The 288,358-nt window shown below is 38.6% G+C and overlaps 1 protein-coding gene across 2 annotated transcripts; it reads right to left on the bottom strand.

The window, feature by feature from the left end:
• Nucleotides 1-12,921: 12,921 nt before the first annotated feature.
• LOC106092481 (uncharacterized) lies at nucleotides 12,922-234,554 on the bottom strand. Of its 2 annotated transcripts, none has more exons than XM_059369256.1 (7): nucleotides 234,344-234,554; nucleotides 155,833-155,949; nucleotides 47,417-47,576; nucleotides 29,268-29,410; nucleotides 21,450-21,606; nucleotides 21,086-21,200; nucleotides 12,922-15,163 (listed from the first exon to the last, which is right to left on the bottom strand). In XM_059369256.1, the coding sequence occupies exons 2-7, from the start codon at nucleotides 155,933-155,935 to the stop codon at nucleotides 15,005-15,007; spliced, it is 837 nt and encodes a 278-aa protein (XP_059225239.1). In that variant the 5' UTR covers nucleotides 155,936-155,949; nucleotides 234,344-234,554; the 3' UTR covers nucleotides 12,922-15,004. The 2 variants fall into 2 exon arrangements, with proteins under 2 accessions (XP_059225239.1, XP_059225238.1); XM_059369255.1 differs by having other exon boundaries at nucleotides 12,924-15,163; nucleotides 234,162-234,554.
• Nucleotides 234,555-288,358: the final 53,804 nt, after the last annotated feature.

The following is a 288,358-nucleotide window of genomic DNA, read 5'->3' on the forward strand; positions in this document are numbered from 1 at the left end:
GAAATTAATTACCCCATCCTATGGTGGAGGGTATAAAAACGGACTCTTAGACTTCCCTAACCTTAACGACCCATGCAAACAAAAAGGATTCATGATCTGCGGACCTGCATCTGGGATTTTCAGCCTCTTTATAGAGAAGGTGCAGGATACGCACAAGGCAAATATTACCGCCTTAAGGGCAATATGCAACTCTGGCGAAATTTTCGTTACCATCGGTAATTCATGGACATATCTTAAGTGCAATTTTCGTTACCGATACCGTTATCGATAATTTCGCTTGCGGGTTCGCAGCTCAAATAAAATTTTCTTTGCTCAACAGGTTAACATAATAGGCATTTCGGAATTTGTTTCTCGCGATTACGAATAAATTTGTTTGCAAATAGAAACCTCTAATTTCAGTGCATATGCACTTTATTGACCAAAAATTATTAACAATCGGGTAACATTATAAATCGATGTTCGTCGCCATCTTGTAGCCTACACAACTGTTATCCAGTACAGACATAAAAGTCTGTCAAAATTTTTTTTGTTTGAGGTGCGTACTCCACTTTACAGGAAATGCGATGAATTCAGAAAGGTGTCCCAACCAGTGTTGCCGTTTCTGGTAGGTTCCTGCCAAAATTGGTAGGTTTTTATTCTCTTGGTTGTTTAGTAGGCTGACCTTTATTTATGGTGGGTTTTTCCAACATGTAAATACCAAGTTAACTACCTAAAAAATCGCCGGGGATAACTCAAATTACATCACATGTCGTTTCTGTGTATTCGTTAAGATTGCAGAATAAAACCAGTAGGGAATGGCATAAGTCGGGCGGAGCCGACTATATAATACCCTACCTACCCTACAATTATAAATTCGGGCAATATATCAATATATATGTATATGAGAGCTATATCTAAATCTGAATCGACTTTCAAAAAGATCGTATAGGTGGTACATCCAAATTTGAACCGGTTTTGATGAAATCTCGCAGGTATGTTAAGATCATTAAAAAAAATCCGTGCCAAATTTTGTGCAGATCGGTTACAAATTGTGTTTATTACAGCCATATAAGTGTAAATCGTATGATACATATACATGGGAGCTATATCCAAATCTGAACCGATTTTGGTGAAATCTTGCACGTGTGTTAAGATCAGTAACAAAACAGTCCATGCCAAATTTTGTGCAGATTGGTTGAAAGTTGTAGTAACTACGGCCATTGAAGAGCAAATCGGGCGGTACATATATATGGGTGCTATATCCAAATCTGAACCGATTTTGATGAAATCTTGCATATATATTAAGATCAGTAAAAGTCCATGCCAAATTTTGTGCAGAACGGTAGATAATTGTAGTTTCTACGGCGATTTAGGTGCAAATCGGGCGATACATATATATGGGAGCTATATCTACATTTGAACCGATTTTTACCAAAATCAATACCATCCGTCCTTGGGCCAAAAAGGTAATATGTGTAAAATTTCATGATGATTGATCAACAAATACGACCTGCACTTTGATTACAAGAATACACGGACTCACAGACGGACGGACAGGCATGCATTTGTGGTTATTGTGAGACTGAAACACCTTGTCTCCGATGGCTGAGAGACTAGCCACTATCCGCACAATGGCCAAACTCTTCAACATCATCCTTACTTGTGCCAATGCGTGACGAGAAAAGTACGATCTAAAACTGAGCGGAAGCACGGCATTGAAAAGCTTCAAACAACAGATGGCAAGCGCATATTCAACTCGAATGACCCAACCGCTTATTGAAATCATTCTTTGTCCCGATGATATAACGGCGCAGTGGTTAATCATTTCCCACTCCATGGAAAATGCTCAAAATCCGTATTAGTGTTCTGCAGTCTCCCCCAAGGACCACCAAGAGTGTCGTGTCCCACCCTGCAATCAGTAACATCGCGTCAGATGAAAGGGAGATACAAGGAGAAAAGGAGAAAGGAGAAGTCCGGAAATTTTACCAAAGGATCAGGATTTTACCAAAGGATGGAAATAACATGTCTCCCAGCTGCTAGTGTCTGACAATGGCGGTGAAGAGGATACCACAGAACCAATCCCTGATGATTGTATAGAATGTCTATCTCCTAGTCAAAACGAGGTCCAAGAACCAGTTCCCCCAGAAGAACCACAATGCAGCAGGTGTCTAGGGGTGCCCGCTAAACTATTTGGAACCTCAGCATGCAATGTACCATAAACAAGAAAGGAAACAAGACGGAATATGCCAACTACAGAGGAATTAGTCTCCTCCCCATTGCATACAAGATACTCTCAAGCCCGTATGAAAGATTGAAGTCATTGAGATAATTGGTATCTACCAGATATTTACGCTCCTCCAAACCCTGAAAAAGACCCGAAAAGGACATGTAAACTTTCGAAAGCCACTTTCAGCAACCTTTTTTGTTCAAAGCTTTTTCAAGCCATGCCGCAAATTTATTAAGGAACTGCAGGATGACGCTTGCTGATACACGTTTCTCAGTTAAATTAGGAAACTACGACGATCTAGCCATGTCCGTCCGTCTGTCTGTTGAAATCACGCTACAGACTTTGAAAATAGATATATTGAACCGAAACTTTGCCCAGATTCTTGTTCTGTTAATAGGCAGGTTAAGTTCAAAGATGGGCTATATCGGACTATATCTCGACATAGCCGCCATATAGACCGATCGGTCGATTTAGGCTCTTAGGCCCATAAAAGCCACATTTATTATCCGATTTTGCTGAAATTTGGGACAGTGAGTTGCGTTGGGCCCTTCGACATCCATCGTCAATTTGGCCCAGATCGGTCCAAATTTGGATATAGCTGCCATATAGACCGATCCTCCGATTTATGGTCTTAGGCCCATAAAAGCCACATTTATTATCCGATTTTGGTGAAATTTGGGATAGTGAGTTGCGTTGGGCCCTTCGACATCCTTCGTCAATTTGGCCCAGATTGGTCCAGAGTTCGATATAGCTGCCATATACACCGATCTCTCGATTTAAGGCTTTGGGCTCATAAGATGCGCATTTATTGTCCGATATCGCCGAAATTTGAATCAGTGAGTAAGGTTAAGCCCCTTGACGTACTTCTGCAAAATGGGACAGATCGGTACAGATTTGAATATAGCTGCCATATAGACCGATCTCTCGATTTAAGGTTTTGAGCCAATAAAGGGCGCATTTTTTGGCCGATGTCGCCGAAATTTGCGACAGAGAGTTGTGTTAGGACCTTCGACAGATCGGTATAGATTTGAATATAGCTACCATATAGATCGATCTCCTGATTTAAGGTTTTGAGCCCATAAAAGGCGCATTTATTGTCCGATGTCGCCGAAATTTGGGACAGTGAGTTCTGTTAAGCCCCTTGACGTACAAGAATATATACCCCGCACACATAACTTCCGTACCCACAAGACTTTCAGTTGATATCCATGGTAGCCATATCTAAACATGGAGGGGAGAATTTGATCTCTCTATACTCTACACCTCTTTATATATCATTGGCAAGTCTGCCTTTCCCCCTTATCAGATGGCATGGCTAGCTAGGGAAATACTTCGAATATGTTTTTGGCAAAAAATTATTCTCAATATTTGGAATAGGTTTATGTTTCTCAACAACCTCATCTTCCATCAGCTCTTTTTTATTTTTTTAGCTATGGGTTCACATTTAATGAAAATTGCCTGGCAAAATAATATGTTTGAAAACCCAAATGTTAGTCCACATAATTTGTTTTTTTTTTTTTCTTAGTTAGATATTTTATTGTATTTTGGCTTAAATCTATACAAAAGTAATTGTTTTCATTTACAATCGCTTATTCTCTTGTTTAAACTCTCGTTTATATATTGTTAAATATTTTTTATTTAAGTGAGTGTGTGTGTGTTTCTCGTATGTGTATTGGCTTTTAAAGGAGTCGGTGGTTGGGAAGTGTGTTTGTTTGAGTAAATGTGTGCACGTGTCCTGTATTCTGTGGAAATTTCAATAGCAATATGTTTGGCTCTGTATTTTTCACATTTAAATAAAATATGTGCGTCTGATTCTTTTTTTTGTTTTGCGATATCTACAATATTTTTCGAGTTTGTTTCAAATGTTTGTTGGTCTGGCCTGTGCGAAACCAAAAAAAAAAAATCTATTTAAAATTGCCAAAGTTTCAGTAATTAATTCTGTTTTGTTTTTGCTGTATTTTGTCATTTATTTTCGCTGTTTTGGGATTTTCCCATTTTTGCCTTTGTGTGAAACCATAAATTTGTTAATCGACATTTTCGTAAAAGAGTGCTAATATGGTCTTGTTAGCTATATACGTGTGTTTAGTTGTCGCTCGTATGGGATTTTCACGAAATGTTTTGTATCGTATTTTAATAAACACAAGTGAGTATTAGCAAAGACAGGAACATAGTGAAATAATTGGTGGAGATTTGCATTTAAATGAACATAGGAAAAAATCGTTGCAATACACACACTTTTTCATATGGACCAGTCGTTAGAATTCATTCAGTTTAGTTTTGAAATGCATGCAGTTATATTGGAATTTAAAAATTTTCAACTTACAACTTCGCTGTTAATATTTCCACTTATGCGGGTATTATAGCTTAAATAAATATTTTTCCAACACCCAAAAGAAAAAAGTTCCCAGCCTAGCCGAATCTTTTATACCCTCCACCATAGATCGCATTTGTTAAGTACTTTGCCGAGTATCTCTATATGGATAAGAATTGCTATGTTATTGTAGCTAGACCATACTAGGATTGGATGTTGGAGCAAACAGTAGAAGTCAATGTGCAAAATTTCAGCCTAATACAATAGGATAATAATTGCGCCCTTCAGGGGCTTAAGACGTAAAAGTTTAAAAAACTCACTTAGGACACAATACCAGTATGGAAAACAGTTAAGGATTTTGAAAGTAGCACGGAATTACAATTTTCTTTTTCGAGGTAGCTTTTTAGATTTTTTAAAGCACACAACAAGCCGTTTACTGGCTTAGGTGTATATCCAAAGTAGCATAGGGCGGATAAATATCCGCACCCTCTTTTCAACCTAACCGAACCTAAGAAATAAAATTAGGAGATTGGTTTGTATGAGGCCATGAACAGGCTATTCACACATTTTTACTTGTTACTTGTTATTACTAATATCTTACAAATAAGGCAATATAAATTTTGCGCCGACTCTTTTTGTGTATTTGGCGTGCAATGCATATTCAATATGCATTTTCAAATCTTGTCAAACATTGGAACCAATATCATTTAGACGGCAAGAAATTTGATAATTGATCCACTACTTTTGAACAACACAAAATGAGGACATTTAAAGAAAATGTTCTTGTTGTTCTAAAACTTAAATACAAGAAGTCCAAGTTGATGACTTATCACCTCGCTAAAATTAGGGGAGTTGTTTGGGAAACAATTAAGGATTTTCTAAGAAGCACGGAATTTCCAACTTAAAATTTTCTTTTTCGAGGTTACTTTATAGTTTTTAGAGCGCACAACAAGCCGATTACTGGCTAAGGTGTAACATGGGGCGGATTAATATCTGCACCCTCTTTTCAACCTAACCTTTCCTAAGCTACATGTTTATAAAATTTTCTTTTAAAAATTAAATATCGTTGAAATTTTTATAAAGACAATATTCTGATGAAATTTCTTTAGACACAATATTTTAATTGCATATTTCTAAAGATAACATTTTTGATGTAATTTCGTATTGTAATAAAGCTTTGGCTAGATTGGACCACTTAATCTTGGAGTGTTCACAAAACGCACTTTGTGGCCGCCTGTAATTCGTTGTCCTTTGGGTCTCATCCTGAAAACTTAGCTTACATGTCCCTAGGAGGATTTACACAGATTACAGTTCTTCTGGAAAGATAGTTTCTAATCTCGCCTGCTCTGCAATTCCCTGGAAAACCTTTGTGATCCGGGCAATTGGAAGCACCCTCAATGTCAAGAAATGCTACCATTGTGTATATCTTGCCAGCGAGAGAACCTTCTATGTAACTGAAGGGCTATTTCAATGGACTTGCTTTACCATATGCATGCTGTAACCGTAACAGATGATAAATCGGAATGTTTGGTCTAAGATATGTTTCTACCAATCTATCTAGAATCGCTAGTACAAAGAATGACAGGCAACTCGTAGTCTAATTGCAAATCCGTTTTTCGGATATAAGCGGTTGATCGAACATTTTCTTCCTCAGTTAAGTTAATAATTTGTTTCGAACATAATTAAAGTTTTATATCGGTAAATGCAGCTCCCGGGTAGACAGCAATTTTCTGCTAGTAGTAGTATTTCATCTTTTGGAAATCGGTCCGTCCATGACATGCTTATAGGACGAACATCTTTTGGTTACATGCGGTGTTCCTGCTTTTAGAATGAAAACAAGTTACCATTATGTTTCTCTATCCCATCTCTCCATTTTCAGAAGCCAATGAACCCATCCATGGAACACAGTTTTCAGCCGAATATATATTAACAGGGCTTTGCGATTTTAAGAAGCCGAAACTTTTTTAGCCCAAAGGATATTTAACTCAGGCACCATTTTCCCTACAACTTACAACGTATTTATGTATATTTGAAAGCACTCAAAATTTAACCGGATTGGTGCCTCCACTCACAAAGGATTTACTGATATTTTGGATATAGCTCTATATGTGAATATATGTAAATACATACAGCTCAGGAAATTAAGCTTGTCGATAAATCCCATCAAGATCAATTGAGATACCCATATAACATTAGGAAACTTGGCCTCGGAAATTCCATTAAGAAACAGTGGGAAGACTTCGAGTTCATGTTTTACCTCAATAGTAAGGAGGGCCACTTAGTGATTCTTCTTTGTAGAGAATTGATTCATGACGGAGCACCTAACAAATGGGCATTATTGAGGAGATGACCACTGTTGATAAAGGTTTTTGATGTTCTTGGTAGGATTTGTGAACCGATTTCATCCAGATTCAAATATCTTTACAAAAATGCGATGTGTACATTGCTGGCGAACTTGGTTCAAACAAATCAGAAAGTAATTCCGAATCGATCGGTTAACATAACAACTTTTTATACTAATTTCGTCATTCGTTTTTAACTCTTCGAAATGTTGATCTGCAAACCCAAAAAGAATATATATTCTTGATCGTCCTGACATTTTGAGTCGAGTTAGCCATAGCCGCATCTGTGTGTCTGTAGAAACCATGCTAACTTTCCTAGCAGTTAAGCTAGGGGCTTGAAATTTTGCACAAAGACTGTAAGTCGGTTGGGATCGTAAAATTAAAATTTTCGCATGGACATTCCATTAAGGAACAGGGCCAAACATCACCGATGAGTGCTGTCTGATTCAAAACTTTTTAAGCTCAATAATAAGGGGCCTCCTTTTTATAGCCGAGTCCAAACGGCGTGCCGCAGAGTGACACTTCTTAGGGGAGAAAATTTAACATGGCGAAGTTCTTCACAAATGTCGTCGTCGCATTAGGTTAACAATAGCTAAAATTTGTTTCTGATGTTCTAGCCAGAATTGGAAACCAGGCGTTCACCGCCATAGGGAGACATGCTATCCTCTGCGCTACGGTGGCCTCCTGTTGTGATTTTAAATGGGTCCATGTTTTTATATACAATAGCTGCCATATAAACTGATCTCGAATCTTGCCTTCTTGAGCATCTGATGGTGCAATTCTCATCCGATTTGACTGAAATTTTGAAGAAGGTGTTTGAGGTTTTGATTTCTTACAATTGCGCTAAGCATGCTCTAAATAGGTTCGCAACCTGATATAGCTGCCATATAAACCAATCTCCAAAATTGACTTCTGGAGCCTTTAGAGAGAGCAATTATTATTCGATTTGATACTTGATCCAACAATTATACTAAGTATGGTCCAAGTCGGTTCCTAACCTGTTATAGCTCCCATTTAAACTAATCTCCCAATTATACTTCTTGAGCCTCTAGAGGGCTCAATTCTTATCAGATTTGGCTGAAATTTTGTACAACCACTTCTCCAACCTTCATTATTCGTAAAGATTGGTCCGTTTTTAGTAACAACTATATGAAGATGCCTCATGGAACCATCTTAGAAAACCCTTTGGCGACTTTTTTATGAATCTCATGTTTCTCTCAATAGTGAGAAACAAAAGTTTATGTCATTTTCATTATTGTGTTAGGAAACTCATGCACACTTTTAATTTTATACTGAATTGCCCAGTGGATTTTTTATACCCTCCACCATAAGATGGGGGGTATACTAATTTCGTCATTCTGTTTGTAACTACTCGAAATATTCGTCTGAGACCCCATAAAGTATATATATTCTTGATCGTCGCGACATTTTATGTCGATCTAGCCATGTCCGTCCGTCTGTCCGTCCGTCCGTCCGTCTGTCTGTCGAAAGCACGCTAACTTCCGAAGGAGTAAAGCTAGCCGCTTGAAATTTTGCACAAATACTTCTTATTGGTGTAGGTCGGTTGGTATTGTAAATGGGCCATATCGGTCCATGTTTTGATATAGCTGCCATATAAACCGATCTTGGGTCTTGACTTCTTGAGCCTCTAGAGTGCGCAATTCTTATCCGATTGAAATGAAATTTTGCACGACATGTTTTGCTATGATATCCAACAAATGTGCCAAGTACAGTTCAAATCGGTCCATAACCTGATATAGCTGCCATATAAACCGATTTTGGGTCTTGACTTCTTGAGCCTCTAGAGTGCGCAATTTTTATCCGATTAGAATGAATTTTTGCTCGAAGTATTTCGTTATGATATCCAACAACTGTGCCAAGTATGGTTGAAATCGGTCCATAACCTTATACAGCTGTCATATAAACAGATCTGGGAATTTGACTTCTTGAGCCTCTAGAGTGCGCAATTCTCATCCGGTTGAAATGAAATTTTGCACGACGTGTTTTGCTATGATATCCAACAACTGTGCCAAGTATGGTTCAAATCGGTTCATAACCTGATATAGCTGGCATATAAACCGATCTTGGGTCTTGACTTCTTGAGCCTCTAGAGGGCGCAATTCTTATCCGATTGGAATGGAATTTCGCACGACGTGTTTTGTTATGATACCCAACAACTGTGCCAGGTATGGTTTAAATCGGTCCATAACCTGATATAGCTGCCATATAAACCGATCTTGGGCCTTGACTTCTTGAACCTCTAGAGGGCACAATTCTTATCCAATTTGAATGAATTTTTGCACGAAGTATTTCGATGTGATATCCAACAATTGTGCCAAGTATGGTTGAAATCGGTACATAACCTGATAAAGCTGTCATATAAACAGATCTGGGGATTTGACTTCTTGAGCTTCTAGAGGGCGCAATTCCTATCCGATTTGGCTGAAATTTTGCATGACGTATTTTATTGTTACTTTCAACAACTGTGTCAAATAAGGTTCAAATCGGTGCATAACCTGATATAGCTGCCATATAAACCCATCTGGGATCTTGACTTCTTGACCCCTAGAGGTCGTAATTATTATCCGATATGCCTGAAATCGGTCTATTGCCCGATACAGATCCCATATAAATCGTTCTCTCTATTTTACTTCGTGAGCCCCAATGGGCGCAATTCTTATACGAATTGGCTGAAATTTTACACAGGTCTCAAACATATAATTTAATTGTGGTCCGAACCGGACCATATCTTGATATAGTTTTAATAGCAGAGCAACTCTTTTCTTATATCCTTTTTTGCCTAAGAAGAGATGCCGGTAAAAGAACTCGACAAATGCGATCCATGGTGGAGGGTATATAAGATTCGGCCCGGCCGAATTTAGCACGCTTTTACTTGTTTTTATTAAAACCACTCTGTTACATTCAGTTTAATTAGGAAAAGGAAATTGCATTTTTTGTTGGTGTCTGTTTTTCCGTTGGCTACCTGTTGAGGATGAATTTGTTGAAGAAACCAAAATTATGAGAGGTTATTAATTTGGAATTTTTCAAAAATTTGCAACGTACTAACTCAGGTATATAACCGCCGTGAAATAAGAAGCATTCATTAATAAATACCTGTTAGTAAAATATTAAGAAATACAATACATAGAATAAATAAGTGTTTATTGATCGATTTGCATCATTCAACAAGTTCGGGCAAACATGAGGAACGGCAAGGCACTTTCCATTCAAGTTATTGAATACAATACAACATTTCATTCAAAAAGAGCTCTTTAAACACGAAGAAGAACAAGGAAACCTGGGCAAAGAACATAGTCCAGTTTCTAGCACCATCAAGAAGATGAAACGTGGAAATTGTTGATGGACCAGTAGTGTACTCGCCCCTGAAAACCATGTCATGGACTATTCAAATTGCACTACCAAAGAATGGAGCGAGAGGATCGATTTCATTGCTATAGAGCTTATATCCCTATAAAGCAAAACCTTGAGCCTCCGGTACATATCTGATCAAGCTTTTTATGCAAAACTAACAAAAATTCTGAAAGACAAAGAGTGTTGCAGAAAAAAACAAAACTTTTATTTATTGAAGGAATTGTTTAACATAACTAAGGTAAAAAGCAAATGGATGTGTAAAGAAGATGAGAACTTCTACAAACTACGGATAGAGAGCAAAGGGCAGTATGGCTATTCCAGCAACCTGCATTGACAAACCTGCTGATGCCAATATCATTCACCCATCCAAGCGCAAGAGGGCAATAGGAGTGACTGATTCCACACTTACCAACTCAGCGATACTTGATTGTTCCAGAAGAAGTACGGACTCATTCGACAATAGTACAGATAGGAGGAGGATTACAATGCAACATCAACAATGCAACATAACCAAACAGGCATTGATAAACGCCTTGTAACAAGCTCAAAGCTTTTGTCCCAAGGAGCATCAACGGCCTGGCACCAGCTTTTCACTGAGGGCATTGAAATCTCAACCCCATGTGAGCCAGGAATCCACAAGGCTATATGCAAGGAAGCTGTTCGGGTGAAGAAGTACTTCGTAAGCACGCTTTATCTGGAGAAGTTGATCGTGCACTTCCACGGCAAATACCTTGAGAGTGTTAAATATCAGGCCGTGATCCTCAAGAATTAATCCAAAGATGTTAAATTGACTGCACTCAAATTAAAAGATGAGCTAGCTCAAACAATCGCAGAGGGCCCCCGGAAAGTGTTAGATGAGTTCAACCTCAATAATGATTGTTGCCGATACAATAAGCGTGAATACCGGCAAAAAGACAGGCGTTCTAGTTCGACAGTCGCTAGCATCACGTGCTGGATAGTCTTCTTCGTGTTGTTATGGCCGATGAGCTCTATGGATCGACTAGATCACCAAACATCGAGTATTTCTTTTGAGCAACCAGTGATGTGATCGTTCTATATTGCCGCAACGAGGACAGCCTCCCACTAAGACTCACCCTCTCCTCTGTCAACATGGATATTTTACTTCCTTCAGTGTTTGATGATGTTACATGTATGTGGCTCTAAAGTTTGTGTTTAATTAAATGACTGCTTACGGTGACTTAAAAAAATTGGCCAAAATGACGAAACAAAAATTATAAAATCATTTTGTGCTTGAGTTTTTTTTATCGAATCACCTTAAATGTAAGATTTTATTTAATCTTAAACAAAACTTCTATTCTTCTATTTGTGCATAAAATAGAAGAATCCTTCGATGCCAAACGTACACACTGGCGGTATGCATTGACATCGAGGGAAAATGTGCGGACTTACAGTGATCCAATCCTTAGACCAGTATCGGGCGGACCCGGTCCTTAGAGACTGGATAAACCATGTATAAAAGTGGCACAGGGCACGCCACAGAGGGGCATTTGTAATTTATTTATTTACACGAGCTATGCAGAAGGACCGGAAGGGTATTGCATATGGCATATGACTGGGCTAGACCCAGATGTTTCAATGTTAACCCAGATAAGTCTGAAATATGTCTGTTCACGAGGAAGACGAAGGTGGGCCAATTTAAAGCACCACGTTTCCTCAATAAGACGATTTCGATATCTGACAAGGTCAAATACTTAGGTGTGATCTTGGACAGAAAACTGAATTGAAAGTGTCACATTCAGGAGCGTACTGAGAAGGCTCACAGATGTTGGGCACTATGTAGACAGGCCGTAGGCTCGAAATGCTGCCATCGGCACAATCTTGGATTGACGGAACCCTAGTATTGCCATCTGGAAGATCATGTTACGCGGATGGATCAAAGCTGGAGGACAGAGTGTGCCTGGGGGTTTACATTGAGAACCCAGGGACTGAGATCTGTTTTAGACTGCCTGACCATAATATGGTCCTGCAGGCGGAGATCTGGACGATCGCGGAATGTGTGAAGTGGTGCGGTGCTAACATAAATACATATTTACGGACAGTAAAATTGCCATAAGGGCAATAACAACCAGGGCGGTAAGTTCACGAACAGGTATGCAGTGTAAGAAGGAAATTAACGCCTTCTCTGAGGATGGGAAAATCCGCATCGTTTGGGTGCCGGGCCATAACGGAGTAAGGGGAAATGAAAGGGCAGACGATTTGGCGGTAAAGGCAAGAGGACTGCCGTCAATAAACTTAGTTTGGGTTGACGCAGTCCTAGTTAAGGTAGTGGGCGTCGAATGCCCATGCAACATTGTGGAACAGCGAAACGGTCGGTAGGACGGCGAAAATCCTATGGGGGATCCAGATCGTGAGAAGACGAGGATATTACTGAAAGGAAGCAAGTAGGAGGTCAGTATAGCTTCTGGTATCATAGAGGGACACATAGCACTACGAGATCACTTATGTAAAATCGGTGCGGCAAGTGATAGCATGTGTAGATCATGCGAGGAAGGTGATGAGACGTTGGAGCATTTTCTTTGTCATTGCCCGGCTTTCGCGTCCAACAAATACCGGTACTTACGTGGAGACGCAATATCAGACATGAACCAACTTAGGGCAGTGGTATTGAAAACAATTAAGGATTTTGTAAGTAGCACGGAATTGCTAATTTAAAATTTTCTTTTTAGAGGTTACTTTATAGTTTTTAGAGCGCACAACAAGCCGATTACTAGCTTAGGTGTATGTCCATAGTGGCATGAGGCGGATTAATATCTGCACCCTCTTTTCAATCTAGCCAAACCTAAACATAAAATCATCAAAGCATAGTACAGGGATATAAGGTTGTAAGAAATTCACCACCCTAGGGTACATACATAAATTGAGTGTAGGGTAAAAACATATAAAACTAACAAATGATTTAAATTCATCCTCTTACAACACGATATTTACATAATATTTTTCTAATATCTCTTAATAGAAGAAAACGATGAACACATTACGCATAAGGGGGTTTTGTTTCAATGACTAATCGTAAGTTTTAATATTTACTATCTTCTATCTTCTATGACCGCGCAATGAATAGAAAAACTTAGTTTTGCATTACGAAATACCTACCATTCATTTCACAATAAAGTGGTGATTTCATTAAAAAAGCGGGAGATAACTTTTTTGCGCACAGTATAGCACTAAAGGTTGACTTCTTCTTCATTTTTAAAAAAGGAACGATACAAAGTTGAATAGAAGTTGACAATTGGACCTTTTTAATGAATGGTTCCACTGTTTACGCTCACTCATCGTATCCTTACTCTGTAGAGGGTGCATGAAATCATCCATTCGGGACATGTCCCCTCAGTATTTGGAATAATATTGTTGCCATACATAAACACTAGATACTCCTCCACTCCAAAGAAAATCGGTTTGATATGAATATTGTGGAAATAACAGACAACTCTTTATTAAATTAAAAAAAAATAAAAATTTTGCGAAATGTTCGCATCATAGTTTTAAAGGAACTGCAAGATAAATTCATAATTTCCGATAATGCATATAAGGTACAAGCGTATCTTGAAAGAAATTTATATAAAAGGAACAACAACAAAATAAGTATTTCAAATATTATAAATAAAAGTTGTTGTTGTTGTTCTTTGATATGAAGAGAACATCCCTATGGATGAAAATATAAAATCTTAAGGTTAATGTTTTATATACATTAAACAGCACTGTTACTCCTTAAATTATAACTAGTTTCATGGATTATTCTAACAAAATATGACAAACAGTTAACATGCTACGCAAAGTAAAATAACAATTGACTTAAGGTCTACTTTTCTTCTTCGCATGCCAGGAACACGGAAATTCATATAAAAGACCTTGAGTCTTATAAGGGACTGCAAATCGTGGAGATCATGAAAAACCATTTCATTCAAATTTGGTGAGTTCGAATATATTTTGGGTGCATCTAGTCGGGGTTTCCAATGGTTGCAAATTACTATAGCCTAAAGTAACAACCTATATATCTTATCATTAAAAATGTTTTTTTTTTTTTTTTTAAGAAAACAATTAAATTTCAATATTTCATGGAGTCCACAAATGTATGTGGATCATCTACTTCGAATCATGGTTCTATATTGTATGTGGATTCATAGATTGCTGTTGTTGTAGTTGCTGCTGCTGTCATTGTTTTGCTAATTTATCATTTTTATGTACTCACACTAACAGTAAAAGTGTTAATCCATAATGTTCTATGAATAATCGTAATACTCGTAACAATAATCGTAAACATAATCGTAATAATATTAATTGCACAATTATATTGTGTTGTTTCGCTTGGTGATTTATCGGCTGGAAGAAGGACGCCGTGCTGCCAAGTGCAGCACTGTGGTTTGGTCCAGCTGGCACCAGGCAAACCTAGGGGAAAGGTGGCTACTAATGCGCGTCATTTCATCCGAATAATCAGCGGAATCATTTTGGCAGGAGGATCCATTATTTAGTGAGGCGAAACAATCACAACAGTCCCAGCGCCGACTTGAGTGTACTTACAGTTTTGATTTTTTTTAGCATAACGTCCGCCTTGGTCGGTGATATTGATTGGTCTAGTGTGGTCTGGATCGGTGACAGTGTTGAGGTAGTGGCGGATAAGGTGGTGGTGGTGGTAGTGTGACCAATGACAAAACAACTCTAACCTCATTGCACTTTAGAACTAATGTCACATTTTGTTTTTCTCAGTATTCTCCTCTGTAACTAACTTAACGGACAGCGACTGGGGTCTGTCATCTATCTTGTTAGCCTTTGGTTTTGCTGATAGACGCCCAGAGCAAACAGCGCTACCATCAGGGCCACTATGTGCTGCCAAGAACTGTGTAAAGCCATTCCGGCATCGCCTTCACCATTGCGACAAACTTCCGGATGCCGTGTGAAATCTTCGCAGTATATCTGAAATGAACATCAATAAAAGACACAAGAGATTTTATGTCACAGAACTGAGTTTCAATGTTTAGATTTATAGCTGGCTCATGCTGCCCAAGTTTCTTTTTTCGGTTTGTTTGTTTATTTTGCCGAATTTTCTTGTTTTTATTACCGTTCATGCCAATGGCTTGTACCCGAAAGACAAATAGGGGACTAAATTACAAAATTGGGGTTGAAACATTACATTGCAATTATACAGACACACAGAACTATACAAGAGGGACAATGTGCCACATCCCAGTAAAGACAGGCTAATGCTCTTGCAAAACATGATTATAAAACCTTCAATTGAGCAAAGATACCAATTAAAATCGTAATTTCGTATGTTTTATACATATGTATGTACATCTGCCAACATGGGAAGAGCTGAACTGTTTTTTAGAACAGAACTCAACACCTAATGTGGTTGACTAAGTCCCCTAGCTAAGGACATAACAGGTTCCGCAGTGGTTGGTATGCTGCTATCTCTGGCTTTCCATTTCCATAGCAAACTTCCTGAATAAGATGAAAACCAACTGGACAAAATTCGGAAGGCTACTCAGAAGAAGATTTGGGCAGGATAATTTAGATTGTCCGACCATAGAAGACATTGACGAAAAAGTCAACAGGATTACTACTGCACTGGTGGGGTCCTTCGAAGATAGTTGTCCTCTTACGGAAAGGAAATCAGCCCAAGAAAAACCCGGAAGACCTGGAAGATTCGCAATATTGGGAAAGAGGTCCGCAGACTTTTTAACAGAGCACGTCGTAAAAAAGTGGAAGTTTATTGGGATGTGTATTACACACGGCTCAAGGAGTACAATAAGATTACCAGGGCGGCAAAACGTGCCTCCTGGAACTTTTCTGCCAACAGGTCGATAGCGTTAATGACGCCGCCAAGATAAAAAAGTTTCTGTCAAAAACCCATGTCCAAACTGAAACTTTAGTAGGCGACATGGAAGCGAGAGCAGAGACGACGGAGGATGTGTTGAGGCTTTTGATGAAAACCCATTTTCCACAGGATACAACGGGACTCACAGAGACACCGGAATCTTGGAATAATGACGTTGATCGAAGGTTTATAATTTTGGAATTTATGGTGAAGGAATCCTTGAGGAGCTTCAAACCATTTAAGTCACCCGGACCTGATGGAATATTTCCGTTACGGCGTTACTGCAGAAAGAGGCAGACTATCTGGCGCCTCATCTGGCCAAAATTTTCACAGCGTGCCTAGGACTTGCATATACTCCGAAAGCCAGGCAGGAGGAAAGGGTGGTTTTTATACTCAAGCCCGGCAAGGCAAGTTATGCTACACCAAAGGCCTACAGACCCTTAAGCCTTACGTCCTTTCTACTCAAAACCATGGAACGTATTGTGGACGCCATGATAAAGAGTTGGACATCCAGCGCACTGCTCAAATACAAACAGCATGCGTATGTCAAAGGAAGGTCGGTGGAGACTGCCCTGCACGAGGTTGTGCATAAAATAGAAAAATCCTACGATGCCAAAACGTACACCCTGGCGGTATGCATTGACAACGAGGGGGCTTTTAATAATGTTCCAATGATCCAATCCTTAGATTAGTACTGGGTGGACCCGGTCCTTAGAGACTGTATAAACCATATGCTAAGGAACAGGTGGATAAGTTGTGTGTTCCATGGCATAAATATAAGGTAGAAAGTGGCACAGGGCACGCCACAGGGGGGCATTTTATCGCCACTCCAATGGGTGACCACCATAAATTACCTATTACGGATGCTGAGGAGGGATTTGAACCCGTATGCTATGAAGACGATGTTATAATATTGCTATGGGGTAAGGATCCGAAAGAGCTTTGCAGAAGGGCCGAAAGGGTCTTGCATATGGCATTTGACTGGGCTAGACCCAGATGTCTCAATGTCAACCCAGAGAAGACTGTAATATGCCTGTTCACGAGGAAGACGAAGGTGGGCCAATTTAACGCACCACGTTTCCCCAATAAGACGATTTCGAAATCTGACAAGGTCAAATACTTAAGTGTGATCGTGGAAAGAAAACCGAATTGGATGTATCATATTCAGGAGCGTACTGAGAAGTCTCACAGAAGTTGGACACTATGTAGACGGGCCGTAGGCTCGAAATGGGGCCTAAATCCGAGGATAGTCCACTGACTCAACAGGAGCGTGCTTAGACCAATACTTACTTACGCCTCAGTAGTTTGGTGAACTGCTATAAAGAGAAAGTGCAATATAAGGATCGGATACCTGAGATGAACCTTGAAGTCGAGTGCAAGGTTCTGCTGCCGACGGCACAGTCTTGGATTGACGAAACCCTAGTATTGCCATCTGGAAGATCATATTACACGGATGGATCAAAGCTAGAGGACAGGCTGCCGGGCCATAACGGAGTAAGGGGAAATGAAAGGGCAGACGATTTGGCGGTGAAGGCAAGAGGACTGCCGTCAATAAACTTGTTTAACCCGAAGCTTTTCGGGTCGACGCAGTCCGAGTTAAGGGAGTGGGCGACAAATGCGCATGCAACATTGTAGAACAGCGAAACGATCGGTAGGACGGCGAAAATCCTATGGGGGATCCAGATCGTGAGAATACGGGAGAATGAGGTTAGTATAGCTATTGGTATCATAACGGGACACATAGGACTTCGAGCTCACTTGTATAAAATCGGTGCGGTAAGCGATAGCATGTTGTAGGGCATGCGGGGAAGATGATGAGATCCTTTGACATTGCCCGGCTTTTGCGTCTAACAGATACCGGCACTTATGTGGAGACACAATAGCAGACATGAACCAACTTAGGGAAGTGGTATTGAAAACAATTAAGGATTTTGAAAATAGCACGGAATTCCTAGAAATGGATTCTGAGTCGATTCGTAAACTTATCAATTGGGCTATCTTCCTTCCTTCTGGTCGTGCCTCCACCAAGGATCGCATTTTTCAAGTTCTTTGAATTACTTTTTCTAATATATATGAGCTATATAGTTATTGACTGATTGGCAAGTCATAGAAAAATATCACCTCGAAAATTTCAGGCAAATTGAATAATAGTTGCGCCTTTAGGAGGCTTAGAAAGTCAAATTGGGAGATCGGTTTAAATGGCAGCTATATCAGGTTACGAACCGATATGTGCAAAATTTCAGCCAAATCGGATAAGAATTGCGCCCTCTAGAAGCTGAAGGAATCTAGTCGGGAGATCAGTTTATATGGCAGCTATATCAGGATATGACTGATTTAGACATACTTACATACTTAGCACAATTGTTGGAAGTCATAACAAAATGCTTCGTGCAAACTTTCAGCCAAATCGGTTAAGAATTGGGACCGACATGGACCGATTTGGCCCATTTACAATCCCAACAGACCTTCGCTAATAAGAGTTATTTGTGCAAAATTTCAAGCGTCTAACTTTACTCCTTCGAAAGTTAGCAAGCTTTCGACAGACAGACGGACCGAAGGACAGACAAACGGACGGACGGACAGAAATGCTAGATCGACTTAAAATGTCATGACGATCAAGAATATGTATACTTTATGGGGCTTAGATGAATATTTCGAGGTGTTACAAACGGAATGATCAAATTAGTATACCCCCATCCTTTGGTAGAGGATATACAAATATTATTAAATAAGTGATCTTCGCCTTAAAAGGCAAAAATAAAATGAGAAGGTACACAATTCTTCTTCAAAATTCAAACAGGTTTATTAAGCTATTTGGGCTTTACTTTCTGAAGTAAAAATGGAATTACTGTATAAAACGTCTGGACAAAAACTGTGACTTAAAGGAAGTCAAGTCGAGTGATTTTATTACATATCGATGCTTATGCAAATTTGCCCATGAACATTCATTCCATTAAGTATCAAAATCACATATCAATGAGTGATGTCCGATTCCATTTTAAGCTCAATGATAAGGGCCTAGTTCATACGGCGCACAGTGGGAAGAATTAAAAAAAAAAACTAATAAAAAACCGGTGAGAACGGGTCAAGATATCTCTTTGAAATTTGGAATAGTTAGAGCTGAGCTGGTAGCAAGATCATGAGTGAAATATTAAGGACCTCGGTTGTCCGGGCGACTTTTAGCAGGACCCTAAATTTGGTCACCTCGTTATATCGAAAATTTTTTGGGGCCTCCAAATCCTTGTTTGCGGTCCGATTTTCACTTTTTTGCTAGATAGTACTCAAAAATCCCTTCAAAAAAATTCGCTTGAGGTCTGCAATATCTTAACTGGTTTCGGAGATATTCAACTTGACCGAGACATGTATCGTATTTTGTAATTTTTTTATGCATGATTGAATTCGGACTCGGCTATATAGAATAGGAGGCTAATCATATTAAAGTTTGCCCCTGTTCCTTAATGAAATAGTGATCGGAAAATGTATACCTAATAAAATTGTTTCCATTCCATTCGACTCAATATTTGTGCAAAGAATTTTAAAGAACTATCCTGTAACAAGTAAAAAGGCGATCCGAACTTTGGATACCCACCACCTCAGGTATATATACAAAGCACCTTTCGTCATAATACGATAAAAAAATGCTTAATTTATGCCCCCATAGCAGCTTATCGTTATATGGTCCAATTCGGACTAAATTCGGCATGGACATTGAGTGGTTTAATAAGTATGTAAGTCATTGTTCAATTTTGTAGAAAAAATATTGTTTTTTTTTTTGGTTGTTATATCCAACTATAGACCGATCTGAACCATATACGACACAGATGTCGAAAAGTCTAACATAAGTCACTGTGTCAAATTTTAGCGAAATCGAATTATAAATGCGACTTTTAGGGGGTCATGACTTTAAATCGAGAGATCGGTCTATATGACAGCTATATCCAAATCTGATCTGATCTAGGTTAAATCGCAGAAATATATCGAAAGGTCTAACAAAACTCACTGTCTCAAATTTCGGCAATATCGGACAATAAAAGCGCCTTTTATCGTTCCAAAACCATAAATCGAGAGATCGGTCTATATGGCAGCTATATCCAAATCTGAACTGATCTAGGTCAAATTGCAGAAATATATCGAAGGGTCTAACACAATTCACTGTCCCAAATTTCGGAGTAATCTGACAATAAATAATAAAAGGGTCTAACACAACTCCCTGTCCCGAATTTTTCCAAAAACGGACAATAAATGCGCCTTTTATGGGCCCAAGACCTTAAATCGAGAGATCCAAATCTGGACCGATCTCAGCCAAATTGAAGAAGAATGTCGAAGGGCCTTACATAACTCACTATCACAATTTTGGACAATAGATGCGCCTTTTATGGGGCTAAGACCCTAAATCGGCGGATCGGTCTATATGGGGGCTATACCAAGATATAGTCCATCTTCGAATTTAACCTGCTTATGGACAAAAAGAAAAAAGAATCTGTGCAAAGTTTCAGCTCAATATCTCTATTTTTAAAGACTGTAGCGTGATTTCAACAGACAGACGGACGGACATTGCTAGATCGTCTTAGACTTTCACGACGATCAAGAATATATATACTTTATAGGGTCGGAAATGGATATTTCGATGTGTTGCAAACGGAATGACAAAATGAATAAACACCCATCCTTCGGTGGTGGGTATAAAAACGAATTCAATTCCCGCTCAATTCCATTCCATTGCAAACGAAATTTCCATTATGTAAAACCACCTACAGTTTTAGTTTTAAAATTGAGTTTGGAGGCAATATTTAAGAATTTGTTACAATCCATTTGGATACTTTTATCATCAGGTGAAGTAGATCGAAGAAAAAATTCCCCATTGCTATATGTTATGCTCTACTCTGTGCACTCGACTCAAATGTGTGTTGGGTATGCATTGAATGCCTGCAATGTAGTTCTTCTGTGTGTCTGTCTGCATACTATTTATTTTCTTGGTTACGAAGTCTATTGTTGTTGGATATAAAAAAGTAACTAACCTTAGTTAAACTGTTGGCGTATTTATCGACTAATTCGCGTGTAAATTTTGCAGCATTTGCACCACAAATCTTCCGTGCAGCATTTTCCGAGCAGTCGACGAGTTCATTGATGGAGCTGTAAATTTAAAAGGTTTTATTAGCTTGGCATGGGGTTTGTTTTAAAATACGACACTCCGACCGACCACCATCTCCCATAGGTGTTGGCAAGTAATTTAGTTTTGTTTTGTTTAAAATCGTAGTGCCCACCTTCCATATATCTGTATGCGGAGCTCAGATAAAATGGGGAGCAGTGGTCTTTGGTGTCTGTAAGTATTCCAATTTGTGGCATCCCTGTCCATCCGTTTGTGGTTACTCGTATACTTACCAGCATATCGTTTTAATATTTTCATCGAGGGTGATGTTCTCCTGGCTTTCCTGGTTCTTATTCGGTTTTAGGAATACCATTGTTTCCTTGTATCGATTAGCACACACCTCAAACTCTTTCTTGGCCCTCTCCGAACAGGGGGCGTGCTTCAGGTACTCTAAGGGTAGAAGGAAAAAAAAATATGAGCATCAAAGGCAAGAAACGACAATGAAAGGAATTCAGGAAAATTATTCTCCTACCATACGGCAATCGAGATAGTAACATCAACCGCACACACACGCAGACACAAACAAATCGATTATTTCATTTACAAAACAATGCTTTATGGGTTGATGTGTCTTTTCTTTGGGTGCTTAATTAAGGTTTATCCACACGAGCCATAGACCATGGGCCATGTGAGTGTAAATTGGGGCCCCTCGAAGGCAGAGAAAAATGTGAATTTGGAAGGTATGCTACTGACTTTATATCGAAGAGTGTATGTATTGCATTTTTTTTTTTTGGTTGTTGCGGACAGGATCTTTCCTTGGAAAAAGCATACAGCTGAAAAAGTTCTATGTCCTGGACCAGGCAGTTGCTATTGTTGCCTGTGGTATGTGTATGCATATACGAGTGGCTTGGTGGGTGGACATGGGTCTGGAAATGGAAATTCTTTTATGTGGTGACCTCACATGACTCTACTAATTCCCTGCATCGACAAAGATAGCAAAAGTGCAATTGAAGAACAATAAATCATTTATTCTGGGTGTTTCATTCGGCCAATGAATAGCCTGATGGTTTGAACTAAATTATTTTCTTCTTTTAGTTATTCGGCAAATTTCATGGAGTCTTAATAAATAATAACCAGACAGTTACTTCTGTGTTGGTATTGTAGCAAAGCTATTCTGGCAAAATTACTTCCACAAAGAGCAGATACGGACCACACTTTGTTGTGGTGAAATTTTGTATGGATGTCATTGACTTTGGAGATTTAAACAAATATTTTATATTAGCATTCAATTAAAAATAGATTTTTATACATTCATCAAGGAATGGCTGCAATAACGTCATCGTTCCAGTGGTAACACTTCGATATTGGTCTAAGACCCCTTAAGGTAAATAAATTTTCTTGATCGTCATGATATTTTAAGTCGATCTAGCCATGCAAGCCCGTCGTAGAATTGCAAATTTATTTGTTATTGTTGGGGGCCACCGTAGCTCAGTGGCTAGCATGTTCGCCATCGACGCTGAACGCCTGGGTTCAAGTCCCGGCGAGAACATCAGAACAAATTTTCAGCGTTGGTTTCTCTTTCTAGTGTGGCGACACTTGTGAGGTTATTCACATAGGTAGTCAGCCGTGAAAACTTCTCTACTAAGTGGTGTCTCCTGAGCGACAAGCCGTTCCGACTCGGCAATAAAAATGAAGTCCATTATCGTTGAGCTTAAACTTGTATCGGACTGTCCTCTTTGATTTGAGAGAAATATACCCACTGTACCTTAAAGGAATGTTCATAGGCAAATTTGCTAGTTCTCCAATTTGCAAACCCTCCCCTTACCCTTTTCAAAAATGCCAGATCTCGGAGACGGGTGCACCGATTTAAGCGAAATTTTGTACGCCACCTTATGGTACCCCAAATGCAAATTTTGCCCATGAACATTCCACTAAGGAACAGGGGCAAACTTCTCACATATCAATGAGTGCAGTCCGATTCAAGTTTTAAGCTCAATGATAAGGGGCCTCCTTTTTATAGCCGAGTCCGAACGGCGTGCCGCAGTGCGACACCTCTTTCGAGAGAAGTTTTACATGGCATAGTACCTCACAAATGTTGCAAGCATTAGGAGGGGAAAACCACTGTTGAAAATTTTTTCTGATGGTCTCGCCAGGATTCAAACCCAGGCGTTCAGCGTCATAGGCAGACATACACTACGTACACTGCACTACGGTGGCCTCCGGTAGTACCCCAAAAACACGAAATTGTTATAAAATTTTAGGGTCATATTGTATAATCTGGGGGGACGACCTATCCCAAAACGCACCCCAACGGACATGTTTACCGATTGGTACAGTATGGGTATCAAACGAAAGGTATTTAAGTGTAGAGTACGAACAAAAATATAGAGTACATATACAAATTTCACCCTATTGTTCGGGGGTCCCCCTAACCCCCCAAAAAAAAAAACCCCCAACAGGACTATTTCACCGGTTTGGGCAATATGGGTATCAAATGAAAGGTATTTAAAAGTAGAGTACAAATCTGACATAAAAATGTATTCCTTGGTGTCTAAGGTCCCCCCACCGCCCAAAACACCCGAACAGGACATCTGAACCGATTGGGACAATATGGATATCAAATAGAAGGTATTTAAGAGTATAGTAAAAGCTAATATAAAAATTTATTCCTGATGGGTTTTGAGGCACCCCTCACCCACCAAAAACCCCCAACAGGGAATATTTACCGGTTGGGACAGCATAGAGTGTGTGGTCCAAGGTGTCCAAGGGGCCTCTTCTACTCCAAAAACTCCTAAAACGGGCATGAATGTCCAACGTCACAAAATACTTTGCAATAGGACGGGTAGTTCGATCGGGATAATATGGAAATTAAACGAAAGGTCTATGGCATTAGAGTTCGAATCTTATGTTAATATAAAGATTCAGGAATTTAGGTAAGGTCCTGCCGTTCTGCCGGACATGTAGATCTCGGTATTAAAGGACTCAAATAAATTGTCTTTAGGGTCTTAGCGTCGGGGGGACCGACGCACTTCTCCCAATAAAAGCAACATCAAACTGACATGTAGGACGACCGAGAATATATTGTATTCAAAAGAAAGGATGTATCAGAGGGCAATCAGAGGGCTTTTTTAATGACATCCAACACCTGTACCAAGTATGATCTGAATCCGTCCCTAACCTTATATAGATGCCATTATAAACCGATCTACGCGTTATATTTTGAGCCTCTAGAGGGCCCAAGTCTTAGCTGATTTGGCTGAAATTTGCATGATATCTTCTCTTATGACATTATATAAAGCATGGTCCGAATCTATAACCTGACATGCAAATGTAAATTTTCCCACGAACATTGTATTTAGGAACAGGGGGCGAAGTTCACACATATCAATGACTTCTGTCCGTCTCAAGTTTAAGTCCAATGATAACCTCCTTTGTATAGCCGAGTCTCAACGGAGAGCCGTGTGGAACATCTCTTTGGGTAGAAGTTTTTACACGGCTACCATGTCATGCAAACTTGGCAAAGTAGCTCACAAATGTCGCCAGCATTAGGAGAGAATAACCATTTCTGAAAATTTGTCCGATGTTTTCACCAGGATTCGAACCTAGATTTTCAGCGTCATAGGCGGCCAAGCTAACCTCTGAACTACGTGACCTCCTCCTAATATAGCTTAAATATTCTGCAATACATCGCCTATTGTTATGAACATACAATTAAAAACGTGCTTAAATTGGCCGAGCCGAATCTTGAGAACCCACCACCATAGATTCTGCTAAAAATTTAAACAAATGAATTTAGTTTAAGGGCACATGTGTACTTTCCACAAGAAGTCAAGTCAAAGGACCACTTTGTACGGGAACTAAATCCATATCTGAACCGATATGGCCCATTTGCATTCCCCAATGACCTTCGTCAATAAGAAGTATCTTAGCAAAGTGGTTAGCCCTAAGCGTCTCACGCTAACGTGATTTTGACGGATGGGCATTCGGAAGGAAGGATGTATGGACAGCCATAGCTAGGTTGACACAGAATGTCGAGACGATCAATAACATATATACCTTATATTATGGGGAGCACAATTCAATATTTCAAGGTGTTACAAACGAAATGGCTAAACCCGTATGAGGAATCGCCTAATTTCTAAGGGATGTGATAAGGCAATGCCTAGGATTAAGGGATAGAAAGCAAACAGACACGCAGTACACTGCTGGAATGACTCAACCGATGAACACAGACGTGATTGCAGAAGCAGGGTATATCCAATATAAGGAGACAAAAAAGGCACTTGGGAGCGCCATAGCCAAATGCAAAATAAAGAATTGAAAAGAATTAAGAGAAGACCTAAACCGAGACCCCTGAGGACTTAAATACGAAGTCATAATGAAAAAGCTTAGAATGAAAAGCCCAAATATGGATGACAAAACAATGCGGAATATTATAATCACCCTATCTCCGAACACGGTCCAAGACCAAACGACGAAAACACTGGAGTGGACTCACACTCGTTGCACGTAGCCCTGAAAGCTCAAAATGCGCAAGACGGAGTTCCGGTAGAAGTCATGAAGATAATCTCCGAGAAACGACCAGATATGCTTCCAAACATCTATAAAAGATATCTATCGAAAGGAATATTCTTAGATGCATGAAAACCCCAAAGGTTGGTTTTGTCTGCAGTGTCTGGCATCCTATTTCGCTCCCGTGGAGGAGGAAACTATTGTATGTCCCCATTAAGAGTATGCGCCTACAAATGTTTGTCATCAGTCAACTGAGCTGCGCCGTTATCCTTGTGGCCTTTGCCGTTACGTGCCGAATTTGCTCTGAACAGGTCAACTTTTTATCCAGTCGGACTCATACATATTTGACGAACTCTTGGTCTTCTGCAGTATTTCGTCTGTCCGCATATACACTACTAATTGGATTTTTTCTTGTTAAGAGTACAAACTCCATGTTCAGCATCAAGGCGAATTTAAGAGGTGGTCTCATTTTTACAACAACCACAAGATCATATGGTGCAATCCGTCATCTCGTCAGAAAGATGTAATTTCTAAAGTGACATTGTTCTCAACACAACCAAAGAAAGTTGCGCTCGTTTGTGAAGGTATGCAGCTAAATTGGGAGAAAGGGAAACACAAAGTCCGGAGTCTGAGTCGGAATGGAGTTGAAGTCGGAGTCGAGTCAAAACTGCTCGACTACGCATCCCAGCGTGAAATACCAAGGGGTACGACTCGATACCAAATTGGACGCAGTACGCTGTCCAATTAGGAGGTTAATGGCGAACATCGAAGACTCTCTTCCAGGCAAGCGCAGGCTAATGATGGAGGCCTGCAATAGTATTCTTGTATATGGAGCGAGATTTAGAGTACATACCAAATGCAGGGCTGGTTTAGGTTTGTTTTAGTCGGCAGAGACCGAGCCCGGCATACAGCGATAGGCGACAGCCAGCGTTCGATGCGGAATGCATTTTCCCACCTTATGTCCAAAAAAAGCTAGGTATAAACAAGTAAAAGCGTGCCAAGTTCGGCCGTGCCGAATCTTATATACCCTCCACCATGGATCGCATTTGTCGAGCTCTTGCCACGGTATCTCTTTTTAGGCAAACAAAGAATAAAAGAAAATAATTGTTATTGGAGCAATATCAAGTTATGGTTCATTTCGGACCATAATTGAACTGAATATTAGAGACCATAGTAGAAGTTATTGTTAAAATTTCAGCCAAATCTAATAAGAAATGGGCACTTTAGGGGCTGAAGAAGTAAAATAGAGAGATGAGCTTATAGGGGAGCTGCATTGGGCTATAAAGCGATTCATGCCATTTCCGACACGTATGTTAAAGGTCATAAGAGATGCCGTTGTACAAAATTTCAGCTAAATCGGATAAAAATTGCGCCCTCTACTGGCTCAAGAAGTCAACACCCCAGATAGGTTTATATGACAGCTATATCAAGTGATAAACCGATTTGAAACATGTTTGGCACAGTCATGACAAACACGTCATGCAAAATTTTAGCCAAATCGTATAAGAATTGCGTCTTCTAGAGTCTCAAGAAGTCATGACCTCAGATCGGTTTATATGACAGCTATATCAGGTTAAGGACCGATTTGAACTATTCTTCGCACAAATGTTGAAAGTCATAGCAAAACACCTCATGCAGAATTTCAGCTGAATCGGATAATAATTGAATCCTCTAGTGGCTCAAGAAGTCGCGACCCCAGATCGGTTTATGTGGCAGCTATATCAAAACGTGGACCGATGTAGCCCATTTACAATCCCAACCGACCTACACTAATAAGTAGTATTTGTGCAAAATTTCAAGCGAATAGCTTTACTCCTGCGAAAGTTAGCGTGCTTTCGACAAACAGACGGACGGACAAGGCTAGTTCGACTCAAAATGTCATGACGATCAAGAATATGTATACTTTATGCACGAAATTAGTATACCCCCATCCTATGGTGGAGGGTATACTAATTTGAGGTGTTTTATTATGACTTCTACCAACTGTGCTCAGAATGGTTCAAATCGGTCCATAACCTGATATAGCCGCCATATAAACCGATCTGGGGTTTTGATTTTTGAGCCACTAGAGGACGCAATTATTGTCCAATTAGGCTGAAATTTTGCATGAGGTGTTTTATTATGACTTTCAACAACTGTGCTGAGTATAGTTCAAATTGGTCCATAACCTGATATAGCTGTCATATAAACCGGTCTGGGTTCCAATAACATAGCAAATATTTTCTATTATTCTTTGTTTGCCTAAAAAGAGATACCGCGGCAAGAGCTCGACAAATGCGATCCATGGTGGAGGGTATATAAGATTCGGTCCGGCCGAACTTAGCACTCTTTTACTTGTTGAAAATAGTTTATTCTTTAAGTATTTTAAGCTGATGCCCAGATTATCAATTCATTTTGGGCTATACTATATGTTCTTTTCATATCCACATTATTTGATTTGTTCGGCGTATTTGTTAAGGCCCCCAGACTCTTAATACCAAATAGCAACATCAAATGTTTACTTTCATCTCAAAGACCTTTCATTTGAGTCCCATATTGTCGCGATCGGTCTGCATGTTCAATTGAAGGTTGTTTCAGATTCAGGGCGGTCACGCAAATACTTTATCTCTAATATTAACCCGTTTTGAACCACAACTATTTCTTTTTATGCAATCGCTTTAAACTGTAAATGTAAGTGGATTTGGGTTCCAAATTTAACGTCGTGTTTTTATTATACTACATACGTGAGAAATCGGGGTTGGATAAAAAGATATAATAGAACCAAGACACAATATGGCAGGTGTTGGACAATTTTCTGTTGAAATGCTCAAACCATTTTAAGACCAAATGAAATGAATCACAACATAAAGAATCGCAACATTCTCTATTAAATTTAACGTTAGCGTGTCAAAGATGTTAAAAAATAGGTTTATAGTCTTCAGGATTTGAGGGTAGCTACTTACATTCACATCATATAGGCCCATCTTGTGAAGGGATGGTTTAATAGGTTCAAAAATTAAATTGCATATTACAAATTGTCGGCTATGAGATGAGATTGGATACAAATTTTCACAATAAATAATTGAATTATGCCCATACAATTTTTTCAAACCAATATTGCCATTTAGTAATAAGAGGGCACTACAAGCCGATTACTGGGTTATGTGTATATCCATAGTGGCATGGGGCGGATTAATATCTGCACCCTCTTTTCAAACTAACCTATATGACTTTTTTTGAATTGATTCAATCTTATAGTAAGCCTCTGGCAGATGCCACTTTATATGAGATTCACCAATTACCCAAATGCATGATAAACTATTAGATCTGGATGTACAATTATTGTCTAGACTGTGGCAAATAATCAGCCACTACAAACTTACCAACTATTTCTTGCATACTTGTGTACTGCCGTGTCGCCTTGTATGGGTTTCTGATTCAACCATTCGATACAATCTAATTACTACAATATATGAATAGATTCCAGCATACATAAGGATTTTTATTTCATTTATCCTTTGTCAACTAGCAAATTTAAATTTCGTATGTGCTTGGTTGCTCGTGTCGCCACAAAATGACAAATGATTTACAGCTGCTGCTTGAGGAGAGGGGCCACTTACCATCTTGGAATTCACCCTTGTTACAGAGATCCCTTATGAATTGATTAGTGCCATGATACAATTTGTTGAATTGATTGCGTTGCTGCAAATCCATGCAACGCCTGGTATAGCTCTGAATGCATCGGACTCCTTTGCGCAGCTCACTGCAAGAAAGCAAAATAAATGAGGCTTAAAGTCAAGAGTTGACAAATTGTGAATCAGCAATGAGATGGTGATATTCTGATAACGAGACATACATGCATCTCAGTCTTGCCCGTGACTGAGACGCTTGTATGAACATTGTGGGAGAAGGTTTTCGAACCAATGTGGTTTTGAATGTAATTCTTTGTGCTGACAAATGTGTGATGCTATTATGTTGATTCTGTTAACCTTGCCATCTAGCTGGCTAATATCACGGATGTCAATTTAAACTAATTGCTATGTTTATGCTTAAAGTATAGTAGAGATATTATAAAGTGTAGTTTCAGTTATATTTCAACTCTGAGTCCTAGAAATTTTCAAAAAGTTACTGCATGTAAGTGTTTGAATACTTCATAGACAACATGTCAGCAAATTTAATCAAAGAGTTTAATGGATTAAAGTTTTTGAAATCACATGTTTAAAATCTTCACACCCGAATTATTACTTAATAATTGAAATTTAACAAAAACATGTCCTTTAAGATCTCCACACGCAAAATAAACAAGTAAAGAGGCATTAAGTTCGGCCGGGCCGAACTTTGGATACCCACCACCTCGGGTATATATGTAAACCCCCTTCGTCACCATCCGATGCAAATTGTGTAACTTATGCACCCAAATTCGGCACGGACGTTGAGTGGTCTTATAAATATATAAGTCACTGTTGTATTTTGTATTGCAAATTTCAACAAAATCGGGTAATAAATAAAGCTTTTATGAGCTTCAAACCCTTAACCGGCACCGAAGTAATCACTCTACAGGCTTTAAAAATTGAGATATTGAGCTGAAATTTGGCACAGATGCGTCCCATTGATGCACGCTGGTTAAGTTTTTGAACGGGCCAAATCGGACCATATTTGGATATAGCTGCTATATAGATCGATTTTCCGAAAAAGGGACTAATGTCTATAAAAACAATATTTTTCATCTGATTTTGCTTAAATTTGAAACAGTGGGTAGTTTAAAGCTTCCCGACAACTCACCTTAATATGGTTCAGATCGGATATATTTAGATATAGCTGCCATATAGACCGATCTCCCGATAAAGGGTCTGAAGCCCCTAAAGGCTTTATTTATTACCCGATTTCGCTAAAATTTGAAAGAGTGAGTTATTTGAAGCCTCCCCACATTTGACGTACAAATGCATTAAATTGGTCCATATTTAGATATAGCTGTCATATAGACCGATCTCTCGATAAAGGGTCTGAAGCCCATAAAAGCCTTAATTATTACCCGATATCGCTTAAATTTAAAACAGTGAGTAGTTTAAAGCTTCCCGACAACTGACTCGAATATGATTCAGATCGGTCTGAAGCCATAAAAGCTTTATTTTTTAATCGATTTCGCTAAAATCTGACTATATTTAGATAAAGCTGCCATATAGACCGATCTCTCGATAAAGGGTGTGAAGGCCATAAAGGCTTTATTTATTACCCGATTTCGCTAGAATTTGAAAAAGTGAGTTATTTTAAGCCTCCCGACATCTGACCTAAATATGGATTAGATCGGTCGATATTTAGATACAGCTGCCATATAGACCGATCTCCCGATAAAGGGTCTAAAGACCGTAAAAGCTTTATTTATTACCCGATATCGCTGAAACAGTGAGTTTTTCTGAGCCTCATGATATCCGACCTTAATATGGTTCAGATCGGTTTATAATTGGATATATCTGCCAAAAAGACCAATATTTTGTTCTACAAAATTGAATTGTGACATAAATATTAGACCATTCAGTGCCGAATTTGGGTGCTTAAGTTATCCAACTTTTACTAAATTGTGGCGAAAAACTTTTTACTTGTTTTCCCTTAGTTGGTTCACGTTAATTATTGTGTCCCCACCTGAATGCCGGTGTCTGTTAGCGGCGAAAGCCGGATAATGACATAGAAAATGCTTCAACATCTCACCACATGCCCTTTATATGCTATCTTGCCTCACCGATTGTGTATAAGTCAGCTCGTAGTCGTGATGTCATAAGCTATATTAACTCCCTTCTTTCTTCCTTAAAGTAATAGCCTTGTCTTCGCATAAAGCGGAACTCCCCATAGGATTTTCATCGTCCTACCGACCGTTTCACTGTTCCACAGTATTACATGCGTTCCTCGCCCACGAATTTAACTCAAACTGCTTCGATTTCGATGCACTTTTTCCCCATCACAGTTCACCAAACCACTGACGAATTTGTAAGTATTAGTCTTATTACCTTTTCGTGCCTACGGCCCTACTACAAAGTGCCCAACATCCGTAAGCCCTTAAGGTACGCTCCAGAATATGCCACTCCCAATTCAGTTTCCTGTACAAAATCACTTATTAGTATTTGACCGCATCAGTTATAGAAATCGTTTTATTGAGGAAACGTTGTGCGTCACCACCTTCGTCTTCCTCGTGAAGAAGCAGATTTCAGTCTTCTTCGGATTAAGATTAAGACCTCCTCCCATTCGTATGCCAACTGAACGACCCTTTCGCCCCTTACGCTAAGCTGGTTTGTATCCTTACCCCTTGGAAGTAATATAATATCGTCTGCGCTGGAGACGGGTTCAATAGGTTGTTTATGGTGGTCGCCCGTAGGAATGGCCACTTTCATCCTTATATTTATGTCATGGGATCCACAATTTATCCCTCTGTTCCTTATCATATGGTTTATCCAGTCTCTATAGACCCGGTTCACCCGGTACTGGTCAAAGAATTGCATCAGTGTGTCGGTGCGCACATGGTTTTCAAAATGCTGAGATGACCAACTTTATGGGACAGCTAATAGTCGCCCGAGCACCTAGTGCCTTTTAATTTGCATATGATCTCGTTAACATCTCAACTCTAACTATTTAATTTCAAAGAGATATACCTATCCATTTTCAAACGGCACAGTTTTTACTAGTTTTTTCGATTCTATCCCACTGTGCAACGTCTATCATCTTCCCCACAGGCAAGCATTCTGCATAAGTGATCTCGTAGTCGTATGGGTCCCGTTATAAAACCGAAAGTTATACTGATCTGTTTCCTACTTCCTTTCGGTAATAGCCTTGTCTTCTCATGATCCGGATCTTCCCATTGGATTTTCGGCGACAGTCGTAGCCAAATAGGATAGCAATTGCGGCATCCAGGGCATCAATATAAAATATATTTGCAAAACGTTATGTAAAAAATCGCACCTCTAATAACAATTATGGGTTCTAGGTGTTCAAGGAGGACCATTTCATAAGAAAGCCGTGTACAAATATACACCGATTTGACCAGTTTCCAGCACCCAAAGACTACACTTAAAGAAATTTGTTACTTAAAATAGCAAACAATTTGGCTTAAACAACACTTTTCGTCTAATGAAAATGGGAAACCAGATTTGACTGCAGTTTTAGCAAACACTTTGGTCTGCTATTTTAATTAACAGAACCTATTGTTTCAACTAGAAATTCTGCAAAATCTTGAACATGAACATGAAACAGGCAAAAGATGTTGTTTTATTTTATCCTCCACCAAGGGATGGGGTATATTAATTTCGTCATTCCGTTTGTAACACATGGAAATATTGATCTGAGACCTTACAAAGGATACATATTCTTCAATGTCTTAATACTCAAAGTTGATAAAGCCATGTCCGTCTGTCCGTCAAAAGCATGTTAATGTTCGAAGGAGTATAGAACATTAAAGGGTGATTTTTTATCTATTTTGTCCATGATCGTTCTAAAGAAAGATTTAGCAATTTCTGTGTTTCTGTCTGGATAGTTGTCATATAAACCGATCTGGCGCTTTAGGATTTTTAGCCCATAAAAACCTATGTTTTATATGTTTGGAAAAATGAGTTGCACTAGGCATCTCGATATCCGGACCGAGTATGGTCTACGTACGTTTCATTGAATTAAGGTCTTGGATTCCTAAAAGGAGCATTTATTACCCGATTTTACTGAAACGAGTTGTGATAAGCACCTTGATATCCACATACATCTTCTCGACCTTCTCTGAAACATTAATGTCGAATTAATATATCCTCCACAGAATGGAATGGAACCGATTTGTAACATCTGCGAATTTTGGTATACATTGATCTTGATTATGTCATCTTGACACTTAAAGATAATCTTTCCTTTAACGTTCGTTCGAACGAATACGCGTTGGGATATCAGCTTGAAATCTAACACAGGATTTTTTCATATATGGAAAGATCATTAGAATTAGATTTTAACAAATTCAAATGCTTACTTGCTCATGATCATTCCACTCATATAAGTGAGTGCTGTCCGAATCAAGTTTAAGCTCAACGATAAGGGACCTCCTTTTTATAGCCGAGGCGGAACGGCGTGCCGCAGTGCGACAGCTCTTTAAGGAGAAGTTTCTACATGGCAAAGTACATTACAAATCTCGCCAGCATTAGGAGGAGAAAACTACCTCTGAAAACTTGGTCTGATGTTCTCGTTTGGATTCGAAACCAGGCGTTCGGCGTCATAGGCGGAAATGCTAACCTACGTTAGCACTACGTTGACCTCCACAGTCACACCTTTTGCAAATACTGTCAAAATCGGACTAATCCAAAGAACCCCATGTAGAGTAGAGTCAACTAGTCCCGCACAATCCCACTTCAGCTCTTACATATATGAAAAATCGCACATCAGTATGGTTCACAAAATTTTCATAGAATTCTAAATCAATTCTTCCTATTAGCCATCGTCGACGTTATACAAGTACATACGTGTGTACATTTGTGTGTGTGTATTCACAATTTTTCGAGTGGTTGTTCCCTGGGAACTATGATACCCGAAATTAATTTGCTTTATGGCTTTAACATTCCAAGTACTTGTGTACACAACCATCGTAGATATAAGAGTGAATGTCAACTGTTCATCTGGGACACAGTCAATTACGAAGTCCTGGGGCTCTTTGACTACAAACGCACAAACTAAAACAATTTTTTCGAGCATACATAAGTTTACCAAATGAACGTCCTTTAAAAATGGAGATGCGAGTTACATTTATAGCAACATGGGAACTTTTCTGGGTACAATTCCTAAGCACATAAAAAAAAGTCAAAAACTTTTTATTAATTTAATAGAGAATGCATTGAATGATCCGCTTTGAATTTTTAATGAAGCATTGAATTTTCAAATCAATCGTAAAATATATTAGACATATCTATTCTTGCGGAAGGAAGGGAATAATATTTAAAATCAATTCTGCTCCTCATTTTTACGGGTTTTATATAATTTTGGACAAATAAATGCTCGAATAAAAATTTCTTGAATTTAAGAATACTATTTTTGGCCTTTTTTTTCTTGAAATTTTCACAGATGGTGCATAAATATCCCGTGGTGAAAATAGGGTACGTAATTTTTTGATAGCTGAAGGGAGGGCGGACCCTCCCCCCTACCCTAATTTTCAGAAAAGCCAGATCCCGGAGATGGCTGGTGCGATTTAAGCGAAATCTTGTGTGCTCTCACATAGCGCCCTAAAAATAAAAATTCCAAATTTCGGATGGGGTACCTAGGGGAGCCGCCTTACCCTAAAACCTACCAAACATATATTTAGACCAATCACGACAATATGAGACTCAAATGAAAGGTAATAAGGATATCTGATATCCAATTTTCGGATCAAGTGTTAGGGGGACCACCCCAACCCCCAAAACACCCCTAAATCGGACATATCTACCTGCTATGGCATTATGAGACTCAAATGAAAGGCAGGTACGAGTAGAATACGAATCTAATATCCAAATGTGGGACCATGATACTGGGGGTCCACCCCTTCCTCCATGCACCCTCCATATAGGACTTATTTACTGACCATGGGAATATAGGGCTTAAATAAAAGGTATTTGGGAGAAGAATACGAATTTGATGCCCAAATGTAGAACCATGTATTTAGGGCATCATCCCTTCCCCAAAACTGTTAGTCAAGCGATATACTATTTTCGTACCATGGTATTTCACTTAAAGCTCTTTAATTGTCGAAAATAAATATTCCAAGGAAAATTGTGTTCCATATAAAGTAAAAGAAGCCGCAGCGGAGTGGGCCCGGGTCAGCTAGTATCCACATAAAGATTAGCCGCCATGGCGAAGAAGTTATCAATGGTTCGGATCCTAGCTAGAATATAAGAATATAATTTGCGCGGTGGTTATCCCCTCCTAATGCTGGCGAAATTTGCTTAATACATAGCCATTTGAAACTTATTCTCAAAGAGGTACAGCCCTGCGACACGCAGTTCGGACTCGGCTATAAAAATGAGGTCCCTTTTCATTGTGTTTAATCATGAAACATTGATGTGACCAGTTTGCACCCTGTTCCATACTAAAATGTTGGTGAGCAAATTTGCATTTGCAGTTATGTCTCATTAAATATGCAGTTTTTCCAATTTTTATGAAATTTGTATCAGAAAGTTGTTTTTCACACTTATTATTAATTAGTATCAACACTGACTGGTACACTTTTCAGAAATGACCCAGTAGCAATCTGGCAATCTGTAATAAAGAGAATAAACCGGCCTTTATTACCAAAAACAGGCAGGAGGACCTAGATGTTTGCTTCGCATCGGAGAATATAAGCGGAAAGATGTGCTACTGGGAAGAGTTGGGTGACCACAGCTTCTCTGAGCGTCTTTATATTAGTTTCAGCCTTGGAGGAAGTATTGCAGAAGTGGCCCCTCGGCTAAACAGAAGAAAGGTGGATTGGGATAAATTTCGGCACAAATTCTGCACGTCTATCCTTTCTAGACCAGAAACGGAAGTGGCAACTGCGGAGGATATAGTAAATAAATAGTAAAACGGGCCACGAAGGCCCTGAATGACTCGCTTGTGTCAGCATATCTTAGTGCCAAGCCAAGGGGCAAACAGCGAACGCCATTGTGGACCCCAGAGCTGGTTGGTTTAAAGAGCGAAAGCTACAAGGGTAACACACAATTGGAACGTCGCACAGAGAGCCAATCGGCAAAGAAATGGGAAGTAAGTCTACTACTTTTATTTGTTGATCTTAGCGTTTCAAAATATTCCAGACATTGTAGTGTAGAGGAGGACATAAGCTTTCAGGAAAGTACTGCCGCGGGTCCATATCTTTAATACAGTTGAGATACAGGGTGTCAAAGTTGACCACTTTGACTTCTCCAACCTTTGGGGGCCATAACTTTTGATCTACTGAATCGATTTGCACGATTTAGTACTACAGAGAAAGAGCTTGACCAGATCTAGTAAAAAATACTCATAATGTACCATGCCATCTACCGTTTACCGTTAACGAGTTATAAGTTGTTTAATTTCAATATATCAAAATTTTGACTTTGTTTTATTCAGTGTTTTTTTAAATAACTCCGTCAATCTAAGCTACAATATAAACTTTCACACAATTTATGTCAGTTTATATATTTCATATCTTTAGCGGATTAAAAATGGCATCGTTTTCAACATGAACAAGCAAAAAGGCATTATTTTCTGCCGGGCCGAACTTTGCTACCCACCACCTCTGGTATATATGTAAACCACTTTACGTCATAATCCAGTGAAAAATGCATAATTTATGCCCCCATAGCAGCTATATCGAAATAGGGTCCGATTTAAATCAAATTAGACACTGACATTGCGTGGTCTAATGAGTACAAGTCATTGTTCAATTTTGTAGAACAAAATATTGGTCTTTTCGGTAGCTATATACAAATATAGACCGATCGGAACCACATACGTCACGGATGTCGAAAAGCCTATCATAAGTCACTGTGTCAAATTTCAGCGAAATCATATTACATAAATGTGACTTTTATGGGGCCAAGACTTTAAATCGAGTTATTGGTCTATATAGCAGCTATATCCAAATCTGGACCGATCTGAGACAAATTGAAGAAGAATATTGAAGGGCCTAACACAATTCACTGTCCCAAATTTGGCGAAATCGGACAATAAATGCACCTTTAATGGGTCCAAAACCTTAAATCGTGAGATCGGTCTATATGGCAGCTATATCCAAATATGGACCGATCTAGGCCTAATTGAAGAAGGATGTCGATGTGGGTTTTATGGGGCCAAGACTTTAAATAGAGATGTCGGTCTACATGGCAGCTATATCTAAATCTGGATCGATCTGAACCAAATTGAAGAAGAATATTGAAGGGCCTAACACAATTCACTGTCCCAAATTTGGGCGAAATCGGACAAAAAATGCACCTTTAATGGGTCCAAAACCTTAAATCGTGAGATCGGTCTATATGCCAGCTATATCCAAATATGGACCGATCTAGGCCTAATTGAAGAAGGATGTCGATGTGGGTTTTATGGGTCCAAACCCTTAACCCTGGCAGCTATATCCCAATCCTGTCCGATCTGGGCCAAATTGAAGTAGGATGTCGACTGGCCCAACACAACTCACTGTCCCAAATTTCAAAAAAAATCGGATAATAAATGTGGCTTTTATGGGCCTAAGACCCTTAATCGGCGTATCGGTCTATATGGGGGCTATATCAAGATATAATTCGATAAAGCTCATCTTCGAACTTAACCTGCTTATGGGCAAAAAAGGAATCTGTGCAACATTTCAGCTCAATATCTCTATTTTTAAAGACTGTGACATGATTTCAACTGACAGACAGAAATGTTTCCAACAATTCAAGGTATTAAAAATATCTCTATCCTGTCCGATTTTATGTAACCGGCAGCATAAAAGTTAATTTTTCAAATGAACCGAATATTCCAAATTTTCATTATTGGCAATGAAAAGCGACCGCCTTATTTACGCAATATACCTTATTTCAAAGGAAATTTTCTTCCCTTTCCATCGATTTTTAGATCGTACCCCAACTTGAATTCTATCTATCCTAAATTTCATCTAGATTTCATTAAACTCAATGTAAAAATCTCTATATGTGAAATGGAAGTTTACATGGGACCTACACTAAAACATTGATCGATTTGTCCATGGTTTGCAATAACACATTTGTTAGACCAGAAATATGTCTCCTACAAAAGTTAATAAATTGGAATAAAAATATGTGTTTTATAGCGAAAATACGCATCGGCGTGTATATTAGTTACTTCCAAAATAAAAATCATTTTAGGGAATCGTCGGGGTCGTCCTTATCTGTATCTTCACATATTTAAGGCAGCCAATTAGTTTTAATGCTGCATAGTACTGGATCAGACGATGGGCTATCCTAATCCTCTCTACATCCTTGCCCGATATAGTCTAGATAGGATTCAATTTGGAAAAGGGTCCAACATCTAAATCCTATGGTTATGATTAGGAATGTGTTCCATAAACCTTGTTCCTGAATCTGGTAAAAGTAATTATAATTTTTGTGCATTAGTATGGCCCAATGATTGTCACGGGCTTTTTGTTCCCGCAACCATTGTATGAGGGTATACTAATCTAGCCATTCCATTCGAAACACCTCGCAATAAGACAAAACGATGCCATGAAGTATATATTTTCTCGATCTTCATCACATTTTAAGTCCTTCTACACGCAAAAATATGAAACGTTTGGGACATTTTCACAACAAACAAAATACTTTTATTTCGAAGTTTTTCTTTTGTTGTAACCGTGTAACGTTTCGCTTCAACATATCAAACTTAAGCCATAAACGAAGGATAATTGAACGTAGCTAACTTTGTTTATTGTAAGCCTTTTAGCAGCTTTGCCTACAGTAAAAGGACCTTTCATTTGTTGTTGTACCAAAAACACTTTAATTGCAAAAGTGGGTCGATAGCCCTAAACAGTCATTCGTTTACCGGTCAATAATTTCCTCTTGTGCCTGTCCTACTATAGAGAAAAAAAGAAAAAATAAGTATTTGAGCGTATAGACCAAAAATACTCACACTATTGCATATTACTGTGTACATACACAAGAAAATAATCCCAAGCAAGCCCATGGGCTTCCAAATAATATATATATATATATATATATATATATATATATATATATATATATATATATATATATATATATATATATATATATATATATATATATATATATATATATATATATATATATATATATATATATATATATATATATATATATATATATATATATTCTTACACACCTTTCTTTCTTTCTTGTTTTAATTGAGCAGTAGCAGTATTGAGGAGCCTGGTAAACTCGAAAAGTGGCAATGCTTAAAGTTTCGACAAAGGTTGTTAAAAAACTGGTATGTCCAATGACAAAAATCATTACAGCAACACACAAATGGCTACCAGGTATAAAAACACAATAAGAATTTATAAGGCACAAACATTGTTTGTTTGTGTTAACGCAGTAAAGAAGTGTCCATTCCAAGGTAGGTATTTTAATATGCGAAAACAACAACTCCTATAAGTATTTATTTGTTTTATTTATAGCATGGCGGATACAGCAGATTATAATACAAAACCGTAATGGAAATAATATAATTGTGTATCATAACATCGGAATAAATTCAAATAAACTCTGAAAAAGTTTGAATTATAAACTGAGATCTGCTTATAATTGTTAAAAAATTGAGTTTAAATTAAGTTACAGCATTAAATTGGACTTGCAAACCTTTTCGCGACGTTATGTGCTTTTTAAGCATGACGTTCTATTAATTTATAAACAAAGAAAAATTAGTTGAAATTTCAAATAACATGTTCTATATATCAAGAATGAATGGTATTGTCAGGGTAAAAAAAAATTATCGCAAACAAAGGTTTACTTTTAACGTAAACAAAGCCAAATTTACTCGGCGAAAATTATCGAATTATTTTTTTGGGTGTAGTCTTTCCATCCATCGTATGGTGTTTTGTTTTTCGTGCTCATTTGTTAAATGAGTTACTTTTCGCCAAGTTAGTAGGGTGGTCCTCGTGCGGTGGTATTGGGATCGATTCCCACCAGACACCTGTAGTAGTCTAAGTGAGTCTTTTAACCTAACCAACTTTTCCCTTAAATATATTTTCTTGTAGTCTGCACACTTTCTTAATTAGTGATCATAAAGTTCATATTTACGTGAACAGATGCGAACTGACAGAAGTTTTCTACCAGTGTCTAATTGAAATATACATTAAAATCTAAAGACAACACAAAAAAAAACATTTATTTTTTTTAACTCTTTGGCAAACGGTATTGAAATGTCAGCACCAATGTTACTTCTCCATTCACATGAACTTCATCCAGCTGAGCTGACTCCACCGGGAATAGAATGAAAAAAGTTATTCGACTTTCCCCATGTGTTCGAAATAAAAAACAAACTATTGATTGACATGGGGGAGCATATAAATCAGAATTTGCAAAGCCTTAGCAAAAAAGAAGAGATTGACAAAAAGAATTTCAGCAAACAGTTGAGGCCGAAGAAATGCGAAAATTAAAAAACAAGGCAAAGGACTATGGACGAGTTTAATCAAAGTCTAAACACTCAATTTAGACCAACAAAAGCAGTTACACTTCACTATGCCATCTGGATGAAGTGTTACAGCAATGGAATTGTTTAACTGAAGACAAGGAGAATTCTCTGGAAGTGATATGCTTGTTGCTGAATCTGAAGTGGCAATTAATTTTTGAACCTACAGTAATAAAATATTCCTTTGTAACAATGAGCGACAAACAATTCTATTAGGTCGCCGAGTCGGTAGCGTGCTGGGACTACTAATGCATGGGTCTTGGGTTCGATTCTAACTAGAGGCCTACGCTGTCGCTACAGTGCCATCACAATGGGCTAAACCTAGGTAAGGTTAGGTTTAAAAGGGGGTGTGGATATTAATCCTGGCGAGAACGTAAGAAAAAATTTTCAGCAGTGGTTATCCCCTCTTAATGCTGGTGGTGACATTTGTGAAGTACTATGCTTTGTTAAAACTTCTCCCCAAAGAGGTGGAGGCCCCCTTACCATTGCGCCTAAAATTTGGATCGGACAGCACTCAGTGATATGTGAGAAGTTTGCCACAGTTCCTTAGTGCAATGTTCATGTGCAAATTTGCTATTTGGAACCTCGAAAAGAAAATCGAAGTCGGGAATTGTGCTCACAAAACTTTCATTGTTTTCCATACCACGCCCCTAAGTTAGTTTATGTCTGGTATTGTGTCCCCACCTAAGTGCCGGTGTTTGTTAGCCGCGAAAGCCGGTCAATGACATAAAAAAATGCTCCAATGTCTAATCATCCTTCCTAAATTTCCTACACATGCTATCACTTGCCGCACCGATTTTGCATTAGTGAGCTAGTAGTCCTATGTATCCCGTTATAATACTGATAGCTATACTGACCTTACTTCCATCCACAGCATTGCATGCTCATTCGTCGCCCACAACCTTAACTCGAACTGAGTCGACCCGAAATGCTTCAGGTTAACCAAGTTTATTGACGGCAGTTCTCTGGTCTTCACTGTCAAATCATCTGCTCTATCATTCCTTCTTACCTCGCAATGGCCCGGCACCCAAACGATGCGGATCGTGCTATCTTCAGAGAAGACGTAAATCTTCTTCTTACACTCCTTCGCTCAGTTTTGAATTGATAGTTGTATATTTATTTATTATTAACAATGTCCGTAACGAAAGTAGTAGTAAACAATCTCTCCTTTCTAATAAAATTTTCCTAGTAACTTAGCTTAGCTATTTTTAGACCTGTGGTCTTCAAGACAAAATGAAACATGTATGTTTTATTGTAATTTAATATTATGACCAGGAATTTAGATTTGCTATAAAGATAAAGGGTTCCCATAATGCTAACTACAACCTGCTGAGGCTTCTGGATGCTCAAGAAGTCGAATCGGGGATAGTCTTTAAATCTTTACGGTACCACCGTAGCTCTGAGGTTAGCATGCCAGTCTTTGGTGAGAACATCATGGTGGTAATAATTGACTTTTAAAGAGAGGGAGATATCTAAATGTGCAAAATGTGAGGCCCTTAGTGAGCTTCTGGAGCTGACCTAATGTCCAGTATGTAAAATTTTGAATTTTTGCCTAGGTTAGGTTAGTTTGGAAAAGGGTGACGCCAAGATTTAGCGTAGGCCAGTATGTGACCCATTGTGATTCCTCGTAAACTCTTCCTCTTCTCTCAACAGTAAGACAGGTTTCAATACACTTTCTAGTGCCAGTTTTCTGCTTCGATGAAGGCCTTGCATTTGACTGGATTATCGTCTCTGTAACCAAAGAAAAGTTGATACAAAAAGTGTTCATTTCAGTATCAATTTATAGTAAAGCAACATAGTATGGTACAAAAACAACACCGGATAGGGATGAAACATAAAATGATTATTACCATTTGGTACTGGCCTTATTACCGAACTGGTATTAGTTTTAATACCAATCTGCTATTGTTTTTATCACCAGACCGTTATTGGCTTTAGTACCAAACCGTTACTGATTATTCTATCCCTTAATGAACCAAAAACAAATAAGAGCGTGCTAAGTTCGTACCCTCCACCATGGATAGCATTTGTCGAGTTCTATGCGCGGTATTTCTTTTTAGGCAAACATAGAATATTGAATAAGAACTGTTATGCTATTGGAGCTATATCAAGTTATAGTCCGATTCGGACCATAAATGAATGCTGAAAATCGTAGAAGTCATTGTTGATAGAGGCTCAAGAAGCAAAATCGGGAGATAGGTTTATATGGGAGCTGTATCAAGATATTGATCGATTCAGACCATATTAGATACGTATGTTATAGGTCATAAGAGGAGCCGTTATACGAAATTTCTGCCAAATCAGATGAGAATTGCGCACTCTAGGGGCTCAAGAAGTCAAGATCCCAGATCGATTTATATGGCAGCTATATCATGTTTTGTACCGATTTTCGCCATACTTAGCACTGTTCTTGCTAATATATATTGTCCGATTTTGACTCCTAGAGCCACTGAAAGCGCATTTATTGCCAATTTTCCCAATATTTTTTACAACGCTTTCTTCGAAAACGTTCAACAACACTTCTGGCGCGATGACAAGAATATAAATGTGACGCCGTCAATTCTTAATAGCCTCCTTTGTTTGGTACAGAATTGACACCAAATGGTATTAAAAATCTTTGCCCAATAATACCAGGCGTATTGGCAAAGTACCCTCATTTTTCTATCAATGTGTGTTCATCAAGTGCCTGACAGAAAAAAAGAACCAAGCTTCCTATTTCTAGATTGGGACAGAGCATGACATTGGCGTTGGAAACGAAAACTGTCCTCTGTAGCGTCAATATAGTGTCATCAGCTGCAGATATCATCATTTCTAATGCGATACATTTCTTTAATTGCTTGGATAATCAACAGTTAAGGGCCGATTGGCTATTTTTTCCATCTTATTCACTAGTTACGCTAATTTGTGTAGGACATGATGTAGTCACCACAGCTCGACTTTTGTCTTCCCTTTCTTGTTTTGCATGGGAACTGAGATTTTGTCCAGCTTATTCACTTTTTTGCAATTTCAATAGGATGTCCAATAAAGCAAGAAGCGTATACCTTATTCGGTCTAGACGAGCTTCTTTGTGCTCTTAACTCATTTATCCCTGTGTCAGGAGAAGGCTAAACTTGAGGAAGAAAAGCAAATGTTGAAAAGTTGACAACTCAATTTGACTTTGTTTGTGGATAAAAGGCTTCGGAAAGTTTTAACTTTTGAGAACGTTAGAAAAGGGAATGGTGCTTGCTTACTTGTTGGCTGTCTGGTATGAAAGAAAAAACATATGCATCCGTATTTGGCTTTGTTCCTCTTTTTTTGGGGTACAAATTAAAAGGGGTGTCTTTATGAAAGTAAATAGAGTTTGTTTTCACAATATCTTGGCGTAAAATGGCCGAAACCTAAAAAAACACTTTATTATGAATAGACATAGCACGGACAAAGATATCTAACGAAAGATCTTAAAAAAAATTCAAATTGAAATCAAACAGAAAATCAATAATTTTAGATGATAACAATGTGATGGCTAGGTTGGGTCAGGCATAAGAGCAATCAGACTCACTAAGACGTTTTCGACCATTGTGATACCACAGGAACAAGGGAAGAAAAATGCCTTATAATTCCTACCGCTGAACCATCCAGATCGCTGGTAAAAACCCAACAAATTGCGAATGTTCACATCCACTAAATCAGACAAGATCTCCAAGAAATGAGAACCTAAAGTGGAACTCCTTCTAAATGCCAGTACCTCTCCTCCTCTTCTTCGACGGCTAGACCACTATCGGAAGCCCACTTCGCTGTTGCACTTTGAGCTTGCTGAATAATGTATCTCTAAAAGTGCTGGGAAACTTTCCCCTAACCACAATATCGACATCATCAGCATACGCGACCACTTTAACACCTTTTTTTTCAGAGGTAATAATATATTGTTAACGGCTATATTCCAAAAGAGTGGGGACAGTACACCTCGTTAAGGTGTTCCTCTGCCGATTCTTCTTTTTAAATCTTCAGATAGCAAGTCTGCCATAATGTATTGTTAAGTAATTAAGTTATTAATAGACTTTCTTACGATAGTGTAGATACATCGGTCTTACATTATTGAAAGCAGCAGCAAATGCTACCATTGTGTATTCCTTGACAGCGAGTGAACCCTTTATGTAGCCGACTAGGTCGTGAAGGGCTGTTTCAGTGGATTTGTCTTTACTATATGCATGCAGCTGCCGGGACAGGCGATCTCCAGGGATCTTTGCCCTAAGATATGTTTCTATCAAACTCTCAAGAGTCTTCAGCATAAAGGATGACAGACTAATAGGGCGAAAATCGTTCACCTTCTAGTACATAAACTGTTTTGAATTTGAGAATTACAGGTGCAGAATCTTATATCATGGTCCTTATTTCGTTAATGGGCGTCGTCAACATTAAGGAGTCCTTTTTTATCCCTCCATCATAGAATAATTTCGTCATTACGATTGTATCACATCGAAATATTGATCTGAGACCCAAGAAAATATAGATATATGTATCGTTGATCATCTTGACATTCTAAGTCGAGTTAGTTATGTCTGTCCCTCTGTCGAAAGTATGCTAACTTCGAAGGAATAAAGCAATGCGCTTAAAATTTTGCACAAATACTTCCTATTAGTGTATGTCGGTTGGGATTTTAAATGGACAATACCGGTGCATGTTTTGATATGGCTGCCATATAATTGGTGGTTTTCCCCTCCTAATGCTGACAACATTTGTGAGGTACTATGCCATATAAGACTTCTCTCCATAGAGGTGTCGCACTGCTGCACGCCGTTTGGACTCGACTATCATTGAGCTTAAAACTTGATATATAAGAAGTTTGCCCCTGTTCCTTAGTGGAATGTTCACGGGCAAAAATTTGCAATTTTGCCATATAAACCGATCCTGAATTTTGACTTCTTGAGGCTCTAGCAACTGAGCTTTGAGCATTTATTATTCGATTTTGACTGTTTTGCGTGGCGTGTTTTGTTTTGATTTCCAATAACTGTACATGTATAGTAAAAATCGGTTCATAGATATTCTTACGATAGTGCTAATAGACTTAATAGACTTTCTTACGATACTGTAGATACTTAGAAACTCCATCTGCTTCTTGATTGAAGTCAGTTTTTCATTATTGAAAGCAGCCACAATGTCAAGAAATGCTACCATTGTGTATTCCTTGACAGAGAGAGATTCTTCGATGTAGGCGACTAGGTTGTGAAGGACTGTTTCAGTGGACTTGCCCTTACTATATGCATGCTATTGCTGAGACAGGCGATCTTCAGAAATCTTTGCTCAAAGAGACTTTTCCATCAACCTCTCCAGAATCTTCAGCATAATTGATGACAGACAAATAGGACGAACATTTTTTGCCTTCGTGTGGTAAAGTTTTCCTTCTTTTGGAATGAAAATGACCTTTGAGTCCCCCTATCCCACAGGTATATACGACGTACTTCTCCAAAAAGAGAATATCAACCTATGCCAAGAGCCAGTCTATCGGACACAGCTTGTAATGCAAGCAGTGATAAATCATCTGTGTCTGGCGACTTAAAGGAGTCGAAACTTTTTATCGCCCCAAGAATCTTCAGCATAAATGATGACAGACAAATAGGACGAACATTTTTTGCCTTCGTGTGGTAAAGTTTTCCTTCTTTTGGAATGAAAATGACCTTTGAGTCCCCCTATCCCACAGGTATATACGACGTACTTCTCCAAGAAGAGAATATCAGCCTATGCCAAGGAGCCAGTCTATCGGACACAGCTTGTAATGCAAGCAGTGATAAATCATCTGGGTCTGGCAACTTAAAGGAGTCGAAACTTTTTATCGCCCCAAGGATTTTTGGCTCAGACACAATTTGTCCAACAACCTCTAATGAATTTATAGGTTAGGTTAGGTTGACAAAAGGGTACGAATATTTATCCACCCCATGCTTCTATGAACGTACACCTAAGCCAGTAATTGGGTTTTTGTGCGCTCTAAATACTAAAAAGTAACATTGAAAAGAAAATCTATGTTAGGAATTCTATACTATTTCCAAAATCCTTAATTGGTTCAAAATCCGAATATCGGTTTATATGGGATCTGTATCAAGCTATAGATCAATTCAGACAATATTGAACATGATATTGAAGGTCATGGGCCGTTGTACAAAATTTCTACCAAATCGGACGAGAATTGCGCCTTCTAGAGGCTCAAGAAGTAAAGACCCAAGACCGGTTTGTATGGCAGCTATATCAAAACATGGACCGATTTGGCCCATTTACAATCCCAACCGACCTACATTAAAATAAAGTATTTGTGCACAATTTCAAGCAGCTAGCTTTACTCCTTCGAAAAAATTGGAAAAATTTTACTGGGCATGGTGACTCTGGATTCTGTGCAATCTTGTTGTCTTGCAGGGAACGTGTGCTCATGAATACGAGGAAATAAAAAAGATTGATATCCGTAATTAATTCTGTCCAGTAATTTAGAGAACTATTTTTAGTTGCCATTTTGAAAAAGACAATTTTACTCATTTTTTGTGACTTCATATTTTACAAGGATTAAATTAGCCACTGAAGAACACACCACATTGAGGACAACATGCCCAGCTACACTGGTATTAAATATTCGATTGAATTTTATAAACTAAAAATGGGTTTTTCCGCGCATTTCTCAACTTACACACAAAGTTTTTCCAGTTCATCCTTCTTGGCAGCACCAATTGAAAATTCTGAAGTTAAATGCAACATCTCCAGAGGTTCCGTACATTTGGTGAATTCCTCCTGGCCGCAATCTTCGCCACTGACACTTGTCACCAAAGCGAGGACAACAGTGAATGTGACTGAAACAAGAGTAGAGAAAAATTATTTTAAAAAGTTTTTTACAGATTAAAAAAAAATATATATACAAAATGCAAGTAGTTGTAGTAGAGTATTTATTGAAAAACCGAATACTTTGAAACACTTCCCATCTCCCACTTGGAGCGTGAGTTCAAACTATGAATAATACAGTGGAACAATAAACAGAACAAATTAACTTTGTATTCATTTAGTACAGCAGAACAATTGACAAACACAGGTTATATTTCTCTGAATGATTTCATTGCAATCGGCAATGGAGAATTTACTCTATGGGTTACCAGATTGATATTAAAGAGTGTTAAAAACGGAATGAAGATATTCGTATGCTATATCCCGTAATTGTTCTACATATTTGCAGACCTCTAAACATGTCATATCGAGAAGGTTACCCGACCACTTAGTGCTTATCAAGCGGAGATCCTTGTAATAAAAGAAGTGCTAGAATAATCTCTTCAGACAGCCAGGCAGCCAATAAATGTCTGGGGAACACATTTTCGAGTTTCAAAACCGCCTTGGCTGTCGCAAATCTCTCAACGAGATGGCTTAAAAGATAAACATTCTACTGATCTGGGTATAGCACAACAGAGAATAATTGGAATCTTTGGGTGTGCCTCTTATGACATATAAGTTAAGCCTTCAGGATCAGTTCCGAAGAGCAACGTATGACAGGTGATCACAAAGTGCTATGGTATGAAGTTCCGCCCCAGGAAATTACACCCAAAATCCAAAAAGAAAGTAAGCCTCAAATAGGTATATGGAATAAAACAACAAAACTATTGGTTCCATTTTCGTCTCTTTGGGGCTTTTAGGTATCTAGCTATGTAGCTATGTAGCTATTAGGTATCTAAAAACCATCTTCCTTCTCCCGTTTCTGTGGACGAAACTATCTATGTGAGTCTGAATGTAGGCTGAGTACATCTCAGCGGAACCATAAACAATGTGCATTAAGATTACCGTTTAAAGGATTAATTTTCGAGTCATGTCAAGCTTCTAAGCGCAAAATATGTATTAACTAAAAAATCCAATTAGCTATTAATTGAAACGGCTTCAATAACGAAAATGATGTTATGAATCACACTTTTTGAAAATGTTATTGAACTAAAAAATTTTATTTCCAATTAAAAAATTATTGACATTTTCAATTCAAGTTTTAATTGATCTCATTTTGTTTTTGGTTTTGTACTTCCAGCTAAGACCAAGTGTGTTTTCGTTCTTGTTTCTATTTTCAAATAGAACAAGTAATAAGGTGTTAAGTTCGGCAGGGCCGCCACCCACCACCTCGGGTATATATGCAAATCACCTTTCGTCAAAATATAGTGAAAAATGCATACCTTATGCCTATATATCGAAATATGTTCCTTTTTGGATCAAATACCAATAAGTACAAGTCATTGTTCAATTGTGCATATAAAAATATTGGTGTTTTTAGTAGCTATATCCAAAAAAAAAAAACCGATCTGAACCATATACTACACGGATGTCGAAAAGACTAACATAAGTCACTGTGTCAAATTTCAGTGAAATCGGATTATAAATGCGCCTTTTATGGGACCAAGACTTTAAATCGAGATATCAGTCTATATGGCAGCTATATCCAAATCTGGACCGACTTGGGCCAAGTTGCAGAAAAATTTCGAAGAGCCTAACGCAACTGACTGTCCCATATTTCGGCAACATCGGACAATAAATGCGCCTTCTATGGGCCAAAAACCTTAAATCGAGAGATCGGTCTATATGGCAGCTATATCCAAATCTGGACCGATTTGTGCCATATTGCAGAAGTATGTCGAGGAACTTAAGTTCATTCACTGTCCTAAATTTCGGCAACATCTTACAATAAATGCGCCTTTTATGGGCCCAAAACCTTAAATCGAGAAATCGGTCTGTATGCAGCTATATCCAAATCTGAACCGATCTGGGCCAAATTAATGAGTGATGTCGAAGGACCTAACACAACTTACTGTCCCAAATTTTGGCAAAATATTACAATAAATGATCAAATTATGGGCGCAAGACCTTAAACCGTAAGATAAGTCTATATGGCAGCTATATCCAAATCTGGACCGATCTGAGCCAAATTGAAGAAGGATGTCGAAGGGCCTAACACAAAGCACTGTCCCAAATTTTAGCAAAATCGGATAATAAATGAGCCTTTTATGGGCGCAAGACCTTAAATAGAGAGATAGGTCTGTATGGCAGCTATATCCAAATCTGGACCAAATCTGTCCCACATTTCAGCAAAATCGGATAATAAATGGGGCTTTTATTGGCCTAAAACCCTAAATAGGCGGATTGGTGTATATGGCAGCTATATCCAAATCTTAAACAATCTGGGCCAAATTTAAGAAGGATCTCGACTGGCCTAACATAACTCACTGTCCAAATTTCAGCAAAATCGGATAATAAATGTGGCTTTTATGGGCCTAACACTCTAAATCGGCTCATCGGTCTATACGGGGGCTATATAAAGATATAGTCCGATATAGCCCATCATCGAACTTAACCTGCTTATGGACAAAAAAAGAACTCGTGCAAAATTTCATCTCAATATCTCTATTTTTAAAGACTGTAGTGTGATTTCAACAGAGAGACGGACATGGCTAGATCGTCTTAGATTTTTACGCTGATCAAGAATATATATACTTTATATGGTCGGAAATGGATATTATCTATCCTTCGGTGGTGGGTATAAAAATTATTGGGAAAAAAATTTATTTTCAAACGATTTTATTTTCGATCAAATTTTGAACTGAATCATTTTTAGCGACCTTTTTTGTATTATCTTACTAAAGCTCCCTCTTGCTGCTTTTGTAGCATTTTCGCTCCAATGTCCACTGTAAAACCCATGCAAAAAAAAGAAAACCACACAGATAAGGGTATCGAAATAATTCAGATATAAAATAAAACAACCAAAAACGAACACTGAAAAAATAAGAAATTTCAACGCTCAATCAGCTCAACAAAGTTGAAAATGTGCACCAAGGGTAATAAAAATTTTTGTAACTTAAATTAGTATCACAAGGTACCACCAACAAATGGAGAGTTGGAGCCATGAACATGGACCCACTGGCAACAGTGTCAGCAATGGCAACAGCATTGGCTGCTAAACAGGCAAGAAGTAATATCATCTTGCCAGTCAGAGGCGAAAGCATCCATAAAACAAGGCCACCACTCAGCTACACCCAACCAGAGCTTGAATAGTCACCATGAAGGGTAAACATGTGGGTGGTGGTGATGGTTATGGCCATCATGGGGCTTTGGATAGCTTGCTTTGCTGCCTCGGTTGTCTTCGCTGATTTGTTGGTGGATAAAAAGCGGTTAAATAGAAATATTGCACTTTTTATTGCACTTCCTTTGCCAACAGCATTGATAAATGGTCAACAAGAAAAAAGAAATCCAAACAGTTTATTTGGAGTTTTCCGAATGCAATGACATTCCTGCCAGATGTGTCAGCTCGACTTCAACATGCTGAAAAAGAATCCCACAATGGCATTGGCTCTCCAGCATGTTGCATTGTAAGAGATAAAGGACAATTTCTAAAGCCATATCATCTGTACCATTGCCGAAGTTCTGGTCACATCAGCACATACACACTCGCAGACACACACACATACTCTATCCTCAATCCCCATTTTTTTTTGTCAACCATAATTTTATTTAACAAACAAAATAAATATTTATGCTCGTTGTTCGCTCGCTTGTATTGCGCAAAAAGTTGTGCGAATGTGGACGTGTATGACTATTTGGAAATTTCATATTTATGACATTTACCCAAATTCTTGTTTCAATATAAACACACGTTCCAATTCTATTTGACCAGTACATACAAAGTTTTCCAATTAAAAGGACATCAATGTCTAATCAAAAAGGCATTATCTTAAATCGGGGATTAAACTCGATTTAAATGGCGAAAGCGCGTATATGTACATTTGGACCCAATTTTTTTGCACTCATCATTTATAAGCGCTTCTAATCAACGCAATGAACAGTGTGTAATGAGCTGTAATCACTAATTGCAGATAAGGTTTAAAAGAATCTACAAATTGCGAAATGCCAACGCAAAATGGCAATAAGAAGTATGCCGAATATGCATCCTTTTTATACCCTCCACCATAGGATGTGGGTATACTAATTTCGTCATTCTGTTTGTAACTACCCGAAACATTCGTCTGAGACCCCATAAAGTATATACATTCTTGATCGTCGTGACATTTTATATCGATCTAGCCATGTCTGTACGTCTGCCTGTCTGTTGAAAGCACGCTAACTTACGAAGGAGTAAAGCTAGCCGCTTGAAATTTTGCACAAATCCTTCTTGTTAGTGTAGGTCGGTTGGGATTGTAAATGTAAAATATCGGTCCATGTTTTGATATAGCTGCCATATAAACCGATCTGGGATCTTGAATTCTTGAGCCGCTAAAGGGCTCATTTCTTATCCGATTTGGCTGAAATTTTGCACGAAGTGTTTTGATATGACTTCCAACAACTACGTTAAGAATAGTTCAAATCGGTTCATAACCTGATATAGCTGTCATATAAACCGATCTGGGGTCTTGACTTCTTGAGCCTCTACAGGGAGTAATTCCTATACGATTTGGCTGAAATATTGCACGACGTGTTTTGTTATGACTTCCAACTACTGTATTAAGAATGGTTCAAATCGGTCCATAACCTGATATAGCTGCCATATAAACCGAACTTGGGTCTTGACTTCTTGAGCCACTAGAAGGCGCAACTATTATCCGATTTAGCTGAAATTTTGCATGAGGTATTCGACAACTGTGCTAAAAATAGTTCAACTCGGTCCATATCCTGATATAGCTGCCATATAAATCGATATGGGATCTTGACTTCTTGAGCCTTTAAAAGGCGCAAGTATTATCCGATTTGGCTGAAATTTATACAACGGCTTCTTTCATGACCTTTAACATGACCTTGCCTTACTCGACTATAGCATGAATCGGTTTATAGCCTTATACAGCTCCCCTATAAGCCGATCTCCCTTAAGTGCGCAATTCTTACTAGATTTAGCTGAATTTTTACACAATGACTTTTACTATGGTCTCCAATATTCAATACTCTTTTATCCTTTGCCTAAAAAGAGATACCGTGGAAAGAGCTTGACAAATGCCATCCAAGGTGGAGGGTATATAAGGTTCGGCCCGGCCGAACTTAGCACGCTTTTACTTATTACTTCTCATTTTCATTTGAAATATAGAAATATTGAATATTAGTATTAACAAGTAAGAGCGTGCTAAGTTCGGCCGGGCCGAATCTTATATACCCTCCACCATTGATCGCATTTGTCGAGTTCTATGCGCGGTATCTCTTTTTAGACAAACATAGAATATTGAATAAGAACTGTTATCCTATTGGAACTATATCAAGTTATAGTCCGATTTGGACCATAAATGAATGCTGATTGACATTGTAGAAGTCATTGTGTGATATTTCAGTTCATTCGGAAAGAATTGCGCCTTGTAGGGGCTCAAGAAGCAAAATCGGGAGATAGGTTTATATAAGAGCTGTATCAAGCTATTGATCGATTCAGACCATACTAGACACGTATGTTGAAGGTCATGAGAGAAGCCCTTGTACAAAATTTCTGCCAAATCGGATGAGAATTGCGCCCTCTAGAGGTTCAAGAAGTCAAGATCCCAGATCGGTTTATATGACAGCTATAACAGGTTCTATATCGATTTACGCCATACTTAGCACAGTTATTGGAAGTCATAACAAAACACCTCATGCAAAATTTCAGCCAAATCGGTTGAGAATTGCGCCCTCAATTGGCTCAAGAAGTCAAGATCCAAGATCGGTTTATATGACAGCTATACCAGATTATGAACCGATTTGAATCATACTTAGCACAGTTGGTGAAAGTAATACCAAAACACTACGTCCAAAATTTCAGTTAAATCGGGCGATAATTGCGCCCTCTAGAGGCTTAAGAAGTCAAGACCCCAGATCGGTTTATATGACAGCTATACCAGATTATTAACCGATTTGAACCATACTTGGCACAATTGTTGGATATCATACCAAAACACGTCGCGCAAAATTTCATTCAAATTGGATAAGAATTGCGCACTCTTGAGGCTCAAGAAGTCAAGACCCAAGATCGGTTTATATGGCAGCTATATCAGGTTATGGACCGATTTAGAATCAAGAATATATATACTTTATGGGGTCTCAGACGAATATTTCGAGTAGTTACAAACAGAATGACGAAATAAGTATACCCCCTATCTTATGGTGGAGGGTATAAAAATATCGAAAATATCCAATGTTCTGATTAACTATAGTTTGCCAGCTCTACTTAAATCCTGCCGAACACATCAAAATATTTTCACCGGCCTTTTCTAACCAAATGTTGTAGGGGACTTTTATAATGTCACCATAAGGTCTCCAATACAGAGGTCTCTTATTGAGTTAAAATTAACATTGAAATGAGAGAAGTTCTCGGAATCTTTGTGGAAAATTTTATAACTGCAGACAAAAGAGTTGAGCTGTACCAGTGTATCCGCATACCGGCGTAATTTTAATTTGATTGTTTGCTATACCCTAGCTAGCATTGAATGGACATAAAGGAAATAAATTGTTTATTGCTTGATTTTAGAGGTACCAAGAAAGGAACAAATGGAACTTAAATGTTACAGTAACTAAGAGGCACCAGCAAAGCGAATACAGTAGAAACTCGGTTACCGCAAGTTAAGTCTAGTACTTCCCTAAAATGTCCCATACTGCTCGGTGTGTTCCCAAACAAAAAGGTAAAATAACAAAAAAAACTATTTATGAATGTGCTTAATGTTCCTAGGATAAAGATGTTGGAATAATCGAGAAGTTCCACGTGATCCCAGTAACAGTAATCAGGTACGTACTGTATTCGCAACAATATACGCATATACTACATATGACGTTGATATGAATGGTTGGTTTTCTTTTGTATTCCGCGATTGCCGCGTTCTTCTTGCCCGTGTTCGCAACAAGCCTGCATCTCCCTTGTCCACAATCTGGCCTAGTGGTCAGTCGTTTTGTAAAAGGCACCCTCGCGATGAACTATTCAAAGGCAATAAAATTTCCATATTCATACAATTCTGATCAATGCAATCAGTGGAAAGTAAACAAAAGAAATTTGTTAAAATGGAAACAAAAGGCCCTCAACGATGAACTTGCCACCAAAAAAAAAAAAAAAACGCTGCACAAAATCAGCAACTCTATTTCCGTGCGAATTGTTTAAGTTCGTATATTGTGCATGCATATATTCGTTAGGCAATTTAAACAAGTCCCATTCTCCAAAGCCGATTATAGCAGCAAATGCTTATTGTCCATTTGTGGTGGCAGCCGACAAATATTAGAGGTCGAAACAATTAAGATGTTAAAGCGAACATGTAAATCATGTCTAAATGGTGGCCAAATCGGTAACCAATACAATGTAATGTTGGCTAATTTATCCGCAGCACGTTAATGCAGAATAGCTGTTGGTGGCATGGTACAACTTCAAATGTACAATAGTTGGAGCTGTTCTGAGGGTATAGGAAGTTGCCATAGTTGTCGCTTTATTTAAAAGTGACTTATCTTGGCGATGCATTGCACAAGGATATGCATTAAGGGCTGATATGGTACAAAATTTATATCACAAATTCAAAGTAATTCGACTCTTACGGTGTATGTCTCTGCAAGTGTATGATTTAAGTCTAGTATTTCGTTCAAAAAAAAAAAAACACTCCATGATTCTCCTACGATAATTTCACAATATCGACATATCTCCTTCTTGCTCATAATGCACTTTATGCAAACATATTGCATTAATGATGCAGTATTTGTCCATCTTGAATGGCAACATTTTATTTGTCATGTTGTGGTCTCTCCGGCGCCTGATATTTCTGGGGACAATAACGCTCCATGCTAGATTATGTATTTGCATTGAATCGAGACAGATGTCGCAAGGTCGGTTTTAAACGATGATATGCATGCAATTATTTGTGAGTTTCTGCGGAGTTCGCTTATTTGGGTGTACTCTTGCTTGAATATGTTTGCAGTTCTGGCAACATGAATAAACTTTTAAAATAATATAAATATGGAAAAAATAGTCGGTAAAAGATTTATTGGAAATGAGCACTATTGGTTTTGAGTTTCGTTTGATATGATCTCAAAAAGGTTTAATGTTATGAAAAAGGATGAAGTACTCGAAGTAGAAATATGCTCTTTATTTTCAACACAAGTTTACATTTTTGTATAACTCTTAAAACTTCTTAAGATTCAAATAAAAAAATTTTTAATATAAAAGTAATTTAAATCATAAAATAATACAGTTTTTTCTGTTTGACCTATGGATATTTGACAAAACAACCTATCTCGAAATACAACAATTTTCCAGGATTTTTTCTATTAATGCATCTTTTGGAGGCCTTTTGTTTCTGTTTTACCAAGGATTTTCTACCATCTCTGTATGCAGAGTTATGCAATAAATCCAATCAACATATTTAATTTTTTACCCTCCACCAGTTGATTTACCCCTGACCCTGTCGGAAGCATGCTAACTTTCGAAGAAATACCGCCAGGTGATTGAAATTTTACACAAATACTTCATTTTAGTGTGAGTTGGTTAGGATTTTGATATAGCTGACATATTAAACGATCCTGGATGTTGACTTCTTGAGCCTCTAGAGTACGCAATTATAATCCGATATGTATGAATTGTTTTGGTTCGAACATCAACAACCGTGCCAAGTACGGTCAAAATCGGCTCATAACCTGAAATAGTTCCCATATAAACCGAACTCGGATTTTGACTTCTTGAGCATCAAGAGGGCAAAATATTCATCTGATTTGGTTAAAATTTTGCCTGAAGTGTTTTCTTCTAACTTCTAACAACTGCTACAAGTATGATCCTCAAAAAATATGTTTGCCATCCGTAACTTTATTATTGGGACAACCAACGTTGGTGTTGAGTTTATAATCTAGTTTATGTTATGCTACAAAAAATACAAGTTAAAGCGTGCTAAGTTAGTCCGGCTCAATTTCAACCAAAACGGAAAAATTGCGGCTTGTAAGGGCACAAGAAATCAAATCGGGACATCGGTTTATTTGGGAGCTAGGTAAGGTTACGTTAGGTTGAAAAGAGGATGCAGAAATATATCCGCCCCATGTCACTATGGACATACACCTAAGTCGGTAATAGGCTTGTTGTGCGCTCTACAAACTATAAAGTAACCTCTAACAAGTAAAAGCTTGCTAAGTTCGGCCGGGCCGAATCCTATATACCCTCCACCATGGATCGCATTTGTCGAGTTCTTTTCCGGCAACTCTTCTTAGGCAAAAAAGGATATAAGAAAAGATTTGCTCTGCTATTAGAGCGATATCAAGATATGGTTCGGTTCGGACCACAATTAAATTATATGTTGAAGACCTGTGTAAAATGTCAGCCAATTCGAATAAGAATTGCGCCCTTTGGGGGCTCAAGAAGTAAAATAGAGAGATCGATTAATATGGGAGCTGTATCAAGCTATAGACCGATTCAGACCATAATAAACAAGTATGTTGATGGTCATGAGAGGATCCGTCGTACAAAATTTCAGGCAAATCGGATGATAATTGCGACGTCTAGAGACTCAAGAAGTCAAGATCCCAGAGCGGTTTATATGACAGCTATATGAGGTTATGAACCGATTTTATCCATACTTGGCACAGTTGTTGGATATCATAACAAAACATGTCATGCAAAATTTGATTCCAATCGGATTATAATTGCGCACTCTAGAGGCTCAAGAAGTCAAGACCCAAGATCGGTTTATATGGCAGTTATATCAAAACAAGGACCAATATGGCCCATTTACAATACCAACCGACCTACACTAATATGAAATATTTGTGCAAAATTTCAAAGGGCTAGCTTTACTCCTTCGCTAGTTAGCGTGCTTTCGACAGACAGACGGTCGGACGGACTGACTTGTCACGACGATCAAGAATATATATACTTTATGGTGTCTCAGACGAATATTTCGAGTAGTTACAAACAGAATGACGAAATTAGTATACCCCCACCATCCTGTGGTGGAGGGTAAAAAAAAAATTAAAGTAAGGAATTCCGTGCTACTTACAAAATCCTTAATTGTTTTCAATACCAATCCCCAAAGTTTGTTCATGTCTGATATTGTGTCTCCACCTAAGTACCGGTATCTGTTGGACGCGAAAGCCGGGCAATGACAAAGGAAATGCCCCAACGTCTCATCATTTTCCCCGCATGCCCTACACATGCTATCACTTGCCGCACCGATTTTACATAAGTGAACTCGTAGTCCTATGTGTCCCGTTATGATACCAACAGCTATACTGAACTCCTTCTTGCTTCCTTTCAGTAATAGCCTCGTCTTCTCACGATCTGTATCCCCTCATAAGATTTTCGCCGTCTTACCGACCGTTTCGCTGTTCCACAATGTTGCATGCGCATTCGTCGCCCACTCATTTAACTCGGACTGCGTCGACCCGAAAGGCTTCGCGTTAACCAACTTTATTGACGGCAGTCCTCTGGCCTTCACCGCCAAATCGTCTGTCTTTTCTTTTCCCCTTACACCGTTATGGCCCGGCACACAAACGATGCGGATTTTGCCATTCTCAGAGAAGGCGTTAATCTCCTTCTTACACTGCAAGACTGTTCGTGACCTTACCGTTCCGGTTATTATCGCCCTTATGGCAATTTTACTGTCGGTAAATATGTTCACAATCGACGTCCTCGCGTTAGCACCAGACTACTTCACGCATTCCGTAATCGCCCGGAACTCCGCCTGCAGGACCGTATTATCGTCAGGCATTCTAAAACAGATATCAGTCCCTGTTTTCTCAATGTAAACTCCCAGGTTCACTCTGTCCTCTAGCTTTGATCCATCCGTGCAACAACATCTTCCAGATGGCAATACTAGGGTTCCGTCAATCCAAGACTGTGCCGAGACAGTAGTACCTAGCACTTGACTTCAAGGTTCATCTCAGGTATCCGATCGGAAACCTCTTCCCTTCCTTCCAGGTTTCCTATCGTAATCTCGATTATACCACGATGGTATCAGCTGCTCCTATCCTCAATCCATTCTCCCATCGCCTTAAGTCCCATAGCTGCAGTGGCTGCCTCACACTTAATCTGTATGTCAATGGGTCGGATATCTAGAATAGTCTCCAGTGCCCTAGTGAGCGCGGTCCTCATCGCTCCGCCTATGCCAAGACAATATATTCTCTGATCCTGTTGTATGGTCCTTATGTTGCACTTTTTCTCCATAGCAGTCCACCACCAAACTACTGAGGCGTAAGTAAGTATTGGTCTAATCACGCTCCTGTAGAGCCAGTGCAAACCCTAATGACCCAGCTCAATACTAAGTATCTGTGAAAAATTTCAACCGGCCAGCTCTACGCTTTCGACCGCTATCGTGATTTCGACAGACAGGACGGACATGGCTAAATCGACTCAGAATGGCGAGACGGTCAAGAATATTTATACTTTATGGGGTCTTAGACGAATATTTCGAGGTGTTACAAACGGAATGACTAGATTAGTACACCCCCTTCCTATTCTGGTGTGTATAAATATTGCTTTGAGCGAGCGTCGTCGTTCAGGTGCACTGTGCTCAATCATTCTTTTCTGCTTGGGTGCTAAGTTCGGCTGGGGCGAATCTTATATAACCTCCACCATGGATCGCATTTGTCAAGATCTTTGAATGACTTTTTCAAATAGAAAAGCACCAGTCATAAAAAACACCATATTTAAAATTTCAGCCAAATCGAGTAATAATTGCGCCCTCCAGAGGGTTCGAAAGCCAGTCCGAGAGATCGGTTTACATGGCAGCTATATCAGGTTATATAGTTGTTGAAAGTCAAATCAAAACGACATTTGCAAAATTTCAACCATATTGGATAAGAATTGCACCCTCTATAAGCCCAAGAATTCTAATCGGGAGATCTGTTTATATGGCGGCTATATCAGGATGTGGACTGATTTAGACCATACTTGACACAGTTGTTGGAAGTCAAAATAGAATACTACATGCAAAATTTCGGCCAAGTCGGATAAGAATTGCGCCCTTTAGAAGCTTAAGAAGTCAAGTCCCAAGATGGCAGTTATATCAGATTATGGACCGATTTGAACCATTCTTTGCACAGTAGTTGAAAGTCATAACGAAATACGTCATGCAAAATTTCAGCAAAATCGGACAGCTTTTGCGCTCTCTAGAGATGGCGCCTATATTGAGAGTCATACCGGAACACTTCGTGCAAAATTTCATCCAAATCGGGTAAGAATTGTGCCCTCTAGAAGCTCAAGAAGTCAAGACGCAATGTCGGTTTAATGACAGCTATATCAGGTTATCAACCGATTTAGACCATACTTGGCACAAAACAATTTCTTTAAATGTATGCCTATAATTTTATTTAGAAAGTCATTTTGGCAAAACAACATATGTAGACTGCTATACAAATTTCTGGTCTAGGCCACACTAAGTGTTGCCAGGTGCAATCTGACATTTTTATTGAAAAGTTTGACATTTTCTGGCATAATCGTACTTATAAAGATTTGATGTACGACCATCATTTGTGTTGTTTACAGCGACTTCGAAAATAAATTTGAAAAAAAAAATGGAATTATCTCTTGAACATTTTCGTGCGATCATTTTTCACAATTTTCGACACGGATTATCACGCTAGAGTGCATTGATGAACTTAAATCTTTGTATGGCAATGAAGCTAGATTCTATTGTTTTGTGAAAAACAGGTCAATCTCTTGCATTTTGGGCAAAAATAGTTGGATATCATCTCACGGTATCGCTAACCATTCAAAGTTATGTTACGATTCACACCATCTTTGAAGAAGTACGGTCCAATGATGCCACCAGCCCATAAACCTCACCAAACTGTGACATTTTCTGGATGCATTGCAATGTTTCTGGCTTATCTTCACTCCAAAATTGACATTTCTGCTTATTTATGTACCCATTGAGCCAAAAATGAGCTTCGTAGTAAAATGCAATTGTTTGTAAGACGACTCAGGGTTAAATTAAAGACCAAACTGAAGATGTTTGGCAGTGAAACAAAACACGAAACGTACGTGAGCTCTTTAACCCAGTGTTGCCAAAAAGATAATTGACAAAAAATTACCCTTTAACACCCTGTACCACAGTGGTGGTGGAGGGTATAAAAACCATTGGGATTTCTTGTTATTACTTCCAATTATCTTTTATAACCACCACCATCTAGCCAATCCGTTTGTATCTAGACAATCCGTTTGTAACACCACGAAATTTTGATCTCCAACCCCATAAAGTATATATATTTTCATGATGGTCTTGACATTGTATGTCGATTTAGCCATATCCGTCCGCCCGTCCCCGTGTCCGTCCGTGTGTGGAAATCACGATAGCTGTCTAACGAAATTTTGCACAGATACTTCTTCTAGATGTAGGTCATTGGGGATTGCAACTGGGCAACATTGGTTCAGATTTGAATATAGGTCCCATATAAAGTGATCCTTTGACTTGATCCTGGAGCTACGAGCTGCATTTGTTAACCGATTGGCCTGAAATTGTGCACGTAAGGTTCTGTAATGACTTTCAAAAATCGTGCTAAGTATGGTCTGAACTGGTGTTTTCTCCCATATAATGTTGTAGCTCCCAAATAAACCGATCTCTCGATTTGATATCGTGAGCCCCTAACAGCCGCAGTTGTTATCAGATTGAGCTAACATTTGGCATGTAGAGTTCTGTAGTGACTTTCAACAATCGTGACAAGTATGGTCCAAATCGGTGTATAACCTGATATAACTCCTATATAAACCGATCACCTGATTTGACATCTCAAGCCCCTGGAAGCCTCAATATTTTATACGATGGGGCTGAAATTTTGTGCGTAGTGTTCTATTACGATTTCCAACAATCGTGCCACGTATGGTCCAAATTCTTTGTATAAACTTTTAGCAGAATCCATGGTGATGGGCCCCCAAGATACGAGCACGCTTTAACTTGTTTTAAAAACGTTGAAAAAAACTTCATAAATGCTATCCATGGTGGAGTGTGTATAAGAATAACTACTGACCCCTTTACTGATCAAGTCTGCCACTTAATTTTCGAATGAATATACTATATTGTTTATACAGGGTACATAAAATTTCATTGAAATTATCTATTGTCGTTGTACAGCTACAGGGTCTGCCGAATAAATAAAAAAATCATCAACCATTACATTTGTAATAATTACCTACAATTTGTCCCTTGCAACGTGTGAGAAATGGGTTACAACCTAATGCACATTACGATATCCTCATTTATCCTGCCTGACAATATGTTGATCAATATCTGCTGTCACAAACATCCTCTTTGTTGATGCACTCCGTTGTCGCTGTACAATGTTGATGTTGTTAACATGTGTTAAATCAATTTTAAACTTTTATCTCTAACGCACACACACTGGCGTATCGTCATGAATGTGTGTACTAGATGCAGGGAGAATGGCAGGCTTAAGTGATTTTAAAGCATTTTGGGGGATTATGCTTTATGAAATCGTAATGAGTTATGCTTTGTTGTATGGCAAAGATAACTGTTTCTTTTGTTTATGCTTTAATATCACGTATGTAATGTATAATGAGTTCAAATATCACAAATACTCCAAAATTAGAATCACTTTTTTTACAAGAGCAGTAATCCTTAGCGAGTTTTGTATTAAAAAAAACATTACTAAGCAAAGGAATTATTTGGCATTGAAAAATTAGAAATGCCGATTCTAGGCATTTTTAAAGTTGTTCTAAATGTTTATATAACCTGAAAGATAATGCTTTTCTTAGTTTGATCGCTTCAAACCCTAAAATTCATCTTATATATGACAAGACCCACCACCTCGGGTATATATGTATACCACCTTTCGTCATAATCCGGTGAAAAATGTATAATTTATGCCCCCATAGCAGCTACGGACATTGAGTGGTCTAATAAGTACAAGTCATTGTTCAATTTTGTATAACAAAATATTGGTCTTTTTGGTAGCCATATCCAAATATAGACCGATCTGAATCCTATGCGACAAGTATGTGTCAAATTTCACATAAATCGGATGATATCGAAAGATCGGTCTATATGGCAGCTATACCCTAATCTGGACAGATTTGCGCCAAATTGAAGACGAATTTTGAAGGGCCTAACACAACTCACAGTCCCAAATTTCGGCGAAATCGGACAATAATTGAGTCTTGTATAGGCCCAATGCCGTAAATCGAAAGATCGGTCTAAATGGCAGCTATATCCAAATCTAGACCGATCTGAGCCAAATTGAATACGAATATTGGAGGGCCTAACACAATTCACTGTCTCAAATTTAGGCGCCTATTATGGGCCCAAGACCATAGAACGAGAGATCGGTCTATATGGCAGCTATATCTAGAAGAAGGATGTCGACTGACCTAACACAACTCACTGTCCCAAATTTCAGCAAAATCGGATAATAAATATTGCTTTTATAGGCATTAGACCCTAAATCGGCCGATCGGTCTATATGGGGACTATATCAAGCCATAGTCCGATATAGCCCATCTTCGAACTAAACCTGCAGAGCAAGACAGCTACTTACGCTCTAATGGAGAAAATCAACAAAGGCAAGACTCATTTCAGACCCCATGGACGACCCGGATCATAGTTTCAGTATTTGCCATAATATTTATATTATGTATTTTCCCCAGAGTTGTCAACATCGGGTGCAACAGGAACATTGTGAAGCATACCTGTCATCACTTTATCTGCCTTTCGACTCTTCGACACCACCAATGTCGGAGCTGCAAACGGTTGGTGAGGAAAACAAAACAGACAGGAAAAGAGGTATTAATAGGGTGCGATGCGAACTCTCACTACATTTCGTGGGGTAGTACCAACATTAATAAGCGGGTCCATGCCCTGACAGAATTTTTGAATTCTAACGACATAATAACACTTAATAATGGTAACACCGATACCGTTGTTAATGGGATTAGGGAGAAGGTTTTAGATGTGACAATATGTTCAGAAATCTAATCGATGAGGTTCAGGATTGGAGGGTCTCCATGGAGCATTCCTTCTCAGACCCTTGCTTAATTTGATTAAGAATAGCACGGCCAGTGCAAAATCCGTAATAAGTTGAAAACCTACTTGACAAAATTCGGAAGACTGCTCAGAAGAAGACAAGATAATTTACTTTGCCCAAGTATAGAAGACATTGTAGACAATGTCAACAGTATTACGACTGCACCAGTGGAGTCTTTCGAAGATTTGTTGAAGAGAAGAGTTGTCCTCTTTGAGAGAGGAAATCAGCCCAAGTAGTAGTAGTTTTTTAACTTATGTTACAAAAAGTACGTCTTATGCATAGTGTGATTATTTATAGGCCTGATGGCTTCGCATTGCATGAAATGAAATAAATAAAATGAATAAATAAATAAAAGCCTTGGATGATGGGGGAGATTGGCAACATTGGGAAAGAGGTCCGCAGACTTTACAACAGAGCAAGTCGTAAAAAATCGGAAGTATATTGAGATGTGTATCATACACGGCTCAAGGACTACAACAAGATTAATAGAGCGGTAAAACATACCTCCTGGAAGCTTTTCTGTGTCCAGGTCGATAGCGTTAATGACGCCGCCAAGATAAAAAATGTTTTTCGAAAACCCATGTCCAAACTGAAACGTTAGTGGACGACATGGGAGAGAGAGCAGAAACAACAGAGTACATGTGGAGGCATTTGATGAAATCCCATTTACCACAGCATACGACACACACATTGGCGGTTTGCATTGATATTGAGAGGGCATTTAGCAATGTCCGGACCGACACATTGATCCAATCCTTAGACCAGTACTGGGTGAACCGGTTCCTTAGAGACTGTATAAACCATATCCTAAGGAACAGGTGGATAAATTGCAGGTCCCGTGACATAAATATAAGGGAGAAAGTGGCACAAGGCACGCCACAGGAGGGCATTTTATCCCGACTCCTATTGGTGAACACCCTAAATGACCTATTGTATTACTACGCAGACGATGTTATAATACTTAACAGGGTAAGGATCCGAACGAGCTATACAGAAGGGCCGAAAGACCCAGAGGTCTCAATGCTAACACAGAGAAGACTGAAATCTGCCTGTTCAAGAGGAAGACGAAGGTGGGCCAATTTAACGCACCACGTTTCCCCAATAGAACGATTTCGATATCTGACAAGGTCAAATTAGATGTGATCTTGGACAGGAAACTGAATTGGAAGTGTCACTTTCAGAACGCACTGGCAAGGCTGACAGATGCTGGGCACTATGTACACGGGAGGTAGGCTCAAAATGGGGCCTGAATCCGAGGATAGTCCACTGACTCTAAAGGAGCGTGATTAGACCCATACTTACTTACGCCTCATTAGTTTGGTGGACTGCTGTGGAGAAAAAGTGCAACATAGGAACCATAGAACAGGTTCAGAGAACATGTTGTCTTGGCATAGGCGGAGCAATGAGGACCACGCTTACTAGGGCACTGGAGATTATTCTAGATATATGACCCATTGTCATACAGTTTTAATGTGAGACAGCCACTGCGGCTATTAGACTTAAGGCGATGGAGCAGCTGATACCATCGCGGTATAATCGAGGAGTCGATAGGAAACCTGGAAGGAAGGGAAGAGGTTTCCGATCGAATACCTGCGATGACACTTGAGGTCGAGTACGAGGCACTACTGCCAGCAGCACAGTCTAGGACTGACGGAACCCTAGTAGTGCTATCTGGAAGATCATGTTGCATGGATGGATCACAGCTAGAGGACAGAGGTATTATTTCAGGTATCCGATCGGAAACCTCTTCCCTTCCTTTCTTCCAGATTTTTCGAGGTTACTTTATAGTATTCAGATCGCACAACAAGACGAATACCGACTTGGGTTATTGACCATAGTGGCATGGGGCGGATTAATATCCGCACCCTCTTTTCAACTAAACTTAACCTAACCTATGTCATGGGTCGAACAATTTATCCACCTGATCCTTAGCATATGGCTTATCCTGTCTCTAAGCACCCAGTCCACCTGGTACTGGACTGAGTATTAGAACAGGGTGTCGGTCCGCTCATTTTTAAAAGCCCCCTCGAAGTCAATGCATAACGCTACTATGTACGTCTTGGCATCGAAGGATTCTTCCATTTTATGCACAACCTCCAGCAGGGCGGTCTCCACTGACCTTCCCTTGTCATAGGCATGCTGTTTGTATTTGAGCAACAGCTTCACTTAAATAGTGTTGAGTAGGGGATTCAAATTGGTGATGGAAAGGCCTTTATATCACGAAAAGATTTTCAATAAAGAGAGAAAATTAGTCCCCTGTAAACTTCCTTTGTATTACTCACAATTATTTGAGAAAATGTTTTCTGTGTACATTGTTTCGTAAATAGAATGTGTTGTTGGTATAGATATAACGCCCAGGCAAGTAAGCAAAAGTACGCTTTATTAGATAAAAATAATAAAACAGAAACAAATTCTAAGCCTTTTTTAATTCTGTTGGAGAAAACAAATATTCAAATGTGTGCTTTATTAGATACAAATAAAGAAGAAGAAAAAAAAAATGCAAAGGCTTTTTTAATGCTGCTGGAGCAAACAAATATTTTTAAACACATTTATAGGACGACATATGCAACTTTAATTGCTTTTAATGATTTATATACACGAGAATGTCCATTTCAGTATTACTTAGACTAGCGTGGGTAAATCTGTTAGGGTGGTTCTATATCTTGTTGCTTTAACTTAAACAAGTAAAAACCATATTCTTCGAAAGATTGCAATATTGAAATGAAAGAGACAAAAAATTTTCTTCAAATGCCATACTGGGAAAGATTGAAGGTAAAACAAGTAAAAGCGTGCTAAGTTCGGCCGGGCCGAATCTTATATACCCTTCACTCTGGATCGTATTTGTCGAGTTCTTTCCCGGTATCTCTTCTATTAGAGCTCTGCTATTAGAGCGATATCAAGATATGGTCCGGTTCGGACCACAATTTAATTATATGTTGGAGACCTGTGTAAAATGTCAGCCAATTCGAATAAGAATTGCGTCCTTTGGGGGCTTAAGAAGTAAAGCAGAGAGATCGATTTATATGTGAGCTGTACCAGGCTATTGACCGATTCAGACCATAATAAACACGTATGTTGATGGTCATGAGAGGATCCGTCGTACAAAATTTCAAATGTCGCAAATCGGATAATAATTGCGCCCTATGTGAATTGCGCCCTCTAGAGGCTCAAGAACTCAAGATCCCAGATCGGTTTATATGGCAGCTATATCAGGATATGAATCGATTTGATCCATACTTACCACAGTTAGTAGGAAGTCATAAGAAACCGCCTCATGCTAAATTTCAGCCAAATCGGATAAGAACTGCGCCCTCTAGTGGCTCAAGAAGTCAAGATTATAGATCGGTTTATATGGCAGCTATATCAGGTTATAAGCCGATTCGAATCATACTTAGTACAGATGTTGGAAGGCTAGATCGACATAAAATGCAAAGACGATCAAGAATATATACACTTTAAGAGGTGTCAGACGAATATTTCGAATAGTTTCAAACAGAATGACGAAATTAGTATACCCCCGTCCTATGGTGGAGGGTATAATAAAGTCTTCATTTGGCCTTCTTGGACAACGTTCTCATATGTCTTTATGTAATTCGTAATTTTTTCTTGATTACCTTATGCCAGAGTTTCAAGTGGTCCTAAACGAAATACAAAAGACGGGGGTTTTAGAGTTGTTCTGTACTTATTCTGTACTACACTGAAAAAAACTTGGCTAACAATTTAAAATGTTTTCTTATTCTTCGGATTTTAGCAGTGAAAACGAGCCAAAGAACCAAAGAAACAAAGTTGAGGATTTATTAACCTACTATTTCAAATAAAAAATCGTCAATATGAAGAAAAATATTTTTCACCAAAGGGAATGTTTCCTTATAAAATTAATCATCTTTAAATTAAGTTTGGAAATCTTTGGATCGAATCTTTAAAATTAGTACATTTTTTCAGTGTACTCAAAATTAATGATGCGGATGACAAATGCGTATAGTACTCAAAAATACATTGCATCGAAATTGGGGAAAACTGAAAGTGCAATAGGAAGACAAATTTATATGGGAGCTATGCCATGATATTGTGCGATACAGTTCATCTTCGAACTTTACCTCGACCGACACGGAAATACTGTGGCCAGCGTACAAGTGGAACTCCGATTTGTGTGGTGTTTTTATACCCTCCACCATAGGATGGGGGTATATTCATTTTGTCATTCCGTTTGCAACACATCGAAATACCCCATAAAGTATATATATTCTTGATCAGCGTAAAAATTTAAGACGATTTAGACATGTCCGTCCGTCTGTCTGTTGAAATCACGCTACAGTCTTTAAAAAAAGAGATATTGAGCTGAAACTTTGCACAGATTCTTTTTTTGTCCATAAGCAGGTTAAGCTCGAAGATGGGCTATATCCAACTATATCTTCATATAGACCCCATATAGACTGATCGGCCGATTTAGGGTCTCAGGCTCATAAAAGCCACATTTATTAACCGATTTAGCTGAAACTTGGGACAGTGAGTTGCGTTAGGCCCTTCGACATCCTTCTTCAATTTGGCTCAGATCGGTTCAGTTTTGGATATAGCTGCCATATAGACCGATACTCCGATTTAGGGTCATAGGCCCATAAAAGCCACATTTATTGCCCGAATTTGCTGACATTTGGAACAGTGAGCTGTTGTAGGCCTTTGACATCCTTTGTCAATTTGGCCCAGATCGGTCTAGATTTAGGTATAGCTGCCAAATAGACCGAACTCTCGGTTTTAAGTTTTGGGGCCATAAAAGGCGCATTTAATGTCCGATATCGCTGAAATTTGAGACAGTAAGTTGTATTAGACTTAGGTTCAGATTTGGATATAGCTGCCACACAGACTGATCTCTGGATTTAAGGTTTTGGGCCCATAAAAGGCGCATTTATTGTCCGATTTCCCCGAAATTTGTCACAGTGCGTTGTGTTAGGCTCATCGACATTTTTGAGCAACTTGTACCAAATCGGTCCAGAGTTGGATATAGCTGAAATGTAGACCGGTATCTCGATTTAAAGTCTTGGCCCCATAAAAGCCGCATTTATAATTCGATTTCACTGAAATTTGACACAGTGACTTATGTAAGGCTTTTCGACATCCGTGTCGTATATGGTTCCGATCGGTTTATTTTTAGATATAGCTACTAAAAAGACCAATATTTTGTTATACACTATTGAACAATGACTTGTACTCAATAATATTTGGTCCAAATCGGAACATATTTCGATATAACTGCTATGGGACATAAGGTATGCAGTTTTCACCGGATTTTGATGAAAGTTGGTTTACATATATACCCAAGATGGTGGGTATTCAAAGTTCGGCCCGGTCGAACTTAACAACTTTTTACTTGTTTGTTATCACGCGTTCACAGGTTTCGCTTGGTGGAAAGCTTCTTAAACAATCAACGATTTCGAGAGGAAATTCTCAGTGAGGGCTGCGTGGCAACAGCTCCTACTTAAATTCTGAGTGCTGATGATACTCGAAATGACAAATAGAGTTATTTTCTTAGACCCACCTTGTCTTCGGCTGGAAGTGGTTGTCGGATCTTGAAGAATTCTACACACAAAGTTGTTATATAATGTTGTTGCTATAAGAACAGTTTTTGTCTGCTGAAAATGGAAAAGCAGACATGACTTCTGTTTCATCAAAAAAAAAAAAAAAAAACAGCTGGACAGGTTGTTTTAACATAAATTTTCGTTTGCTATTTCAACCAGCAAAATCTGCTAAAATATTGTGCTATTTTTTTTTTTGGCCTTTCCGATCGGTCATGTGTTTTGATGTTTGGAAGAGAGAAATTTGTTTGGAAGAAATTTTATTTTGTAAAAAAATGCTAAAAAGAAATTGTATGACCAATAGATTCCTTGTACACCTTTTATCGCATATATTGGTAAACATATCGCAAGGTGGCTAAGCTGACTTGGTAATGCTTGCATGACTCTCGTAGATACTTTTTTATTATTTGAAAACCAGTAAAGAAAGGCAAAAGTCGGGCGTGGCTGACTCTATAATACCCTACACCTACCCTATATGTACAAAGTGGAAGCTATATCTAATTCTGAACCAATTTGACTTCGGCGAATGTTTCCAGATAGGTTATTAAACAATCCGTGTAAAATTTCAGCAAATATGTTCAAACTGCACTAACTACGGTTCCGGTGACAACATTATTGCTAATTACCCAAAATCTGACGAACATATATATGGGAGCTATATCTAAATCTGATCCGATGTCAGTATTGTGGTAGTCGTAGAGGAAAGCGTTGTGGAAAACTTTGGCAACAAATGAGCTTGCAGTGGCTCTAGAAGTGAAAATCAAGCGATATACATATATGACAGCTATATCTGAATCTGGACCGATTTCTATGAAATCAGTAATATTAACAGTCATAAGAAAATCCTTTCTGCCAAATTTCAAGAGAATCGGTTGACAACTGAGCACTTTATTGCAATATTTCTCAAAATCGGACGAACATATATATGGTAGATCTAAATCTGAACCAATTTTATAAATTTCAAAAGGGTTCGTCTCTACGCCAAAAAAAAAATGTGAGCCAAGTTTTAAGGTGATATGATGAAAATTACGACCTGCATTTTGTACACAAATCACTGGGTCTATTTTTTTTCCTTCTGGGTGTTACAAACAAATTCACTAAGTTATTCTACCCTGTACCACAGAACTTACTTCATCTATTACCTCCGACATTCGTGCTGAGTATAGTCTAGATCACTCTATAAGTAGATATAGATGCTATATAAATCAATTTCCCGAATGAACTTATTGATTGGGCTGATATTTTGCACAATACTATGACCTCCAGCATTCATGCCAAATATGTACATAACCTGATATAGCTCCCAAAAAAACTTTTTTCTCGATTTGAGCAACTATCTTTTCTCTTGCCCATCTGCCTATTACTAAGGTTAGGTTAGGTTAAAGTGGTAGTCTGCCATCAGACTCACTTAGACGTTTTCGTCCATTGTGATACCACAGGGACATGGGAAGGAAGATGCCTTCAAGTATACCGCTGAACCATCGAGATCGCTTTAAAAGACCAACAACATGCGAATGTTCGCATGCGCTAAATCAGACAGGTTTTTAAACAAATGTGAACTTAAGGTGGAATTCCTTCTGACTCCCAGTACGGGACAGACACAGACAGCAGATGTTTTATAGTCTCTTCTTCTTTGACGTTGCACAGCTTTAGCAAAAGTCGTTAGTGGCGTTAGTGGTAAGGATTAGGCCATACAATTTTGGAGTGTTTACAAAACTTTAAAAGAAAATCATTATTCGCAAAATCTTTCCATTGAAAATAGAACATAATCTAAACTTCAAGAAGTAGGTTAGGTTGAAAAGAGAGTGCAGATATTAAACCGCCCCTTGCCACTATGGACATACACCTTAGCCAGTAATCGGCATGTTGTGCGTGCTTAAAACGAAAAAGTAACCTTAAAAAAAAAGTTTTAAGTTAGGAATCTCACAAAATCCTTGGTTGATGTCTGGTATCGTGTCCCCACCTAAGTACCGGTGTCTGTTAACCGCGAAAACCGGGCAATGACATAGCAAATGCTGCAACGTCTCATCATCTTCTCCACATGCCCTACACATGCTATAACTTGCCGCACCGATTTCGCATAAATGAGCTCGTAGTCCTATGTGTCCCGTTATGACGTATTGACCTCGACCTCCTTCTTACTTCCTTTTAGTAATAGCCTCGTCTTCTCACGATCCGCATCATCCCACAGGATTTTCGCCGTCCTACCGACTGTTTCGCTGTTCCACAGTGTTATATGCGGACTGTGTCGACCCGAAAGGCTTCGAGTTTAGCAAGCTTATAGACTGCAGTTCTCAGGCCTTCAGCGCCAAATCGTCTGTCCTTTCATTCCCCCTTACTCCGTTATGGCCCGGCAACCAATCGATGCGGATTATGTCATCCTATGAGAAGGTACAAATCTTCTTTTTACATTGCAAGACTGCCCTTACACTCCCTTTAGTTATTGGCCTTAAGACGTTAGTATCACATCACTTCACGCATCCCGGATCTCCGCTTGGAGGACCGTATTATAGTTAGGCTGTCTAAAACAGATCAAAGTCCCCGTATTCTCAATGTAGACCCCCAGGCGCACTCTGTCTCCTAGCTTTGATATATCCATGTAGCATGATCTTCCAGACGGCAGTACTAGGGTTCCATCAGTCCAAAACTGTGCTGCTGGCAGCAGTGCCTCGCACTCGACCTCAAATGTCGTCTTAGATCCGATCGGAAACCTCTACCAATCCTTGCAGTATTCTTATCGTCGCCTCGACTAAACCGCTATGGTATGAGTTCCCATCCTCAATCCAGTCAGCTGTCGCCTTAAGTCTCATAGCCGCAGTGGCAGGCTCACATTTAATCTGTCAATGGGTCGTATATCTAGAATAGTCTCCAGCGCCACGGTTGGCGTGGTCCTCATCGCTCTGCCTACGCCAAGATAACATGTTCTCTGAACTTGATGTATGGTCCTTATATTGCACTTTTTCGCCATAGCAGTCCACCAAACTACGTTCTCTTGAGGAAACGTGGTGCGTCAAATAGGCCCACCTTCGTCTTCCTCGTGAACGGACAGATTTCAGTCTTCTCTAGGTAAACTTGAGACCCCTGAGTCTAGCCCAGTCAAATGTCATTTGCAAGACCGTTTCGGTCCTTCGGCGTAGCTGGTTCGGATCCCTACCCCTAACAAGTATTACAACATCGTCTACATAGCAGACGGGTTCAAATCCCTCACGGTCATTTATGGTGGTCACCCAAAGGGAAACAGAATTTATCCGCCTGTTCCTTAGCATATGGTTTATCCGGTCTCAAAAGATTCGGTCCACCCGTTTCTGCTCCAAGCATTGAATCAATGTCTCGGTCCGTGCATTATTAAACGTCCCCTCTAAGTCAATGCAAACTGCCAATGTGTACGTCTTGGCGTCGTCTCATCGTCGGCTTCCTTTGCGTTAGGCGGCATTAAGTTATCTGTCACTGCACTGCCTGATGTTTCAGCATTAGGATCTTTACCCATGCTAGTCTTTATAATCTCGAGAAAGTCGTTTATGGTTCCGTCGTTGTGTCCCTGTTGTTTCAGCATTAGGATTTTTACCCATACTAGTCTTTATAATCTCGAGAAAGTCGTTTATGGTTCCGTCGTTGTGTCCCTGTTCGTTAGGCTGTGTTGGGTCTCTCGCCCCTGCACTGCCTTATCATTTATTTAGTATTAAGATCTTTACTTATCCTAGTCTTCCCAATATTGAGAGGAACGTTAATTATCTCGTCGTCGGTCCCCTGTCCGTTAGGCGTTATTAAGTGTCCTGACTCTGCACCACCTAATAGCTTAATATGAGGATATATCATTGTCTTCCCTATCTTGGAAAAGACGGACACGGCCCCGTAGTACGCCATGCCTTCTGTCTTAGCCAAACTTGAGAGTTCCTTCCTCCTTCTCCTTCGACGTGTGCAAAATTTCACAAAATTCGTTTTGGATTTAGATGTAGGTCCCCGATATATCTTTCATCCGCAATAGACTTTAGCCTGTAGAAACAACAATTTTCGAATGATTTTGTATGGGTTTTATTTTATTCCAATACGTGCGCAAAATTCCATTAAAATCGGTCCAGATTTAGATACAGCTCCATTGTATATATATATTTCGATATGGACTTTTTATGTCTTAAGACACATAAACCCGTCCCAGGCTCCCACGTTAATCCGATTATACATCTTGAGCCTCTGGAGAGCGCAATTCTTTTCCGATTTGGCTGAAATTTTACACAATGACTTCTTCTACGGTCAGTCTATAACCAAATACACATCTAACATTGACCGATCTTCGGATTGCATTTCTTGAGCCTCTAGAGGGCACAATTCTTATCCGATTTGGTTGCAATTTTGTACAATAACTTCTTCTAAAACCTTCAACATACCAATCAAGTGTCGCTTGACTCGTTCTAAAATCTAATAAAGCTGCCATATGAACCGATTAAACGATTTTACTTCTCGAGGGTAACCATGACATTTTGAACAAGTAAAAAGACGTTAAGTTCGGCCGGGCCGAACTTTGGATACCCACCACATCCGGTATATATGCAACCACCTTTCGTTAAAATCTGGTGAAAAAGGCATTCAATTAAGTATAACAAAATATTAGTATTTTAAGTTGCTATATCTAAAAATAAACCGGTCTGAACCATATACGACACGGATGTCGAAAAGCCTAACACAATTCACTGTCCCAAATTTCGGCGAAATCCGACTTTTATGTCCCCAAGACTTTAAATCGAGAGATCGGTCAATATTGGCAGCTATTAACAAATCTGGACCGATCTGTGTCATATTGCAGAAGTATATCAATGGGCTTAACTCACTGTCCCAAATTTCGGTGACATTGCACAATAAATGCGCCTTTTATGAGCCCAAAACCTTAAATCGAGAGATCGGTCTATATGGCAGCTATATCCACATATAGACCGATCTGCGCCATATTCCATGAAGATGTCAAAGGGCTTAAAATAACTTACTGTCCCAAAATTTCAGACAAATCGGATAATAAATGTGGTTTTTATGGGCCTTAAATCCTAAATCGAAGGATCGGTATATATGGCAGCTATATCCAAATCTCAACCGATCTGAGCCAAGTTAACGAAGAATGTTGAAGGGCCTAACATAACTCACTGACCCAAATTTCAGCAAAATCGGATAATTAATGTGGCTTTTATGGGCCTAAGACCCTAAATCAGAGGATCGGTATATATGGCAGCTATAACAAAATCTGGACCGATCTGAGCCAAATTGACGAAGGATGTCGACTGGCCCAACGCATCTCACTGTTTCAAAATTCAGCAAAATGGGATAATAAATATGGCTTTTATGAGCCTAAGACCCTAAATCGGAGAATCGGTCTATATGGCAGCTGTATCCAAATCTGGACCGATCTGAACCAAATTGACGAATAATGTCGAAGGGCCTAATGCAACTCACTGTCTTAAACTTTAGCAAAATCGGATAAGAAATGTGGCTTTTGTGGGCCTAAGACACTAAATAGAGATTTGCTTAAATTGGGGACAGTGTGTTGTCTTAGGCCCTTCCACATCCTTCGTCAGTTTTGTTCAGATCGCTCCAGATTTGGATTTAGCTGCCATATAGACCGATCCTCCGATTTAGGGTCTTTGGCCAATAAAAGCCACATTTTTTATCCGATTTTGCTGAAATTATGGACAGTGAGTTGTGTTAGGCCCTTCGACATCTCTTTTCAATTTATTGTCCGATTTTGCTTAAATTGGGAACAGTGTGTTGTCTTAGGCCCTTCGACATCCGACGTAAATTTTGCTCAGATCGGTTCAGATTTGGATATAGCTGCCATATTGACCGATATCGCTTTAAGGTTTTGGGGCCATAAAAGGCTAATTTATTGCCCGATATCGCTGAAATTTGAGACAATCAGTTTAGTTAGGCTCTTCGACGTCCTTTTTCAATTTGGCCTGGATCGGTCCAGATTTGGATATAACTGCCATATAGACAGATCTCTCGATTTAAGGTTTTGGGCCCAAAAAAGGCGCATTTATTTCCGATTTGGGACTGTGCTTTGTGTTAGGCTCATCAACATTTTTCTGCAACTTGGCCCAAATCGGCCCAGATTTGGATATAGCTGTCATGCAGACCGATATCTCGATTTAAAGTCTTGGCATATATATGGTTCAGATCGGTTTATTTGTAGATATGGCTGCTATACTTATTGGTATTTGGTTCAAATCGGAAATATTTCGATATAACTGCTATAGGACATAAGGTATGAAATTTTCACCGAATTTTGATGAAAGATGGTTTACATATAAACCCGAAATGGTGGGTATCCAAACTTCGGCCCAGCCTTACTTAACACCTTTTTACTTGTTTTTTAATAAAGTGTATTACAGTTCTGCGGTGTGAGAGTTTTCATTAAAAATTTTCTTTCCTACCAAGGAGAAATTATTACAAAGTGAATGAAAAAAATCATGGGATGGCAGTGGGTAGAGAAAGGGAATTTGTACTATGATGAATAATCGTGGTTTACTTAGGAACATATTCTACAGTTATATTGCATTATACACATTAACAATATGTTTGCTAAAATATTTGACAGAACCATCCCAGTGCATTCTCAGTGTGTATGTAGGCGTATATGGTCGCATAAAATATGAACGGCCATCAAAGGCATTCTTTCTGTTTTTCGTTAAATAAAATAGCCACAGAAAAAGATATGTGTTACCCAAATTCATGAAATATGCATGACCGAAATTAACCACTGTAGAAAAAATACAATTTAAGTTTTCAGTCTGTACGCACAGTGGGAGTGAGATGATGAAAAAGAACAGACGCACAAGTGGTGGAAAATTTAAAACGCAATAATTTTTTCCACTCATGTTTCGAGTGTAGGCTAGGAATTTGTACCGAATACAACTTCATATAAGCCGCGGCTTAATCAGCAAGCAATGCGGCTTTTCGCTTTCATCTAATGTGAATTTAAGCCCAAGTGCTTTGTTACCCCTTCATTTTACAGGCATTTCGCCCATTGTTTTTTCTCGCGGAATGAGTTACGAGCATTGGATTCATGTGTTTGAGTTTCATAATTGTTTTATCTCATTGGCCTATAATTCTTCGAAAGAGATTGCCATTGAAGCGCATAAGCGATACAATGGAAGCGTACGCAATCCTCCTACAACTCAAATGTGGCTGCCAGGATGTATGGGAAATGTGTATTTACATGTTGTGAAAACGTAATTACAGCAAAGGATAAATATTCACGTTTGGATTTCATCTATGTGTGGAAGGATTTAAGTATGTCTGAATGTGTGACTGGCTGCTCCTGTGTCCACTTAACAAATAGATCAAAAAACCGCTCATATATTCTGTGCGTGTGTGTGTATCCACATCAACTCGACATACTCATTTGGTCAATGGGCTAATGGAAAAGAGATGTACGATGGAGGTATGAAAGGTTGTTGTCATCGCGGGGATATGGACTTCATTGTCAAAAAGGAACTACTGAAAATCGAGTTAATATTTTCTCAACGCCACATTTTTAACGGTGGCCATATTAAGCTTACAGGCAGCTTAGTCTATTTAAAAATATTCCTAAAATAATTGTTATGTCAATTTTTCCATGAACATTCCAACAAAATGGATACTACTCTCATATCAATGAGTGCTGTGAAATTCAATTTTAATAGTCCGAACGGTGTGCTGCTGACCGACACCACTTGGTAGAGAAGTTTAACAAGGGTGAATACCTCACAAATGTCGCCAGCATTATTGAGAGGATAATCTGCTGCTGAAGCTGCAACTTTTTCTGATGTTCTTACCGGGTTTCGAATCCAGGCGTTCAGGTGAAATATTTGAGGTTTGAGGGGAAAATTTTGTGCAAATGTTAGAGGGCATAATTGTTGAATTGTCAAAATTCAGCAAAATCGGGCAAAAACGGACGCTCCTAAGCATTTGAGAAGTCAAATCTGGGAATCGTTTTATCAAGAAGCTATATCTATTGGGTTGCCCAAAAAATAATTGCATTGCATTTTTAATAAAACTTAGAATGAACTTTAATCAAATATACTTTTTTTAAACTTTTTTTCTAAAGCAAGCTAAAAGTAACAGCTGATAACTGACAGAAGAAAGAATGCAATTACAGAGTCACAAGCCGTTGAAAAAATTTGTCAACGCCGACTATATGAAAAATCCGCAATTACTTTTTGGGCAACCCAATATTTATGGACCTATCTGGGTTGTATTTGTTATGAATGTTGGAGAACATAACATTTCAGCCACAGAGGATGGAAATTGAGGTTTCTACGCCCAAGTAATAAAATCCAGTGTAACCGTTCGCTGGATTTTATTACTTGGGCATAGAAACCTCAATTTCCATCCTTTGTAGTTGAAATATTATGTTCTGCAACACTTATAACAAATATCATCCAGATAGGTCCATAAATAGATATAGCTCCTTGTTAAAATGATTCCCAGATTTAACTTCTCAAATGCTTAGAAGCGTCAGTTTTTGGGATTTAGTGCGTGCGTTGGAGAGCACAATTTTAGCAAAATCAAGCTTTTAGGGCTCAGAAGTAAAATCCTGGGATCGGTTTATATGGGGGCTATATCAATGTATCGACCTATATTTTTAGGATTTTATTTCGTGTAAGAGCGGAAGCCATCAAGTTTGTCGGTTTGTTTATGTGTTCCTTATAATCTCAAACACGGCTGAACCGATTTTCTTTAAATTTTCACAGATAGTGCATAATGATCCCATGGTGAAAATGGAGTCCTTCATTTCTTGGTATCTGAAGGGGGCGAGCCTTTCCCCTTACCCTAATTTTCAGGTACGCCAGATCTCGGATTTTGGTACAACCATTTAAGCGAAATTTTGTATGCTCTCTTTAAGTAACCTAAAAACAAAAATTTGGTATCCAAATTTTGGATGAGGGGCTAGCCCCACCCCAAAACCTACCTAGTATATATATATAGACCAATCACTACAGTATGGGACTTACATGGAAGGTATTTAAGATAAGAAAACGTATCTGATATCCAATTGTCGGACCAAGTGTTTGGCGGACCACCCTAGTGGTCCATGCCGACCATGGCAATATGGGACTCAGATGAAAGGTATTTGTGAGTAAAATATGAATCTGATATCCAAATGTGGGACCAAGTGTTTGGGGCTCACCAAAAACACCCCCAAAACACCCCCAAAGAGTATAAATTTACTACCATTGTAATATGGGATTCAAATAAAAAGTTCTTGGGAGTGGAATACGTGGGACAAAGTTTCTGGGTGTTCACCCCTTCCCAAAAAAACGCCCCAAACAGGACTCATTTACAGACAATGACAATGTGGGGCTCAAGTAAAAGGTAGATTGCGAATCTGATATCCAAAAGTGGGACAAAGTGTTTGGACGGCTACCCTTCCCCAAAAACACGCCTCAAAGAGAACAAATTTATGACCATAGCAATATGGGGCTCAAATAAAAGGTCTTTGAAGTAAAGCACGAATTTGTTATAAATATTCGTGAAAAAGTGTCTATGGGACCACCCAACCTCCATAACACCGATTTCTGACCATTGCAATATGGGGCTCAAATAAGAGGTATTTTAGAGTAGAACTCGAATCTGATATATATTTTCATGGCCAAGTCACTGAGTGACCGCCCAACCCCCAAAACCTCCCACCAAACAAAATTTAGGTCTTAAAGAGAGTGGAGCTCGATTTGCTGACTTTTGCAATAAGGGGTTTAAATAAAAGGTATTAGAGATAAGAAAACGAATTTGATATCCAATGTTTTTCAAATAAATGATATTTGAAGGTAGATGACGATACTGATATATTGTCAGGGCTAAGTGTTTGGGGGACTACCCCACTCCCCAAAACAACTCTATATCGGGAATATTTACCGACCATGACAATGTGGGGCCCAAATGAAAGACATTTGAGAGTAGACATGAAATTGATAACCACCTTCGGAATTAATTTTCTGGGGGTCTACCCCTCATCCAAAACACCCTACAAACAGCAATTATTTACTGACCATCGCCATATGGGGCTCAAATAAAAGTATTTGGGAGTTGAATAAGAATCTGATATCCAAATGTGGGACCATGCATTTATTTGGGACACCATCGTTTCCCCAAAACTTCTCACAAAGATAACAAATTTACCGATCATGGTAATATGTTGCTCAAATGAAAGTATTTGAGATTAGAAAACGCATTTGATAACCAATTTGGGGTCAATTGTTTGGGGGACGCCTCATCTCAAAAACTCCTCTTTAACCAATGGCAATGTGGGGTTTAAAAAAAATGGTATTTGAGGGAAGAGTACGATGCCGATATTTTGTCAGGCCAGGTCTGGGGGACCAACTCACCCCTGAAAACAACCCTATATCGGACATCATGAGAATATCGGGCTAAAATAAAGTCTTTTTAGAATAGAGTACATCTAACATCCAAACTTAAATGAGCTTAACCCTCCGAGCCAATTTCATAGGCCAAAAAAGATCACATGGAATTCAGATAAAGGCATTTATATCTTTTTTATACTGTTAGTAAAGCGATATACATATACTATATCCGTAGCATTATATTTCACTAAAATCTCTCTAATTATCGAAAATAAATATTGAAAGTATAATTTTGTTCCATATAAAGTAAACGAAGGCGCAGTGGAGCGGGACCGGTTCAGCTCGTATACATACATAAATTATACCGTCGCAGACCAATCTTTTATGGTTTTACAATTTGAATGACAGATTGGTATACTCCATCTTATGATAGTGGATACGTACAACAACAAATTAGTAAAGACAATAGTAACAATTAAATACGTGTTAAGATCGGCCGGGCTGAATCCTGGGAACCCACCACCATGGATTCTGCGAAAAATGTCAGCAATTGATGTTCAAGGGCATATGTGCACTTTGCGATCAAAAATTCTACCAAGTCGGCCAAAAATTTAAAATTCTAAGGGCCACAGAAGACTGAAGTTATAGACCGATTTGGACAATATTTACCATGGAAATTTCAGTCAACTCGGAAAAAGCGGCTCCCGGGGACTCAAGATGTTAAATCGGGAGACGGGCTATAGCCTGGTTATGGCTAGATTTGAACCGTACTTTGCGTGATTGTTGGAAGTCAGAGCAAAACATTAATTACAAAATTTCAGACTAATCGAATAACCATTGCGGCCCCTAGGATCTCAAGATGTGATATCGGGAGATCGGTTTTAATTGAAGCTGCATTATGTTACACACTGGTTTAAACCATCCTTGGCACGATCGTTGGAAATCGTCCAAATCGAAACTTTGTGCAAGATTTCCAATCGGACAATTCTTGCAGCGTCTAGAGGCTCAATAAGTCAAATCAAAGGACCAGTATATATGAGAGCTATGTATATACAAATCTAAGTTTATTTGATTCATTTGTGGGTAACCCAAGTCTTTCGACCGCTATCGTGATTTCCACAGATGGAAAGGTTGAAAAGAGAGTGCACATAATAATCCGCCCCATACCAACATAGACATACACTTAAGCCAGTAAACGGCTTCATATGCGATCGTAATACTAAAAGGTGACTTCGAAAAATATCTAAGGTGACTTCGAATTCTAAGGAATTCCGTGCTACTTACAAAATCCTTAACTTTTTTCAAACCACACCCCTAAGTTGGTTCATATCTGGTATTGTGTCCCCATCTAAATATTGTTGTCTGATAGCCGCGAAAGCCGGCTTTACTGTCCGTAAAGTAGTTCACACTCGACATCCTTGCGTGAACAATACACCACCTCACGCATTCCGTGGTCGCCTGGATATCTGCCTGCACGATCGTATTATGGTCCAGCAATCGAAAACAGATTCCAGTCCCTGGGTTCTCAATGTAGACCCCCAGAACCACTCTGTCCTCTATCTTTGGCCATCTGTATATTATGATCTCCTAGATGGCAATGCCAGAGTTCCGTCAATACAAGGATATGCCTCTTAAAGCAGTGTCTCGTATTCCACCTCAAGTGTCATCTCAGGTATACGATTGAAAACTTTTCTAATCCATCCGGGTTTGCTATCGTCGTCTTGATTTCATCGCAATTCTCCCATCGCCTTAAGTCGGCGGCTATGACCGCATTGGCTGCTTTGAACTAAATCTGTGTGTCAATAGGTCGAATATCTAGAATAGCCTCCAGTGTCTTAGTGGGCGTGGTCTTTATAGCCCCGCCTATGCCAAAAAAATATGTTCTCCTAACCTGTTATATTATCCTTGCGTTACACTTTTTCTCCATCGCAGTTCTCCAAACTACTAAGGCGTAAGTAAGTATTCGTCTAATCAGGCCCCTATCTTCGAATTCAGGCCACATTTCGAGCTTAAGGCCAGTTTATATAGTGCCCAACATTCGTGAGCCTTCTCGGTACGCTGCTGAATGTGACACTTCCAATTCAGTTGCCTGTCCTACTTGACTCCCAAGTATTTAACTTTATCAGATATCGAAATCGTCCCATTGAGGAAACATGGTGAATTAAATTGGCCCACCTTCGTCTTCCTCGTGAATAGGCAGATTTCAGTCTCCTCTGGGTTAACATTGAGACCCCTGGATCTAACCCAGTCGTATGTCACCTTCGAAACCCTTGGCCCTTCAGCATTGCTGATTCGGATCCTTACTTCTTAGGTTAGGTCGGGAAATTATAACAGGCATTAGAAGCACATCTGCGTACCAAATTTCTGCCAAATAAGGTAAAAAAATTAAGCCCCTCGGGTCGAAGAACCCGAACTGTATATATGGGAGCTATTATATACCGATTTGTACAATACTTACCATGGATGTTGTATGTCGTAACAGAATACTATGTGCCCTAGGCATTCGACAAAAATACATCACTTTATTGTTTCGAAATTACACTTAATCTGAATTTTTAGATATGGAAACTGCACGCTCCAACACATTGTGTGTTTGCTCAACGTTTTGGACGAGTATGTATTTAAATAATGTAGCCAAATTCCGTTTTGAGTTTTATTATTTAATGCGGCCATTTTGGACTGCGAGTTAACCCAGAAAAACACGACTAAAATAAAACAATTTAAATCCAATTATAAGCTTCCATGAACACTTTTTATGAATATTTTAAAAATTTTCCGCCAATTTGAATGTTGATGTAATGGCGAGCCATTCAGTAACTCTAACCAACAATTGTTCGTTTCTTTATACTTTTTTTTTGAATTGGCCATTCTTCGAGCGAGCTATTGCAAATAGTGGCTGATGGTGCCGTCATCAAGAGCGGCCAGCGAGCACAATAAGAATCAGAATTCTTTAAATTTACACTGGTTTGTGTGGGATTTTGTTAAATATAATCTGTTGTTGTATACATTTATTAAGGTGGACCTTTCAATTCATAGATAAATTCTTACAAGAGAAGTTGAACGACCATATGTACCTATAATTTAGATTTTGTACCAAAAATATTTTAATCGAAATGTCCCCTATTTCAAGAGTGCAGCAAAAATTTTGAAATTTAAGTTCAGACCATAACTTGACAAATCCCGTATTCATGGATCCATATCCAACATAGGCGCATTTATGATTCGATTTCGTTGAAATTAAGTACAGCGAGTTGCGTTATATTGTATGTAGTGTGTCACACTCTTCACACCAATACCGAATGTGGTGCAAATGGGACCATATTTAGATATAAATGATTTACCTATTTAAGAATAATCATGAGTTGTATATAACTCCCGAATCTCCCGATCTCCCGAATGAACTTCTTACGTTTATAAAAGGCTTATTATACCCTCCACCATAAGATTGGGGTATATTAATTTCGTCATTCTGTTTGTAACACAAAATATGCGTCTGAGACCCGGATGCCGGGAAAAGAACTCGACAAAGGCGAGGAGGGTATATAAGATTCGGCCCGGCCGAACTTAGCACGTTGTTACTTGTTTTGTTTTACACAACTATGGAATTTTGGAATATGTGCGACCCTAAATGTGAATGGGAGATTGAACAAATCTTGTGAGAATCCAGGAAATTCTATATCTGCATATAAAATTTCATTGTAAGGCCGAAGGTAATTCTGATGGCAGGAGGATTTGACGATGATTCTTATCCAGGAATCATGGGTGTGTGGAGTAGTGGTTCGTGGACTATGAATTCTGGGATTTATACTACTCAAGGGTACACATAGCCTGTATTTTTCCAAAGAGTAGTCGAAACGTTTTTCTTCGTTCGTCGCTAATCATTGAAGATTCAGTAGTAGTGGGCTTTGCAATTAATTAGTTTCATTACAGGCCGGCTACCCTATAAATGGCACACGATTCAGAGATGCCGCCTTCAAGCCTTATATTGCTGGTTGAGGACGTTTCTGCAGTATAAAGAGGAAGTGATGCTAATGTACATCAACAGATATGGCAGCCGGTTTGACGTACGTGATTGTCCGACGGAGTATTGCTACAACAACATCAACAACCAGATATGGAGAAATTTGGATATCAACGAAAGGTGTGAGCTGCTGATCGGACATATTATAAGTTGCAATATGGCGATTTGTAAAAAGGAAAAAACTGAATTTCTTTTACTAGGACGAGGCAGGAGGTATAGGATTTTACCTTTGTATCGGAGCATTTAAACGGAAGGATGTGGAAACTGCGAAGGACATATATATAATGGTCAAGCGGATCATGAAGGCCGGAATGTCCTAGTGCCAAGCCAAGAGGCAAATAGCGGCCGCCTTGTTAGACACCAGAACTGGATGGTCTATGAAAGGACTGCGGAAAACTCTTCAACATGCGGAAAACCACAAGGGCATCACACGATTGGAACGTCTGTAGCGCTGAGCTAACATAATACAAGAGAATGCTGAGAAAGGCTCAGAACAAATCCTACGTGGTATTCTGCAGTTCCGTAGGGGATACAACTGTAGCCTCTAGGCTAAGGATGATTCCATCCTCGAAACCTTTTACGGTGGGATATATTCAGAAATCAGAACAATTTTAGGCTATGTTCAATGAGGAAACACTGGAACTACTCGTTGAAAGCAACAGATCTTAGAGCAAAGATTCCTGGAGATCGGTATTCTGCAGTTCCTTGGGGGATACAACTGGGTAATGTTGAATGAGGAAACACTGGAACTACTTTTTGATACACATCGTTGAAAGCAACATATGTTAGAGAAAAGATTCCTGCAGATCGTCTGTCTCGGCAACACATGGATATAGTAAGGACAAGTCCACTAAAACAGCCCTGCACTATTCTATTACTACTACACTATTCGGCTACGTCAAAGGCTCTGAATTCAAAAACGGCCCTCGACTGTCGATCAAAATTTTACTGTTCTGTGTGCCGGGCCATAGAGATATGCTAGGAAATTGTAGGGCAGCAAGCTTGAGAGACTAAGAAATACCGTACACATTCCAGGGGAACTGGAATCTATGGGTACGTCTCTAGTGACATCGAAGCTAAGACTTCAGTATCAGATCTGTAGAGCAACGACAGACAAAATTTTATGGCCTAATATAGAATTGAAGAGATCTACCGCTTTGCTGTCGCTGGCTAAAACTGACATCTCAGTCATTTTGTCCGTCGTGACAGGTCATTGATCGGAGAACATGCTGACAAACTGATGGTTGGAAGTAACGACTTTTGCAGAAGCTGTAAGGGCTTCGAGGGAGAAGAGACTATAGAATATCTGCTGTTTGTGTGCCCCGTCTGGCAGTCAGAAAGAGTTCCACATTATGTTCTCATTTCTTTGAGACCTTAGCGGATGAGAACATTCGCAAGTTGTTGGGCGATAGCGATCTGTAGGAACTAGAAGGTATTTTATTTATTTATCCATTAAATTAAAAATAAAATTGTAGTTTAACTATTGGAGCTGGAGGCCACCATAGCGCAGAGGTTAGCATGTCCGCCTATGATGCTGAAACCTTGGGAACGAATCCTGGCGAGAGCATCACAAAAAAAAAATTTAGCGGTGGTTTTCCCCTCCTAATGCTGGCAACATTTGTGAGGTATTATGCCATGTTAAACTTTTCTCCAAAGAGATGTCGCACTGCGGCACGGCGTTCGGACACGGCTATAAAAAGAAGCCCCCTTATCATTGAGCTTAAACTTGAATCGGACTGCACTCATTGATATGTGAGAAGTTTGCCCCTGTTCTTTAGTGGAATGTTCATGGGCACAATTTGCATTTACTATTGGAGCCATGGCAGCTATGACCTTAAGCTAGAAGGTATTTTCCCACTACTGTTTCTGTGGTACCACACTGCCACAGATTGCCACTTAAAATTATCCTAAACTACCCACGGCAATTTTCCTCAAATTATGTAGTTGACCCATCTGCGAAGATTAAATAAATAAATTAATATTACAAAACATTGATCTAAGATCGTATTATTTACTCAAATTCATTATCTAACGACCCGGCTCTCATTTTTACTATATTTGTTTATAAATGCATATCTTTCAAATCTACAAGCAAATTAAATCATGTATTTTAACATTTTTCATATATGCTGTGCATCTGTTAGCGTAGGCCAGATGAGCCACCTTAATGCACCTGCAATTGCATGGTGTCCACTCTGCAATTTCTGATGACTCTTATTTAAAGGAGCAAAAGGTCGAAGGACTATGTTGGTAGTGGCCTTTTTCAATTTATTAAAACTCACGCACGCGGTTTATCTTTGCAATATTTTCCACTTTGTTGTCCTGTTGCTGATGCTGTTAACTCAGCCTTTCTATTTTTTATTAAAAGCAAATTAAATTATCGCTTTTGTAAGCAGTTTTTACTGTTCGCAGTTCATGACTCCTTACTTTTCACCATGGGCCATGCAGTTACTGATGCAAGTGAGCTGCGCGGTTTTGCTATCTGCTCAACACAATCTCGCTTTTTTTGTGTTGGATATTTATTTCTGTTTTGGTTTCTATAGATACAGTGGAACATAGCATTAAATTTGAGATGAGCCATATAGGCAAATTAAGAAAAACATATACACAGCTAGAATATGTAGCAATAAGTGGAAGAATATGCGACTGGGAAGTGTTGGATAACCATAGCTTCTCTGATCATCGTTTTATTAGTTTTAGCCTTGGAGAAAATATTGGAGTGGTGGTCCCTCGGCTAAACAGAAGAAAGGAGGATAGGGATAAATTTCGGCACAAATTCTGCACCACTATCCCTTCTAGACTAGAAAAGGAAGTAGAAACTACGGAGGATATAGACATAGTGGTCAAACGGATCACGAAGACCCAGAATGACTCGCTTGTGTCAGTATGCCCTAGTGCTAAGCCAAGGGGTAAGCAGCGACCGCCATGGTGGACCCCAGAGCTGGTTGGTCTCAGGAAGGACTGCAGAAAATACTTCAACCAAGCAAAAGCCACAAGAGCACCACACGATTGGGACATCTATAAGGTTTAGATAAGAAAATATAAGGGCGAGCTTAGAAAGGCTCAGAACAAATCCTGGGTAGAATTCTGCAGCTCCGTGGAGGATACATCTGAGGCCTCTAGGCTAAGGACGGTATTACGGTGGGGTATGTCCAGAAGTCAGAGAATGTATGGACAATGTCTAGTGAGGAAACACTAGAACTGCACGTTGATACACATTTCCCGGGAAAATTTCCAACGGACAACGTGGCGCCAGAAGAGATTGTCACTAATATGCATTCGTCGGAGGCCATTGGGGAAATTGTGTCTGAGCCGGAAATCCTTTGGGCGATAAGAAGTTTCGACTCCTTTAAGTCACCAGGCCCTGATGATGTATTACGGGTTAAATTACAAGCTGTGTCTGTTAGACTGGTTCCCTGGCTTAGGGAGATATACTCTGTCATATATACCTGTGGCATGGAGGGACACTAAGATCATTTTCATTCCGAAAGCAGGAAAACCCTACAACACGAAGGCGAAAAATTTTCGTCATATTAGACTGTTATCTTTTATGCTGGAGACTCTTGAGAGGTTGATAGACACATAGCTTAGGGCAAAGATCCCTGGAGATCGCCTGTTGCGGCAGCAGCATGCATATAGTAAAGGCAAATCCACTGAAACAGCCCTTCACGACCTAGTCGGCCTCATAAAGGGTTCTCTTGCTGTCAAGGAATATGCAATGATAGCATTTTTTGACATTGAAGGTGCTTTCAATAGGTTTAAAACCGTGAAGGAGTTGGAGTTGCTAGGCATCAACTCTACCGTAAGGAAGTTTGTTATTAACTTACTTACAAAAATATGCATTACGGCAGGCTTGGGATCTGTGGATCTAAAAAGTTGGGTCAGCAGAGGAACACCTCAAGGAGGTGTACTGTCTCCTCTACTTTGTAATATAGCCATTAACAATATATTATTGTCGCTGGAAGGAAAAGGCATAAAAGTGGTCGCGTATGTTGATGACGTGGCAATTGCGGTTAGGGGAAAGGTTCCCAGCTCTCTAAGAGATATACTTCAGGAAGCTCTATGCGCAACAGCAAAGTGGGATACCGAGAGTGGTCTAGGAATAAATCCGTGCAAGACAGAAGTAGTTCTTTCCAGCAGGAGATACAAGTTGATACAGGAAGCGCAAAATACCTGGGTGTTTTGCTGGACAGGAAATTGAACTTCATATCCAAAATTTTGGAAGGGCAAGAAAGGCCACTCTTGCCCTATATACCTGCAAGAGAGCCATTGGTAAAAGTTGGGGCTTTAGACCGCGTGTCATCCATTGGGTATATACTGCAATTGTCAGACCTATTTTGCTATATGGTGTAGTGGTCTGCTGGACGACTCTTCAAAAATCCACATACTGCTCAATACTTAACCGGATCCAAAGGATGGCTTGTTTGTGCATCACAGCCCACTGAGGACGACACCATCTGATACACTGAATTTATTATCCGATGTCCGATCCGATTGGAACTACGATATCCCTGGTAACAGTAGTAACATAGACTTCTATAGGGATGGTTCCAAACTGGTGGGCTTTGGGGTGATGTCTAAAGATCAAGAACTGGTCATATAGAAGAGGTTACCCGACCACTGCAGTGTGTATCAAGCGGAGATCCTTGCAATTAAGAAAGTGGTGGAATGACTAAGATATAATGTTATAACGACGATTGGCATAAATATCTTCTCAAACAGCAAGGCAGCCATTAAATCCTTGGATAACGTATTTCTGAACACAAAAACCTCCCTCGACTCCCGCAGATCTCTCAACGAGATGGCTGAACAGTTCAAAATTCAACTGTTCTGGGTGCCGGGCCCGGAGAAATCCCAGGGAATTGTAAAGCGGACGAGCTTGCGAGACTAGGAACTACCTTACACATTCCAGGGAAACTGGAATCTGTAGGTATGCCTCTAGCGACATGTAAGCTAAGTTTTTTGTATGTTTGTGTGTTCCTTATAGACTCAGAAACGGCTGAACCGATTTTCTTGAAATTTTCACAGATGGTGCATAATGACCCCGTGGTGAAAATAGGGTACTACATTTTTTGATATCTGAAGGGGGGCGGACCCTCCCTTCTACCCTAATTTTCAGAAACGCCAGATCTCGGAGATGGGTGGTGTGATTTAAGCGAAATTTTGTGTGCTCTCATATAGTACACTAGAAATACAAATTTGGTATCCAAATTTTGGATAGGGTACCTAGGAGGGCTGCCTCACCCTAAAACCTACCAAACATATATTTAGACCAATCACGTCAATATGGGACTCAAATCAATATGGGACTCAAATCAAAACGTATCTGATATCCAATTGTCGGACCAAGTGGTAGGGCCCCGAAACACACCTAAATCTCACATATTTACCGACCATGGCAATATGGGACTCAAATGAAAGGTATTTGCGAGTAGAATACGAATCTGATATCCAAATGTGAGACCACGTTTCTGGGGGTCCACCCCTTTCCCAAAACACCCCCCAAACAGGACTTATTTACTGACCATGGGAATATGGGGCTTAAATAAAAGGTATTTGAATGTGGAATACGAATGTGATATGGGACCAAGTGTTTGGGGGCAGTCTCGCACCAAAAACATTCCCCAAAGGGGACATATTTTGGACCATAGCAAATGGGGCTAAAATGAAAGGTCTTTGGGAGTAAAGCACGAATTTGATATCAACAGTCAGGAAAAGTGTCTATGGGGCCACCACACCCCCACAACACCACCCAAATAGTAAGTATTTTCTGACTATTGCAATATGAGGCTCAAATAAGAGGGTTTTTAAAGTGGAACACGAATCCGATATATATTTTCAAGACCAGCTCACTGAGTGGCCGCCCATCCCCCAAAAACACCCGTCAAGCCGGTCATGTTTGCCGACTATGGAAATATGGGGCTAAAATAAAAGGCATGTGGAACTAAATATTCATAGTTTTTAGGACCAATACCCCGAACCGGACATATTTGCTGACTTTTGCAATAAGGAGTTTAAATAAGATTAGAAAACAAATTTGATATCCAATTTTGAGGGCAATGGCAATATGGGGTTCAAATAAATGATATATAGATATATGAGAACAGAGTACGTTACTGATATATTTTCCGGGCTAAGTGTTTGGGAGACCACCCCAATCCCCAAAACACCCCTAAATTGGACATATTTACCCACCATGTCAAAGTGGAGCTTAAATGAAAGGTATTGGAGGTAGAGCAAGAATTGATACCCATTTTCTGGGGGTTACCCCTTTCCCAAAATACCCCACAAACAGCAATTTTTTTCTCTTTTATATGGGGCTCAAATAAGGGCATTTGGGAGTTCAATACGAATTTGATATCCAAATGAAGGACCATGTATTTAGGGCATTACCCCTTTCCCAAAACACCCCCAACGGGAATACATTTTTTGACCATGTCAATATGTGGCTCAAATGAAAGGTATTTGAGATTAGAAAACGAATTTGATAACCTATTTTAGGGCCATGCGTTGGGGGGACGCCTCATCCTGTAAACTCCTCTTAAACTAATTGCAATATGGGGTATAAATAAATGGTATTTGAGAGAAAAGCACGATGCTGATATTTTTTCAGGGCCAAGTATCTGGGGGACCGCCTCTCCCCCTAAAACACCACTAAATCAGACATCATGAGAATATCGGGCTGAAATGAAGTATTTTGAGAATGGAGTACACCTTACATTCAAACTTAAATTCGTAGACCAATAAAGATCATATGCGATTCAGATAAAGGTACTTATATTGTTAAACTCTTAGTCAAGCGATATACTATTTTCGTAGCATGGTATTTCACTAAAAGATCTTTAGTTGTCGAAAATAAATATTCCAAGGCAACTTTTGTTCCATATAAAGTAAAAGAAGGCGCAGCGGAGCGGGCCCGGGTCAGCTAGTTTCTAATAAAATTAATGTGACGTCTGGTGTCCCTCAAGGAAGCCATCTCGGACCATTTTTATTAACATTGTCTATAAATGACCCACCTTATGCCATACTTCAGTGTAGAGTTCTAATGTATGTGGATGATGTAGAAAATTTCTATTCTTTTAATGAGGAGGCAAACCAATGCATATTGCAATCTAATCTCAACGAGTTTTATAAATGGTGCAATACTAACTTGTTGGAACTTAACTCTTTGAAATGTCTTTCTTTCGGCTCAAGAAGATACAAGTTATTATTTGAATGATTGTATAGTGGAGTATGTGGATTATATTCACGATTTGGGAATCCTTTTGGACCAACGGTTAGATTTTAGGAAACATATTTCTCTAATTAAATCGGTGCGGCAAGTGATAGCATGTGTAGGGCATGCGGGGAAGATAATGAGACGTTGGAGCATTTCCCCTGTCATCATTAAGGTGGAGACACAACCAACTTAGGGGAGTGGTATTGAAAACAATTATGGATTATGTAAGTATCACGGAATTCCTAACTTAAAACCTATATCTTAAAGCATTTTTTATATAATTAGCTAGTTGTTTCCAATTTTAATTGTGGCCATTTAGTACATTTATTTTTTCTTGCTCATTAAATAATTCTATACCGAAGTAGTTCTTCCTGAGTTCTTTGAATATAGGTCACATTCCCAAGAAATGTGCAATGTTTTCATCTTGGCGAGTATTGCATAAGTTACATGTATTGATGATGTTCTCGTTCATTTTTCTTGCCTTTAGCGATAGAGTGTCGCTTCGTGCTCTGAATATGGCTGACATTTATTTAGATATTATTTAGTAAAATATCCGTTTCCTATCGAAGGTGTCAGATGTTTATATATGCGTGTACTACTTGAATGTGATTATCGTACGCTTTAGTTTTAACATTAAGAAATATTTCCTTGGTGCAGTATATCCATTCTTCCTTTGAGAGACCATCAAGTAGTCTAATGTTAAGCTTCTGCCCCATACAATTTATTTGCTTTGCCCAGAAAATATTATTCTGTAGAATAAGCTTTGATAGTTTGTTTGGAAGCCGGTTATGTCCATAAGGGTACAAAGTTTTTTTGAGATAATTAAGATGAGGGTTCAATGTATAAATAAAACCTTCATCAGCCCCAGTCTCTAGACTTACAATATAATTAGGCGTGAAATCTGGTGTTTTTTAAATCCTTGTAAGAAAATATCTTTGCAATTTATTGACTGGTTCAAACTTAGCGAAGCCCCACACCTTCGCACCATACGATTGTAACGCTCTACGAACAGATAGGAAAATTGTCCATTTAGATTTTAGAGATACGCTGGGTTTATTCAGAAAGCATTGCCAAGTACAATTGATACAGTTTTTTGCCGCCACATTTCTTGCATCAACATGTTTGGTAAATGTCATTTTTGTTGTAAAAATCACACCCAGATATTTTGTTTCATTAGTAATTCTAACCAATTTTCCTTTGAAATACCATTTCTCATCTCTTGCTAGAGGCCCATCTGAAGACCATCATCCCTGATTTATCCGTATTCACCTCCATTTCCCACTCTTCACGGTAATGTTCTAGTTTCTCAATCATTTTCCGCATTACATTTTTATCATCAGCTAGTACTACAATATCGTCTGCGTACCAAGGGATCCGTATATTCAGGTTGTCGATTTGTAGACCGCCTTCTAGATATTCATATAACTCGATTAGATATAATGTAAGCAACAGCGGTGAGAGCAAGCAACTTTGTTTAATACCGGTAAATATATCGAAATATTCTAACATTTCACTCCCTGTCCAAACAGCCGATTTTGTATTGTTGTAAATATGTTCCTGGAGGTTTACAATTTTACTACAATAGAAATTCCGATCGCGCGCAATTTAAATAACAGGAGCTTTTGTAATTTGTAATTTGTAATTTATTGACACCCGCACAACAAGAACGCATGTTCTTATGATTATAGTACGGGAAATTAATCCTTTTAAAGTTACAATGTTAGACAAAGTATAAATAAATAAATGTAAAAAAAAGAAAAAAAAAAAAAAATCAAATATAATAAGCTTGAAACTAACAAAATATAAATAGGATGTTAATTTGAGTAATAAATCAAAAATAAGAAAAATATTGGTATACAATTATTTACCGCTCACAAATCAAAATTAACACTTGACATATTTATTTTTAACAAGACTTATCTAGAATCCCTAAAGTGATCTAGTAATTTACCTTTAAATGTTACAACGTTACTGATGGTTTGAAGGTCGTGCGGGAGAGAGTTCCAGAGCTGAACGGCGAATATAAATAGATGCCATTGAGAGACTAAGCTACGGTGTATCATTGGAATCAATTTGTTTCCTCGGTTCGACCTTGCAAATCTGATTCTCTCAAATAAATGAGATGGTGCCTGTGTATATATTATCCTATGTAAAAAGGTCAATGACCTCATGAGCAAAACATCACGAAATGATACACCATATAAGGATCTGGAGAAACGGAAAGTGGAGTCTTGTCGACGAAGACCATATACATAGCGTACCACACTGTTGAAGAAAGTATCGATCTTACGACTGCTTCGAGAATCACAGTTTGCAAATAGCTCACAACCGTAGAGTAGGCTAGGTATAATATATGACTTTGCCAAAAGTATTCTTACCCAAAGAGGAGTAAGTTGTTGAGTGGACCAAAGCGAGCGAAGCTTTGAATACCCTTGACCAACAGCAGCATTAATATGGTCTGTCCACGACAAGGTACTGTTGAAAGTCACCCCCAGGTTCTTTGCACGAGCCACGATCTCTAACCTCTCATTAGCAACAACAACAACAGGATCGCAAGTGAAACGTGAAACCCTTTTCTTAATAACCATGCACTTCGACTTGAGAGGATTAAGGCACAAGCCATTAGCATTTGCCCATTCATAAATTTTAGGATAAAATAATAAATCAAAATTCTACCATCAGTATCGCTGCAGAAGAATAAATGATCACAATTAATGTTGTAAAAGTTGTTAAATTGAAGATAGTGATAAAAGAAATAAAATATTAAAATTAAATAGGTAAACAATTTAAAAAATGGTTTAAAACTAGTTATAAAGTTTGAAAAAAGTATTGTGTAATTTCCGTGAAGTTTGAAAAATTTACTGAACGTTGGTATTAGCAAAATGCGGTGAGAATTCGTTATGCCGAAATCTATTTAGGGCGTCAGCATGTTCAATAACTACAGGATCATCGTTGGGGCCATGTTTAACAAACACGAGTCCCTTGAATGTGAACGCCGAGTAAATAAGTTTTTTCTTCTTTAGCGATACAGCATCCTGAAGTATTCTGTAGTTGGTGTTCGATAGGTTCTCGTTTATGTAAAATTTGTGATCCGAGTCGAGACCTAATAAACGGAGCAAAAGGGAATTGCCATTTTTTTTCCTGAAAGCAGACAGTGACTTCAGGAAGAAATTTTTGTCATAAGGAGACATAAACGTGGCAATAATAACGGCATCTGGTGAATTGCGTTCTTTTGTATTATTTCTATTCTTCAGACGGTGAATCGTTTTGAGCTTGGGAGAAGGAATGTTGCAGCTGGCACAAATTTTCCCAAATACGTTAAATAGATTTTCATTTTCGTGAAACGGTACCCCAATTATACGTACATCCGCTGCAACTGAGGCATTTTCTTGTCTAAGGGCCTGAAGTTTTAATTCTTTGATCTCACCCTTCAGAAGATCAATTTCTAGAGCAGCAGATTCAAGTTTATTAACTCTATCATTAATGTCTGCGATTTCTGTCCTTAATTCGCAAAGCTTTTTATCTAGCTCGTTTAGAAGGCGATTCTCAGACTCCCGAAGTAAGGATTTCATGCGATCTTCAAATCGGCTGCAGAGTTTCTCGAAACGATCATCAAGAAGTTGAATCATACGTAAAGGTGAATCGGATAGTCGTGGCGTTTTAGATATGTTACCAACCAAGGATCGTTGAAAAATGCTGTCCCGATTTCTTTTGGGTGCCCTGGCGTCCCCAGATACGTGTTCATCGGCACCAGCCTCAATAGGTTTAGCAAACACATCATTGCGGCTGTTTGGTTTTGGCGAGACACTCATGATGCAAATAGTAAAGTGTAAAGGGGATTGAGGATTAGAAATGGTTCGTAATGGGATAAGGCGGAAGATTTTATGAACCGCCTAAAACTATGCATCACTTTAGGAAATGTATAATGGCAGCACTGTGAGTTTCAGCAATCGATGAAACAGGCACTTAAATCGATTATATGTTGAAATGATGACAAGGTCCAACAAAAAGGTTTGAAAGAGTAGCACAGCTGATGTTTATTTATTTTCTTTCAAAGCAGCTGCCCTTCCAGTCAAGAGTTTTGCAATCTTGAAAATTATTTTCACAAAAAGCAATTAAAACAGCTCACCAACAAGCAGGAAACAGCTCCCTTCATTCACAAACACGGTGCAACAAAAGACGAACTGATATCAGCGACAACAAACAGGAACGGACGCTTGTTTTATATAAAATCACCACAACAACACGGAGCCGCGGCCACACTCAACCGTCTGGATCATTTCTTTCTAGAAACTTTGTTGAAAGTCAAAAAAATATGCATAGACCTTTTTATTTTAATGGAATTTTAAATTTACTATAGCATCCAAGTTTTAGATACCCTGCTTGATACTCATTTAATATTTCATTTTTTTTCCACTTAATCTATCATTTACGATGCCCATGAAAAGTTTGACTATACAACTCATAAAGGAAATATCCCAGTAGTTGTTTGGCAAATCCGGAGGACCTTTTTTATAGATAGGAAAAATGACGGATTTAACAAAAGTATTATCGACTTGGATAGTATTCTATTAAATGATTTTGTAATAGATCGATAAATTCTTTTGAGGCATTTTGTAGAAATTCGGTCCTCATCTGGTGATTTATTCTTTTTCATCCTCTGCAATATCGTTTAAACTTCCGTTGACGTAATTACTCTATCAAGCTCGTAGTCAATGTGCCACATATATGCGTATTGAATGCTGTGTGACGCTCCTGGCGGGTTAAGCAATTTCTCGAAATATTCTTTAAGGTCTTTAGATAAGACTTTAATACCTATTGCCATGTTGTCCCTTCTCAACTCCTTGGCTAGTTTCCACCATTCTTTTTCATTTTTAATCATATTGATTTTCAATTTAAACTCGCAATTATATTCTTCCATTCGGTTCTGGCATATGATTTTATGGATTGTTCTTTCTGCTAGATATGCTTTTCTGTCCTCTGTATTTTGTGTATTTCTATATTGATTGAGCAGCTTAAATACTTTTTCTCTTGCTCTTAAACATTTAAATTTAAACATTTTTGCTTAAATATAAATTTTCAATTTGTATCTTGCAATGGAGTAGATTTTCTAATGATTTCTATCAACTCTTCGGTACCCAAATTTTAATTAATTCTCAGATGCATATTAGCCAAATAAGCTTTGGAAGCAAATTTGGACTAGAAATGTTCGTCTGGTTTGACTTTATTTTAATTGTCAATTTAATTGGCATATGACTAGACCATGGTTTTTCTTCTATTTCAAAACGCTCTACTATACTCAATCCGTACCTATTTATGGCGCATATATCGTTAACGAAACACTCAATATTATTTATAAAGGTTTAGTTTCCACTTTCATCACACTCTATTTTTCCATTTAGCCATAGTCATTACAAAATTCCATAAAATTTTCTTTTTAAAAGATCCTTTATAGTTTTTGGAGCACACGACAAGCCCTCTAGAGGCTCAAGAATCAAAATCCAAAATCGGTTTATATGCCAGCTATATCAGGTCGAAACCGATTTAGACCATAATAAGCACAGTTTTGGAAGCCTTAATGAAATACGTCGTGCAAAAATTTCAGACTAATCAGACAAGAATTGCGCCCTCTAGAGGCTCAAGAAGTCAAGACCCCAGATAGGTTTATATGACAGCCTTATCACGTTATGAACCGATTTCAGCCATACTCAGCACAGTTGTTGGAAGTCATAATAAAACACCTCATGCTAAATTTCAGCCGTATCGGATAAGAATTGTGCCATCTAGTGGCTCAAGAAGTCAAGATCCAAGATCGGTTTATATGGCAGCTATACCAAAACATGGACCAATTTGGCTCATCTACAATAACAAGCGACATACTCCAATAAAAAGTATTTGTGCAAAATTTCAAGCAGCTAGCTTTACTGCTTCGAACGTTAGCGTGCTTTCGACAGACAGACGGACGGACATGGCTAGATCGACATAAAATGTCGCGACGATCAAGAATAAATATTCTTTATGGGGTCTTAGACGAATATTTCGAGGAGTTACAAACAGAGTAAGGAGATTAGTATGCTCCCGTCCTATGGTGGAGACATCGGACAATAAATGCGCTTTTTATGGGCCCAAAACCTTAAATCGAGAGATCGGTGTATAAGGCAGCTTTATCAAAATCTTGACTGATCTGTGCCATATTGAAGAAGTATGTCGAGGGCCTTAACTTAACTCACTGTGCCAAATTTCGGCAACATCGGACAATAAATGCGCCTTTTATGGGCTTTAAATCTTAAATCAAGAGATCAGTCTATATGGCAGCTATTGTACATTCAAATCTAGGTCGATATGAGCCAAATTAAAGAGGGATGTCAAAGGGTCTAACACAACTCACTGTTTCAAATTTTAGCAAAATCGGACAATAAATACGCCTTCTTATGGGCGCAAGACCCTAATCGAGAGATCGGTCTATATGGAAGCTATATCCAAATCTAGACCGATCTGTGCCAAATTGAAGAATAATATCGAACGGCCTAACAAAACTGACTATCCCAAAGTTCAGCAAATTCGTATAATAAATGTGGTTTTTATGGGCCTAAGACCCTAAATCGTCGGATCGGTCTATATGGGGGCTTTATTAAGATATGGTCCGATTTAGCCCATCTTCGAACTCAATATCTCTATTTGTAAAGACTGTAGCGTGATTTCTAGAGACAGGCGGACAGACGGACGGACATGGCTAGATCGTCTTAGATTTTTTCGTCTTATAAAAATTACGATTTGGTGCGGTTTATGAGCCGGCGACTTCATTGGGCCGTACTTCTTGCGTGAAGATCAAGATCGGCCCGTGAATGGGAATTGCTGCTGTTCAATGACAACACAATATTTTTGCCCCAATTGGGTGATATGGACTTGGAGGACGTGTGGGTCCAACAGCAAATGTCAATTTCGATTTATTGGTAACCAAGTTTGGGGAACGTGTTATCTCACGAAATGGTCAAGTCGATTAGCCGCCTCAGTAGTGCGATTTGACGCCGTTAATCAATATCCTGTGTGGCTACGTCAAGTCTAGGGTCTATGCCAACAAGCCAGCGACGAATGAAAATCGAAGGTAAAATTACAGCAGTATCGACTGATTTATGTTTGAAACCCGTCGAAAATTGAGTTTAGCGTCTGGACTTCAAAAGAAATCGTGTTACAAACATAATGGCATCGAACGTACTTTCACAAAAGTAAAGCATTTCATTGATATCGACAACCGTTTTTGTTTTATTTAAAAAAAAAAAAACTTTTGTACCGCTCTATTTCGCAAAACCCGATATTCGGGTGAGTGGCAGTGTATTTGCTTTGAGTATTAAGGAATAGTGCGATTGAGGTTCTAGCTCAATGATTAATACAACCTTTTTTATGTCGAAAAGTTTTATTTGGCTGGATACCTCAGGAATATTGTCAGAATTAATGAGGGAATTATCACCATTGAAACTTTCTTCTGATTTTCTAACAGAGACTTGAACTCAGGCGTTATACGTCATCGGAGACCTGGTAACCTCTGCGCCACGCTGGTCTTCACTTTATCATTAGAGTACTGTAAATGGTGAATTAAAATCGGTTCGTTGACACAATTGTTGTTTTCCTGATTCAGCCACGTTGCTGCCGATGCAATTTTTATATCCACTGTATTGGACTATGCCGAAAGTGCCATTGCTTTTGGCAAGGATTTTGAATCCTTTACAATATTCGTGATTTCTTTCGTCGATTGAGGATCAAGTACGAAATTTCAGTCTTTGCAGTATGATGAAATATTTTTTTTTGTATATATGCAAGCTTAATATGAAAGGTGTCATGAGGTGGCTGGAGCAACAGAAGACAAATTGTTTTCACTGTAGCCAATTCTATTGACATGGCTTTAGCAGCTGAATGACTGCTTTACGCTGGTTGTCTCCATCGAAGACAGTTTTTTGATAGGCAAGAATGCGAATCCCTTAAATGAAACTAGTTCAGTTGTAATGCTTGAGTATCTTGTAATAATTAATAGGAAGAAAAAAAGGGCATAGCTGGGATTTAAACATTTGCTATTCATCAACAATTTATCCTTGGCCGATGGCACAACTCACCATGCCCCACTAGTTTAAAACGTCAATGTCGTACTAGAAACAGAGCAGCAGACATTGTAAATTAAATATAAATATCGAGATATTTGACTGGATGTGAAAAATTAATTATTAATCGTTCTCCTCCTTCGCCGCAGTTGTCAGAGCCAGCCGAAAGGGAAGAGTAAAGAGAGATATTGACTTACTCACCTTTGCGGTGAAGTGAAATCTTTGGCACATCCTTTGATGAGACCTTGCTGGCTTTCCTCCAGGCATTGCCGCACATGTAACCTTTCACTGCCATCGTTCTTTAGTGCAAAGTGTTCGTAAAGGTGTTGAATTTTTAATCTTGGCTTCTTTGTTGGAACAAAAATGTGGCTTCGTTCACATCCAACCCAGTCTCAGCCAAAGGCATGCTGTGCAAACGAAGTAGAAGCTAAAAGTGCCCAGAATTGAAAAACCGAAAAAAACAATTGCCTTTTTTTTTTTGGGCCAGGCCTCCGTAAGCAGATATTAGGACGGGGAATGCTAAATGGTGGAATGCTTGTCAAATCCATATTAAGAATTGTTTCAATTACAGAGATTACCATGGACTCTCTTGAAAGTCAGCCCGTATCCTTTATTTCTCTTTATGGCTCTGGCCTTTTTGTTGCCGCTCCTGGCCCTATTGCCACGAGATGAGGGAAGTTCATGTTTTGGGGGCTATCCATGTTTCGCCTTCGCTTGAGAGCATAATGCCCACTCAACCTTGAGTTGCTTCATATGTGCATCCTTAAAGATGCCACAAGTTGGCATAACTTTTCAAACTGCAGCCTTTAATTATACAGCATAACCCTTAAGTTCATGCTCATATTCGCATATTCATACTTAATGAGCAAATACACACATAAACATACTACATGATTCCTATGGTGTAAGGTGAGGTTGAAGGAAACATTCGTAGTGTCTTTTTTTCAATTTTCACATAAAGGTTTCTCTGCGACTTGCGAGGTTACACTCAAGTTCCGTGTCATGGCTTTATGCAGGCAACCAGTCGGCCATCCTTACCGACAGCGTCACTTCTTCACTGCTAAATCTGTGTAATGTAAGTTAATTAGCCAATTTATATTAAAAGGCATCATGTGCTCGGTTAAACTTACAACAAACTCGGGCGCTCTTTTAATTACCATCTTGCAGGGTAACATCTTCAGTCGTCTTTCTCCAGTCCTTGTCTTGTCTGTAACGGATAATTAACCTTCCCGCCCACTGGATATAAATAATAATTTTTAAGATACTCTAAGAAATCTCACACCTAATTTTAAATTCAACATTACGACAACGACACTATGTCACATAAAAAAAAAAAAAAAACTTTAGCTGTGCCACAAAATCATCCAACATATTTAATATGAATGAAACAATGAATGGACTTCCAGCATGGCTCTATTTTCAATTAAACTTAGTAGGCATAAAAACTGGAATTAAAATTAACCAAATGTCAATGAGTGAAAACATCAATCGTCTACACCACATTGGGTTATTGGCATTTTGTTGCATCTGCCATTTGGCAATCGCATAAACGCCAAATAGGTAGAAATACCCTCAATAATGCAGCTGTTTCAGAAGAATTCTAGCTCGAATTAGGAAAGAGATATCTCAGAGCAGTTTTCATAGGTACTAGTTTAACGTAGACAATTGACAATGATTACATAAATATTTTACCCTCATATATTGCTTCATTTTGTGTCAACAGTCGCTTGTCCAAAGTTCATCCTTTCTCAAAGAAAAAAATGCACATAAAATTGTTCTGCAGTCATAACTTAATACGTCGTTCAAAACTTCAGCCAAATCGGATAGGATTTGGGCCCTCTAGACGCTCAAGAAGCCGACCCCAGACAGGTTTATATTACAGCTATATCAAACCGTGGACCGATAGAGCCCATTTACAATCCCAACCGACCTACACTAATAAGAAGAATTTGTGCAAAACTTCAAGCGGCTAGCTTTACTCTTTCGAAAGTTAGCGTGCTTTCGACTGACTGACGGACGGACGGACATGGCTAGTTCGACTTAAAATGTCACGACGATCAAGAATATAAATACTTTATGGGGTCTTAGACGAATATTTCGAGGAGTTACAAACAGAATGACGAAATTAGTATACCCCCATCTTATGGTGGAGGGTATAAAAATACAAGTAAGAGCGTGCTAAGTTCGACCGGGCCTAATCTTATATACCCTCCAACATGGATAGCATTTGTCGAGTACTATGCGCTGTATCTCTTTTTAGGCAAACAAAGAATATTGAATAAGAACTGTTATGCTATTGGAGCTATATCAAGTTATAGTCCGATTCGGACCATAAATGAATGCCGAACATTGTAGAAGGCTTTGTGTAATATTTCAGTTCATTCGGATAAGAATTGCCCCTTGTAGGGGCTCAAGAAGCAAAATCGCGAGATAGGTTTATATGGGAGCTGTATCAAGCTATTGGTCGATTCAGACCATATTAGACACGTATGTTGAAAGTCATGAGAGAAGCCGTTGTACAAAATTTCTGCCAAATCGGATGAGAATTGCTCCCACTGGAGGCTCAAGAAGTCGAGATTCCAGATCGGTTTATAAGACAGCTATATCAAGTTATGTACCGATTTGTGCCATACTTAGCACAATTACTGGAAGTCATAACAAAATACTTCATGCAAAATTTCAGCCAAATCTGATTAGAATTGCGCCCTCTAGAGGCTCAAGAAGTCAAGACCCAAGATCGGTTTATATGGCAGCTATATCAGGTTATGAACCAATTTGACCCACACTAAGCACTGTTATTGGAAGTGACCCCAAAACACTACGTGCAAAATTTCAGTCAAATCGGACGAGAATTGCGCCCTCTAGAGGCTCAAGAAGTCAAGATCCAAGATAGGTTTATATGGCAGCTTTATGAGGTTATGAACCGATTTGATCCATACTTAGCGCTTTTATTGGAAGTGATACCAAAACACCATGTGCAAGGCTTCAGTCAAATCGGACGAGAATTGCGCCCTCTAGAGGGTCAAGAAGTCAAGATCCCAGATCGGTTTATATGGCAGCTTAATCAAGTTATGTACTGATTTGCGCCATATTTAGCACAGTTATTTGAAGTCACAACAAAACACCTCATGAAAAATTTCAGCCTAATCGGATGAGAATTGCGCGCTATATTGGCTCAGGAAGTCAAGATCCAAGATCGGTTTATATGAGATCTTTTTCGAACCATGGACCGATTGGGCCCATTTAAAATCCCAACCGACCTACACTAATAAAAAGTATTTGTACAAAATTTCAAGTTTCAAATTTCGACAGACAGACGGTCAGACGGACATGGCAAGGTCGACTTAAAATGACATGGCGATCAAGAACATATACTTTATGGGGTCTCAGACGCATATTTCGAGGTGTTTCAAACAGAATGACGAAATTCCTGTACTCCCATCCTTTGGTGGAGGGTACAGAAAAAACAAAATATGAAAGGGTGTAAAAATCTTCAAAACAATTTGCAAAACAAAAATGTTTGATTTTGAGCATAAAATATTTTAATATTTCTTTAACGGCTAATTTTATTTATCCTTAATTAGTTTAATACCTTTAATTACTCGCTACCTTTCCTGATTATGATCTCTTGTTTAGGCCAATGTTTAGAACAACCAACGGATGTAAAAAAAGGAAATCACATATGTTGTTCGTAGCACTAAACTACTTATGTGATTCAGGTTTTTTATACCCACCACCATAGGATGGGCGTATACTAATCTATTCATTCCGCTCGTAACACCTCGAAACGTTCGATTTAGACCCTATTAAGTATATATATTCTTGATCGTCCGACGTTCTGAGTCGATTTAGCCATGTCCGTTCGTCTGTCGAAATCACGATAGCAGTCGAGCGCGGAAAGCAAGCCGCTTGAAATTTTGCACAGGTGGTTAGGTTAGGACTAAATCGGCTCAGATTTAGATATAGCTCCCATATAAACCGATCTCCCGATTTGACTTCTTGAGCCCTTACAAGCCACAATTTTTGTTCGATTTGGCTGAAATTTTGCATGTAGTGGTTTGTTATGACTTCCAATAACTATACTAAGTACGGTGCGAATCGGTGTATAACATTTACGTTGGAGTGTGAAAAAGTGAAATTTCCAAAACATCTAAACGTTTGCCGCAAAAACGAGTCATTCAAATTAGGTAAGACCTGAGTAATGTCAAAAAACAAATCCGAATTTTTTCCAAAAATATCATGCTATCGTCGTGATACAGTGATGCCCTACACCAATGCAAACTGGTCCATTAATGAATGCAGCCGGAAATCTGATATTGGGTATATGGATGGGTCTGCAACACTAAAATTTTGTATGAAATACGTGGTGTTTGGTACCTAATAGCACTATTTGGCAAAAAAAGTACTATTTGGCAATGTCCAGCAATCTCCAATTTAATGCTTCGAAGAGTTCGGAAATAGCGATTTTTTCAATAATTTTACCTTTCAGTTTTAATGCTCCTTAGTTAATATATTACCAAGGGAAAGTAAAAAAGTGAACTAGGTTAGATTAGGTTTATGTAGCAGCCTGTCTTCAAACTCACTTAGACGTTTTCGTCCAATGTGATTCCACAGGAACAGAAGAAGGAAGATGCCTTCTAGTTCCTACCGTTGAACCATCCAGATCGCTTTAAAAAGCCCTACAACACAACTTGCGAATGTTCACATCCGCTAAATCAGTCAGGTTCGCAAAGAAATGAGAAAGTGAACTAATAGTTTCTAAAATCAATTTCGTTACTGTTATGAGATTATTGAACTCGTAGCGAAGACATACATACTTTAGCGCCTTATGAAGTTCAATATTTCCCAATGTTAGTTTATTTTAACTGGTGTTGAGGATCAAAATTGTTTGATTGTAATTACTAAGTTTTCCATTAAGGAACAGGGGATTACAATGAAGTTGGATAACATAAGATGCAAATGTACACTTTCGACCCTATTTAAGGAATGAGTTTTAAAAATTTGTAAGAGCAGCTAGGCTGACTCATTGATTTTATACACAAGGAAAGACATCGGATTTTAAATTTCCAGACACGACGATAAGAAACAAGTTATTGCGTAAAACTGCTAGCGCTTCAAGGATATACGGACTAGCAAAAATCCATAAAACAGGCACCCCACTTAGGCCGATATCCTAGCCTACCAAACATATACAAAACCTACCAAATATATATATAGACCAATCACGACAATATGGGACTCAAATGAAAGGTATTTAGAATAAGAAAACGCATCTGATATCCAAAGGTATTTTCGAGTAGAATACGAATCCCAAATAGGACTTATTTACTGACCATGGCAATATGGGGCTTAGATATAAGGTATTTAAGTGTCAATATTCGGGAAAAAGTGTCTATGGGGCCACCCACCCCCCTAGCACCACCCATATAAGACGTATTTGCTGACCAATCCAATCCAAAATTTGGGGCCAACTGTCTAGGGGACTTCCCACCACCATAACAACCGCCAAATAGGACGTATTTGCTCATCATTTGGGTCTTCAAGACAGTGGAGCTCGATATTCATAGTCCATACCACAAACTAAGTAGAATACGAATTTGATATCCAAATGTAGGACCATGTATTTAGGGCATGACCCCTTCCCCAAAACACCCCCAAAGGGTAAAAATTTTAAGACCATGTCAATATGTGGCTCAAAAGAAAGATATTTTAGATCCGAAAACGAATTTGATAACCAATTTTGGGACCATGTGTTGCGGAGACACCTGATCGTGAAGAGCACGATGGTGGTATTTTTTCAGGGCCAAGTGTCTGGGGGACCACCTCACCCCCGTAAACACCCCTAAATCAGACATCATGAGAATGTCGGACTGAAATGAAGTATTTTAAGAATGGATTACATATTACATCCAAAACTTAAATTCGTAGACCAGTAAAGATCATATGGGATTCAAATAAAGGCACTTGTATTGTTAAATTGTTTGTCAATCGCTATACTATTTTCGTAGCATGGTATTTCGCAAAAACTCTTTAAATGTCGAAAATAAAAATTTCCAAGGAAAATTTTGTTTCATATAAAGTAAAAGAATATAAAGACGGATCAGATGAAAATTGGGATCTGTAGTTTGTACACAAATTATCATGGACAGACAGACGGACATAGCTAAATCGTATCAAAAACTGATTATGAGTCGATTGGTATACTTATCAGCTGGGTCTAGCTCCCTTCCTTATATATTACCCTGTACCACAGTAGTGGTATAGAAAGAGTATAAAAATAATTAGTGAAATTCGAAATAAAACAGAAAAATCTGCCTGCAAATGCACTTAGTTAACTAAGTACCTAGTGCCGTGGTTATACATAGTTATACGCAATGAAGATGTACACTAATGTCGTCAAAAGTAAACATGTGTGTATTGGGCGATTGCACAAAATATTTAAACAGTTTGGGCTAAGCCACATCAATAAACACCGACATTGAGCTGCCCAAGTTGCTGCGAAAATTAGGATCTTACCATCATTTTGGTAGGCCACAAGAAATTCCTACTCAAGTCATATTAAACTCACTTCTTGAATTTAGGCCACATTTGGAGTAGAAATGGCCACAGAGAACGACAAACTGAGAAATTTGTTCCTGCACCGTAAATGCTTCTAATGGTTTTTGTGTCCTCTGCGTGAATCGTACTTTATGGTCATTAGTTGATAAATATCCTGGCTCCCCGTTTATGACCAAACAATCCCTTTGGATATAGACGGATACGCCAACAAACACAACATAGCTTTTGGCTTTCTCGAAGTTTTAATGGAAATTCTAATCGTTCTTTCATCTCTAACATTCTCACTTTTGCACTTTGAGATGTAATGATTTCGTCCAAACTGGCTCTGATGCTGTGATGCAATCGTATGAATTCCCTGTGTTTCACATAGTCTGGTGTTCCATCCACTTGCTTCAATGTTCTGAACGAGCAAATGAGCAACAATGCCATGCATCCAAGGATAACGAGGCAGCTCGTGTCATTCAGTCCGTAAAGACACTCTAACACATAATCGTAGCAAACTTTCTAATAAATTGGTCTACATCTACGAGCTTGGCCAGGAGAAGGGTGAATACAGCGAAGCTTGATGGAAGCAAGAGTAGGGTTTAATTGTGGCACTTACTTGCTTAAATGCAGGGAACTACACACACACACACACCGACACGGATAATGAGGAAATGGAGATTTTTGCAACAAGCAGCCACTAAGAGTACAATGGTCTCTTTTTACTTTCCACAACACATTTTCTGTTACATCTATAACCACATCCTAATGATGGTACTTATTCCTTAAAATGCCACCTTATAATGCACAGTGTTCAAAAAAGATACTGCGCCACAGTGTATGGTGATTTAAATTAGTATTCAACCTAGATTTTTATACCCACCCCCATAGAATTCGTTTATAATTCCTAGAAATATGAATTTTTTTATCCCAAAAACGCTACGAAGATTGGAGGTGATACTTTTTAAAGGATTTAGTTTGAATTGAAGTCCAAGCATGAAATTCGTAAACGAGGCACTCATTTTTTATACATCATTTATGGTCAAAACACATTTGTACGCCAGTAATGTTGTTGTGCTGTAGAGTACGGTTCGGATCAAAAATTCTTCCTGATGCGGTTTAATCATGTCTGTCTGGTATGTCCGCGAATCCTTTTTGTATCGTTTTTTAGTTTTTTTTTGGCTTTTTGATACTCTCTAATATACACACATATATTCTTGAACGTGTTGACATTCCAGGTCCCTCTAGCCATGTTCGTCCTTATAAGGAAATTACGGCACTGGTCGAATGAATAAAGATATAGACCTTTTACTTGTATATGACACCGATACGAGAAAAGAGAATTTATTAAATTTAAAAAAAAAAAGTAGAAAGACATTAAGTTCGGCTGATAGCCGGCCGGTGAGCTGGAAGTTCGGGTGGTTCTCTCGATGGTCGCCCAGGAGAAACTGTTTATATAGAAGTTCACAGTAGCCCTAAGAATTTTAATCTCCTCGTGTAAATGGTCGGTGCTCGCCATTTGAAGATATCCTTTAATGGTCCTTAGTTAATCGTTTTGACAAGTTTGTTGGTATCGCCAGTGTGTTTCGCACACCCCCGCGGGCCATATACCAAGGTCACATAGCATACCAACGGCCACTCTATCGCCTTATACGTCGTGAACAGCGTTTTATTTTCCATTCCCCAAGTGCTGCCGGGTACAGACTTGAGGGCTCTGCCCTAGTTCCTTGCCCTTTCGCAGATCGTAGTAGCGTGGGCCAACTTTAAGAGATCTTTGGGTACCGTTTGTCCGCTAACCTGTATTTCGAGGTGTCTGGTATAATTAGTTGTCCAGGTGGTGCATAGTGCTGCTGATGATTTGGTGGGGGAAAATTTTAAATCCTGGAAACGTCAATGCTTGTTTGTTCGCACAGTCTATCGCTCATATGCGGCCGACCTCTTCGTCGACTTCGGGAGATCAGGCTCAATGAAGACATTGAACAGAATGGTGTGGTAGGCCATTTGAAATGCTTTTGACAGGTGCTGATCCACGAGGAAAGTTCGTTCATGAGGAGGAGGAGAGCCCCAAGAGTCTTTCCGACCGGAGACATATATATTTTAATGGCTTAGCTCTTGTTGTGACCACATCTTGGGCTCTGTATAGTTGTAATTCTGATCTGAACAGAAGTTTCCGTTTTATTCTTAGAGCCTTACTTCTGGCCTTGTCTCTTGTTGTAGACAATTGTGATTTGGAATGGGTGATCGGTAAATATGGCAGCTCAGGGACATAGCCAGGGCTCGAGGACTCTTCTCCCAAAATTCCTATTTTCCGAATGTTAACGCGATTTGTACTTATTATTGTTTTGAAGTTCTAATGTGGGGCCACCAAAAAATCGAAATATAGTCCGATCTAGAAATGTTGGGAGCACGAACACAACTCGTTACGGCAATTTTCGACGAAATCAACAATAAATGAGACTTTTATTGTCCATAGACATTGAGCGGAGTACATATATGTGTCAGCTATATCCAAGTATAATCCAATCTGAACCATATTTGGCAAAAATGTCGAAGGGACCACCACAGTTCATTGTGCCAAATTTTGGGCAATAAATATGTATTTTATTTGCCCAAGAACTTTAATCGAGCTGTCGATTTATATGGCAGCTACATCTAAATATAGTCAGATTTGGACCATAGCGAGCACGGATGCCGATGGGCCCAGTACAACTCTCTGCAGTAAATTTCAAATTGGAATCAGATAATAAATGTGGCTTAAATGAATTTAAGAACTTTTATCGGCAGATCGGTCTTCGAACTACACCTGCCCATGGACAAAAAAAAAAAGAATTTGTGCAAAATTTCATCTCAACATATCTATTTTTATAGACTGTCGCGCAATTTCAACAGACAAATGACAGACGGAAGGACATGGCTAGATCGTATTAGATTTTTACGACAATCAATAATTTGTATATTCTTATAGGGTCAGAAATTTAATTGTGTTGCAAACGGAATTACAAACTAAAATAATATACCCCCATTCTTCAATGGAGGGTATTCTATTCAACCAAACAATAATATTACATTTACTATAACTTTAATATACGAGTATAAATAAAATATTGTAAAAATATTATCATTATAAGATTCAAAAGCTACTCACGGCACAGTTAATGATATGCAAAAGCTATTTAAGTAGTCCCAATAGAGACAGATATAAGTGGTCACTTTTCATGAAGACTTACCTAGAATTAAAATAATAATTCACATTCATTAAAAGAATAAAACTTTTTAATTAAGTTTTTAAAACGTCATGTAATATTTCAGTAGTTCATATAGACCTATCTTATATGGTATAAAACTCAACCTCATACACAGATAAATATAATTTTGATAAACAACAACTTTTGTCGAAAAAACGACAACGAAATTTGTTAATTTTTCTGCAACAATTAATATATGACATTTAACAGCAGCAACAATATATTCATAAGCAAGACAAACAACATTTAACCAGACACAGTATGTGCTTTGCAGCATGCTTCGGTGTAGTGGTGTTTTTATTTTCGGCTCGCGCTCCTGGTCTCGTTCGTTTACTGCTTTGCTCGTGCTTTTTTTTTCTTTCACTCTCTCTAAATCAAAATCTAATTTTATTAATATTGCCGCAGCTTGATTTGAACCAGGATCTCATGTTCGATAGTCTTGCAAGCATAATCTAGCCTCCCGACATCATTAAAAAAAAATTAAAACCACCTTTAAAATTATCGTTCATTACGAAATAACATTTCAAAATTTTCAATTCAATGTTAAATTCGTTGAGAAATTGTTTCGCATTCAAATTTGGTAGTTGTTTTTTTCTTGGAGTTAGCGCACAGATCATGTGTCATCATAGCCACTGCGGCTATGAGAATTAAGGCGATGAGAAAATGGATTGAGGATGGGAGCAGCATATACTTTTGCGGTATAATCGAGGCGACGATAGGAAACCTGAAAGGAAGGGAAGAGGTTTCGGATCGGATACCTGAGATGAACCTTGAACCACTGTTGCCATCGACACAGTCTTGGATTGACGAAACCCTAGTATTGCCATCTGGAAGATCATGTTACACGGATGGATCAAAGCTAGAGGACAGAGTAGGCCTGGGGGTTTACATTGAGAACCCAGGGACTGAAATCTGTTTTAGACTGCCTGACCATAATACGGTCCTGCAGGCGGAGATCCGGGTGATTACGGAATGCGTGAAGTGGTGTAGGCTAACGCGAGGACGTCGAGTGTGAACATCTTAACCGACAGTGAAATTGCCATAAGAGCGATAACAACCAGGACGGTATGGTCACGAACAGTCTTGCAGTGTAAGGAGGAGATTAACGCCTTCTCTCTGGATGGCAAAATCCGCATCGTTTGGATGCCGGGCCATAACGGAGTAAGGGGAAATGAAAGGGCGGACGATTTGGCAGTAAAGACCAGAGGACTGTCGTCAATAAACTTGGTTTACCCGAAGCCTTTCGGGTCGACGCAGTCCGAGTTAAGGGAGTGAGCGACGAATGCACATGCAACATTTTAGAACAGCGAAACGGTCGGTAGGACGGCGAAAATCCAATGGGGGGATCCAGATCGTGAGAAGACGAGGCTATTACTGAAAAGAAGTAAGAAGGAGGTCAGTATAGCTACTGGTATCATAACGGGACACATATTACTGCGAGCTCACTTACGTAAAATCGGTGCGGCAAGTGATAGCATGTGTAGGACATGCGGGTAAGATGATGAGACATTGGAGCATTTCCTTTGTCATTGCCCGGCTTTCGCGTCCAACAGATACCGGCACTTAGGTGGAGACAGTGGTATTGAAAAAAATTAAGGATTTTGTAAGTTGCACGGAATTCCTTTTAGAGGTTACTTTATAGTTTTTAGAGCGCACAAGCCGATTACTGGCTTAGGTGTATGTCCATAGTGGCATGGGGCGGATTAATATCTGCACCTTTTTTTCAACCTATCCTAACCTAGCGTAGAGGTTAGCATATCCGCTTATGATGCTGAACGCATGCATTCTAATCCTGGCTAGACCATCATAAAATTTTCAGCGGTTGTTATCCCCCTTATCCTCAAAAGAAGTGTAGCACTGCGGCACCCCGTTCGGCTATAAAAAGGAGCCCCCCTATCATTGAACTTAAACTTGAATCGGACTGCACTCATTGATATGTGATAAGTTTGCTTCTGTTCCGTCTGTCTGTTCGGCCATATGTCTGTCTGCCAATCGTCTTTAAATTCGGCACAGATATCTTTTTTGGCCTAGAGATGAAGCCTATTGATATTGGAAGAAATCGTTTCAGATTTGGATATAGTCCCCTTATATATATTCGTCTGTGTTGGACTAATACTGCAATTATATCGTCGTTTATGAGCAGATTCCCACGAAACTTGTGACAATAAAATTCTTGTCTGATTTGGCTGAATTGGCTTTTGCAAAACAACTTCGCTTATGATCGGTTGATAAATGTGATTGCAAAGGCTCTAGAAGTAAAAGTCAGGCGATAGATATATATGGGAGCTATATCTGAGTTTGAACGGATTTCAATCAACTTCACCAGTAAAATCGATTTGATGAACTAATATAGAAGTAATTAACAGGCAAATTGCCTTCTAAACGTGATATTTAATTTGGCTTCTCGAATCTATTGGGTTGCCCAAAAACTAATTGCGGATTTTTTAAAAGAAAGTAAATGCATTTTTAATAAAACCTAGAATGAACTTTAATCAAATATACTTACACTTTTTTCTAAAGCAAGCTAAAAGTAACAGCTGATAACTGACAGAAGAAAGAATGCAATTACAGAGTCACAAGCTGTGAAAAAATTTGTCAACGCCGACTATATGAAAAATCCGCAATTACTTTTTGGGCAACCCAATATAAAGTGCACAGTTCGTACTTAATTTACTAAACATTTTGAAATGCAGCTAGGATCTTGGCTACCAATATTAATTGAACTCTCAACTAACAAGTTTGTGTCACTTTAATTCACTGTCCACTACTGACCTACCATTGTGGACAATGCGCTGATACCCATTCCACGTATATCTAGTATGATTTAGGTTTGTCTAATTATTTATGCAGGCGATAGTTCGTTTCTCTTCTCCATCTCATAGGCTCATTAAATTTTAAACGCAGTATGTGGGTAACTTGGATAAATAGTTACTTAGTGCTGTCACCAGTTAAATCCAATCTAAGGGGTGACTAAGGCTATGGGTTTATTTGCTCAATGGCGCTTGAAAGAAAATCTACAGTCATAGTTAACAAATTATTCTTTCGTATTTTCTCCACAATCATACAAAAGAGAAGAGAAAACAAGTAAAAAGGCATTAAGTTCGGCCGGGCCGAACTTGGGATACCCACCACCTCGGATATATATGTAAAACCCCATTTCGTCACAATCGGGTGAAAATTGGATAACTTAAGCACCCAAATTTGGCACGGACATTGAGTGGTCTAATATATACAGGGTGGCTGATGAAAGCCGCTACCAAAAAAAAATGTAATAACTTTTTTTCTATTTAATAATAATAATTTAATAATTAATTTAATTAATTAATTAATTAATTTAATTAATAATAATTTAATAATTAATTTAATAATTTAATTTAACATGAATAAAAGAAAAATGTATTCCATACACCGAAAAAAAAATGTAGCAATATTCATCATTGTAGCAATATTCATCAGCCACCCTGTATATGTTACTATTCAATTTTGTAGAACAAAATATTGGTCTTTTTGGCAGACATATCCAATTATAAACCGATTTGAACCATATTAAGGTCGGATATCGTGAGGCTCAGAAAAACTCACTGTTTCAAATTTCAGCGAAATCGAGTAATAAATAAAGCTTTTATGGGCTTCAGTCCCCTTATCGGCAGATCGGTCTATATGGCAGCTATATCTAAACATATATTCGATCTGAACCATATTTAGGTTGGGTGTTGGGAGGCTCAAAATAAACCACTGATTTAAATTTCAGAGAACTCGGGTTGTAAATAAAGCTTTTATGGGCTTCAGACCCTTTATTGGGGGATCGGTCTATATGACAGCTATATCTAAATATGGACCGACCTAATCCATATTTAGGTCATATGTCGGGAGGCTAAAATAACCCACTGTTGCAAATTTTAGCGAAATCGGGTTGTAAATAAAGCTTTTATGGTCTTCAGACCCTTTATCGGGAGATCGGTCTACATGACTGCTATATCTAAATATGGACTAATCTAATCCATATTTAGGTCAGATGTTAGAAGGCTAAAATAATCCACAGTTACAAATTTCAGCGAAATCGGGTAAACAATAAAGCTTTTACGGTCTTCACACCCTTTATCGGGAGATCGGTCTATATGGTAGCTATATCTAAACATGGTCCAAACTGAGCCATATTTGGGTCAGTTGTCGGGAAGCCTTAAACTACTCTCGGGTGAAAACTAAAGTTTTTAAGGGCATTAAACCCTTTATCGGAAAATCGGTCTATATAGCATCTATATCCAAATATGGTCCGTTTATGCCCGTTCAAGAACTTAACCAGCGTGCATTAAAAAGACGTATCTGTGTCAAATTTAAAAACTCAATATCTCAATTTACGAAGGCTGTAGAGTGATTACAACAGGCGGATGGACAGACGGATAGACGAACAGACACACGGACTTCGTTAAATCGTCTTAGAATTTTACGACGATCCGAAATATATATACTTTGCAGGGTCGGAAATTGATATTTCGATGTGTTGCAAACGGTGTGACTAAATGAATATACCCCCTATCCTACTTGCATACGGGAAAATTGCTTGCACACGAATAGAAAGAAAGCTTTTAACGCATAAATATTGAAAATGCTACAGACCGTAAATCTGTGTAAAATAATTTTATTTTATTTTGTCAACGCAGTATGTGCTACAAACAAAGGGGAATGAAAGGATGTTTGGAGAGAGAGAGACAATTGGAGAGAAGTGATTTCTTTTCAAGAAGGCATATGTCAGTTTGGTGTTCCTTACTATTACGTTGTTAAGACAAAGAAGCCCAGAGGTCATGAATATTGAGGTGGTTTCCATAATTTGAGTTGAAGACATGTAAATATTTACTATATATGCAATGCAACTATTTAACAATTTAGGCCAAAGGATTGTAAAAGTTTTAATATCAGACTTGAACTGATTTAGGGGCTAGGAATAAAGAAAAAATCTTCGACAATTAAGCTCGTCTCGAAATAGAAAGAAACGAAAATTTTAAATTAAAAAAAAATCATGAAAATAAAAATTCTGCATGGCCCTGCCGGGACACGAACCTGGACACACGGAGCAACTGCAAGGGTCGTTGCTGTTATCTACCGTTCGAAGCCACCAATACAACTTCCAAAAGATGCACAGCAAAAGGTGTATACCATGGAAACAATTGTAGTCGTATGGAAAACATTTCCATCACTGCAAAGGAAAACACATGCAGTGGAAAAGAACAGCTGGTGTGAAAGGTGTCAAACTTGGTTAGTGTCGCAATTATATCGTAAGTACGTTTTCGCAGCATATTCGATATATTGCTTATCGTGCGGGAGTCTTCCCAGCGTGTTGAAATGCTGCGAACGTTCAGCCGACACCCTTCGAATTACCGGTCAATCGCGATATGCTCCGCGCTTTCTAAGGTTATGGAGAACATGGTCAACCACCATCTTGTGATGTATTTAGAGTCCAATGGGTTTCTTAGTGACCGATAATAAGGGTTCCGCAGAAATCGCTCCACGGGCAACCTGATGGCGTTTCTGTCAGAACGATAGAGTCGATCTATAAACCAGTTTGGTGAGAGTAAGGTCGTTGCGCTGGATATTTCCAAGGCATTTGATGGGGTCTGGCACGGTGCACTCCCATCAATGGTTGTCGCATTTGGTGTCGGCAATGACTTCGCCCGATTTATATCTAACTTTCTAGAGAATCGTACTATTCGAGTTTTTGTATGTGGGTTCTCTTCTGATGAATACAAATTAACCGCAAGTGTACCACAAGGATCTGTGCTTTCTCCCTCTCTTTTTCTTATTTTAATTAACGATCTACTGAGTAAGGCTTCGAATCCACTCTACTCATTTGCGGATGACAGTAATCTCTGTCATTCATATTCAATCGACCATAGGCCAAATCTCCAAGAGTTTGGAGACAGTAGGCGGATTATGGATGATACACTCTGTCAGGACTTGCTGATCATTTCTGAGCGCGGTCGAATGAACAGAGGAGGTTTTAATGCTGTTTGTTGTCTCGAAACGATTCGCTGACTCTTCACAATCGTCAATAACTATCGACGGTATGGATATTGGGCAATCAAACGCTCTTGATATTCTGGGTATGAGAATACAATGTGATGCATTGGACTCAACATGTATTCGAACTATCGAAAGAAGCATCCAAGTTCTTGGGCTTTCTTAAGCGGAGCAAGAAATACTTCACTTCCTCTAATCTTCTTAATATCTATTTGTGATTGATTGGCCAGCTGAACGAACAATGCACTAAAGAGAGGCACTGTTCTATAGTTACTTTCATGGTGTGTGCTCCACTGATATCCGCCTTCATATACCTGACGTAAGGAGTGTGTTCCACTGATATCCACCTTCTTATACCTGACGTAAGGTTGTTCATCAAGAATACGACACTTTTTTGGAATTCACACCCGTTTGTGATTGATTGACAAGCTGACCGAACAATGCACCACAGAGATAATTCCTTTTCGCCCGAACTTTTCGTATGTGGAATCGACTTCCGGCAAATATCTTTCCCACCAACTACGACATTCAGAAATTCAAGAAAAATGTCAATAATTACTACTCTCTCCCATTCCTAACTTTCCTTCTGCCAACACAATGCATTTGTATATATAGGGACCATCCGTGATGGTTAGATGAAAACAAGTAAAAAGGCGTTAAGTTCGGCCGGGCCAAACTTTAGATACCAACCACCTCGGGTATATATGTCAACCACCTTTTGTCATAAACCGGTGATAAATATATAATTTATGCCCCACCTAGCAGCTTTGTTAAAATATGGTCCGATTTGGACCATTTTGTAGAACAAAATATTGGCCATTTTGGTAGCCATATCCAAATATTGACCGATCTGAACTAGATATGACACGGATGGCGACAAACCTAACATAAGTCACTGTCAAATTTCAACGATATCGGATTATAAATGTACCTTTTATGGGCCCAAGACTTTAAATCATCAAAGGGCCTAACACAACTCACTGTCCCAAATTTCGGCGAAAGCGGCCAAGACCTTTAATCGAGAGATCGGTCTATTTGGCAACTACATCCAAATCTGAACCGATCTGAGCCAAAGTAAAGAAGAATGTCGAAGGGCCTAACACAACTCACTGTCCCAAATTTCGGTGAAAGCGGCCAATAAATGCGCCTTTTATGAGCCCAAGACTTTAAATCTAGAGATCGGTCTATATGGCAGCTATATCCAAATCTGGACCGAACTGTACCATATTCCAGGATGATGTCGAGGGGCCTACTTTAGGTTAGGTTGAAAAGAGGGTGCAGATATTAATCCGCCCCATGCCACTATGGGCATACACCTAAGCCAGTAATCGGCTTGTTGTGCGCTCTAAAAAGTATAAAGAAACCTCTAAAAAGAAAACTTTAAGTTAGGAATTCCGTGCTACTTACAAAATTCTTAGTAGGGGCCTACCTTAACTCACTGTCTCAAATTTCGGCGAGAACGGATAATAAATGTGCCTTTTATGGGCCCAAAACCTTAAATCGAGAGATCGGTCTATATGGCAATTATATCCAAATCTGAACCGATCTGAGCCAAATCGAAGAGGGCTGGCAATGGGCCTAACATAACTCACCATCCCAAATTTCGGCGAAATCTGTCAATAAATAGAGAGGTCGGTCTGTATGGCAGCTATATCCAAATCTGGACCGATCTGGGCCAATTTGAAAAAGAATATCGAGGGGCCTCACACAACTCACTGTTCCAAACTTCAACAAAATCGGATAATAAATGGGGCTTTTATATGACAGCTATATGCAAATATGGACCGATCTTGACCAATTTGAAGAAGGATGTCGACGGGCCTAACAAAACGTACCGTACCAAGTTTCAGCAAAATGGGATAATAAATGTGGCTTTTATAGGCTTAAAACCCTAAATCGGCGGATCGGTCTATATGGGGACTATATCAAGATATATGCTTATGGACAAAGAAAAATAATCAGTTCAAATATGCAGCTCAATATCTCTATTTTTAAAGACTGTTGCGTGATTTCAACAGACAGACGGACAGACATGGCTAGATCGTCTTAGATATTTACGCTGATCAAGAATATATATACATTGTAGGGAATGACAAAATGAATACACCCCCATCCTTCGGTGGTATGGCCCATGAAGCCTTCATACCTAATAAAGTTGAAAAGTCTCCTTATCCAGGACGAAACGCGCCCAACAGTGGTGGATGTGTTGTGATTTCTATCTTTCCTTTTCCCTTGCAAACAATCTTCGATCATTAAGCTCATCTCGAAAGGGAAACCAACGGAAATTTGGGATTTTGGTAGTCGCACGGAATTCCTGATTTAGATTTTTTCAGATTACTTTCTAGTATTGAGAACACAGAACAAGCCGATTGCTGGCTAAGGTTTATGTATAGGGTGGACCACTTATCACACCCTCTTTTCAACCTAACCTATCCTAAAGGTTTTTGAAGTTTGAAGTATGATTTGAAAAAAAAAAAAAAAACTATCTAAAGGTAAGGTGACTAATATCACAGTTGTTGAAAGGAAGACATTAGTCGGAAGTCGGTTCAACGAACGAACCGTTTAGGTATAAACCGAATTCTCTCTGTAGTGCTGATTTAGTTTTATGGAAGAACCTGCATGTCATACTTTTCTCCTCTTGTGTTACTGCAAGTTTTATTGTTTTCTTCATTTTTTCAAGTAGCCAATTTAATGAACATATTTTTGTGATTCGTTATGTTAACTGTAAAACACGTCATTTGTTTGTGGTTCGATTTTTATTAAATTGAAGTAATTTGCCTATATCAGCTCGAAACCGACTTCAATGGCTTTTCACTTTACGCTTCGCAAAATGCAATCCTTCTTGTTGCCAAATGGTATTATCGAAATCATCGTAGCCTGAAGTAACCACAAACAACAATAAGGACCATGGATGACACAAAAGGATTTGAAGTCATTGTACGTTTAAGTTGACAGACAGACACCAGCTTTGATTGTGATTGTTTGTTAGTGCGGAGTTTTTCTATGCTCTGTTGGATGCCTAGCTGCCAGCAATTAATAACACGATTTTTCACATCTATGTCATATAAAATCTAAAGACACTATTCTTCCCCATTCTCTCCTCTCTACTATCTATGGTCATGCATAAGCGAGAGTATGTAAGAGTTTGCCTGCCGTGTCAAACCGCAATGTTGTAAGTGTTGTATGCAGTTCAGCGCGTTCTTTCGTTTACTAGTAATTTAGACAAAATTGTGGGTGCGAGTACACTTTTCGAGTGGGTACACTTTTCATGTCTATAAAGCACCCACTCACTGAACAGACTCCAAGCCATAAATGTCCACACGCAAGGATGGCTCCATTCATTACAACGAAATTGTTTGCCAGTCGTCCAAGTGCTGTTAGTCTTTTTGCGAACGGGTTTCTCTGCTCTCGGATAAACTGAAAACACATAAAACTTCCGTGCTTGATCATAGATGTACTCCATATATGTTGTGGTGTTTTATGGTGTCATTTGAAATCCTATTGCGATGATTCTGCTGAGAAATTTGCATGCATTTAATAATATGTAAAATGGATTAACTAAATGGACTAAGCATGGTGTTCTCTTTGTCGGGAAAATTTGGAAAACTTTACAGATTTTCCCAATTTACAATTTTTCTATAATTTTGAACAAGTTTCAACACTAAATTTCTTCTTTACTGACAAAAATAGAAATCATTGAAAGGACATCTAAGAAACATGGCAGATATGTGAAAATAAGGAAAACCTATTTCAATTTAATGGTCCGTTTAATGGGACCAATATTTTTACTTTTACTTGGAAGCAAATCGTTACAATATGCGCTTTCAAATTATAATGAAAAAATAAAGCAAACTGACCTATATTATGCACTCTCCCTATATAGAGCCATTTTCTGCCAACAACAATAACAATTTTGAATAAACTTTGCTAGGAAGCTTTACGCATTATAGGTTAAAGTGGCTTGTTTTGAAAGGTGAGTGGAATTGTTTAGAGCTGAACGAGTTTAAACTTGACAGTACACTAAATGTGACTAATTTAGGAAGCCGTTTGGACTCATTCATTCCCAGACTAAGGTTCAATTCATGTTGGCGAGTATCCCAATAACAGCGGTGACAGTTGACACCAAAATCGCTAGGAGAGTACGAGTGCTCCCACTGTAATCCATTAAACTAAAGAATTTTTAATTGGCTTTCACTTTTCTCCATTCTTAATCATCTGATACCCTGTACAAACAAGAAGGGATTTAAAGCAACATAATTATACCCTACGCCACTACTGTGGTACAGGGTATTATAACTTAGTGACAAAGTACAGGTCGTAGTTTTCATCCGATTGTCTTAAAATTTGGTACAGACGTATTTTTTCGCCTAGAGACAAAGCATGTTCAAATTGAAAAAATCGGTTCAGATCTGGATATAGCTCCGTCCGATTTACAGTAATAATGCAATGAAATAGTCGTTTGTTAACCGATTCTCTCGAAATTTGGCAAGAAGGACTTTTTTATGACTGTCGACATTACTGGTATATCTCATAGAAATCGGTTCGGATTTAGATATAGCTCTCATATGTATATATCGCTCGATTTTCACTCCTAGAGCCACTGCAAGCACATTTATTGACCAATCTTGTCAATATACTGCACAACGCTTTCCTCGATGACTATCACAATATACATAGAGTTTGGTCAAAATCGGTTCAGATTTAGATATAGCTCCCATATATATGTTCGTCCGATTTCCAGTAATATTGCAATAAAATTGTGTTTTGTAAACCAATTTTACATGGGCCTAAGACGTTAATTCGAGATCGGTCTATATGCCATCTATATCCAAATCTGTACCGATCTGTGACAAGTTGAAAAAGAATACAACTCACCGTAACAAACTTCAGCAAAATCGGATAGTAAATGAGGCTTTTATGGGCCTAGGATCCTAAATCGGCGGATCGGTCTATATGGTAGCTATATCCAAATCTGGACCGATCTGGGCCAAATTGAAGCAGGATGTCGAAGGGTCTAACACAACTCACTGTCCCAAATATCAGCAAAATCTGATAATAAATGTGGCTTTTATGGACCTAAGACCCTAAATCGGCGGATCGGTCTATATGGGGGCTATATCAAGACATAGTCCGATATAGCTCATCCTTGAACTTAACCTGCTTATGGACAAGAAAAGAATCTGTGCAAAGTTGCAACTCAATATCTCTATTTTTAAAGACTGTAGCGTGATTTCAACAGACAGACGGGCAGACGGAATTGATTAAAGTTTGCCCAATCGGTAATGTTTCAACTGCCTGAAGGTGGGCCACGCATCAAACGGGTGCTCTTCGAGATCTTGCAGAAAGGACTTATATCTTCAACTTATATTTTTTTAAACAGGTGTTAAATATGACCCTTATTAAAGTGCAGCTGCTTCCCTTTGCTTCTAGAAAACAGAAAAACAAGCTCTGTGGAAGCTTACTAAGACCACTAACACATTGTTGGACCAGCGAAAAATAGAACATTCTTCGAAATTTTTAAACATACTTCCTAGCATCATCTGGACTGCTTCTAAAAATGAAAGATTTTTTACGCACTACACCTTATTGTGAGTCCAACAGCTTTAGCATGCTCGTATGTATTTTTTTTTTTGCTCATATTTCATAGATAGATATGAACGTCAGTATTTATATGTATATGTTGTTATTTGTTGGTATGTTTATTTACGGCCAGAAAAACAAAGCTTTTCACACTTTTTAGTGGCACAAAAGACTTCATAAACATCCCAGACTAAATTTCTATCGCTTTTGTGCCATTGTTTAGTGGTTTACATAGCTGCTCTCAGTTCTCCTATTCCGTTTTCCGTTTTTGAAGGATTTTGAAACGATTATCTGCTTTGTGCAACATAATTGCCGCATAGCAAACCAATCTTTAAACAATGCCATACAAAAAATATTTAGCATGCGCAAGGGCTGTACTAAGAACAAATTGGCACGTATAATTCGAACATATAAAACTCTCAATACCCTACCAAAAAACTTCCAATGGAAACCACAATTTTATTAAAGGATTAAAAGAAATTAAAAACAAGTAAAAGCGTGCTAAGTTCGGTTGGGCCGAATCTTGGAAACTCACCACCATGGATTCTGCTAAAATATGGGAGCTGGTTATATCAGGTTATAGACCAACATGGACCGAACTTGGCACAGTTGTTGAGAGTCATAACAGAACACTATATGCAAAATTTCAGACAAATCGAGTAAAAATCGCTGCTTGTAAGGGCTCAAGGAATCAAATCGGGAGATCGGTTTATATAGGAGCTATATCATGATCTTGACCGATTTCTACCGTAACTGGCACAGTATTTAGAAGTCATAAAATAACACCACATACTAAATTTCAGTCGAATCGGACAAAAATTGCGGCATCTAGAGGCTCAAGAAGTCAAATCGGGATGTCGGTTTATATGGAAGCTCTATCAGGTTCTTGGCCTATTTAAACCGTACTTTGCACAGTTGTTGGAAGCCATAACAGAACACTAAATTAACAAGTAAGAGAGTGGACCAACATGGATCGCATTTGTCGAGTTCTATAGCAAACAAAGAATATTGAATAAGAACTGTTATGCTATTGGAGCTATATCAAGAAATAGTCCGATTCGAACCATAAAGAATGCTGAACATTGTAGAAGTCATTGTGTAATATTTCAGTTCATTCGGGTAAGAATTGTGCCTTGAAAGGGCTCAAGAAACAAAATCGGGATATAGGTTTATATGGGAGCTGTATCAAGCTATTGATCGATTCAGACCATAGTAGACACGTATGTTGAAGGTAATGAGAAAAGCCGTTGTAGAAAATTTCTGCAAAATCGAATGATAATTGCGCCCTCTAGAGGCTCAAGAAGTCGAGATCCCAGATCGGTTTATATGACAGCTATATAAGTTTATGTACCGATTTGCGCCATACTAAGCACAGTTATTGAAAGTCCTAACAAAACACCTCATGCAAATTTCAGCCAAATCGGATGAGAATTGCGCGCCCTATTGGCTCAAGAAGTCAAGATCCAAGATCGGTTTATATGACAGCTATACCAGATTATGAACCGATTTAAATCATACTTACCACAGTTGTTGGAAGTGATATCAAAACACTACGCACAAAATTATAGTCAAATCGGGCGAGAATTGTGCACTCTAGAGGCTCAAGAAGTCAAGACCCAAGATCGGTTTATATGGCAGCTATATCCAAACATGGACCGATTTGAATCATACTTAGCGCAGTTGTTGTAAGTTATACCAAAACACCACGTGAAAAGTTTCAGTTAAATCAGACGAGAATTGCGCCCTCTAGAGGCTTAAGAAGTCAAAACCCAAGATCGGTTTATGTGGCAGCTATATCAAAACATGGACCGATATGGCCCGTTTACAATTTATTTGTGCAAAATTTCAAGCGGCTAGTTACTCCTTCGAAAGTTAGCGTGCTTTCGACAGACAGACAGACGGACGGACATGGCAAGATCTACTTAAAATGACATGACGATCAAGCATATATATACTTTATGGGGTCTCAGACGCATATTTCGAGGTGTTACAAACATAATGACGAAATTAGTATACCACCATCCTATGGTGAAGGGTATAAAAATTTTAGGGGCTCAGGAAGTCAAATCGTAAGATCAGTTTATATGGGTGCTATATAAGGTTATAGACCGATTTTGGCGGTATTTGGCACAGTTGTTGGAAGTCATAACAGAACACTATGTGCAAAAAGTCAAATCAGAAGATCGCTTTATATGTGAGTTATATCCAATTCTCAACCGATATAGCCCATTTGCAATCCCCTATGACCTACATCAATATAAAGTATTTGTGCAAAATTTCAAGCGGCGTTCGTCCTCTATCGTGAATTCGACAGACGGACGGACGGACATGGCTAGTTCGAATCAGACTGTGGAGATGATCAAGAATATATATACTTTAAACCTATCTGGGGTCTTGACTTCTTGAGCGTCTAGAGGGCTGAAATTTTGAACGACGTATTAAGTTATGACTTCCAACAACTGTGCTAAGAATGGTTTAAATCGGTTTATAACCTGATATAGCTGCCATATAAACCGATCTTGAATTTTGACTTCTTTAGCCACTAGAGGGCGCAATTCTTATCCGATATGGCTGAAATTTTTTTCTAAGTTTGATGTAACTGTCGTAAAGTTTCGCTAGTAAAATATTACAATTCCGCACATATTTTCGAAGGCAAAGGTGCCTGGAGAAAAGTTGTTAAGAACATAAAATTGAATCTCTCTACAATGATATTATTTGCATCAAATTTTGAATTCAGTGAATCTCATAATATAATTCAATCTTAACGAAAATATGCAACTTCTTCTATTTTGCTTTTACCCAACAACGTCAAATCCATGTCAAAGTCGTTTATATATATCCTGTTATGTAGCACAACGGATTTCATTCGCCATTGTGTGCGGGAAAACGACAAATGGGGACTGCCCTACTGGATACACCCACTAGAGCTGGTTGAAAAAAGCAGCAGTCATTGAAAAAGAGGGTAGGATTAAATCGTTCACAACACTGTCCTTGTTACCACCACAATAGGATGGCTGTTTTTTGCCTACATTATTGGTGCTCCTTTGGTATGTACATATGACTTCGAACAACAGTTCCGAAAATGGCACTAGAATGACTAATTAAACGATTGGAAACCAACAAAATGTTACAGGTTCGTCTTCAATACAATTTTAACCATGAGTTAGACAAACTGTTTTATTTTGAATTGTTGCTCTCCGTTGTGCATTCAGTTTTAAGTGTAATCGGTTTGTGAATATGATTTTAAACAAGCATTTTATTAAGATGCATTTGCACGAAACATCGCTTCAACATGCTGTTTGAACACAAAGTAATAGATTTATTTTGAAGACAATGTTTCCCAGGCGATGGTAAAAAAATAAAGAAAAAAAAAAGAAAATATACTTAAAACCACTTGCTGATTCGAACTTGAAGAATTTATCTTAGGATTGCAAATTTGCCCATGGACATCACTTTTAGGAACAGGGGCAAACAGAATAATAACAGCTGATCTACAGCTAAATTTTCTTCAAGAAAACATTAACATTCTTCATTCGTATGATTCCATAGTTCCGATCAAAAATTTAAAAATTAATCCAAGGTCTAAGCCCTGGTTTAACTCGATCAATATGGATTCTGATTAAAATTTATACAAATAAATTTAGTTGAAGAGCATAATTATATTCTACATACTAAACTTCTGTCAAATCAACAAAAACTAAAGCTTATAGAAACCGAAAAACGATGACCGAGAGACCTTTTGTACGGTCCAAATCAGTCTATCAGGTTATACACTGATTTGGACTGTATTTGGCGCAGTTATTGAAAGTCATAACGGAACACCACATGCAAAATTTCAACCAAATCGGACAAAAATTGCGGCTTGTAAGAGCTCAAGAAGCCAAATCGGGAGCTCGGTTCATATGGGAGCTATTATATCAGGTTATAAACCGACTTGGACCGTACTGAACACAGTTGTTGGATATCATCACAGAACACTACATGCAAAATTTGAGCAAAATCGGATAGAAGTAGCGTCCTGTAAGAGCTCAAGAAGTGAAATCAGTAGATCGGTTTATATGGGAGCTATATCTAAATCTGAATCGATATGGCCCATTTGGAATTCCCATCGGCCTACATCAATATTAAGTATCTGTGCAGAATTTAAAGCGGCTAGCTTTACGCGTTCAACCGCTATCGCGATTTTGACAGACGGACGGACGGAATTATGGACATGGCTAGATCAACTCAGAACGTCAAGGCGATCAAAAATATTTTTACTTTATGGGGGACGAATATTTCGAGGTGTTACAAACGGAATGACTAGATTAGTATAACCCCATCCTAGGATGGTGGGTATAAAAAGTACATGGAGAACCATTAATGACATTCGTCTTGGAAAAACAAAGGCTTCTTCCACCCTTCAAGGTGATTTAGATAAAATGAAGAAAACTTTCATCAATATACCCTCTCTTCGGGTCGACTCTTCTTTTTATAGCAGCCTCGACGCTTCAGCCGATGGAAGACTGAGTGATGAACATGTTGAGTTTAGAAAAGTCACAGTAGATGAAGTCTAACAGTGCTTCACTACGGTCAAATCTAATGCAATCGGGCCAGACCCAAAGTTCATACGGATACTTCTCCCTTGACTTCTGGCGTTTTTTTACACACAAATATGCAAACGTAGTTTGAAGGTCATGAGAGAAGCCGTTGTACAAAATTGTTTCCAAATCGAATGAGAATTGCTCCCTATAGAGGCTCAAGAAGTCAAGACCCTAGATCGGTTTATATGGCAGCTAGCCATATAGCTATATATATATATATATATATATATATATATATATATATATATATATATATATATATATATATATATATATATGTGTATATATATCAAAACATGAACCGATTTGAATCATACTTAGCGCAGTTGTTGTAGGTGATACCAAAACACCACGTGCAAAATTTTAGTCAAATTGGACAAAAATTGCGCCCTCTAGTGGCTCAAGAAGTCAAGACCCAAGATCGGTTTATGTGGCAGCTATATCAAAACATGGACCGATTTGGACCATATTCGGCGGTAAAGCCGACTGTTCTACATTTCAGCCTTTAACGACTAAATCGATCTTTATGGGATATACTTCAAGTTGTAGTCCGATGTGCATAGTTTTAGCTCAATACACATATTTTTAAAGACTGCAGCGAGAATGCAACTCACAGGCGAACGGACGGACGGACGGTCGTTTAGCAAGTTATTAGGATTTTTTTAATCGATCTGTTTTCTGTTGCATCACAATAGACTAAAATGTGTTAAAGTTAATTGAGACTGCCGCTATGACCTAACCTCCCATCAGCTCCGAAATAACCTTATATTTTCCTTTACGTATTATTTTACATATTAAATCATGTTTTTCGAGAAAATTTTTAATAATTTGTGTACAAAATCACTGCTAGATTTTATTTTTCGTAAATTTCAGTAGTTTTCATTAAAACCTTAATTGAAACCTCATTGATACACTGATAAAAAATGACGGTGCTTTCCCAATACCGCCTGGTATTAATTAGTTCTCGTCATAGGCAAATAATTTTAATACCATTTGGTATCAATTCAATACCAGACAAAGGAAGAAATGACGGCGTCACATTTATATTCGCCAGAAGTGTTGATGAAGTGTTGTTGAGTTTTGTACTTAAAATATTGGAGCCATTATAAAATATTGATGAAACAAAAAAAAATAAAAACAAACAATTTGAGTGCGTAAAAACCTATTCAAATACTCGAAAGCGGTGAAAATCGAAATTGTAAAAATTGTTAAAAAAAACGATGATGTGTTGGTGTATTTATATGAAAACCACTTCAGGGAATCGATGTATATGGAATCAATTGCTGAATATAAAGAATTGAGGATGGTCACGGTGTAACACTGCTTTTTGTAATTATTAACATAAATAATCGATATAAAATAAGATTAAAATTATTTTCAATGGTTTTTTACTAAACTAAAACCAATAAAGGTCTGGTGCTGAAACCAATAGCAGTTCGGTAATAAGGCTATTACCAAACAGTAATAATCATTTAATGGTTCATCCATACCACCTGGTATTGTTTTTGTACCATACGGTGTTGCTTTACTATCAATACCGTATGGTTCTGAAATGAGCACCTTTGGTACATCTTTTCTCTGGGTGTATTAATGATGAAAGTTAAAGGAATATGGGCAAATATTCGTACAACTGCCTGCCACAGTTTAGTCAATAGAAATTAAGTTAATTAAATTTAAACTAAAATGAAGTCTTAACCTAAGCTAAACAGCATCTGAATTGACTTGCACATGGTCTACATGGTCTCAGATTGTATTAGTCTTGGCTCCGGTGTACGGTGCGGTAGCTTAAATAATGTTGATATGTTGCATGGTACATGGTATATGGAAATGCATTTCATTGCAGCAGCTATGCGAAACGACAGTGTCTCCTTTGCCATCTAGCATAATATGGGGGTTTCTCTTTCAAATTGGGTGGAGAAGTAATCAAAAGTAACTAGGTGTCGTTTATTTTCCAACCTTGGTCCATTCTAATATATTTGCTATCAAACTTCCACACATAGAGAGGGGAGTTGATAATATACACATACACACACACACACTCAAATGCAAAACGACCAAAAGTTATTCAAACAAATTTCAATTAATTAAACTTAATGGAAGTGGTTTACATTGCATGATAACGTATCCTCAACGCATTGCCCAAAGTATCCCACATCGAACTATTCTTTACTCTCTAGCAGTGGTGAAAGAAATTTCAATGAAGAATTGAGTAATATGGTCGTTGCTTTGTCAGACGAAAATTGGTTTCCATCAATAGCATACAGAGATGCAGGGATACAGAATTCATTGAGACATCAAAAGATGGGCAAACCATGTTGAGATTGCATTTCGCAACACAATTCACCAAGAACATCAAAGGTTTCGATATTCAATGGCGTGCTGGTTTTCGCAATTTTGTCATTACCAATAATGCAACTTGTATTGAATAACTGATTTAATGATCGGAGGAGAACATTTAATAGCAGTACCATATCCTATAAATATAAAAACCTGTAATTTGTTGGCAAACGTTTCAAAATTGTTTCTTTCAATTATACTCAAAAACGGCTGAACCGATTTTCATGAAATTTTCACAAATGACAGAGGTTGGCCACTCGGTGAAAATAGGGTAGTTCATTAAGTGAACGGGGTGGATCCTGCCCCTAACCCCAATTTTTAAGAAAGCCAGATCTCGGAGAAGAGTGCATAGAATTAAGCGAAATTTTGTATTTTGTATGCCCCCTTATGGTAACCCAAAACATTAAATAAGTGAAAATCTTTGAGGTCAAATAACCGTGTGGGACTCCCCACCCCAAAACCCACCCAAAAAAACATGTTTACCGATTCGGGGACAATATGGGTATCAAATAAAAGATATTTAAGAGTAGAGTACGAACTTGATATAACAATTCGACCCCAAGCGTCGTGGGGTGGGACCCGCCCTACACCGCCTCACCACAAAAACCACCTCAAAACGGACATGTAGGCCGATCGGGACAATATGGAATTCAATTGAAAGGGTCGACCGACCTTAAAATTATGCCCTAAATAGATATGTGCCTTGAACGGTACAATATGGGACTCAAACGAAAGGTATTTGAGGGTACTATACAAAACTTATATAAAAATTTGTTCCAATTCTAGCGGGTCGCCTTACCACAAAATTAAGCCGCAAATGGACAACAGGCGTTATCTCATAGAAGACTGAAATCTTGCTATTACGGACGTAAGCCAATTTAATGCACCACGTTTCCTCAACAGAAAGATTTCGATATCTGGCAAAGTCAACCACTGCGGTTATCAGAATTAGGGCGATTGGAGCATGGATAGAGGATAGAAACAGGTTTGCTATCGTTAGTGAAGGCGAAGATAGAAATCCTGGAAGGGATGGAAGAGGATGCCGATGGCGTACCTGGGACGACAAGCACAGTCTTGGATTGACGGAACTTTGGTATTGCTATCTTGAAGTTTATGTTATACAAATGGATCAATGCTGGAAGACAGAGTGGGCCTGCATTGAGAAACCAGGGACGAAGATCTGTTTCCGACTAACTGACTAAAGTACGGTGGAGATCCGGGCGATCACGGAATGCGTGAGATGGTGTGAGGACATCGAGTGTGAACATCTTTACGGACAGTAAACTGGCCATCAAGGCAATATCAACAAGTAGGGTAGGGTCATGAACATTCTTAGAGTGTAAGAAGGAGATTAACGCCTTCTCTTGGATGGCACGATCCGCATCATTTGGGTGCCGGACCACAGCGGAGTAAGGTGGAATGAAAGTGCTGATGATTTGGCAGTGAAAGCCTGAAGACTGCCGAGATAAGGGTGTGCGAGAAGAACGCATTGTGGAACAGGGAAATGGTTCGGTAGGACAACGAAAATGCTATGGGGAGGTTTGGATCATGAGAAGTCGAGGCTATTACTGAATGGAACTAGGACTGTGTGCTCATTCATGTAATTTATGGACAGTGGATTGCTTCATTCGGAGCAGTCGTGGACGAGCGGAGTCTCATAAGGGGCCCGTTGCATAACTACTGAGTGCCTATGATTCTCGATATGACAAGGCGAGTTACTAGCGCCATTAAAAAACCAATGACCACCATGTTCTCGCGGACCGCGGATCCGTTACACCGGAAAGAGCTAGCTTACCTACAAGAGCCACCTCTACATCTAAATTTGGCTACAACAACGTTTGGAATATCTTTGGGACACACAAATCTGTTTTATTGGGGAAGTACTCTTTTAATAGTAATTGGGTAACATTTCCCAATACTCTTGAACTTAAGCTGTGATTTTTTACACTTTTTGATGTGAAAGTAACATCGTTTATGGTAAAACCTTTAGGAACTTCTCTTATAGTAAATGATGACTCTACTACGCGAAAATTCAAAAATTCTTTGAATTCAAAAATATTTTGTTTATAGCAAAAGATGCTTTGTTGCAAGGAAAAGTTAATCGTCTGCTTAATGTATACCTTGTGCGTCTCTAATTCGGCGTTCTAACGTCTCCTTTTTTTGTCTTGTGTTTTTTGTTTGTCATTCAGTAATGGTCGGTTAGACAGCAAACCGTATTGGTATCTTTACAGTGGTAAAGGGTACTATAACAAAGCGCATTTGTTTGAAGTGAAATAGATACATATAGTATATGGTTCGACTCGGAGCCACTTTCTGATAAGATTTTGTTAATTCCGTCTTCCGGGCGATTGTAAGTAATGTGGTCGTTTTTACAACAATCTTCATGAAATTGCGGACACAGCTTTCTCTTACCACTGTTGACATATTTTGCCCAATATTTGAACTCCTGAGCAAGAAACAATTAAAAGCATACTAAGTTCGACCGGGCCGAAATTGGATATCCACCAACTTGGATATATATATTCACCACCTTTCGTCATAATACGATGAAAAAGTAATCATCTATGAACCCATGACAGTTATATATAAATATAGTTTGTTTGTTGTTTGTTTGTGTTTGTTTGAATATGGTATTCAGGAAGAATATGTTACGGTCTAACTCAACTCATTGTACCAAATTCATCGATTAAAAAATTTAACTTTTAAGGGCCTAAAAACTTATATGGTAGATTTGTAAATGTATGTGGCAGCTTTATCCAAATATATACCAATCGGAATTATATTGAACAGGGATGTCGAAGAGCTTTATACAGCCCACTGTGTCAAATTTCGGCGAATAAACATGCTTTATTTGTACCTAGAGGAGGCCACCGTAGCGCAGAAGTTGGAATGTCCGCCTATGACCCTGAACGCCTGGGTTCGAATCCTGGCGAGACCATCAGAAAAAAATTTTCAGCGGTGGTTTTCCCCTCCTAATGCTGGCAACATTTGTGAAGTACTATGCCATGTAAAACTTCTCTCCAAAGAGGTGTCGCACTGCGCCACGCCGTTCGGACTCGGCTATAAAAAGGAGGCCCCTTATCATTGAGCTTAAACTTGAATCCGACTACACTCATTAATATGTGAGAAGTTTGCCCCTGTTTCTTAGTGGAATGTACATGGGCAAAATTTGCATTTGAACTTTCTTAATGGAGCACGCATTTTGATAATAAAATTCAATAATTTGCAAGCGTTGTTTGTTTGTTTGTACGATGATTCATGGTTTAATTATAGACCAAACTGAAGATGTTTGACAGTGAAACAAACACGAAACGTGTGGGAGATGTTTAAACCAGTGTTGCCAAAAAGATAATAGCTAACAAATCAACCTTTATCTACCGATTATCAAATGGGAGATTTTCTGGTATCTATTTTCGATTCTATCCCACAGTACGACGCCTCATCGTTACACTATTCAAAATTATCATTGAAAGCAAATACGTAAAAGTGTCAGGGAATTTTTTCTTCGTAACAAGTTTATTTACATTACATGACAAACTTTACTTCTATTATTGCTAAAATTTCACATAAAGTTTATAAATAATCTTTCAATTAATTTTTATACCCACCACCGAAGGATGGGGATATATTCACTTTGTCATTCCGTTGTAACACATCATTTCCGACCGTATACAGTATATATATATTCTTGATCACAGTAAAAATCTAAGACGATCTAGCCATGTTCGTCCGTCTGTCTGTTGAAATCACGCTACAGTCTTTACAAATAGAGATATTGAGCTTTTTTGTTCATAAGCAGATTAATTTCGAAGATGGGCTTTATCGGACTATATCTTCATATAGCCCCCATATAGACCGATCCGCCGATTTAGGGTCTTAGGTCCATAAAAGCCACATTTATTATCCGATTTTGCTAAAATTTGGAATAGTGAGTTGTGTTAGGCCCTTCGACATACTTACTTGGCCCAGATCGGTCCAGTTTTGGATATAGCTGCCATATAGACCGATCTGCCGATTTAGGGTCATAGGCCCATTAAAGCCACATTTATTGTTGGATTTTGCTGAATTTTGGAACACTGAAATGTGTGAGGCATCCGATATTTTTTCAAGTTGGCACAGCTCGGTCAAGATTTGGATATAGCTGCCATATAGACCGATCTCTCGATTTAAGGTTTTGGGCCCATAAAACGCGCATTTATTGTCCGATGTCGCCGAAATTTGAGACAGTGAGTTGTGTTAGGCCCTTCGACATCCTTCTTCAATTTGGTCCAGATCGGTCCAGATTTGGATATAGCTGCCATATGGACCTTTCTCTCGATTTAAGGTGTAGGGCCAATAAAAGGCCATTTATTGCCCGATGTCACCGATTTCGTCGAAATTTGGGACAGTAAATTCTGTTAAGCCCCTCGATATACTTCTGCAATATGATATAGATCAGTCTAGATTTGGATATAGCTGCCATATAGACCGATCTCGCGATTTAAGGTCTTGCGCTCATAAAAGGCGCATTTATTGTTCAATGTCGCTGAATTTTGGGACAGTGAGTTGTGTTAAGCCCCTCGACATACTTCTGCAATATGGCATAGATCGGTCCAGATTTGGATATAGCTGTCATATAGACCGATCTCTCGATTTATGGGTTTGGGCCCATAAAACTCGCATTTATTGGCCGATGTCGCCGAAATTTGAGACAGTGAATTGTGTTAGGCCCTTGGACATCCTTCTTCAATTTGGTCCAGATCGGTCCAGACCGATCTCTCGATTTAAGGTTTTGGGACAATAAAAGGCCATTTATTGCCCGATGTCGCCGATTTCGTCGGAATTTGAGACAGAAAGTTGTGTTAAGCTCCTCGACATACTCCTACAATATGACATAGATCGGTCTAGATTTGGATATAGCTGCCATATAGACCGATATCTCGATTTAAGGTCTTGCGCCTATAGAAAGCTCATTCATTGTCCGATTTTGCCAAAATTTGGAACAGTGAGTTATATTTGGCCCTTCGACATCCTTCTTCAATTTGGCCCAGATCGGTCAAGATTTGGATGTAGCCGCCATATGGACCGATCTCTCGATTTAAGGTTTTGGGCCCATAAAAAGCGCATTTTTAGTTCGATTTTGCCGAAATTTTTCTTAAACATTTTTCTGAAACTTGGCACAAATCGGTCCAGATTTGGATATAGCTGCTATATTGACTGATATCTCGATTTAAAGTCATGGCCCCATAAAAGGTACATTTATAATCCGATTTCACTGAAATGTAACACAGTGAACTATGTTAGGCTTTTCGACATCCGTTTCGTATATTGGTCAGATCAGTTTATTTTTAGATATAGCTACTAAAAAGGCCAATATTTTGTTATGCACAATTGAACAGTGACTTGTACTTGGGGCATAAGGTAAGCATTTTTCACCGGATTTTGACATAAGGTGGTTTACATATATACCCGAGGTGGTGGGTATCCAAAGTTCGGTCGGCCGAACTTAACGCCTTTTTACTTGTTATACCTTGCACTACTACTGTGGTAAACTGTAGTCACGAAGAAAACGTTATCATGAGATATTTATAGATATCGGTTCCGCACACATCGTCCGTATTAACGTACTTGTTTAAACACTGTAATTACATTCGACGGTGTAGCGTAATTGATAGTAGGCTTCTTCCAACTTTTGTCTTTCCTATCTTGTTTTATTACAACGCAAATGGTGGCTCATAAGTATTTGCATGAAATATCCAAACATCATCATGTCACAATTTGTGTGTAGTATTCATTTATTTTTAATCCATATGACAAAGCCAGATTCTGTGAAATCTGCTTAATTATCTTTTAAATCACCTAAGACATTCTTAAATTTTTCGTTGCGAATGTGAAAATAATCTCTGAAATGTAATTGCCATATTATTTCAACATTACACATTAATGTGACATTTCATCGCAACATGATATGTGCAGAATTTTCTTGCTTCTCTAAAGAACAAGCAAATGAATTTTATTTTTGGGTGGTTGGGTGTATAGTCATGACCATTGTGCAGCAGCATTATTGCCTGCATCTGTGCAGCAATCTTGGAGACAAAGAAACACACTTCCATTCGTCATCGCTACTGAGTTGCGTTGCAGATCAATTTTAATTTAATAATTGTTGAGCATAACCGCCTTCACATCAGCACGCAACGACTACCGCCCACACAACCATACATGACATACAATACATAATATTTATAGACTCATGTGTGTGAACAGGGAATGTATAGAATTCGGAAAGGCCCTATACTGTGTAGGCCCTTTGAACAATATGTGTAAAATCTGAAAGAAACCTCACTCATACCAAGCAATGTTTCTATGTGCTATTAACTTGGCCAAATCCAGGCATATCTCGATCCCTCGCTTATCTCAATTGTGGATATAGACTTCTTCGCGGTATTAAAAGAGAAAGCAGGCTTTAACACCCATTGAAGGTAGTTGCCCCCCTTCTAGAAAATACTAGAAACTACCAAATACTCTGAAAAAGCGAAGAAATGACAAATAAAAAAATATAATTCGGCCGGGCCGAATCTTATATGCCCTCATGGATCGCACTTTTCAAGGTTTGTACGGTTTCTCAATTACAGGCAAACAAAGGACAATGGATAATAATCTATCCTATTGAAACTATATCGAGCCATGAACCGATTGACTGGCTATGCCCATTTAGATGTTGCAGACCATAGTAGAAGTCTTTGTGCAAGATTCCATCTAAATTGGATAAGAATTGCTCCCTATAGGGCCATAAGAAGTAAAATCGGGAGATTGGTTTATATGGGAGGTATTTCAGGTTATGAGCCGATTTTGACCATACATAGCACAGTTATTGGAAGTAATGGCAAAACACATCACACAAAACTTCAGACGAATCGAATAATAATTGAGCCCTCTAGAGGCTCAAGAAGTCAAGATCCAAGATCGGTTAATATGGCAGTCATACTCCTCTACCGGTTCTACATTAATATGCTGACGATTGTACGATCATGGCAACAGGCCCCACACCCATTGGCGACACCTGTAATAGGTTAAACGCCTACCTCAACGAACTTGCCTTCTACTTCGCTTCAAGAGATCTGAATATATCTGCCACCAAATATTCAGCCACATTGTATACTATATACACCAATCAGGTGGGTAGGGCGCTGAATATGATGCGCTATGAAATAACAATTCCAACCATCAATTGTTCCGAATTACTCGGTGTCACATTTGATAACTCTTACAAATTCTCCTCACATGTCACTTCAATCTGCGATAAGGTCAGAAATAGAAAAAAGGTTCACAAGTCACTTGCCGGAAGCACTTGTTGGCCACGTACAAAACAATTGGCCGGTCGTAACTTATGCAGCCCCAGTGTGGTCTCGTCAGCTATGTGACACACCGTGGAATAATATTCAAATTTGTCAAAATGCTCTTCGAAATGTGACGGTTCAGTCGAAGTTCTCATGTGGACCACCTTCATCAGGAGACAAAAGACCTTCTGGGCTGTTTACGCAGAGACCATTCAAATCATTATCTTATATTTAGGTATCCACCGCTCAGAAGCCTCAAGGTCGATTTTCATGGTCTAGAGCGTGAGGGTCAGCGCTACAAAAGAGAAACTGTAGATCAAGCGGCACATCTAGATGGTCTGGACAACTTTCATGCGGACACGGTAGTAGATGCGGTGAATAGCTTCCGGGTGAATGTTGTCTTTGGAGAACGCCCGCCATCCAGCGCACCTGAAACAATTCACCTCCCCCGTTAAACCAGAGTATTTCTGGCTCAGTTACGATCCGGCAGTTGCAGTCATCTCATCTCCTACATAGCAAGGATTCATGACAATGTGCAGGATGTGTGTCCTGATTGAAACTTGAGACCACATGACACATGTTTAACTGCCCAGGCAGACCCACTCGACTCAGACCCAGATCCTTCTGGACACACCCCACCATATTCGCAGAGTTCCTGGATCTACAGAACCAAGTAGACGATAGATAGAACACAATGCACAGTTACACCAACAACATAGTACCAGTCATTGCTTGGAAATATGTATTGCGATACAATCTTCTGGAGCTTTTGAATTTTGAGAAAACGGTTGTTGTAATAGCTGTATTGAAGTCTCAAACTTTTGTCCTTACTCACAATTCATGATATAAAGCATAGGCCCTTCACCCATTGATACGTTTGCGCCAAAGTCCACTCCTCCGTTTACAATATTCCAAAAGTTACCAGCACGAAGAACTACCTTTACCTGATCCGGCACGGGATTTACATGAGCATCACACAGGCTGGAACTAGAGCTTCAATCTGTGTGGAGTTCTTCGTCACCACGAAAACTTAGCTGGGAGCTACCGGCCGCGTCCACAGCTTGCTGATAGTTGAATGTTCCATACGGAGTAGCTGCAACTACAGTTGCGGACAATCAGCAGTATCGAGTGGAAAGTCTCAGTGAGAGGCCGGGTGTGCACCGGCTCTTGCTTAAATACTGAATTGACACATTTAAATAACCAATGGTCATCATGTTAACGCGGCTATCGATCGTATAGGCCGGAACGAGCTTGACGAGGATCGCCACCTCCACATGCGCAAATGTGGCTACAGCAACAACAACCTATACTTGAAATTTCCAAAGAGTCCATCCTTGTGAATCTGCCAATTTAGGTATTTTGAATTCCTTCATTTTCCTTTGATTCAAATTTCAAAATTTATTCTGTTAAGGCCTAAAATTTATTCTGTTGTGGCACATAACCTGTTAGCTGAAAAAAAATGCACTTCCAATTCTGGTGACAATTTCTTCCACAAAAATTCACTCAACTGACCTAACTGATAAAAGCACTCCTTGTCCCGATGTTATAACGGAGCAATGACAAACCATTGCTCACGGTATGGATAATGCCGGGTATCAGAAACCTCACCCAAGAATACCATGGTACGACCAAGAATGTCAAAGTGCTACTGAATCCAGAAATGCGGCATACGCAGCAACCTGTAAACAGTAGCAACGCGCCTGCTGAAGAAGAGGTATCGGGGGGAAAAGGAGAAGCTTTATTCCGAAGAACGAAGGGGATTAAGGTGAATATGAGCGAATCGATATGTAAAGGAATCAGAATAAGTTCGGAAATTCTATCAAAGCTCCAACCATCACACCAATGGCTTTGATACATCCTCCTGCAGAGACAAAGAAGAAAATCTGATAATATATATAGATAGTGTATTTAGGAAATGGAAAAAACATTTTACCCAGCTCCTATTATTCGAACTTTATTGAGGTCTACGATGCTGTAACACTACATATGAACAACAAGGCATCATGAGTCGATGGATTGCTGGCTGCACAATGTTGGCGATACGATAATAATGCGTATGCATAAGCTCCCCTGTGCGATCTAGCCAGAAGAACGCATACGTCATGATTGGAACCTCAGCATACAATGTTCAGGATAATATAAAGTAGATGAGACAGTATGCGCTAACTACAGAGGAATAAGTCTCCTTCCCATAGCATAAAGATACTTTCAAGATTACCAGGTGACATATTGTAATCTTAAGTCAATGAGTCCAAGTCCTTGAAAAGACACGAGAAGGATAGGACGACAATTACTACTACCTTTTTGTTGACAATAAAACTGCTTTCGACAGCCATTTTTCTCAAATAGAGAGAATCTCTCAGAACCGTTTAATACCAAACTATGTTTCAGACTGGGCGAAAGTTATGGTAGGTGCGGATGTGATTAGACATATCACCAGACACGCTAAACTATGCGCAAAAGTTTCCCCAAAACAAAACGACCACATTTTTAAACAGTGCAATCGACTACTGGCATGTTAGCTGACTTTGTGGAGAATATTTCTTCTTTTCCCCCTAAAATTAAATTTTCAGAACAAAATGTGGAATTATGGGGGAACATAGAATGTTCACAACATATGTCTTCAACATTACTGTAAATATTATAAAAAAATTGTTATATCAATATTTTGACAGATTAAACAAATGAATCACAGCATATTAGTTATAAATGGCACTGATGCGAAAGGCCTTTTGAAAGGTTGCATTGTCTTATGTACAGACATCCTTGAATTTGACTTGTTATAAATATTTCTCTTCTTTGAATTCAAAAGATTCACATGGGTGCCCCAATAACGCACATGAGAGTGGTGGACCTAGCAAGACACCCGGTCTCATGCTATTATCAGATACCATTCGTGCTCACGTCATGCTAACTTTCATGCATGCGGACAGAATATGCATACATGTGTATTTCAACTTTTAAGAAACATCATATCTGTGGTCATATCTGGTCGAATGCCCATTATTTTAAAGTAGCAATAACAGATTTTGCAATGAATTATTCACTTTTATTTTCAAAGCAAGATTGAATATTTAAAGAATTAGTTTTTGGAGCAACAAATGCTCAAATGAACTGTTGCAGTTCTTCAACAGTATATTGCAGGTGGCTTGTGTCTAAAGTGGATGTGAATTTTTTATTTTGCTATAAGAAAAACAAAAGTTATTTTAATATTCCCAATTATAAGAAGCAAGGTATAGGTTAAAACCAAATTATCAGCATCAACCTCACATTATTTGTAGATTGGGGTTTAAGTCCTCAGGATTACTTATATTAAGATTTTCTTTAATTGGCATTCCATACATAAGCAATTATCAAGAATTGGTTTCCTTCAATTGATTGTCAGGGATGAATCGAGTCGAAACGACTTGGGGGAATCGTTACAATCATGTACAGTCTAAGCCATATAAGTGAAATGCTAAAAAACATCAATTTGGTTTCACTTATCAGCAATTTTCAGTAAAAAGTAGTTCGGATAAGTGAAACAAATTTTCAGTTAAGCGATATAAGCATAAGTGCAAGAGAATTTTCACGTCAACATACTAATTATGAGTGAAGTTTTTCCAAGTGTATCAGGACTTGGAAACAACTTTTTATACCCACCACCTAATTGAAGAAAGATGTCGAAGGGTCTATCACAACGCACTGTCCCAAACTTTGGAAAAATCGGATAATAAATGTGGCTTTTATGGGCCTAAGACCCTAAATCGGCGGATCGGTCTATATGGGGGCTGTATCAAGATATAGTCCGATATAGCCCATCCTTGAACTTAACCTGTTGTCTTGTCCCAAGGTCATTTCCCTAACTTTCAACGATATTTTCACCTTAATTTAGATTTTTGTCTAACGCAAAGTTAAGAACTTATTTCAAAATTAAAATTAAAATAAAAAACTTTTAATAAAAAATTCTTAATATGAAGGAAAATATTTTCAGCAAAGGCAAAGTTTCATTAAAAAGTTGGAAATTTCATAATCATTAAATTATGTTTACTAATCTTTAGCTCGAATCTTTCAAATTGGAACAAAATATTTTTTCAGCAATTGCCTTTTTGTGCGCTCCAAAAGTAGCCTCGAAAAAACTTTAAGCCAGGAATTTCGAGTTCCTTAATTGTTTTGTTTTCTAAGTTGGTTCATGTCTGAGTCCCCACCTAAGTGCCGGTGTCGGTTAGCCACGAAAGCCGGGCAATCACATTGGAAATGCACCAAAGTCTCATCATCTTCCCCATATGCAATACGCATGCTATCACTTGCTGATTTTGCATTAGTGAGCTCGTAGTCCTATGTGTCCCGTTATGATACCGAAAGCTATACAAGCCTCCCGCCTACTTTCTTTCAGTAAAAGTCCTCGCCCACGCCCTTATCTTGGACAGCGTCGACCCGAAAAACTTCGGACTAAACAAGTTTATTGACAGCATTCTTCTGGCTTTCACTGCCATATCGTCGGTCCGGCACCTAACCGATGTGGATCGTGTTATCCAAAGAGAAGGGGTAAGGCTCCACCCTGGTTGTTTTTGCCCTGATGGTCAGTTTACTGTCCGTAAAGATGTTCACACTCGACATTTCGAGTTAATAGCACACCACCTCACGCATTGCGTGATCGCCACCGGTCCTGTGACCGTGTTATGGTCAGGCAGTCGAAAACAGATCTCAATCACTGTGTTCTCTAAGTAGACCCCCAGGCCCACTCTGCCTTATAGCTTCGATCCATCTGTGTAGCATGAGCTTCCAGATGGCAACATCAGAGTGGTATGGCCTGCTCTTATTCTCTATCCATCGTCTATCGTTTTAAGTCTTATAGCCTAACTTAATATGTCGGATATCTAGAATTGTCTCCAGTGCCCTTTTGGGCGTGGTCCTCATCGCTCCGCCTATGCCAAAATAACATTTGCTCTGAACCTCTTGTATTAAAGTGCACCACTTTTTCTCCATAGCAGTCCACCAAACCACTGAGGCGAAAGTAAGTATTGGTCTACTCACGCTCTTGTTGTGCCAGTGGACTATCCTCGGATTCAGGCCCCAGGCCTACTTAAACCTAACTAACCTAACCTAGTCCATCACTGTCGGCCTTGTACCTTTCTTGTGCCATCGTCAGTGCGTACAGAAAAATGAACCTGTGTTTGGGCAGAAATGACCAATTCTCTTATGGAGGGCACTAATTAACTCGCAAATGATATACAAATGGACGTTACTCTATATGGAAATGGACAGAATAGCCGAGTCACCCACGCCCAATGCACGGCCACCATGGACAATGTTTGACAGTAAGATTTTATCCACCGGAAGGAAGAAAATAAAACAAATCTCATTTCACCACGACAACGACAAGGGTGGTGTGTAACAAAACTTTTGCTGTGATTGCACCAGAATCCGACACAAAAGCATCGGACCGTTAGCTACTTTGTTAACAATAACAAAAACAGTACAACCCCATTGTTGTGATGGCTTTTTTCCTGTCCTTTGGCAGTTGGTGTGGATGTCTTTTGTTTTTGTTGCTGCAGTTGTTACATTGCCATAAGCAAAGTCATCTCAAAGTTAGGTTCAACTTTAGTTGTAACCACAAAATCTGGTTAAGTGTCTCGTAACCCATTGCGGTGGGTTCATTTTGTGTCGTTGTGTATGCAGCTCAGAACATTTAAATATCCGTGGTTAAAGGGTTATTGTTCGAGGAAGCAATGTTATCGCTCACTTCAAATCTTGTGGTAATCGAGGGTCAAACTCCGTAGTCTTGGTTTGTCTTTTTAGTAAAATTTAAAGGTCTAACGGAGTAAAGTACAACATTTTAAACCCTATGGTGTAGGGTTATTTAGGGTAATATAACTTAATGCGTTTGTTTGTAAGATCCAGAGGAAGAGAGAAACTTTAAGTATTTTCGGGACAATATCCAACTAAAATGGAAGATTGTTTTGCGAAAGGAAATATACCAAAGTTGTGTGTACCATAAAGTACTAATGGACAGATAGGCGAACATGGCTGCGTCGAATCAGAAATTGATACCTCTCTTCCTTCTGGGTGTTACAAACAAATATTGGGTTGCCTAAAAAGTAATTGCGGATTTTTTAAAAGAAAGTAAATGCATTTTTAATAAAACTTAGAATGAACTTTAATCAAATATATAATTGCCATTTTGTTCGATAACCTTTTGCCATCTTCCTGGCAAATTTAGTATTCCACGCTCATAGAACTTCTGGCCTTTATCTGCAAAAAACTGAACCAAGTACGATTTTATAGCCTCATCATTGCCGAAGTTTTACCATTTAAGGAGTTCTGCAAAGATCGAAATAAATGGTAGTCTGATGGTGCAAGGTCAGGGCTATATGGTGGATGCATCAAAAGTTCCCAGCCAAGCTCACTCAGTTTTTGGCGAGTGACCAAAGATGTGTGCGGTCTAGCGTTGTCCTGGTGGAATAAGACACCTTTACGATTGACCAATTCTGGTCGCTTCTCCTTGATGGCTGTATTCAATTTATCCAATTGTTGACAGTAAACATCCGAATTAATCGTTTGGTTCCTTGGAAGCAGCTCAAAATATACCACACCCTTCCAATCCCACCAAACAGACAGCATAACCTTCTTTAGGTGGATATCAGCCTTTGAAGTGGTTTGAGCTGGTTCACCATGCTTGGACCATGATCGTTTTCGACTAACGTTGTTGTAAACAATCCATTTTTCATCTCCAGTTATGATTCGTTTTAAAAACGGATCGAATTCATTGCGTTTAAGGTGCATATCACAATCGTTGATTCTGTTTGTTAAATGAATTTCTTTAAATACATGTGGTACCCATATAAAAATTGACGCCAAACAAACAAATGTAAACAAAAATTCGCGCACTTTTTTTCTAAAGCAAGCTAAAAGTAACAGCTGATAACTGACAGAAGAAAGAATGCAATTACAGAGTCACAAGCCGTTGAAAAAATTTGTCAACGCCGACTATATTACTACTATATAACCGACAATTACTTTTTGGGCAACCCTACATTAAGTCATAAAACCTTGTGCCACAGTAGTGATGTGCGGTATAAATATATGTCCTTGCTTGTTGGATGTCGTAGCTACATGAAAGCAAAGATCAGTATTGGTTTATTGCCACTTTGCATGCATGCCATCATCAAACGTTAAATTCCATTGAAAGATCCCATCGAACCTTTAATGAATATATGGGATCTTAACATTGGACAAAACGGTTGGCTAAAGTATTTTACGTACTGCTTTAATAGAACACCATCCACAGGTGCAAAATTGCCAACATTCCATTAAGGAACAGGAACAAACTTCTGACCATCCATAACCTGATATAGCTGCCATATAAACCGATCTTGGGTCTTGACTTCTTGAGCCTTTATAGTGCGCAATTCTTATCCGATTGAAATGGAATTTTGCACGACGTGTTTTGTTATGATACCCAACAATTGTGCCACGTATGGTTCAAATCGGTCTATAACCTGATATAGCTGCCATATAAACCGATCTTGGGTCTTGACTTCTTAAGCCTCTAGAGGGCATAATTCTTATCCGATTTGAATGAATTTTTGCACGAAGTATTTCGTTATGACATCCAATAACTGTGCCAAGTATGGTTCAAATCGGTACATAACCTGATATAGCTGTCATATAAACAGATCTGGGGATTTTACTTCTTGAGCTTCTAGAGGGCCCAATTCCTATCCGATTTGGCTGAAATTTTGCAAGACGTATTTTATTCTTACTTTCAACAACTGTGTCAAATAACGTTCAAATCGGTCCATAACCTGATGTAGCTGCCATATAAACAGATCTGGGATCTTGATTTCTTGATCCCTAGAGGTCGCTGTTATTATCCGATATGCCTGATATTTTGTACGACGGATCCTCTCATGACCATCAACAAACGTGTTTATTATGGTCTGAATCGGTCTATTGCCTGATACAGCTCCCATATAATTCGTTCTCTCTATTTTACTTCTTGAGCCCCCAATGGGCGCAATTCTTATTCGAATTGGCTGAAATTTTACACAGGTCTCCAACATATAATTTAATTGTGGTCCGAACCGGACCATATCTTGATATCGCTCTGATAGCAGAGCAAATCTTTTTTTATATCCTTTTTTGCCTAAGAAGAGATGCCAGGAAAAGAATTCGACAAATGCGATCCATGGTGGAGGTTATATAAGATTCGGCCTGGCCGAACTTAGCACGCTTTTACTTGTTTTCCTTAAAAATTTCATTGAAAATAAATTAAAAAATTAATTGAATCAATAATTTTTCTACTGAATCCGGAAATTTTCAATTAGGTCGTGATTGATATTAAGATAATTTTCAATCAAAAAATTTATTAATTCAATTAATTTGTTTTAATTGAATCTGGATTTTCCATTAAGATCGTGGCTAAAATTTTTGCCATTTTTATACCCACCACCGTAGGATAGGGGGTATGTTCATTTAGTCATTCCGTTTGCAACACATCGAAATATCAATTTTCGACCCTACAAAGTATATATATTTCGGATCGTCGTAAAATTCTAAGATGATCTAACGATGTCCGTGTGTCTGTCCGTCTGCCCGTCCGTCTGTTGTAATCACTCTAGACCCTTCAAAAATTGAGATATTGGCACAGATACGTCTTTTTGATGCACGCTGGTTAAGTTATTGAACGGGCCCAATCGGACCATATTTGGATATAGCTGCTATATAGACCGTTTCTCCGTTAAAGGTTCTAATGTCCATAAAAACTTTATTTTTCATCCGATTTCGCTGAAATTTGTTACAGTGGTTTACTTTAAGCATCCCGATATCTGACTTAAAAATGGATTAGATCGGTAAATATTAAGATATAGCTGCCATATAGACCGATCTCCCGATAAAGGGTGTGAAGCCCATAAAAGCTTTATTTATTACCCGATTTCGCTGGAATTTAAAACAGTGGGTTATTTTAAGCCTGCTGACATCTGACCTAAATATGGTTCCGATCGGACTCTATAAATCTATCTTAATATTGAGCTGCATATGATTTACATCACATCAATTAGTAAAATGATCAAGGTCAGCCTGTAAAAAGCTTTGGTTAAATATATCCTTAATTGAACGAAATATTTTGACATCATCTGCGTACATTAGGACATGAGAATGGTTTATGAATTGGTGTAACTCATTTATAAATAAAGTGAATTAAATTGGGCCAAGACTTGTACCATGAGGAACACCAGACCAATTTGTAAAAAGCACTTCCCCGAATTTCAGAAAGTGACTCCAATTTGACAAATAACAACCCATCTATTTCAGTGACACTGGACAAAATCCTATTTCCTTAAGTTTAAGCAACAACGATCTTATCAAAGGCTTTGCTGAAATCGGTATACATCGAGTCCGTCTGTTTCCCAATTCCAAAACCGTCATTAACCAGTGTAGTTAGTTCTAAGATGTTAGTAAAGTCGATCTAGAAAACCGTGCTGACAACCAGATAAGGTGGACGAAATCTGCTGCGATTTAACATCAGTCAACATCTTTTCAAGTGGTTTAGGAATATCACACAACTTAGCAATCCCTGTATAATTGGAGACATCGTATCTCTTTTATGGGCCCAAGAACATAAATCGGGAGATCGGTGTATAAGGCAGCTATATCCAAATATACCCGGATCTTGATCGTACACAGGACGAATGAAAAATGCACCTTTTAAGGATCAAGAACTTGAGATCGATCTTCATAGTAGCTATATCCAAATATAGCCCAATCTTAACCATATTCGGTGCGATCATCGAGGGGCCTATTTCAACTCATTATGCAAAATTTCAGTGCCATCAGATATAAAATGCAGCTTTTATGGCCCAAGACCTTAAATCTGGAGATCAGACGGATCTGACTAATTTGAAAGTTCAATCAAAACAAAAGTACGGTTATTATATTTATTCTTTTTATACGGTACACCACCACTGTGGTACAGGAAATTTTAACGTTGTGTACTTGTTTGCAACTCTAAGAAGGAGAGAAGCAAGACCTCTTAATAAGTATTCCGATCAGCTTAGAATCGCTTCTTGATTCGATTTAGCTTTGTCCGTCTCTCCATGAATTTTTGTAATCAAGGTACAGGCGCATTTTTTGTCCGATTGGCATAAAATAATGTACAAGTCACTGTACAAACGCTATTGATTTTGAAAAAATCGGTCGAAATTTAGATATAGCTTCCGTATATATTTTTCATCCGATATGCCTTTTTTAAGCTGTAGAAGCCACAATTTTGATCCGATCTTTACAAAACTTGGCATGAAGTGCTTTTTTGACGTCCCAATATGTAAAAAAATGTCTTTATACAGATGCGAAATTTCATCAAATCAGATCAGATGTAAATATAGCCCCTTAATATATATCTTTCATCCTATAAGGCATATTAAGGCTTGAGATTCCAAAATGTTGGTCCGATCTCCACAAAATTTGGCACAAGATGATTTATTTGTCATCTCAATATGTGTTCAAAATTTCATCAAAATCGAAGCAGATTTAGCTCCTATGTATATTTCTCAGCTGATATTCGCCTTTAAAATTGCTTTAGCCAGAATTTGGGTCCTATTGTTAAAACATCTTGCTGTTCAATTCGATATTTTAGTAAGTATACAAAATTAAAGTCTGACAAGATTAAGGTTCTATTTATTGGAAGTAGTAGGTAGACTCGTTGGTGTAAGGTATTATATAGTCGGCTGTGACCATTGGCGTAGCGAGACAATTTCCCTGGGTATGCCTTTCAACAGATACTTTTTGTTTTTTGGGACACTTTAATATGTAATTATTGACTAAAATTCTGGGGGACTACAGATTCTCTGTGGATAGCAATCAATCGGTATGTTGGCAATGGCGCCGCCAATGTTGTTCTTGAGGTGTGCAATGGTCCGTGGTCGATCGAGATAAACCAGGGATTTCAAATGATCCCCTTAAAAGCAATAAGTGAGCGACCGTTAAAAAAGAAGCTATCGACGACGAACGTCCGCTGCTCCCTAGATCAGAGCATGATGGCAACTGACCCTCCGGATGCGTCCACTCTCGACCTCTACCCCGAACAACTTTCTTATACCCTCCACCATAGGATGGAGGTATACTAATTTCATCATTCTGTTTGTAAATACTCAAAAATATTAGTCTGAGACCCCATAAAGTACATATACTCTTGATCGTCGTGATATTTAATGTCGATTTAGCCATGACCGAACGTCTGTCTGTCGAAAGCACGCTAACTTTCGAAGGAGTAAATGTAGCCGCTGGAAATTTCACACATATACTTCTTATTAGTGTGGGTCGGTTGGGATTGTAAACGGGCCATAGCTCCCATATAAACCGATCTTGTGTCATGACTTCTTGAGCCTCTAGAGGGCGCAGTTCTCCGACTTTCCGATTGGAAAGAAATTTTGCACGACGTGTTTCACTTTGACTTCGAACAATTGTGCTAAGTATGGTTGAGGTCGGTCAATAACCTGATATAGATGCCATATAAAGCGATCTTGAATCTTGACTTCACTAGACGGCGCAATTCTTATCCGGTTCAAATCGGTCGATAACCTGATGTAGCTGTCATATAAACCGATCTGGGGACTTGACTTCTTGAGCTTCTAGAGGACGCAATTCCTATCCGTTTTGAATCAAATTTTGCATGACGTATTTTATTATGACTTTCAACAACTGTGCCAAATAAGGTTCAAATCGGTTCATAACCTGATATAGCTGCCATATAAACCGATCTGGGATCTTAACTTCTTGAGCCTCTTTCAGTCGCAATTATTATCCGATTTGCCTGAAATTTTGTACGACGGATCCTCTCATGACCATCAACATACGTGTTTATTATGGTCTGAATCGGTCTATAGCCTGATACAGCTCCCATATAAATCGATCTCTCTATTTTACTTCTATAGCCCCCAAAGTGCCCAATTCTTATTCGAATTGGCTGACATTTTACACAGGTCCCCAGCATATAATTTAATTGTGGTTCGTACCGGACCTTATCTTAATATCGCTATAATAGCAGAGCAAATCTTTTCTTTTATCCTTTTTTTTTTGCCTAAGAAGAGTTGCCGGGAAAAGAACTCGACAAATGCGATCCATGGTGGATGGTATATAAGATTCGGCCAAACCGAACTTAGAACGCTTTTACTTGTTTTAATAAGTAAGTTTCTCTGGCACAATATTTCGATGTGATGCAATCGGAATGAATATACCCCTATTTTTCGGTGGGGGGTATAAAACACTTCATTCGACAACTTGGAAAAATACAACCCTCATTTCAACAAATTTCTGCACTTTCTCGTTACCCTTTGTCTGCATTAGTATGTATTAAACGTTTTGAAGTTTATACTTTTTTATCCTGGTTCTGAATTCATTAAGGTCTGGTGGAACTCAAAATTGACTTGCGATTTACTTGCATTTACTTTACTTTTTCATTTTTTTAATACATCAAGAGAGAAAATTAACTTAAAACTATTCGCAGTCTTTTCCCTGCTTTCCATTTTAACTACACCAGCCATCGTAACAGCTGCACTTAGAAATTTTTTTGAGATATTTTAAATTGACGAAAGCCACATTTAACATTGTTCATTTATAAAGCAGGAAGGTGGCTAAATACGGATTTAAAGCATAGACGTCAACTAAAATTTATAATTAATTTCGAAAGAGCAACAAATTCATAGTGTTTTTCTAAATTCTGATATATTCTTTTGGTTCATAAAGCTCACCTTGCTTACATTAGTCTGTAGGCATGATCCATATTGGAGAAAATTTAGAAAAAAGGTAAGGAAAGGCTAAAGCCTGGCAAAGACGACCTTTTGGTACCCTACACCACATTTGCATGCTAAGTCGTCAAAAATTAAATACTAAATTTGAAATGAAGAATTTTTACCAAAATCCGTACAAATTGTCATAGAAGAAATAGCTGAGCAACATTTTGAGATCAATTGAAACAAGTAAAAGCGTGCTAAGTTCGGCAGGGCCGAATCTTATACCGTGGATCGCATTTGTCGAGCTCTTGCCACAATATCTCTTTTTAGGCAAACAAAGGATAAAAGAAAAGAATAGCTATATTATTGGGACAATATCAAGTTATGGTTCATTTCGGAACATAATTGAAATGAATATTGGAGACCATAGTAGAAGTCATTGTGTAAAATTTCAGCCAAATCTAGTTAGAATTGCGCACTTTAGGGGCTGAAGAAGTAAAATAGGGAGATCGGTTTATGGGGGATCTGCATTAGGCTATAAACCGATTCATGCCATTTTCGAAATGTATGTTAAAGGTCATTAAAGAAGCCGTTGTACAAATGTTCAGCTACATCGGATAAGAATTGCGCCCTCTAGAGGCTCAAGAAGTCAGGTTTTAGACCGATTTGAACTTTTCTTAGCACAGTTGTTGAAAGTACTAACAAAACACCTCATGCAAAATTTCAGCCAAATCGGATAATAATTGCGTCCTCTAGTGTCTCAAAAAGTCAAGAACCCAGATCGGTTTATATGGCAGCTTCATGAGGTTATCAACCGATTTAAACCATACTCAGCAAGTTGTTGGAAGTCAAAATAAAATTCATCATGCAAAATGTCAGCCAAATCGGATATGAATGGTGCCCTCTAGCGGCTCAAGAAGTCAAGATCCCAGATCGGTTTATATGGCAGCTTTATCAAAACGTGGACCGATATAGCACGGGGGAACAATCCCAAACGACCTACACTAATAAGAAGTATTTGTGCAAAATTTCAAGCGGCTAGCTTTACTCCTTCAAAAGTTGTGCGTGCTTTCAACAGAGAGACGGACGGACGGACGCACATAGCTAGTTCGACTTAAAATGTCATGACGATCAAGAATATGTATATACTTTATGCGGTCTTAGACGAATATTTCAAGGAGTTACAAACAGAATAACGAAATTAGTATACCCCCATCTTATGGTGGAGGGTATAAAAAGGGTCCTAAAAATTACCAGAAAGGAAGTGCAAAATTCGGGCGGTGCCGACAGTATAAAACCCAACACCTACCATATAAGTTCAATGTGGGAGCCATTTCCAATTCGGAACCAATTTTGATGGACTTTGACGGATGCTTTCCGGTGAGTTATTTCACAATCCGTATCAAATTTTGAGCAAATATGTTCAAACTGTAATAACTACGGTTCACAAATAACAACATTATTGCAAATTACCCATATCTGACGAACATACCTCATGGCAGTTATATCGAAATATGATCCGATTTGGACCAAATACTAATAAGAACAAGTCATTATTCAATTGTGTATAACAAAATATTGACCCTTTTAGTAGCTATATCTAAAAATAAATCGATCTGAACCATATACGACGCGGATTTCGAAAGTCAAACATTAGTCACTGTGTCAAATTTCAGTGAAATCGGATTATAAATGCGCTTTTTATTGGGCCAAGACTTTAAATCGAGATATCGGTCTATATGGCAGCTATATCCAAAACTGCACCGATTGGACCAAGTTGCAGATAAACGTGGAAGAGCCTAACACAACTCACTGTCCCAAATTTCGGCGACAATGGACAAAAAATACGCCTTTTATGGGCTCAAAACCTTAAATCGAGAGATCGCTTTATATGGCAGCTGTATTAAAATCTGGACCGATCTGTGCCATATTGAGGAAATCGGACAATAAATGCGCCTTTTATGAGCCCAAAACCTTAAATCGAGAGATCGGCCTATATGGCAGCTATATCCAAATCTGAACCGACCTAGGCCAAACTGATGAAGAATGTCGAAGGGCCTAACACAACTTACTGCCGCAATATGGGCCTAAGACCCTAAATCGCCATATCGTTCTATATGGCAGCTATATCCAAATCTGGACCGATCTGGGCCAAATTGAAGAAGAAGGTCAACAATGGGTCTAACTCAACTCACTGTCCCAAATTTCAGCAAAATCGGATAATGAATGTGGCTTTTATGGGCCTAAGACCCTAACTCGGCGGATCGGCCTATATGGGGGCTATATCAAGATATAGTCCGATTTAGCTCATATTCGAACATAGCCTGCTTATGGACAAAAAAGGAATCTGTGTAAAGTTTTAACTCAATATCTCTATTTTTAAGGACTGTAGCGTGATTTCAACACAGAGACGGATAGACGGACGGATATGGCTAGATCGTCTTAGATTTTTACGCTGACCAAGAATATATATACTTTATAGGGTCGGAAATGGATATTTCGATGTGTTGCAAAAGGAATGACAAAATGAATATACCCCCATCCTTCGGTGGTGGGTATAAACATCAGAAAAATGCATGCAATCTTTATTTGAATCAATAGTGAGGATTATTTCATGCAAATGTTAACCGTGACTGCGCCTCAAAGGGTCCATCCGGCATACCCTTTCCAACATTGCGGCCGGTAACGAATAAATGCTTCTATTATATTAAATGTTCACCGAACTCGCTTCTCAATAAGTCCATTGCTACGCGAGCTGCGTGGCATGTGGCATCGTCTTGTTGAAACCACATGTCATGCAAGTCAAGCTCTTACATTTTGGGCAAAAACGTTTTGATATCATCTCAGGAGTGTAATTGAAAATAATTAAGGATTTTGTAAGTAGCACGGAATTCCTAACTTAACATTTTCTTTTTAGAGGTTACTTTATAGTTTTTAGAGCCCACAACAAGCCGATTACTGGCTTAGGTGTATGTCCATAGTGGCATGGGACGGATTAATATCTGCACCTTCTTTTCAACCAAACCTAACCTATCTCAGGGTTGCGCTCACCATTCACAGTTACATTACGATTCGCATTATCTTTAAAGAAGTATGGTTCAATGAATCCACCAGCCCATAACCCGTACCAAACTGTGACAATTTCTGGATGCATTGGTTGATCTTGCAATGCTTCTGGCTGATCTTCATTCCAAAATCGACAATTCTGCTTATTTACCTACAAATTGAACCACAAATGAGCTTTGGCCCATAACTGGGCCAAAGCTCATTTGCTGAAGAAATTTGACAGTGAAACAAAACACGAAACAGGCGTGAGCTGTTTAAACCAGTGTTGCCAAATAATAATAGCCTTAATATGCCAGTGGTGGTTATGGTATTATATCTTAGCCAATTCATCACTTATTTAACGGCAATGATATCCTCTTGCAACACATTAAAGTGGTCGGGTAATCTTCTCGATATGACCAGTTCTAGTTTTTCAGAGTACACTCGAAAGCCCACCTGTTCGTCTAATTTGGATCCATCCGTATAGAGTTCTATGTAACTTCTATTACCAAGGATATTGAACTTCCAATCGGTGCTATCAGCAATACTAGCATATTACTTCTTATAAAAAGCTGCTCAGGCAATGTGTCATCCACACTGCCTGGAACTCCAGACATTGTATCAAGAATAACACAGTGTCTGTAGCCGCCGCATGACCAAAGAGAAAGCTCCCTTAGCCTCATAGCAGGCGTCGCAGCAATATGTCTACCCACAATAAGATGGTGTCAAAAATGTACCCACCCTAAAATGAATGATGTTGCCAGTACATTGCGGATGTTGGAAATTCCCTACATATGCACCTGATTATAATGCACCATGGGGTACACTATTTTCTTCTCATATTGTACTTATTGATCTGGCCAAAGAGTTTGACTTTAGCACATTGTATGACATGCCGTAGAAAACACAGAATTTTACGTTGTCAACATCTCCCCTCAATATTCTGCCAGGATTATGTACTTAGACCACAAAGAGCAAGCATCACGTTGGCTCCAAAAACGGCATACAAAATATTCTTTTTTTTTTGAAAATACATCTTTTGTTAATTAACACTGCAACATTTCGAGGTGTTAGCTCGCTGTTTTTTTTATTATTATAATTTTTTTTTGTTATTATAAAAAACACACTTTTAAAAGTGCAAATGAACATAGTGGAACTAATTGGCATGCCAAACAAACCCGGGTAAACAACAAATTGACGTTTTGCTTCGTTTTAGAAATCACCTTAAAAGTAAACACACTGCTTGTATTTGCGAATATTCATTGCGACGGGAAATCATTTGGCAAAGACCAAAAACTGTCATCGTCACTGTTCATAGCAGGTTCCAAAAAATAACAAAACAAAGAGCAATATGCCAATAATTGGCAAACTATATTTTTTGCTATTCCATTAAAACAAAAAATTAAAAATGAATATTTTCAAGACATGGCTTACACCCAGAATTATGGGCTTAATAATAACCTTTAGAGGAATTAGCTACTAAAAATTTATAAAGCTCTGGAAGCTAGTGTATATGGATAAATAAAACAGATGACACATAGGATTTAGAAATCGGATTTATTTATTTGAAAATAGGGTTGTTTACAAAAAGAAAACAAAAAATTCATTCACAGAATTAACACTTTATTTTGTTAAAATATGTTTTGGCGTAGTTATTTCATTATCAAGTAAAAACACTGCAACAAATCAGACAACGACTGTTGAAGACGGTCGTGCAACTATTAAGTTTTTGTTCCATATTTTGTTTCTCATTTAGATATCTTGAAAATACATTTCAGTGAAATGCGAAATATCGATAAAAAAATAAACAAGTAAAAGGGTGCTAAGTTTGGCCGGGCCGAATCTTATATACCCTCCACCATGGATCGCATTTGTCGATTTCTTTTCCCGGCATATCTTTTCAGGCAAAAAAAGGATATAAGAAAAGATTTGCTCTGCTGTTAGTGCGATATCAAGATATGGTCCGGTTTGGACCACAATTAAATTAAATGTTGGAGATCTGTGTAAAATGTCAGCCAAATCGAATAAGAATTGCGCCCTTTGGGGGCTCAATAAATAAAATAAAAAGATCTATTTATATGGGAGCTGTATCAGGCTATAGACCGATTCAGACCATAATAAACACGTATGTTGATGGGCATGAGAGGATCCGTCGTACAAATTTCAGGCAAATCGGATAATAATTGCGACCTCCAATGCTCAAGAAGTCAAGATTCCAGACCAGACCGATATAGCCCATTTACAATCTCAACCGACCTACACTAATAAGAAGTATTTGTGCAGAATTTCAAGCGGCTAGCTTTGCTCCTTCGAAATTTAGCGCACTTTCGACAGACAGACCGACGGACGGACGGACGGACATGGCTTGTTCGACTTAAAATGTCATGACGATCAAGAATATATATACTTTATGGTGTCTCAGACGAATATTTCGAGGAAATGCAAACAGAATGATGAAATTAGTATACCCCCATCCTATGGTGGAGGGTATAAAAAGGAAAAAACAAAAAGACCTCGAGCTTGAATTAATAACATCCAAATTAAAAACGGTATAAGTCAGAATTGGTTAAGTTTTTCAGATGTTTTCTTGCTAAAGGCTTAAACTAACTGAAAGCCATAACTGATCCAAATTGAATATCTTCTCATAAAAGAACTTTGCATTTTAGGTGCACACGATTTCAAATCGAGTAATCGTGATAAGGAAGTTACATCAGGGTTGGATCTGAGTAGAACCTTACTTGGAGTAGACAGTAAAATTCGTAACATTACCACCATAGGAGGCCTAGCCTATGGCGTCGATCGCCTGGGCTCAAATTCCAACGTCAACATCAAAAAATTTTCAGCGGTGGTTGCTGGTTCCATTTGTGAGGTATTCTGCCATGATAAAACTTCACTAGCAAGCGGTGCCGCTATGCCGCCGTATGGACTCGGCATAAAAAGGAGGCCCCTTATGATTGAGCTTAAACTTTAATTGGACTGCACGTATTGATATGAGAAAAGTATCTCCGGTTCCTAAATTAAATGTTCATGTTAAATTTAGTAGTAGTAGCATAAGCATTGCGCTACTGGATGACCGGGTTAGCTCAGGTTAGGTTGAAAGAGGGTTCGTATATTACTATGCCCCAAGTCAATATGGATAAATACCCAAGCCAGTAAATGGATAGTTTTGCGCTCTTAAAACTTTAAAGTAACCTCGGAAAAAAATTTAAGTAATTAATTTTGGGCAACATACACAAATCCCTCTTTTTATACCCTCCACTAATTTCGTCATTCTGTTTGTAAAACTTCGAAATATGCGTCTGAATAATGATATATTCTTGATCGTTATTCATTTTTAGTCGATCTAGCTACGTCCGTCCGTCTGTCTGTCGAAAGCACGTTAACGTTCGAAGGAGTAAAACTAGCCGCTTGAAATTTTGCACCAATACTTTTTATTAGTGTGGGTCGGTTGGGATTGTAAATGGGCCAAAACCGATCTTGGGTCTTGACTTCCTGAGCCTCTAGAGGGCACAATTCTCCAATTTGGCTGAAATTTTGCATGAGTTGTTTTGTTATTACTTCCAATAACTGAGTAAAGTATGGCGCAAATCGGTGTATAACCAGATATAGCTGCCACATAAACCGATCTGGGATCATGACTTCTTAAGCCTCTAGAGGACGCAACTCTCATCCGATTTGTACAACGGCTTCTCGCATGACCTTCAACCTCTCGCATGAGCCCCTACAAGGCGCAATTCTTATCCGGATGAACTGAAATATTACACAATGACTTCGACAATGCTTAGCATCCAATTCATTTATGGTCCGAATCGGACTATAAATGGTTTTCTATTCATTGCCTTTTGTTTCACTATTAAGAGATACCGGGCAATGAACTTAACCAATGCCATCCATGGTGGAGGGTATATAAGATTCGGCCCGTCCGATCTTAGGACGCTCTTACTTGTTTCTGTTTTCCACGGGTATTCCACGACCGTCAGTCGGTTCACCTCTAGTATTGTATGCCAACCTAAGTGCTGGTGTCTTTGAGGCGCGAAAGCCCGGCAATGACTCGAACATAATCTTTCGCCCACGCCTTACGCATGATATAACTTGTCGCCCCTACTTTGCATAAGCGTGCTCGTAGTCCTATGTGCCCCATTCTGATACCGAAAGCTATACTGACCTCCTTTTTTTTACTTGCTTTCTGCAATAGCCTCGTGTTCTCACAATCTAAATCTCAACATAGGATTTTCGCTGTCCTACCGACCGTTTCGCTGTTCCACAGTATTGTATGCGTGTTCGTCGCCCACATCCATAACTCGGAGGGTGACGACCTGAAAGACTTCGGGATAACTAAGTTAATTGACGGCAGTCCTATGGCCACCACTGCCTGCTCATATTCCGCTTTGGCCCGGCACCCAAACAATGTGGATAGTGCCATCCTCAGTGAAGGCCTTAATCTCCTTCTAACACTCCAAGACTGTTCGTGAATTTACCGTCCTGGTTGTTATTGCCGAGCCAGTAAGATAGTAAGTAAAGTCCTCTGCTTAACACCACATCACCTCACGCATTCCGTGATCACCTGGATCTACGCCTGCAGGGCCGTGTTATGGTCAGGCAGTTGAAAAACAGATCTTTGTCCCTTCCTTCGTCTTCGTCGTGAACAGGCATATTTAAGTCTTCTCTCGGTTAACACGGGGACCTCTGGGTCTAGCCCAGTCGTATCCCATCTGCAAGACTCATTCGGTAGGATCCTTACTTTAAAGAGGTAAGGATCCGATCCTACCTTTGAAGCTCCTCAAGGCTTCGTTCACCATAAATTCAGTTCAAATTTAAGTAGGATGTCGAGGAACCTAACACAACTTAATGTCCCAAGTTTCAGCAAAATCGGATAATAGATGTGGCTTTTATTTGCCTAGGATCTTAGATAAATAAAAGCCGGATCGGCCTATATGGGGGCTATATCAAGATATAGTCCGATATAGCCCGTCTTCAAACTTAACCTGCTTAAGGACAAAAAAAGAATCTGTGCAAAATTTCAGCTGAATATCTCTATTTTTAAAGACTGTATCGTGATTTCAACTGAAAGACGGACATATGGACGGACATGGCTAAATCGTCTTAGATTTTTTACGCTGATCAAGAATATATATTCTTTATGGGGTCGGAAATAGATATTTCGAAACGGAATGACAAAATGAAAATGCACCCATCCTTCGATGGTGGGTATAAAAATTTTCAAAAATTTAAGTACTCGGAGTCGGAAATGAGAAATTTTGTCGGTGTCGGGGTCGAGTCAAAATTGCACTTGCAACAAAAACTACTACCACTGCTTATCATGGGAATACTTGTACTATAAAAACTCAATATTTGGCTAAGTTGTAGTTGACAACAATTAAATGTTTTACCACGTATTGTAAAAATTCTTAGTGCACATAGTAAAAAAAAAATCGATCTCTACTTTTCATACCTCAAACTCTCCCGCTTACGATTAATTGAATTACGTGAATGGAAATTTGCAGGCAGCTTGCTGGCAAAATTTATCTTGCACATAGGAGGCTAATAGTACTTACCCAAAAAAGAGAATAATGATTCCGCTAATGACTTTGATGAGGTCAATGAGGACGATGAATAAGGAGGTTTACACCCCATCAAATGCATTAAGCATATAGCCATGACTTCAGGTCTTCCTGTAATAAAAGAAAACAAATAAGTTAATCTACGAGTATACATAAATATGAACTCTTCATAAAGTGCAGCAAATGTATGAACCAAACCCACCACAATTGGATTGGGAGTGTAGTAATCGAGTCAATCTGTTTGCAATACCTCGTAATATTGATTTGCGAATTGTTTGTTAATTTATTCAACACAAAGCACAACAAGATTATGTCTTATATTTTACTGCACTGGTTTACAACACTGTAGTTTCATTATACTATTTCATTATAACTAATACAACTAGACTACATTCAATTTCTATTTATGATAATTATGTAGCTCCTTTTTAAGTTCAATAGCATTGCCTATGAGTTGTATATATGACGGGAGTGTGTTGCAGAAACGTCCTTCTGTCAAAATTACGATAGTGGTCGAACAACTTGACTTTGTGGACAATTATTATCTGATTTGGCAGAAATGTGATTTTTTCTAAAGACAAAACAATTTCCCGATTTGCCATTATGAGTCCCTAGAAGTCATGACAGATGACAGTGGATGTTTTTCGAAGGATATCATTGTTTCTTCTGGTGTACCACAGGGAAGTGTCTTGGGTTCATTATTTCTGACCATTAAGATATTCCTAATGTTATTCGTTTTTCTAAAATACTTATGTATGCTGATGATTTGAAGCTTATTATGCATACGATTAAGGATTCAACTTACTTGCAGTACAATCTATACTCTCTCATCAATTGGTGTAGTGGAAATGGTATGTCCCTTAATTTTGAAGAAATGTTAAAAATTGTCTTCGTCTAGATCCCAACCAATACTTTTGGATTTCTTCATTGGCTTCAGCTTAGATCCTAGATTACTGTTTCACTCACATATCGATTCTAGATTTAATAAAGCTAAGTCTCTATTATGCTTCATTAAACGTTGGTCTAAGGAGTTCAATGACCTTTATGTTACTAAGAGCCTATTTGTAAGCTTCCTGTATTGAAATATGGATGGGCCATATGGAACCGGTTTTACTTATGTTACTCTGATAGAATCAAATCAGTTCACATTCAATTTCTAATTTTCGCTTTGCGTGACCTGAATTGGAACCCTTCGTAAGAAGTTGTTTACTGTTGATTGATATTCCGATTTCGAATTCCTCATATTAGTATTGGGTTGCCCAAAAAGTAATTGCGGATTTTTAATATAGTCGGCGTTGACAAATTTTTCACAGCTTGTGACTCTGTAATTGCATTCTTTCTTCTGTCAGTTATCAGCTGTTGCTTTTAGCTTGCTTTAGAAAAAAAGTGTAAAAAAGTATATTTGATTAAAGTTTATTCTAAGTTTTATTCGACAGACGGACGGACGGATATGGCTAAATCGACTTAAAATGTCATGATGATCAAGAATATATATACTTTATGGGATCTTAGACGCATATTTAGAGGTGTTCCAGACAGAATGACGACATTAGTATACCCTGATCCTATGGTGGAGCGTATTAAAATTGCAACTTTTATGGACGTAAGACCCTAAATTGATAAATAGGTCTATATGACACCTGTCTTTTAATAGGGTCCGATATAAGTCATATTCGGTTCCGATATCGGGAGATTCCATACCACTCACTGTTTAAAAATGTTGGCGAAATCGAGCAATAATTGTGCTTTTTGTGGCTTTGAAGCCTGTTTCAGGAAATTGGTCTGTATGGCAATTATATCTAAATATAGCCTGATCGGGACCATGTTTAACAAGGACGTCAATGGTTTTTGAATAACTCACCGTTTGAAGTTTCAGTAAAATCGGATAATAAATGCCCCTCTAATGGACTTAAGAACCTGAATCGGGAAATCGGTCTACTTGGCAGCTATACCCAAATATTTTCGGATTTGGACTGTTCAACTTACCCTGCCTAAGGAAAAAATATGAGTTTGTGGCAAATTTCAGCTCAATATCTCAAAATTTTAAAGGTAGACAACAGACAAACACACACAGGAGATCGTGAAATCGTCTTAGAGCTTAACGATTATTAGATATATATCTACTTTGTAGAGTCGGAAATTGATATTTCGTTGTGTTGTAAATAGAATCACTTAATGAATATTTCCCCTTTCCTAATGTGGTGGATATAAAAATATATATATTTTGGAGGATAATGTAATTAGCAATCGCTTGCTTTTATGCTTTTATCGACTTTGCACGTCAAAAATCGAATATTGATAATGAAAAAATTAGCAAAGCCTTTTTTTCTATAAAAACGTAAATTTTTCTGTAAAATGTTGACTGTCGCAAAAGGTCGAAAAGTCGACTTTTTAATAACCAGAAAAGTTGAAAATTCGATTTTCTGATGTCCCTACTCCCGATTAGTCTTGTACGGCCTCTAAAAGCTTCTTTTTTTGTCCAATTTGACAGAAATTTGGTAGGTAAAGTACACGAATGCCATTCAACTAAGTTTATTTGTGGCAGCATCCAAGGTGGTAGGTTCCCAAGGTTTGACCCGCATTTCAGTTGTGTGTGTTTCATCTCAAATTCTAAAACCAAATTCTCAAATTTCATATTACATTTGATCTTTCAAACCTACGAGTAGTTTTGACTTCTTCTATCTGCCTGAACTGTCAGGTGTAGTTTCAAACTGGATTATCATCTTTCATTTTGACGATTTGCGCTACAAACTATCTTTGTTAATGTAGTCGCATGGAAAGCTCAGGTGTTACTGAGTGCATTGAATTTTCTCCGGTGTGATCGATGGTTGGGTTTAGTTCGGAATATTTTATTTTACGGGGATACTCAGACAGGCCTACATATACAATACATTTTATTGTAATATATGCTCGGTGTAAGGTGTCAATCTATTTCTTCTGGCCATTTGAAAATGTTGATTAGATTGTTCTTAGATCTCATCAAAATCTGGAAAATGCCACTGGTAGAGCAGCATTATCGCAAATGATATATATTTTGTATACTATGGTATGTGTTCGTTCTCCCACCCGAATGGTTTCAACTAGTAAAACAAACTCTTTAGACTGGTCATTTAAGAGAGTTCCAGCAGCAAAGTTGAAAATCGAGCTCGTATCAACAATGCGGGCGTCTCGTGTTTTATTCGGACCAGAGAGTTTGATATGACACTGCTGTGGTTTAACAATTGACAAATGTTGTACAGTTGATTCTAGTTCAAACTGCCACTATTTCCTAATTAATCTTACAGTAATTAAGATCTGATTCCGGTTTGAAAGAATTTATGTAGGTCGTCAGAGCTTGATTTGGAGCTATTCTCGCCACCGCCATAATATCGGATATCAACTTACTTTCTATATCTATTGTCATATTATGTACTTCATATGTTCAGAAAGAGTAGCAATGAAAACTTTCTGAAGTTTTATTCTTTTACAATCTTTGGACTTTATCCCGGCTTGCGAGTTCCTCCGTTTCTGTTCTCTCGCTTTTTCCTTATTGTGTCTCGGCGTACGGTAACGCCTAGTCAACATTTAGCCTCAGTAGCACTTTGCAAATTCTGATAGTACAATGGACTTCATATGGACTTCATTTCTCAAACACTTTAGCTTTCCGCGTACAAAGGGATTTGAAATAACACAACTGAGATCCGATATTTAAGCAAATCTGTATAATAATGTGAACATATTAAAAACATTTGCATTTGCATTGACTCGTTACTATTGATTTTTGTTGAAAAAAACATTTTTAAAACAACTTAAAGAGTTATACTCATTGCGGAAATCTCACAATCCAAATACTAAACTCATCCCTCTCCATTCGTTTGAATTATGACTTATGAATAGAATGGCGCTCAAACCTTTTGATTTTCACTTTTCTCTCGAAATAAAGTTCAGTGATGTGTAACTAAATAAACATCGTCCATAACACGTGAATTCATTTCAAGACCATTTAACTGAAGAGATGCAAAATCTCTTCAAACACATCCTTGGGGCACGTTTTGCAATGTCAAAGCCAATGCGATTGATGCATAGTTATCCTTTAGCCTTCAGTGAAATAATGTCAAGGGCCTCTTTCCATGACCTTCGTTTTGCGTTAAGAGCATATATTTTATTATTCAGTTTTTAAAATTTTCAAAAAACGAGTATGTAAACAAGTAAAAGCAAGTTAAGTTCTGCTGGCCGAATCTTAAATACCCTCCGCCTTTTATGGGTAGGTTAGGTTTTAGTGGTGCCTGTAATCAGACACATTTAGACCCTTTGTTCCCACCGTTAAATTAGGGATCTACAAGCCGATTTTCGACTAATGAATTTATAGACTTTTGATGAAAAAGAGTCGAAAAGTAAATTTTTAGTATTTAAAAAGTCGAATAATCGACTTTGTAGTCAAAAAAGTCGACTGATTCAACTATTATTTAGCTATGGTTGCAATAGTTTCAAAAGTGATCTTTACAGCAAAGAATACCTAAATGACTCCAAGTGAAGCGTTTTAAAAAAGAAAGTAAAACAGAAAACCCAAAATCAAAAGTAAGTCTATAGGAACAATATATTGTATATATCAAGTGATTGGTATTGGAGAGTAGAATCCGAATATGATATTCAAACTATAATACAAATAAAATATATATAAAAACAAGGATCCATGGGGACGCTCCAACTCCAAAAGTCATTCGAACAGAAATATTGAAGTTTATATCAATATGGGGTTCAAATGAAACGTATTGGGAGCGAACTTGGATATATGGGACTCAAATAAAAGGTAGTTAGGAGTTGGTTACGAATATGACATTAAAATTTATGTGCAAGTTCTAGTTGTCGCTTTAACTCCTAATTTCACCTCAAATAGGTTAAATAAATAGGTTCATAACAATATGGGACCCATATCAAAAGTATTTGAGAGTAGAAAATGATCCATTTTTTGGGCCCAGTGTTTGGGGCCCAAAAAGAACTCCTATTGCCCTATTCTTTAACAAGTAAGAGCGTGCTAAGTTCGGCCTGGTCGAATCTTATATACCCTCCACCATGGATCGCATTTGTCGAGTTCTTTGCGCGTTGTATCTTTTTAGGCATACAAAGAATAATGGTTAAGAATTGTTATGCTATTTATCAAGTCACAGTCCGATTCGGACCATTAATAAATTGAATGTTAAATGCTGTAGTAGAAGTCTTTGGGTAATATTTCAGCCCATTTGAATAAGAATAGCGCCTTGTAGGGACTCAAGAAGCATAATCGGGAGATGGGTTTAGATGGGAGCTGTATCAAGCTATAGATCGATTCAGACCATATTGGACACGTATATTGCAGGTCATGGGAGAAGCCGTTGTACAAAATATCTGCCAAATCAGATGAGAATTGCGCCCTCTAGAGGCTCAAGAAGTCAATACCCAAGATCGGTTTATATGGCAGCTATATCAAAATATGGACTGATTTAGCCCATTTACAATCCCAACCGAGCTACACTAATAATAGGTATTTGCGCAATGACTAGGCAAAATCGGGTAATCGTCAAAATCGGTTAATAAATACTCCTTTTATAAGCCTTAAACCATAAATCGGGAGATCGGTATGAATGACAACTATATTGAAATTTGGACCAATCTGGACTGTATTAAACAGAGATTTCAAGGAGCCTTACATAACTAGCTATATAAAATTTCTGTGAAATCGGGCAATCAATGCCCCTTTTAAGGGCCCAAGACCCTAAATCAAGAGATGGATTTGTATGGCAGCTATATCCAAATCTGAACCGAACTGGGCCCTATTGAAGAACGATGTCGAAAGACCTAACCTTAGACCTTTAATCGACAGATCGGTCTATATGGGGGTTATATCAACATATAGTCCAATGTAGCCCATCTTCGAAGCTAACCTGCCTATGGACAAATAAGGAATCTGTACAAAGTTAACTATTTTTAAAGACGTACCGTGATTTCAATAGATATACGGACAAACGGATGGACGGGCATGGCTAGATCGTCTTAGGATTTTAAGACTACCGAGACGATGCATACCTTCGGTGCTGAGTATAACAAGCAAAATTGTGCTAAGTTCGGCCGGGCCGAATCTTATATACCATCCACCAGGGATTGCTTTTGTCAATTTCTTTGACTGGTAATTCTTTTTAGCTCAACAAAGGATAATGCATAAGAATTAATATAATATTGGAGCTACATCATATTATGGACATATTTAAGCCATACTTGGATTCCATTTTGGAGACCATAGTAGAAGTCATTGTGCATTTCAGCCAAATCGTATAAGAATTGTGCCCTATAGGGCCTTAAGATTTAAAATCCGGAGATGGGTTTATATGGGTGATTTATGAGGTTATGGACCTATTCTGGCCATACTTGGTATAGTTGTTGGAAGTCCGAACAAAACACCTCATGCGAAATTAGAGCCAAATCGGATAAGAATTCCACCCTCCAGAGACTCAAGTAATCAAGATCCGCGATCTGTCTTTACGTCAGCTACATCCAAACCAATATGGCCCATTTACAATCCCAACCGACCTACACTACTAAGAGGAATTTTTGCAAAAGCGCTCAGCTTTTTTTTTCTTCGAAAGTTGGCGTGCTTTAGACAGACAGACGAACGGACATTGCTAAATCGACTTGGATTGTCAAGACGATCAAGAATATACATATGTACTTTGTTGGGTCTCAGATCAATATTGGCATGTGTTACAAACGAAATTACGAAATTAGTATACCCCCATCCTATGGTGGAGGGTATAATAATAATGATGCTCCTCATCTATGCATTTCAGGGCCGTTTGTTTGATATTTTCGCTTGTTTGCTCTAAAACTTTCAGGAGCTCTATTTCAAGCGCTGCTATTTCAACCTCTATAATAATTAGTAGCATTTAAATGCCGTCAGTTAAACGTTTTACGCTCTCATTTAAAGTTTTATTTTCAAAGCATTTCCCTTTGGAAAACTAACATTAACGCTTTTCGTCATGATCCTAGCAGTCACAATTCATTTCTCTTTTAGTGTCCTTCTTTGTGTGTGTGGTTGTGTGATGCGTGTGAGAGCTTCTTTCCCCAATTGGCCAGAGCATTCAACGACATATGAATAAGCTTAGGGGGGTTGTGCTGCATGAGTATGGAAAATGAAATTATAACACAAACCACGATACTCAAATTGAAAAAAATGGCACAACAACGAAACAGGCAAGAGAGATGGGATTATGGTAGCAATATGATAGTACCAAGTTGCCCCCAAACATCTGATTGCACGAGGATGGCAAGAAAAGGCATTCGCAAATAATATTCAACTGTGGAATAAGGAGATGTTTATAACCGCCATTGAATGAGGATTTTATTGCAAGCCATTAAGAGAACGCACAAAGCAACATCACAATTTGCGACACCATAGATTAAATGCATACCCGGTATTATTGATCGTTTTATCATTCAAAGCCGATCTAGTCTTGTGCGCTCGGCGTTAAGATCTAAAGCAAGTCTGATTTTAACATAGATATTCATACTTTAACAATGGGTCATGATTGGATCGATTCAACAAGTGATTCGAGTGTTATAACAAGTAAGAGCGTTCTATGATTGGCCGTGCCGAATCTTATATACCCTTTACCATGGATCGCATTTTTCGAGTACTATGCGCGGTATCTCTTTTTAGGCAAACAAAAAATATTAAATAAGAACTGTTATGCTACATCAAGTTATAGTCCGATTCGGACCATAAATGAGTTGAATGCTGAACATTGTAGAAGTCATTGTGATCGATTCAGACCATATTAGACACGTATGTTGAAGGTCATGAGAGAAGCCGTTGTCAAAATGTCTGCCAAATCTTATAAGAATTGCACCCTCTAGAGGGTCAAGAAGTCAAGATCCCAAATCGGTTTATATGACAGCTATACCAGATTATTAACCGATTTGAATCATACTTAACGCAGATGTTGGAAGTGATACCAAAACACTACGTGCAAATTTTCGGATGGGAATTACGCCCTCTAGAGGCTGAAGAAGTCAAAACTCAAGATCGCTTTTTATGTGGCAGCTATATCAAAACATGGACCGATTTGAACCATACTTAACGCAATGTTTTGGTATCACTTCCAAGATACCAAAACACCGCGTGCAAAATTTCAGTCAAATCGGACGAGAATTCCGCTCTCTTGAGGCTCAAGAAGTCAAGACCCAAAATCGGTTTATATGGCAGCTATATCAAAACATGGACCGATTGGCCCATTTACAATCCCAACTGACCTACACTAATAAAAAGTATTTGTGCAAAATTTAGCGTGCTTTCACAGACAGACGGACGGATGGACGGGCGAACAGACGGACATGGCTAGTTCGACTTAAATTAACATGACAATCAAGAATATATATACTTTATGGGATCTCGGACGCATATTTCGAGGTGTTACAAACAGAATGACGAAATTGGTATACCCCCATCCCATGGTGGAGGGTATAAAAATAAATATACTAATTTGTATTGTCTCGTGCCAAAGTATTGTTGTACGGTATGCAAATTATCTAGACTCAGGAAGTCGAATGGATGATTATAAAGCCAAACTGCTTATACCAATAAAAAATATATGTGCTGTGTTTGAAGTAGATTGCTGTATTCTTTTGAAAGTTGTTGATAATTTTACATTCGGACATATGAGCGCGGCTAGATCCACTTAGATAGAAAGGAAACGGGGTATATTTACTTTTAGGATTACGGATCGGTATGGCCAGATTATTATGCTCCATCTTTTGGTTAGAGTATCTCCATATTTTCTAGATGAGATTCTTGAACTTGACAACAAAAATCTTTTTTTTATATTGAAGTAATTCATTATTTGACAGGTTTTTTTCTCTTTGTAACCTTGCCGCTATGACACGCTCTTTAAACTGCAATTTTAGTACTAAATATTTAAATACCTAGTGTCAAGGATATATTCTAGGGAATGTCAAACGTAAGTATGTCAAGTCCATTAAGAATGTATGCCATAACACCCTCGTATGTTCGCTATACAATTTATATCTTCGTAAATGCCACTGATGTTGCTATACTTCACTACTCCTTTGCCTGTTGTTGTTATCGCCAGCTAACAGGACCAACAGCGACAGAAACAAACAAAACTACAACAGCGACAGCGACATCAGCAACGAGCAACAGTAGAGAAAGACCAAGACGGCCAAGGAGACAAAGCAACAGCAGCAAAAGTCAACAGCCAAAGTGAAAAGTATCATGGCATGACAAACAGACACTGGGGGACATTCATAATCAAAGCAATCAACGTTTGGACGTTTTTAATACTTTTGTTTTATCCCTTTGAGTGTTGTGTCAAGAGTCGTTCTCTCATCTTCTGCTCCAAGAGCAAAAAGTAGCAAAAAAAAGCACGTCAACATCATCATCATCAACAACAACCACAGCATGAACTGTATGAAAGCAAAAAAACCTTCCCGCTGCATGTTATCCTTGCACATGTGAAGCGACGTAGCTAAGTAGATATCCTGGAGAATACTACAATCCAACGAAAAGTTCAACAACACGCAAAGCTCTCTGGAGATATTTTCATTCGCTATTACGACAACGATGATGCCACTATTGCTCCACCGGACAAGGCTGACAACGTGTATAAAGGGATAATTCACAGTGTTTATTGTACAATCAATTTCAAAATAAAGGGAATATTGAAAAGAGCATGGGATTAGAGACGCAAGCAGTACCCAGAAACATGCCCACCCAGACTGAATCTACTGACAATGGCAAGCATTAAACTTTTTTGAAAATTGGGCCCTCATGATTGAGTGGTTAACACGCGCCCTTTGCTGGGATTAATTGCCCATTGGGAATAGCAAATCGGACAGCATATAGTGCACACAAAAAGGGAAATATTTGGAACAATAACTTAATATGGAACGGTAAGTACACGCTTGCGGTAAAGTCAGAAACAATTCACTTAAGTAAATCGCACAGTAGTCCAATTGGTAAATAACAAGTAAAAGCGTGTTAAGTTTGGCCGGGCCGAATGTTATATACTCTCCACCATGGATCGCATTTGTTGAGTTCTTTTCCCGCCATCTCTTCTTAGGCAAAAAAGGATAAAAGAAAAGATTTGCTCTGCTATTAGAGCGATATCAAGATATGGTCCGGTTCGGACCATAATTAATTCGAATTAGAATTGTGCCCTTTGGGGGCTCAAGAAGTATAATACAGAGATCGATTTATATGGGAGCTGTATCAGGCTATAGACTGATTCAGACCATAATAAACATGTATGTTGATGATCATGAGAGGATCCGTCGTATAAAATTTCAGGCAAATCGGATAATAATTGCGACGTCTAGAGGCTTAAGAAGTGAAGATCGCAGATCGGTTTATATGGCAGCTCCACCATAGGATGGGGGTATACTAATTTCGTCACTCTGTTTTTAACTCCTCGAAAGATTCGACTAAGACCCCATAAAATATATATATTCTTGTTCATCGTGACATTTTAAGAATATATTACTGTTCGTCGTGACATTTTAAGTCGATTTAGCCATGTCCGTCCGTCTGTCTGTCGAAAGCATGCTAATTTTCGAAGGAGTAAAACCAGCCGCTTGAAATTTTGCACAAATACTTCTTATTTGTGTAGGTCCGTTTGGATTGTAAATTGGCTTTATGGGTCCATGTTTTGGTATAGCTGCCTTATAAACCGATCTTGGGTCTTGACTTCTTGAGCCACTAGAGGGCACAATTCTAATCCGATTTGCCTGAAATTTTGCATGACGTGTTTTGTTATGTCTTCCAACAACTGTGCTGAGTATGGTTGAAATCGGTCCATAACCTGATAAAACTGGCATATAAACCGATCTCGGGTCTTGACTGCTTGAGCCACTAGACAGCACAATTCTCCTCCGATTTGGCTGAAATTTTGCACGAGGTGTTTTATTACGACTTTCAATTACTGTGACAAATATGTTTCAAATCGGTCCATAACCAGATATAGCTGCCATACAAAACCGATCGGTGATTTTGACTTCTTGAGCCTCTACAGGGCGTAATTATTATCCGATTTGGCTGAAACTTTGTACAACGGCTCCTTCCACGACCTCCAACATACTTAGCAAATATGGTCTTTAGCCTGATACAGCTCCCATATAAAACGATCTCCCTATTTGACTTCTTGAGCCCCTCAAAGGCAAAATTCTTATCGGATTTGGCTGAAATTTTACACATAGACTTCTACTTTGGTCTCCAACATTCAATTCAATTAGCACAATTCTTTTCTTTTATCCTTTGTTTTTACTAAAAACTAGAACGATAACTTTATTCATTTTGCTTTTATGACAATCTCGATTTAAGTTTTGATTTTTTAAAATTTTTTTTTTTGGGCTCGTTTTGTTTTTTAATTAAATATTCTGCCAAAATTTAATATTTTATTTTTAGCTTGAATATATTTTATATATGAAACAATTTAAAATATGGGCAAAAATGTCTACCCAATGTAGACACCTTAGGATTTTTCCCATACATTTTCGACAACTCACGCATTCGGAAGACTTGTAAATTGCAAGTTTTACCCATGAACATTCCACTTAGGAACAGGGGCAAACTTTTCACATATCAATGAGTGCAGTCCGATTCAAGTTTTAAGCTCAATGATAAGGGGCTTTATAGCCGAGTCCGAACGTCGTGCCACAGTGCGACACCTCTTTGGAGAGAAGTTTTACATGGCATGTTGCCTGCATTAGGAAGGGAAAATAACAGCTGAAAATGTTTTCTGATGGTCTCGCCAGGATTGGAACCCAAGTGTTGAGCGTCATAGGCGGACATGCTAACCTCTGCGCTACGGTGGCCTCCATTCGGCAGACTTAAAAGAGGTGAAAATTATTCTGCTGCTTTTGAATGAATAAATGTATTGAGATTTTTTTATGAAATTCAAGTGTATTTAGCGGATGTGTTTGTTAGACGAAATGCAAAATTTCTGAACCACTATTAAACACATGCTTTTTTATGTCAAATAAATCTTATTTGCTGTGGAGTTGCTCTTCTTTAGTTTGGTCCCAAAAATTATTTAATTTTTTTTTTTTGTTGGATTATACAGTAAGGACCTTTAAAGAGTCTCAGCAATTGTGGTGCGTTAAATGTATTGGGGGCGAGCTGCAAGTATAGCGATTTCGGCCTTTGCCGGGGGCCTCATCAGCTTGCGATGCCACTAAAAGATTACATGCTTCCCCTACTCATAAATTAATAAGTAGTGCAATGGTAAAACCATGCCCTTCGAATGAAACGTTAGGTCTTGTTATTCAAACTTTTCTTATAGCGCATTAAGAAAAAATTAAAGTCTAACAGCCAACATCTCTTCGAAACAACACACACAAGGCCAATCCACTTAGCATTTGCATTGAACATTTGAAAATCAGTTAAGAAAATCCTTGACAAACAAGAAAGTAAGAGACCAGTCTCCGCGAGAACTTAAAACAAGCAAAAGCGTGCTAAGTTCGGCCGGGCCGAATCTTATATACCCTCCACCATGGATCGCATTTGTCGAGTTTTTTTCCCGGCATCTCTTCTTAGGCAAAAAAAAGGATTAGAGAAAAGATTTTCTCTGCTATTAGAGCGATATCAAGATATGGTCCGGCCCGGACCAAAATTACATTATATGTCGGAGACCTGTGTAAAATGTCAGTCAATTCGAATAAGAATTGCGCCCTTTTGGGGCTCAAGAAATTTCAGGCAAATCGAATAATAATTGCGACCTCTAGAGGTTCAAGAAGTCAAGATCCCAGATCGGTTTATATGGCAGCTATATCAGGTTATGAACCGATTTGAACCTTATTTGACACAGTTGTTGAAGAGTAACAATAAAATACGTCTTGCAAAATTTCAGCCAAATCGGATAGGAATTGGGCCCTCTAGAAGCTCAAGAAGTAAAATCCCCAGATCTGTTTATATGACAGCTATATCCGGCTATGGACCGATTTTAACCATACGCAGTTGTTGGATATCATAATAAAATACTTCGTGCAAAATTTCATTTAAATCAGATAAGAATTGCAACCTGTAGTAGCTCAAGAAGTCGAGATTCAAGATCGGTTTATATGGCAGCTGTATCAGGTTACGGACCGATTTGAACCAAACTTAGCACAGTTGTTGGAAGTCACACCAAACATGTGGACATGTCGTGCAATATTTCATTCCAATCGGATAAGAATTGCACCCTTTAGAAGCCCAAGAAGTCAAGAGCCAAGATCGATTTATATGGCAGCTATATCAGGTTATTGCCCGATTTAAACTCTACTTGGCACAGTTGTTGAATATCATAACAAAACACGTCGTGCAAAATTTCATTCCAATCGGATAAGAATTGCGCCCTCTAGGGGCTCAAGAATTCAAGACCCAACATCGGTTTATATGGCATCTATATCGAAACATGGACCTATATGGCCAATTTACAATCCTAACTGACCTACACTAATAAGATGTGTTTGTGCAAAATTTCAAGCGGCTAGCTCTACTCCTTCGAAAGTTAGCGTGCTTTTGACAGATAGAGGGACGGACATGGCTAGTTCGACTTAAAATGTCACGACGATCAAGAATATATATAAATACATTATGGGTTCTCAGACAAATATTTCGTGTAGTTACAAACAGAATGACGAGATTAGTATACCCCCATCCCATGGTGTAGGGTATAAAAATGTAAAAGCTTTTGGTTGTTTCTTTAATCATAGAATATCATTTTTGACTCAACTCAAAATTCACTTAAAATTATCAAAATATACACTAGCCTCGAAATACATTTCCATTTTTTTTTATCGTGCGTCACACAAATTAGTGACCATTTTTTCACATTACAAAAAAGATCTTATATTTAAATAGAAAATTGCGTAGATACGTATCGTTCGTCACGCATGATACACTTTGCAGGGTCGGAAATTTATATTTCGATGTGTTCCAAACGGTATGAAAAAAACAGTAAGGAAAGGCAAAATTCGGGCGGAGCCGACTATATAGTACCTTACACCATCAAGTATACGTAATACTTTTCATGTAAAGCACTTCTATCCAAATTTAGTCAGACTTTAATTTTGCATACCTATTGAAATATCGAATGGAACTTTCTACGATTTTCTTAGGATGGTACGAAAATTGTGGCTTTTACGGCCTTCAAAGTCGAAACGCATAAATGATTTATCTGCGAGTTTTATCGTAATTGATTCGGTTTTGGTGAAATTTTGCACACGTATTGGGATGTCAATTAAAACTTCTCACGAAAAATTTTGTACCGATCGGACCAAAGTTGTAGCTAGTACAGCCTTAACAGTCGAAACGATTAAAAACATGGATCGCATATGTCGAGTTCTGGACCACAATTAAATTATATGTTGGAGACCTGTGTAAAATGCCAGCCAATTCGAATAAGAATTGCGCCCTTTGTGGGCTCAAGAATTTAAATAGAGAGATCGATTTATATGGGAGCTATATCAGGCTATAAACCGATTCAGACCATAATAAACACGTATGTTAATGGTCATGAGAGAATCCGTCGTACAAAATTTCAGGCAAATCGGATAATAATTGCGACCTCTAGAGGCTCAAGAAGTCAAGATCCCAGATCGGTTTATATGGCAGCTATATAAGGTTATGAACCGATTTAAACCATATTTGGCACAGTTGTTGGATATCATAACAAAATACTACGTGCCAAAATTCATTCAAATCGGATAAGAATTGCGCACTCTAGAGGCTCAAGAAGTCAAGACCCAAGATCGGTTTATATGGCAGCTGTATCAGGCTATGAACCGATTTGAACCATACTTGGCACAGTTGTTGGATATCATAACAAAACACGTCGTGCAAAATTTCATTCAAATCGCATAAGAATTGCGCACTCTAGAGGCTCAAGAAGTCAAGACCCAAGATCGGTTTATATGGCAGCTATATCAAAACATGTACCGATATGGCCCATTTACAATACCAACCGACCTACACTAATAAGAAGTATTTGTGCAAAATTTCAAGCGGCTAGCTTTACTCCTTCGGAAGTTAGCGTGCTTTCGACAGACAGACGGACGGACGGTCGGACGGACGAACGGACGGACATGGATAGATCGACATAAAATTTCACGACGATCAAGAATAGATATACTTTATGGGGTCTCAGACGAATATTTCGAGTAGTTACAAACAGAATGACGAAATTAGTATACCCCCCATCTTATGGTGGAGGGTATAAAAATTAGTATACCCCCCATCTTATGGTGGAGGGTATAAAAAATAACTCGACAATCTTGGACGTTATAAAAGATAACCCGCACACAACAGTATTTTATTTGTAGGGTTTGTCGAGCATTTTCCAGCAAAAAAAAAATATTTTAAAAAGGACCATAAATGCGATAATTGTATATCTAATGCAAAATTTATATGAAACAAAAATTGCAGCATCCAGGGTCTCAAGATGTGAAATCGGGAGATGGGTTTATATGGAAGCTATATTAGGCAATTTGTAACGGTATTTGGTACGGTTGTTTAAAGTTATAACAGAAAAAATATTTCTTCCAAATCGGACACAAATTGCGGCTTCCAGAGGCTCCGGACATTTAATCCGGAGATCAGTTTATATGGGAGCTATATCAGGTTATAGACAAATGTACACCGTACTTGGCACTTAGTCGTAACAGAATACTACATGCAAAATTTTAGCCAGATCGGATAAAAATTACGGCTTCCAGGGTCTCAGATGTCAAATTGGAAAACAGCGGTATCAGGTTATACACAAGTGGTGGACACACTAAGATTGTTGAAAAGACCAAACTGTATTTGTGTGAGTATCATCAAACCTCAACTTATTGAAATAGGGGCAGCCAAACGAAGCCACACGAAGTTGTTTATACCCCTATTTGTTTTTCTTGTGCCCGCGGGCATAAAAATTTATGTGAGGACGTCTATGCTGTCCATCTATGTCATATACCGATTTCAACCATACTTTGCACAAGTCGTAACAAAGCACTACTTGGAAGACTTGAAGAGGTCCATTTCCCACTTTATATTGAAGCTATATCCAACTCCGAACTGATATTGCCCATTTACAATCCCCAACAACATACATTAAAAAGCAATTGTCTGTGAAGTAGTAGTAGTAACTTTGACAGACGGAGGGACGGCTAGATCGATTGAGCATGTCAAGACGATGAAGAATATATGTACTTTATGAAGTCGCAGATAAATATTTCGATATGAACAATATATTTTAAAACAATTAGAAGAATATACATATACAAAAGCATGACGTGAAATATATAAGTAAAGAATAACTAGTTGAAACCCTTGACAGCCTGTCTTAAATATAAACAAGTAAGAGAGTGATAAGTTTGGCGGGGCCAAATCTTATATACCCTCCACCATGGATCGCATTTGTCGAGTTCTTTGCGCGGTATCTCTTTTTAAGCAAACAAAGAATAATGAATAAAAAAATGTTATGCTATTGGGGCTATTTCAAATTATAGTCCGATTCGGACCATAAAGGAATTGAATGCTGAACATTGTAGAAGTCATTGTGTAACATTTCAGTCCATTCGGATGAGAATTGCACCTTGTAGGGGCTCAAGAAGCAAAATCGGTAGATCGCTTTATATGGGAGCTGTACGAAGCTATAGATCGATTTAAACCATATTGGACACGTATGTTAAAGGTCATGGGAAATGCCGTTGTTCAAAATTTCTGCCAAATCGGATGAGAATTGGGCCCTCTAAAGGCTCAAGAAGTCAAGATCCCAGATCGGTTTATATGACAGCTATATCAGGTTATGTACCGATTTCACCAAACTTCGCATAGTTGTTGGAAGTGATACCAATACGTGCAAAATTACAGCCAAATCGGATAAAACTTACGCCCTCTAAAAGCTGAAGAAGTCAAGACCCAAGATGGGCTTATAAGGCAGCTATGTCAGGTTATGATTTAAACCATACTTAGCACAGTTGTTGAAAGTGATACCAAAACACTACGCGCAAAATTTTATGCGCCTAGCTTTACTCCTTCGGATGGACAGACGGACTTGGCTAGATCGACTTAGGTTAGGTTAGGTTGAAAAGAGGGTGCATATATTAATCCGCCCCATGCCACTATGGGCATCTACCTAAGCGAGTAAACGGCTTGTTTTGCGCTCTAAAAACTATAAAGTACCCTCTAAAAAGAAAGTTTTAAGTTAGGAATTCCATGCTACTTACAAAATCGTAAATTATTTTCAATACCACTGCCCTTAGTTGGTTCATGTCTGGTATTGTGTCTCCACCTAAGTGCCGGTATCTGTTAGACGCGAAAGCCGGGCAATGACAATGGAAATGCTCCAACGTCTCATCATCTTCCCCGCATGACCCATACATGCTATCACATGCCGCATCGATTTTACATAAGTGAGCTCGTAGCTCTATGTGTCCCGTTATGATACCAATAGCTATACTGACCTCCTTCTTGCTTCCTTTCAGTAATAGCCTCGTCTTCTCACGATCTGGATCCCCCCATAGGATTTTCGCCGTCCTACCCAACGTTTCGCTGTTCCACAATGTTGCATGCGCATTCGTCGCCCACTGCCTTAACTCGGACTGCGTCAACCCAAGTTTATTGACAGCAGTCCTCTGGCCTTCACCGTCAAATTATCTAGATCGACTTAAATGTCACCAAGAATATATATACATTATGGGGTTTTAGACGCATATTTCGTGGTGTTACAAACAGAATGACGAAATTAGTATACCGCCATCCTATGGTGGAGGGTATAAAAATGAGAGATACGCAGGAAAAATTTAACATAGTTTTTGTTCAATTCAGAAATTTGTACATTCAATTAAAAATTTGCTTAAAGCGGACCTATTAATGAATTTGTATTATTAGCTTAAGCTTATAAGCTCAAAAATCCGATTAAGGCAGTTATTAACTCATTCAACCACTCATTCGAAATTTGCCATTTGTTTTAAATAATGTGCTTACTGTTTTAATAAAAAAAATAATTAAAATTTTTTACATTATTAAAAAAACTTTTTATTTCATTGGAGTTAATTGCGTATAAAACATAAAAAATATTGTTAAATATATCTTTATTCATTCTTAATGGCTCCAGGCTTCTAAAAAAAGAAAAATTGTCGATTCCATTTTGAGCCTCTAATTAAAGTGATTAATACATTGCGTGAAAAGATTTTATAAAGTCAATACCATGTTTAATAAGTCAATTTTGATGAATGCGTAAGCAAGGGCCCTAAAATTTTTTTTTTCGATTTCATTTTCAGAAATAGACTCTATTAAAAACAATAATTGACTACTTGATATATATATATATATATATATATATATATATATATATATATATATATATATATATATATATATATATATGCACTTTTCACATTTCATTTAAATGCATAAACACATGATACTATTAAGGGGTAGCGTAATTAGCACAACAACAAAAATCTATTGCCAACGTAACCACCTTGATTGACGAATGCAATAAATTCAAATGGCAAAGTGGTTTTAGAAATAGATTTTATTTTAAAACTTATCATCTTCAAATGTGTTGTATGTTTGTATTTTAAACATAACAACACTGGTTTTTAACTTAAGTGCGGAATATCGGATCAAATAAAACATCGTTTTAAGATTTTAGAAAAATTATTAAGAAGCATTTGACATTTAGGTTTATTCCAAAATCAAAACAAAAATAAAAGCCTGCTAAGTTCGGCCAGACCGAACTTTGGATACCCACCACCTCGGGTATATATGTAAACCACCTTTCGTCAAAATCCGGTGAAAAATGCATACCTTATGCCCCATAGAACCTATAAGTACAAGTCATTGTTCAATTGTGTATAACAAATATTGATCTTTTAAGTAGCTATATCTAAAAATAAACCGATCTGCACCATACACGACACGGATGTCGAAAAGCCTAACATAAGTCACTGTGCCAAAAAAAAAAAAAAAAAATGTCGAAGAGCCTAACTCAACTCACTGTCCCAAATATCGGCGAAATTGGACAAAAAATACGCCTTTTATGGCCCCGGAACCTCAAATCGAGAGATCGGTCTATATGGCAGCTATATCCAAATCTGGACCGATCTGAGCCAAACTGAAGAAGAATGTCAAAGGGCTTAACCTAAACTACTGTCCCAAATTTCGGCGACATCGGACAATTAGTGCGCCTATTATGGGCCCAAGACCTTAAATCGAGAGAACGGTCTATATGGGAGCTATATTCAAATCTGGACCAATCTGGGCCAAATAAAAGAACGATGTCGAAGGGCCTAACACAACTCACTCTCCCAAATTTCGGCGAAATCGGATAATAAATGCGCCTTTTATGGGCGAAAAACCTTAAATAGAGAGATCGGTCTATATGGCAGTTATATCCAAATCTGAACCGATCTGTGCCATATTGCAGAAGTATTTCGAGTGGCTTAACTCAACTCACTGTCCCAAATTTGGGCGACATTGAACAATGAATGCGCCTTTATGGGCCCAAATCCTTAAATCGGAAGATCGTTCCATATGGCAGATATATCCAAATCTGAACCGATCTGGGCCAAATTGAAGAAGGATGTCGATGGGCCTAACTCTACTCACTGTTCCAAATTTCAGCAAAATCGGATAATAAATGTGCCTTTTAGTGGCCTAAGACCCTAAATCGGCGGATCGGTCTATATGGGGGCTATATCAAGATATAGTCCGATATAGCCCATCTTCGAACTTAACCTCCTTATGGACAAAAAAAAAGAATCGGTGCAAAATTGCAGCTCAATATCTCTAATGACTGTAGCATGATTTCAACAGACAGACGGACATGGCTAGATCGTCTTACATTTTTACGCTGACCAAGAATATACATATATACTTTGTAGGGTCGGAAATGGATATTTCGATGTGTTGCAAGCCTAATGACAAAATGAATATACCCCCATCCTTCGGTGGTGGGTATAAAAATAAATTTAGTTGAAGGGCATAATTTTATTCTACTTACCAAATTTATGTCAAACAATCAAATTTCAAAGCTTTTAGAAACCTAACAAGGATGATCGAGAGACCAGTTTACATGTGTGCTATATCAGTTTATTTACCGATTAGGACTGTATTTGGCACAGTTGTTGAAAGTCGCAACAGAACACCATATGCAAAATTTCAGCCAAATCAGACTTGTAAGGGCTTAGGAAGTCAAATCGGGAGATCGGTTTATATGGGAGCTATATCTTAATCTGAACCGCTATGGCCCATTTGCAATCCCCAATGACATACGTCAATAATAGTTATCTGTGCAAAATTTCAAGCGGCTAGCTTTACGCGTTCGACCGCTATCGTTATTTCGACAGACGGACGAACGGACATGGCTAGATCGACTAAGAACTTCGAGACGATCAAGAATATATGTACTTTATGAGGTCTGAGACGAATATACCGAGGTGTTACAAACGAATTACTAGAGTAGTAGTAATTAATTAGAATAAGCGGAGACCACCGTAGCATGCATGAGCATGCTGATCTCTGCGCTACGGTGGTCTCCGTTTGCAATGCCCCGAGATATTGGTCTGAAGCCCTATGAAGTGTGTATATTGTTGTTTGTCTTTATCTTGCTATGTCCATCCGACCGTTGGTCGAACAAGTAAAGATATCTGCTTGAAATATTACACACTGTCAATAGGAAGTAGTTCTATTGTCAATTTTTCCTACATAAGTTTTTCGTCGAAACGGCTGAAATTTTCTTTATTGAGTTCGTTTATCTCATGTCCGTCCGCATTTTTTGTCGCATTTCGCTAAAATTTAGGACAGTTAGTTGTGTGAGGCTCCTCGATATCTTTCTAGAAGATGGCCCAGATCGATCCAGATTTGGATGCAGCTGCCATATAGAGCGATCTTTGGATTAAGGGTCTTACACCGGTGTCGCTGAAATTTGACATAGTGACTTATGTTAGGTTTTTCCACATTCGTGTCCTACATGGTTCAAATCGCTCTATATTTGGATATAGCTGCCAAAAAGTCCAATATTGAACCCAAATTGAACAGTGTTTTGTATTTATTAGACTTTCAATTTCCGCGCCGAATTTGGTCGAAATCGGACCATATTTGGATATAGCTGCTATGGGTACATAAATAATGAATTTTTTATTGGATTATGAAGAAAGGTGGTTTGCATATATACGCAAGGTGGTGGGTATCCAAACCTGGTGCTGCTAACTACCAGTTTTTTTTTTTTTGCCGAGGCGAAATCCATTCGCCTCAACCCATTATCGGTTATCTCGTGAAGGCAAAATTTTCCGACTGTTGCACCAAAGATATTTTCCTTCCCTACCTCCGGGTATTCCAGGTACAGATCCGCAGATCATGGTCCTTTTTATACCCTCCACCATAGGATCGGGGTATATTTAATATGCGTCTAAGGCCCGATAAAATATATATATTCTTGGTCGTCATGACATTCTAAGTTGAACTAGCCATGTCCGTCCATCTGTCTGTCGAAAGCACTCCAACTTTTGAAGGAGTAAAGCTAGGCGCTTGAAAGTTTACACAAATGCTTTTTATTAGTGTAGGTCGGTTGAGATTATAAATGGGCCAAATTGGTCCATGTTTTAATATAGCCGATTTGCCTGAAATTTTGCACTTGGTGTTTTTTTATGACTTCCAACTACTGTACTAAGTATAGTTTAAATCGGTTTATAACCTGGTATAACTGCCATGCGCAGTTCCCATCCGATTTGGCAGAAATTTTGTACAACGGCTTCTCCCATTACTTTCAACATACGTGTTCAATGGGGTCTGCATCGATATATATCTTGATACAGATCCCATATAAAGCGATCTCAGCATTCAATTCATTTATGGTCCGAATCGGACTAAAACTTGATATGGCTCCAATAACATAACTGTTCTTATTCAATATTCTTTGCCTAAAAAGAGATACCGCGCAATGAACTCGACAAATGCTATCCATGGTATATGGTATAAAAGATTCGGCCGGCCGAACTTAGCACTCTCTTACTTGTTTCGTTTGTGTGGGTCATCAACTTTGGGGTAGTCCGTTTTTATACCCACCACCATGGTGGTTTGCGAATCTAGTCATTCCGTTTGTAACACCTCGAAATATTGATCTGGGACCCCTAATGTATATATATTTTGGTTTGTCTCGACATTCTGATTCGATCTAGCCGTGTCCGTCCGTCCGTCTGTCGAAATCACGTTAGCGGTCGAACGCGTATAGCTATCCACTTAAAATTTTGCACTGATACTTAATATTGATGTAGGTCGTTGGGGATTGCAAATGGGCCATGTCGATTCAGATTTAGATGTAGTTCCCATATAAACCGATCTCCCGATTTCACTTCTTGAGCCCCTGAAATTTTGCATGTAGTGTTCCGTTATCCTTATAATTTTCCGGGGGTGCGTTACTGGCCCAGCGGTTGGGGCGCTGGACTTGCTCCAAGATCCGACGCTCGCTTCCAGCAGCCCCTAACTTGGGAACAGATGCTGACGTTGGCCATTGGTTATTATTGGCGCCTCGCCTTCTGAGTTGGAGTATCATTGGTACTTTGCAATACCACAACCGGTGGACGCTTTCAGATAAGCTTCCCACACACACACAAGTTGGAGCTCAAAGTTCCAGAACGTGTGGTGCTCACAGTTATCCCGTGTCGGCTAGGAAAGTTATTATATCGCCTAAGAGAAAAAAAACCATACCTATGCCGTCGTCATTTTATTTCAAACGACGCCAAATGACTTTCTAGTTCAGACAGGTATCCTCACTTCGTCCTTGAGTGAACCTTTCTTTAGATAGACTTTTGTGCAATTAGTACCGTTTAAACTGAAATACGAAACACTGTGCAAACGAGATACCTTCCAATTGTAGTGGGGGTACTGCAATAAGTGCAAATTGAAATTTATGCGTGCGAAATTTTAAAATAAAACAACAAAAATAAGAAAAGAGAAAGAGAGAGACCAAGAAATGAAAAAAATGAATCTGGAAACCCTTGTTTCCGCTGGCAACGAATACTGACTATGCCACTACTTTGGGGAATTGATATTGCTGACGCTGTTGATGGTCATGACGATGGTCGATGTGATGATGGTGGTTCTGAACGACCCCTTCATTGATGTCATTACGCATTTCAATTAGACCACTGAGTCGAGTTGCGACGAGCTGACATTATAAAAGCCACAAACAACAGGATATTCCTCCTCATAGCCCTGTGTGTCCAGCGGTTGGTTAGTTGGTTGTTTGGTTGTGCCGAACTCTTTCCTTTCTTTGTCTCTGTGGCCAATGGCCCATGCCGGCCTGAATACAACCACAGGGTTTTAGAGGTTTAAATGTCACAATTAAGCAAAGCAAATTTCATTATCAAACTGTATATCATTTACACATAATTTGCATTTTGCTATGGACACACCAGCGGCCGCATGGGCCGATGTGTAAATAGCGCACAAAGCTGCCGGAACAACATCAGTTCAATAACAAACCTATCTGACCGCCTGTCCGTCCCTCGGCTTGAGACGTCACTCACAGTGCACAGTTGTCCATTTGTATAGCAGCAAATCAATGGACCGGACAGCCCGCTGCATGAATGAATGAGTGAATGAATGGCTGAAACAAATTGAACTAATGAGGTAAATGCACACAAAATAATTGACAATGTCATCGATTAAACGAAAGAGGGCAAATCGAAATTATAAAACAGATTTCGTGCGTTGATTACTCTCGCTAAATTTGACTAAGTACGTCGGGAGATTTGTCCGGCAATCATTAAAAATTTGACAGGACAAACGGGAACGTCAGTATTTATGCAACTACAGGTGCCTCCCTCTATAGATTGTCTCATTTGGCCAAAAATACCACTCACTACCGATGTAAGCCGATTACAGCTTTAAAGTCGCTGCCACATAAGATTGCAGAGTACAGACGTTTAAAAAGTAGAAATTAATATATTGGGTTGCCCAAAAAGTAATTGCGGATTTTTTAAAAGAAAGTAAATCCATTTTTAATAAAAATTAGAATGAACTTTAATCAAATATACTTTTTTTTACACTTTTTTCTAAAGCAAGCTAAAAGTAACAGCTGATAACTGACAGAAGAAAGAATGCAATTACAGAGTCACAAGCTGTGAAAAAATGTGTGATCGCCGACTATATGAAAAATTCGCAATTACTTTTTGGGCAACCAATATATTGAAGCTAACCGCTAACAGATGTTAACCCAGAGAAGACTGAAATATGCCTGTTCACGAGGAAGACGGAGGTGGGCGAATTTAACGCACCACGTTTCATCAATAAGACGATTTCGATATCTGACAAGGTCAAATACTTAGGTGTGATCTTGGACAGGAAACTGAATTGGAAGTGTCAATGGGGCCTGAATCCTAGGATAGTCCACCGGCTCTACAGGGGCGTGATTGGACCAATACTTACTTATGCCCCAGTAGTTTGGTGTACTGCTATGGAGAAAAAGTGCAACATAAAGACCATACAACGGGTTCAGAGAACATGTTGTCTTGGCATAGGCGGAGCGATGAGGACTACGACCACCACCCATTGACATACAGATTAAGTGTGAGGCAGCTACTGTGGCTATGAGACTGAAGGCGATGGGAGAATGGATTGAGGATGGGAACAGCTCAGGCGACGATAGGAAACCTGGAAGGAAGTGGAGAGGCTTCCGATCGGATACCTGAGATGAACCTTGAAGCGAGAGCGACGCACTGCTGCCATCGGCACAGTCTTGGATTGACGGAATCCTAGTATTGCCATCTGGAAGATCATTTACACGGATGGATCAAAGCTAGAGGACAGAGTGGGCCTGGGGGTTGACATTGAAATCCCAGGGACTGAGATCTGTTTTAGACTGCCTGACCATAATACGGTCCTGCAGGCGGAGATCCAGGCGATCACGGAATGCGTGAAGTGGTGTGGTGCTAACGCGAGGATGTCGAGTCTGAACATCTTTACCGACAGTAAAATTGCCATAATGTCCATAACAACCAGGTCACGAACAGTCTTGCAGTGTAAGAAGGAGATTAACGCCTTCTCTGGGGATGGGAAAATCCGCATATTTTGGGTGCCGGGCCATAACGGAGTAAGGGAAAATGAAAGGGCATACGATTTGGCGGTGAAGGCCAGAGGACTGCCTTCAATAAACTTGGTTAACTCGAAGCCTTTCGGGTCGACGCAGTCCGAGTTAATGGAGTGGGCGATAAATGCGCATGCAACATTGTGGAACAGCGAAACGGTCGGTAGGACGGCGAAAATCCTATGGGGGGATCCAGATCGTGAGAAGACGAGGCTATTACTGAAAGGAAGTAAGAAGGAGGTCAGTATAGCTATTGGTATCATAATGGGATACATAGGACTACGAGCTCACTTATGTAAAATCGGTGCGGCAAGTAATAGCATGTGTAGAGCATGCGGGGAAGATGATGAGACGTTGGAGCATTTCCTTTGCCATTGCCCGGCTTTCGCGTCCAACAGATACCGGTACTTAGGTGAAGACACAATATCAGACATGAACAAACTTGGGGGAGTGGCATTGAAAACAATTAAGGATTTTATAAGTAGCACGGAATTCCTAACTTAAAATTTTGTTTTAGAGGTAACTATATAGTTTTTAGAGCGCACAACAAGCCGATTACTGGCTTAGGTGTATGTCCATAGTGGCATGGGGCGGATTAATATCCGCCCCTTACTTATATGGCAGCTATATCCTAATCTAAAAACCGATCTGGGCCATATTGAAGAGAACTGTCGAAGGGCCTAACACCACTCACTGTCCCAAGTTTTAGCAAAATCGGACAATAAATGCGCCTTTTATGGGCCCAAAATCTTAAATCGAGAGATTGGTCTATATGGCTGCAATATTCCAATCTGAACCGATCTAAACCAAATTAAAGAAGGATGTCTAAGGGCCTAACTCAACCCACTGTCCTAAATGTTTGCAATATGGGACAATAAATACACCTTTGATAGGTTCAAGACCTTAAATCGAGAAATCGGTCTATATGGAGGCCATATCCAAATCTGGACCTATCTGGGAAAATTAAAGAAGGATCTTGATGGGCCTAACACAACTCACTGTCCCAAATTTTAGCAAAATCGGACAAAAATGCGCCTTTTGTAGGCCCAAACCTTAAATCGAGAGATCGGTCTATATCCAAATCTGAACCGATATAAGCCAAATTAAAGGAGGATGTCGAAGGGACTAACACAACTCACTGTCACAAGTTTAAGCAAAATCGGACAACAAATGCGGCTTTTATAGGCCCAAGACCTTAAATCGAGAGATCGGTCTATATGGCAGCTATATCCAAAGCTGGACCGATCTGGGAAAATTATGGAAGGATGTCGAGGAGCCTAACACAGCACACTCTCCCACATTTCAGCAAAATCGGATAATAAGTGTGGCTTTTATGGGCCTAAGACCCTAAATCCGCGGATCGGTCTATATGGGTACTATATCAAGATATTGTCTGATATAGTTCATCTTCGAACCTAACCTGCTTATGGTCAAAAAAAAAAAAGATTCTGTGCAAAATTACAGCTCAATATCTCTATTTTTACAGACTGTAGCTAGATCGTCTTAGATTTTTACGCTGATCAAAAATTTATATACTTTATAGGCTCGGAAATGAATATTTCGAAGTGTTGCAAACGGAATGACAAAATTCATCTACCCCCATCTTTCGGTGGTGGGTATAATAAGTTGTACCCTTAACTTGCTTAAAAAGCAATTGTTGAGTAAACAATAACTTTGAATTATTGCTTTTATTGGGCCAAGATTTTATTACCATCGAAAAGCCGAATAATTGCTGACGTTGACTCCAACAAATATTTCGCATAGCGTTTGGAAATGTCTTTAATAAAAGCAATTTGATTTGCTTTTATTAAAGACATGTAAGCGGCATTTATCATCAATTTTTAAGTGGCGATGTCATAATACAATATTTTTATACCCACCACCATAGGATGAGGGTATACCAACCAAGTCATTCTGTTTGTTACACCTCGAAGTATAAGACCCCATAAAATATATATATGCTTAATCGTCTCGACGTTATGAGTCAATCTAGTCATGTCCGTCCATCTGTCGAAATCACGATAGAGGTTGAACGTGTAAAGCTAACCGCTTGATATGTTGCATAGATTCTTTATATTGATGTAGGTATTGGGGATTGCAAATGGGCCATATCGGTACTTATTTGGGTATAGCTCACATATAAACCGATCTCTCGAATTTATTTCTTGAGCCCCTGAGCCCAAGAACTGATTTCCAACAACTGTGCTAAGTACGGTGACTTCTTGAGTCCAAACAAGAAGCAATGTTTGTTCAATTTTGCTGATATATTGCAGGCGGTGTTTTGTTATGACTTTCCACAACTGTGCCATGTACGGTCCAAATCAGTCTATAATCTGATATAGCTCCTATGTAAACCGGTCCCTCGATCATCCTTGTTGGGTTCCTAGAAGCTTTAGTTTATGCTGGTTTAACGGAAGTTTGGTATGTAAAATAAAATTATGCCCTTGAACTATATTTATTTTGTATAAATTTTAGCAGAATCCATGGTGTTGGGTTCCCAGGGCTCGGCCCAGCCGAACTTTGCACGCTTTCACTTGCTAAAAATATGATCATTAAAACATAAAAGAAACAAGAAAACAATTAAGAATGGATTTAAGTTGGACAAAACAGACCATTTCATACTCTACACCATATTGGGTATACAGGCTAGGACGTCGAAATTGTAATTTGCTTTAATTTGATATGTAGAATTCCGACAAACCCCCACGAACGGTAACAATCTTGTTGGGATGCAGAGGCTTAAGGGTTTAATCCAAGATCAGTGAATTCTCCGGTGAAATCATACCTAGGTGAATGCAATGATTTTGGATGCAACCTGAACTAAAAGTAATCCCAAGAGATGAAAAAATTACAGAAAGTAACTCTGCAGGTGGTCAACGGTCAAGTAACGGGAATCCACCCGACCCAGCAGGTTTGGGAGGAGCAAAATATCTGCAGGTCTCAACCTCAAGTAACACACAACTAACAAACGCACAGAAAACACTCAACTTGAACTCAACGAACAATACACTCAAAAAATGTTGAACCTTAACACTAGTTAAAATGAACTAAATTTGGGAAATATTAAACTTCTTATGCCGCTAAAGAATAATATGCTCGATGCTAGTTCAACAATTTTTGTATACCTACGAAATTGTGTATACATAGTATTAGTCCACTTTTAACTTCCCACAGGTACAATATGAACTAAAGAGCATTGAAAATGAAGGATAAAATTATTTTTCCTAACACTCCGCAACATCCAATTGGACACATCTTAATTACTCAACTCATTCATTTCCGCCTGTCTCCCATCCCCACGCTAACAATTGCTCAGCTGTTGTGAAGAATACTAATTTAATATGAAACATTGCAATTATAAATTAAATAAAACTTTACCTTTTGTCCCAGCCGAGTATTGAACTAAGAACCTTCTGTTTACAAAACAGACGCTTTAAGCATTCATCCACATCAGTATTGTTTGAGTCTTCGACTATTTGCCCATTTCAGTATTTACTAACAACACAAAAGCAAAACATTTTCTCTCTTCTTTTCATCAAAGAAGGCCACGCTTATTTTGTTCAGCTTTGTATTTATAGACTCACCATTTCGAGCATGTATAAGTGGACTCAAGAAATGGGAATGGAAATGAACGTTTAGTTATATTGAACTAGAAATCTTTATTTCTTTAAGTAGTTCATTCAGTAATAAATTCCAGAAATGGTATTGTCAACGATGATATGTTTTTGCCAATGTTTAGTAAAATTCTCGCTAATTTCAAAAATAATCCTTTAAGGAAAATTACTAACTCCACCTGAATTGTAAGCTACTTTATCTTTACTCACGAGTAGTTAGTTTTATTCGTACAACTTTTATTTTCTCACACTTTTCGATTTTTTAACTAATCGTGGATAAGTAACATGGACTAACGAGTATTACTTAATTAACTCCCATTTACGATAAAAATTTTTCTGAGTGTACACTGGTCCGACAAGACAACATTGACTGCGAGGATGCCTGCGATGGACTCTTGGGAGTTGGAGCGATTCAGCTTTTCGAAACTGATGAAGAGGACGTCCAGATGGACCCTTTAGACCCGACAGCAGCTGAAATCTCAATTCCTGTCGGGGAGGCGGGTACCTCTCAATGGGATATGCTGAAAGTACAGAAGACGAACGAGCAGAAACGGGAAGAAGGCTACAAACGCTCGTTACGGTATCTGAGGAAGATGGAGGATGTAGTGCCGTTCACACTGACGTGACTAGCATTTAATGGGCAAACATAGGCTCCAAGAGTCTATTATGAACTCTGTTACATCGGACGATACCTGAACACACACCAACTCTAATATAACAACGAGAATTGGTCCAAACGCTACAGACGAAATTGAGACCGCAAATGGAAGCACCGAGTACATAGCACCAGGCGCAGAAAAGGGCCCAACTGTCAAATAAATTTACCAGTTTCTCAACAGCCGCTGAACTATAAATGGCTATCCTTAATCGGATCAACGATGTAGGCCAGCTATCCACGGAGAGATGGATGATGTTCGAAGAGATGATTCTCAGAGTTCTATCGGAAGCTAATGGAAAAGGCAAGTGGCAGAAGGGCGCCAAGGTCATCCGGCGCGACAATGAGAAAGCATTCGATTTTCTTTCGACCTGTATCGGTAGCCTTGACCTTCCTTGGCCTGGCATATTTTTTATCCCTCCACCATAGGATGGGGGTATACTAATTTCGTCATTCTGTTTGTAACTCCTCGAAATATTCGTCGGAGACCCCATAATGTATATATATTCTTGATCGTCGCGACATTTTATGTCGATCAAGCCATGTCCGTCCGTCTGTCCGTCCGTCCGCCGTCTGTCTGTCAAAAGCACGCTTACTTCCGAAGGAGTAAAGCTAGCCGCCTGAAATTTTGCACAAATACTTCTTATTAGTCTAGGTCGGTTGGGATTGTAAATAGGCAATATCGGTCCACATTTTGATATAGCTGCCATATAAGCCATTCTGGGATATTGAATTCTAGAGCCGCTAGAGGGCACAATTCTTACCCGATTTTGCTAAAATTTGCATGAGGTGTTTTATTACGACTTGCAATAGATTGAAATCGGTCCATAACCTGATATAGCTGTCATATAAACCTATCTGGGGTCTTGACTTCTTGAGCGTCTAGAGGACGCAATTATTATCCGATTTGGCAGAAATTTTGCATGAGGTGTTTTGTTATGATATCCAACAACTGTGCTAAAAATGGTTTAAATCGGCCTATAACCTGATATAGGAGCCGTATAAACCGATATGGGGTCTTGATTCTTAAGCCTCTACAGGGAGCAAATTTTATCCGATTTGGCTGAAATATTGCATGATGTGTTTTGTTATGTCTTCCAACAACTGTGTTGAGTATGGTTGAAATCGGTCCATAACCTGATATAGTTGCCATATAAACCGATCTGGGGTCTTGACTTCTTGAGCCTCTAAAGGGCGCAAGTATTACCCGATTTGGCTGAAATTTTGTACAACGAATTCTCTCATGACCTTTAAAATATGTTTCGAATATGGCGTGAATCGGTTTATAACCTAATACAGCCCTCCTATAAACCGATCTCCCTATTTGACTTCTTCAGCCCCTAAAGTGCGCAATACTTACTAGATTTGGCTGACATTTTTCACAATGACTTCTACTATGGTTTCCAATATTCAGTTCAATTATGGTCCGAAATGAACCATAACTTGTTATTGTTCCAATAACATAGCAATTCTTTTCTTTTATCCTTTGTTCGGCTAAAAAGAGATATCGTGGCAAGAGCTCGACAAATCCATGGTCCATGAGGGTAAGATTCGGCCAGGCCGAACTTAGCACGCTTTTACTTGTTATATATATATTTTTTTTTACACCCCACCAACGAAGGATGGGGGTAAATTCATTTTGTCATTCCATTTGCAACACATCGAAATATCCATTTCCGACTGTATAAAGTATATATATTCTTAATCAGCGTAAAAATCTAAGACGATCCAGCCATGTCCGTCCGTCCGTCTGTCTGTTGAAATCACGCTATAGTCTATCAAAATAGAGATTTTGAGCTGAAACTTTGCACAGATTCTTTTCTTGTCCATAAGCAGGTTAAGTTCGAAGATGGGCTATATCGGACAATATCTTGATATAGTCCCCATATAGACCGATCCGCCGATTTAGGGTCTTAGGCCTGCAAAGGCCACAATTATTATCCGATTTTGCTGAAATTTGGAACAGTGAGTTGTATTAAGTCAGTGGACGTCCTTTCTTATTTTGGCCCAGATCGGTTCAGATTTGGATATAGCTGTCATATAGACCGATCCGCCGATTTAGGGTCTTAGGCCCATAAAAGCCACATTTATTATCCGATTTTGCTGAAATTTGGGACAATGAGTTGTGTTAGGCCGACATCGTTCGTCAATTTGGCTCAGATCGGTCCAGATTTGGATATAGCTGCCATATAGACCGATCCGCCGATTAAGGGTCTTAGGCCCATAAAAGCCCGTGAGACAGGGAATTATGTTAGGCACTTCGACATCCTTCGTCAATTTGGCTCAGATCGGTTTAGATTTGGATTTAGTCGTCATATAGACCGATCTCTCGATATAAGGTTTTTGGCCCATAAGAGGTGCATTTATTGTCCGCTTTCGCCGAAATTTGGGACAGTAAGTTATGTGAGGCCTTTCGACATCCTTCTTCAATTTGGCCTAGATCTTTACAGATTTGGATATAGCTGCCGATTAAGAGTCTTAGGCCCATAAAAGCCACATTTATTATCCGATGTCGACGAAATTTGGGACAGTGAGTTGGGCCTAACACAACTTCGAGATTTTTTTCAATTTGGCTCAGGTCGGTCCAGATTTGGATATAGCTGCCATATAGACCGATCTCTTGATTTTAAGTTTTGGGCTCATAGAAGGCGCATTTATTGTCCGATTTCGCCGGAATTTGGGACAGTGCGTTGTGTTAGGCTCCTCGACATTTTTCTGCAACTTGACCCAAATCGGTGTAGGTTTGGATATAGCTGCCATATAGACCGATATCTCTATTTAAAGTCTTGGCCCCATAAAAGGCTCATTTATAATCCGATTTTACCGAAATTCGACACAGTGACTTATGTTAGACTTTTCGACACCCGTGTCGTATGTGGTTCAGATCGGTTTATTTTTTGATGTAGCTACTAAAAGGATCAATATTTTTTTTACACAATTGAACAATGACTTGTACTTTTTAGTATTTGGTCCAAATCGGAGCATACTTCGATATAGCTGCTATGGGGCATAAGGTATACATTTTTCACCGGTATTTGAGGAAAGTGGTTTACATAAATATCCGAGGTGTTGGGTATCCAAAGTTCGGCCCGGCCAACTTAACTTTTTTTTACTTGTTAGCCCTAAATCGAACGCTTTTGATTTTGGAAAAAGTCGGTTGAAGTTTTGCTTCAGCTGTGTTATATATATATTTTATCCGATTTGATTTTCAAGACTGCAGAAGCAACAGTTGTGGTCTGATCTATACAAAATTTTGCATAAGGCCTTTTATTTGGCGTCTCAACTTTTCTGCAAAATGTCATCCAAACCAGTACATATATATCTCTCGTCCGATATGTCCTGTCAATGGTGTAGTAGCCATAGTTTTGATCCATTTGCATTACGTGTTTTATTTGGCATTCCAATACATGTGCTAAATTGAATCAAAATCGATATGGATTTAGATATTACTCCCATATAAATCGTCCATCTTATATGACATTTTAAGACTGCAGTTGCCACAACCGACCTTTTAAAAATTTTGTATGATGTATATCATTTCACGTCCCAATACGATTGCAAAATTTCTTTAAAATCGGTCCAGATTTACATGTAGTTCACATAGTATATAATTTTAACCGATATGCACTTTTACGGCTGCAGTAGCTACAATTAGGTCCGATCGTAATTCTATCAGAGATTTATTAGGTACACAAAATTAAAGTCTGATCCGAATTAGGCCCAGTTTCTATGTATTAAAATTGTAAGGTAGATTCGGTGGTATAGAGTAATATATATGTGGCTCCGCCCGACCTTAGCCTTTCCTTACTAGCTTCAAAAGGCACAGTACATTCCAAATGTCGCCAGCATTATGAGGAGATAACCACCACAGAAAATATGTTTCGGATTTTCTCGCCAGGATTGGGAACAAGGCGCACTGCCTCATAGGCGGACATGCTAACCTCTGCGCCACGGTTAGCATGCTTTTCAATACCCACATCAAATCCCGCCGGTAGACATAGCAACCGGTGGTCCGGGATTCAATTTCATTTACCAAAAATCAAGTTTATAAAAATGTTACTGTCAGTCAAAAGCAAACATTTGGAAGCTTAAGTTGCAAAAAAATTATCTGAAAATATTCCAAAAATGTTAATGTCAGTCAAGAGCACACAGATTGAAGCTTTAGTAGCCAAAAAATTAGATCAAAACATTTGCAGGTGTGGAAGTGGTCTGCTGCTGAAAACAAACATTTATTTTTGTGGAGAATGAAACAACAGTTGCTCGCAAGCTATAATTGATATTAACCCAGCAGTCTAAACGTTTGTCATGACATTGTGTTCTAAGACTTCTTCAGGACAATTTGTGTTTTGTCACCGATATGGCATATCCGCTGACGTGTCTCACAGATTGACTGTTGTTCAATTGGATTGTCGACGAATTCCCTAACCGTGTCCAAGAAGCACATTTTTTTTTTTTAAATATTACATTTTATTTATTTTTCCTTTGAAAAAGGACACTCTTTAAAGGACATCAAAACCGACGTGTCACTTGAATTATCATGAGACATGACATGTTCATTTACAATGCCGTTTAAAATATCATGCATGATTTTCGTGACAACTTTATGAAAATGTCATCAACGATTTGTATGGGCTGTCGGCTATATATCTTCAACGATTTAACATGGTCGAGCAACATTCTTTAAGACGCGGCCTGCTGGAAAGTTAATTTTGATTTGTTTATGTAGGTGGGATTATATTCTTTGAACACTTCTATAACCTATTACTGTGCTGTTTACGGGTTGTGTTGAATTCAATGTTTGCTCAGGTGCTACATTTTAATCAAATGTGAAATTAAGTGGAATAGAACTACCTAAGGTCAAATGCGTCAGCGCAATTTTAATATCAGCAGAAAGGTAAAAATTTCCTCTTTAAGCCAATATATACTTTTGTTATTGTATAGAATTCTATGATGAACACTTATAGTTTTAATGGAAAAAGTGTGGGAAAAAATTTTGATATTCATTCATACAAGCAAAAAATAATTCGTTTGATAAAAAGGAAACTTTTGCCAAGTAAACTTGTTTTCTACAAAGCGTTCGACTTTGTTTACGATAAAAGTACATGTTTTTATACCCTCCACCATAAGATGGGGGGTATACTAATTTCGTCATTCTGTTTGTAAATACTCGAAATATTCGTCTGAGACCCCATAAAGTATATATATTCTTGATCGTCGCGACATTTTATGCCGATCTAGCCATGTCCATCCGTCTGTCCGTCCGTCCGTCTGTCTGTCGAAAACACGCTAACATCCGAAGGAGTAAAGCTAGCCGCCTGAAATTTTGCACAAATACTTCTTATTAGTGTAGGTCGGCTGGTATTGTAAATGGGCCATATCGGTCCATATTTTGATATAACTGCCATATAAACCGATCTTGGGTCTTGACTTCTTGAGCCTCTAGAGTGCGCAATTCTTATCCGATTGGAATGAAATTTTGCACGACGTGTTTTGTTATGATATCCAATAACTGTGCCAAGTATGGTTCAAATCGGTTCATAACCTGATATAGCTGTCATATATACCGATCTTGGGTCTTGACTTCTTGAGCCTCTAGAGGGCGCAATTCTTATCCGATTTGAATGTATTTTTGTACGAAGTGTTTTGTTAAGATATCCAACAACTGTGCCAAGTGTGGTTCAAATAGGTCCATAACCTGATATAGCTGTCATATAAACAGATCTGGGGACTTGACTTCTTGAGCTTCTGGAGGGCGCAATTCCTATCCGATTTGGAAGAAATTTTTTATGAAGTATTTTATTCTTACTTTCAACAATGGTGTCAAATAAGGTTCAAATCGGCTCTTAACCTGATATAGCTGCCATATAAACCGATCTGGGATCTAGTGGTCGCTATTATTATCCGATTTGCCTGAAATTTTGTACTACGGATCCTCTCATGACCATGAACATACGTGTTTATTATGATCTGAATCGGTCTATAGCCCGATACAGCTCCCATATAAATCGATCTCTCTATTTTACTTCTTGACCCTCCAAAGGGCGCAATTCTTATTCGAATTGGCTGACATTTTACACAGTTCTCCAACATGTAGTTTAATTGTGGTCCAAACAGGACCATTTCTTGATATCGCTCTAATAGTAGAGCAAATCTTTCCTTATATCCTTTTTTTGCTTAAGAAGAGATGCCGGGAAAAGAACTCGACAAATGCGATCCAAGGTGGAGGGTATATAAGATTCGGCCCGGCCGAACTTAGCACGCTTTTACTTGTTTGCATTAAATTCTTGCAAGAATTCGTTACAAATATAATCTTTTTCAGCCTGACAATACCTTCCATTATTGATATATAGAACATGTTATTGGGGCCTCAACTAGTTTTTCTGTATTTATAAACTAGCTGACCCGGGCCCGCTCCGCTGCGCCTTCTTTTACTTTATATGGAACAAAAGTTTCCTTGGAATATTTATTTTCGACAATTAAAGAGCTTTTAGTGAAATACCATGCTACGAAAATAGTACATCGCTTGATTAACAATTTTACAATGTAAGTGCCTTTGTCCGAATCCCGAAATCCGAAAATACTTTATTTCACCCCGCTACTCTCATGATATCTGATTTAGGGGTGTTTTCAGGGGTGAGGTGGTCTCCCAGGCACTTGGCACTTCTTTCAAAAACCATTTGTTTAAACCCCATATTGCCATTGGTTAAGGGGAGTTTACACGATGAGGCGTCCCTCAAACATATGGCCCAAAAAGTAATTGCGGATTTTTCATATAGTCGGCGTTGACAAATTTTTTCAACGGCTTGTGACTCTGTAATTGCATTCTTTCTTCTGTGAGCTGATAAGCTGTTACTTTTAGCTTGCTTTAGAAAAAAAGTGCGCGAAATTTTGTTTACATTTGTTTGTTTGGCGTCAATTTTAATATGGAGCCCACAAAGGAGCATTTTCGTCATATTTTACTTTATTATTTCCGTAAAGGAAAAAACCCGGAGCAGGTTGCTAAAAAGTTACGAGATGTTTATGGTGATAAAGGCTTAAAAGGAAGATAGTGTCAAAGTTGGTTTCGCAAAGATGAGCCACGTTCAGGTCGGCCAAATGAAGTTGATAATGACCAAATCAAAGCATTAATCGAATTGGATCGTCATGTAACTGAGCGTGAGATAAGAGAGAAGTTAAATATACCAAAATCAACCGTTCATTATCACATAAAAAGTCTTGAACTGGTGAAAAAGCTTGATATTTGGGTACCACATGAATTGAAAGAAATTCATTTAACAAACCGAATCAACGCTTGTGATATGCACCTTAAACGCAATGAATTCGATCCGTTTTAAAAACGAATTATAACTGGAGATAAAAAATGAATTGTTTACAACAACGTTAGTCGAAAACGATCATGGTCCAAGCATGGTGAACCAGCTCAAACCACTTCAAAGGCTGATATCCACCAAAAGAAGGTTATGCTGCCTGTTTGGTGGGATTGGAAGGGTATGGTATATTTTGAGCTGCTTCCAAGGAACCAAACGATTAATTCGGATGTTTACTGTCAACAATTGAACAAATTTAATACAGCCATCAAGGAGAAGCGACCAGAATTGGTCAATCGTAAAGGTGTCATATTCCACCAGGACAACGCTAAACCGCACACATCTTTGGTCACTCGCCAAAAACTGAGTGAGCTTGGCTGGGAACTTTTGATGCATCCACCATATAGCCCTGACCTTGCACCATCAGACTACCATTTATTTCGATCTTTGCAGAACTCCTTAAATGGTAAAACTTTCGGCAATGATGAGACTATAAAATCGCACTTGGTTCAGTTTTTTGCAGATAAAGGCCAGAAGTTCTATGAGCGTGGAATACTAAATTTGCCAGGAGGATGGCAAAAGGTTATCCAACAAAATGGCAATTATATATTTGATAAAGTTCATTTTAAGTTTTATTAAAAATGCATTTACTTTCTTTTAAAAAATCCGCAATTACTTTTTGGGCAACCAATTCGTTTTCTAATCTTAAATACCACATATTGGCATGGTCGAAAATTTTTAATCGTTTGCGAGATTTTTTGGAGAAGGGGTGATTCCCTAAATACATGTTCCTAAATTTGGATATCAAATTCGTATTCTACTCCCAAATACCTTTATTTGAAAAATTGCTGCTTGTGGGGTATTGGGTTGCCCAAAAAGTAATTGCGGATTTTTTAAAAGAAAGTAAATGCATTTTTAATAAAACTTAGAATGAACTTTAATCAAATATACTTTCTTACATTTTTTTTCTAAAGCAAGCTAAAAGTAACAGCTGATAACTGACAGAAGAAAGAATGCAATTACAGACTCACAAGCTGTGAAAAAATTTGTCAACGCCGACTATATGAAAAATCCGCAATTACTTTTTGTTCAACCTAATATTTTGGGAAAGGGGTAAACCCCCAGAAAATTGGTCTCAAAAGTGGGTATAAATTCTTGCTCTACCCCCCAATACCTTTCATTAAATCTCCACATTGACAGGGTCGGTAAATATGGCCGATTTAGGGTGTTTTGGGGATTGGGGTGGTCCCCCAAACTCTAAGCCTGGAAAATATGTCAGCAACGTGCTCTATTCTCATATATCTATATATCATTTATTTGAACCCCATATTTTGGGAAAGGGGTTGACACCCAGAAAATTGGTCCTGAAAAGGGTATCAATTCTTGCTCTACCCCCCAATACCTTTGATTTAAGCTCCACATTGACATGGTCGGTAAATATGCCCGATTTAGGGGTGTTTTGGGGATTGGTATGGTCGCCGAAACACTAAGCCCGGAAAACATATCAGCAACGTGATCTATTCTCATATATCTATATATCATTTATTTGAACCCCATATTGCCATTGCCTCAAAATTGGATATCAATTTTTTTTTAATCTCATTTAAACTCCTTATTGCAAAAGTCAACAAATATGTCCGGTTTGGGGTATTGGCCCTAAAAACTATAAATATTTAGTTCCACTCTCTTTACGACCCAAATTGTCTTGGTGAGCAAATACGTCCTATTTGGGGGTTGTTATGGTGGTGGGACGTCCCCTAGATAGTTGGTCCCTAATGTTTATATCAGATACGTGGTCTACTCCCAAATACCTTTAATTTCAGCCCCATATTTCCGTAGTCGGCAAACCTGACCGGCTTGGGGGGTGTTTTGGGGGATGGGCGGCCACTCACTGAGTTGGCCTTGGAAATATATATCGGATTCGTGTTCCACTCTGAAAACCCTCTTATTTGAGCCTCATATTGCAATAGTCAGCAAATACTTACTATTTGGGTGGTGTTATGGGGGTGGGGTGGCCCCATAGACACTTTTCCCAAATATTGATATTAGATTCGTCCTTTACTCCCAAAGACCTTTCATTTGAGCCCCATATTGCTATGGTCGTAAATTTGTCCCCTTTGGGGGATGTTTTTGGGATGAGGCGGCCCCCCAAACACTTGGTCCCATATTTGGATATCAGACTATAATTCTACACTCAAATACCTTTTATTTAAACCCCATATTCCCATGGTCAGTAAATAAGTCCTGTTTGGGGGGTGTTTTGGGGACGCGGTCCACCTCCCAGAAACGTGGTCCCACATTTGGGGTATTTTGGGAGTTGGGGTGGTCCCACTAGCACTTGGTTCGATAAATGGATATCAGAGACGTTTTCTTATCAAATACCTTTCATTTGAGTCCCATATTGTCGTGATTGGTCTAAATATATGTTTGGTAGGTTTTAGGGTGGGGCGGCCCCCCTAGGTACCCCATCCGAAATTTGGATACCAAATTTGTGAGAGCACACAAAATTTGGCTTAAATCGTACCACCCATCTCCGAGATCTGGCGTTTCTGAAAATAAGGGTAAGGGGGAGGGTCCGCCCCCCCTTCAGATTTCAAAAAATTTAGTACTCTATTTTCACCACGGGTCATCATAATGCATACATCATCTGTGAAAATTTCAAGAAAATCGGTTCAGACGTTTCTGAGTCTATAAGGAACACACAAACATACAAACAAACAAACATACAAACAAACAAACCTACAAACAAACACAAATTGATTTTTATATATAAGATTAATTTAACGTCAAACGTTTCAAATGTATTGTACATATTGAAAATGATGCCAAGTGTTGTAACATAATTCAAACTCAAATTTTTACGAATTACAAGCAGATCTAAGTTGACAATCCAATCTCTTTCGAAGTATGCAAATGCAAATTTTGCCCATGACATTCCACTAAGCAACATGGGCAAACTTCTCAGTGCAATCCGATTCAAGTTTTTTAAGCTCAATGATATGGGCCCTTTTTAGAGCCGAATCCGAACGGCGTGCCGCAGTGCGACACCTCTTTGGAGAGAAGTTTTACATGGCATAGTAACTCACAAATGTTGCCAGCATTAGGAAAGGAAGACCACCGCTGAAAATTTTTATACCCTCCACCATAAGATGGGGGGTAAACTAATTTCGTCATTCTGATTGTAACTACTCGAAATATTCGTCTGAGACCCCACAAAGTATACATATTATTGATCGTCGCGACATTTTATGTCGATCTAGCCATGTCCGTCCGTCTGTCCGTCCGTCCGTCTGTCTGTCGAAAGCACGCTAACTTCCGAAGGAGTAAAGCTAGCCGCTTGAAATTTTGCACAAATACTTCTTATTAGTGTAGGTCGGTTGGTATTGTAAATGGGCCATATCGGTCCATGTTTTGATATGGCTGCCATATAAACCGATCTAGGGTCTTGACTTCTTGAGCCTCTAGAGTGCGCAATTCTTATCCGATTGGAATGAAATTTTGCACGACGTGTTCTCTTATGATATCCAACAATTGTGCCAAGTATGGTTGAAATCGGCCCATAACCTTATATAGCTGCCATATAAACCGATCTTGGGTCTTGACTTCTTGAGCCTCTAGCGTGCGCAATTCTTATCCGATCAGAATGAAATTTTGCACGACGTGTTTTGTTATGATATCCAACAACAGTGCCAAGTATGGTTCAAATCGGTTCATAACCTGATATAGCTGCCATATAAACCGATCTTGGGTCTTGACTTCTTGAGCCTCTAGAGGGCGCAATTCTTATCCGATTGGAATGGAATTTGTTTTGTTATGATATCCAACAACTGTGCCAAGTATGGTTGAAATCGGTCCATAACCTGATATAGCTGTCATATAAACAGATCTGGGGATTTGACTTCTTGAGCTTCTAGAGGCCGCAATTCCTATCCGATTTGGCTGAAATTTTGCATGACGTATTTTATTTTTACTTTCAACAACTGTGTCAAATAAGGTTCAAATCGGTTCATAACCAGATATAGCTGCCATATAAACCGATCTGGGATCTTGACTTCTTGACCCCTAGAGTTCGCAATTATTATCCGATATGCCTGAAATTTTGTACGACGGATCCTCTCATGACCATCAACAAACGTGTTTATTATGTTCTGAATCGGTCTATAGCCCGATACAGATCCCGTATAAATCGTTCTCTCTATTTTACTTCGTGAGCCCCAATGGGCGCAATTCTTATACGAATTGGCTGAAATTTTACACAGGTCTCCAACATATAATTTAATTGTGGTCCGAACCGGACCATATCTTGATATCGTTTTAATAGCAGAGCAACTCTTTTCTTATATCCTTTTTAGCCTAAGAAGAGATGCCGGGAAAACAACTCGACAAATGCGATCCATGGTGGAGGGTATATAAGATTCGGCCCGGCCGAACTTAGCACGCTTTTAATTGTTTCTGATAGTTTCGCCAGGATTCGAACCCAGGTGTTCAGCGTCATAGGCGGACATGCTAACCGCTGCGCTACGGTGGCCTCCTTTCTTTCCAAGTATATTTGGATTTACTTCGATTTATGATACACAATTATATACCATTTTCGCACAATTTCATTATGTGTTATTATGATCTCCTGTATTTGTTATCCCATAAATAAAACAAAAAATGGTTGTTGTTTTCGAACATTTACATACCTTCTTTGTTATGGATATTTCTTTATCGCGTAAATTTTGGCAAACAATGTAAGTGTCTTAGAAATTCTTGTTGTGTTTTCTTGTACCTGGAATCTATTTGTGTGTTGTTACCAGGATTTTTGTACCGAGACTTTAAAAATTGCACTTTCCGAGTTTGCCATCCGCATTCGTCCGAGCTGCCCAATATACTGACTGCTCTTTGCTCAGTTAAAACCAAAAACAAAATGTTGTGTGTCAGAATGTGTCTATACCAGAGATGAGCACACAATTGCAATCATTTGCTAGCCTATGGGTCTGTTTGTAATTATTTTCTAGTGGACGTACAAAGTAAAGTGCAATAAAGTGAGTATTTTTGAAAAAGTAAAGTGCAATAAGAAAAAACTATATAAAGTGCAATCGAGTATCTCTCTAGTAGGAGAGACACAAGAGAATAATTATTGATCCAGTACACGAAAAATCGTTCGCGGATATCGAAGCACTTTTGCAATAAAAAAATTTTTGGTTTTACAACAAAGGGAATGTTATTTTACCGTAGACGAAACTGATAAATGGCTTACAATAAACAAAGTTAGTTACGTTTAATAAAACTACATTTATGGCTAACGTTTGATATGGTGAACAAAACTATACACGGTTACAATAAAATTTATATTTTTGGGTGTAGGTTAGCTGTCTGTTGTGTCAAATAGTTGTCAATATTTATTGAATTTTAAAAACAGTTTGCCAAGTTATAGATACTATTTTTTAAGGACCTTTTCATCTGAATACAGTAAGGTAAGGGCCAGTTAAGGACCCGTTCATTTCGGCCGGACTGAATCATACACGCAAAAAAATTAAACGTTCGGGACACTTTTACGACAAACAAAATACTTATACGAAAGTTTTTCTTTTCAGTGTTAGTTGAATTATTTTTTTTTATTGTAAACCATTTAGCAGCTTCGATCAATGACCTTTTTTGTGTTGTAAATCCAAAAACTCTTTAATGGCAAAAGTGTTTCGATAGCAGAAAACGATTATTTGTTAATCGAACCAATGAAGGCTTCTCCAAATCCGAGGATAATTTCATATGCGAACTATAACCAAATATAAACCAATATGACCCATTTGCAATGCCTCCTTCAATAGAAGTATGTGTGCAAAATTTCAAGCGGATATCTTTATTTGTTCCACCACAATCGCGATTTCGGCAGATGGAGGGACAGGCGGGCATGGCTATGTCGACTTAGAACATCAAGACGATCATTTATCTGGGGTCGCAGATCAATATTTCGAGGTGATACAAACGGACACCCAGACCCAATCTGTCCTCTAGCTTTGATCCATCCGTGTAAAAACTAGAGGACAGGGTGGGCCTCTGGGTCTACATTGAGAACCCAGGGACTGAGATCTGTTTTAAAACAGATCTTAGTCCCTGGGTTCTCAATGTAGACCCCCAGGCTCACTCCGTCCTCTAGCTTTTAAACGGATGGATCGAAGTTAGAGGACAGAGTGGGCCTGAGAGTCTACATTCAGAACCCAGGCATGCCGCGACGTTAAACGCGTGCGAGCATACAATAAATATTAAAACGATATATAGGGTTAGTTGTTTGAGTCAACATTCGAATAAAACATTTTATGGCAGCACTAAAACGAATGTGGATACTGTATATAAGAGCCGGCTAGCTTAACAAATTTTGTCCTTTTGGAGAAAACTCAACTCAAAAGCCTTCTATCAACAATTATTTATAATCTTTTTAATAAGGTAATAATGATCCTTTTGTATTAAAATCTGAACCATTGTGCCTAGATGTATTTTTATTGCGTTTTATTATTCCCGGACAGTATTGTGTATCTATAATTAAGTAATACATTTGCTTTGTATGACTTCATCAAGGTTAAGAATAAAATTGGAAAAGGTTAAGGTTGGCAAGTAGACACAAATGTTGCACAGTGGGATAATATCCAAAAAAAAGCAAGTAAAAGCATACAAAGTCGTGGGAACCCACCACCATGAATTCTGATAAAAATGTATACAAAATAAATCTAGTTGAAAGGCATTATTTTATTCTACATACCAAATTTCTGTCAAACCGAATAAGGATGATCCGGAGATCGGTTTAATTAGGAGCTTTAACGGGTTATAGACCGATTTAGAGCGTATTTGGCACAGTTTTTGGAAGTCGTAAAAGAACAATACATGCGAAATTTAGCCAAATTGGACAAATATTGCGACTTAAAAGGACCTTAGAAGTCAAATCGGGAGATCGGTTTATATGGGAGCTATATCAGGTTTAAGACCGATTACGACTGCACTTGGCGCAGTGGTTGAAAGTGATAACAGAACACTACATACAAGATTTCAGCTAAAACGGATAAAAATTGCGGCTTGAAAACATTCAAGACGTCAAATCGGGAGATCGGTTTATGTGGGAGCTATACCTAAATCTAAGCCGATATTGCCCATTTGCAATCCCCAACAACCTACATCAATTCTAAGTATCTGTGCAAAATTTCAAGCGGCTAGCTTTACGCGTTCGACCGTTATCGTGATTTCGGCAGACGGACGGAAGCACATGGCTAGAGCGACTCAGAACGTCGAGAGGACTAAGAATATACATATGCTTTATGGGGTCTTAGACCAATATTTCGAGGTGTTAAAAACGGAATGACTAGGTTAGTATACCCGCATCTTATGGTAGTGGGTATAAAAAGTAGTAAAAACTCTGCCGTTTAAGAATGAATGGAGATTTCATCCGGAATTATGAGTTGTTAACGAAATCATACACAATTTTAAGGCTCTAGGTGGTCCGGGCACCCATGGGAATTTTTACAAAAATACGCAATTTACCCATTTCGGGCAATTTAATTTTTTTTTTGGTGCAAAAATATATTTCCTTGTGTTTAGGGAACATATGAATTAAAACAAAACAGAAACCCAACTTGAGATGAGAACTCTGAGCAATTTTCCAAGTATTTTCTAAAAATTGCCTATTTTGTAGTACATATAATACCCTTTTGATTTGACAAATCTTTTTAAAATTACTTTACTTAAAACACATCTTCTGCAGCCCGAACAAGTTTTTCGAAATAACGAGGTGACCAACTTTAAGGGGCCAGACCCCTGAAACTTAGCATATGATTTTAAAAACTCCTCAGCTCTAACCATTTAAAATTTTAATTATTTATGTGTACGGTGCTTAAACTGCATGTGTTTTACAATTTTTTTATACTATCCCGCATTTTATTGTTTTCATACAACGAGCCAAACTACAAAACTTGCAATCGTGAAACTTTTATCATTGCTGCGAAAGGTAATTAAAGGCGTCTACCTATTCTTAATAATTCTTATTAGAATGTTGCATTAAGTTTGTGTTGTACGACATACTCGTATCTGCTAATTAAATATTAAAACAAGTGAAAGCGTGCTTAGTTCGGCCGGGCCGAATCTTATATATCCTCCACCATGGATCGCATTTGTCAGGTTCTTTGCCCGGCATCCCTTTATAGGCAAACAAAGGTTAACGGATAAAGTTTGCCATGCTATTAAAGCTGTATCAAGCCATGGACCGATTCAGGCCATAATTGATTTGAATATTGGATACCATCGTGGAAGTCATTGAGCAAAATTTCAGCCAAATCGGATAAGAATCGGGAGATCGGTTAAAAGGGTTTCAGCTAAATCGGACAATATTTGCGCACTACAGAGGCTCAAGAATTCAAGATCCCAGATCGGCTTATATGGCAGCTATATCAGATTATGAACCGATTTAAACCATACAGGACTTGTTGGAAGTCATAAAAAAATACCTCTCGAAAAATTGCAGCCACATCGTATGAGAATTGAGCACTGTAAAGGTTCAAGGCCAATGATTCGGAGGCCACCTCAGAGGTTAGCATGTCCGCATATGATGCTGAACGCCTGAGTTCGAATGCTGGCGATACCATCAGAAAAATGATCAGCGGTGGTTTTCCCCTCCTAATGCCGGCAACATTTGTGAAGTACTATGCTATGTAAAACTTCTCTCCAAAGAGGTGTCGCACTGTGGCATGACGTTCGGACTTTCTAAAAGGAGGCCCTTAGCATTGATCTTAAACTTGAATCGGACTGCGCTCATTGATATGTGAGAAGATTGCCCCTGTCCCTTAGTGGAATGTTCATGGGCAAAATTTGTAATTTGCAAAGGTTCAAGAAGTCACCCGAGATCGGTTTATACGGCCGCTATATCAGATTATGAATTGATTAAAACCTTACTTAGCACGGCTATTGAAAGTCATAAATAATTGTTACATGCTAAATTTTAGCCGAATCGGACGAGAATTGCGTCCTCTAGAAGGCCAAGAAGTCTAGACCCAAGATCGGTTTATATGGCAGCTATATCAAAACAGGGACCGATATGTCCTAATTACAATTAAAACCGACCTGAACTTAGGGGAAATACTTGTGCAAAATTTCAATCGTCTTGCTTTACTCCTTCGATAGTTATCGTGCCTTCCACGTACAGGCAGACGGACGGATATGGCCAAATCGATTTTAAATGTCAAGACGATTATGAATATATATGTATACCCTATTAGATCTCAGATTAATATTTCGTTGAGTTACAAACGGAATGACGGATTTTGTATACCCCCCATTATATGGTAGAGGGTATAAAAAACAACATTAATGCGCCCTAAACATTTTTAGTACATTCTCACGAAAAAATGTGAGCCATGTAATTGCTTTGAAAAAAAAAAAAAAATCAATATGAATATTTTGAATCTTTTTTTCTATAAGAGATGTAGGTATGAAGGACGATATTGTTTTGCTTATGTTTGTCGCGTAGCGTATTTCGCTGATGAATTAGTCTTCATTTCAGGCACAATAATCGACTGTGGAGATAACCCGTTTGTTTGAAGTTCATTAGCTTTTCATTTCTCTGTTGAATATTCAATAACGCGTACAAATTCAACCGATGGTCTGGCTAGCTAGACATGAGTAGACAGACACAATGCACAATTTGTTGTGAAAAAGGAAACACGAAACAAACGCATATTCAATGCGATAAGTGGTTTTAAGTCGCTGCACAAACATCATCATGTTAATTTCTTTGCAGGGTGAAGGTGTGACATAATTGAGAAGATTTACATGTCAAAATTGAATACAAAATTTAAATACGGATAGACGTCGCTCTAAATTGTCGTTTCCATACCCTTGACTGTGACCGAATGGACTTATTTTAATAATTTTCTTTAGCTAAGCTCATACTTTCGTTAAGTTGATGTATTTGTAACGTCAGGAATGACTATGCCTACATAATTAAAAGCAGTTCCAATATCGGAGTGATATATATTCTCATATTGATATCGATGTGGAAAATTTAGGGTAGGAGTGACAGATATCGTTGAAATCGCTTAAGAGGGAAATCACTGCTATCATAGAGTAATTAATAGTGTCAGACTGCAATTAGGATCAATTGAAAGTCATGTGCAAATTGTAATTGAGGCTAGAACCCACTGACTTAAAAGTAGTAAAATAAGAAAACTATCGAAAAGTAGGGCTATGTCTTCTACATTTGAAATTTAAAATTTCATCAAAATCATATGACGAAATCTTTGTGTCTTTTGACTGTGCCAAGTATAGTCTAAATCGGTTCATAACCTGATATAGCTGCCATATAAACCGACCTCCCAATTTGACACACAGAGTTACTGTAGGGCGCAATGTTATTTTTGTGGTGTTATTTTTCTTTTCTTCTAACATCCATGACAAATACGGTTCATATCGGACAATAACTTTATGTAGCTCATATGGCAGCTTTCGATACGGCAGCTATATCAGGTTATAAACCGATTTGAATCATACTAAGCACAATTATTGGAAGTGATACCCCGGATAAGACTTGCGCCCTCTCGATATATGGCAGCTATATCAAAACATGGACAGATTTGGCCAATTTGCAATCCCAACTGACCTACACTAACAAAAAATATTTGTGCAAATTTAAAGCGACAGATAGACGGACGGAGATGGCTAGATCGACTAAAAAATGTAATGACGATCAAGTATATATAATTTGTGGGGCCTTAAACGTATATTTCGCGGTATTACAAACGGAATACGAAATTAGTATACCCCCATCCTAAGGTGGAGGGTATAATTAAGAAAGTAAAAGCGTGCTTAGTTCGGCCGGGCCGAATCTTGGGAATCCACCACCATGGATTCTGCTTAAAAATTTACACCAAATAAATTTTGCTGAAGGCCATAATTTTATTCCACATACCAAACTTCTGTCAAACCAGCAAAAACAAGTAAAAGAGTGCTAAGTTCGGCCGGGCCGAATCTTATATACCCTCCACCATGGATCACATTTGTTGAGTTCTTTTCCCGGCATCTCTTCTTAGGCAAAAAAAAGGATATAAGAAAATATTTGCTCTGCTATTAGAGCGATATCAAGATATGGTCCGGTTTGGACCACAATTAAATTATATGTTGGAGACCTGTGTAAAATGTCATCCAACTCGGATAAGATTTGCGCCCTTTGGGGGCTCAGGAAGTAAAATAGAGAGATCGATTTATATGGGAGCTGTATCGGCCTATAGACCGATTCAGACCATAATAAACACGTATGGAAATGGTCATGAGAGAATCCGTCGTACCAAATTTCAGGCAAATCGGATAATAATTGCGACCTCTAGAGGCTCAAGAAGTCAAGATCCCTGATCGGTTTATATGGCAGCTATATCAGGTTATGAACCGACTTGTACTTTATTTGACATAGTTGTTGAAAGTAACAATAAAAAACGTCTTGCGAAATTTCAGCCAAATCGGATAGGAATTGCGCCCTCTAGAAGCTCAAGAAGTCAAGTCCCCAGATCTGTTTATATGACAGCTATATTAGGTTATGGACCGATTTGAACCATACTTGGCACAGTTGTTGGATGTCGTAACAAAACACGTCGTGCAAAATTTCATTCCAATCGGATAGGAATTGCGCACTCTAGAGGCTCAAGAAGTCAAGACCCAAGATCGGTTTATATGACAGCTGTATAAGGTTATGGACCGATTTGAACCATACTTGGCACAGTTGTTGGATATTGTAACAAAACAGGTCGTGCAAAATTTCATTTCAATCGGATAAGAATTGCGCACTCTAGAGGCTCAAGAAGTCAAGATCCCAGATCGGTTTATATGGCAGCTATATCAGGTTATGAACCGATTTGAACCATACTTGGCACAGTGTTTGGATATCACAACAGAACACGTCGTGCGAAATTTCATTCCAATCGGATAAGAATTGCGCACTCTACAGGGTCAAGAAGTCAAGACCCAAGATCGGTTTATATGGCAGCTATATCAGGTTATGGAGCGATTTGAACCATACTTGGCAAAGTTGTTGGATATCATAACAAAACACGTCGTGCAAAATTTCATCCCAATCGGATAAGATTTACAATACCAACCGACCTACACTAATAAGAAGTATTTGTGCAAAATTTCAAGCGGCTAGCTTTACTCCTTCGGAAGTTAGCGTGCTTTCGACAGACAGACGGAAGGACAGACGGACAGACGGACGAACATGGCTAGATCGACATAAAATTTCACGACGATCAAGAATATATATACTTTATGGGGTCTCAGACGAATATTTCGAGTAGTTACAATCAGAATGACGAAATTAGTATACCCCCCATCTTATGGTGGAGGGTATAAAAATTAAAAAGCCATTAAGATCGCCGGGCCGAACTTTGGATACCCACCACCTCGGGTATATATGTAAACCACCTTTCGTCAAAATTCGGTGAAAATTGCACACCTTATGCCTCAAGCAGCTATAGCGAAATATGTTCCGATTTGGACCAAATACTAATAAGTACAAGTCATTGTTCAATTGTGTATAACAAAATATTGGTCTCTTTAGTAGCTATATCTCAAAATAAACCGATCTGAACCATCACTGTGTCAAATTTCAGTGAAATCGGAGTATAACTGCACCTTTTATGGGGCTAAGACTTAAAATCGAGATATCGGACTATATGGCATCTATATCCAAATCTGGACCAAATTAGCCCAAGTTGCAGAAAAATGTCGAAAAGCTTAACACTGGCCCCAAAACATTAAATCGAGAGGTTGGTCTATATGGCAGCTATATCCAAATCTAGACCGTCTGAGCCAAATTGGAGAAGAATATCAAAGGGCCTAACACAACTGACTCTTCCAAATATCGGCGACATCGAAACTTTAAATCGAGGGATCTGTCTATATGGCAGCTATATCCAAATCTAGACCGATCTGCGCCATATTGCAGATGTATGTCGAGGGGCTTAACATAACTCACTGATCCAAATTACGGCGACATTGGACAATAAATGCGCCTTATATGGGCCCAAAACTTTAAATCGAGAGATCGGTCTATATGGCAGCTGTAACCAAATCTGGACCAATCAGGTCCAAATTGAAGAAGGATGTCGAAGGGCCTAACACAACTCACTGTCACAAATTTTGGCAAAATCGGACAATAAATGCTCCATTTATGGGCGCAAGACCTTAAATCGAGAGATCGGTCTATATACCAGCTGTATCCAAAACTGGACCGATTTGGACAAATTGAAGAAAGATGTCAAAGAGCCTAACACAACTCACTGTCCCTAATTTCAGCGAAATCGGATAATAAACGTGTCTTTTATGGGCCTAAGACCCTAAAAATGCGGATCGGTCTATATGTCAGCTATGTCTAAATCTTGACCGATCTGGGATTATTGAAGGGGCTTACACAACTCACTGTCCTAAATTTCAGCAAAATCGGATAATAAATGTGGCTTTTATGGGACTAAAACCTTAAATCGGCGCATCGGTCTATATTGGGGCTATATCAAGGCATAGTCCGATATAGCCCATCTTCGAACTTAGCCTGCTTATGGACAAAGAAAGAATCTGTGCAAAGTTTCAACTTAATATCCCAATTTTTAAAGACTGTGGCGTGATTTCAACAGACAGATGGACAGACGGACGGACATGGCTAGATCGTCTTAGATTTTTACGCTGATCAAGAATATATATACTTTATAGGGTCGGAAATGTATATTTCGATGTGTTGCAAGCGGAATAACAAAATGAATGTACCCCCATCCTTCGGTGGTGAGTATAATAAAGCTTCTACGAACCGAACAACTATAATCGGTAGACTAATTTGGACAGTATTTGCACGGTTGTTGGAAGTCGTAACATGCAAAATAATAGCCAAATCGTATAAAAATTGCGGCTTCTAAGGACTGAAGAAGTCAAATTGGGAAATCGGTTTATGTGGGAGCTATGTCAGGTTATAGACCGATGTGAAGCGTACTTGGCCCAGCGTTCATGCTAGCCCCTTGAAATTTTGCACAGATACCTAATATTGATTTAGATCTATGGGGATTGCACATGGGCCATATCTGTTCAGATTTAGATATAGCTCCCATATGAACCGATCTCCCGATATGACTTCTTAAGACCCTGGAAGCTGCAATTTTTGTCCGACTTGGGTGAAATTTTGCATGTGGTGTTCTATTTTGACTTTCAACAAGTGTGCCAAGCACTGTCCAAATCAGGCTATAAACCGATATGGCTTCTATATAAACCGGTCTATCGATCATTCTTGTTCGGATCCTAGAAGCTTTAGTTTTTGCTGGTTTGACAGAAGTTTGGTATGTAGAATAAAATTTTGCCTTTCAACTAAATTTATTTTGTATCAATTTTTAGCAGAATCGAAGGTGGTGGGTTCCCGTAGATTCGGCCCGGCGAACCTTACGCGCTTTGCCTTGCTCAAATTACTCTTGATTATTATTACATCTGACAACATTGTCCCAAGGGCAATCGAGCAAATTAACCTGTAGAATGTTATAAGAAAGTTGCTTTTGTTTTATCTCGAATAACATCATTGTCGGCAATTAACTCGATCGACCCCATATGTGGTAATTAATGACAAGTAATAAGTATGTAACATATTCAAATGTGTCTTTATATGGAATTACAAACAGGGGATTTTACTTGATAGTAAGTAAACTTGTTTGGTGCAAGTTCTTTATTTGCTACCAATAAAAAAGGATGAAAGAAAACTCCCATTATGTCCCATAGTGTACGGATAAGTTTATATGTCCGTTAGGGGTATTTTTTTGGTGCAGGGGGTTCTCTGCCTCTTGCCCATAATTTTATTATTAAATTCCACTGTATTCGCAAATACCGTTCATCTAAATCGCATATTGTACCGATCGGATTACGAGCTCGTTTTGACAGTGTTTATGGGTCGAGGTATTCCCCTTCAGATACTTTTTAATGTCTGATTTGATTATTAGGGTTTTATACGGTTGAGTGTTGAGTATTAAGCCACCAGACCACAACACCAGCATTATAGGTCTGACAACTGCAGTATATACCCAATGCATGCAGGTGTATAGGGCAAGAGTAGCCTTTCTTGCCCTATTAAAATGTTGGATTTGAAGTTCAATTTCGTGTCCAGCAAAACACTCAGGTATTTTTCGCTTTCTGTAAATGGAACATTCTCTCCTCCCAAGGAGACAGGAACTACTTAAAAGAACTACTTCTGTCTTGCACGGATTTATTCCTACACCACTATCGGTAGCCCACTTCACTATTGTACGTAGAGCTTCCTGAAGTGTATCTCTTAGGGTGCCGCATTCGCCACGTCATCAGCAGACCACTTTTACGCATATTTCTTCCAGAGACAATAATATTGGAGACATTACACCTCCATGAGGTATTGATCTGCTGACCTATCTTTTTAGATCTACAGATCCCAAAACTGCCGTAATGCATGTTTTAGTAAGTAAGTTATTAAGAAACTTTATTACGGTAGAGTTTATGCCTAGAAACTCTAGTTCTAGTTCTAGCGTTTTCTCACTAGACATGGTCCATACATTCTCTGACTTCTGGATATACACCACCGTAATAGGTCTCGAGGACAGAATTTTCTTTAGCCTAAAGGCCTCAGATGTATCCTGCATGGAGCTGCAGAATTCTACCCAGGATTTGTTCTGAGCCATTCTCAGCTCGCCCTTCTTCTGTTTAGCTGAGGGACAACTTCTGCAGTATTTTCTCTAATATAACGTTGTTCAGAGAAGCTATGGTCATCCAGCACACCCTAGTCGCATATTCTTCCACTCATATCTTCCGATACAAAGGTAATATCTAGTACCTCCTCCCTGTTCTTGGCAATAAAGATCGGTTTATTCCCTTTATTATAAATCGCCAGATTGCAACATATAATCTATTCGATAAGCAGCTCGCCCCTTTCCTTGACATCCGAACTTCCCCATATTTGGTGATATGCATTAGCATCACTTCCTACAATGAGGCTCTTCTTCCTTAATAGATATTGTGCATAAGCATCACTTCCTACAATGAGGCTCTTCTTCCCAAGTCAAATCCCCAGCCATCAGGAGGACCTTTAATTTCGCCGAAGCGGCCTTACAATGGTGGAGATTTATCTGCAGAAACCGGACCATAGTCAGAATTCAGAACTTCAACCACTGTTGTGTTAGCCTCGTCTACTGACTCCACCACGAGTTCATCCTCACAAGATTCGTTAGAACTTGTCATGATGAGATTCCGTACGCATCCAGTGGCAGGTGAGAAAGCTGTGGAACCACTCTTCCTCAGGACACTGGACACTTGTGGTGTGGACGATTCCTACTAAGATGCTTCACTAGCTGCTGCCGTCGAAGTACTTTTCGATTTCCGTGCTTTACCGCTGGCGCACACCTTGAGCCAAGTTCAACTAATTGACCCACTCAGACACGGCTTGTCGGGCCCCGTTTCAATACCTTCCGCTCCTGTCTCGATCATGGCAGGAGGATTTTCAGTTTCAACTTCCTAAATCCGTAGGATACAACTCCTTCAGACTTGTTGAGGTATGCGACACAGCCGGAGTTTAGTACGAATACCATTAGCCTCATCCAATCTGCCAGTCGTTGGTTGAAAGATTGGGATTACACTCCCTTAGTCTTCCAAGTATCGATTCTGGATCTGAGGGAATCTTTGGTATCCAAGCATGTGCCATTGGTCTAGTTCTGCACCTGGCCAGATCTCACCAATATTTTTAGCGCACAAAGATGCATTTCAATTGATGCACCTGACCAGATCTCACCAATATTTTTTAGCGCACAAAGATACATTTCAATTGAGCGTTGATCCCCGAAGGCAATTAGTCTGTATCGACCTCGATACTAGCCTGCATCATCATAAACTGGAGGAGACTCAGGAAATTCCCCAAGGACTTCGGAGTATACTGATGAGAGTCCAGTGACTATCCCACTCCAATTATTCCTAGGTATTCAGCCCTGTTCTTCTCCATTGTTGACAACTGCCATCCCCAAACTGTCCCCAGCGACATTAGCAAAGATTCTTGGACCCACCTAACTATTGTTCGCCCTTGTTCTTTTAGGCATGGGATGCCCTCCAGGTGACCGCAGCCTTATGGCTGACTGCGGTGCAGTTTCCGAATCTAGATGTGTAGATTTTGGGGTAGCTTGAGCAACGAATACCCGAGCACAATTTAGGGAATATCTCTCCCTATTAGTGAGAGTCTTAGGATCATTCACACTAAGCCTCTCAATAAACCTTAGAGCGATGCGTCTTTTATTATTCCAACCTCTTAAAGAGCATGTTGGTATGCCGGGGAAGGCCGATGGCCTAAGCAAATTGTAGGCATGCGATGAACGAAATAGGTTCGGCCTTGTCCTTAATGCTCAAACCAAGTGTCTTCGTCAAAAGCCCCTGCTGACAAGTCGTCTGTCGGCTAGTGGAGCCTGGAGCAGCCGCTCCACCTGTCGAGGTTCCAGTAGCAGACAACTTGCGGCCTGATACCACCACTGCAGCTGTTGGGTCTTTGGAGTCCATTTTAAGCCTACTCCCGGGCTCTATATCTGCCGCTCCACTAGAAACAGACGCAGATGAATACCACTATCATAGCTATCCTTGAGTGACTTTAAATTTTCTTCCAAAAATAATGACCTATTACGAGTTACAGAAAAATTCTTGCGGAATAACAAAACGTCCGATCCACTCAAGGGTTCCAACAAGTAAATCGTGCTAAGTTCGGCCGGGCCGAATCTTGGGAACCCACCACCATGGATTCTGCTAAAATATTGGAGCTATATCTGATTCTGGACCGATTCGGACCGTACTAAGCCCAATTATCGAGAGTCATTACAAAACACTATGTGCAAAATTTCAACTACTTCGGATAAAAATTACGGCTTCCAGGGGCTCAAGAATTCAAATCGGGCGATGGGTTTATATGGGAGCTATATCAGGTTATAGACAGATTTAAATCGTGCTTGACACAGTTGCTACAATTCATAACATAACACTATGTGCAAAATTTCAGCCAAATCGGACAAAAATTATGGCTTCTAGGGGCTCAAGAAATCAACGGGAGATCGGTTTATATGGGAGCTATATTAGGTTACGGACCGATTTCGACCGTACGTGGCACAGTATGTGCCAAATCAAATCGGTTAAAAATTGCGGATTCCAGGGGCTCAAGAATTTAAATCTAGAGATCGGTTTATATGGGAGCTATTGCAAGATATAGACAGATTTGGACCATACTTGACACAGTTTTGAAAGTCATAGCATAACACTAAGTGCAAAATTTCAGTCTAATCGGTAGAAACTTGTGGCTTTCAAGGGTTCAAGAAGTCAAATCGGGAGATCGGTTTATATGGGAGCTACATCAGGTTCTTGACCGATTTGAACGGTACTCGGCACAGTTGTTGTCAGTCATAACAGAACATCATGTGAAAAATTTCAGCCAAATTATTGGGTTGCCCAAAAAGTAATTGTCAGTAATATAGTAGTAATATAGTCGGCGTTGACAAATTTTTTCAACGGCTTGTGACTCTGTAATTGCATTCTTTCTTCTGTCAGTTATCAGCTGTTACTTTTAGCTTGCTTTAGAAAAAAAGTGCGCGAAATTTTATTTACATTTGTTTGTTTGGCGTCAATTTTAATATGCGTACCACATGTATTGAAAGAAATTCATTTAACAAACCGAATCAACGCTTGTGATATGCACCTCAAATGCAATGAATTCGATCAGTTTTTAAAACGATCATGGTCCAAGCATGGTGAACCAGCTCAAACCACTTCAAAGGCTGATATCCACCAAAAGAAGGTTATGCTGTCTGTTTGGTGGGATTGGAAGGGTGTGGTATATTTTGAGCTGCTTCCAAGGAACCAAACGATTAATTCGGATGTTTACTGTCAACAATTGGACAAATTGAATACAGCCATCAAGGAGAAGCGACCAGAATTGGTCAATCGAAAAGGTGTCATATTCCACCAGGACAACGCTAGACCGCACAAATCTTTGGTCACTCGCCAAAAACTGAGTGAGCTTGGCTGGGAACTTTTGATGCATCCACCATATAGCCCTGACCTTGCACCATCAGACTACCATTTATTTCGATCTTTGCAGAACTCCTTAAATGGTAAAACTTTCGGCAATGATGAGGCTATAAAATCGCACTTGGTTCAGTATTTTGCAGATAAAGGCCAGAAGTTCTATGAGCGTGGAATATTTGGAAAATTTGTCAGGAAGATGGCAACAGGTTATCGAACAAAATGGCAATTATATATTTGATTAAAGTTCATTCTAAGTTTTATTAAAAATGCATTTAATTTCTTTTAAAAAATCCGCAATTACTTTTTAGGCAACCCAATAGACAAAAATGGAGGCTTTCAGGGGCTCAAGAAATCAAATTGAGAGATCTCTGATGCATCGAGTACAACCTATAGCTGAAAGCGTCATTTAAGCTAAATTATATTTAAGTAAATTTTATTATTTTGTAGTTACTTAAATAAGTTGTTATTTTTTGGTTTTAATTTTAGGCAGTCGTTGTAGCAAATTTATATATATATATATATATATATATATATATATATATATATGTATATATATATATATATATATATATATATATATATATATATATATATATATATATATATATATATATGTATATATATATTAAAATATAATATAAATCACGAGCAACCATGACTTTTTGCATCAAATTAATATCCAAAGCAGCATATAAATATCCTTTTAGGTAAGTTCTATCTAAGTTGTTATAATTATATTATATTTACTTTAATTAAATGTCGTAGATAATTTATTTATAAATGCAAATTTATTTATAAATGCAATCTAAATTGTATTTTTAGCTGGTATAATTATTGCATTATTATATTTTTTTTTTTTTTTTTATTTATTCTCCTTATACCCGTTACGTTGAAATTAATTTTCATAAAACCGGGAAAAGAGAATAATTTTTAAGAAATACATGACTATTTCCAAATTTATATGTAACTAGCTGACCCGGGCCCGCTCCGCTGCGCCTTCTTGTACTTTATATGGAACAAAAGTTTCCTTGGAATATTTATTTTCGACAATAAAAGAGCTTTTAGTGAAATACCATGCTATGAAAATAGTATATCGCTTGACTAACAATTCACCAATATAAGTGCATTTGTCCGAGTCCCATATGAACTTTATTGGTCTACGAATGTAAGGTGTACTCCATTCTTAAAATACTTCATTTCAGTCCGCTACTGTCATGATATCTAATTTAGGGGTGTTTTCGGGGGTGAGGTGGTCCTCCACCCACTTGGCCCTTAAAAAATATCAGCATCGTGGTCTTCTTTAAAAAACCATTTATGTAAACCTCATATTGCCATTGGAGTATACACGATGAGGCGTCCCCCAAACACTTGGCCCAAAATAGGTTACCAAATTCGTTTTCTAATCTTAAATACCACATATTGGCATGGTCGAAAATTTTTTACCCTTTGCGGGTTGTTTGGGGAAGGGGTGATTCCCTAAATACATTTAGATATCAAATTCGTATTCTACTCCCAAATACCTTTATTTGAGCCCCATTTTGCGATGGTCACTAAAAAATTGCTGCTTGTGGGGTAGTTTGGGAAAGGGGTTGACCCCCAGAAAATTGGTCCCGAAAGTGGGTATCAATTCTTGCTCTACCCCCCAATACCTTTCATTTAATCTCCACATTAACATGGTCGGTAAGTGTGCCCAATTTAGGGGTGTTTTGGGGATTGTGGTGGTCTCCCAAACACTAAGCCCGGAAAATATGTCAGCAACGTGCTCAATTCTCATATATCTATATATCATTTATTTGAACCCCATATTTTGGGAAAGGGGTTGACCCCCGGAAAATTGGTCCCGAAAGTGGGTATCAATTCTTGCTCTACCCCCCAATACCTTTCATTTAAGCTCCACATTGACATGGTCGGTATATATGGCCGATTTAGGGGTATTTTGGGGATTAGGTGGGTCGCCCAATCACTAAGCCCGAAAAATATATCAGCAACGTGCTCTATTCTCATATATCTATATATCATTTATTTATTTTAATTTATTTATTTATTTTAACCCCATATTGCCATTGGCCTCAAAATTGGATATCAAATTCGTTTTCAAATCTCATTTAAACTCCTTATTGCAAAAGTCAGCTAATATGTCCGGTTTGGGGCATTGGCCCTAAAAACTATAAATATTTAGTTGCACTCTCTTTACTACCCAAATTGTCTTGGTGAGCAAATACGTCCTATTTGGGGGTTGTTATGGTGGTGGGATGTCCCCTCGACAGTTGTTCCCTAATGTTGATATCAGATACGTGGTTCCGGGGATGGGCTGCAACTCAGTGAGTTGGCCTTGGAAATATATATCGGATTCGTGTTCCACTTGAAAACCCCTCCTATTTGAGCCTCATATTGCAATAGTCAGAAAATACTTACTATTTGGGTGGTGTTGCGGGGGTGGGGTGGCTGCATAGACACTTTTCCCAAATATTGATATCGTTCTTTACTCCCAAAGACCTTTCATTTGAGCCCCATATTGCTATGGTCGTAAATTTGTCCCCTTTGGGCGATGTTTTTGGTGAGAGGCGGTTGGGGGGCCGCCACTTCGTCCCATATTTGGCAGGGTCAGTAAATAAGTCGTGTTTGGGAGGTGTTTTGGGAAAGGGGTGGACCCCCAGAAACGTGGTCCCACATTTGGATATCAGATTCGTATTCTACTCGCAAACACCTTTCATTTGAGTCCCATATTGCCATGGTCGGTAAATATGTTGGATTTAGGGGTGTTTTGGGGCTTGGGGTGGTCCCCCTAGCAATTGGTTTGACAATTGGATATCAGATACGTTTTCTTATCCTAAATACCTTTCATTTGAGTCCCATATTGTCGTGATTGGTCTAATTATATGTTTGGTAGGTTTTAGGGTGGGGCAGCCCCCCTAGGTACCCCATCCGAAATTTGGATACCAATTTTTTATTTTTAGGGTACTATATGAGAGAGAGAGAGAGAAATTTCGCTTAATTCGCACCACCCATCTCCGAGATCTGACGTTTCTGAAAATAAGGGTAAGGGGGAGGGTCCGCCCCCCCTTCAGATTTCAAAAAATTTAGTACTCTATTTTCACCACGGGGTCATCATAATGCATACATCATCTGTGAAAATTTCAAGAAAATCGGTTCAGCCGTTTCTGAGTCTATAAGGAACACACAAGCATACAAACCAACACAAAAACAAACACAAATTGATTTTTATATATAAGATTTAGTTTAACTAAATGCCGTAGATAATTTATTTATAAATGCAAATGCAAATTTATTTAAAAATGCAATCAAAATTGTATTTTTAGCTTGAATAATTATTGCATTATTAGAATTGAATCTAAGTTGTATTCATTCTGCTTATACCCGTTACGTTGAAATTAATCTTCATAAAACAGGGAAAAGAGAAAAATTTTTAAGAAATAATGACTATTTCCAAATTTATATGTAATAAATTATGAGTTATCGTATTTGCATGATACCTATATATCTATAATTAATCCTGATATTTTGAAATTATTTGTCATAAAACAGGAAAAACAGAATACTTTTCAAGAAACACATCACCATTTCAAAATATATGTAATAAATTAAGGGTTATCATACGAAAAATATGTATGAAATTGGTATTAAAACGAACAACAGTTTTCCTTATAATTATGTTCACAACTTCCTGAAATTGAGTTCATATATTTCAACGCCTTGAAAATTTTAACTAGATTTTAGGTCACTGGCATATACCTAAAATATGGAATTGTGTACACCAAACGTGTCAATTTTACTCTAATTTAGTTAAATTTTTATTCATTTGGGCTTCACTTTTTTTTGAGCGTGCCTCATATAAAGAAACCTACAAAAGTATTACAATGATCTCCAGACACATTTGGGGATTTGCTCTCCTGATTTCATACAATCACTCTTACTTGGAATTTTCCATCTTCCAAAACATGTCACTGTGTTATTAGAGATACTTTCTCATTAAAAATTTGCTAGACAATAAGATTGACACTCTTTTTTGTTAATTGTTTTAATGCTGGTCAAAAAAAGTGTGTTCAAAACTGATGGGGAACCCCCATTGAAATTAGCACTTTTTCAATTACCAAACTCTTCAAAGTTGCTGGCTTTCCTACTCTTTCTTGCTGGCAAAATAGGTACGTGAACTGATTAGGATCGGTTAGGTTTTACCGGCTGTCTTCTATCAGACATTTCAGTTCATTGGGTGTGGTAAGCGAACAATTTTTATTAAAAATGTTTAAAAATTTTCAGGTAGACGAACACACTTATTTACACAAGTTGTGTCACTCGTTATTGTTTATAACAATTACTTTAGTTGTTTATTTACAAGGCTGTATGTTTATTGAAATGAATTGCTTTTCCCCCAATGCACTTACATCACGTGGTCTGCTGTTAAATCTTTTCGCATGCCATAAACGCTGAAATAATAACGGCTTGCAATTCAAAGCGATAATATACCCTACATTTATTAAAAACTTCTGGTTAATAGAAAAAAAGCAACATAAAGAAAGAGAATTTCTTTGAAATATCTTAAAAGTGCAGAAAGATGTACAGAATTGATACAAGCAACAAAAATTTAACAAAGTTTGTCCATTGGGGAAAATATTTATATACGATTTCATTAAATTAAATAAAATAAATAAATAAAACAAGTAAAACAGTTCGGCCGGGCCAAATCTTGGGTAACCACCACCATGGATACCGTTAAAAATTTACCCTTACTTTAATGAATTATTTTGTAAAAGTCAAACTGGGTAATGATTTTGATATCGGAGTATCGTCTTTTGGTTGTTGTTGTTGTTGTAGCAGTGTGTTGTACACAGATGCGGCAGCCCTTGCCGAAGGAGGACTTCATCGGGTTAATCCGGTACGTACAACCGGCAGCCATGGGATTGATCGTCTTTTGGTATTTAATATGAGTTTTGGAGGCATAAGTATACTCCAAATACCAAATTTAATCCAAATCGGATGAAAATTAAGGCCTCTAGAGGCTAACAAAGTCAAATCTGGGGATCGATTCAGTTTATAGACCGATTCCAACCATTCTTGACACGGATGTTGAAAGTCATAACACAATTGTTTGCGCTAAATATGGATGAAAATTGAGGTCTCTAAGGGCCGAAGAAGTCAAATCGGGGGATCGGTTTATATGGGGGCTGTATACAAATCTGAACCTAAATCAACGGGAAGTTTCTGTGCAAAAATTTCAAATGGATCTCTTTTATTCGGCCGCAATCGTGATTTCCACAGATAGACAATGGCTATTTCGACTCTAAATATCAAGACGATCAAGAATATACATATATATTTAATGGTGCCACAGATCAATATTTTGAGGTGTTAAATATCAATATGTTTGTGCGATTTCTTGATACGCAGGTTCAAAAGGTAAAATTATTGGAGTGTGACATATTGTTGAGAACACATCCGCTCGAAGTTTATTTGAGTGGGATGTCGGCCATTTGAATACTTGACCAAAAATTTTTATTTAGGTATAAATAACCGCTCGATGAAGTTTTGAGATAATATGCCCGAGCGAGGGTTTTGGTGTGGGATGATCTCTGAAGTTATTTGAGCATTATAGATATAAGGTTCGCAATTTACTCCGTAATGCCACTTGAACTCCATGGGTGGACCACCAGTACACAAAAAAAAGTGATCCCAAATGAATGAAAATTAAGATAAAAGTGAGTAAGATTGACCATGGTTAGGCGCTTAATATTTTTTTACCCCGTTTGCTCTATACAATTCCTTATTTCAGGTATATGCGAGCGATCTAAAATCTAGTTGAATTTTTCAAGAATTTGGAATATCTGAACTCAATTTCAGCATGTTTTGAACATGAAAAAAATTTTTATGTGTTCTAATACTAATTTCATACAAATATGACAAATATGAAATATAATTCTTACATACATATAAATTTGGAATTAGTCATGTAGTTCTTAAATAATCATTGTATTTTTCCTGTTCAATGAAAACTAATTTCAACGTATCGGGTATAAGGAGAATAAATACAACTAAGGTTTTATTTGCATTATGTATTATAGGATACTAGTTACCGTGAATACCTTACACAAATCTTGTATTGTATATTGTGAAATAAATTGTGGTTTAAAAGTATTATTAACTACAAAATTTATTATTTTATTTGTAAATATGTAATTGTTTAACCTGTAAAATGGTTGCTTAAACAAAAAACTCAACATTGAATAATGATTATAAATTTTTATGTTCTTCTACACTTAAATTGATTATATAGTCACGCTTTTAACAAAAGGCAATTTGTTTTATTATACACACCACCATAGGATGGGGGTATACTAATCTAGTCATTCCGTTTGTAACACCTAGATATATTTGTCTAGGACCCCATAAAGAATATACATTTGTGATCGTCTCGTCGTTCTGAATCGATATAGCCATCTCCGTCTGTCAAAGTCACGATAGAGGGCGAAAGCGCAAAGCTAGCCGCTTGATTTAAATTTCGCACAGATACTTAATATCGATATAGGTCGTTGGAGATTGCAAATGGGCCATATCGTCTCAGATTTATATATAGCACCCATATAAACCAATCTCCCGATTTTGCTTCTTGAGCCCCTGGAAGCCGCAATTTTTGTCCGATATGGCTGAAATTTTTCATTTACTGTTCCGTTATGACATCCAACAGCAGTGCCAAGTACGGTCTGAATAGATTTATAACCTGATATAGTTCCCATATAAACCGATCTCCCGATTTGACTTCTTGAGCCCCCGGAAGCCGCAGTTTTTGTCCGATTTGGCGGAAATATTGCTGTGGTCTTCTTTTATGAGTTCCAACAACTGTGCCAAGTACGGTTTAAATCGGTCGAAAACCTGATTTAGCTCCCATATAAACCAATCGCCCGATTTGACTTCTTGAGCTCTTACAAGCCGAAATTTTTGTCCGAGTGTAGTGTTTTGTTATAACTTCCAACAACTGTGACAAGTATGGTCCACATAAGTCTATAACCTGATATAGCTCCCATATAAACCGGTCTGTCGATCATTCTTGTTCGGTTCCTAGAAGTTTTAATAAAGGGTGATTTTTTTGAGGTTAGGATTTTCATGCATTAGTATTTGACAGATCACGTGGGATTTCAGACATGGTGTCAAAGAGAAAGATGCTCAGTATGCTTTGACATTTCATCATGAATAGACTTACTAACGAGCAACGCTTGCAAATCATTGAATTTTATTACCAAAATCAGTGTTCGGTTCGAAATGTGTTCATTCACCGTAACGTTGCGTCCAACAGCATCTTTGAAAAAATACGGTCCAATGATTCCACCAGCGTACAAACCACACCAAACAGTGCATTTTTCGGGATGCATGGGCAGTTCTTGAACGGCTTCTGGTTGCTCTTCACTCCAAATGCGGCAATTTTGCTTATTTACGTAGCCATTCAACCAGAAATGAGCCTCATCGCTGAACAAAATTTGTCAAAATTTCGAACCGAACACTGATTTTGGTAATAAAATTCAATGATTTGCAAGCGTTGCTCGTTAGTAAGTCTATTCATGATGAAATGTCAAAGCATACTGAGCATCTTTCTCTTTGACACCATGTCTGAAATCCCACGTGATCTGTCAAATACTAATGCATGAAAATCCTAACCTCAAAAAAATCACCCTTTATTTCCTGGTTTGACAGAAATTCGGTATGTAGAATGAAATTATGCCCTTCAACTAAATTTATTTTGTATAAATTTTTAGCAGAATCGATGGTGGTGGGTTCCCAAGTTTCGGCCCGGCCGAACCTAGCACGCATTTACTTGTTCTTGTGTTTATATAGCGACATTTTTTTCTTTGTTCTCTAACGAACCCTATTTTAACAAGTCCCTACGGGAAATGGGACACATCCCAAACCTGGTCTGGAAAAAATCTATCACTTTTTTAAGGGTTTGTCGCTTGAGGTGACGAATTGCCAGCATTCTAACACCATAGGATAGGTCCTGGGACAGTTCGAAAAGGATGAGTATACTTTGCAAATATTTTTAAGCGAGATAACATTAGTTAGCAAATATATTTAAGCTAATAGGTTAGGTTGAAAAGAGGGCGCAGATATACATCCGCTCCATTGCACTATGGACATACACCTAAGCCAGTAATCGGCTTGTTGTGCGCTCTAAAAACTATAAAGTAACCTCTAAAAACAAAATGTTAAGTTAGGAATTCCGTGCTTCTTACAAAATCCTTAATTGTTTTCAGTACCTCTCCCCTAAGTTGGTTTGTGTCTGGTATTGTGTCTCTACCTAAGTGCCGATATCTGTTAGACGCGAAAGCCGGGACATGACAAAGGAAATGCTCCAACGTCTCATCATCTTCCCCGCATGCCCTACACATGCTATCACTTACCGCACCGATTTTACATAAGTGAGCTCGTAGTCCTATGTGTCTCGTTATGATACCAATAGCTATACTGACCTCCTTCTTGCTTCCTTTCAGTAATAGCCTCGTCTTCTCACGATCTGGATCCCTCCATAGGACTTTCGCCGTTCTACCGACCGTTTCGCTGTTCCACAGGGTTGCATGCGCATTCGTCGCCCACTCCCTTAACTAGGACTGCATCGACTCGAAAGGTATCGGGTTAACTAAGTTTATTGACGGCAGTCCTCTGGCCTTCACCGCCAAATCGTCTGCCCTTTCATTTCCCCTTACTCTATTATGGCCCGGCACCCAAGCGATGCGGATTTTCCCATCCTCAGAGATGGCGTTAATCTCCTTCTTACACTGCAAGACTGTTCGTTCGTCCTGGTTGTTATTGCCCTTATGGCAATTTTACTGTCGGTAAAGATGTTCACACTCGACTTCCTCGCGTTAACACCACACCACTTCACGCATTCCATTATCTCCCGGATCTCTGGCTGCAGGACCATATTGGTCAGGCAGTCTAAAACAGATCTCAGTCTCTGGGTTTTCAATGTAAACCCCCAGGCCCACTCTGCCCTCTAGCTTTGATCCATCCGTGTAACAAGATCTTTCAGATGGCAGCAGTGCCTCACACTCGACTTCAAGGTTCATCTCAGGTATCCGATCGGAAACCTCTTCCCTTCCTTCCAGGTTTCCTATCGTCGCCTCGATTATACCGCGATGGTATGAGCTGCTCCCATTCTCAATCCATTCTCACATCGCCTTAAGTCTCATAGCCGAAGTGGCTGTCTCACACTTAATCTGTATATCAATGGGTCGGATATCTAGAATAGTCTCCAGTGCCCAAGTGGGCGTGGTCCTCATCGCTCCGCCTACGCCAAGCTTTTACTTGTTTTCAACTGTAATTTGAACGATGTTGTTTGAAAAGCGTTGTGTAACTCATACAGTACAAACCATTTTATTTTAACTTTTTGTTAACAAACACGCATACGTGCGCATAAGTGCTCCGCGTGGTTCTTAACTGTCCGTTGGGACTTAAGACTTGGATACCAAATTCGTCTTCTACTTTCAAATACCTTTCACTTATGTTCTATATCGTCGCGATCGATGTACTTTTCCTTTTGCTTGGGGCAGAGACCGCCGCCTTGTGTAATCAAAGAATTAAACAGCCTATTTGTGCTTCCAGGCCGTCCTAAAGAATCTGTGCAAATATCAAGAAAATCGATTAAACCGTTTCCGTCTCCATACGGAACAAACATACACTACTTGACTTCAAAAGAAAGGTAAGAAATTTGGCGAATCATCCGTTACACACTAGGTGTTTTCTTTCTCATTGCCAAGGCTGAGGGTCCTACATACTTTATCGTAGAGAGATAATAGTCCAATTACAATAGTTAAGGCAATGAAACAGAGATCCCTTATAATTGAGCTTAAACATCTATCGGATATCACTTTTTGATACCTAATCCTGCTGTACCTTTATAGATTGATCGTGAGAAAATTTGCAATTTACATTGCAATTATACTCCACTTTAATCCACACTTGATTTTTTCTCTTGTTGTAAAATTTAAGTGAAAAACCAGTCATGTTTCCGTACTAGCAAACAGATGATCATTAGCAGTTATGGTCTTGGAATATTTTTGTCGTGTTGTAAACCCAATGCTCCCAGAGTAAATACAATGCTCGAGTTGAATGCTTTTCGTAAACCCCTCGCATGTATGACGTTGCATAGCACTAAAATGTGATGTTGATGAAAGATATCGAAATGGCAGACTGATATCGTGCCAGACACGCTTGGCCGACTAAACAATAAATGTGGGCCGTGAACGAGAAGAGATCGTCAAACAAATAAAAAAATGAACGAATACAGAAAATGGGAAAAGACACACAAAATTAAATTGAGACAGTCACACATCTGTCGCTGCATAGGGTCTCAATATTTGATAGGAACCAATATCGTTCACGGGTATTTGCATTGACACATACTCAAACACACGACAAACGATGCAATACACAAAAGGTGCTGAACCCCCCAGACACTACGGATACCTCTTGGGCGTTTAAAATCATAAAAATATGCTTACACACTCATGAATTTACATGAGTTACACAATCATATATTTAGATACTCGTAGTACAACCAAGTTTACAACGCAATACTGAGCTAATTTCAATTAAAGGAGAGAACATTTAAAGAAACGCAAGAGCGTATTTCGCATAATGACTAAAAATATCGTGCGAAGCATAAAAAAAACAATTGGGACTGATCACGCAACCCACCCAGCCCCCAATTGATGATGAATTGATGTTTGGTAGACGCCAGCAATAACAACATAGACAAGTGACCAATTAATACCATATGATCAGATTTGAAGTCAACGCACCATGCTCCTTTCAAGGGAGGTAATGCTTGCCCACTATAAAGAATTTAGGTAATTGACATTAATTAGTGATGTTGAGATGCAATTGTGATTAATTGTTACATATACGCCTGTCGTTTTGTTCGGAGGGCTCGAGTTTGTCCATGAGATTAAAGCGTGGCCTCAATATATCTAGTTTTAGAGAAACATTGGAAACATTTGCAAGTGCAGGTCGGAGAACTCACTTAACTATTTTTTATATCATTCACCATAAGATAGGGGTATACTAATTTCGCCATTCTGTTTGTAACACCTCGAAATATGCGTCTTACATAAAGTATATATACTGCGTATATGCGTATGCGTACATAAAGTATATATATTCTTGATCTTCATGTCGTTTTAAGTCGATCTAGCCATGTCCGTCCGTCCGTCCATCCGTCTGTCGAAAGCCCACTTACTTTCGAAGGAGTAAAGCTAGCCGCTTGAAATTTTTCACAAATAATTTTTATTAGTGTAGGTCGGTTGGTATTGTAAATGGGCCAAATCGGTCCATGTTTGATATTGCTGCCATATAAACCGATCTTGGGTCTTGACTTCTTGAACCTCTAGAGAGCGCAATTCTCATCCGATTTGGCTGAATTTTTGTACAACGGCTTCTCTCATGACCTTCAACATACGTGTCCAATATGGTCTGAATCGATCAATAGCTTGATACAACTTCCATATAAACCGACCTCCCGATTTTGCTTTTTGAGCCCCTACAAGGCGCAATTTTATCCGAATGAACTGAAATATTACACAATGACTTCTACAATGTTCAGCATTCATTTAAGGTCTGAATCGGACTATAACTTGATATAGCTCCAATAGCATAACAGTTCTTATTCAATATTCTTTATTTGTCTAAAAATAAATACCACGCATAAAACTCGACACATGCGATCAATGGTGGAGGGTATATAAGATTCGGCCCGGCCGAACTCAGCACGCTCTTACTTGTTTATACCATACACCGCTACTGTGGTACAGGGTACTATAGCTCAGTGGATTAATTTGTTACACTCTTCGGATTCGTTTTAGCTATCTCTGTTTGTCTGTTTGCCCATGTTAAATTGTTGTCAAAGTACAGATCACAATTTCCATCTGATCATCTTGAAAATTTGCACAACTTGTTTTGGACTAGAGACGAAGCCTATGGAAATTGGAAGAAATCGGTAAAGTTTAAGATATAACTCTCATATATGTATACTAACATCCCGGTGGTCCGCTTCGCTATCCCCATTTTTGATACCCTCTTTTTGGCATAGGATTTCCAAAAACTAGGACTAGGTAGTCACTCAGTTTATAAGATTGTGAAGTTTTGTAACAATTTTGAAAAAAAATTTATAAATATATAACTTCTGTAAAGAATGTACCAAATAGTACCAATAATAAGAATACATCGGAAAAATCATTAAGTCGCCAGTATATATTGTCAAGGTATAAATGAATCTCAAATTTGAGTGCTTGAGCTCAATTAGTTAGCGTAAAGATGTAGTTGTACTTTTAATACCTTAATGTACAATTTTGAAAGGAAAAGTCCTCTGGTAGCTCAAAAATTATAGTCAAGGAGTAGCTTTATCCCAATTTTGTGTGCTTAAGATCCCTCTGTTAAGAAAGTGCCATTTTTGTACGTTTGAGTACCGAACAAAAAAAAATACGAAAAAAATATCTTCTAGTTGCCCAATATATTCTTTCAAGGTGCAGCTACGTGGAGGATACATTTAAGGCCTCTAGGCTTAGGTTTATCATATACTCGAAACCTATTACAGTGGATTATATTAAGAAGTCAAAGAATGTACGTACAAAGTCTAGTGAGATAAGACTGGAACTATTCCTAGATACACATTTCCCTAGAAACTCTCACTGGAGCGCATTCTTCGAAGGTTATTGAGGAAATTGTGTGTGAGTCAAAAATCCCTTGGGTTTCGACTCCATAAAGTCGCCAGGCCCTGTTGATGTATACCCGGTTGAACTACAAGCTATGTCCGAATGACTAGCTCCTTGGCTTCGGAAGACATACTCTGCTTGTATCAGCATGTGGTAAACACCAGTGGGCTGGAGGGACACAAAAGTGATTTTCATTCCAAAACAAGAAACCTTCCCACGAAGGCGAAAGATTTTCATCCTATTAGTATGTCATCCTTTATGCTGAAGACTCTAGAAAGGTTGATAGAAACATATCTTCGGGCAAAGATTTCTGGAGATCGCCTTTCTTGGCAACAGTAGGCATATTATAAGGGCAACTCTACGGGAGGCCACCGTAGCGCAGAGGTTAGTATGTCAGTCTATGACGCTGAACGCCTGGGTTCGAATCCAGGCGAGACCACCAGAAAAAATTTTCAGCGGTGGTTTTCCCCTCTTAATGGTGGCAACATTTATGAGGCACAATGCCATGTAAAAACATCTCTCTAAAGAGGAGTCGCACTGCGGTTCGCCGTTCGGACGCGGCTATAAAAAGGAGGTCCCTTACCATTGAGCTCAAACTAGAATAGGACTGCACTCATTGTGAGAAATTTGCGCTCCTGTTCCTTAGTGGAATGTTCATGGGCAAAATTTACAAATTGCAAAAGTCCACTTAAACAGGCCTTCACGACCTAGTCGCCTACGTAGAGGGTCCTCTCGCTGTCAAGGAATACACAGTGGTAGCATTTCTTGACATTAAAGGTACTTTCAATAACGTAAAACCGACGTCAATCATGAAGGAGCTAGAGTTTCTAGGCATCAACACTACCGTAATAAAGTTTATGATAACTTACTTACTAAAGGATGCATTACGGCAGGCTTGGGATCTGTAGATGTAAAAAGATGGGTCAGCAGAGGAACACTTCACCTGTACTGTCTCCTCTTCTTTGGAATATAGCCATTAACAATATACTATTGATACTGGAAGAAATGGTGTAAAATCGGTTCCGTATTCTAATGACGTGGCTATTGCGGTTAAAGGAAAGATTCCCGGCACTTTTAGATATATAATTCGTTAAGGTCTAAGTGCGACGGCCAGTTACCCACAGTAGCACCTGTCTTCTTGGGAGGTGAGAATATTCCATTTACTAAAAGCGAAAAATGCCAGGGGTTCTGCTGGATAGGAAATAGAACTTCAAATTCAACTTTTTGGAAAGGGCAAAAAGGAACTCTCGCCCCATACACCTGCAAGGGAGCCATAGGCAAAAGTTGGGGGTTTAAACCGCATGTAATGCACTGGGTGTATATTTCAATGGTCAGACCTATAATGCTATATGGGGTTGTGGTCTGGTGGACGGCGCTTAAAAAGTCCGCAGTTCACACAGCGACATGTAAGCTAAGTGTTCAGTATGAGGCCCAAAAGGCAACAAATGATAGATGGTCACAAAGATCAACCGTTGTCGCTGACTAGAATAGACTTCTCAGTGATAGTGTCCATCATGACTGGTTACTCTCTGATTGGAAAACATGCTGGCCGACTAAAGGTTACCAGCAAAGACTTTTGCCGAAGCTATGAGGTCATCGAAGAATAAGAGACTATAGAACATCTGCTGTGTGTGTGTACCGCATTGGCAGTCAGAAGGAGTTTCACTTAAGGTTCTCATTTCTGATTTAACGGATGTGAACATTCGCAAGTTGTTGGGCTTTTTAAAGCGATCTGGATAGTTTAATGGTAGACACTAGAAGGCATCTTCCTTCTCCTGTGGTATCACATGGACAAAAACATCTAAGTGAGTACGATGGCAGTCTGCCACGTAAGCCTAACTGAACCTGTAGCTATATCAGGTGTTATATGTTGGAGTTCATAGTAGCCTTTGTGCAAAATTTTAGCGAAATCGGATAATAATTGCACACTGCAGAGGCTTAGGATGCAAGATCCGAGATCGGTTTATATGGCAGCTATAATTAATTAATAATTAAATAAGTGCCAATATAATTGAAGTAATTAATTTTTTTTTTTATAAAACTACGAGTTTCTTTTCACGCGACAAAGAAAAGACATTCTAGGAACCAACCATTTGATTTCCATATTATCCTGATCGTAACACTTCCGCTATCAAAAAATAATAGTTTTTGGTACGGATTGATTTATTATTCCTCTGCATATTTCATCGTTGATTCATCGAAATCGGATCAGATTTACATTAAGTTTCCATAAACGACCACAAATATACATAGCAACACAATATTTGTGGTTACGCCTAGGTTTGATATTTTTATACTCACCACCGATATTTTTATACTCAACACATCGAAATATCCATTTCCGACCTTATATATATATATATATATATATATATATATATATATATATATATATATATATATATATATATATATATATATATATATATATATATATATATATATACTTCCGCTTGTTCCTGTTAATAGGGGTAGGTTTATACCCTCTATTACTAATCGCCAGATAGTAACTTATTCGATAAACAGCTCACCTTCTTCGCAATCAAACCCCATATCCCCGTATTTCGTGATGTGCCTTAGCGTCACTTTCTACAATAAGACTCATTTTTCCCTCCAGAAGCGGCTTCAACCAACTTAAGGCTTGAAGGCGGCATCTAATTTCAAGGCTGGCTACAACTGAATCTTCAGTGCTTAGTGACGGAAGAAGAAAAATATTTAGGGATCTCTTTGCAAGAATACAGGATCTGTGTCTCCCAAATCCCGTACCCTTGAGTAGTTTAAACCCAGGAATTCTTAGTCCACAAACCATTCCTCCAAACATCCATGGTTCCTGGATGTCAAATCCTCCTGCCATCAGAAGGACCTTTGGTGCCTTACAACGGTGTAGATTTATTTGCAGAAACCGAACCATAGTCAGAGCGTTAGCTCTGTTTTCTGAATTCGCCTGGAGTTCATCCTCGCAAGATTCGTACGATCTTGTCATGCAATGAGAAGGCAGTGGAACCACTCCTCCTCTGGACACTGGACACTTGAGGTGCGGACGGTACCTCCTTAAATGCTTCACTAGCTGCTGCCGACGAAGTACCTTTCGAGTTCCGTCCTTCTCCACTGGAAGCCACCTTGAGCCCAATCCAATCGGATGACCCACCAACACAGGGTTTATCGGGTCCCATTTCGACGCCTTCCACTCCGTCCGTCAGACTAAAGATTCCATAGAATGGCAATTTTTATTTATTATACTTCGCTTGCCCATAAAGAGATACCGAGCGAAGAACATAACGAATGCGATTCATGGTGGAGAGAGTATAATATTCGATTTTACTTCCGTCATACCGTTTATAGCACATCGAAATATGGGTCGATGACTTCCATGAAGTATATATATTCCTGATTGTCATGATATTTTGAGCCGATTGAGCCATGTCCGTCCGTCCATCTGTAGAAAACTGTCGAAGCAATAAACAAAGCGCTTGAAATTTTGCACAAATACCTTTTATTGCTGTAGGTCGATTTGGATTGTAAATGGGCCATATCGGTCAATGTTTTGATATAGCTCCTAATATCCCCATTTTATTCATTGAGCCTCTAGAGAGCGCAATTGCTATTTTGTGTGCTATGACGTTTTCAATGACATCTGGCAACTTTGGCAATTATGGTTCAAATCAGTTCGAAACATGATATACCTTACATATAAACCGTTCTTAAAATTATATTCTGGAGCCTCTAGAAAGCGCAAATCCTAACCGATTTGGCTGAAATTTCACACAATGACTTTTCCTATGACCTCGTGTCAAGAATGGCTAATCGGTATAAAACCGGATTTAGCTCCCATATAAACCGACCTCCCGATTGCAATTCTTGATCCCCTATAGGGCGCAGTTCTTATCTGATTTGGAAGAGATTTCGCATAACTACTTTTTCTATGACCTTCAACAATTCAATTCCTAATCATTATCCTTTGTTTGCCTTTAAGCAAATACCGGGCAAGAAACTTGACAAATGCAATCCTTGGTAGAGGTTATATAAGATTCTGCCTGGCCGAACTTAAGCTGCCATTAGACGATAAGACATGAGCTGTCACTTTCTCCATTCATAAGACTTGTCTTATGAACGTCGAATACGAATAGAATGTGTTCTAATCGGTATGCATTCTCATGTGTATTTTACATATACATGTATCTACATGTATGTTCGATGAAATAAAAGCACGATTGGTGTAAAAAGTTGCATATTTATTCCAAAATCCATTTATCATATTAAATTTTTGGTACGTATCACACGATGCGTACAACTTACAGAGTTGCTGTTTTTATATCCACCACCGAAGAATGGGGTGTATTCATTTTGTCATTCCGTTTGCAACACATCGAAATATTCATTTTCGTCCCTATAAAGTATATGAATTCTTGACGATTTAATCGTGTACGCCCGTCTGTCCGTCAGACCGTCTGTCGGTCTATGTGTTGAAATCACGTACAATTTTTAAAAATCGAAATATTGAGCTGAAATTTTGCGCAGATTCTTTTTTGTCCATAAGAAGGTTAAGTTCGAAGATGGGCTAAATTGGACGTCATATTGATATAGCCCCCATAAAGATCCATCCGCCGAATTAAGGTCTTCGGCCCATAAAAGCCACATTTATTATACGTTTTTGCTGAAATTTGGGACAGTGAGTTGCGTTAGGCCCCTCGACATCTTTATTCAATTTGGCCCAGATTTGGATATAGCTGCCATATAAACCGATCTGCCGATTTAGACCTTGGACCCATAAAAACTGCATTTATTGCCCGATATTGCCAAAATTTGGGACAGTGAGTTGTGTTAGGCCCTTCGACATCCTTCTTCAATTTGGCTCAGATTGGTCTAGATTTAGATAAATCTGTCTTATAGACCGATCTTTCGATTTAAGGTTTTGGAGCCATAAAAGGCGCATTTATTGTCCGATGTCGCCGAAATTTGTGACGGTGAGTTGTGTTAGGGCCTTCTACATCCCTATTCAATTTGGCCCAGTTCGGTCCAGAATTGGATATAGCTGCCATGTAGACCGATTTAAAGTCTTGGCCCCCTTAAAGGCATATATAATTCGATTTCGCTGAAATTTGACACAGTGACTAATGTTAGGCTTTTCGATATCCGTGTCGTTTATGGTTCAGATCGGTCTATATTTGTATATAGCTACCAATACTTTCTTTGATCCAAATCGGACCATATTTCGATATAGATGCTATGGGGGCATAAATTATGCATTTTTCACCTAACTATGGCGAAAACTGGTTTACATATATACCCGAGGTGGTGGGTATCCAAAGTTCGGCCGGGCTGAACTTAACGCCTTTTTACATGTTTTTGTATAGAGTTTGACAGATGTCCATGTGCCGAATATAATACCGGTGTTGAATTTTCGCTATCGAAATGGCATTTGAAAATCATGAATGAAAGTGGTAGTTTTTGAAAAAAATTGTAGATTTTTCTGTAAGGAAATATGCCGACAAACTAGAGTCGCTACAATAATAGGTGGTGAAAAATTGTTGCGAAAAGAAGCATAGCACGAGAGTTCACCCATGGAAAGAAACACATTTGAACTACGCGTTAAAGTTATTCAAAATCAACATCGGCCCTTAAAATTTAACCATCCTTCAGAATGCGACTTTATGATATTTCTTCGGCTAATTTTTGAGAAGTTGCAAAGGCGCTAAAATGAAAATCGGAAAATGCATACCTATGAGAGCTATATATCAGTCTGAAGCGATTTTAAGGAAATTCATCAGTTATAAAGAGTTATAAGAGAAACCTTCATGCCAAATTTCGTGAGAATCATATTCTTAGTCATAGAGGTAAGCGCTGTGCAAAAGTTCGGTTTGAAAGATCGGCTTATAAATAGGATCTCAAAGGTTCTAGAAGTGAAAACCGGGAGATGGGAGCTATATCTAAATTTCATGAGAATATATCCAAATATAATCCAATTTTTCCAATTTTAATAGACTTCGTCCCTGGACCTAAAGAAAAAAATATCTGCGCCAATTTTAAAGATGATTGGATGAAAATTGGGACCGGTAGCTTGTACGCTAAATCGGAAAGTAATTTTGTGTCGATCGGTATACATATCAATGGGCTATCTCTCTTCCCGCTGGGTGTTGCAAACAAACGCACTAAATTATAATACCCTGTACCATAGTTGTGTTGTGGTGTAGGGTATAAAACTTTCTTCAGTTGCCCTGACTCAAATTGTCAAACAATGCTGTAAACGCAGCCAACACAACACAATTTGCAAAACTTATTATTTTGAACTTTCCTAGAATCGTAGATCTATATTTGGAGGCGATACTTTGAAATTAAAAACATGGTAGCTGACATAAGGCGTTACCAAGTAGACATTGGTATATCCGTCAAACTAGAAATGACAGCCACAAGATATTTGATTTCTTGGTAGGTCTTTATAATTTTTGCAATTTACTAAAAGCGTTGGCTGCTAAGTTTATTTAAAAACAAGTAAAAAGGCGTTAAGTTCGGCCGGACTGAAATTTGGATACCCACCACCTCGGGTATATATTGGGTATATTGGGATTTTTAAAAAGAAAGTATTGGGATTTTTTAAAAGAAAGTAAATGCATTTTTAATAAAACTTAGAATGAACTTTAATCAAATATACTTTTTTTACACTTTTTTTTCTAAAGCAAGCTAAAAGTAACAGCTGATAACTGACAGAAGAAAGAATGCAATTACAGAGTCACAAGCTGTGAAAAAATTTGTCAACGTCGACTATATGAAAAATCCGCAATTACTTTTTGGGCAACCCAATATGTAAACCGGCTTTCGACATAATCCGATGAAAAATGCATAATCTATGCTCCTATAGCAGTTTTATCGAAAAATGGTCCGAATTGAACCAAATTCGACACGGATATTGAGAGGTCTAATAAGTAAAAGTCATTGTTCAATTTTGTAGAACACAATATTGGTCTTTTTGGTAGCCATATCCAAGTATAGACAGATCTGAACCACATACGACACGGATATCGAAAAGCCCAACATAAGTCACTGCGTCAAATTTCATCGAAATCGGATTATAAATATGCTTTTTACGGGGCCAAGACTTTAAATCAAGAGATCGGTCTATATGGCAGCTATATTCAAATCTAAACCGATCTGAGCCTATTTGAAGAGGGCTGTCAAAGGGTCTAACACAACGCACATTCCCAAATTTCGGCGAAATCAGACAATAAATGCGTTTTTTATGGTTCCAAAACCATAAATCGAGAGATCGGTCTATATGGCTGCTATATCCAAATCTAAACCGATCTGGGCCAAATTGAAGAAGAATGCTGAAGGGCCTAACACAACTCATTGTTCAAAATAAATGTGCCTTTTATTGACCCAAAAACTCAAATCGAGGTATCGGTCTATATGGCTGCTATATCCTCTAAATCAGGACCGATTTCGGCCAAATTGAAGAAAGATGTCGACTGGCCTAACACAACTCACTGTCCCAAATTTCATCAAAATCGGATAACAAATTTGGCTTTTATGGGCCAAAGACCCTAAATCGGCGGGTCGGTTTATATGGGGGCTATATGAAGATATAGTCCGATATAGCCCATCTTCGAACTTTACTTGCTTATTGACAAAAAAAGAATTTGTGCAAAGTTTCAGCTCAATAAATCTTTTTTTAAAGACTGTAGCGTGATTTCAACAGACAGACGGAAGGGCAGACGGACGGACATGGCTAGATCGTCTTAGATTTTTGCGCGGATCAAGAATATATATACTTTATGGGGTTGGAAATGGATATTTCGATGTGTTGCAAACGGAATGATAAAATGAATATACCCCCATCCTTCGGTAGTGGGCATAAAAAAGATATACATGATGGAGATCAAGTGAAATAGTGTTATTGCGTTATATTTAGCAGGAAAATCACAATTGTTGGCGAACTCAAACACCTCAAAGTACAAAAAATGTTTGTGGCGTGGTCATACGCCATGGTTGTGGATAAAAAAAAACAACCCGCGTGTAAAGGCTTCAATCCAAGGAAATACGAATGACCACCCGAAGTAATTTTACAAATGATGGTATGAGCGGCGGTGACCGCCAATGGCCGCTCTCCAAACGTTTTCATCGAGCCTGACGGCAAAGTAAATTCGGCTTATTATCGGGAAAACATTTTCGAAGCAGCTTGCAACCGCATACTTCATTGCATCCACATAGTGGAATTGGTAGTGGTCCAATTCATCAGACGCCAATCTAATGGACTTTTCTATAAAATATGACAGCATGTATGCGCTGAATAAGCCATTTTATGGGAATGGACCTAAATACGGGCAGATTACATTTGTGCAGTTTGCAACTCCTTTGTTAACCCACTCAGAACTATAGTCAAGGCAAAAGGTTGTCATATCTAGCAAACGTGAATAGATTCTGATATTATATTAAGAAATTTTTGTTATTTGAATCAATAAAAAATATTTTCACACAAAAAACTTGGTCGTTTCAATGGCAACACTTCGTGCCAGCTACCCTGTAGAGTCTAAATCTGAACAGTTTTTGCTTTTGTTTCTCTTTTGAGACGAGCTCAATGATCGGAGATTTTCTTTGCAAATGGAAAAGGAAAACCAGAGATAGCAACACACACCAACCACTATGGGACGCGTTTAGTCTTTGGTTAGAAGACTTTTCAACCATATTAGGTGTGATGACTTCAAGGGCCGTGTGTTGGTATGTTGTATTTGAATCGTATTAATTGCGAAAACGCCTCTATGATACAATTACCACATTAACCACTCTCGACAACCCTGTTTTTTTGCTGTAATTTTTCCCAATGCATGTGTGTTTGTGTAATGACAGATTTTTTTTTCTGTGACGATTACACTACTTCCGTGGTACACATGATTCTGTACATCTGTTGGAAGTTGTACTGATGGCTTCGAACGCAAGATAACGGAAACGGCTCTCAATGTTGTTCCATGTGCCCAGGTTCGAATCCCGTCCGGGCTCTGCCGATTTTTAATTTTTTTACAATTTTTGTTTGTTTCTCTTTCAAGACGAGCTCAATGATCGGAGATATTTATTGCAAGTGGAAAAGGAAAGCCAGAGATAGTAACAGTTTTCACCAAAATCATTAACGTTAATCTTTGGACCTACAGAACTTGTAAGAGTAAGTTGCAAATATGGTCCAGATACAAGACATGTTTTTTAGCCGGACTCAAAAAGTACTAATTGTCATAAATTGCTGTAAAATCGGGTAAAATATTCCCTCTTGAACTCAAAGAGTTGACTCGGAAGATCGGTGCATGTGACAGTTATATCCGAAAGTGGTCCGATTTGAACCACAGCCGGTAATAATGGCAACAGTCCTAATGCAACTCACTGTATTGTCCACTTTATGAGTTTAAGGCATTGAATCGGAAGATCGATCAATATGAGAGCTATGTATATTCCGTGGATATTTCGTTGTGTGAAAAACAGAATAACAAAGCATGCATAAATATTCAGTGTTGGTGTGTATACAAATACATTGCACCAACAGAAATTGTTTGCTATTTGTTTTTCTCAGCCCATGTCTGAAAACAATGTTAAACACTGTGCAAAAGCGAATCACTCTCTCATTACGTTTGATCTTCCAATGCATAGCACCGAACGAAAGTTTAATGATCTGTAAAATTATGAAAATCAGACAGGCCCTCTAAATCATCTCCCACAGACATTATTACCCAGACCACCGCTCTCAGCTCTTCAGCAGCTTGGAGTTTTTGTTTGGTTAAAGTCATACGCTAGCCCATACATATACATATGTATGTGCATACACAGAAAAGAATGGGTGTGCGTGCATTGATGTGTTTGGTTGCTCACAATGCTCAGCAGAAAAAATGCAGTTGAGTGGGGGCTTGTGAAACGGGTTTGGAACAACTTACAATTTGTTTGGTCGCAACGTAGTAAACAACGTATTCAAGTGCTGAATTGCGGCTTCTTGCGGATATAAATAACTTCACTTATGTTTGCGCAATGTTGGTGGGCAATAATTTTTGTTATTGGATATTAAATTTTTTTTTTAACAAATTTTCATTACACTCTGGTTTTTTGTCAAATTTTATACCATTTGAGGGGTTTAATCGACTAAGTCGTCGGTATCTTTTTAAATTTCACTTGATTCCCACACCATTTTCGATCAATATCGGCTGGCTGGGCGATTAGTATCACTATAAACAATACTTTTTTATCCTCCGGTTATTATAATTCGGTTATTCGGTACTTCGGTTATCCTCTACTTATCCGCGCACGTCGACTTTTCAATATGAATGATACAATAACACTGAACGAAGTGAAAACATGAATGTGGGGAAGACTTTGGTAAATTGTTTTTAGTTTACAGTTTGCGGTGGTGCGAGAGAGCAATCCAACATGTTGCTGCAACATTTTGGGAGCTCTTTCATATTCCCCTAACACCAACCTAAATAAAACAACAGGTAGTTGTTTAGCTACATTTGTGCTGATGGTCTTGACAAATAGCCGAAGTCGCTTCGTGTTTTCGTTTGGCGCTCTCACTCTTTAGTCGGCACACATGTGCCCAATATATGTACAGATGCATTAAACGTAAATAAACAAACCCTAACCTACCACAAATGCTGTGATGGAGCAAGCGGCAGCAGCAGAAGCAGCGACTATAGAGCTCCATGCTGTGTCCAAGCAAAACAAATACCACGGTAGATGGCCTGTCGTAATGCTGGTACGCTTTTGGCGCCAAAATCACATGCAGAGAGTAATAGCATGTATCATGCATGGTTGTATGGAAACGGAAATCCTTTGCCATTCATACGCATTGTGGTTTTGTGTGGGTGTTGGAGGGGAGTTCTTAGTTTTGAGTTGTATCACTGTCAATAGTTTGTCTGTTATTATGGGTATTGTTGATGTCTTCTCCGTAAATGGCCATAGTGGAACATGTTTGGAAATTTATGGTAGCAGCACAAGTTTAAAGTCTCAGTGTCAATGTGAAAATTAAGTCATAACAAATAACGTCATATGCTGACTGTTGAAATAATTAAAACGTAAAACTCTGGAGGTAAGTTCTTATATTATAAGCTATAGGATGATGGATATACCAATCATTGCGTTTGTAACACCGTGAAATATTGATCTACAATCCAATAGAGTATGTTAAAGATATTCTTGATCGTCTTGACATTCGAAGTCGATTTAGCCATGTCCAACCGTCCGTTTGTCGAAATCACGATAGCTGTCGAACGAATAAAGCAATTATTGATTAATCTTATTGATTAAGTCGTTAGGGATTGCACATGGGCGATATCAGGTTCAGATTTAGATATAGCTCCAATTTAATATGATATTAGATTTGATGTCTAGAATCCTCAATTGACTGGTCTGAAATTAGGATTGTAATCTACGTTTATACCCTTCAACTTGGGAATGGATGCATTTATATTGGATTTGATAAAATTGAAATAAATCTTGAAAGTAGTGCTGTGGGAGCCATTGAAAGAGTAGAAAATAAAACGATCTGAACCATAAACGACACGGATGTCGAAAAGCCTAACAAAATCGAATTATAAATGTACCTTTTATGGGGTCAAGACTTTAAATCGAGATAGTGAGATGCCAAATAGGCAGCTATATCCAAATCTGGACCGATCTGGGCAAAATTGAAGAAGGATGTCGAAAGGCCTAACTCACTGTTCCTAGTTTGGCTATATCAGACAACAAATGAGCCTTTTATTGGCTCAAAAACCTTAAATCAAGAGATCAGTCTATATGGCAGCTATATCCAAATTTGGACCGATCTGGAAATGTCGAAGGGCCTAACACAACTCACTGTCCCAAGTTTCGGCGACATCGGACAATACACGCGCCTTTTATGGGCTCAAAACCTTAAATCGAGAGATCGGTCTATATGGCAGCTTTATCCAAATCTGATCCAATTTATGCCATATTGCAGAAGTATGTCGAGGGGCTTAAGTTAACTCACTGTTCAAAATTTCCGCAACATCGGACAATAAATGCGCCTTTTATGGGCCCAAAGCCTTAAATCGAGAGATCGGTCTATATGGCAGCTATATCCAAATCTTGCCCCATCTGAGCCAAATTGAAGAAGGGCATCGAAGGGCCTAACCGAACTCACTGTCCCAAATTTCAGCAAAATCGGGTAATAAATGTGGCTTTTATGGGCCCTAGACCCTAAATCGGCGGATCGGTCTATATGGGGGCTATATCAAGATATAGTTCGATATCGCCCATCTTCGAATTTAACCTGCTTATGAAAAAAAAAAGAATCTGTGCAAAGTTTCAGTTCAAAATATCTACTTTTTAAAAACTGTAGCGTGATTTCAACAGACAGACGGACGGATATGGCTAGATCGTCTTTGATTTTTACGCTGATCAAGAATATATATACTTTATAGGATATTTCGATGTGTTGCAAACGGAATGACAAAATGAATATATCCCCATCCTTCGGTGGTGGGCTTTAAAAACTACAATCTCTCACGTTGTCTACCATCCACATGGAGAAAATAAAAGTCAATGTACAGCTTACTTACTTACTTTACTTTAGTTAGCTATGACAGAAGATTTGTTCCACTAGCCGAACGTAGAATAGCGTTCCAAGCGTCTCGATCTTCTTCGCTCATTCTAAAATATATGACATCAAGCTGCGAGGTGTCCCCCACCACTTGATCTATCCATTGGGGTTTGGTCGTTCCGGTTTGCGCGTACCACCGTGTTTGCCTTCAAAATACTTTTTTCTGGAGCTTCTTCATTGATTTTGACAACATAGCCTAGCCAACGCAGCCCTTGTATTGTGATACGTGTAACTATGCTATAGTCGTCATACAGCTAGTGGTTCATTCGACGCCTATATTCTCCATTAATGCAAACTGGTCCATATATTTTATGAAGAATCTTGCTACTCCAAAACTGCCTCGTCTACTTTCACAAGTACCCATGCCTCAGAACCATATAAAAACACGGGTAGTATCAGCGTTATGTATAGTGTGATCTTCGTCTATCGAGAAGTGGCCTTGTTTCTTAACTGCTTACTTAGTCCAAAGAAGCATCTGTTTGCCAGTATTATTCTTCGCTTAATTTCAAAACTGGTGTCATTCGTTTCGGTAACGGCAGTGCCGTGGTAGTTAAAGTTGATGACTATCTCAAAGTTGTGGTTCCCAACTTTCTCCATTTTCATTATCTGATCGGTTGTGCAGGGCTTTTTGGGAGTCGAAACTACCCATTTTGTCTTATCTCTATTTACTGCCAGACGCGTTTTCACTGACTTCCTTTCGATTTTTTCAAAGGCTGCAGTTGCTACTTCCGGTGAGCGACCTATGATATCGATGTCGTCGGCATAAGCGAGTAGCATGTGTTCTCTTGTGAGAAGTGTGTCTCATCGATTCACATCTGCATCTCGTATAATCTCTACGGCAGGATATTAAAGAGATCACACGACAGGCTGTTTCCTTGTCTGGAACCTCGTTTGGTATTAAATGGTTCGTAGAGATTATTTCCTATTCTTACAGAGGAACGTGTATCAGCAAGTGTCATTCTGCAGAGTCTTATTAATTTTGCACGGATACCAAACTCAGACATTGCTTGAAATACCTTTCAAGGTATAGGGCTATCGAAAGCGGCTTTGTAGTCAACAAAGAGATGGTAGGTGTTGATAAGTGCGGCTTTGTAGTCAACAAAGAGATGGTTGGTGTTGATATGTGCTCTTCGGGTCTTTTCCAGGATGTGGATATTTACATTGCACATCTGGTCTAGGCTGGATTTACCAGGTCTAAAGCCGCATTGATTCTTTGGTAGAATTTCCGAACATTATTCTGACTCCTGTACCTCTCAATTCGCTCACACTCATGCTTTTCCATTTCCTTTTTTGACGCTTCTCGTTGCTACTTAATGCATGATTTCTCTGTATGCCGCATTCTTGGCTTCAGTAGCATCTCGACACTCTTGGTCATACCATGGATTTTTTGGGGGAAACTTTCGGTACCCAGGTACGAATTTCTATCATAATGTGATTAATTTGGTTCCTCGTGTTTTGATCGGGTGACAGCCATGTGGCTTTGGGAATATTTTAATGATAAAATCTGGTGCTGCTAACTACCATCTTTTTGCCGCGGCGAAATCTATTAACCTCAATGTCGGACGTTATCTCGTGGAAGCTAAACTTTGAGACTGATTCTTCCCTATCTTCGCATTAAAATCTCCCAGAACGATTATAATATCATGGGCGGGACAGCGGTCGTAGAAAATATCTTAGGTCTGCTCGTCCTTGTCTATCGTCGGGGCATGGGCACAAATAAGGCTGATGTTGAAGACTTTGGCTTTTATGCGGATTGTGGCTAGCCCCTCATCCACCGGGGGCTAGCCCCTCCGACTAACCACAAATCCACAGCCAAATTCATGTTCCCTGTTTCGACATCGTTTGGAGTTGTTGTGACGCCATTCCCGGTGCTTTGCACTTCCTTTAAGGCGGTTAAATCTGCCTTCTACTTCTCCAATACATCCGCCAGTGCGAATTCTCTCTATAAAGAATGCGGGCATTCCATGTGCAGATCCGCAAATCATGGCCCTTTTTCGTTTGCGTGGGTCGTCATCGTTAGGGGGAGTCCGTTTTTACTAATCTTTTGTTTCTCAGAGTGATTCTTATATTTTTCCAAGGGCGGGTTACTAGTCCAGCGCCCCAACCGTATGGGTTTTGTGGGATCGCACATGTTTCTCTCGATGTCGCGATCCGCTTACTCTAAGGTCCAACGCTAGCCTCCAGCCGCCCCTAACCTGGGAATAGACGCTGATGTTGGCCATTGGTTATTTGAGGCGCCAATAACTCGTCTTGTCATCTCAAGTATCATTGGCACTCAGTATTTAATTCAGGACCAGTGCCACCTGATCCCTCACTGAGACTCTCCTCACGAAATCGCTGACTACCTGCGGCCGCATTTGCAGCTACTCTGCATAAGAAAGAAGCTTTTTACTATCCGCAACCTGTAGACGCGTCCCGTAGCTCTCAGCTAAGCTTCCTCTGATAACTATGGACACCACACAAGTCGGAGCTCAAAGTTCTAGTCTGTGTGGTGCTCTTAGTTAACCCGTGTCGGCCGTGATCAATTCGAAGCAAATGACTAATTTACAACAAATAAACATGTTACATCTAACTAACGACACATCCCAAATGTGAAGAAGACCTTCCGCAGAATTGGGGCGGGTTTGTTGTTGTCATTACAAAGCAAATAACTAATTTACAACATATAAACATGTTGCATTTGACTAACCACACATACCAAATGTGAAGAAGGCCTTCTGCAGAATTGGAGCGAGTTTGTTGTTGTTTGTGATGATTGGGTTGTAATGTAACAATGAAGAAATATGCATTGTCTTTAAAGGGAGTGAATGTATCTAAAGGGTGATTTTTTTGAGGTTAGGATTTTCATGCATTAGTATTTGACAGATCACGTGGGATTTCAGACATGGTGTCAAAGAGAAAGATGCTCAGTATGCTTTGACATTTCATCATGAATAGACTTACTAACGAGCAACGCTTGCAAATCATTGAATTTTATTACCAAAATCAGTGTTCGGTTCGAAATTTTGACAAATTTTGTTCAGCGATGAGGCTCATTTCTGGTTGAATGGCTACGTAAATAAGCAAAATTGCCGCATTTGGAGTGAAGAGCAACCAGAAGCCGTTCAAGAACTGCCCATGCATCCCGAAAAATGCACTGTTTGGTGTGGTTTGTACGCTGGTGGAATCATTGGACCGTATTTTTTCAAAGATGCTGTTGGACGCAACGTTACGGTGAATGAACACATTTCGAACCGAACACTGATTTTGGTAATAAAATTCAATGATTTGCAAGCGTTGCTCGTTAGTAAGTCTATTCATGATGAAATGTCAAAGCATACTGAGCATCTTTCTCTTTGACACCATGTCTGAAATCCCACGTGATCTGTCAAATACTAATGCATGAAAATCCTAACCTCAAAAAAATCACCCTTTACAATTGAAATGATAATTAATTAGCACTAAGAATAGACAATGAAATTAATGTTGCTTTAATGAAATCAAGCTTGGGTTGGGTTGTTGGATAAATGCTTGTTATTACGCTAACACTAAGGGTAATTCCATGGGAGTGACAGCTATTTTAATAATTTTGTGGCGATAAAATAATGTTATTTCATGTGACTGCCCACACAGAGCGAACAGATAATAGGAACAAAATTTAGTCTGGATGGTGAATTTGGAAGTTAAGGCAGTAATTTTCGAAGTACCCACATTATGCGGTGGAATCTTACTTCTAGCGCATAAATTGACAAATTGTTGGAATTTTGTTGGAGTTTTATTTTCGCATATCGGTCTTGCCAGCTTAAGGCACTATTACACGGCATGTAGATGTCTTATGACATGCCCCATTTTGTATTCCCATGTAATTGAAAATGTTTGTCAAAATTGTCAATTTACAAACGATTCATCATTTTTGCTATCACACCTGTAAGTTATTTTCGTATGACATAACCGAAAAATTTGAGACAAAGCAGATTTGTTTATGCGTACAAATTGTTAAAGTTGTGAGAAAGCTGGTTGAATCATAAATTTTTAAAAACAATTTAATTTGGGGTTGCTGTCATTCGACTGACAACAAAAACAGCTGATTTCTTTATGTTTTTGTCAGAAGGAATAGAGCACGCTCTAATCGAAAAAAATTACATGCGCTATTTTGAAAAGTTAGTTTACAACTCTACATATGCTAAATTTGGCATTTTATAAGACAACAACATGCCGTCTAATATAGCTTTTAGATAAATAAAATCAACAAATCTTTTCCAAACGCATCTTATTTTTATATTCCAACATCGTTTTTGTGATTTGTAAGGGTACTCGGCGGAAATTGAACTTCAAATCCAACTTGGTTAACCCCAAGCCTTTCGAGTCGACGCAGTCCGAGTTAAGGAAGTAGGCGACGAATGCGCATGCAACATTGTGGAACAGCGAAACGGTCGGTAGGACTGCGAAAAATCCTATGGGGCATCTAGATCATGAGAAGACGAGGCTATTACTGAAAGGAAGCAAGAAGGAGGTCAATATAGCTATTGGTATCATAACGAGATAAATAGGACTACGAGCTCACTTATGTAAAATCGGTGCGGCAAGTAATATTATGTGTAGGGCATGCCGGGAAGATGATGAGACGTTGGAGCATTTCCTTTGTCATTGCCCGGCTTTCGCGTCCAACAGATACCGGTACTTAGGTGGAGACACAATATCAGACATGAACCAACTAAGGGAAGTGGTATTGAAAACAATTAAGGATTTTGAAAGTAGCACGGAATTTCTAACTTAAAATTTTCTTTTTAGAGGTTACACTATAGTGTTAATAGCGCACAACTAGCTGATTACTGGCTTAGGTGTATGTCCATAGTGGCATGGGGCGGACTAAAATCTGCACCCTCTTTTCATCCTAACCTAACCTATCCTATGCCTCTGAACATTGTGGCTAGACATATTGCAGCGACCACTACCGTGAGGTTAAGGGAGCTTTCTCATGTGGCGGCTATGGACCCTGTGTTGCCCTTGATACAATATCCGATGCCCCAAGCAGTTTAGATTTCACGCTTCCTGAGTGGTTAAAAGTACTGTACCACTATTACTAATTTAATCGATTGGAACTATGATATCCCTGGTATCAGAAGTTACATAGACTTCTATACGGATGGTGGGCTTTGGGGTGTACTCTAAAGTTCTAGAACTGACCATATCAAAAAGGTTACCCGACCACTGCAGTGTGTATCAAGCGGAGATCCTTGCAATTAAGGAAATGGTGGAATGGCTAAGATATAATGTCATTACGACGATTGACATAAATATCTTCTCAGACAGCCAGGCAGCCATTAATCCCATGGAGAACGTATTTCTGAACACAAAGACCGCCCTCGACTGCTGCAGATCTCTCATCGAGATGGTTGAACAGTTCAAAATTCACCTGTTCTGGGTGCCGGCCCACAGAGTTATCCCAGGGAATTCTTAAGCGGGCGAGCTTGCGAGACTAGGAACTACCTTACACACTCCAGGGACACTGGAATCTGTGGGTATGACTCTAGCTAAATTTTTAGGACCAGACCCGAAGGGCAACGAATGATAGATGGTTACAAAGAGGGGGCTGTAAGCATTCCAAAACTATGTGGCCTAATCTAGACTTGAAGAAGACTACCGCTTTGCTGTCATTGACAAGAACAGACGTCTCAGTCATTGTGTCCGTCATGACAGGTCACTGTCTCATCAGAAAACATGTCAACAGACTAAAGGTTGCCAGCAACGACTGTTGCAGAAGCTGTAGGGACATCGAGGAATAAGAGACTATAGAACACCTTCTGTGTGTGTGTCCCGCACTAGCAGTCAGAAGGAGTTCCACTATAGGTACTCATTTCTTTGAGAACCTGTCCGATTTAGCGGATATGAATATTCGCAAGTTATTGGGCCTTTTAAAGCGATCTGGATGGTTCAACGGTAGGAACTAGAAGGCACCTTACTTCTTCTGTTCCTGTGGTATCATAATGGACGAAAACGTGTAAGTGAGTCTGATGGCAGACTGTCACTTAAACCTAACCTAACCCAACGGTACTTGGCACAGCGAAGAAAAAAAGTTGGCTTTTGTATATGATCAGGTCGAGACTCTAAAAAAGCATTAACAAATACAAATTTTGATAATGAAAACTTCGGAGAGAAGTTTTCATGGGCATTAGGAGGGGAAAACCACAGCTGAAAATTTTTTTCTGCTGGTCTCGCCAGGATCGAACCCAGGCGTTCAGCGTCGTAGGCGGACATGCAAACCTTTGCGCTACGGTGGCCTAAAAATAGCATTTACCTAGGGATATCTTAAAAGCCAAATTGTTACAAATTAATATGCTTAGTTTTTAATCCATAATATTATAATAATGTCAGTTCTGATTCTATTAGAGACAGCTGTTTGGAAATGCATATTTTCAAAATTATTTTTTTACGTTTTAGCAACTTTCAACTTCACAGAACGCCTCGACTGTAATTGTATTTACAGAATTTAAATACCATTTTCAACAGTTGCTTAATCAGCCGCAGCTATCCCCAGACGTACACTTTGCGCATATGTACTGGAACGATGAAGACTTGGATAAGGATATAACTATACTTGAGGTTAAAGAAGCTCTGGCAAAAGCGAAGTTGAATAAAGCACCCGGAGAGGACCGTATAACATTCGAATTTTATAAATTCGCCCCAGAACCTTTTAGAAGAAATAACCAAGTCCTGCTATGTGATTTATGACAAAGGTGAACTTGACCCATTGTTTTTCAAAAGCATTATTTATCCAATTCACAAAAAGGGAGATATGCCACAGCCAGGAAATTACAGAGGCGTATCCTTCATGAATTGCCTACCAAAGATAATGATGGGAATAATTAAAAAGCGATTAACACGATGGACTGAAAAAAAATGGAAAACTTAACGAATACCAAGCAGGTTTTCGGAAAAACTATTCCACGTCAGATAACATCTTTTCATTATCCTCAATTATCCACTTGAACTGGGACAAAAACAAAGAAAAAAAAACATATGCATTTTTCGTTGATTTTAAACTGCTTTTGATAGGATATCACGAAAGGCAATGATATATAAGCTACATAGCATTGGTGCATCATCGAAGATGGTAAAATTTATTGAAAATGTGTATGAAAAGACTGATTTCGCAGTATAGACAGGAGAGGAGCTCTCACATGATTTTTGTACTAATACAGGTGTCAAACAGGGTTGTCTCCTTTCACCACTTTTATTTGCACTTAACTTAAATGACCTGAATGACTTCATTGGTGGTGGAACAAAATTAGAAGGCTTGAATATTCGTCTGTTACTGTCTGCGGATGATATTGTTATTCTGGCAAACGATGTAAACGTATTACAACGAATGATAAATAAATTAGAAACTTACTGTAAACTATGGAATGTAGAGGTGAACCTGAACAAGTCCCAAATAATGATTTTTAGAAAAGGAGGAAGAATTTCAAAAAATGAAAAATGGTTTAATAAAGGCGAAAAATGGTTTTATTGTCACCTCTGAATACTGCTATTTAGGCATGATTTTGACACCAAAACTTTCTTTCACCACGCATATCCGTGAATTCGAATTCAAGCGGCCAAAAATAGAATAAATTCACCTTACTGTAAACTATGGAATGTAGAGGTGAACCTGAACAAGTCCCAAATAATGATTTTTAGAAAAGGAGGAAGAATTTCAAAAAATGAAAAATGGTTTAATAAAGGCGAAAAATGGTTTTATTGTCACCTCCGAATACTGCTATTTAGGCATGATTTTGACACCAAAACTTTCTTTCACCACGCATATCCGTGAATCCGAATTCAAGCGGCCAAAAATAGAATAAATTCAAAATGGAAAAACTTTCTTTGTAAGCAGAATGTACCAGTCATCGCGAAATGGAAACTTTTTCTTGCAGTTTGTAGAGCAATTCAGACATATGGGTCCAAGGCCTTGGCACACACCTAAAATATTTGCATCGAGCCATGTTTGAATACAACGAAGAAAGGCTTCCGCATAAACTTGCAAAACTTATTCATCGGCGTCAAATCCTGCGATCAAAATACATTGATGGCTATAGGGCGAAAGCAAATGAAACGAGAAGGTTCTATGGTAAACTTAATGCATCTGTAGGTCAGTTATACCTGAACAACTGTTATACCCAAGACGAAATAACGTGGATATTTAAGGCCAGAAGCAACATGATAAAACTGAAGGAAACCAGTTTCCCTCAGAACTCAAATCCTCGATGCTCAATGTGTAATACAAACGAAAGTGAAAGTTTGCAACACTTTATGTAAATGTCCCGCTTTAAGGGAATTTCGAATTCAATACTTCCAAAAGGTTTCGCTTGATGAGAAAATGGGTATAAATAAATGGTCTCAAAATAGATTGGAAATCCTTAGCTAACTTTATAAAAATCTGTATTCAATACAGAGAACATTTGTTACACGAGTTCAACTTCTAAACTATGAAAATCTATCACAGAATTAAAACATTTGAACAGTAGGTCAATGTCATAAGAAATATCAATATGCTATTCTTATTTTTTACTTTAAAACTTAACTTACATATATTGCAACCAAATGCAATTTATAAATTATGAAATGAATGAAATAAAGAATACTACTACTAACCCCCATATAGAACGATCTCTAGATTTAAGGTCTTTGGACCAAACAAGTCGCATTTATCGTCCATTATGGCACAGTGAGTTGTATTGGGCCATTAGATATTCCTGCTGAGAATATTCTAGATGGATTCATATATGGATATAGTTGTTATATATACCGATCTCCCAATTTAGAGTCTTCGGCCGATAAATTTATTTATCATTATTTACACAGTGAGTTGTGTTAAATAACGTCTGCACAGAGTTTGGTTTGGATCGGACCATTTTCGTGTATAGCCCCCATGTAGACCGATTTCCCGATTGATGATTCCAGAAATGACCTATTTATTATCCGATTGTGCTGAAATTTAGTAAATTTAACTATGTTAAACCATTACATCTCTCAGGTCATCAACACTTTTTATTGCTCGATACATTACATTTTTCACACAATTTTAACAAAATGTGGATATGTATCCGAGGTGGTGGGTATCCAAATTTCGGCCCTGATGAACGTAATGCCTTTTTAATTATTCGTTTCTAAATTAATTTTCTGTAAGAGAAATAGGTGAAATTGAGCGATATCGCAATATGGGTGCTATGTTAAAACATGGACCTATCTGAGAAGCCATATGCCAAATTAAAACAACAATATACGCGGACCTAGAATCGCCAGATCGTTCTATATGCTAGCTAAAGGGTGATTTTTTTGAGGTTAGGATTTTCATGCATTAGTATTTGACAGATCACGTGGGATTTCAGACATGGTGTCAGAGAGAAAGATGCTCAGTATGCTTTGACATTTCATCATGAATAGACTTACTAACGAGCAACGCTTGCAAATCATTGAATTTTATTACCAAAATCAGTGTTCGGTTCGAAATGTGTTCATTCACCGTAACGTTGCGTCCAACAGCATCTTTGAAAAAATACGGTCCAATGATTCCACCAGCGTACAAACCACACCAAACAGTGCATTTTTCGGGATGCATGGGCAGTTCTTGAACGGCTTCTGGTTGCTCTTCACTCCAAATGCGGCAATTTTGCTTATTTACGTAGCCATTCAACCAGAAATGAGCCTCATCGCTGAACAAAATTTGTCAAAATTTGAACACATTTCGAACCGAACACTGATTTTGGTAATAAAATTCAATGATTTGCAAGCGTTGCTCGTTAGTAAGTCTATTCATGATGAAATGTCAAAGCATACTGAGCATCTTTCTCTTTGACACCATGTCTGAAATCCCACGTGATCTGTCAAATACTAATGCATGAAAATCCTAACCTCAAAAAAATCACCCTTTATATCTAAATTTAATCCATAGTCCATATACGGTATTCTGCCATATCGGCAGGTGGGTCGATAAGGTACCATATCCAAATATAGTCCGATTTGGCCTGGTTAAGAAAACCAATAGATTTATGCCAAATGTCAGTTCAATATCCCCATTTTTAAGGCTGTAACCCGGACATCGTTGAATCGTCCTAGAATTTTCCAACGATCAAGGGTATAAGTAGTTTGTAGTGTGAGAAAAGGATATTTCAATGAGTTGCAATCGGAATGGTGTAGGGAATATACCCTCTGTCATATATGGTGATGGCTATTAAAAATAAGGCCAAGTGTATAATTTCATATATACTTTTGGAAATCATTTCCTAAAGTGATCTTTCAAAAAGTGGTTCCTTATCTGCCCGTAGTTTTATTATTTGCCTATACAATTTACAAACGCTATTGATTTGCCTTATTAAGAGTTTTATCTGATTAATTCAATTATGAACGAATGTGACGTCGATTTGGGTAAACAGATAATTAAATTCCACAACCGCGATGTTCACTGGAACAATTATTTCCGATAAAGGTATTTTGAATATTTTTTACACATTTCCAATTGCCCAGTAATTCACGTGCGCAAATTAAATCGAATGATTTCTGATGCGGCTGTATGGTATAGACAATTCAACATTTCATACTCGTATATTGATTATAAAACAGCCACTCCGGAATTTCTAGACCTCCTTGAAAAACTTGTGTAGCGATAAGATATGATTGATTGGCAGTGCCGCATACGGTGGTCACCACTAAACAGTGATTGCCGATAATTGTTATTGGAATAGCTACCACTTGCCTTTTCCCCAATAAATCAATGAAAATGCGCCTTTGCGTAATTCGATGCCATAGAGAGATTAGCAAAGCTTTGGGGAAAATTGCATGGAATTGTTTATTTTAAAAACGACTATAGATAACGATAAATCCTTAACTATACACACAGAGAAACAAAACTCCAAAATTACAGAAATGTTCCAAATGTTTATATAAATGGAATATTGAAAAATTTTTACTTTATGGAAGATTTCACTAATTTCATATTGGTTGGGTTTTATACTGTATTCAAATAACAATTAAAAGCTATTGTGGTACATATATAGGTTAAATCATGTTTACACATGGAGCACATCTAGATTTGCGACGAGATATCGGAAAAATCGTTTTTTGCAACTTTTGAAACTTTATGCAACTCTGCGTTTGTATTGAATACCGATGAGATATCGGAAAATCGTTTTTTGCAACAAAGTTTCCCATACGTTTTCACTGTGAACAAATCTACTTATTTGAGGAGATTTAAAGCAAATGCAACACTGCGTTTGTATTGAAAACCGCTTATCATTGATATTTTCTACTGTACCTTTTCTCAACATCTGACAATTTCTTACTGAATTTATAAAGTTTTGTGGTTAAATATAATAAATAAAATATTGTAGCTTCACCAGTTTAATTGCTGACCACAATATAAAGGGTGATTTTTTAGCTATTATCTTTTTGCAACACTGTTTTTTCACTATCAAACATCTTCAGATTGGTCTATAATTTAGCCTAGAATCGAAACAAACGAACAACGAATTTTATTATCAAAATGCAGGCTCAGTTAAGAAAGTCCATAGCGCGCTTCTTCCCTTTTACGAGGAAGCTCAATATATTCTCCACCATAGGATGGGGGTATACTAATTTCGTCATTATGTTTGTAACTACTCGAAATATTCGTCTGGGACCCCATAAAGTACATATATTCTTGATCGTCTTGACATTTCATGTCGATCTAGCCATGTCCGTCCGTCCGTCTCTTCATCGGTCCGTCTGTCTGTCGAAAGCACGCCAACTTTCTAAGGAAGAAAGCTAGCCGCTTGAATTAGTGTAGGTCGGTTGTAATTGTAAATGGGCCATTTCGGTCCATGTTTTGATAAAGCTGTCATATAAACCAATCTTCGGTCTTAATTTCTTGAGCCTCTAGAGGGCGCAATTCTCTTCCGATTGGAATAAAATTCAGCATGAAGTATTTTGTTATGATATCCAACAAGTATGGTTTTAATTGGTCCATAACATGATATAGCTGTCATATAAACCGATCTGGAAACGTGACTTCTTGAGCTTCTAGAGGGCACAATTCCTATCCGAATTGGCTGAAATTTTGCATGACGTATTTTATTATGACTTTCAACAACTGTGCCAAATAAGGTTCAAAAATGTTCATAACCTGATACAGCTGCCATATAAACCGATCTGGGATCTTGACTTCTTGAGCCTCTAGAGGTCACAATTATTATCAGATTTACCTGAAATTTGTACGACGGATCCTCTTATGACCATCAACATACGTGTTTTTTATGGTCTGAATCGGTCTATAGCCTGATGCAGCTCCTATATAAATCGATCTCATTATTTTACTTCTTGAGCCCCCAAAGAGCGTAATTCTTATTCAAATTGGCTGACATGTTACACAGGTCTCACGCATATAATTTAATTGTTGTCCGAACCAGACTCTATCTTGATATCGCTCTAATAGCAGAGCAAATCTTTTCTTTTATCCTTTTTATACCCTCCACCATAGGATGGGGGTATACTAATTTCGTTATTCTGTTTGTAACACCTCGAAATCAGCGTCTGAGACCCCATAAAGTATATATATTCTTGATCTTCGTGTCATTTTAAGTCGATCTGTCCATGTCCGTCCGTCTGTCTGTCCGTCTGTCTGTTTGTCTGTGTGTCCGACCGTCTGTCTGTCGAAAGCACGCTAACTGTCGAAGGAGTAAAGCTAGCCCCTTGAAATTTTGCACAAATACTTTTTATTAGTGTTGGTTGGTTTGGATTGTAAATGGGCCAAATGGGTCCATGTATTGATGTAGCTGCCATATAAACCGATCTTGGGTCTTGACTTCTTGAGCCTCTATAGGGCGCAATTCTCATCCAATTTGGAAGAAATTTTATACAACGGCTTTTCTCATGACCTGCAATATATGTGTCTAATATGGTCTGCATCAATCCATAGCTTGATACAAATCAATTGCATGACATGTGGTTTCCACAAGACGGTGCTTCATGCCACACAGCACGCGTAATATTGTATTTCACGTGCGATTTAAAGCCTTTAGACTATTTTTTGTGGGACTTTGTTAAAGCTTATGTCAATACAGATAAGCCCGCTTCAACTGACGCATTGGAAGACAACATTGAAGCATTTATTCCTAAGATACCGGCCGAAATGTTCGAAAGAGTATGGCAAAATTGCTTAAGCGGATGAACCATTTGAGGCGCAGTCACGGTCAACATTTGCATAAACTAATATTCAAATTTTGTGAACCGTATTATCGATTCAAATGAAAATGTCACGCTTTTTTTTAAAAGCGTAGAGCTAGCCGCTCGAAATTCTGCACAGATACCTAATATGGATGTAGATTGTTGGAAATTTCAAATGGGCAATATCGGTACAGAATTAAATATGGCTCCCATATAAACCGATCTCCCGATTTGACTCCTTGAGCCCCTACAAGGCGCAATTTTTGTCCGATTTGGCTGAATTTGATCATGTAGTGTTTGTTGTGACTTCCAACAAGTGTGTCAAGTACGGTCCAAATCGGTTTTTAACCTGATATAGCTCCCATATAAACCGATCACCCGATTTGATTTCTTGGGTCCTTACAATCCGCAATATTTGGCTGAAATTTAGGATTTCCAACAACTGTGCCAAAAACGTTCCAAATCGGTCTATAACCTAGAATAGCTCCCATATAAAACGGACTCTGGATCATCCTTATTCGGTTCCGTGACGCTTTACTTTTTGCTGGTTTAACAGAAGTAAATTTATTTTGTATAAATTTTTATCAGAATCCATGGTGGTAGGTTCGCAAGATTCGGCCCGCCCGAATTTAGCACGCCTTTAATTGTTGTTGCTGAAATCAAATCGCGTGTCGCATGGCGACGACATTTAGTAGATAACTTTAGGTAGTCAGCCGTAGAAACCCGTCCGTCTGTCTGTTTGTCTAAAGTACGCTAACTTTAGAAGCAGTAAAGCTAGGCGCTTGAAATTTTGCACAAATACTTTTTATTAGTGTAGGTCGGTTGGAATGGTAAATGGTTTTGATATAACTGCCATATAAACCGATCTTGGGTCTTGATTTCATGAGCTACTGGAGTGAAAAATTATCTAATTTGGCTGCAATGTTGCACATATCTAAATCTGTATATAACCTGATATAGCCGCCATAAAAACCGATCTCCCGATTAGACTTCTTGAGCTTTTAGTGGGCGTAATTCTTTTCCAATTTGCCTGAAATTTTGCGTGAGGTGTGTTTGGTCTAAATCATTCCCCAAACTGATGAAGCCGCCATACAAACCGATCTCCCTATTAGACTTCTTGAGCTACGGCGGGCTGCAATTCTTATCCGATTTGGCTGAAATTTTGGATATTACGTTTTGCTATGACTTCCTACAACTGTGTTAATTGTCGTCCGATTTGACTGTATTTTTGCACGTGGTCTTTTGAAACCACTTTCAACAGCTGCGCTAAGTATGGTTCAAATCGATTCATTTTTTGATATAGCTGCCATGTAAACCGATCTTGGGTCTTGACTTCTTGAGCCTCTAGGGGCACAATTCCTATCCGACTTGGCAGAAATTTTGAACAACGACTTCTCCATAACCTTCAACATACGTGTCCAATATGCTCTTAATCGATCTATAGCTTGATACAGCTCCCATATAAACCGATCTCCCGATTTTGCTTCTTAAGTTCCTAGAAGGCTCAATTCTTATCCCAATGAACTGAAATATTACACAATGATTTCCACAATGTTCAGCATTCAATCCATTAATGGGCCGAATCGGGCTACAACTTGATGTAGCTCCAATAGCATAAGAATTCTTATTCATTATTCCTTGTTTGCCTAAAAAGAGATACGGCGCAAAGAAATCGACAAATGCGATCGATGGTGGAGGGTATATACAATTCGGCCCGGCCGAACTTAGCACGCTCTTATTTGTTTATTGCTAAAATCCGACGATTAAGGAAAAATCTTAAATTTTGGACCAACTTTTTTTCGGTGTATATTAAGTGGTCCTTAGACTTGCCTTCTTTAGCTCCTAGAAGCTGCAAATTTTATGCGATTGGATTGAAATTGCCACGACGTATTCTGTTTTGAGTCCCAACAATCGTGATGTTCCAAATCGGTGTATAGACTGATAGAACCCTCGAATCCGAAATTGGTATTCGATTAGCTGAATTTTTGTACGTAGTGGCTACCCTTTCATTGGAAGTTTCATCCAAATCGGCCTAAACCCCTAAAAGCCGACCTTCCGATTAGCCTTCTATGCCTCTCAACTAAGTTCATTTTGTTTAAACTTTTAGCAGATAACATGATGATGGGTTCGCAAGATTTGGCCCGGCTGAACTTAGCACGCTTTTAGTTTTATTTTACGTAACTTCTTGTTACTTATATTAATATCTGTACAATTGTTGTCTAAACGAGTGCGCGCACTTGCGATTTCGACAAAACGGATGGACACGGTTATCGGATCGAAGAGTTGTCATAACAAGTCTTATCCACTTTATAAGCATTGAAACTGGGCGCTTAGGAGTTGTTTCCTTCTTATCATGATTTTATTCCAATCCTCCTCAAAACTCAGTATTTTCATGTTTCCTGTTATATTTGGGTCACCGTTTTCATAGCTGTCCCAAATTTCCCATAAAATGGAACAAAAGCGACTACCTCATCCCATGTCGCACCTAGACCCTATTTCGAGGCATGTTTATTTGTTTAGTAAATGAAGTCGAAAATGAATGGAAATGAAGATGAAGTGGTTTAGTCAACAAATGCTTAAGTTGACATAAAGATGTGGCAATTGTTGTAAATGGAACGCAAATATTTAAGCAGGTCTCTGTACAGGAATGGTGCTAACGCCAATGCTCTTGTGTATAGAGGCAATTGTCATTGTCGCCTCACTTCCAGTCTCCGTTGGTATTTGCTCAAGCCAAACATTGACATTAACGCCTCCAGGGGAAGAAGCAGATATGAAACAATAGTTGTGCCTTTTTATTTTCTTTTATTTGGAATGCGTCTGTCTGTCTTTCCTTTCCGACAGACTGACTGTTTGTCGCACTATTTACTTTACATCCGAATTGCAAGGAGCTATTTCCATCCATCATCCTGACGCGGACAGACAGCCGTCCTCTTGTCAACCGTCTCAGAAGTTTCCGCGGGATGTTTGCTTGCGTTGTACTCGAGTATCACATACCCTCACACATCCTGTCGTTTGCATATTGAAAATTATTCGCTATCCAATCGGTGCCTGTGTGGGTGTGTGATGCGAATTGGGTGTCATAGTTGAGCATTGTCTTACAGAGAAACTGTGAAAAGTAAACACTTTTCCACACGCGCACTTCCACAAAGTTGATGATGATGTGTCGGTTGCCAATGTATCTTCTTGTGCCTGCTGAAAACTGACTGTGCCGAATGTCAACGAGTGAGGAAAGTCATCTTCTTCATGATCGCTGATTCGTTTGTTTATTTTTGTTAATTAAATTAGGCATTAAAATTAAATTACCAGATAAATAACACTGGGCAACAAGATATCTATTGCCAAATTGCGCTACAGGTAAATTTCCTAACATTAGGCATATTATTAGAATTTATAATTATACATACAAGGTTATAGCTGAGGTGCTATCCAGACTATGCGCAAAATTTCAGGGCCCTAGATGGCCCGAAGGCCCACTGGTGGACATTGTTATATGGGCGTATATTGTAATATGATACAGCAAAATTATTGTAAATTTTGTAAGCCATTTAAACCAGTGTTTATATAAAAAATCTGTTCACAAATAACAAAATATACGTCATCTTTGGTAAAAAAAACTCTAAGACATTTGACAATTTATTATTTAAAACAGCAAACATAGGGCTACCATACATTTTAGTCAGGCAAATTAGCAAACAAAATCTGATGAAAAAAAATTGTTTTGCTTTTTAGGATCTTAGGCCCATAAAAGCCACATATATTGAATTGGCAAAAAAGTAATTGCGGATTTTTCATATAGTCGGCGTTGACAAATTTTTTCACAGCTTGTGACTCTGTAATTGCATTCTTTCTTCTGTCAGTTATCAGCTGCTACTTTTAGCTTGCTTCAGAAAAAAAGTGTAAAAAAAGTATATTTGATTAAAGTTCGTTCTAAGTTTTATTAAAAATGCATTTACTTTCTTTTAAAAAATCCGCAATTACTTTTTGGGCAACCAATAGCTTACCGATCTCTCTATTTGAGGCCTTGGGCCCATAAAAGGGCCATTTATTGTCCGATGTCGCCGAAATTTGGGACAGTGAGTTGTGTTAGGTCCTTAAACATTATTCTTCAATTTGGCTCCGATCGGTCCAGATTTGGATATAGCTGCCATAAAGACCGATTTCTCGATTTAAGGTCTTGGACCCATAAAAGGCGCATTTATTGTCCGAAGACGCAGAAATTTGGGACAGAGAGTTGTGTTATAGATTCCAGATTTGGATAAAGCTGCGATATAGTCCGATATCACGATTTATAGTCTTGGCCCCATAAAAAGCACATTTTTAATCCGATTTCGCTGACATTTGACACAGTGACTTATGTTAGGCTTTTCGACATCCGTGCCATATATGGTTCAGATCGGTTTATTATGTCCACCACCGAAGGATGGTGGTATATTAATTTTGTCATTCCGTTTGCAACACATCGAAATATCCACTTCAGGCGCTATAAAGTATATATATATATATTCTTGATCAGCGTAAAAATCTTAGACGATCTAGCCACGTCCGTCCGTCTGTCTGTTGAAATTACGCTACAGTATTTAAAAAATAAAGATATTAAGCTGAAATTTTGCACATATACTTTTTTTGTCAATAAGCAGATTAAGTTCGAAGATGGCCTATATCCGACTATATCTTGGTATAGCCCCCATATGGACCGATCTGACGATTTATGGTCTTAGGCCCATAAAAGCCACATTTATTATCCGAATTTGCTGAAATTTGGGACACTGAGTTGTGTTAGATCCTTCGACATCCTTCGTCAAGTCGGTCCAGATTTCGATATAGCTGCCATATAGACCGACCCGCCGATTTAGGGTCTTAAGCCCTAAAAGCTACATTTATTGTCCGATTTGGCTGAAATTTGGTACAGTGGGTTCTGTTAGGCCCTACGATATATTTCTTTAATTTCAGATTTGGATATAGCTGCCCTATCGACCGATCTCTCGATTTAAAGTTTTGGTGCCATAAAAGGCGCATTTATTTCCGATTTTGCCGAAATTTGTAACAATGAATTGTGTTAGGCCCTTCGACAGTCTTCGTCAATTTGGCCCAGATCGGTTCAGATTTGGATATAGCTGCCATATAGACAGATCCCTCAATTTACGGTTAAAGACCGCATTTATTGTCCGATGACGCCGACAGGTGTTAAGTTGGGACCGTCAACATACTTCTACAATATGGCACAGATCGGTCCAGATTTGAATATAGAAGCCATATAGACCGATCTCTTGATTTAATGTTTTTGGGCCCATAAAAGGCGCATTTATTGTCCGATATCGCCGAAATTTGGGACGGGGAGTTGTGTTAGGCCTTTCGACATTCATCTTCAATTTGGCTCAGATCGGTTCAGATTTGAATATAGCTGCCATATAGACCGATATCTCGATTTAAAGTCTTGGCCCCATAAAAGGCGCATTTATAATCCGATTTCACTGAAATTTGACAAAGTGACTTATGTTAGGCTTTTCGACACCCATGTCGTATATGGTTCGGATCAATTTATTTTTAGATATACCTACTAAAAAGACCAATATTTTGTTACACACAATTGAACAATTACTTGTTCTTATTGGTATTTGGTCCAAATCGGAACATGTTTCCGAATAGCTGCTATGGGGCATAAGGTATGCATTTTTAAACGGGTTTTGACGAAGGGTGGTTTACATATATACACGAGGTGGTGAGTATCCAAAGTTCAGCCGGCCGAACTTAACGCCTTTCTACTTGTTTTTTAATTAATTTTATTTCATATTCTTTACCAGTTTGGCTTTTAACAGCCGGTCTTGCGAATCAATTCCTGTTTTACTGTTTTTCAAGTTCTGAATTATTAAATGAGATTCGAAGAAAAGAAATTGCCAGTTCCTCAGCCAATGCAGGACGCGTATCTCGGCACTGGTGGAAGCGTTTTGACAATTGGAAATTTTTTAAAAATTAAAAAAAAAAATTCTTAAAAAAAATAATTTTCTCTATTAAAAAAGTTTAATTGAACGGAATCAGAGTAGCGCAAAATTTTTCGACAACGCAGCCCTGATCACTATTTTATTTTTATACCCACCACCGAAGGATGGGGGTATATTCATTTTGTCATTCCGTTTGCAACACATCGAAATATCCATTTCCGACACTATAAAGTATATATATTCTTGATCAGCGTAAAAATCGAAGACGATCTAGACATGTCCGTCCGTCTGCCTGTTGAAATTACGCTACAGTCTTCAAAAATAAATATATTGAGCTGAAACTTTGCATAGATTCTTTTTTAGTCCATAAGCAGGTTAAGTTCGAAAATGGGCTATATCGGACTATATCTTGATATAGCTCCCATATAGACCGATCCGCCGATTTAGGGTCTTAGGTCAATAAAAGCCACATTTATTATCCGATGTTGCTAAAATTTGGGACAGTGAGTTGTGTTAGGGCCTTCGACATCCATCGTCAATTTGGCTCAGATCCGTCTAAATTTGGATATAGCTGCCATACAGACCGATCTTCCAATTTAGGGTCTTAAGCCCATAAAAGCCACACTTATTATCCGATTTTGCTGAAATTTGGGACAGTGAATTGTGTTAGGCCCTTCGATATCCTTCATCAATATGGCCCAGATCGGTCCAGATTTGGATATAGCTGCCATATAGACCGATCTTCCAATTTAGGGTCTTAGGCCCATAAAAGTAACATTTATAATCCGATTTTGCTGATATTTGGGACGTGGAGTTGTGTTAGGCCCTTCGGCATTATTCGTCAATTTGGCTCAGATCGGTCCAGATTTGGATATAGCTGCCATATAGACCGATCCTCCGATGTAGGGTCTTACGCCCATAAAAGGCGCATAGATTGTCCGATGTCGTCGAAATTTGGGACAGTGAGTTAAGTTAAACCCCTTGACATACTTTTGCATTATGTCACAGATAGATACAGATTTGGTTATAGCTGCCATATAGACCGATCTCTCGGTTTTAGGTTTTGGGGCCATAAAAAGCGCATTTATTGTCCAATGTCGCCGCAATTTGGGACAGTGAGTTCTGTTAGGCCCTTCGACATCCTTCTTAAACTTCGCTCAAATCGGTCCAGATTTGGATATAGCTGCCATATTGACCGATCTCTCGATTTAATGGGAGCATTTAAATCCGATGTTGCCGAAATTTGGGACAGAGAGTTGAGTTAAGCCCCTCCACATATTTTTGCAATTTGGTCTAGATCGATCAAGATTAGCATATAGCTGCCTTATAGACCGATATCTCGATTTAAAATCTTGGCCCCAAAAAAGGCGCATTTATAATCCGATTTAACTGAAATTTGACACATTGACTTACGTTTTCGACATCCATATTGTATATGAGTCAGATCGGTTTACTTTTAGATATAACTACTAAAAAGACCAATATTTTGTTATACATAATTGAACAATAACTTGTACCTATTAGTATTTGGTCCAAATCGGATCATATTTCGATATATATTGCTATGGGACATAAGGTATAAAATTTTAACCGGATTTTGATGAAAGGTGGTTTACATATATACCCGAGGTGGTGGGTATCCAAAGTTCGGCCCGGCCGAACTTAACGCCTTTTTACTTGCTTTTATTAGTTATTAATAGTTCGAGTCTCTAACTTTATTTGCTATTCCCTCTTTGGAAAATGTTGCCTAAGAAGCGTAAATTAAAAATCACTTTTTATTTGTTATTACAAGCAATTAGATGGCCCAGCCATCTTTTCAACATTTGGAATGTTAAATTAAATATATATTCCTTATAATCATACAAATTAAATTGAGGTTGTTACACAAACGAACGACATGACTCCCTTATACACCATTACCGTTTGTGTGTCATGCGTAAACATGAACTTGGAGAATTCTTGGCATAACAACCAATGTTTGTGTACTTAAAAAGTTAAGTATGTCAATATCAAGGATCACGTGTGTGTATGTATGTTTAAGACCACTTGGCTTCTTGTGGTGCTAAGAAATTAAATTCAGTGTGTTTGCCAGACAAACAAATGCAACGTTAGGACAAGCGAATAAAATGTTTGAAAGTTAATTTTGTTATATCTGCTTTTGGTAATATTTAAGCATATGATTGAGTTTTAACAAGAAAAAGGCGTTAAGTTCGGCTGGGCCGAACTTTATAGACCCACCACCTCGGGTATATATGCAAACCACATTTCGTCATAATCCGGTGAAAAATTCATAATTTATGACCCCATAGCACCTATATCAAAATATGGTGCGATTTGAACCAAATTCGGCACGGACATCGATTGGTCTAATAAGTACAAGTCATTGTCCAATTTTGCAGAACAAAATTTTAGTTTTTTTGGTAGTTAAATCCAAATCTAGACCGATCTGGGCCAAATTGAAGAAGGATGTCAAAGGCCCTAACACAACTCACTACCCCAAATTTTATCAATTTTATTTTATTATGGACCTAAGACCTTAAATCGGCGGATCGGTCTATATGGGGGCTATATCAAGATGTAGTCCGATATAGCCCATCTTCGAACTTAATTGACACAAAAAAATGAAATGAAGACTGTAGCGTGATTTCAACAGACAGACGGACAGGCCGACGGACGGACATGGCTAGATCGTCTTAGATTTTTACGACGATCAAGAATATATATACTTTATAGGGTGGGAAATAGATATTTCGATGTGTTGCGGACGGAATGAAAAAATGAATATACCCCCATCCTTCGGTGGGGGGTATAAAAACAATGACATCCTCCCGCTTTGGAAGAACTGCTTAAGATTTTTTATAAACATATCAGCGGCATTTTCATTGAAGGGAGTGAATATCAATTTTCATAACACCTCTCATATAAATCAGTCTTACATGATGTACCAGTGTATCAAATTATTTACTTCTGGCAAGATATTCTTTTTAAACCAACAAATTTAAGAATCTCATTATTAGATGCAGATATTACCATATACTCTTCTTAGGTTATGCTTAGAAGGGCAGTGTGTTCATTACACAATCCTATAAAGTGCTATTACCCGTCTGGAAATACTTAAAAAACTTAATGGCTTCTCTTAGGAATTGCGTGGCAGTGTCGCAAAAGCTGATCGATTGTCTCCAACGTCTCTCCTCAATTGCATACCCTGAAGAAGTCCACCTTTCTTTGTTTCCAGCGTGAAGTCAATGACCAGGCGTAGGAATAACCAGTCAGGAGTCTCAGCATCAGTCCGATGTCGAGATTCCTCCTACCGAAGACAAATGACGTCCTTCAACCAACTGCGCCGAAATAGTCTCCATTGTTTTTAGTATAACGAATACAAACGCCTGTATGACGCTACGTTCGTCCTGAGGGTTATATAATTATCTGATTCAAGGGAAATCATAAAGATTCATAATCATCCCCTTGTGTCCCATCCAATTTATATTCATTCGTGTATGCAGGAGGTCTCTGGAAAGCGAGGAACTCATATCCCCGATATTCTCCTGATAAAGCTTTAGTAACGACAGATTCCTGAATCCCTGAGTGCAAGGGCTATTTTCCTAGCCACGCACGCAACATGCAGGTGCTTAGGCCTAAGATCGAACATGGGATTCATCATAACAAAAAACGTCGTGCAAAATTTTATTGAAATCGGATAAGAAATGCGCCGTCTAGTGGCTCAAGAAGTCAAGATTCAGGTTATTGACCGATTTGAACCTAATATAGCATAGTTGTTGGAAGTCTTAGCAAAACACGTCATTACGCCCTCTAGAGGCTCAAGAAGTCAGGACCCAAGATCGGTTTATATGGCAGCTATATCAGGTTATGGACCGATTTGAACCATACTCCGCACAATTGTTGGATATCATAACATAAGCTCAAGACGTCAAGACTCAAAATCGGTTTATATGTCAGCTATATCAAAACATGGACCGATATGGCCCATTTACAATCCCAGCCGACCTACATTAATAAGAAGTATTTGTGCAAAATTTTAAACGGCTAGCTTTACTCCGTCGAAAGTAAGCGTGCTTTCGACCAACAGACGGGCGGACGGACATGGCTAGATCGACATAAAATGTAACGACGATCAAGAATATATATACTTTATGGGGTCTAAGAGGCATATTTCGAGATGTTACAAATAAAATGATGAAATTAGTATACCCCCATTCTATGGTGGAGGGTATAAAAAAGAATATTGCAAATTGACCTAAGTTCGGCCGGCCCGGGCCGATCGTATTTTATGCAATTGCGCCCACTAGTGACTTAAGAAGTTAGTCGGTAAATCGATTTAAAAATTGAGTTTTATCTAAGCATATGGCATAGCTGCCGACTAAGATCAGAAATAGATATTTGAACAAAATTTCAAGCGGCTAGTTTTTTCGTTCTATGTAGCCATCTTTAGGCAGAAGAACGCTTCTAGATCTTAGAATGTCATGATTCAAGAAATTATAAATATGTATAGATACTTTACACCAGTATGGTAAAATGTTAAATGTTTTACTGTCAGTTTCGTTAACGTTGATCAGCCTTGACACATGAATCAATGCTGATGCTTACTTTTTGTCCGGGTTTTACTTTCCAGCACATGGAACTAGAAAGTAATGAAAACACGATCATCAAATCCAGTTGTAAATAGTGATAATGTTTTATTGAAGTTGCATGCTGTTTATAATAAGTGACTAACCTAATTCCTTATGCGTTGACCAAATATTTTGATATGAAACATTTTTCAGCGGTGATTATCCACTCCTAGTGCTGTCGCACTTGTGAGGTAATCTTAGGTAATCATCCGCGTAAACTTCTCTATTAATTGGTGTCCCCCTGCGGCAATCCGTTCGGACTTGGCAATAAAAGGAAGGTCCCTTATCATAGAGCTTAAAGTTGTATCGGGCAGCACTCATTGACATGAGAGAAGTATTCTCACATAACACGCATTGCTACAATGTCAATTTTCTACCTCAAACTACCATTTCAACACCAAAATAACACAGATTTAGAACCTTTTAATGCACCGGTAAGTTGTTTTCCTTTGATTATTTGTTTCCAATAATGTGACCAAAATGGTACCCTCAAAAATGGTTGTTTTGTGCGCTCAATAAGCCGATTACTGGTTTAGGTGTATGTTCAAAGTGGCAATGGGGCGGATTAATATCCGCACCCTCGAACAATTTTGTATTATTATTATACTATTACTATAGCTGCCATGTAACCCGATCTTGGGTCTTGACTTCTTGAGCCTCTATAGGGCGCAATTCTCATCCGATTTAACTGAAATTTTGCACGTAGTGTTTTGGTATCACTTTTACCAACTGTACTAAGTATGATTCAAATCGGTTCATAATCTAGTATAGCTGTCACATAAACCGATCTTTGATCTTGACTTCTTGAGCCTCTAGAAGGCGCAATTCTCATCCGATTTTGCTGAAATTGTGCATGAGGTGTTTTGTAATGTCTTCCAATAACTGTGTTAAGTATGGCGTAAATTGGTATAGAACCTGATATAGCTGCCATATAAACCGATCTGGGATCTTGACTTCTTGAGCCTCTAGAGGCCGCAATTCTCATCCGATTTGTCAGACATTTTGTACAACGGCTTCACTCATGACCTTCAACATACGTGTCTAATATGGTCTGAATCGATCAATAGCTTGATACAGCTTCCATATAAACCTATCTCCCGATTTTACTTCTTGAGACTCTACACGGCGTAATTCTTATCCGAATGAACTGAAATATTACATAATGACTTTTACAATGTTCAGCATTAATTTATGGTTCGAATCGGACAATAATTTGATATAGCTCCAATAGCATTACAGTTCTTATTCAATATTCTTTGTTTGCCTAAAAAGAAATATCGCGCATAGAACTTGACAAATGCGATCCATATTGGAGGGAATATAAGATTCGGCCCGGCAGAACTTTGCAAGCACTTACTTGTTTTTCACTAATAACAGATGAAACCTTTGCATTTTGCAACGTCATAATGTGCTTAACTTTTTAATTTGCTTTTCTATTCTAAATAGCAACATTGGTCCAACTCCAACAACGTAATTACCGAATTTTTTTTTCTGGACTAGAATTAGGATCGTTCAGACCAATGTGTTTGCACTGGCTTCCTGCAAATGCCAGTCCCCTAAACACGTGCTAGTTTATTTGTTTTCTTGTTAGCGTATAGTAATTAGAAAGTTACGCCCTCCCCGTAGACAGTTGAAGGATCATCTTTTTTTGCTTTCGCAAACTGAACAGGAATCAGAGTAAGATGAGCAATCACAGTGCCAAAGCAAAGCTGTGGTCACATCCACTATATGAGTCACATGGAGAATTGATATGTCAACTGTCATCCCTCCGAGGGCTGGTATCTATTTAACTAATGGTATTTTATGTGATTCCCGAATACTGCGATGAATATGCGAATGTGTCCTTGTGACTGTGGTGGTCTGTACGTGCAATCGTTTTGTTGTTGTTGAAATATAATTTGTTTCCGTGTTTTGTTGGCATATCTCGAACGCTCTCGTATTTCCAAGTTTGTGATGAACCATGAGATTTATGGCTTTTAAATGTTCATCACGTTCGAGGATATCAAAAGCTGACATGGCGTTGACACAGTCCGAGTGGCAGGCAACAGTTGGCAAACAAGGTGATTTCATTCAGTTTTGCTGAAAACTGTCACGAGGATAATGGAAATAATAAATGGATAATTTCTTGCAAGGTGACAGCAACTATTAATAAATGTTTTTGGTTGCAAGAATTTGCTTTATTCATTTCTCATTCAGTAAAATTGTAATTATAAACTATGAGAAATAAAATTTTATAACTGGAGTCATGAAGTAATGTCTTTACAATTAATGACAAGCAAAAATATTGAAAAGGAATTAGAAGTAAACAGAGTAAACGAATTGATTCGTCTTATATATCTTCAGGATGTGGTGATGTAAAAGTATTTTCCATTACAAACTGAGGAACCAAATAGACATTCATCATTAGTTTAAAGGATTCGGATGGCTAATGATATTACATTTCTGTTTGCAGATTCTAGAGGCGGGTTGTAATGATCATTACTTAATAATGGAAGAAACTAAACTTTTGCTTGACATATATATGTTGATCTGCTGGGATTGTAACCAAATTGGCATTGGGACCAAATCGGTCGATGTTTAGATATAAACTGATAAAATTTCTTCTATTATTATTCTTCTCCAGGAATAAAGGATTTTCCAGGAACTCACACCAGTTTGTAATAGATTGTTCAGTTGAACGAGCCATCCATATCAAAAATACACTACTCCCTCTTTTCCCCTCCAATCCTTAAATGTCACAATTGGCAACGCAACGCACTGCACTGCATGTATGGAGGACATCCCCTGCGTGTTGGTTACGAAGAAAGAAAAAGTGGAGGTTAGAACTAAGATCAGGACAAGAAGAAAAATTCTTTTTTTGAATATAAGCAAAACTCAGGCTAGCATTCCAATTGCAATAGGCTTTATCTCTAGGCCACATTTGAAGTTAATCCAATTAATGGACATCCATAATAGCCAAGAACAGAACTACGGACTTGGCTAAACGCATCAATGGATTCATCACACATACTCTGGATTCATCACAAACAGCCTCTGTTCCTAAATGCAATGTTTGTCCATTAACATTGCAAAAAAAGTTGTTGTTGTAAAGTTTTTTTGTTACAAATAAATAGAAACAAGTAAAAAGGCGTTAAATTAGGCCTGGGCGAATTTTGGATACCCACCACATAATGCCTCATAGCAACTATATCGAAATATGGTCCTATTTGGGACCAAATTCGGCACGAATATTAAGTGGTCTAATGAGTACAAGTAATTGTTCAATTTTGTAGAACAAAATATTTGTCCTTTTGGTAGCTATATCCAAATATAGATCGATCTGAACCATTAACGATACGGATGTCGAAAAGCCTAACATAAATCAAATTTCAGCGAAATCGGATTATAAATGCACCTTTTATGGGGCCAACACTTTAAATCAAGAGATCGGTCTTGATGGGAGGTATATCCAAATCTGAACTGATCTGAGCCAAATTGCAGAAATATGTCAAGAGGCCTAACACAACCCACTGTATCAAATTACAGCGAAATAGGACAATAAATGCATCTTTAATGGGGCCAAGACTTTAAACCGCGAGATCGGTCTTTAATGCAGTTATATTCAAACTTGGACCGATCTGGGCCAAATTGCAGAAAAATGTCGAAGAGCCTTACGCAACTCACTGCCCCGAATTTTGGCGAAATCAGACAATAAATTCGCTTCTTATGGGCGCAAAGCCTTAACGAGAGAGATCTACAATATATGGCAGCTATTGGGTTGCCCAAAAAGTAATTGCGGATTTTTCGGTCGGCCAAATGAAGATGATGATGACCAAATCAAAGCATTAATCGAATTGGATCGTCATGTAACTGAGCGTGAGATAGGAGAGAAGTTAAATATACCAAAATCAACCGTTCATTATCACATAAACAAACCGAATCAACGCTTGTGATATGCACCTTAAACGCAATGAATTCGATCCGTTTTTAAAACGAATCATAACTGGAGATGAAAAATGGATTGTTTACTACAACGTTAGTCGAAAACGATCATGGTCCAAGCATGGTGAACCAGCTCAAACCACTTCAAAGGCTGATATCCACCAAAAGAATGCTGTCTGTTTGGTGAGATTGGAAGGGTGTGGTATATTTTGAGCTGATTCCAAGGAACCAAACGATTAATTCGGATGTTTACTGTCAACAATTGGACAAATTTAATACATCCATCAAGGAGAAGCGACCAGAATTGGTCAATCGTAAAGGTGTCATATTCCACCAGGACAACGCTAGACCGCACACATCTTTGGTCACTCGCCAAAAACTGAGTGAGCTTGGCTGGGAACTTTTGATGCATCCATCATATAGCCCTGACCTTGCACCATCAGACTACAATTTATTTCGATCTTTGCAGAACTCTTTAAATGGTAAAACTTTCAGCAATAATGAGGCTATAAAATCGTACTTGGTTCAGTTTTTTGCAGATAAAGGCCAAAAGTTCTATGAGCGTGGAATACTAAATTTGCCAGGAAGATGGCAAAAGGTTTTCGAACAAAATGGCAATTATATATTTGATTAAAGTTCATTCTAAGTTTTATTAAAAATGCATTTACTTTCTTTTAAAAAATCCGCAATTACTTTTTAGGCAACCCATACATGGGAGCTGTATTAGGCTATAGACCGATTCTGACCATAATAAGCACGTATATCGATAGCCATGAGAGGATCCGTCGTACAAAATTTCAGGCAAATCGGATAATAATTGCGACCTCCAGATGCCCAAGAAGTCAAGATCCCGGATCGGTTTATATGGCAGCTATATCAGGTTGTGAACCGATTTGAACCTCATTTGGCACAGTTGTTAAAAGTCATAATAAAATACGTCATGCAAACTTTCAGCCTAATCGGATAAGAATTGCGCCCACTAGAAGCTAAAGAAATCAAGTCCCCAGATCGGTTTATATAACAGCTATATCAGGTTATAGACCGATTTGAACCATACTTGGCACAGTTGATGGATATCATAACAAAACACGTCGTGCAAAATTTCATTTCAATCGGATAAGAATTGCGCCCTCTAGAGGCTCAAGAAGTCAAGACCCAAGATCGGTTTATATTGCAGCTATATCAACACATGGACCGATTTGGCCCATTTACAATTCTAACCGATCTACACTAATAAGAAGTATTTTTTTAAGCGGCTAGCTTTACTCCTACGAAATTTAGCGTGCTTTCGACAGACAGACGGACGGACAGACGGACATGGCTAGATCGACATATATGTAGAATATATATACTTTATGGGGTCTCAGACGAATATTTCAAATAGTTGCAAACAGAATGACGAAATAAGTATATCCCCATCCTATGGTGGAGGGTATAAAAAGAAAATCTAAGTTAGGAATTCCGTGCTACTTATAAAATCCTTAATTCTTTTCCATAGCACGTCCTTAAGTTTACTCGTTTCTGGTATTGTGTTTCCCCCTAAGTTCCGGTGTCTGTTAGCCGCGAAAGACGGGCATTGGCATAGGAAATGCTCTAACGTATCATCTTTCACACATGCTATCACTTGCTGCACTGATTTTGCGGAAGTATTTTATTTGTGTTCTGTATTTTATTGTGTTCTCTGGGAAAATATCGGTGTAATTTGATTGATCAACCCCACTCTACCAATGTAAGTTTAAATGTCACAAGATTGTTCCGGGAGAATCAGTGACACAAGGAAAAGAAATAATTGTTTTTTTTTTATTTAATCTCTTTATAGGAGGCTGTAGCGCAGCGTAGAAAAGGTATCATGTTTACAAACAAATGTTTTGTCGTACATTGACACATTTGCCTACAGATACACCGCGTTTAAGTTTATTGACAAGACGCGGTCAATGAACATGCGATTCTACACAACAACTATTAAATAATAATCTATTTTTGCAACTAAGCATTTATGTGTTAAGAAATTATTGCATTTATAAGACTAAGCACTATTTGTTTAGCTTGGTTTTAGGTGATTTAGCTTATCGATGACTTAATATACAAAGGGCCTAACTCGATTTTTGGTTAATGTACAGGAGAAGAAAGAAAATTGACGTAGACATTTTTCCGAAATCGTATTAATGTTATTTGCATTTGTATCGACCTGAAATTTTGAGGCAAGATGTATCTGATATTTGCCTCTAGAATAAATAAAACTGCCATTTTGGAAAATATTGAGTTAGGTTCTTTTTATATTAAGTCATCATTACAGTTAATTCACCCAAAACATTTATTTAAATATAAGCCAGTGTACGAATTGACAAACAATAGTGTGGCTTCAAAGTCGAAGGTTTTTGCATTATTCTCCCAGCCGTCGATTTGGTCGATTTGTGGGTCGTATAACGGCTATTCATTGTGAAAAAGTATCTTCTCGACAAAAATATTAAAATAAATTAGTGAGCCGCGTGTTGAAGTTTAAGATAAATCAAACAATACTTCACCATTGCCATCTCAATTTGGTGGAGTTGCCGTCACTAGCTTCATTTACTTTCTAATAAACTACCTCCGACTTATTGAATATACAATATTAATGAAGTAGACTAATACATATGTTTTCTGCAATAAAAATGTACAGCAAAACAAATTTTTTTTTGGATTATCCGCGAACTTTAAGCACAAAATCTAGTGCAAACGTACTGAGTTGATATCCCGGGCATTTGAACTGAATGACTTATATAGAAATATGTAGTCTTACAAGCCATACATCGAACTTTGTTCCAACGTTAACATAATTTATTCCAGGGCGGCGGATTCAGCCAATTTTTACTCGACTACGACTCTGAGCACTTAGTTTTTATACCCAATACCAAAGGATGGGGGTATATTCAATTTGTCATTCCGTTTGCAACACATCGAATCTAAGACGATCTAGACATGTCCGTCTGTCCGTCTGTCTGTTGAAATCACTTTACAGTCCTTAAAAATAGAATTATTGAGCTGAAACTTTGCACAGATTCTTTTTTTTTTTGTCCATAAGTAGGTTAAGGTCGCAGATGGGCTATATCGGACTATATCTTGATAAAGCCCCCATATTGGCCGATCCGCCGATTTAGGGTCTTAGGCTCATAAAAGCCACATTTATTATCCCATTTTGCCAAAATTTGGGACAGTAAGTTGTGTTAGACCCTTCGACATCCTTCTTCAATTTGGCTCAGATCAGTCTAGATTTAGATATAGCTGCCATATAGACCGATCTCCCGATTTAAGGTTTTGTGCCCATAACAGGTGTATTTATTGTCCGATGTCGCCAAAATTGGGACAGTGAGTTATGTAAGACCCCACGACAATTCGTACTAGATCAGTACAAATTTGAATATAGCTGCCATATAAAGCAATCTCTCGATTTATGATTTTGGACCTATAAAAGGCTCTTTTATTGTCCGAAGTCTCCGAAATTTGGGCCAGTGTGTTGTGTTAGGGCCTTCGACATCCCTCTTCAATTTGGCCCAGATCAGTTCAGATTTGGAAATAGCTGCCATATAGACCGACCACTCGATTTAAAGTTTTGGCCCCCTAAAAGGCGCATTTATAATTCGATATCGCTGAAATTTGACACAGTGACATATGTTCGGCATTTCGACATCTGTGACGTATATGGTTCAGATCGGTCTATATTTGGATATAAATACCAAAAAGACCAATATTATGTTCTACAAAATTGAACAATGACTGGTACTTATTAGACCATTCAATGTCCGCACCGAATTTGGTCGAAATTAGACCATATTTCGATATAGCTGCTGAGGGCAAAAATTATGCATTTTTCATCGGATTAAAGGTGGTTTCCATATATACCCGAGGTGGTGGGTATCTAAAGTTTGGCCCGGCCGAACTAAATGCCTTTTTATTTGTTTTTAGTGGATTTTAATGACGTTGACCGCACCCGCTTTGAAAAGTAGTAGGCTAATCGTCAACAATTAATTATACCCTCCACCATAGGATGGGGCATAATAATTTCGCCATTCTGTTTGTAACTCCTCGAAATATTTGTCTAAGACCCCATAAACTATATATATTCTTGATCGTCATGACATTTTTAGTCGATCTAATCTAATAATTTTGGTGGGGGCATGTGCTTAAACCCCTTAAGTATCATTTCCAACATCTGTGCTAAGTATGGTTCAAATCGGTTCATAACATGATATAGCTGCCATATAAACAGATCTTGGGAGTTTGACTTCTTGAGCCTATAGAGGTCGCAATTTTTGTCCGATTTGACTGAAATGTTGCATGTGGTGTTTTGGTGTCACTTTCAATAACTGTGCGATACATGGACGAAATCGGCCGACAACCTGGTGCATGCATTTTCGAGATATGATATAGCCCAATGATAAACAAAACACGACTTTTATATACGAAATATAAATAATTTATATAAGAATCAAAAGACGAGCTTGAATTTAAAATCACCAAAATTGAATTCAACATTATTCTATAGAAAAGCATTTGATTTGATTATTCTAAATTTTTTTTTTTTTGAGTTTAATACTTTTTTTGTTGAACCATTTTTTACTACTTTGTCGGAGTCGAAAATAAATATTTCGACTCCGACTCCGCAGCTCTGCCAATGCGAGAACGCTGCCAAACGGAACTCATTCCTATTGGTTACTGCCCTGTTCATACAAACACATAAAAGAATGTTTATATATATGTATAAATTTATATATTCTTCCACTTCAAATGTTATTTTTGGCTGGCAATGCTGTGCTATTAAATACCCATATCATGGTGTAGGATTTGGATATGTGCTAAATAAGGTTTGTGGCTTTGCTTTTCAACCACAAATTCACCATTCATAAAATAAAGTTTACCTCGTGGCGAACGAGTCCCCCTTTCCGTTAAATTTAAACAAGAAAACGATTGCAAGCAGTCATTCAAACCCAAAATTAGGTAGCTGTAGATGTTATTCAAATTCAATATAAAAGCATTGTTTTAATAGCCAGCTATCATATGCATACATGTATCGAATTCAGACTTAAAGATATGAAAAATATGTTGCAGTTTCAAAATATGGAAAACCCTATAATGACAGGTGATGTAAATGCTGGGTCTGAGAAATTGTTCAAGAAATTTCGGATTTGTATGAAGAACTTTTGCTGCAGGTTTTAGCGTTAAGAAATCAAAAGACAAGTTGTGTGACGCCAAAGAAAGAAGGCTTGTTGAGTTTTGTACAGATCATAATCTCCTAATTCTTAATGGCAGAACCATGATGAATGGCAGAAACCATGATGATTATTGATGATTATTTAACATACATAAGCACGGTAGGAGAGCCTGTAAATGACATATGGGCAATAATACAACTATTATTAAGTTATATTTCTGAATTTAAAGTAGGAAAGAGAATTTTGTCAGATCATATGCCAATCTCTTTTAAAAGTAAAATAAAATATGCAGATAGAAATATTAAAAAAATACCCTATTACCAAAACTCAAATGGAGGGAAACCTATAAAGAACAGTTTAAATCAAATTTCATATAAAGATCAAAACCTGTGTTGGTCAGACGACGTACAGTGGGCCAAACGGCTAAAATATTGGAAATAACTGTTGATCTAAGGGGTAAAACATTTTGTAGATATTTGTAGAAGAGGACATAGTCTTTCAGGAAATTTATGTCGGTTTCTGGTCTATATCTCTAATACATGGGGAGATACAGAGTCTTCCACTTCTCAATTTTTCAAGGGGCTATAACTTTAGATCTACTAAACTGATTTGCATTATTTGGGACAGTGGCGAAAGAGCTTGACACAGTTGTAGATAGGTCTAAAAGAACTCCCCGCTCCAAATTTCAGCCAAATCGTATAAAAATACGCATTTTTTAAGCAAACGATGTTTACTTTCGATATTGCTGTATCTAACCACCACTGTGGTACAGGGTATTACAAGTTTGTGCATTTGTTTGCAACGCTAAGAAGGAGAAAAGCTAGACCCTTTGATAAGTATACCGATCGACTTAGAATCACTTTCTTTTTATACCCTCCACCATAAGATGGGGGGTATACTAATTTCGTCAATCTGTTTGTAACTACTCGAAATATTCGTCTGAGACCCCATAAAGTATATATATTCTTGATCGTCGCGACATTTTATGTCGATCTAGCCATGTCCGTCCGTCCGTCCGTCCGTCCGTCTGTCTGTCGAAAGCACGCTAACTTCCGAAGGAGTAAAGCTAGCCGCTTGAAATTTTGCACAAATACTTCTTATTAGTGTAGGTCGGTTGGTATTGTAAATGGGCCATATTGGTCCATGTTTTGATATAGCTGCCATATAAACCGATCTTGGGTCTTGACTTCTTGAGCCTCTAGAATGCGCAATTCTTATCCGATTGGAATGAAATTTTGCACGACGTGTTTTGCTATGATATCCAACAACTGTGCCAAGTATGGTTCAAATCGGCCCATAACCTGATATAGCTGCCATATAAACCGATCTTGGGTCTTGACTTCTTGAGCCTCTAGCGTGCGCAATTCTTATCCGTTCAGAATGAAATTTTGCACGACTTGTTTTGTTATGATACCCAACAACTGTGCCAAGTATGGTTCAAATCGGTCCATAACCTGATATAGCTGCCATATAAACCGATCTTGGGTCTTGACTTCTTGAGCCTCTAGAGAGCGCAATTCTTATCCAATTTGAATGAATTTTGGCGCGTAGTATTTTGTTATGATATCCAACAACTGTGCCAAATATGGTTCAAATCGGTTCATAACCTAATATAGCTGTCATATAAACAGATCTGGGGACTTAACTTCTTGAGCTTCTAGAGGGCTCAATTTCTATCCGAATTGGCTGAAATTTTGCATGACATATTTTTTTATTTTTACTTTCAACAACTGTGTCAAATAAGGTTCAAATCGGTTCGTAACCTGATATAGCTGCCATACAAACCGATCTGGATCTTGACTTCTTGACCCCTATAGGTCGCAATTATTATCCGATATGCCTGAAATTGTGTACGACGGATCGACGAATCGGTCTATAGCCCGATACAGATCCCATATAAATCGTTCTCTCTATTTTTCTTCGTGAGACCCAATGGGCGCAATTCTTATACGAATTGGCTGAAATTTTACACAGGTCTCCAACATATAATTTAATTGTGGTCCGAACCGGACCATATCTTGATATCGTTTTAGTAGCAGAGCAACTCTTTTCTTATATCCTTTTTTGCCTAAGAAGAGATGCCGGGAAAAGAACTCGACAAATGCGATCCATGGTGGAGGGTATATAAGATTCGGCCCGGCCGAACTTAGCACGCTTTTACTTGTTCGATTTAGCCATGTCCGTCTGTGAGTCCATGTATTTTTGTAATCAAGCTACAGGTCGTATTTGTTGTCTAATCGTCACGAAATTTTGCACATGACACTTTTTTGCCCCAATGACGATCGCTATCGATTTTGGTAAAAATCGTTTACGATTTTGATATAGCTACCATATATATGTAACTACAATTTTCAACCGATCTGCCCAAAGTTTGCCATGCACTGTATTGTTTCGGATTTTAACATATCTACAAGATTTCACCCGATTTGCACTTTAATGACGGTATTAACTAAAATTTTCAACCAATCTATACAAAATATGGCATGGACTGTTTTGTTACAGATCTTAACATATCTGCAAAATTTCTTCAAAACCGGTTCAAATATAGATATAGCTCCCATATATATGTATCACCTTATTTGCTCTTTAATGCCTGTAGTAACTACAGTTTTTTGTTATTGAATTTTCCATATCTGCGAGATTTCGTCAAAATCGGTTCAGATTTGGATATAGCTGTCATATATATTTATCGTCGGATTTGCACTTATATGGCCGTAGTAACAAAACTTTTCAAACGATCTGTTCGAAAAAAGACGGTTCTGATTTAGATGTAGCTCTCATATACAAGTATCTATTGCCAGAATTAATAATTGTAGGGTAGGTCTAGGGTATTATATGGTCGGCTCCGCCCGACTTTTGTCATTCCTTACTGGTTTTTGGAAAATTTTGTGCATTTTTATACCCATCACGGATGGATATAAAATTTGCAACACATCGAAATATCCATTTCAGACCCTATAAAGTATATATATTCTTGATCAGCGTAAAGATCTAAGACGACCTAGCCATGTCCGTCTGTCTGTTGAAATCACCCTACAGTCTTTAAAACAGAGATATTGAGCTGAAACTTTGTACAGATTCCTTTTTTTTTTTGTCCATAAGCAGGTTAGGTTCGAAGATGGGCTATAGCGGACTATATCTTGATATAGCCCCCATATAGACCGATCTGCCGATTTAGGGTCTTAGGCCCATAAAAGCCACATTTATTATCAGATTTTGCTGAAATTCTGGACAGTGAGTTGTGTTAGGACTTTCGACATCCTTCTTCAATTTGGCACAGATTAGATCAGATTTTGATATAGCTGCCATATAGACCGATCCACCGATTTAGTGTCATAGCCCCATAAAATTCATGTTTATTATCCGATTTTGCTGAAATTGAGACAGTGAGTTGTATTAGGACCTTCGTCATCCTTCTTCAATTTGGCCCAGGTCGGTCCAGATTTGGATATAGCTGCCATATATACCGATCTCTCGATTTATGGTTTTGGGCTCATAAAAGGCGCATTTATTGTCCGATGTCGCCAAAATTTGGGACAGTGAACTAAATTAAGCCGCTCGACATACTTCTGCAATCTGGCACAGATCGTGCTAGATTTAGATATAGCTGTCATATAGACCGATCTCTCGATTTTAGGTTTTGGGCCCATGAAAGGCGCATTTATTGTCCGATGTCGCCGAAATTCGGTACAGTGAGTTGTGTTAGGCCGTTCAACATTCTTCTTCAATTTGGCTCAGATTTGGATATAGCTGCCATATAGAACGATATCTCGATTTCCGTTCCGCTATGACTTTCAACAACTATGCCAAGTACGGTCTAAATTGGTCTATAACATGAATAAGCACTCACATAAACCGATCTCCCGACTTGATTTCTTGAACCCTTTCAAGACGTAATTTTTTACCGATTTGGCTTGAATGTAGTGCTCCGGTAAAACTTCCAATAACTGTGCCATGTATGGTACAAATCGGTCTATAACCTGATATAGCACTCATATAAACCAATCTCACGATTTGACTTCTTGAGTCCTTACAAACCGCAATTTGCGATGTTCTGTTACGACTTCTAGCAACTGTGTAAAGTGCGTTCCATATCAGTCTATAACCTGATATAGCTCCCATGGAAAACACTCTATCGATCATCCTTATTCGGTTTATAGAAGCTTTGATTTTTGATGGCTTGCCAGAAGTATGGTATGTAGAATAAAACAACACGGGCCGAATCTTATATACCCTCCACTATGGATCGCATCTTCTTAGGTAAAAAAGGATAAAAAAAAAGGTTTGCTCTTAGAGCGATATCAAGATATGGTCCGGTTTGGACCACAGTTAAATTATATTTTGGAGACCTGTGTAAAATGTCAGCCAGTTCGAATAAGAATTGCGCCCTTTGCCGGCTCAAGAAGTAAAATCAGACCATAAACACGTATGTTGATAGTCGTGAAAGGATCCGTCGTACAAAATTTTAGGCAAATCGGATAACAATTGCGACCTCTAGAGGCTCAAGAAGTCAAGTCCCCAGATTTGTTTATATGACAGCTATATCAGGTTATGGACCGATTTGAACCATACTTGGCACAGTTGTTGGATATCATAACAAAATACTTTGTGCAAAAATTCATTCAAATCGGATAAGAATTGCGCCCTCTAGAGGCTCATGAAGTCAAGACCCAAGATCGGTTTATATGACAGCTATATCAGGTTATGAACCGATTTGAACCATGCTTGGCACAGTAGTTGGATATCATAACAAAACACGTCGTGCAAAATTTCATTCCAATTGGATAAGAATTGCTCACTCTATAGGCTCAAGAAGTCAAGAACCAAGATGGGTATATATGGCAGCTACATCTAAACATGAACCGATATAAAATCGGTCGTTGAAGGTGATATCAAAACAACACGTGCAAAATTTCAGTTAAATCGGACCAGAATTGAGTCCTCTAGAGACTCTAGAAGTCAAGACCCAAGATCGGTTTATATGGCAGCTATATCAAAACATGGGCCGATATGGCCCATTTACAATACCAACCGACCTACACTAATAAAAAGTATTTGTGCAAAATTTCAAGCGGCAATTTTTGACATAAAATGTAACGACGATCAAGAATATATATACTTTATTGGGACTCAGACGAATATTTTGAGTAGTTACAAACAGAATGACGAAATTAGTATTCCCCCATCCTATGGTGGACAGTATAATAACTTGGAATACCTCCGATCTCCCAATTTGACTCCTTGCTCCCTTATTTCAATACAATTTCGCTGAAATTCTGCTTTTGGTGATTTGGCACATAGTGATTCATGCCATATCGGTTCAAGTTTTGATATAGCTCACTTACTAACTGAAATCTTTGGTGGTGAATACCCAAGATTCTCTCAAACCGAAAAAGCCGGTTTTAACTCGTTTATCTCATTGCAGTTTTACAGGTGTCCAAATATATACTGCTCTAATTTTTGATACATGCCAAAAGCCGTCCTTTCGTCCTTTTGATTCAGTTGTCTGTTTTTTACTAGGGTTACGTTAAACTTTTATTTAGGTCTAATTTGCTATTGGCCTAACTCCGCCCTCATCTAATTTATAAAATAGTTCTTCAAAGAGAACATTAAAATTAGTGGTGAGTGCTGGTACCCTGATCTCCAAACATTGGGCTCACAGCAATGTATTGATGCAACTGCTACGAGTATTGGCAAACCCAAAATACTAGATTTGTAAAACTAATGATTTTGAATGGTACGAGTATATAGTTCCTCTCATTAGTAGACATTAATGTCAAATTGAAATAATGACACAAAATAATTCGTAGTCATTGGAGTGAACGCTATGGGACGTACAATGCATAGATGTGGTTGCCATCATTTAATTCACTTGGCCATAGACAGAAATTGTTGTTTTGTGCGAAATCAATGCAAATGGGCCATAAACTGATCACAAATAAAAGCGAAACTACTAAAAGGATCTTACAGAAAACTGACGAAAATCGACCAAATGATCCCATTCAAATGCATCGTCTCTATCGCCATCTCCACCAAGTGTGCTCGAGTGTGTGCCAATGCAATTCGTTGGACTTTTATGTGCACAAAGTGGCGGTTACATTAAAATAATCAGAGTGACACAGCCGGAGCAAGATGTGGTCAGGCTCTTAAGAATGGATGGCTGAACGTTGTAAAGTATACCTCTGTAAATGACGGGCTGACGGACTATTAAACTCAATATCGGCACCTGTGCGCCAGTGCCGCCACCGACACCGCCACCACGGTTGTAGTGTTTTGACCACTATTTAGTCGTTGTTCTTTTCTGTTTGGCGGCAGCATTGAGTTCTTTTATCCTTCGTTTTTTGTGTCTTTCACTTGAATTGACAATGTTTGGTTTTAGTGTCGACAGTTTAAGTCATTATTTGCTCGTATATTTTGACATTTTACAACTTTAAGTTCAATACTCGTAAAATGTTCTATTCATTTGTTGGCTTGTCTTGGTTTAAACATTAGCATATAGTGGCGAAATGAAATATTTTAGCGAGGGTGGTGTATACAAGTCAACTTTGTCAAGAAACGCCGTCACCACAATCTCTGAAAATTGTAACAACAAAGGGTACAGCCATTTTTAGACCTTTGCGATTTGTATATCTCAATCTGATTGATTATGGATACAATTTCTTAGATAATTTTGAAGAAATCGTTAAATGTTTATGTTAAAACACCATAATAGTTCTGCAAATATTCTGAAAACTATGGCAAAACTCTTAGCGCCTTGTCCAAAAATGTTAAGCAAATAAGTAATCCATGCTTAACGTTGTTTTACCATGTGGATTCTGGTAAAAATATACACAAATATACACACTTCACATACCAAATTTTAACAAAATTTAATACAAATTAAGGTTTATGATTTGTATGAATGTTATATTCGAATCTGAGCGGATAGTTTAATTCGTTGGAACTCTATTGTAATTTCGGCAGACTATCTGACGGACGGACAAGTCTAGGTCACCTAAGATTGTCAAGACGATTATTTATCCCTACACCTCTGCTGTGGCACAGGGTATTATAAATAAAGGATTTTATTTTTAACATCCAAAGAGAAGATAAACAAGTAAAAAGGCATTATATACTTTGGGTATATATGTAAACCCCATTTCGTCACAATCCGGTAAAACTTATGCACCCAAATTCGGCATGGACATTGAGTGGTCTAATAAATATAAGTCAGTGTTCAATTTTGTAGAATAAAATATTGGTCTTTTTGGCAGATATATCCAATTATAAACCGATCTGAACCATATTAAGGTCGGATATCGTGCGGCTCAGAAAAACTCACTGTTTCAAATTTCAACGAAATCGGATAATAATTAAAGCTCTTGTGGGCTTCAGTCCCCTTATTAGCTGATCGGTCTATATGGCAGCTATATCTAAATATAGTCCGATCTGAACCATATTAAGGTCGGGTGTCGGAAGGCTTGAAATAACTCACTGTATCAAATTTTAGCGAAATCGATTAAAAAATAAATCTTGTATGGGCTTTAGAACCCTTATCGGCAGGTCGGTCTGTATAACAGCTATATCTAAATATAGTTCGATCTGTAACATATTTAGGTCTAAGCTAAAAACTGCGCACCATTCCAAATTTCAGCGAATTCGGATAAAAAATAAAGCTTTTACGGCCTCCAGATCCCTTATCGGCAGATCAGTCTATATGACAGCTATATCTAAATATAGTCCGATCTGTAACATATTTGCGTCGGATGTTGGGAAGCTTAAAACTGCCCAATATTCCAAATTTCAGCGAATCCGGATAATAAATAAAGCTTTTACTGCCTTCGGACCCTTTTTCGGGAGATCGGTCTATCTATATGGCAGTTATATCTAAAATTAGACCGATATGAACCATATTTACGTCAGATATCAGGAGGCTTAGGATAACTCTCTGTTTAAATTTTCAGCGAAATCGCGTAATAAATAAAGCTTTTATGGGCTTCAGACCCTTTATCGACAGATCGGTATATATAGCAGCTATATATAAATATAGTCCGATATGAACCATATTTGGGTCCTATGTTAAGTGGCGTAAAACTACACCAGGTTTTAAATTTCAGCGAAATCAGTTGAAAAATAAACCTTTTATGGGCTTTAGACCCTTGATCTGGGGATCGGTATATATGGCAGCTATGCCTAAATTTGGTCGGATTTGATAGACATTTAAGTCGGATATCAGAAGGCTTAGGATAACCCTGTGTTTCAATTTTCAGAGAAATCGGGTTATAAATAAAGCTTTTATGGGCTTCAGACCCTTTATCGACAGATCGGTATATATGGCAGCTATATGTAAATATAGTCCGATATGGACCATATTTGGATCAGTAAAACTATTCACTATTTTAAATTTCAGCGAAATCAAGTGAAAAATAAAGCATTTATGAGCATTTTATCCTTTATCGGAAAATCGGTCTATATATTGTAGCAGCTATATCCAAATATGGTCCGATTGCGCCCGTTCAAGAAATTAACCAGCGTGCATCAAAAAGACGTATCTGTGCCAAATTTCAGCTCAATATCTCAATTTTTGAAGGCTCTAGAGTGAAGGGTCTAGACGTATAGGCGGAAAGCACAGGAACATCGTTAAATCGTCTCAGAATTTTACGACGAACCGAAATATATATACATTTCGATGTGTTGCAAACGGAATGACTAAATGAATATACCTTCTATCCTACGGTGGTGGGTATAAAATTTCACAAGGCCACATGGTTGTTTCCAGATCAGAATTTAGGATCCAAATTGATCACGTTGTAATATGTAGATGGGTTACTTTAATCCAGCGTATTGGATGTGCTGGGATCTGTCACGGATTATTACATTGTTGTAAAAGTTCTCACCTGTCTAAGCAGGGCGAGAAAAGTACGATCTGACACCGCATGGAAGCCGGCAGCACACTCCACTCGACAGACCCAACTGTTTAGGGAAAGCCCTCTTTGTCCCTTTAATATAAAGGCGTAATGGCATACCATTGCATATTCCATGGAAAATGCCGCGAAATTCGTACTTGGGTACCAAAAGCCTCCCCCAAGAAACCCATGGTACGACCAAGAGTGTCCTATGCCGTTGAAGCCAATAATGCGCTATACTGAGCAAGAAATGAGTAGCAACGCGCCAGATGAAGGCGAGGCAACGGGAAGAGGAAAGTGAAGAAATGTCTATTTCGCAGAAAGAACAAGTGAAAAGGTATTAAGTTCGGCCTGGCCTCCACCTTGGATATATATATTAACCACCTTTCGTCAAAATACGGTGCAAAATGCATCATTTATGAACCCATATCAGCTATATCTCAATATAGTCCGATTTCCACCATATTCAAGAAGGCTATGTATGTAAGGTTAGGTTTGGTTGAAAAGAGGATGCAGATATTAATCCGCCCCATGCCACTATGGACATACACCTAAGCCAGTAATCGGCTTGTTGTGCGCTCCAAAAACTAGAACCTCTAGAAGAAAATTTTAAGTTTGGAATTCGTTGATACTTACAAAATCCTTAATTGTTTTCAATACCACTCCCTTTAGATGGTTCATGTCTGATATTGTGTCTCCACCTAAGCGCCGGTATCTGTTAGACGCGAAAGCCGGGCAATGACAAAGGAAAAGGTCCTATGTCTCAACAATTTCCCCGCATGCCCTACACGCATGCTATAACTTGCCACACCGATTTTACATAAGTGAGCTCGTAGTCCTATGTGTCCCGTTATGATAGCAATAGCTATACTGACCTCATTCTAACTTCCTTTCAGTAGTAGCCTGGATCACGATCTGGAACCCCCAATAGGATTTTCGCTGTCCTACCGACCGTTTCGCTGTTCCACAATGTTGCATGCACATTTGTCGCCCACACCCTGCGTCCACCCGAAAGTCTTCGGGTTAACCAAGTTTATTGACGGCAGTCCTCTAGCCTTCCCTTTCATTTCCACTTACTCCGTTATGGTCCGACACCCAAACGATGCAGATTCTCCCATCCTCTTAGAAGGCGTTAATCTCCTTCTTACACTACAAGACTGTTCGTGACCTTACCACCCTGGTTGTTATTGCACTTATGACAATTTTACTATCGGTAAAGATGTTCACACTCGACGTCCTCGCGTTAGCACCACACCACTTCACGCATTCCATTATCGCCCGGATCTCCGCCTGCAGGACCGTATTATAGTCAGGCAGTCTAAAACAAATCTCATTCCCGGGGTTCTCAATGTAGACCCACATGTGCACTCTGTCCTCTAGCTTTGATTCATCCGTGTAACATGATCTTCCAGATGAAAATACAAGGGTTCCGTCAATCCAAGACTGAGCCGATTACAGATCGGAAACCTCTTCCCTTCCTTCCGATGGTATGACCTGCTCCCATCCTCAATCCATTCTCCCATCGCCTTAAGTCTCATAGCAGCAGTGGCTGCCTCACACTTAATCTGAATGTCAATGGGTCGGATATCTAGAATAGTCTCCAGTGCCCTACTGGGCGTGGTCCTTATCGCTCCGCCTATGCCAAGACACCATGTTCTCTGAACCTGTTGTATGGCTCTTATGTTGCACTTTTCCTCCATGGCAGTTCACCGAACTACTGAGTCGTAAGTAAGTATTGGTATAATCACGCTCCTGTAGAGCCAGTGGACTATCCTAGGATTAAGGCCCCATTTCGAGCCAACGGCCCGTCTACATAGTGCCCAACATCTGTGAGCCTTCAAAGTACGCTCCTCAATGTGACACTTCTAATTCAGTTTCCTGTCCAAGATCACACATAAGTATTTGACCTTGTCAGATATCGCAATCGTGTTATTGAGGAAACGTGGTGCGTTAAATTGGCCCACCTTTATCTTCCTCGGGAACAGGTACATTTCAGTCTTCTCTGGGTTAACATTGAGACCTCTGGGTCTAGCCCAGTCATATGCCATAAGCAAGACCCTTTCGCCCCTTCTGCATAGCTCGTTCCTTACCCCTTAGAAGTATTATAACATCGTCTGCGTAGCAGATGGGTTCAAATTCCCCCTCAGTCAGCATGCGTATTAGGTCATTTATGGTGGTCACCCATAGGAGTGGCAATAAAATGCCCCACTGTGGCATGCCTTGTGCCACTCTCTCCCTTATATTTATGCCATGAGACACACAATTTATCCACCTGTTCCTTAGCATATGATTTATCCAGTCTCTAAGGACTGGGTCCACCCGGCACTGGTCTAAGGATTGGATCAGTGTGTTGGTCCGCACAATGTTAAAAGCCCCCTCGATGTCAATGCATACCGCCAGGGTGTACGTTTTGGCATCGAAGAGTTCTGTTTTATGCACAACCTCGTGCAGGGCAGTCTCTACGACCTTCGCCTTGATATAGGCATGCTGTTTGTATTTGAGCAGTTCGCTAGATGTCCTACTCTTTATCATGGTGTCCACAATGGTTTTGAGTAGAAAGGACGTGAGGCATATGGGTCTGTAGGCCTTTGGTGTCGCATAACTTGCCTTGCCGGGCTTGGGTATAAACACCACCCTTAGCTCCTGCTAGGCTTTCAGAGTATATGCAAGTCCTAGGTACGCTGTGAAAATATTGGCCAGATGAGGCGCCAGATAGTCTGCCTCTTTATGTAGTAACGCCGGTAATATTCCATCAGGTCCGGGTGACTTAAATGTTATGAAGCTCTTCAAGGAGCTAGTAACGGTCTAATAAAACCCATTGCGCCAAGTTGCTTCGAAATCGGTTAAAAAAAACATCTTTCATAGGGAGATTGGTATATCCATATGACCCATTGCGCCAAGTTGCTTAGAAATCGGTTAAAAAAAACATCTTTCATAGGGAGATTGGTATATCCATATGACAGCTATATCGAAATATAGACCGATCTAAACTATATAGAGCACGGATGTTGAAATAGCTCACTGTGTCAAATTTCAGGGAAATCAGACAATAATTGCGCATTTTATAGGTCAAAGACCTTCAATAGGGCACAAGACCTTATTGTGCTCATTTTAAGCGAAATCGGTTTATAGGTTCACCTTCCATGGGTCTAACACCTTAAATAGGGAGATCCATATATATGGCAGCTACATACAAATCTGAACCGATCTAGACCGTATTGAACACGGATGTCAAGCGAGTTGTGCCTAACAAAACTCGCTAAAAAAAATTTCGGTGAAATCGGCCATAAATGCGCCTTTTATGGGCCCAAGAGCTTAAATCGCAAGATCGGTCTATATGGCAGCTATTTACAAATCTGGGCCAAATTAAACATGGATGTCAAAAGCCTTACATAACTAACTGTCCCAAAAATTTTGCAAAATCGGACAATAAATGCTCTTTTTATGGGCCCAATACCTAAAATCGAGAGATCGGTCTATCGGCCGTATTGAACAAAGATGTCGAGAGGGCTAACACAACTCAAAAATTGCAAGTTTTGCCCATGTCTATTCCAATAAAAAACAGGGGCAAACTTTCACACATCAATGATTGCAGCCAGATTCAAGTTTAAGCTAAATGATAAGGGACCTCCTTCGAGTCCGAACGGCATGCCGCAGAGCGACACCTCATTGGAGAGAAGTTTTTACATTGCATAGTACCTAACACATGTTGGCAGCATTAAGAGGAAACAAGTAAAAGCGTGCTAAGTTCGGCCGGGCCGAATCTTATATACCCTCCACCATGGATCGCATTTGTCGAGTTCTTTTCCCGGCATCTCTTCTTAGGCAAAAAAGGATAAATGAAAAGATTTGCTCTGCTATAGAGCGATATTGGACCACAATTAAATTATATGTTGGAGACGTGTGTAAAATGTCAGCCAATTCGAATAAATATTGCGCCCTTTGGGGATCAAGAAGAAAAATGGAGAGATCGATTTTTATGGGAGCTGTATCCGGCTACAGACCGATTGAGACCATAATAAACACGTATGTTGATAGTCGTGAGAGGATCCGTAGCACAAAATTTCAGGCAAATCGAATAATAATTGCGACCTCTAGAGGCTCAAGCTATATCCGGTTATGAACCGATTTGAACCTTATTTGACAGTAGTTGTTGAAAATCATAATAAAATACGTCATGCAATAATTCAGCCAAATCGGATAGGATATTGCGCCCCCTAAAAGTTCAAGAAGTCAAGTCTCCAGATCGGTTTATATGACAGCTATATCAGGTTATGGACCGATTTAGAATATACTTGGCACAGTTGTTGAAAGTTATCATTAATTATGTCATGCAAAATTTCAGTCCAATCGGATAGCATTTACGCCCTCTAGAAGATCAAGAAGTTAAGTCCCCAGATCGGTTCATATGACAGCTATATCAGGTTACGGGCCGATGTGAGCCATATTTGGCACAGTTGTTGGATATCATAACAAAACACGTCGTGCAAAATTTCTTTCCAATCGGATAAGAATTGCGGCCCCTAAAGGCTCAAGAAGTCAAGACCCAAGTTCGGTTTATATAACAGCTATATTAAAACATGGACCGATTTGGCCCATTAACGATCCCAACGGACCTACACTAATAAGAAGCATTTGTGCAAAATTTCAAGCGGCTAGCTTTACTCCTTCGAAAGTTAGCGTGCTTCCGACAGACAGACGGACGGACGGACAGACGGACGGTCATGGTTAGATCGAAATAAAATGTTATGACAATCAAGAATATATATACTTTATGGGGTCTCAGACAAATATTTGGAGTAGTTACAAGCAGAATGACGAAATTAGTATACCCCCATCCTATGGTGGAGAGTATAAAAACCAACGCCGAATAATTTTCAATGGTCTCGCTAGGATTCGAACCCAGGCGTTCAGCGTCATAGGAGGACATGTTAACCTTTGCGCTACGGTGGCCTCATATACAACAACAAACCCAAACGTCAGCAAAAACGGATAATAAATGTGGCCTTAATGGGCCTAAGAACTTAAATCGGCGGACTGGTCTATATCTTTGAACTTAACCTGCTTATGGAGAAAACAAAGAATCTGTGCAAAGTTTCAGCTCAATATTTCTATTTTTAAAGACTGTAGCGTGATTTCAACAGACAGACGGACGGACATGGCTAGTTTGTTTTAGATTTTAAGAATATATTGGGTTGCCCAAAAAGTAATTGCGGATTTTTCATATAGTCGGCGTTGACAAATTTTTTCACAGCTTGTGACTCTGTAATTGCATTCTTTCTTCTGTCAGTTATCAGCTGTTACTTTTAGCTTGCTTTAGAAAAAAAGTGTTAAAAAAGTATATTTGATTGGGCAACCCAATATATACTTTATGGGGTCGGAAATGGATATTTCGATGTGTTGCAAGATGAATATACCCCCATCCTTTGGTGGTGCGTATAATAAAACTTACCTTTGCATTCCAAAGGGTTGGAAAATAAACGGTATTCGGCCTGTTTAAGCATTTTCTCCTCTCTCATAGGTCCTACAGTAAAGAGGTTAGATTAGGTTAAAAAGAGGGTGCGGATATTAATCCCCCCTATGTCATAATGGACATACCCCTGGGCGCTCTAAAATCTTATAAATAGGAATTTCGTGTTACTTACAAAATCCTCCCCACTTAGTTGGTTCATGTCTGGTATTGTATCCCCACCTAAGTGCCGGTGTCTGCTAGTTGCGAAAGTCGGCCAATGACGTATGAAATGCTCCAGCCTCTCATCATCTTCCCCGCATTCGGTACACATGCTATCCTTGAAGAACTTATATAGCATAAGTGAGCTCGTTGTCATATGTGCCCCGTTATAATACCGAAAGCATTGCTGGTATCCTTTTTACTTCCTCGTCTTTTCACGATCCGGATCTATCCATAGGGGAGAGTTCTGCAAAGGCGTTTATCAACCCAACCCAAAAACCCATATGAAAATCTTATAAAAAAACGAGACTCATATCGCAGTTCAATTAAATTTAGTTTTATAATAGCCTCTTTTTCCTCTTCCACTTTGGTATGCGTAATGTGATGATTTAAATAGCGGTTTTTATGCAAAATATATGCCCTTCAATTTGCTACAATTTCCCACACTTATCACTCAATCCTCCTTGGGGCCTCTTTAATTACTGGTACCAATTGCAATTGTATCGAACCCACAATTATTCATCCATCAATAAGAAAGTCATACACGCTGCTGTATGTAAATGTGAGCATGTGTGTACACATGTTTGTTGCTCTGGCCTGTGAAGTAAATGTCCATTATCTTGGTCATCTGGCCATTGCGACCATATGGATATTGTTAACAACTTAACAAACAGAAAAGCGGGCAGCACTTAACGTGGCCAATGGGCTAAACGACTAAACAATTAAGTATGCAGTAGTTTTACTCCCATTTATAGCCTGGTTTGCGGTATCCACTCTGAGATGGGCCTAAATGAAAGCATTATGTTCGGGTTAGTGCGAGTTGATGCTGTTTTGGATGAGAAGCCATCGCCAACATCACTTGAATTTTGTGGTACCTGGGACCGGGTAATATTTGTGTGCTTTGCTCAAGTGGTGCGGCTGACGATGTTGGCGTTGTGGCCTGGTGTGGCCAACGGTGTGGTGATGTTCAGTGACGAACAAGTGTGGGACTCAAAAATCAAATATTTGCCTTTTGTAGTTGGTAGTGTATTTTACTGTCGTCTGAGTGAGTAGGATGGGGATGTGGCAGTCTTGTTCAAATGATTTCCAAATTTACTTTACGGGCTAACTGTCTGTCTAACGTACAGAATGTACTTGAAAATGTAACATCTTGACAATGGAATACATCTCCCCGATCGAAAACACTTTAAGCAATTAAATGGCCACTACCCAAAAGTTTTAAATCAAGAGTACACAACACAAATTTTCAATATGAACATTCAAATATTTTCTTGTGAACCATGTATAAAAAAACCCAAAAGACTTTTCCATATGCCAAGCGAAGTAAACAGGTCTATGGTAATTAGTGTTAAAGAAACCTTTAAATGAGGAAGTGTTGCAAATTTTTAAAATTTTCTCTGAGAATTTCTTTTGGACTGGGTGGTGTGATGAATTAATTCAATCAAAAAAATTCATCTTAGAAGTGTCACCACCATAAGTGAGGGCACAACCACCAAAAAAATTTATTCTCACTATCTCGCCAGGCTTTGAATCCAGGCATTCAGCGTCGCAGCTAACAAATATGTACACGTAGTTTAGTATATAAATTTTAAATGATTAAAAAAACTAATTGATGATAAATGGTGGGAAGTTACAGAGTAATTTAAAGATAAATACCATATGATGATCAATGTTATAGGTGTGAAGCCTTTTTGTTGTTGAGGGCGCGAATATCCGTCGGCCCATGCTACTAACAACGAAGTTTGTTATTCAAAATAGCAAAAATGTTAACTAAAAAACAGTTTTTCTATGCTGAAAACGGGAAGGCAGATATGACTGCTGTTTCAGCAAATATAGGGCTGCAGTTTTAGGAAAAATGTCCTTTTGCTATTTCAAACTGCCACATTCCATTTAGCTATGTCCGTTTATCCATGTATTCTTGTAATCAAGGTACATGTCACATTTATTGTCCGATTTTCACGAAATTCAGCATAGGTCTCATTTTTGTTCCAAGGACAAACGCTATTGATTGCAGAAATCGGTTCAGATTTCGATATACCTCCCATATATATCTTTCATCCGAGAAGCCACAATTTTGGTCAGATCCTTACAAAATTTGGCACAGAGTGTTTTTTTGACGTCCCAATATGTGTGCAAAATTCCATTTAAATCAGTCCAGATATAGATATAGCTCCCATATATATCTTTCATCCAATATGCACTTTTAAAGCTGTAGGAGCCACAATTTGGTCCGACCTTTACCAAATTTAGCATGATATGTTTCGCGTGACGTTTTAATACGTGTGCAAAATTCCAGCTTAATCGGTTCAGATTTAGAACTATTAAGGCTGCAGAAGGCACAATTTTGGTCCGATCTTTACCAAATTTGGCACAAAGTCCTTTTTGTGACGTCCCAGAATTTCATCAGAATCGGATCAGATTTATATATAACTCCCATATATTTCTTTCATCCGATATGGTCTTTTAAGGCTGTAGAAGGCACAATTTTGGTCCGGCACGAAGTGCTTTTTGCGACGTCCCAATATGTTTGCAAAATTTCTTCATAATCGGATCAGATTTATATAAAGCTCCCATATATAACTTTCATCTGTAGTAGCACAATTTTGGTCCCATCCTTATAAATTTTTTCAGGAGATGTTTTATTTGACGTCGCACTACATGTAAAAAATGTCACCAAAATCGAACCAGATTACGTAAAGTTCCCATATATGTTTTTTTAATCGTTTCGACTGTTAAGGCTGTAGTAGCTACAACTTTGGTCCGATCGGTACAAAATTTTTCGTGAGAAGTTTTAATTGACATCCCAATACGTGTGCAAAATTTCATCAAAATCGAATCAATTACGATAAAAATCCCAGATAAATCATTTATGCGTTTCGACTTTGAAGGCCGTAAAAGCCACAATTTTCGTACGATCGTAAGAAAATCGTAGAAAGTTCCATTCGATATTTCAATAGGTGTGCAAAATTAAAGTCTGACTAAATTTGGATATAAGTGCTATACATGAAAGGTATTACGTATACTTGGTGATGTAAGGTACTATATAGTCGGCTCCGCCCGACTTTTGCCTTTCCTTACTGGTTTTTTCACATCGAAATATAAATTTGCGACCCTGCAAAGTGTATATGGGTCAATCCTGCGTGACGAACGATACGTATCTACGCAATTCTCTATTTAAATATAAGATCTTTTTTGTAATGTGAAAAAATTGTCACTAATTTGTGTGACGCACGCTACAAAAAATGGAAATGTATTTCGAGGCTCGTGTATATTTTGATAATTTTAAGTGAATTTTGAGTTGAGTCAAAAATGATATTCTATGATTAAAGAAACAACCAAAAACTTTTACATTTTTATACCCTCCACCATAGAATGTTCGTCATTCTGATTGTAACTACTCGAAATATTCGTCTGAGACCCCATAATGTATATATATTCTTGATCGTCGTGACATTTTAAGTCGAACTAGCCATGTCCGTCCGTCTGTCCGTCCGTCTGTCTGACGCTAACCTTCGAAGGAGTAGAGCTAGCAGTATTTTGCACAAATACATCTTATTAGTGTAGGTCAGTTAGGATTGTAAATGGGCCATATAGGTCCATGTTTCGATATAGCTGCCATATAAACCGATCTTGGGTTTTGACTTCTTGAGCCCCTAGAGGGCGCAATTCTTATCCGATTTGCCTGAAATTTTGCAAGACATATTTTATTCTTACTCTTCAACAACAGTGTCAAATAAGGTTCAAATCGGTTCATAACCTGATATAGCTGCCATATAAACCGATCTGGGATCTTGACTTCTTGAACCTTTAGAGGTCGCAATTACTATTCGATTTGCCTGAAATTTTGTACGACGGATCCTCTCATGACCATCAACCTACGTGTTTATTAATCGGTCTATAGCCCAATACAGCTCCCATATAAATCGATCTCTCTATTTTACTTCTTGAGCCCCCAAAGGGCGCAATTCTTATTCGAATTGGCTGACATTTTACACAGGTCTCCGACATAGAATATAATTTTGGTCCGGGCCGGCCCATATCTTGATATCGCTCTAATAGCAGAGAAATTTTTTCTTTAATCCTTTTTTTGCCTAAGAAGAGATGCCGGGAAAAGAACTCGACAAAAGC

This window comes from Stomoxys calcitrans, chromosome 5, assembly GCF_963082655.1.
Source record: "Stomoxys calcitrans chromosome 5, idStoCalc2.1, whole genome shotgun sequence".
In the NCBI taxonomy this organism is placed as follows: domain Eukaryota; kingdom Metazoa; phylum Arthropoda; class Insecta; order Diptera; family Muscidae; genus Stomoxys; species Stomoxys calcitrans.

Coding starts and splice junctions, on each gene's coding strand:
- LOC106092481 (XM_059369256.1), bottom strand. CDS start 155,935: ATGGCTATATGCTTAATGCATTTGATGGGGTGTAAACCTCCTTATTCA. Junction 47,577..155,832: donor ATCATTATTCTCTTTTTTGG/GTAAGTACTATT, acceptor CTCTTGTTTCAG/TCACATTCACTGTTGTCCTC. Junction 15,164..21,085: donor ACGCCAACAGTTTAACTAAG/GTTAGTTACTTT, acceptor TGTTCATTTCAG/ATATACTGCGAAGATTTCAC.